The sequence below is a fragment of the Ambystoma mexicanum genome, chromosome 1p, assembly GCF_040938575.1.
Source record: "Ambystoma mexicanum isolate Mex_15411 chromosome 1p, UKY_AmexF1_1, whole genome shotgun sequence".
In the NCBI taxonomy this organism is placed as follows: Eukaryota; Metazoa; Chordata; class Amphibia; order Caudata; family Ambystomatidae; genus Ambystoma; species Ambystoma mexicanum.
The window spans coordinates 73356146-73644503 of NC_090921.1; the positions used below are offsets into that span (position 1 = coordinate 73356146).

General features: G+C 48.9%; 1 protein-coding gene across 1 annotated transcript; it reads left to right on the top strand.

Annotated features, from left to right (window-relative positions):
* The first annotated feature begins 36263 nt into the window (after nt 1–36263).
* On the top strand, nt 36264–226845 carry CLDN15 (claudin 15). Its single transcript, XM_069643268.1, has 5 exons — nt 36264–36684; nt 181849–182013; nt 208672–208753; nt 213952–214062; nt 221959–226845. Exons 1-5 carry the CDS (start codon nt 36468–36470, stop codon nt 222080–222082), a joined length of 699 nt encoding a protein of 232 aa, XP_069499369.1. The 5' UTR covers nt 36264–36467; the 3' UTR covers nt 222083–226845.
* Nucleotides 226846–288358: the final 61513 nt, after the last annotated feature.

The following is a 288358-nucleotide window of genomic DNA, read 5'->3' on the forward strand; positions in this document are numbered from 1 at the left end:
CCAGATATACAATAACAAAGAGAAACAGCATGTCAGAGAACACCCTATCCATAAAGCGTTGGAAAATTGCCAGGGCGTTAGCCAATCCGAAGGGCATGACTAGGTACTCAAAATGGCCAAAGGGTGTTCTGAAGGCGGTTTTCCATTTGTCTCCTTCCCTGACACGGATCAAATGATAGGCGCCCCTGAGATCCAACTTGGTGAACATCACTGCGCCTCTCACGGCTTCCAGGATATCCGAAATCAGGGGTAACGGATACCGATCCTTGAGGGTACATTGATTTAGCCCGCGATAATCAAGGCAGGGTCTGAGTTCCTTGATATCCTTCTTGGGAACAAAGAAAAGAGAAGCACCAGCAGGAGATTTCGAAGGTCTTATGGTGCCATTTTCAAGGTTGCTATCCAGGTATTCCCTTAGGGCCTTCTTCTCGGGTTCGGAAAGAATGAACATCCTGCCGAAGGGAATCACTGCAGAGGGTTCCCTATCAATTGCGCAGTCTTCAGGTCTGTGTGGGGGTAAGGCCTGGACAATGGCAGTCGAAAACACATCAGCATAAGCTTGGTAGACTTCAGGAACTTTCATGACATTAGATACCATTAGTGGTGTCTGTTGTTCCTTTGTTGGTTCCTTTGGGTGTGTTAATGGAGGTTCTAGGGATAGACAATGAGACATGCAAAACTCTGAGCCTAGGAATAGGGAACCCGCAGACCAGTTGATATATGGGTTGTGTTTCTGTAACCAGGGCATGCCCCATATCAAGGGGTAATGAGCTGACTTAATAATGTCAAACCTGATCAGCTCTCAATGGTGATTTATTGAAAGCTGGATCTCCTTGGTCTGAAGGCTTATGCGTCCTGATGTAAGGGGTCTTCTGTCGATAGCTTCCACAGGCTGCATGGTGCTTCGTGATTCGCAGGGAATCTGGTGTTTATCAACCCACTCATGATCGATGAATGTTCCCAGAGCTCAGCAGTCTACCAGGGCCAAAATGGAATAGTTTGTATTCTTGGATGGTGATAAAAAGGCCTGTAGTCCCACCAAATTGTTTTGTCCAGCAGGAGAGTTCAAGGATGGAATGGATGTGGAGCAAACATCTCTCCCCCGAAGCTCTGCTCCATCTAGGATCGGGAGCTGGCGTTTCCCGAACGCCGAGGGGGTGCTAAAGGACACTCCCTAACCAAATGCTTATCTGAGGCGCAGTACATGCACAAGCTCATTTGAATTCTCCTCATTCTCTCTTGTGGAGATATGGGTCCACGAAAGGCCCCAATTTGCATGGGCTCGGATTCTGAGACTGGGCTTGGGTTGATTTCCTGTCTGGGGGTACCCTCAAATGATACCTTGGAAGGAGTTCCCCTGGATTTCTTCTTTTCTGACTTCCTTTCCTGGATATGGAAGTCAATCTGCATGGCAAGATCCATTAATGCCTGGAATGAGCTTGGTCGTACCACTCTGGCCAGCTCATCCTTAATTTCTTTGTTCAATCCTCTCCTGAACAGGGTAAAACTCACCTCAGTGGACCAGTCAGCTTCCTTTGCCAGTTGTTTAAATCGGGTCACATACGTGAGCATATCCTGGGCCCCTTGCTGAAAGTCTAACAAACGTTCTTGTGCGCTGTAGACCTGCTCAGGGTGGTCAAACATGTCTTTTAGGGCCCGTATAAACCCATCATAATCGTCCAGGAGGGCATCACTAGAGTTAACAAGGGGAGTGGCCCAAGTCAAGGCATTCCCGGAAAGGTGAGAGATTATAAAACCCATCTTGGCCCTGGGGGTCGCAAAATAGTAAGGCTTGAAGGTAAAGTGAACCAAGCGCGATTCCAGGAATGCACGAACGGTCTTTGCTGAGCCGTCGTATTTATCCACGGCTCCGCCCAGTATAACACTCTCTTTTGTAGCAGAATCCCAGGATAGGGCCAATTGTTTGAGAGCGGCGTTCTCCGCTTTCAGATTCTGTACCTCGGTTGATAGTTCCTGCATACGACGCATCAAGTCCTGCACGGCAGCCTCCATGTCGATATCGCTTTCGATTGGTTGGCATCTCAAACTGTCAAGGAGTTCCCCCCTTCTCACCTGGATCCATTCTTTACCGGCGTCCTTAGATGCTGCCTTCCTTCGGATGGAACAGGTTTTGAGAAGATGGCCCGTGTCTCTGCCGAATCCAGAATGCGTTCAGTTTTCCAGGAGGTCGAATCCAGGAATCCAGGAGGCAAGTTAAGTTCGCTAGAACTCGAATCCAGGAAGAAGAAGAAAGGGGGGATTCAAGGAAGGGAAAGCGGAGTGGAAAGGAGAAGAACCGCGAGCTACGGAGCACACGTCTGGTCGCTACTTCGCAATAGCACTGAAACGCACGGAGCCGCGGAAGGCGTGGTCTAGAAATAGAGAAGGTTACGTCCAACGCATGGAGCGAGAAGGGAATGCACTGGACGACCATATTGGAAGTATTAATGTGTATAAGCCCGTTGTGACAGGAACCATGAGGCCCAAAAGGGGAGCACCCTGCGATTCATGACAACTGTTCATCATCACGCTGTCAGCATTTGATCGTTTCTCCTATCTGTCTGGTACTTCTTGTGCCCTCAATCAATTCTTTCGACTATTGAACCTACCTTGGTTTTAGGCTTTTGAGGAATCTTCAATCATTTCGTTTGTATATCACTTAGTGACTTTTTCTCCAACCATTTCCTTTTTGTTCATAGAAAAAAACTTCAGTATTAGTTACTGAATATCTGTGTGAATAATGAACAGCATCTCATTTTTAGTCACTCATGACATGTACATGGCGATCGCGGTCACGCACGTAGTATCAAGGTCCCTTGTTGATATAATTCGGTATCCTTGCGACTTAATTGAATTTCCATTGTGTTCTAAGACTTAACTTTTGTATCAGCTATTGAATATTTGTGTGAAAAATGAATAGCATCAAATTTCAAGTCACTTATGACATGTACGCGGCAACCGTGGACATGCACACAGTACCTCGGTTCTTTGTTGACATAACACGTCATCTTTGCGACTCAATTGAATTCTACTTCTGCCGACGTCACTGTGATGACAGTGTACGTCACTCACGCGACGTAACACATCAACGCCTCTGTCGTCGTCACTTCCGTGACGTACACGGCGGCCATTAGTATTTCAGAGTGATCCAGGTAAGCATTTGCTGGATTTGTCTCATTCTATTTGTTCCATACTCAATTTACCGAGTAAGTATATTTTTTCCTTTTGCCTGTGGCCGCCAACTGATGATTCCATTTTCCAATCTCTCATTCATTGTGCTATTTTTTCAGGCGATATATTCGTCCTAGCCAATTGGCTTTTCCTATTGATTTCATTAGTCTTAATACGCCCTCCAACGGAAACGTATCTACCAATCTCCATTTTGGTGAGTTTCGATAACCATTGTTGTCTTTTTATTATTTGATTCCAGGTATTTCCTGGATTCCTTCACTAATTTACTTTTGGTCATGTTCCAACAGGATTCCAATACTTATTGGCCATTTCTAATTCCTTATGGTAAGCGTATCTCTATTGGTTACACTATCTCTCACTGACCCACATGGTACTTTTTTTTTTTTACCTGTCATTCTTGTATTGGGTTCTTTATTAGAATTGGTGATTCCTCAATGGACGCTGTGCTTGGATCTACCCATTTTCTTTAGCACCATATTTATTGATCTTGCAACTTCTGTTATGGGTGCCATCTATATATATTTTCTCTTGATGGCTACCGGCACCACTATCAATTTGATTACTTTCCTGCCTTGACACTACTACTCCTTACTCACTGCACTATGCTGGTGCGTGATCTGCATGGGGGCTTTGCAGCAGTGTTTGTGGCATCAACGATACTTGAAGATGGCATTGTATTAATTATAACTGTGCTTATGTATATTTTCCCTACTCTTGTTCTTCATGCTGTGTGCCTCTACTGATCCGTTACTGCTGTCCTACCCTCCTTACTCCTTAATTAAAGGTTTGTCCTTTAATTATTTCATTTTTCATTTTTTTATGCTGGATCATGCAATATTTTCTCTCTTTTCAAAAAATGTGTTTTTTGCAATTGTCTCATATAATTGTTATTAAATTGTGTACTCTACATTGCTATACATGCTGATGCACAATGTTATTATTTATTGTTATTCTCTTAGCATGCTGTTTATGTTACTTGAATGTGGTTTAACGATTCAGCCTTGAAGACGACCCGAGTGCCGAAACATGTGTCGGCTGTTCTTCATCTTATTTCATCAAAATACTGTATCTTGATTGTTGTTTCTTATCTTAATGGTGTCTAGCGCAATTCCATCCCCTTCATCACGTAATTGTTAATATAATATCAACCTGTGTGGCCAGGTTGACCGGGATTGGACTGCTGCTCACACCTTTCCATGGATTTATTTGCCTTTAAATCCAAACAGTGATAAATAGCGCACAGGTACCTTGTTGCGAGTCCACAATCCTTGTACTCTACTATATTTTTGGCCTTGTCATATGCCTAACACAGCAGTATTGAGCTCAAAGCATGGAGCCACTCATTCTGTTCCAGCAGGCACGGTCAGGCAACATTACCCAGCTCTGCACATGCAGAGAAGTCCTCTGTGCTATATTCATGGCACCAAGAAATCTTTCCACTACGGCATGCACCCTAGTCACATCCAGTGCATTGTGTCACACCCTACTTGACCTTTGTTTGGGGTACAGGTTTGTGGGAAACAGTGATAAAGTGCTAGGACATGAGCTCTAACACTGGAAACCTAGGTGTGGAAGGACATCTCATTAATCCCTCATTTTGCCCCAGTTTCCGGTGTTTAATGGTTCTACCTTTATATTTTCACAGAAGATGGGCTGCCGACTTAATGGCTAAATGGATAAAGTTTGCCCAAGGACAGCCATGCAGACTAGATAGATGCTAGGGCCAGAAAGTTCAATAAACGGTGAGTGGTGACTTGAATTCTGTAGTGGGCATGAAAGGAAAGGGATAAGAGCAAGAGCCAAGGAGAAAGGAGGGGTGGGGCTTTTTTGCTGAAATCTGAACAGAGATGAGGAAGACAGAGTTTCTACAGAATATTAAGTAAGAGGTCTTTGAAACACCTGTGACTGTAGGATTCCTCTTTTCAGAGTATCTGGACCTCCTCTCTGCTAGTATATAAGGAAACTGCAGTTTTGGGGGGTTTCAATTTGGAAAATGACTGGCCAACCACCCCTCCTCCTCCAAATGACTGTCCAGTAGTCTGCTGCTTCGGAGCGAGATTGATGATGTATAAATCCCTAATATAACACAGGAGGAATCGCCTGACATGTGACTGACTGTACCCTGAGCCTACCGACCTATAAGAGGAAATGCATGACATGTGACTGACTCTACCCTGAGCCTACTGACCTATAAGAGGAAACGCATGACATGTGACTGACTCTACCCTGAGCCTACCGAGCTATAAGAGGAAATGCATGACATGTGACTGACTCTACCCTCAGCCTACCGACCTATAAGAGGAAATGCATGACATGTGACTGACTCTACCTGAGCCTACCAATCTATAAGAGGAAATGCATGACATGTGAGTGACGCTACCCTGAGTTTACCAACCTATAAGAGGGAATTCATGACATGTGACGATTATACCCTGAGCCTATGGACCTATAAGAGGAAATACATTACATGTGAATGACTCTACCCTGAGCCTACCGACCTATAAGTGGAAATGCGTGACATGTGATGATTATAACCGAAGCTTTCTGGCCTTAAAGCGGCAATGCCTGCCATGTGACTGACCCTGAGCCTGCCGACCTATAAGAGCAAAATGCATGATGTGACCATTATACCCTATGCTTTTTGACCTTAAAGATGAAATGCCTGCTATGTGACTGACTGTACCCTGACCCTACTGACCTATAAGAGGAAATGCATGACATGTGACTGGCTCTACCCTCAGCCTACCAACCTGTAAGAGGAAATGCATGACATTGTGACTGACTCTACCCTGAGCCTACTGATCTATAAGAGGAAATGCATGACATGTGACTGACTCTACCCTGAGCCTACCGATCTATAAGAGGAAATGCATGACATGTGAGTGACTCTACCCTGAGCTTACCGACCTACAAGAGGAAATGCATGACATGTGACTAACTCTACCCTGAGCCTACCGACCTATAAGAGGAAATTCATGACATGTGACTGACTCTACCCTGAGCCTACTGATCTATAAGAGGAAATGCATGACATGTGACTGACTCTACCCTGAGCCTACCGACCTATAAGAGCAAAATATATGATGTGACCATTATACCCTATGCTTTTTGACCTTAAAGATGAAATGCCTGCTATGTGACTGACTGTACCCTGAGCCTACCGACCTATAAGAGGAAATGCATGACATGTGACTGACTCTACCCTGAGCCTACTGACCTATAAGAGGAAACGCATGACATGTGACTGACTCTACCATGAGCCTACCGATCTATAAGAGGAAATGCATGACATGTGACTGACTCTACCCTGAGCCTACCGATCTATAAGAGGAAATGCATGACATGTGACTTACTCTACCCTGAGCCTACCGATCTATAAGAGGAAATGCATTACATGTGACTGACTCTACCCTGAGCCAACCGATCTATAAGAGGAAATGAATGACATGTGACTTACTCTACCCTGAGCCTACCTATAAGAGGAAATGCATGACATGTGACTTACTCTACCCTGAGCCTACCAACCTATAAGAGGAAACGCATGACATGTGACTTACTCTACCCTGAGCCTACCAACCTATAAGAGGAAACGCATGACATGTGACTGACTCTACCCTGCGCCTACCGATCTACAGGAGGAAATGCATTACATGTGCCTATTCTACGCTAGGCATTCTGGCCTTAACCCCTTAACTGCTAAGGACGAGTATGCTCGTCCTTTTTGCAGAGACCCGATTAAAGCTCAGCGGTTAGAGGAAATGCCTGCCATGTGACTGACTGTACCCTGAGCCTACAATCCTTAAGTGGAAAAATGTGGCACGTGACTGGCTCTGCCTTTCACCTACCAACCTTTAAGAAGACTGACTCTGACACAGGTATAGCAAACGCTAAAAGGAAAGGTCTGGCATGTCACTAGCTCTTCCTGGGCCTAGCTGTCCCTTAAATGACCCCCCACCCCAGTCCCCGCCGGTCCTTCTGCCCATTCAGCGGAAAATGCCTGGTGGCTTCCTCGCCTTTGACCCAGGCCTCCACCTGTCCCATGGAAAGTCAGAAATGGCACCTATCTGCGCCAGCCCCGCCCGTCCTTCAGAAGGACAACACCTCAAATGTGACCATTGCTACCAACATCTCAGAGTAAGCGCTTTAGACAAGGTGACTGACTCCAAACCAGCCCCTCCGAATTTTAAACAAAAAGGTGGTCACGCCCCTCCTTTTCCCTGCTCTCTTTGGAAAACGTTGGCATGCGCGTGCAGGGCCATGCCTACTGGTTCTGCTGCCCCGGGACTAGCGACCTTTCAGAAGAAACGTCTGGCAGGTGAACCATCCCGGCTGTTATAGGACAGGCCTAACATGTGACTGGTTCCTCCCCAGCCCGAACGACCTTTCAGAAGCCGTGCAGGGGGTTTCCATTCCCGCCAGTCTGCCTGAGCCGAGCTGGGTCGAGGTGACCTGCCCAAGAACACACAGTCAATCTGCTGAACTTGTGGTTTGCGCGCTAGACCGTGCAGCCACGCCGGGAAAGAAAAGATGGCAGCGAGGCTGCGGCTTAAAAGAAACAGAACGGGCGAGATATCCCAAAGCAACAAGGTGCGCGCGGGCAGGGTCACGATGACACCTGCCCACTGCCAGCGATGCCATTACTCGTCAAACAATGGCAAGCGGCTACAGCCCACTGCGCTAATGCACCTGCTGCTGCAAAGTGTGGTCAACCCGCAGGTCAGGGCTCGACTGCTGAGCTCAAGAACTTGGGAGTGTTTAGGGACAGTATGATACCGGATCTTACAGCGCTTTGAGCAGGGACGCCATTTCACCAAAATGCCAGGGGTAGTGGAAGTGACATCACACAACCCGTGACCTCTGATGACATCACAGGAAGTGATGTCTTTTGACCCCACCATCAAGTGACATCAAGGGAAGCGATGGGACACGAACTGTCACCTCTTGACAAAACAGGAAGTGCCACCACATAGCATTATGCCTAAGTACATATACATTTCATACAAGAATGGATGTCATATGTATCGTTCAGATCAGTGTGTATAGGCCCATGTTAGCAAATTACTCTGAATGCAGGCAGACGTCAAATGATGACCAGAGCCCAAATGATAAGGTTGTGTTATTATATAGCACTTACGCTCAAGCGCTTTATAAGGAAGATATATCCATACAATATCCTATAAATATACATACAACCTGTGTTCGTACTCATTTACCGCCCTCAGATGGATAAAAAGCGGAGCTGGCCGTGCCATGATTCGAACATGCAACCTGCAGATCACACACACATTGCAGCAGCAAGTGTTCAACCGACTAAGCTATCTTACCGGCTATAGCAAAATGAACTGACTGAACGTCTGAATGTTCTCCAACTCAGAAAGCAAATGACCCTCTGTAGGGGATACCATTAAACTGGTAAGTGAGATTTAACAGCAGGCCAGTTCATCTGCAGGTCTGGTGCAAAGTCGGCCACATGTCAAGCCTGCGTGGATCTACTTTTCAGGCTTCAGAAGTTGGCAACATACATACCTTTGGGAGGGTTCACAACTGCGTATTAATGCATTAAGAGTGGTGCAGAGAATGCAGCGCACTCACAAGGCATCCCTTACTCTGGGCACTCGTTGCCTCATACATGCAAACAAACCTCCTGAACAGCATGCCAGGGAGATCGGAAAGATAGACGCATTACAACAAAGCATTAATTGTGGTGCAAAGAAAGTCTCTTTTCTACAAAAATTCTCTTGCCTCCGAGGACGTGATGTGTTCAAAAATAACAAACAAAAAGTTCCTTTCCAATGCACGTTGGGTAATGACTTCACCCCTGGATCCCCGTCTTTTGGGCTCAGACCCTCCTCATAAGTTTGCCTCCCTCCGTCGGGTTCACTACAGCTTTTTCAAAATGATTTCAACTGTTGTATTCACAGCTTTTAATGTCTTTTTAAACAATTCACTGTGGACCTCCCTCTGTCGGGATTCACTTGTGTCAACACCATGTTCTTTTTGCTTTCTCACTTTTCGGGATTCATCTCCCTGAGCTTTCCAATGTTTTGTCGGTCAAAGACTTTCGACTGTGCAGAGGATTTTGCTAGACCTCTGTATGACCACTTTGACCTTTTCCATGAGGCTCTCCTAAGGCCTTCTGGTATTTCAACAAAAGGGAAATCAACCACAGTCTCTCGTGTAAGCACCCACGTGGTGCCGGACATCTCTGCAGCTGGTTTTCCCCTAATTTGTTAACAGTTCTTTGAACTTTCCTTCATTTGCCATTTGCAACTTTTTTTCAACACAGTTCGGTTTCTTATAGGTTCTCCCCTCGACTCACCGGCTGTGATGAACCGCTTGGCTTTTCTTGTCTCTGGAGTCAAGGACGGTACCACTGTAGCAAGCATTTCTCCCTGTCCTGATCATCAGTGTAGGAGGGCTCTATATACCGTTGACATCTGCTGCAACACATGCTGTGTATTGTTCGCGGTCTTACGTTTCCTTTTGCAGAGGCTTGGCAGGTCTGGTTTGGAAAGGGCAAGGTTGCTTCTCTCCTTGTCGCCACTTCAGTTCTCGCCGCCTTTCTCTGCCTCTTTAACTGCCGCACTTGAATAGCTGTCTCATCGTGCGGACTGCTTTGCTCATAGTGCGCTCTCGTGCTCCACCTTTTATCCCTGTGGGGAAGGGAAAGGGCTGTCAGGTGTGTGTGTTCGATTCTGGCCAGTTGCCTGACCCTTGTGTTGGGACATGTAAGGTAAATGGCTTTGGTGTTAGTCGGTTGTCTTTCAAGGTTTAAGAAAGTGTTTGTGTCAGAAAAGGGGGGGTAGAGTCTCTGAGTATCCTATGTGGTAGGATGGGGAAAAGGTGTTACAAGAAGGGGGAAACCGCGTCCCACCTGTCAGTGTCCCACTTCCACTCACCGAGGACCCCCATCCAGGTGATCCTCACTCATTGGTCCACCCCAGGAACTAGATCCAATAGCAATGGCCGTGTCCTGGCCACCTGGATGACAGATCCCCGGGGAATAGTCAGGGAGACACCTTGAGGTTTCTCACAAGACACTCCAGCCAAGCCCATGCAAATAGGTAGAATTCGTAACCCATTTACTCCGGCAGAATGCGAACAGTGTCGTCTGACAAATGCTTGCGTCTTTTGCGGCCAACCTGAGCACTTTGTTAAAGAATGTCCCAAGAAACCTAAAAGGCCATCAGGTTTTCAGAAGGCTCATCCCTAGATGGTGGGGCACGGATGAGCCCTTATGTCATGCCCCCCTCCGACCAGTCCGTTCCAGTATCTACCACACATTTGATAATGGATGCCTGGCGCTCTGTCTCAGTATTACCCCAAAACACCATTTATGTAGTGATTGATTCTGGCGCTACGGGTAATTATGTTGATAATGCCCTAGCATCATCATTACACTTACCCATACAGAAAAAACAAAAACCTGAACCTGTCTAAACAGTGGATGGGTCTTACCTTGTTTCTGGAACCATAAAGCACCAAACTGTTCCCCTTACTCTCGTGTTGCAAAATGGTCAGACAGAATCTCTTTCTTTTATCTCATAGCCGCTCCTCAGTTCTGCGTCATTCTGGGTATACCCTGGTTGAAAAAACACAATCCCTTGATCGATTGCGTACATAGGAACCATAGACTTCCATTCACCCTTTTGTCAGCAACACTGTCAGGTCCCACCCGTAAATTCCCTATCTCCATGTCATGCATTAGTCACCGCAAACCATCTAGTGAGTGCAATCACATCAGGTATTCCAGAAGAATACAGTGGGCCTAATTACAAATTCGCAGGTAACCCTGCTGGTGCTATCGGCCGGTTGCCACCGGACTTGCAATATTTACTGGCGCCGGGCTTGCCGGTAACACTGGGGGATTACAATCCAGCGTTCCGGGAAGTCAGGTGCCGGTAATTGTAAATCCCCATTCCCATTTGGGAATGGGGACCACAGAAGCATCAGCGCTGTTAATAACGGTGCCAGTGCTTCCATGAAACTCTGCGGGCGGGTGCCGTTCTGCCTGCCAGGTCTCACCAGTTTATGGATTACTGACCTTCCCAAGATGGCGGCATGTTGTTCCTAAAATACAACAGTTCATACAACATTCTAGTTGTGCCACTAGAGGGCTCTGGAGCAGATGCATCTGTAAGCCATACGCACTCATGACTGTGGAGCAGACGCTTTGCTATGTGCTTCCTTTGAATAGCTGAACACTAGTTTTCCCATTTCGCTGGGTAAGCCTCCTTACTGTCGATGTACTTTGCTACTTTGTATCTGGGCATTAGGCTCGCCTTTCACTCTCTATTCTGTCTCTTTCCTATTTTTGCTTTTGGGTTCAGGCTTCCGCAAATTCCTTCCCGCAGGACGCCTGCTGACACCGCTCAGTTGCAGCCGCTCGTGTTGTGGACCTGTTTCACCCACACGGCAAAGCTTTGCAGTGTTTTCTGCATATTCAGGACTCGCTTCCTTCCGCCGCCCGAATCACGGGTTTGGGTTCCTTTTACCAGAGCCTTTTTTAATACAGCCTCAGTTATATAATATCCTGCATGGGATTACAGGATTAGACACCTTTCCATTTACAAGGGTTTCTTTTCATCTTGTGCCTTTTTCTGTGATAATATGTTGGACTGGACATAGTTTACTGTTCCCTGGAAATTCCGGACCTGTGTTACTTGCTACCATCTGCCAAGTCCCTACACAGTTACAGGAAGGAATTCTTCATGAGGTTTTTTCCCGCATGGGGTTTTCCTCGTTTCAAAGCTTAGTCCCAGGGGCGCCTCCTTGTGTTCCATTATTATTAAGGGAACCAGAGAGGCTTTATTGGGCTTTGTCTATATTCAGCTAAGATCCACAGACAAAGAATCATCAAGGAACAGGCAGGTGCAATTCAATTCTTCTGTATGAACACTGGGGGAAGTGTGCACTGGGACCCCAACCGCCCATAGAGCTTTAAGATGAGGCAGCAGCACCCGTGAGGTGGATGGGGATGCAGATTATTACTCTCACATCAGATCAATAATGACAACTCAATGGTTTGGCAAAAGGAGTCCATTTAATGACAAGTACAAAAAATGGAGAGTTAATGAATATCGGCAATCACTTGATCTTCCTTCTCGCTTCAACTCCAATTAATTTCATAAAAACACATCATTTATACCAAAAACCCGTCATCACTGACGTGTAACGCTTAAAATCTGGCATGCAATTCTATTGGTTCTAGGAAGGTAACTTTAATATAGGTGCTATATCTGTATATGGTAACGAAGTGAGGGGATTGGATAAACAGTGTCAGGTGGGGCATCTAAGCCCGTCCTTAAAAATGGCTACTGTAGACATCACTAAAAGTACGATGTCTCATTGGTTCTAGTAACTATAGGACCCTAGATTACTTGGTCCACTATGATTGGGTTGGCATCACCCCCACTCATACTTTTACACTAGCCTAGCAGCGTGCAAAATAGCCGGCCAGGTGCAGGGAGTTTGTCTGCACCCCCAGCCCCCCTCCAATTATTGCAACAATCAATCATCACTTCAGTGGTCATGTGTCAATTATTTCTTTGTATTTTGGCCTAGAAACTGCTTCTTGGTCTGGAAAAGTTAAGGCGTCTAGGCATGGCACAAGTCCATGCGTAGGTGTGAAAGTTTCATCCCTTCTGCTTGCTCGGTCACGTGATTTCGACACCGTGAAATTGTCATATTCGCCATGCAATTTTTGTATTTCATTTACTTTTGCCAGCCATCTGCCTTCTGTGGTTTATCGTGACCTTTCAGAATAGGATACTCTGTTCTTCTCTTCATTAATTGTATCCACTGTTGGGCTATTTCAGCTGGTACGACCTTGGCTTCTTGACATGACTTGCCTTCGTCTGTGTTTCTCTCTGTCCTTAATTCTTGATTTTCCGGTTGCGAAGCTTTCCTCTTGAGATCTTAAGTAACCTTTGGTCGGATCTGCTCTTGTGAATAGTGGAAGTATACTTATATATAAAGTGCAATATGGTTTTCTCAATAGGTATCTCACTGTCCAGGGTTTCTTAGGTGTTGGTACTTCAAAAGGTGCTGTCAGTCTGATAGGTACTGGATAGAGCCCCACTGCGGCTCTCTGCTGGTTTATTTGCTCATCATACGTCACATATTTTGACGTGAACGTTCCTGGTACTTCGAAATGGGCAGTAGGAGTGCACATCGTACTTGGGACCTCCTCTACAAAAGGTTTGCTGCATATATTGAGCACTGTGGAAAGGGTGCTAGATCTAACAACACTATATGGGTGGTGGTGGACTGCTTTACAAAAATGGCTTTGTTGTCCCTTGTTCTGGTCTACTCTTGGCTCCGGTTCTTGCTGATCTTTATTTCCGGCATGTTTTTTGTTTGCTCAATCTCCCCTCTATCATCATTTCAGATAGGGGATCACAGTTCACGTCAAATGTCTGGAGAGCACTTAGTGCACTCTTAGGCATAAATGCCCGTTTCTCTTCTTCTTATCATCATGAAACCGATGGGCAAATGGAACCTGTCAATCAGGCCCACAAGCAGTATCTATGCTGTTTATGTCTCCAACATCAAGACACCTCGTTTAACGTTCTGAATAGGGCTATGTTTGCGTATAACAAAGCTCCTCATTCCTCTACCAGTTTTTGCTGCTTTATTTTCTCTGTACGGTCAGCATCCTCACACTTTGCCCATAGTGGATGTTCCATCTACCTCTATCCCTGCTGCAGATGCTTGTTATAGGGACCTAAAGATAGCCCATGAACAAACACAAGAAGACCTGCAGAAGGCACAGGACACTATGCAACGTGTGGCTGACACTCACTGTCATCCCGGCCAGCTGTATAAACTGGGTGACAAGGTTTGGCTGGCTCCTCGCTACTTACATATCCCTGGCTGTTGTAAATTGCTTCCCCGTTTTTTAGGTCCATATACGATCACTAAGGTCATCAACCCTATCTCGTATCGTCTCTCCTAGCCTGTGCCCTGATGGATCCATCCTGTCTTCATGTTTCCCTCCTTAGGGCTTGTCCTCCTTCCACTCGTCTAATGGTGCCTCCCCCCTCCTCACTGTCGATGCTGCTCAGGAGTTCGAGGTCCATGCTATCCTTGATTCACGTTATTGCAGGGGTTGTCTCCAATACCTTGTTGATTGGAAGGGGTACGGTCCTGAGGAACGGTGTTGGGAACCTTTTGGAAACATCCATGCCCCTGCGCTATTGAGGAAGTTTCATCGTACCCAGTCTCTTTGCCCGCAGGCTCTGCAGTCTTTGTGGAGGGACTCTGTCGTGCACCTACCTACTGCCAAGCAGTGGTGCACCATTCCCAGCCCCAGGCGGCATTCCGCACATCAAAGATTACAGCCGCCTGCACATTGGCATAGATTCCCACAATGCACATAGAAGTTGCCATGGCGATTGGGGAACACAGAGACATGTTGGCATGCAGCCCGTGACTTCCCGTGACATGGAGATCACATGACCTGGGCAATTCACCTGATCTGCAAATCAGGAGACTGCCTGCATTTAAACACTGGCTGCACACACAGCAGTGTTTCTCAATGTCTCTTGCGCTGCGTTTCCTTCTGGTGCCTGCTTTGTTTTTTGGACTGCTGTTTTCTGGAATTCTGATCCCCTGCTTTTGTCTTTGGATTGCTGCTGGATTTCCCAAGGATTAGTTGAACTGTTTTGCTGAATTTGGTCTTGTTTCCCTTTTGGATTGTCTTCTGGATATTCTTTGGGTTTGGTGAACTGGAACTTTGTACTTCCTCTTGGATTTTGTGTTTGTTTTGAACTTCGCCTGGATTATTGGACTTGGGATACTTTATGCACAATTTTCGTGGTTTGGGACTTTCCTGGTGGACAATTCGTCATCTGCTCAGCGTCCTACTGGATGAGCTCCTGCTTGGGACTGGTTCTTACCGGTTTCGTTGGGTGTCATTGGGCCTCATTACAAGAGTGGCGGAATGGGTTAACGGGTGCCCCTTAACCCATTCCGCCACATTACGAGGTCCCGTTAACAGCATTCCGCCACATTACGAGGTCCCCTCGCGGGACCTGCTCTGCACGTCTGGATTTACCAGACGTGCAGAGCAGGTCCCGCGAGGGGAAGAGGGAGCTAACAACGGGCCGGTCGTAATCGGCCCATTGTTAGCTCCCTCCCCCATTCCTATTCAGCCCTATAGCGGCTGGAATGAGAATGGAGAAGGTCCGGCCCGGGTTTCTAGAGGGAGGAATTACCGGGCCCTCCGATCTTGGAATAGCCCGGTAATTCCCCATTCTGGGAACCTGGACCCGATTTTGGCGGCAGCCATGCCGCCAATAGCGGCATGGCTACCGCCCAAATCGTAATGAAGCCCATTGTGTTGCAATCGCCCTCTGCGAAATAGGTAGGACAGCTACTCCATTAGTGCACTATTTCTAAGGCTTAGAAGGTGATATTGATCTAAGGCTATATTGTCTTTTTCACAGCTTCCGGGGACCGATGCCTCTGCTTTCCAGTCCATCTTTGGTCCCAATGACTGTTGAGGGAGTGCGTTGGTAATATCCCTGGCAAGTACTTGGGAAAAACAGGTATACATTTATCTCAGATTATGAATCACAACAATTTCAAAGGTTATTAGGGGTTTTCCTGTTTTTTGTTAGCCTCTGCAGCTGGTCCCCATGTTGACCTGTTTGAAGTACACTCTATTAGTATGCTAATTATGTTTAATTTCTGCCACCATTCTGCAGGGCCAACAAAGGATAGAGCGGATCCATGAAGCCTCTGTTATTTAATTAGGCTGGCCATGGTAGGGGGAAGGTTTTGCCCTCCCCTTTTTAGATGCCATGAGGTACTTGTGGGTGTCACATTCCAAATAAATGTGGCAAGGAGGACTGTGCCTGTAGTCTGTGTCCACCCAGAGTACACAGGTGTATGTGTATGCCGTGTGGTGAGCATAGGAAAATGTGTGCAGATAAGGCCCACACATTTTCCAGAGGATAACCTACCCTCATTCAATTTCATATAAACTTTCAAAAAAGTCCAGGTTAGCGCACACCCACTGTGTGGATGGTTGAATTCCTCACATGCCCCCAGTCCCAACATGTAGACCACCCTACTGAGGGTCTGCTTCGTTATCAAGGTGAAAGTACGGGCTGAAGCCATCTGCATTTCCATGCTGGGAGCCTGGCTTGTGCTGGATGTCCATATCTAATCCCTATAGGGATATGGCCGAACGCAAAGCTTAGGGCTCTCCCCTTGCATGGCCATTAACCATCATAGAGGTCGGTGGTCTGTCTGGATCGTAAAATGTGACCCAAAGATGTAGGGTTTCTGCTTCTTTACGACCCACACAAATGCATAAGCCTCTTTTTCAACGACAGCCCTGTTCCTTTCCCTTTTTGTCAATCGCCTGCTAATGTAGGCGACAGATTGCTCTACCCCTTGAGAGTTCAGCTGCGCTAACGCTGCTCCAATCCTAAATCACAGGCGTTTGTCTGGATAATGAACTCCTGACCATAGTCTGGCACTTTCAGAGCTGGGGCCCTGCACAATCCATCCTTTAAATCGTAAAAGGAGGTTTGGCAGGCGGGGAACCAAATGACCTTCTTTGGTATTTTCTTGGACGATACATCATTCAGGGGCATGTTAATGGTCTCATACCCCTTGATGAACGACCGGTAGCACCCGGTGAGACCTAGAAAGCCTCTCACCTGTGTCTGCTTAGTGGAGATGTCCCAATCCTTCACATCCTGTGCCTTTGCTTCGAGGGGTTGCTTCTTACCTCCACCGACCAGGTGGCCTAGGTAAGTCACTCTGCCCTGCGCTATCTGGCCCTTCATGGGCTTGATAGTCAGACCTGAATTCTGCGGTGCCTGAAGCACTTTTTTCAGGTGGGATATGTGTTCCTCCCAGGTGTAACTATACACACCAATGTCATCTAAATAGGCGACACTGAAGTGTTCTAGCCCAGACAAAGCCTGGTTAACCATCTGCTGAAAAGTGACAGGGGGATTGTTCAATCCGAAGGGCATCACAGTGAACTGATAATGTCCTTCTGGGGTTGAGAATGCTGACCTCTCTCTCACTCCATCTGTCAAGCCAACCTGCCAGTACCCTGCCATGAGGTCAAAGGTACTCATGCACTTGGCAGCACTGTGCATGTCAATGAGCTCATCATCCCGAGGAATGGGGTGAGTTTCTGTCTTTGTGACAGAATTTGGCCCCCTTTAGTCCACTCAAAAGCAGACTTCAGTCTTCCCACCACCACTGGCCTTTTTAGGCACTCGTATCACTGGGCTAGCCCAGGGGCTTTGGGGTGGCTCTATCACTCCTAGGGACAGCATCTTGGACACTTCCTCCTTAATGGTATCCCTGGCCTTATCGGACATCCGGTGAATGCAACTCTTCACCGGCTTACTGTCTCCAGTGTCCACATCATGGGTGCACCAATGTGGGCGAGTTGGAGTCAGCAAAAACAGACTGCAAACTGTCCCAGAAAATGGCAACAGTCTGTCAGTTGCTGTTCTGGCATGTCTGTTGCAAGGTTGACACCTTCAACTGACCCATCTGTGGCTTCAGTGTGCATGAGGTCTGGGAGGGAATCTGTCTTCTCCTCAGACTCTCTGTTGGTCACTAATGCCATGACCAAGTTATCCCGGCTATAATGGGGTTTTAGCCCGTGAATGTGAAAGACCCTGCACATCTGTTTATATCCTTTTACGTCAATGAGATAATTTACCTCACTGACTTTTTCCAGCACACAGCAAGACCCAGGCCACTTGTCCTGAAGCGCACTGGTTTTGACAGGCTCCATGATCCACACCCACTGGCCTGGAGAATAGACAGTCACTGTGTCCTTGTGCTCGTGCCAGTGCTTCATCAGCTCCTGAATGGACTTTAGGTTTCTCGTTGACTGTTCCATATATTTTGCCATTCTAGACTGAAGGCCAAGTACATGGTCCACCTCATCTCGTGTAGGCGATGAGGGGTTGCTCTCCCATCCCTCTTTTACTAGACTGAGGGGACATCGCACAGGGTGCCCAAACAGAAGCTCAAAGACTCTAAACCCTACTACGTTTTATGGCACCTCCCTGTAGGCGAACAGAAAGCATGGCAGAGAATATCCCATTTTCTCCTCAGGTGCTCTTCCAAGCCACCTTTCATGCCTTTCAGGGTCTTCTTGGAATGGTAAACAAGTCCATTTGTTTGTGGAAGGAAGGATGTAGAGAACCGGTAGATGACTCCACACTCTTCCCGCGTAGACTTCATATACGCTGATATGAAGTTTGATCCCCTGTCAGAAATGATGTCCTTGGAATTCCAAAACAGGAGAATATCCCAATCAGAAGCTTCCATGCTCTGTCAAAAGACAGCCTCGGAGTACCTTGTGGCGTGGTCTACCACCACCAAGAAGTACCTGTTCCCTGAGCTGGTTTTATGATCCAAAGGACCCACACTATTCATGCCTATTTTCTCAGAAGTCTGCCCAACCATGGGTAGTGGATTTAAGAGGGCCTTTGTAGCACCACCTGACTTGCCAGAAGCTTGACAGGTCGGGCAGGACCAGACAAATCCCTTAACCTTTACGCCAAACTGCGGCCAATATAAATGCGCAGGCAAATGGTCCGATGTCTAAGTCATTCCCAAGTGACCCGCTAAGGGAATTTGGTGAGCCAAATCCAATAGGAACTTTCTGTGGCACTGGGGATTCACTAACCTTCTGGTGCCTTCACCCTCTGAGTCTTTTGGCTCACTGTAAAGGAGTCCATCCTACCAATACACTTTAAATAGTCATGTGGCCTTGCCCTTAGACTACTCCTCTACCTGCTTCTGCAGACCCACCAGAGTGGGACACTCTTTCTGGGCTGTGTAGAAATTAGTCTGATCTGGGCCCCGAGCTGATGCAAACTCATCCAGCTTAGGTAGACCCTTCAGATGTGCGCCCACCTGGTCCTCCACCTCAGGTTCCTGCACTTTGTCAGACAACTCTGAAGTCAATGAGTCCGCTGCTACCAAAGTCAGGTCCTCAGTGGCTACTGGCTCCTCTCCTTCAGGAGTGGGTGACTCAGCAAACTGTGGAACTGAACTAGGGGCTACCGGTCACGCCAGTACTTCGAACATGCTCTCTGGAAACCCTAAAGCTTTGAGAGTGTTCAATCTGGCAACCTCCTTGGCCCTCGATCGGGTAGCCGCTGCGACTATCTCAGGATCAGGAAGATCATTACCCAACAGGCATGGGAGGAGGATGGTGTCTTTCAACGCTACACGGCGCTGGGTCGTTTCATCTCGCCAGCTGAACTTTACTATTGCCAAAGGCAATTACTATTTCCGTCAAATCTACTAATGCTACAATCAAGACTCATCGATACATTGGCCTGGCTGTACCCACTGCCGGGTGACAGCAGTGACAGTAGCCGCAGTGTCTCGGACCGCAGGAGTTTTATATCCATTGATATACACATGTTCTAAACAGACTTGAGTATTATAGGGAACTGGGATCTCTTCTGGAGACCCGGTACCGTTCCCACTCAGTGTAACCAATCCACATTCGGCCACTCCTTGGCCTAGTGGGAAGTCCTCCTCTAAGAGGCCCACACTAGTGATGGCCTCTTCCATGAGTCCAACATTCACTATGGCTTGGTTGGGTAAACCCTTGCAAGCAGGATCCCCTTTCCTATAGCCAGGCTCCTTACACACAAAACTACCTTCGGGTGGTGAGAATGCAGGTGTCCCAGTGTTTGGGGTGCCTGCGCTCTTCTTTTTAGTGTGTACAGCTGAACTAAATCCTGGGGATTTCCTCTCATACGTTTAGGGACTTCGAAGAGGAGTGGGTTGGACCATTGTTCCTTCCCATCAATCCTTGTTTACTTTTTTGTCTGAATATTTCTTTTCCAGTTTGGGTGTGCTCACCTGAGCCTTTTTCTGGACTCGAGTACTCACAAACCTGTCGGCAGCCTTTCCAAGCTTCCTAGGGTCTGTGATAGTCTTGTCCACAAGATGCTGGTGTCGGTCAACATCACAATTTTTCAATACATGCTCACACGCAATCAAATTGTACATGCCTTTAAATGTGACAACTTTGTAACCAGTCACCCACCCGCTCAGATATTTCAATGACAAGTAGTGTGAACCCTTCAAATGTCTGCCCACTTTCCGAGCTCTCTGAAGCTCTTGAGATACTGTTCTGGGGTTTTACAGAACTTCCCAAGGAGGGCTGCCTTTATGCTCTCATATACGGGCCTTTCCTTAGGAGTTAACTGAAGAATTGCACCAGTCCCTGGTGTCGGTAATCGACTCATCAGGGCTGCACCCCACGGTACCTCATCCACCTCCTGTAGCTGGAAAGCCAGCTCGAGCTCTTCAAACCAGTCAAAAATATCCTTCCCCACTTCATAAACCTGTACTAAGTCTTTGGGGATGTGCCGCCGGGGCTTATCCCGGGCACTCTGGTTTGACCCACTACTGCTGATTTCGCTAGAGGTGGAACTGTTGGACTCCTTCTTCTCTTCAAGCGCCAGCTTGCACATCTCTATGGTGGCACTGACCCACTCTATGGTGACCTAGTCACGCTGTTTCTGTTCCTCTAGCGCTAGTCTCCTCTCCTCGAGCAGGAGCTTTCAAGCCGCTACCTCGTTAACGGCGGGAACAATTACTGGGCTATTTAGAGACTGTGCTGAGGCCTGGGACCTTTGGGATGCTGCACTAGCCCCTGACCTTTCGAACACTCTAGAGTGTTGAGAAACCACGCTTGCGCCCCCCGGGTGGATGGTTGGCAAGAAACACTGCTCATGCTGTTTTCCTCGTCATCTTCCACTTCCCCCTCCAAAAGGTCTTCTCCATTCAGGTACACAGGGCCTAGCCCGTCCCCTGGGGTCTTCTTCCCAACCACCCTCGCTTCTACCCAAGCCTGGAGGCTGGTTAGCAACTCAGGTTTATTAACCTTAGTGCTGTAGGGAAGTCCCCTCACTTGACATTGGACATGCAGGACATCAGGAAAGCATCCTGTGGGTGCTGCATACCTGAGCTTCTAGTTGAAGGACACAGAGAGGTAGCCAGTCTGTCTTGAATGTTGAGGTGAAGATAGGGTAAAGCGAGGAACCAATCCAACACCCACCCAATGAAAACAACAGGTCCGGAGTGGACCGGCTCCCAACGTCACAGATGGGCGCTTCCCTGATTAGCGTGAGGTCAGGACAGTGCAAGCACTAGCAAGGAAGGCCAACTGATGTCCAATAGATGTGGTATGCTGGAATCCGAAGTCTGATGCAGGTCTCAGGAAGCGTGGTATGGTACTCAGATGGTAGGTGACGATCTTCGGTGGCAAGGTACCCAAGCGGAGACCAGAGACAGGGCAATGGCAAGCCAGGGAGAATCAAGGAACAGAGATCCAAGACAAGAGGATACAGAACAGAATGGCACCAGGAAGCCAGGGAGCCAGGGAAGCAAAGGAAGCCAAAGGAGCCAAGGAGGAAGGAAGGAAGCCCCAGGGGGCAAAACCAGGACCCAAGAGAGCCCAACCAGACCAGAGACTAGGAATGCAGGGGACAAGGGATCAGGAACTGTAGGAGCAACCAGAAACAGATAAAAGGAACTTAGCTTTGCGATCAGGAAACAAACCGCATTGAGACGCTGTTTATTTCCATAGGCCGGACCCTGATAAGGGACCGAGACCACAACGAGGCTTGCAACGCAAGCCCCCGTTGCTCCAATGCCAAGTGAACTGCGCATGCACAGAATGAAGGACACGGCCGCCCACGTATGCCCAGACCCACAACTATGGATACCCTCAGGGGAACGGAGGCCGCGAGAAAACATGGCCACCCTAGGCGGTAATGGGGACAAACCCTCCATGAGGGGATCCGCCGGACATGGTGACCCCGTCCCCTCACCCAGGTAAGTGACAGTGGCATTACCCTATGCCCCCTTCCAGAAAGGCTAGAAGCCCCAGGCTTCCAGGGATGTTTGAGATAGAATTCACAAACCAAACGAGGGGCATGCACAAAGCTGCGTGGCTCCCAGGTGCGATCACATGCAGGGTTGCCCTTCCAGTCTACCAGAAACTGGAGCACCCCACATCGAATGCGCGAATCACAAATCTCTTGCACCTCGAATTCAGGAGTACCCTGTACGTCAATAGAGGTAGGACGAGGACAGGAATGACCATAAGTGCCTGACACATACGGTTTCAGCAGGGAGACATGAAACATGGGGTGAATCTGCCAGGACGAGGGCAATTGTAAGCGGAATGCCACAGGAGACAAACGCTTGGTAATCTTAAAAAGCCCAAAGAAGCGAGGTGCGAGTCTAGTAGGCAGATTACAGGCAGGTAGGTTCTTTGAGGACAACCATACCAAATCCCCAACCTGAAGCATGGGCTCGGGGCTGCACCTCTTGTCAGCCTGTGCCTTTATGCGCTCACGTGCCTCCGCAAGGCTACCGATTGCCAGGATGTGTTGATTCTGGATAGCAGTAACCAGTTGGTTGGCAGATGGAACGGCGCTTTGCAATACTGGGCGAAAAAGGAAGTAGCTTCGGATGTTGTCCAGAGGAACTAAAAAAAGGTCTGAAGCCCATGGCTGCATGTACCAAGTTGTTGTATGCTACTTCTACAAATGGGCCAACCAATTGTACCGTGTGGCATTAGTGTAGCAACGTAAGTATTGCTCCAATGTTTGGTTGATCCGTTCGGTCTGGCCATTGGTCTGACGGTGATAACCCGAACTTAGAGCTCTGCGAATGCCTATATAGTTACACAACTGGTTCCAGAAAGATGAAATGAACTGGGATCCGCAATCAGACAATATCTTCTCAGGCAATCCATGAAGCTGGTATACCTTGTGAAGAAATTCATGTGCCGTCTGGATAGCGATAGGGATTTTAGAAAACAGGACAAAGTGACCCATCTTCTGAAACAATGCACAACCACCATGATGCAAGTATGTCCTTCAGACAGAGAGAGATTGGCGATAGAATGGTGGCAATGGTATGGCATGGGTAATATGGCACCTCTGTGGGATGATACAGTCCGAGAGGTCTTCTCCTTGGTATCTTGGTTTGAGCACAAATGGGACAACAATCCACATATTGCTTCACCTGACTGGCCCTCCCCGGCCACCAGAATTGCCTGGTGATCAGTTCATGGATGGCCTTAACTCTGCGATGTCCGCTAAGCTTGGAGTCATGAAATCCATGCAGAATCACAGTCCAAAGATTGGCAGAAGGAATGTACAACCGGTTCTGAAAGAATAACAATCCATTACATTCACTCACATAAGGCTGGCCCAACAGTCCCTTTCTGGCTGGATCAGACAAGGTGTCCTGCAGGATTGATCGTAGATGGGGAGAGAGAGTGAGTATGAAATGTTTCGGGAAAATCAGCAGCATATCCAGTTGGCTTCTTTCGACATCGTACTCCAGAGAGCAAGACAACGCGTCGGCTTTCAGATTCAGAGCGCTGGGAATGTAGAGGATAACAAAATCGTAATGGTAGAAGAAGAAGGCCCAACAAGCTTGTTGAGAGGAAGAGAGCGCAGGTATTGCAACGGTGCATACTTTCACAAGAAACCTCCCTCCCAGCAGGTGGTGTCTCCACTCTTCGAACGCTGCTTTTATGGCCAGGAGTTCCTTCTTGATAACGGCGTCGTTTTGTTCACTTGAAGATAGCTTGCGGGAATAATACACCACAGGATGTTCAATCCCTGAACCTGGATCCTTCTTTAGCAGAACCGCCCCAATGGCGAAGTCGGATGCATCTGCCTCAATGACAAACGGAATCTTATCATTGGGATGCCAAAGGACAGGAGCCATGCTGAAGGCTTCCTTCAATTCCCTGAAGGCCGCCGTAGCCCTGGAATTCCAAAGGAAGGGATCCTTCATGCCGGTCAGATGAAACAAATGCACTGCCAAAATGGGGTATAAAATGCTGATATAAATTGACAAACCCCAAAAACCGCTTGCGCAACTTCAGATTGTATGGTTGATTCAAGACCTGAATGGCCTGGACCTTAGCTAAATCCATGAGAATGCCTGTACTGCTGACCACGTACCCCAAGAACTCCATGCTTTCCGGTGAAAAAGAAAGGTTTCTGTCTTGGCAAACAGCTGATTAAGGGACAACCGTCTTAGCATCTCCTTGACGTATAGTATGTGTTCCTCCAGGTTCGTAGAGAAGATAAGGATATCATCAAGATGTACCCAAATGAAAAACCCAATCAGATCAGCAAAGACGTCGTCCATAAAACGTTGGAAGACGGCCGAGGGGCCGGTATTCATAATGCCCAAATGGTGTCTTGACGGCTGTCTTCCACTCGTCTCCTTTCTTAATCCAGACCAGGTGATAGACTCCCCGTAGGTCTAGCTTTGTAAAGACTCGAGCTGTATGAAGAGATTCCATGATGGTACGGATCAGAGGCAAGGTATATCTGTCCTTTCGGGTAATGTCATTTAATTGTCGATAATCCACACAAGGACGCAAAGTCCCTTTCTTTTGCACAAAAAACAGAGGAAATCCTGCCGGAGACTTTGTGGGTGTGATGTATCCTTTCTTAAGGCAGTCCTTGATGTACTCATGCAATATCACCTTCTCAGATAGGGATAGTGCATACATCTTTCCATGAGAAATCACAGCATTGGGCAACAGATCGATGGCACAGTTGAAATGTCTGTGAGGAGGCAAAGGGATAGCCCCTAGTTCGACGAACATACTGTGGAATTCTGAATAGTCCAAGAGGCACCGAAAACAAAGAACAAAGCTGGGTCAACCTGTTTCCCAAGGACAGAGGAGCAGCTGGCGTGGCAGTCTGGGTGGTTCTGGAGGAACAGCATTCCTGGATAAAGCACATTGATGCAAATTCCAAGGTCTGTGTCTCCCAATTATTCAGGGGTTGTGGTAAAACAGCCAAGGAAGACCCAAAACTATTGGGTAAGAAGGTGACTTGATCACATCCAAGGCAATGTTCTCCTGATTGTCATTAATCCATAGGAGCAATGCCCCAGTGTGTTGACGAATGGGACCAGAGGGTAACTGAGTCCCATCGATGACCTCCACCATAGTGGAACTATCCTTGAGATGTAGTGGTATTACGCTGTTGACTGCAAACACTGAATCGGTGTAGTTGCCAAAGGCCCCACAGTCAAGAAGGCCTGGAACATCTATGAACTTGTTGTGCCAAGCTATCGGTATCTTCATTACCAACAGGTCTACCGGCTGCATGGGTTGAAGGGTCAAAACGGGATTTGGAAGGACTGAAAGGGATGCCTTTCCCATACACGACAGGCCCGATAGTTTTCCGATTTTCTCGGATGGCGCAGAGGACAGGTACCCAGGTAATGGCCAGAAGCCCCACAATACAGAGACAAATGAAGATCCCTTCAGCTCTTCTTCTCTGCCTCCATCAAGGGGCCTCTTATAGCAACTAACTGGATAGGTTCTGGACCTGATTCAGCAGGGCCTGGTACCCCCATTGGGGTGGCTGATGGTCTGGAAAACGCTCTCTCAAAAACAGCGCCTTTCACCTCTCCGTTCAGCCAACCTATTGTCTATACGAAGTACCTGGTCCACAAGAGTCTGTAGAGTCGCAGGTTTTGAGATGTGCAACAGCTTATCTTTATACTCCTCTCTCAAACCTCGACGAAACAAAGTCTTCTGGGTAACGTCTGGCCATTGTGAGTCAGTTGCCAGTTGCTGAAAGCAGATAATGTAAGCGATGATATCCCTGGAACCCTGTCTGATATCCATCAACTGATTCTGAGCAGCAGAGGCCAGATTGGGAGATTTGAAGACATCCAAAAATGCCTTTTTGAATGCCACAAAGTCATTCAAAATAGGACTGTTTGCAGAAACCAAAAGTGCAGCCCAAACAAGCGCATTCCTGGTTAAATTACCCAATATGTATCTGATTTTGGCTTTATCCTGGTTGAAATGAGTAGGCCTAAAGAGGAAGTGAATCTTGCAATGGATGCATAATTCGGCCAGACGTCTGGGATCACCATCGTTCTTTAGTGGTGTGGTGTGAGCCTTGATGCTCTCGACCTGAGGGGTGACTCTGACTCCCTGAACCACCATTTGTCATAAAGCGATGTTTTCATGGTGCAGTGTGGCCATTACTGAACGAAGAGCCCGTATCTCCTCCTGGAGTTCCTGGGCTTCATCCATCTCTGAGTTGGAAGGAAGGCGTCTCAATCTGTTAAGGAAAGCATCCCGTGGGCGCTGTGTACCTAAGCTTCCATGTGAAGGAAGCGTAGAGGTAGCCAATCTGTGTTGAATGTTGAGGTGAAGAAAGGGTAACGTGAGGAACCAGTACAACACTAACCCAATGAAAACACCAGTTTGGGAGTGGACCAGCTCCCAACGACACGGGTGGGCGCTTCCCTGATTAGCGTGACATCAGGACAGTGCAAGCACTGGCAGGGAAGGCCAACTGATGTCCAATAGATGTGGTACACTGGAATCCAAAGTCTGATGCAGGTATCAGAAAGTGTGGTGTGGTACTCAGATGGTAGGCAATGATCTTCGGTGGCAAGGTACCCAAGCAGAGACCAAAGACAGGGCAATGGCAAGCCAAGGAGAATCAAGGAAAAGAGATCCAAGACAAGAGGATACAGAACAGAATGGCACCAGGAAGCCAGAGAAGCCAGGGAGCCAGGGAGGAAGGAAGGTACCCCTACCCCAGGGGGTGAAACCAGGAACCAAGAGAGCCCAACCAGACCGGAGACCAGGAAGGCAGGGGACAAGGGATCAGGAAACAAACCGCATTGAGACCCGGTTTGTTTCCATCGACGAGATCCTGATAAGGGACCAGGACCACAACGAAGCTTGCAACGCAAGCCTGCGTTGCTCCAATGCCAAGTGAACTGCGCATGCGGTGAAGGTAGGACATAGCCGCCGCGCATGCGTGGACCCACAACTATGGATGCCCTCAGAGGAACGGGGGCCACAAGAAAACGCGGCTGCCCTAGGTGGTAATGGCGATAAACCCTCCCTGACGGGATTCTCCAGACCTGGCGTACCCGTCCCCCCACCCAGGTAAGTGGCAGTGGCGTGACACATCCTTGGTCATGCCTCTTACAGTCTCTATGTCAAGATCAATGATTATTACAAATACCTAACAGTGACTAAACGTTGCCTGTAACAGTACTTTTATAGTTGGATGACTAAGCGGTGTGCAAGGCTCCAATTGATCCAACCATTTGCCACCAATGCGAGAAATCCAGGGCACACGTGGTCCAGGGATGAATATCAGTTTCTAAACCATCAATCAGCCCCACACCTCTAGTACACTAGAAGAGATCCAGACAGATTGGAAACACAAGTCCATTATAAACCTACTTGTCCAATTTTGGTAACGTGGACGGAACAGCAGGCTTATCTCTGCAGGTTTGTGGATCGTTGGTTAATTGCAACACAGCGAAAAAACAATTATTACCCAGTTATAAAAGGGACTGTCAAGTCAAGGTTGTATAAAAATATCTACATTCTTATTATCAACAACAGACAGTTCTAGCACACTACAAAATACAACCCAACCTGTAAAGGAATGTAGAGAACATATAGTTTCAAGAAGGAAAGGGGATGCACTCTAAATACTGACAGGTGGGTAGTCGGTAAAGTAATTAATTGCAATATTTCAAGGATACTTGGCTTCAATACAAAGGGAGCAATGGGTCATAAAATGTCACTAGCGGCCTTTGCAGAAGGACCAGGGGGACAGAACCACAATGTACCTTGTGCTTGTAGAGGTTCTCAGTGCTTGACAGTGTAAAGTCAGTTTCAGGGCGCTTTGCAGCTTCTGCGACAGAATTCAAGATGGGAGACAGCTGCGGGTATCAGGCGGCAGGCAGTTTGGTGAGCGAGGCTTGATGGGCAGCTGCAGGCTGGCCTACATGGCGACTCTGGGTAAGGAATCACTGTCTCAGTGCTGGTTGGTGTGTCTGAAGCACTGTTCGAGGCATCTCGGATGGTGTGAGTGACTATAGTGTGACAACAGTCAGTGATGCAGTTGGTTGCAGCTTAAGGGGCTCCACAGCCACAAAAATGTCCTTTAAGGTGGACGCTGGTTGACAGTTGTCAGTGCACTCCTCCTAGCTTCTTCGCTGGGCTTGTGTCGTCCTTTAAGGCGGACGGCCCAAAGCTGAGGAGAGTGTTGCAAGGAACAGCCTTGTCCTTAGTTTGTTTCAGAGACTCTCTGGCGCTCCCCACCTGGGAAGCCTGCTTGAAGAGCCTAGCAGGGCACACTGTGTGCTGGCTAGGTACCATTTCTGGAGTTGCTGGAGGGTCATCTGGATTCAGTATCTCCTTCTGTTCCCTGGGAGATGTTTAGGGGATGGATCTTGCTTCTCTCTTACAGTCCCTGGCATTCCTTCATTAGTGGAAGATGTAAGGCAGACTGTAGCACCAGCCAGGGTCCAATGCTGAGTTCTTCTTGCTGCTCCTTGCAAAGTTTTCAGATTATCAGCCAAATGAGGGACTCAACCGTCTTTTAAAGCCACAAATGGGCCCCAGTGATTGCTATAGGCTAAACCTACCTTAATGAGCCAATCCTGGGTCCCCACCAACAATCTTCTGTAATGCGTGACATCATAACTAGAGTGCTTTGCAACACGAAAGCTAAAGGGGTGAAAACATGTACTAAGTCCCACCCATCTTCCTGTCTGTTGTGGATCAAAGGGCCTCTCTGGTTAATTGAGCTCTCTGTGGCTCTTAATCAAAGGGCAGGTCTCCCTTGAAGTTGTGGCGAGAACAGACTTTCTGGCTCCATCAAATCACATAAACCTACCCTCTGAAAGCAGTCGTTCTGCAGGGGTTGCCTAATGTAAACACATGTACCAAACATGACACTTCACTGCCCTTGATACTGAGGGGCGGGAGCTGGCTTCATGTTGACACAGTGCATATCAAAGACTATTGGGAGTTTTCCTGTCTTTTGTTAGCCTCTGCATTATACTCTATTAGTATGCTAATTATGTTTTATTGCTGCCACCATCCTGGGCCAACAAAGGATAGGGCGGATCCATGGAGCCTTTGTTATTTAATTAGGCTGGACATGGCAAGGGGGAGGTTTTGTCCTCCCCCTTTTTAGATGCTTCGATGTACTCCTGTGTGTTACATTCTGAATAAATGTGACAGGGAGGACTGCGCCTCTAGGCTGTGTCCACCCAGAGTACTGTGTATATGGTGCAATGAGCATAGGAAAATGTGTGCAGATAGCCCCACACATTTTCCAGAGGTTTGTCTACCCTCATTCAATTTCATATAACATTTTTAAAAAGCCCAGGTGAGCGGCCGCCCACCACACGGATGGTCGAATTACCCACAAAGAGACAGCATGCTGTGCTCCTCCCAGTACACCCAAGCCGTGTGGGTGAGAGAGAGCGTGCACCAGCTCCCCTGGCAGTTCACAGCTGTGCTCCTCCCAGGACACGCATGTTGGTGTGTGAGAGAGAGGGGGGGAGAGAGAGCGTGCTATGCTCCTCCCAGTACACCCATCCCGGTGTGTGTGAGAGGGAGAGCGTGCACCAGCTCCCCTGGCCGTTCACAGCTGTGCTCCTCCCAGGACACGCATGTCGGTGTGAGAGAGCGTGCACCAGCTCTCCTGGCCGTTCACAGCTGTGCTCCTCCCAGGACACGCATGTCGGTGTGTGAGAGAGAGAGAGGGGGAGAGAGAGAGCGTGCTGTGCTCCTCCCAGTACACTGATGCCGGTGTGTGTGCGAGGAAGAGCGTGCACCAGCTCCCCTGGCCGTTCACAGCTGTGCTCCTCCCGGGACTCCCATGCCGGTGTGTGAGAGAGAGAGGGGGGGTGTGTGAGAGGGAGAGCGTGCACCAGCTCTCCTGGCCGTTCACAGCTGTGCTCCTCCCGGGACACCCATGCCAGTGTGTGAGAGAGAGAGGGGGGAGAGCGTGCTGTGCTCCTCCCAAGACACCCATGCCGGTGTGTGAGAGAGCATGCACTATCTCCCCTGGCCGTTCACAGCTGTGGCTGTGCTCCTCCCAGGACACCCATGCCGGTGTGTGTGAGAGGGAGATCGTGCACCAGCTCCCCTGGCCGTTCACAGCTGTGCCCCTCCCGGGACACCCATGTCGGTGTGTGTGAGAGGAAGAGCGTGCACCAGCTCCTCTGGCCGTTCACAGCTGTGCTCCGCCCGGGACACCCATGCCGGTGTGTGAGAGAGAGAGGGGGGGTGTGTGAGAGGGAGAGCGTGCACCAGCTCTCCTGGCCGTTCACAGCTGTGCCCCTCCCGGGACACCCATGCCGGTGTGTGTGAGAGGGAGATCGTGCACCAGCTCCCCTGGCCGTTCACAGCTGTGCCCCTCCCGGGACACCCATGCCGGTGGCCGTTCACAGCTGTGCCCCTCCCGGGACACCCATGTCGGTGTGTGTGAGAGGAAGAGCGTGCACCAGCTCCCCTGGCCGTTCACAGCTGTGCCCCTCCCGGGACACCCATGCCGGTGTGTGTGAGAGGGAGATCGTGCACCAGCTCCCCTGGCCGTTCACAGCTGTGCCCCTCCCGGGACACCCATGTCGGTGTGTGTGAGAGGAAGAGCGTGCACCAGCTCCCCTGGCCGTTCACAGCTGTGCTCCTCCCGGGACACCCATGCCAGTGTGTGAGAGAGAGAGGGGGGAGAGCGTGCTGTGCTCCTCCCAAGACACCCATGCCGGTGTGTGAGAGAGCGTGCACCAGCTCTCCTGGCCGTTCACAGCTGTGCTCCTCCCAGGACACGCATGTCGGTGTGTGAGAGAGAGAGAGGGGAGAGAGAGAGCGTGCTGTGCTCCTCCCAGTACACTGATGCCGGTGTGTGTGAGAGGGAGAGCGTGCACCAGCTCTCCTGGCCGTTCACAGCTGTGCTCCTTCCAGGACACGCATGTCGGTGTGTGAGAGAGAGAGGGAGAGAGAGCGTGCTGTGCTCCTCCCAGGACACCCATGCCGGTGTGTGTGAGATCGAGATCGTGCACCAGCTCCCCTGGCCGTTCACAGCTGTGCTCCTCCCGGGACACCCATGTCGGTGTGTGTGAGAGGAAGAGCGTGCACCAGCTCCCCTGGCCGTTCACAGCTGTGCTCCTCCCGGGACACCCATGCCGTTGTGTGAGAGAGAGAGGGGGGGTGTGTGAGAGGGAGAGCGTGCACCAGCTCTCCAGGCCGTTCACAGCTGTGCTCCTCCCGGGACACCCATGCCAGTGTGTGAGAGAGAGAGGGGGGAGAGCGTGCTGTGCTCCTCCCAAGACACCCATGCCGGTGTGTGAGAGAGCATGCACTATCTCCCCTGGCCGTTCACAGCTGCGGCTGTGCTCCTCCCAGGACACCCATGCCGGTGTGTGTGAGAGGGAGATCGTGCACCAGCTCCCCTGGCCGTTCACAGCTGTGCCCCTCCCGGGACACCCATGTCGGTGTGTGTGAGAGGGAGAGCGTGCACCAGCTCCCCTGGCCGTTCACAGCTGTGCTCCTCCCGGGACACCCATGCCGGTGAGTGAGAGAGAGAGGGGGGAGAGCGTGCTGTGCTCCTCTCAAGACACCCATGCCGGTGTGTGAGAGAGCGTGAACTAGCTCTCCTGGCCGTTCACAGTTGTGGCTGTGCTCCTCCCGGGACACCCATGCTGGTGTGTGTGAGAGGGAGATCGTGCACCAGCTCCCCTGGCCGTTCACAGCTGTGCTCCTCCCAGGACACCCATGCCGGTGTGTGTGAGAGAGAGGGGGGGGTGTCAGTGAGAGGGAGAGCATGCACCAGCTCCCCTGGCCGTTCACAGCTGTGCTCCTCCCGGGACACCCATGCCGGTGTGTGAGAGAGAGAGGGGGGAGAGCATGCTGTGCTCCTCCCGGGACACCCATGCTGGTGTGTGAGAGAGAGAGAGAGGGAGAGAGAGCGTGCTGTGCTCCTCCCAGGACACCCATGCTGGTGTGTGTGAGAGGGAGATCGTGCACCAGCTCCCCTGGCCGTTCACAGCTGTGCTCCTCCCGGGACACCCATGCTGGTGTTTGTGAGAGGGAGAGCGTGAACCAGCTCCCCTGGCCGTTCACAGCTGTGCTCCTCCCGGGACACCCATGCCAGTGTGTGTGAGAGGGAGAGCGTGCACCAACTCCCCTGGCCGTTCACAGCTGTGCTCCTCCCGGGACACCCATGCCGGTGTGTGTGAGAGGGAGAGCGTGCACCAGCTCCCCTGGCCGTTCACAGCTGTGGCTGTGCTCCTCCCGGGACACCCATGCCGGTGTGTGAGAGAGCGTGCACTAGCTCCCCTGGCCGTTCACAGCTGTGGCTGTGCTCCTCCCGGGACACCCATGCCGGTGTGTGTGAGGGGGAGATTGTGCACCAGCTCCCATGGCCGTTCACAGCTGTGCCCCTCCCGGGACACCCATGCTGGTGTGTGTGAGAGGGAGAGCGTGCACCAGCTCCCCTGGCCGTTCACAGCTGTGCTCCTCCCGGGACACCCATGCCGTTGTGTGAGAGAGAGAGGGGGGGTGTGTGAGAGGGAGAGCGTGCACCAGCTCTCCAGGCCGTTCACAGCTGTGCTCCTCCCGGGACACCCATGCCAGTGTGTGAGAGAGAGAGGGGGGAGAGCGTGCTGTGCTCCTCCCAAGACACCCATGCCGGTGTGTGAGAGAGCATGCACTATCTCCCCTGGCCGTTCACAGCTGTGGCTGTGCTCCTCCCAGGACACCCATGCCGGTGTGTGTGAGAGGGAGATCGTGCACCAGCTCCCCTGGCCGTTCACAGCTGTGCCCCTCCCGGGACACCCATGTCGGTGTGTGTGAGAGGGAGAGCGTGCACCAGCTCCCCTGGCCGTTCACAGCTGTGCTCCTCCCGGGACACCCATGCCGGTGTGTGAGAGAGAGAGGGGGGAGAGCATGCTGTGCTCCTCCCGGGACACCCATGCTGGTGTGTGAGAGAGAGAGAGAGAGAGAGAGAGGGAGAGAGAGCGTGCTGTGCTCCTCCCAGGACACCCATGCTGGTGTGTGTGAGAGGGAGATCGTGCACCAGCTCCCCAGGCCGTTCACAGCTGTGCTCCTCCCGGGACACCCATGCTGGTGTTTGTGAGAGGGAGAGCGTGAACCAGCTCCCCTGGCCGTTCACAGCTGTGCTCCTCCCGGGACACCCATGCCAGTGTGTGTGAGAGGGAGAGCGTGCACCAACTCCCCTGGCCGTTCACAGCTGTGCTCCTCCCGGGACACCCATGCCGGTGTGTGTGAGAGGGAGAGCGTGCACCAGCTCCCCTGGCCGTTCACAGCTGTGGCTGTGCTCCTCCCGGGACACCCATGCCGGTGTGTGAGAGAGCGTGCACTAGCTCCCCTGGCCGTTCACAGCTGTGGCTGTGCTCCTCCCGGGACACCCATGCCGGTGTGTGAGAGAGCGTGCACTAGCTCCCCTGGCCGTTCACAGCTGTGGCTGTGCTCCTCCCGGGACACCCATGCCGGTGTGTGTGAGGGGGAGATTGTGCACCAGCTCCCATGGCCGTTCACAGCTGTGCCCCTCCCGGGACACCCATGCTGGTGTGTGTGAGAGGGAGAGCGTGCACCTGCTCCCCTGGCCGTTCACAGCTGTGCTCCTCCCTGGACACCCATGCCGGTGTGTGAGAGAGAGAGGGGAGACCATGCTATGCTCCTCCCAGGACACCCATGCCGGTGTGTGAGAGAGAGGGGGGGAGAGCATGCTGTGCTCCTCCCGGGACACCCATGCTGGTGTGTGAGAGAGAGAGGGAGAGAGAGCGTGCTGTGCTCCTCCCAGGACACCCATGCTGGTGTGTGTGAGAGGGAGATCGTGCACCAGCTCCCCTGGCCGTTCACAGCTGTGCTCCTCCCGGGACACCCATGCTGGTGTGTGTGAGAGGGAGAGCGTGCACCAGCTCCCCTGGCGGTTCACAGCTGTGCTCCTCCTGGGACACCCATGCCGGTGTGTGTGAGAGGGAGATTGTGCACCAGCTCCCCTGGCCGTTCACAGCTGTGCCCCTCTCGGGACACCCATGCTGGTGTGTGTGAGAGGGAGAGCGTGCACCAGCTCCCCTGGCCGTTCACAGCTGTGCTCCTCCCTGGACACCCATGCTGGTGTGTGAGAGAGAGAGGGGGGGTGTGTGTGAGAGGGAGAGCGTGCACCAGCTCCCCTGGCCGTTCAAAGCTGTGGCTGTGCTCCTCCCGGGACACCCATGCCGGTGTGTGAGAGGGAGATTGTGCACCAGCTCCCCTGGCCGTTCACAGCTGTGCCCCTCCCGGGACACCCACATGTCGGTGTGTGTGAGAGGGAGAGCGTGCACCAGCTCCCCTGGCCGTTCACAGCTGTGCTCCTCCCGGGACACCCATGCCGGTGTGTGAGAGAGAGAGGGGGGTGTGTGTGTGAGAGGGAGAGCGTGCACCAGCTCCCCTGGCCGTTCACAGCTGTGCACCTCGCGGGTCACCCATGCCGGTGTGTGAGAGAGAGAGGGGGGGGTGTGTGTGAGAGGGAGAGCGTGCACCAGCTCCCCTGGCCGTTCACAGCTGTGCTCCTCCCGAGACACCCATGCCGGTGTGTGAGAGAGAGAGGGGGGGAGAGCGTGCTGTGCTCCTCATAGGACACCCATGCCGGTGTGTGAGAGAGAGAGGGGGGGAGAGCGTGCTGTGCTCCTCCCGGGACACCCATGCCGGTGTGTGAGAGAGAGAGGGGGGGAGAGCGTGCTGTGCTCCTCCCAGGACACCCATGCCGGTGTGTGTGAGAGGGAGATCGTGCACCTGCTCCCCTGGCCGTTCACAGCTGTGCTCCTCCCAGGACACCTATGTCGGTGTGTGTGAGAGGGAGAGCGTGCACCTGCTCCCCTGGCCGTTCACAGCTGTGCTCCTCCCAGGACACCCATGTCGGTGTGTGTGAGAGGGAGGGCGTGCACCAGCTCCCCTGGCCGTTCACAGCTGTGCTCCTCCCTGGACACCCATGCTGGTGTGTGAGAGAGAGAGGGGGGGTGTGTGTGAGAGGGAGAGCGTGCACCAGCTCCCATGGCCGTTCACAGCTGTGGCTGTGCTCCTCCCGGGACACCCATGCAGGTGTGTGAGAGGGAGATTGTGCACCAGCTCCCCAGGCCGTGCACCGGCTGTGCTACTCCCTGGACACCCATGCTGGTGTGTGAGAGAGAGGGGGGGTGTGTGTGAGAGGGAGAGCGTGCACCAGCTCCCCTGGCCGTTCACAGCTGTGGCTGTGCTCCTCCCGGGACACCCATGTCGGTGTGTGTGAGAGGGAGATTGTGCACCAGCTCCCCTGGCCGTTCACAGCTGTGCTCCTCCCAGGACACCCATGTCGGTGTGTGTGAGAGGGAGAGCGTGCACCTGCTCCCCTGGCCGTTCACAGCTGTGCTCCTCCCGGGACACCCATGTCGGTGTGTGTGAGAGGGAGATTGTGCACCAGCTCCCCTGGCCGTTCACAGCTGTGCTCCTCCCGGGACACCCATGCCGGTGTGTGAGAGAGAGAGGCTGGGTGTGTGTGAGAGCGAGAGCGTGCACCTGCTCCCCTGGCCGTTCACAGCTGTGATCCTCCCGGGACACCCATGCCGTGTGGGGGAGAGAGAGCGTGCACCGGCTGTGCTACTCCCTGGACACCCATGCTGGTGTGTGAGAGGGAGAGCGTGCACCAGCTCCCCTGGCCGTTCACAGCTGTGGCTGTGCTCCTCCCGGGACACCCATGTCGGTGTGTGTGAGAGGGAGATTGTGCACCAGCTCCCCTGGCCGTTCACAGCTGTGCTCCTCCCGGGACACCCATGCCGGTGTGTGAGAGAGAGAGGGGGGGTGTGTGTGAGAGGGGGAGCGTGCACCTGCTCCCCTGGCCGTTCACAGCTGTGCTCCTCCCAGGACACCCATGCCGTGTGGGGGAGAGAGAGCGTGCACCGGCTGTGCTCCTCCCAGCTGGAGTTCCGTTATTCGGGCTGGGCTGCTCCGGGAGGCTGGCCCTCTGAGCATTTATCTGCCGACTCGCTGCTGACGTCACGTTCCACACCTCCACCTGCCGTTCAAGTACTTTCGCTGGAAAGCTTCAGGCAAAGCCACGGGCGCCTGGACTAGGAGAGGGCACTGCTCCGAGACCTCTCATGCCAGCCCCCGGCCAGTGCCAAGCCCACTGCCCGAATAGCTGCCAGCGCCAGCGCCTCCTTTACCTGTGCTGCAAGCCCTGCCAGTACCCTCTTGACTGTGCTGCCAGTGTCCTAGCCCCCTGGCCTGGCAGTACCCATCTTTCTGTGCCTCCTTGGCCCCAGCCCTGTGCCATGCTGGTGCCCCCTTTCCTCTGCCCCCAGTGATCCAGGCGCTGCCCTGTTGTTGACTTTTCACCCAACTCCTTGCCAGCGCCTCTGGCCCCTGGACCCCCTGCGAGGGCACCATGTCTATTTTCCTGGAGACACCCGGCTTCTTCTTTGGGGTGATTGGATCTGCGCTGCTGGGCATCACCCTCTTTAATGCCAACTGGCGCGTGTCCACCGTGGATGGGAATGTGATCACCACGTCCACCCTCTTTGAGAACCTGTGGCAGAACTGTGCCACCGACTCCACGGGCGTTTACAACTGCAGAGACTTCCCGTCCATGCTGGCTCTCTCAGGTAAGGACCTCGCGTGGTACTCCTGGGCACAGAGAGATGCTGTTAGGAGAGCCGTGGCCAGCCGGGCATTCTACGCGTGTATGCGCGTATTTACTTTTGAACATATGCAATATATGTACATATATAGCCAGGCATACCGTATGCTGGAAATGGGCCAGAACGCACCAGAACCCTTCCGGGAGTGAATGTGGGGGCAGGAGTCCATGCCAGGTGACACTCTTGTAAAGCAGTGTACCGTGCTGTAAATCTGTGGTGCGAGGAAGGGAAGGGGCCAGTCCCAGCCACACAACACGTGTTGCATTGTCTGGATGTGCCGGGTAGTACAGAATGGGGAAATGTGTAGGGTGCATCCGACTTTCCTGAGAGGTTGGCATCGTGTGTTTTCTGCGTTAGGCAATTCGTGTACTATGCAAAAGTGGAACAATGCTCGTGTGTGGGAGAAAGAAGGGTCAGTGTCTGGGAGAACTCCAGGACCTTAGGCACCTTATATGAAAACGCGCGTGTGTTTCCTCCTCTCCCCGCCTCGCCGTGCCCCTGCGCCGTAACCGCTTCAGGTGCGCAGCGCCGGGCACAATAGCGTGGGGCTGCGCAGTATTGGTGTAGGGTACCTGAGCGGCATGGTCAAGACGGATTCCATATATTGCTGATTTCAAATACTTCTACAGAGATTGTGTGTGTGTGTACGTGCGTGTGGGTGCCTGCGCGTGTGTATGTGTGTGTGCGTGCTTGTGTGTGTGTACGTGTGTGTCTGCGTGCTTGTGTGTGTGTACGTGTGTGTCTGCACGTGCGTGTGTGTGCGTGCGCGCGCGCGCGCGAATGTGTATGGCTGTGCCTGCACCAACCACATCTAGATAGGATTGTGAAGGTCAGGAAGTGCTACATTTAGACAAAACTGTAAGGTCAGGTAACCCACTAACCAATATAAGCTCAAACTGTCTGCATACTTATCTCACTCAAAAAACTCACACAACCATCTCTCGCACCACAAGCCGCACACACTTCACAACACTGCAACAACACATAAGCCGGAGCAACAGCACACGCGGACTGACACCTATCCAATACCTGCACCAAAGCTCAGTATCTGGTGTATACCGAGTTGAAGCTGCCAACAGAACACCACTCCTCTCACTATCCTACTCCCTCTTCACCTTACTAACCCATCCCACCTTATCGTTTACAGATCCGCCAGAGCGCCTGGGGACCAATTCGTACAAATACCTTTAACATTTAAGACTCACAGTGGTCACTGTAAATAGTAGGCAGCGTACTCCGGTGGAGTAGTTGCAGCGTGGCTTGTGGTGGTCTGCAGTAGTGTGGGCCAAGGTGGGTTCTGGTGTAGGCTGATGGCACTTTGCTGTAGAGGGGAAGTAACAGATATGGGCTGGGTGTGTGGCCCTTCCTGGGGGCTTTCCCAGCCGGTATTGGCTTTACTTTGCGCAGCGATTAACCTTGACTCCTAGGAAACCCATCTCTTTCCAGCTATCTAAATGTGTGTGCGGGATCCCGTGCGTGCAAGATATAGAGGGGCGTGCTCAATGAGACGCACGCACACGCACATCGAGGAAAGCGCGCGTGGTGAAGCAAAGCATTGCCACACAGGTGCTTGGCAATATGGGGGGTTGCCTTAAGCAAGTGGCGCGCTTTCTATTGACCCCGTGCATTTATAATTCTCACCTTTATGTGGCTAACGGCATTCTTGTTTATTTTCGTGATGTATATGTTGTGTGACGGGGTTTAAAGTTCACCTTTCATACTATGTGCATGGAATCTGTGATACATCTCACCCTGTAATCAATAAAGATCAAATATCCATCCTTGTCAATACATTGATTAAACACCCGATACCACATCGTTACACATTACTAGACACTTTCCACACGCTTATAAAATGCCACTATGCCAGTACTGCTGGAGACCAAGCCGTGGCTTCTAGAAAGCCCTGCCAAGCTAAGGTGTCGCAGAACTCCCAAACCGTCTACATTGGCACCCGGGCGAGTGGCGCCGTCCAAACAGAAGTCTTGCCACCCTGTGCCACAGAACTCTCAAACCGTCTACATTGGCGCCCGGGCGAGTGTCGCCGTCCAATCAGAAGCCTTGCCACCCTGTCTCACAGAACTCTCAAACCGTCTACATTGGCGCCCGGGCGAGTGGCGCCATCCAATCAGAAGCCTTGGACCATGGGCCGATAATGGCCCGTATAGACCAACGTTCCATTCCTCCGTCTGGCCCCACTTCCGGAGCCGCCACTCTGTTTGCCCTTCCCCCTGGGCCCCTTATCCGCCCTTGCCCCAATGTCCCCACGACCCATTGGCATCTGCCCTAATACCCCACCCTGCCTGCTCTTGCCTGGACTCCTGTTCCTTCTGCCACCATCTGCGTCCCGGACGTCAAAGTCTGGAGCTGGAGGGCCGTGACCCATCCCGGGCCCCCAAAGTCTGGAGCTGGGGGGGGGGGGCGTTACCGCCAAAGCCCGCCTGCCAGAAAGGTACTCACCCCTTCAACGTTGCTCCATTCTACGGACAGCGCCCTGCAGCCATCATCAGGACCACAGCCTTTCTACCTTGTGTGCAGAGGCGTTGCTAGGGATGGGCCTGGGGATCTATAGGCTAGCTAGGCCGGAGGCCCCACAGTCCAGACCCAGCAACACCCCTGCTTGTGTCCCCTGCAGCACTGAATACATATCACAGCCTGGCTGGGAATAGCGCTGCTGCCTCCCAGAATCTCCAGGCACTACATAGGATTCAAGTAGTCTGTCTAAAGTGTTCTCACGCGTAGGGCTGAGCCTAAGCCGGGGCTGTAAACCAGTAAGAGCAGGACCCATTCTCAAGCATGCCTGTGCCAGGATTCCTGACAGCACTGGAGTGGACTTCCCCTGCCTGCCCCATTCATTTACCTTGTGTTTCAGCTCTGTCGTCTGCTCCTTAATGGAGAGCTCCGGGTCAGACAGGATGTGTACCTGAGACAGACTGTGATATATTCACCCACAGCGTCATCACTAGCTTCCAGTTTGATATATTCACCCACAACGTCATCACTAGCTTCCACTGTGATGTAGTCACCCACAGTGTCATCACTAGCTTCCACTGTGATATATTCACCCAACCTGCATCACTAGCTTCCACTGTGATATATTCACCAACAGCGTCATCACTAGCTTCCAGTGTGATATATTCACCCAGAAGCGTCATCACTAGCTTCCAGTGTGATATATTCACCAACAGCGTCATCACTAGCTGCCACTGTGATATATTCACCAACAGTGTCATCACTAGCCGCCACTGTGCCATATTCCCCCACAGCGTCATCACTAGCTTCCACTGTGATATATTCACCCACGGCGTCATCACTAGCTTCCACTGTGATATATTCACCCACGGCATCATCACTAGCTTCCAGTGTGATATATTCACCCACAGCGTCATCACTAGCTTCCACTGTGATATATTCACCCACAGCGTCATCACTAGCTTCCACTGTGATATATTCACCCACAGCGGCATCACTAGCTTCCACTGTGATATATTCACCAACAGAGTCATCACTAGCTTCCACTGTGATATATTCACCAACAGCGTCATCACTAGCTTCCAGTGTGATATATTCACCCACAGTGTCATCACTAGCTTCCAGTGTGATATATTCACCAACAGCGTCATCACTAGCTGCCACTGTGATATATTCACCCACAGCTGCATCACTAGCTTCCACTGTGATATATTCACCCACAGCGTCATCACTAGCTTCCAGTGTGATATATTCACCAACAGCGTCATCACTAGCTTCCACTGTGATATATTCACCTACAGCTGCATCACTAGCTTCCACTGTGATATATTCACCCACAGCGTCATCACTAGCTTCCAGTGTGATATATTCACCAACAGCGTCATCACTAGCTTCCACTGTGATATATTCACCCACAGTGTCATCAATAGCTTCCACTGTGATATATTCACCCACAGCGTCATCACTAGCTTCCAGTGTGATATATTCACCAACAGAGTCATCACTAGCTTCCAGTGTGATATATTCACCAACAGAGTCATCACTAGCTGCCAATGTGATATATTCACCCACAGCGTCATCACTAGCTTCCAGTGTGATATATTCAACAACAGCGTCATCACTAGCTTCCACTGTGATATATTCACCCACAGCGTCATCACTAGCTTCCACTGTGATATATTCACCCACAGCTGCATCACTAGCTTCCACTGTGATATATTCACCCACAGCGTCATCACTAGCTTCCAGTGTGATATATTCACCAACAGAGTCATCACTAGCTGCCACTGTGATATATTCACCCACAGCGTCATCACTAGCTTCCACTGTGATATATTCACCAACAGCGTCATCACTAGCTTCCACTGTGATATATTCACCCACAGTTGCATCACTAGCTTCCAATGTGATATATTCACCCACAGCCTCATCACTAGCTTCCACTGTGATATATTCACCCACAGCATCATCACTAGCTTCCACTGTGATATATTCACCCACAGCGTCATCACTAGCTTCCAGTGTGATATATTCACCAACAGCGTCATCACTAGCTTCCACTATGATATATTCACCCAAAGCTGCATCACTAGCTTCCAGTGTGATATATTCACCAACAGCGTCATCACTGTGATATATTCACCCACAGTGTCATCACTAGCTTCCAGTGTGATATATTCACCAACAGCATCATCACTATCTTCCACTGTGATATATTCACCCACAGCTGCATCACTAGCTTCCACTGTGATATATTCACCCACAGCTGCATCACTATCTTCCACTGTGATATATTCACCCACAGCTGCATCACTAGCTTCCACTGTGATATATTCACCCACAGCTGCATCACTAGCTTCCACTGTGATATATTCACTCACAGCGTCATCACTAGCTTCCACTGTGATATATTCACCCATAGCGTCATCACTAGCTTCCACTGTGATATATTCACCCACGGCGTCATCACTAGCTTCCACTGTGATATATTCACCCACGGCATCATCACTAGCTTCCAGTGTGATATATTCACCCACAGCGTCATCACTAGCTTCCACTGTGATATATTCACCCACAGCGTCATCACTAGCTTCCACTGTGATATATTCACCCACAGCGTCATCACTAGCTGCCACTGTGATATATTCACTCACGGCGTCATCACTAGCTTCCACTGTGATATATTCACCCACGGCGTCATCACTAGCTTCCACTGTGATATATTCACCCACGGCGTCATCACTAGCTTCCACTGTGATATATTCCCCAACCGTGGCATCACTAGCTTCCAGTGTGATATATTCCCCACAGCGTCATCACTAGCTGCCACTGTGATATATTCACCCACGGTGTCATCACTAGCTTCCACTGTGATATATTCACCCACAGCGTCATCACTAGCTGCCACTGTGATATATTCCCCACGGCGTCATCACTAGCTTCCACTGTGATATATTCACCCACAGCGGCATCACTAGCTTCCACTGTGATATATTCACTCACGGCGTCATCACTAGCTTCCACTGTGATATATTCACCCACGGCGTCATCACTAGCTTCCACTGTGATATATTCACCCACGGCGTCATCACTAGCTTCCACTGTGATATATTCCCCAACCGTGGCATCACTAGCTTCCAGTGTGATATATTCCCCACAGCGTCATCACTAGCTGCCACTGTGATATATTCACCCACGGCGTCATCACTAGCTTCCACTGTGATATATTCACCCACAGCGTCATCACTAGCTGCCACTGTGATATATTCCCCACGGCGTCATCACTAGCTTCCACTGTGATATATTCACCCACAGCGGCATCACTAGCTTCCACTGTGATATATTCACTCACGGCGTCATCACTAGCTTCCACTGTGATATATTCACCCACGGCGTCATCACTAGCTTCCACTGTGATATATTCACCCACGGCGTCATCACTAGCTTCCACTGTGATATATTCCCCAACCGTGGCATCACTAGCTTCCAGTGTGATATATTCCCCACAGCGTCATCACTAGCTGCCACTGTGATATATTCACCCACGGCGTCATCACTAGCTTCCACTGTGATATATTCACCCACAGCGTCATCACTAGCTGCCACTGTGATATATTCCCCACGGCGTCATCACTAGCTTCCACTGTGATATATTCCCCATAGCTGCATCACTAGCCGCCACAACAGCTTCCTTACATTGTGGCAGAAGCGTGGAGCCGTGCAGGTTTCTCGTTTTGATGTGTGGCAGCACTAATCCACTGTTGGCCAAGCAGTCAAGGAGGCAGCGGCTAGTTCCGCCTTGAGGGATTAAGTAACCGAGCCGCCGAGTAACCTTTGCCCAGTGATAACTGCATTACACGATGAACATTTTACATAAAAGAACTCCCCACCACCATCCATGCCAGTGGCGTGGGTTCCCGTCATAGGGACCCCGCGGCATCATGGCGCCGTGGTGATCCATGGCTCCATGTCAGGTGGATGTAGAGTGCCAGCCCTGGTTTTACTTCTGGCCAGAGAGAGTTCCATCTGTAATCTGTCAGCATTGTGCCGCTATCCCCCAGATGTCATGTGACGAGCAAAGACTGCTTCCTGGTCAACACTCGAGACGGTGTTGCAGCTGTGTAAGTTTTGGTGACAGCTGTCAGGTGTTACTTTTGAGAGCGTTGTTTGTTTCCATACTGCATTGATGTGTTTTCCACCTGTGTGCTGTCCTACAGTGTGGCTTGAGAATACCACGCCGGCCACTGCCCTGAGATGCACCTACAGTGTGGCTGGAGAATACAACAGCCAGCCGCCCACCTACAGTGTGGCTGGAGAATACAACAGCCAGCCGCCCAGCCCACGCCAGCCACTGCCCTGAGATGCACCTACAGTGTGGCTGGAGAATACAACAGCCAGCCGCCCAGCCCACGCCAGCCACTGCCCTGAGATGCACCTACAGTGTGGCTGGAGAATACAACAGCCAGCCGCCCAGCCCACGCCAGCCACAGCCGCCCAGCCCACGCCAGCCACTGCCCTGAGATGCACCTACAGTGTGGCTGGAGAATACAACAGCCAGCCGCCCAGCCCACGCCAGCCACAGCCGCCCAGCCCACGCCAGCCACTGCCCTGAGATGCACCTACAGTGTGGCTGGAGAATACAACAGCCAGCCGCCCAGCCCACGCCAGCCACTGCCCTGAGATGCACCTACAGTGTGGCTGGAGAATACAACAGCCAGCCGCCCAGCCCACGCCAGCCACTGCCCTGAGATGCACCTACAGTGTGGCTGGAGAATACAACAGCCAGCCGCCCAGCCCACGCCAGCCACAGCCGCCCAGCCCACGCCAGCCACTGCCCTGAGATGCCCTACAGTGCTTCACATGCAGAATGTCTTCATTACTGAAGCAGTATGTTCACGTGCGCCATCTTAACCTAGTAGCACCCTCATGGCGGCCATGTTAGACTCAGCAGTGCCAGCTCTGTGATAATGTTTCTCGTCAGTGTGAGAGCTTTCACCTGCAGCATGTAATCGCATATTATAATGGGTGCATCGTGGCTCTATTTCCTAGCAGAACACATTGGCTGTGAGCATTTTAACTGTGGGTGGTGTGACGTGGGATTTAATGAAACATTGTAGAGGACGGATGCTCCAGGCCTCCAGAGACCCCAATGAACTGGGGGGGCCTGTTGTTCTTTGTCTGATAACTTCATTTTAGAGAGCAAACAAATCAAGGGGGGGAATCAAAACAGCTTCACACATCTTCAGTCTCTAGTGTGTTTATTTTTACACATGGAAAAGGAACAAAATCACTACAGCGAGAGAACCAAACCTTTCCCTTTATTTATTTATTTATGTGTTTATGTGTTTATTTATTTATAGCATTTGTTATACACCCAGACCCAGAGGTATCACGGCGTAGAATACTTAAGAAGTTAGTTAGTTACAGAATATGTTACAGCATACAGTCTCGGGAGGATAGCTTAGGAGCAACGTGCTCGCCTTGGATCAACACAGATTCGATCCACGGGTCCGTGCTTAGAAACCTCTGTTTGTAAATAACCTACCATATCATAGCAGAAGTTACAATTACAAGTAGGTACAATTATACATTTATCCCCAGAATATTGGGTGGGGGGGAGATGAGGGGAAGGCACAACAGCAAATCCTTGCACAGAGCAGTGGGCTAAGGGAAGGTGGGAGGTGGGCTCGGAGTAGGTACAATCGCAAGTTCATGCACCAAGAAGGGGCGGGTGTGCTGGTGTTGGTAGCGGCCTAGTTGTATTTGTCGAATAGCCAGGTCTTGATCAGCCCCTGAAAGCACTGGTGACAGGGTTCATTCCTGATGTGGTTTGGTAGAGAATTCCAAAGCTTGGGGGCCGCTACAGGGAAGCTGGCACCACCTGCTCGTTTACTCTTGAATCTGGGAAGAGTCAGGTGTGTGCTGGATCCGGATCTTTGGGTTCTAATCGATGTTTTTTGCGGTACACAGTGATTTAGGTAGGCGGGAGCCACATTAGTGATGCGTTTAGGTGCAGTGGACGGGGCCTTGAATATGATTCTCGCTTGGATGGGGAGCCGGCGTGCTTCTCTTCTGATGTTAGAAATGTGTTCATTCCTTTTGAGGTCGAAGGCCGCCCCGAAGGTCTTTATTTTGCAGCAGTTGTAATTAGCCCAGGTTTGCAGTTGTGGTTCCTAATAGCAGGACGTTACAGTAGTCCAGTTTTGAAAGTCTGAGGGTTCGGGCTAGTGTAAATTCTGTGGTGTGAGGATTTGACGGCTGAGGGAAATCCGCTTGGAAGTGTAGGCCACAGAAGAAGATAGAACGTTGATGTGTTTAGACATAGATAGGTTGGCGTCTAGATACACACCCATGGTTTTAACCTGTTTCAGGACCGGGATAGACGCGCCATCAATGGAGATGGCAGAGAATTCCGTGTGTAGAGACTTGAGTCGGGCCCGCCAGCCTATGATGAGAAGCTCTGTTTTTTCGTCACTTAAGCAGAGGCTGTTTGTGGCCATCCAGTTTTGAATGAATGATGGCAATGATTTCGTTAATGGTATCTTGTTTATAATCACCAGTACACACATTGTTTCATAAGAAAGCAATAACACTACAACGAATTTGCTTCTATGGAGCACAACAACATTCCTGCATAAGGCATCATTCAGCGTGGGCGTGGAACTGATATTGGCCCTCATTACGATACCGGCGCTAAACCATGGTGCTTTTAGCACCATGGTTGGTGCCGGTATCGTAACGTGTCCGCCATGGTGAAATGGGGAAATACTGCCCCATTCCAAGGTTGGCAGGGCGGTATTTCCCCATTTCCCCATGGCCCTTCCCCATTCCCATTTTTGCCCCATAGGGCATAATGGGAATGGCGAAGGCGCTAAGTACGGTACCGCAAATTGCGGTACCATACTTACCGCGAAGGTCCCTTTGCGGGTCCCTACTTTAACGGCTGGTCTAGACCAGCCGTTAAGGTCAGGTCCTACAACTCAGGCGTTAAGGGTTAACCCCACCGTTAACCCTTAACGCCTGATTCTTATTTTAACACCTGCTTTTAGCAGGCGTTAAAATCCATGGCGCTAACCTGCCATGGTGCTAATTACGCCGCCGTAATTTACGGCGGCGTAATTAGCGCCTTCCCCACTCCCATTATGCCCTATGGGGCAAAAATGGGAATGGGGAAGGGAAAATGGGAAATGGGGATTTACCGCCCCACTCACCTTGGAATGGGGCGGTAAATCCGCCATCCACCATGGTGTAAACGTAGTTTACACCATGGTGGTAAAGTTGGTGCACTTAGCACCAAGGTTGTAATGAGGCCCAGGCGCTAATGGGTTAACAGCCTTTTACGGCGCTGTTAACCCCTTACCGCCAGGGTCGTAATGAGGCCCAGTATGTCAGTTGCAACAGGAAGATGGTTTCGTGAAGAGTGAGGTGTCCTGAACTGTAGTAAGTAGCACCTTGTGATCTTTGGCAAATCATGAATTCAGGGTTCCGGGGCTCGGGGGAATTAAATAACGCAATGAGCATTTGGATCTGTGTGGCCCTGGTCAAAGACCATAGACACTGAGATTTCGTGTTCTTCCAGTACGAAAGGAACAAATAAACAGTACTTTGGGACAGCAGGCATCATATCAGTTTATCCCTGTGATCTTTGACAAGAGGATAATGTGAGCTCGTGGGTTCAGTGGAAAGGCAATAAAAGGCAATCAGAAGGGAGGAGGGGGTGGAAGGGTGCATTGGAGTACTCCCTAGTGTGACCGTAGTCCAGCAACATATTGTGAGGTCGTTGTCTCTCGTACTGAGGAAAGGAAATGGACCAGCACGTGAAGGGGAAAGGACTCAATGCAGAGCAGCCATGTGATCGTTTGCAGGCAGTTTATTCTGAGCTCTCGTGTTCCAGCCAAAGGAAACAAAAAAGCAATCAGAAAAGGAGCTGGTACTGGGGTTGGCGAGATTTGTTTGTGTGCTGCCAAATGACCCAGGACAAAGAGTACATTCATAGCTCGGGTGCTGTAACCAACGGGAGAAATAGAAGCAATCGACCAAGGCAGACAGATGTTTTATTGCAGTGCAGCCTTGTGATCTTGGAGGGAAAAGTGTATTCTAAGCTCTTCTTTTCCAGCAGTGTGGAAAAACGCAAACAGCACAGTGGTTCGTACTGGGGTTTGAGGGATTACATACAATGCAGCCTTGTGACCTTTACAAAACAATACAAGGGAAGGAATGGAATCAGTCAGCCCTGGAAGGGAATGCATTATTGCAGGGTAGCCTTGTGATCTTGGGCAAAAAGTGTATTGCGAACGCTTATGCTCCATGAGGAAACAGGGCACACAACACTCCGGACAAGCCTTTGCTTCCAAGCGCTAGTCCCAATAACAAAATATGCCCTTCTCCCCTTTCAGAAAACAGAAAGATTTCAGACACAGGGGGGCTGGGGGTGGGGCGGAGGGGATGGGAAGGTGCTTTTGTTCCAGCAAAACGTGATCTCTGTTTTTTAAGCCGGGCGGGAAACTGGCGCAAGCTTTCTGCAGGGTTCAGCTTCTGGCCCGCGTAGAAGCTGTTGCAACAGTCATGGCCCACGCAACTGTATCCAGTGTGATAGCCGGGTGCTTTAGCCCATCCCCCCAACCAGAAATTCAGGGTTGTTCCTGGAAGGTCTCCCCAACTTTCTGAGCCGTGGATGATTACCGATGTAAGTCCTGGAGACTACTTGTGTAACGCATGTCGTTTGAGGCACACCTATTTAACCCTTAAGTGCCACGGACGAGTATGCTGGTCCTTTTTGCATAGACTTGCTTAATAGCCTGGCAGTTGGCACACAAGACCGTAATGGGGTGTTTCCACCAGAAAGGCCCCACCCAGCTGCAGCTACCAAATAATCAGTGCCGGCTTAAAAGCATAGCTCTCAACCATTGAGAGGCCCATTGAAATGAATGGGCATGCAGGAGGCTTGGCGGGTGAGTCAGCTGTTTAGAAGGCGGGTGACACCCGCCAAAAGCGTGTGAGTTGAGAGCTATGTAAAAGACAATCAAAGTGACTCACAGGTAGTTTATTTTAAAACAGACCACAAACACACACTCTAGACTTTGATTGATGAAAGAAATAAAACCGTCTAATAAAATGATTGTGGCAAAAAGTCAGTAAGTAATGGAAATGTTAGCACTTGCATCTCAAAGGAGTGCTTTGCGGGATGTCTGGGGAGTGCTTCCAAGGGCGAGAGAGAACAGGCTATCAGGGGAGTGCTTGGAAGGGTGAGAGGGGCAGGGTGTCAGGGGGGTGCCTGGAAGGGTAAGAGGGGACAGGCTGTCAGGGGAGTGTCTGGAAGGGCGAGAGAGAACAGGCTGTCAGGGGAGTGCTTGGAAGGGTGAGAGGGAACAGGATGTCACGGGAGTGCCTAGAAGAGCGAGAGGGGACAGGCTGTCAGTGGAGTGTCTGGAAGGGTGAGAGGGGCAGGATCTCAGGGGAGTGCTTTGAAGGGCGAGAGAGAACAGGCTGTCAGGGGAGTGTCTGGAAGGGTGAGAGGGGCAGGATGTCAGGAGAGTGCCTGGAAGGGTAAGAGGGGACAGGCTGTCAGGGGAGTGTCTGGAAGGGTGAGAGGGGAACGGATGTTAGGGCAGTGCTTGGAAGGTTCAGAGGGGACAGGCTGTCAGGGGAGTGCTTGGAAAGGTGTGAAGGGACAGCCTGTCAGGGGAGCGCCTGGAAGGGTGCGAGGGGACATGATCTCAGGGGAGTCCTTGGAAGGGTGTGAGGGGACAGGCTGCCAGGAGAGTGTCTGGAAGGGTGAGAGGGGCAGGATGTCAGGGGAGTGCCTGGAAGGGTGAGAGGGGCAGGATGTCAGGGGGGTGCCTGGAAGGGTAAGAGGGGACAGGCTGTCAGGGGAGTGCTTGGAAGGGTGAGAGGGGCAGGATGTCTGGGGAGTGCTTCCAAGGGCGAGAGAGAGCAGGCTATCAGGGGAGTGCTTGGAAGGGTGAGAGGGGACAGGCTGTCAGGGGAGTGTCTGGAAGGGTGAGAGGGGCAGGGTGTCAGGGGGGTGCCTGGAAGGGTAAGAGGGGACAGGCTGTCAGGGGAGTGTCTGGAAGGGCGAGAGAGAACAGGCTGTCAGGGGAGTGCTTGGAAGGGTGAGAGGGAACAGGATGTCACGGGAGTGCCTAGAAGAGCGAGAGGGGACAGGCTGTCAGTGGAGTGTCTGGAAGGGTGAGAGGGGCAGGATCTCAGGGGAGTGCTTTGAAGGGCGAGAGAGAACAGGCTGTCAGGGGAGTGTCTGGAAGGGTGAGAGGGGCAGGATGTCAGGAGAGTGCCTGGAAGGGTAAGAGGGGACAGGCTGTCAGGGGAGTGTCTGGAAGGGTGAGAGGGGAACGGATGTTAGGGCAGTGCTTGGAAGGTTCAGAGGGGACAGGCTGTCAGGGGAGTGCTTGGAAAGGTGTGAAGGGACAGCCTGTCAGGGGAGCGCCTGGAAGGGTGCGAGGGGACATGATCTCAGGGGAGTCCTTGGAAGGGTGTGAGGGGACAGGCTGCCAGGAGAGTGTCTGGAAGGGTGAGAGGGGCAGGATGTCAGGGGAGTGCCTGGAAGGGTGAGAGGGGCAGGATGTCAGGGGGGTGCCTGGAAGGGTAAGAGGGGACAGGCTGTCAGGGGAGTGCTTGGAAGGGTGAGAGGGGCAGGATGTCTGGGGAGTGCTTCCAAGGGCGAGAGAGAGCAGGCTATCAGGGGAGTGCTTGGAAGGGTGAGAGGGGACAGGCTGTCAGGGGAGTGTCTGGAAGGGTGAGAGGGGCAGGATGTCAGGGGAGTGCTTGGAAGGGTGAGAGGGAACAGGCTGTCAGGGGAGTGTCTGGAAGGGTGAGATGGGCAGGATGTCAGGGGGGTGCCTGGAAGGGTAAGAGGGGACAGGCTGTCAGGGGAGTACTTGGAAGGGTGTGAGGGGACAGGCTGCCAGGAGAGTGTCTGGAAGGGTGAGAGGGGCAGGATGTCAGGGGAGTGCCTGGAAGGGTGAGATGGGCAGGATGTCAGGGGGGTGCCTGGAAGGCTAAGAGGGGACAGGCTGTCTGGGGAGTGCTTGGAAGGGTGAGAGGGAACAGGATGTCACGGGAGTGCCTAGAAGAGCGAGAGGGGACAGGCTGTCAGTGGAGTGTCTGGAAGGGTGAGAGGGGCAGGATGTCAGGGGAGTGCCTGGAAGGGTGAGAGGGGCAGGATGTCAGGGGAGTGTCTGGAAGGGTGAGAGGGGCAGGATGTCAGGGGAGTGTCTGGAAGGGTGAGAGGGGCAGGATGTCAGGGGAGTGCCTGGTAGGGTAAGAGAGAACAGGCTGTCGGGGGAGGGTCTGGAAGGGTGAGAGGGGACAGGCTGTCAGGGGAGTGCCTGGAAGGGCGAGAGGGGACAGTCTGTCAGGGGAGTGTCTGGAAGGGTGAGAGGGGGCATGATGTCAGGGGAGTGCTTGGAAGGGTGAGGAGGGACAGGGTGTTAGGGGAGTATCTTGAAGTGTGAGGGGGACAGGCTGTCAGGGGAGTGCTTGGAAGGGTGAGAGGGGACATGATCTCAGGGGAGTGCCTTGAAGGGCGAGAGAGAACAGGCTTTCAGGGGAGTGTCTGGAAGGGTGAGAGGGGCAGGATTTCAGGAGAGTGCCTGGAAGGGTAAGAGGGGACAGGCTGTCAGTGGAGTGTCTGGAAGGGTGAGAGGGGACAGGCTGTCAGGGGAGTGTCTGGAAGGGTGAGAGGGGCAGGGTGTCAGGGGGGTGCCTGGAAGGGTAAGAGGGGACAGGCTGTCAGGGGAGTGTCTGGAAGGGCGAGAGAGAACAGGCTGTCAGGGGAGTCCTTGGAAGGTTCAGAGGGGACAGGCTGTCAGGGGAGTGCTTGGAAGGGTGTGAGGGGACAGGCTGTCAGGGGAGTGCCTGGAAGGGTGCGAGGGGACATGATCTCAGGGGAGTCCTTGGAAGGGTGTGAGTGGACAGGCTGTCAGGGGAGTGTCTGGAAGGGTGAGAGGGGACAGGATGTTAGGGAAGTGCTAGGAAGGTTCAGAGGGAACAGGCTGTCAGGGGAGTGTCTGGAAGGATGAGAGGGGACATGTCAGGGGAGCTCGGAGGGGTAGGAGGGGACATTGTGTCAAGGGAGTGCTTGGAAGGATGACGGGGAACAGGATGACGTGGGAGTGCCTTGAGGGGTGAGAGGTGACAGGATGTCAGGGCAGTGCTTGGAAGGGTCAGAGGGGGCAGGATGTCAGGGGAGTGCCTAGAAGAGTGAGAGGGGACAGGCTGCCAGGAGAGTGTCTGGAAGGGTGAGAGGGGCAGGATGTCAGGGGGGTGCCTGGAAGGGTAAGAGGGGACAGGCTGTCAGGGGAGTGCTTGGAAGGGTGAGAGGGGACAGGATGTCACGGGAGTGCCTAGAAGAGTGAGAGTGGACAGGCTGTCAGGGGAGTGTCTGGAAGTGTGAGAGTGGACCGGCTGTCAGGGGAGTGTCTGGAAGGGTGAGAGTGGAAATTATGTCAGCGGAGTGCTTAGAAGGGTAGGAGGAGACAGGCTGTCTGGGGAGTGCTTGGAAGGGTGGGAGGGGACAGGATGTCACGGGAGTGCCTAGAAGAGTGAGAGTGGACAGGCTGTCAGGGGAGTGCTTAGAAGGGTAGGAGGAGACAGGCTGTCTGGGGAGTGCTTGGAAGGGTGGGAGGGGACAGGCTGTCTGGGGAGTGCCTGAAAGGGTGAGAGGGGACAGGCTGTCAGGGGAGTGCTTCGAAGGGTGAGAGGGGACAGGATGTCAGGGCAGTGCTTGGAATGGTGAGAGGGGACAGGATGTCAGGGGAGTGCCTAGAAGAGTGAGAGGGGACAGGCTATCAGGGGAGTGTCTGGAATGGTGAGAGTGGACATGATCTCTGGGGAGTGCTTGGAAGGGTGGGAGGGGACAGGCTGTCAGGGGAGAGCTTGGAAGGGTGAGAGGGGACAGGATGTCACGGGAGTGCCTAGAAGAGTGAGAGTGGACAGGCTGTCAGGGGACTGTCTGGAAGAGTGAGAGTGGACAGGCTGTCAGAACACTTGCACCTGCTCCCCATCTGCCTATGTTATGCAATTTTATTCTATGTTGTGCTATGTTATATGATGTCATGCTATGTTATGCCATGTTATGCGATGTTATGCTATGTTATGTGATGTTATACGATGGTATGCAATGTTATTCTATGTCATGCTATGTTATGCCATGTTATGCGATGTTATGCTATGTTATGCTATGTTATGTGATGTTATACGATGGTATGCAATGTTATTCTATGTCATGCTATGTTGTGCTGTTATGCAATGTTATGCTATGCAATGTTATGCTATGTTATGCGATGGTATGCTGTTATGCTATGTTATACTATGTTGTGCTATGTTATTCTATGTTATGCGATGTTAGGCTGAATCTTGCTATGTCACATTACACGTTGCCATAGTAGAAGTTCGCAGCCAGTGGTCCGGGGGCTCCATTCTGGTACCTTAAAGACGCTCCAACCGTAGCGGCACTCTGGCCTAAATGGGATGACAGCACCAGACAGCTGGAAATGCCCAATGAGCCAGCAGCTCGCAAATAGAAGCACAGCATCACCATGCTGGCAAGCAGGGGCGCCGAGTGCAGGAGGGGAAGAGGGTAACAGCGCCCGTACCTCTGTAGCAGCCAGGCCAGGAACCGCACTTTGCCCCCATAGAGCTCTGTGCATAGCCCTCGGCTGGCCTGGAAGCCAGATGTCCGTGATGTCACTGAATTTGCTTCCCCCAAAGGGGAAATCTTCAAATTAATTTTTCTTCACATTTCCTTTTATTATGCATCCCCCGACCTTATCCTATCCTTTTACCCCCCCCCCCACCCCGTTCTATGTTTTAAAATGTACCCAATTACCCGACCAAATTCTAAGAAACATGTTTTCGAAGATTTCACATTAGGTGAGAATGGCTTCGGTGAAAGGTACGGAAGGGTTCGAAGCCATGCATCTGAGCTGCACTGTTGGCAATGCCCTCGTAATCTTGAATTATTTGTAGGTTGCGTGACAGTCTCCAAAGCAGAAAGGTGCAAGCTAGCGCAGCAAGTCAGCCGGCTGTTGCTGAGATATGGTCAGAGCAACCTGTAAATCGTTTCGGTGTTTTCGAATTCCTACCGTAAAAGGTGCTCTAAAATGCACCGTTACCACCTGGGGAAGGGGTCGCCTGCTCCTATTGGGGGCAGGAGGGATGTTTGTCCCCAGAGTAACCTGATCTGCTTTAAATTGCACCATCTGAGTTAAGCTCACTAGTTTCCACAAACCTTCTTTTGCAGAGAACGCCCCCCCCACCGCTAAGTTTGCCCCACCCCCGCACAGTATAGGAAGGTGGCCCCTCCCCCACCATTTCAAAAGTTGGCCCACCCACCCGCAAAGCCTTGATCTAGTTGCGCTCCTGCTGGTGGTGGAAGTGATGCGGCCTGCAAATGGCTGCTTTGTGTTTGTCTCCAGGTGGCGGCGTCACAAATAGAAAGGGGTCTTAAAGGCGGGGAAGTGGCAGGACCGTGGCATATGTTGTGCCATGGCATTCCCGCGTCATCCTCTTCCATAGCGCGAGCACGCGGCCATCGCTGCGACCCCGGTAGCGGGCAGAATGGTGCAATGCTTACAGAAAAAGAAACGTGCCCGCAGACACTGCACATCCTGGCTGTGTGTCTATAACTTCCAAATATTAAAGCAATGAATTCTACTAGCGCCAGCGCGTGGCCTTGAAGAAGGACAGATGTGTCTTCAAAATTCAAACGTCTGTGATCTTGTTAAGTGAAACCCTGCTTTAGTGCCTACTTGCTTAGAAATGCATAATAGCCCAGGCCGCGCAAGGGTTAAATGAGGCAAGTTGCTGGCAAAGAGCTGCATAATAGCCTGGCAGTGCAAGAGTTAAAGGAGGGAAGCTGCTGGTAAAGAGCTGCATAATGGCCCGGCAGCGAGCTGCATAATGGCCCGGCAGTGTAAGGGTTAAATGAGGCAAGCTGCTGGCAGAGAGCTGCATAATAGCCCGGCAGCGCAAGGGTTAAAGGAGTCAAGCTGCTGGCAAAGAGCTGCATAATAGCCTGCAGCGTAAGGGTTAAAGGAGGCAATCTGCTGGTAAAGAGCTGCATAATGGCCCGGCAGCGCAAAGGTTAAAGGAGGCAAGCTGCTGGTAAAGAGCTGCATAATAGCCCGGCAGCGCAAGGGTTAAAGGAGGCAAGCTGCTGGCAAAGAGCTGCATAATAGCCTGGCAGTGCAAGAGTTAAAGGAGGGAAGCTGCTGGTAAAGAGCTGCATAATGGCCCGGCAGCGAGCTGCATAATGGCCCGGCAGTGTAAGGGTTAAATGAGGCAAGCTGCTGGCAGAGAGCTGCATAATAGCCCGGCAGCGCAAGGGTTAAAGGAGTCAAGCTGCTGGCAAAGAGCTGCATAATAGCCTGCAGCGTAAGGGTTAAAGGAGGCAATCTGCTGGTAAAGAGCTGCATAATGGCCCGGCAGCGCAAAGGTTAAAGGAGGCAAGCTGCTGGTAAAGAGCTGCATAATAGCCCGGCAGCGCAAGGGTTAAAGGAGGCAAGCTGCTGGCAAAGAGCTGCATAATAGCCCGGCAGCGCAAGGGTTAAAGGAGGCAAGCTGCTGGTAAAGAGCTGCATAATAGCCTGCAGCGTAAGGGTTAAAGGAGGCAATCTGCTGGCAGAGAGCTGCATAATAGCCCGGCAGCGCAAGGGTTAAAGGAGGCAAGCTGCTGGCAAAGAGCTGCATAATAGCCCGGCAGCGCAAGGGTTAAAGGAGGCAAGCTGCTGGTAAAGAGCTGCATAATGGCCCGGCAGAGCAAGGGTTAAATGAGGCAAGATGCTGGCAAAGAGCTGCATAATAGCCTGCAGCGTAAGGGTTAAAGGAGGCAATCTGCTGGTGAAGGGCTGCATAATGGCCCGGCAGCGCAAAGGTTAAAGGAGGCAAGCTGCTGGTAAAGAGCTGCAATATGGCCCGGCAGCGCAAGGGTTAAAGGAGGCAAGCTGCTGGTAAAGAGCTCCAGAATGGCCCAGCAGAGCAAGGGTTAAATGAGGCAAGCTGCTAGAAAGAGCTGGATAATGGCCCGGCAGCGCAAAGGTTAAAGGAGGCAAGCTGCTGGCGGAGAGCTGCAAAATAGCCCGGCAGCGCAAGGGTTAAAGGAGGCAAGCTGCTGGCAAAGAGCTGCATAATAGCCCGGCAGCGCAAGGGTTAAAGGAGGCAAGCTGCTGGTAAAGAGCTGCATAATGGCCCGGCAGAGCAAGGGTTAAATGAGGCAAGATGCTGGCAAAGAGCTGCATAATAGCCTGCAGCGTAAGGGTTAAAGGAGGCAATCTGCTGGTAAAGAGCTGCATAATGGCCCGGCAGTGCAAAGGTTAAAGGAGGCAAGCTGCTGGTAAAGAGCTGCATAATGGCCCGGCAGCGCAAGGGTTAAAGGAGGCAAGCTGCTGGTAATGAGCTCCAGAATGGCCCAGCAGAGCAAGGGTTAAATGAGGCAAGCTGCTAGAAAGAGCTGGATAATGGCCCGGCAGAGCAAGGGTTACATGAGGCAAGCTGCTGGTAAAGAGCTGCATAATAGCCCAGCAGTGCAAGGGTTAAATGAGGCAAGCTGCAGGTAAAGAGCAAGGGTTAAATGAGGCAAGTTGCTGGCAGAGAGCGGCATAATAGCCCGGCAGCGCAAGGGTTAAATGAGGCAAGCTGCTGGTAAAGAGCTGCATAATAGCCCGGCAGTTCAAAGGTTAAATCAGGCAGGCTGCTGGAAAGAGCTGGATAATGGCCCGGCAGATCAAGGGTTATATGAGGAAAGCTGCTGGTAAAGAGCTGCATATTAGCCCAGCAGTGCAAAGGGTTAAATGAGGCAAGCTGCTGGTAAAGAGCAAGGGTTAAATGAGGCAAGCTGCTGGCAGAGAGCTGCATAATAGCCCGGCAGCGCAAGGGTTAAATGAGGCAAGCTGCTGGTAAAGAGCTGCATAATAGCCCGGCAGTGCAAGGGTTAAATGAGGCAAGCTGCTGGTAATGAGCAAGGGTTAAATGAGGCAAGCTGCTGCTGGCAGAGAGCTGACTGCGTGCAGAGTGACTGGCCCGGGGCCACAGTGCCTTGCACAGCCATTACTGTGATCAGTGTAGGCAATTACAGCCTGGAAATCACCTGCCATGCCAAGCGCACACTTCACCTTTGCGGCCGGGCTCTTCAGATGCTGTGGACTACAGCTCCCATCAGCCTTAGCCAGCATAGTCATTGGTGTTGGATACTGGGACAAGTAGTCCATCTAGAGAGCCACGGATTGCCAGCCCCTGCCTTACACTAATGTTAATGTTAAAGGTCATTTGTACCGCGCACTATCATCACCGGAGTGGTCCCCTGGCGCTCTGGCGGCTCTGAAAGAGGGAGGGAGATGTGGGTTAGTGGGTGGAGGCTGGAAAAGTGCAAGATTGCAGTGATGTGCTGTTGGCAGCCTCACCCCGGTGGTTCCGTCGGCTGGGCCTGGGGTGTATGCGGCCGGTAGTCGTAGTGTGCTGATGTGCGAGTCTATGTGTGTTTTTGTTTTGTTGTTGAAGTGTAGTGAAGTTTGTGCGGTTTGCTGAGCTAGAGGTTTGTGGTTGTGTTTGGTTTGGATTTTGAGAGGTGTATGCAGAGAAGGAAATTGTTAAGGTATTGGTTAGTTTGTATCTCTATCCTGGACTGAACCGGTTGGGCTCGTGTAATCTTCCACGACAGGATGCTTGTACACCCTGAGCCTCAGGAGGTACGTGCCCGTTTTTTCATTCGAGGCCGTTTGAGGATTTAGCTGTCCCCTCCGTCCGCTCCCTTAATAACCTTGCATGCTCCTCACACCCTCCACATGACTAGCGCAGCTGCTAGTGTCCATACTTCCGATTGTGTGGTGATTGGTGGTATCTTGTCCGTTCCACAGCCCCGTGGTACCTAGTTGTGGCTGTACGGGCGGTGGGGGATGGTAAGGGTTGGCTGGAGTAGTTGCCTCCGTTTCTCTGGGTCTCGCGGGTGGACCTCTATGTCCAGCGTCAGCCCTACTGGTGCTCAGGGTACTTCTGTCGGATTCTAGGGGTTTGTCAATGTCCCTTTTTTGATGAGTCGTTTGTCTTATTGTTGTTTCGGTTTTAGTCTCTGGTGTTGAAGAGGCAGGTTTTTAGTAATTTTCTGAATTTAAGGTGATCTTTGGTGTTCCTTATTACTTTTGGGATGTTGTTCCAGGTTTTCGCGGCTAAGTGGTAGAAAGCGGTGCCTCTGAGTTTCTTCTTGATGTAAGGTTTTTGTTCTAGTCGGATTTCGTTGGTTGACCTGAGCGGTCTTGTTGGCTTGTAGATTGTTATTTTTTTTTTGTAGGAATTCTGCTCCTTGTCCGCTGATTGCCCTGTGCGTTATGCACAATGTTTTGAAGATGATAGGCTGTTTTACTGGGAGCCAGTGTAGTGTTTTTAGGGCCGGGGTGATGTCGTCTCTTCTGGATAGTTTGCGGAGTGGTCTGGCTGCAGTATTTTGGATCCGTTGTAGCTTCTTCAGTAGGTATTCCGGTATACCGAGGTAGAGGCTGTTTGCATAGTCGATACTTGACATGATTAAGGCTCAGGGAAGCGGCTGCAGGGGGCTGAGGTAGGGGGACCAACGACTGCCCACTGTTAGCGCCAGAGATGTCATTTCACCAAAAGGCCAGTGGTAGCAGAAGTGACATCACACGACCCTTGACCTCTGATGACATCACAGGAAGTGATGATAAATTACATGGCGTCGCTTTACCTTCTCCTATTGGGCAGACCTCAGCCTGGCCCCAACCACTGCAGTGATTGGCAGAAGCCGGGAAGGAGATGGCTGCTGTTTCTGTTGCCGTCCTCGCGCTGGTCTAAAGTCTCCGCTGCCCTGACTGACTGTTGACTCTTTATGCCCTCCTGTTAAGCCAAGTCACATAGGACTGAGGCAGGGCCTGTGTACCCATGATGCACTTCTAGGGGGCAGCCTCAGGGACCACCAGCACAGGAGCAGAGACCTACAACGTGTTGCCCCTAACAACATGAAAGCAGCCCTATTGCACGGGTGGCGGCTTCTCTATGGCGTGAGCTGAAGAGTCTATTCTGGGTTTTTCAGCACTTAAAGACACACCATCTAAGACCTTTTGTGATAAGGTCGCTTGCCTATAGTAATTATTTGGCACAAGCAGGCAGCTTATTATGCACAATGTAAAGAACAAATAAAAATCGACATGAAAGCATGTGCTTCCTTTGCGTGTCAAACTAGCAGCCATCATGACGCAATCTACGTAAGAGCTTTATTGTGTGACTCACTTTAACTGGTTTGGAAAAAGGGATGTAACTGGAGCTTCGTATGGGCACTCAGTTGCAATCATTCACGCATTAAAAAAGGGACTGCTGATAACAACAGTGATCGCGAATTTTGTGGTGGGGGCAAAGCACAATGGTGCTGTGCACTGTCCCATCTATAAACCCCTGGTCGCCGGTTCAAATCCCAGCTTGGTAGCTCGGTGGGTGAATGCCCCTGCTACAGAGTTGTGTTGGCAACACCCAGTTAACCTCTCGCCAATGTGCTGTATGAGCCGGATGTGGTCTAGTCGTTAACGTGCCCACTGTTCTCAGTTTCTCACAGTGAAGGTTTAGTGGTAGGCATGAGCAATACAGCTCGAGGACTCCCGCAGACACTGGAGTGCGGACTCTGCTGGGGTGCGCATTTCTTTACGGGGGGAGTGAACAGTTTGGCTCTCTGCAGAAAGTGCAGCAGCTAATCGAGTCCTGATCTTAGTTTCTATTCATATACTTGTAGGGTCACCTTTGTCATTATAAAGCCAGCACTACAACTACCAGAATACATCGGAAAGAACAGGACAGGCTCCTGTCACGTGTAACAGAAGTAATCCTAATGTAGTGCTTTCAGGAAATCTGGTCCTGGCTGAGAACAAGTGGCAGCGCCAGTGTTCTGTTGGCCATAGCCTGGCAGTTGAGGGCACCTTAGCTGCCTAATGGGCATTTATTTATTTATTTTTTACATTTGTATAGCGCACAAACAGCCCTTGGGCATCGAGGCGCTGTTACTTGTAGGGTACTTAGTTACAGGGTACGTACAGCTGGGAAATGCATTTACATGTTGTACATTGATACATTAGGATACATTGTCAATTTATAAATTGACATCCGGCTCCATCTTGCCATCATTCCTATGATGGAGCCCTCGCTTTTGACCGACGCCACTTTGCATGCTGGGACCTGTAGTGTCTCTTTTTTCTACAGGCCCTGGCACTTTGCTTGATGTGACTCTATTCATTGATGTCAGAGTCCCATCAAGCAAAGTGCCAGGGTCTGTAGAATAGGTTTGGGGAACGTGGACCCTGATGGCATGATCCTGTGGCAACCCTGACATCCATGCTGGCGAGGTCTGTGTGGCGGGGCATAGATTGGTACTGGGGATGTTGATAGGGCAACTGCTGCATTTCATGTGTTACATATATAGTGAGCTGGTGTGTTTTCTGCAAACGCGTTTAGCTGCTATGGCGCCATGTTATTTTCTTATCTGATGTAAGCCATATTACGCTTTAATGGTATGTTATGTCATATGTTCTGATACCGTGCAAGGTTTCATGACGCTCTGGTGGTAAAGCGGCAGGGGGAGTGGCGGGGGGGGGGGTAAGTTAGCAGGACTGAGGGAGGGAAAGAGCAGGAGAGCTGTGATGTGATGTACTGTTGGCAGCTTCAGTTCAGTTGACACCATTCCCTCAGCATAGGTGTGTTCTTCGGCCAGTAGATGCTGTGTGCTCTTGGGCGAGGCTATGTGTGGTATGTTTCATTGTTGTGGTGTAGTGAAGAGTGTGTGGTTTGTTGTGCTTTAGGGTTGTGGTTGTGTTTAGTTCAGAGTTTGAGAGGTGTATGCAGAAGGGTGGGTTTTTAGTAGGGTTGGTTAGTGGCAGTACCCTTTCTTACCCCCAGTGTTCTGACTAAATGCAGCCCATACCCCTCCCCCTGTTGTACATTCTGATGTACTGCAATTACCCCCCCCCACACACCCCCACGGTGCATGCAGAAGTGTGGGTTTTTAGTAGGGTTGGTTAGTGGCACCCCAAGGGTTCCTCCAGGGGGATGTGTTCCCAGTGACCTGCGGGCCATCCGTTCCGAGACTGGGACACCTCTCTCTCCCCTGTTTCCATTTTAGGCCCTCAATCGGTGGTCCAATTAAGTCGGGCCCATCCCCCTCCCCTGTTTCCCCTTTGGTGCTCTATAGGGAAGGGTACACCCTAGGTCTCACCCTTCCATTCAGACACTACTATGGAAACTGGAGACGATGGAATCGCTCCCAGCTGTAGTAGCCAAGTGTACTGCACTCTGTCCCAGCTGTGGTACTTTGGAATTGTAATACATAGCATTGCTATGTTACCTGGGGGTAATTGATGAGCCCCCTTGTGACGTAATTAACATTGTGCAGTCTGACTCAGTGCTAACTGGGTATGATGTAAAACATGGAATCTGGCTTTGCTGTGTTAGCTGGGGACATATATGTGTTCTAAGAATAACCTTATCAGGCACTGGCATGTTGACTGGGCTTAATGAAACACCTGGCCTATTGTGTTAGAGGTGCCTCGTGGAATCTGATTGTGCGCTGATATCCGGGAGTATTATAACGTATCCCTGCTGTGTGAATAGAACACAGCCTGGCCTTGTTAACTCAAGATAATACCATAGATGCTGTGTTCATTGGGAATCATTGAATAAGGCACTGGTGTGTTAAATGGGCACAAAGGAAACACACACTTCCATGTTAACAGGGCATAATGTGAACAGGCCATGATTGGCTAACCTGGCCTAATACCTTCTAGCTCTGCTGTATTAGCCAGGCTTTTAGGCCTGGCCCATCTGTGTAAACTAAGAAGGTTGGAGCGCCATGACCTCCTGGAGTGGCAGCATGGCCTCACCTTCCAGAGGTTGGATCGGGCGGCAGGCCTCTACTCGCCATGACCTCCCAGAGAGGCTGCACGACCTCACCGTCCAGAGGTTGGATCGGGTGGCAGGCTGCTACTCCCAATACCTCCTGGAGTGGCTGCACGACCTCACCTTCCAGAGGTTGGATTGGACGGCGGGTTGCTACTCGCCATGACCTCCTGGAGTGGCTGCACGACCTCACATTACAGAGGTTGGATCGGGCGGCAGGCTGCTACTCGCCATGACCTCCTGGAGTGGCTGCATGGCCTCACCTTCCAGAGGTTGGATCAGGCGGCAGGCTGCTACTCGCCATGACCTCCCGGAGTGGCTGCATGACCTCACCGTCCAGAGGTTGGATCGGGCGGCAGGCTGCTACTCGCCATGACCTCCCGGAGTGGCTGCACAACCTCACCTTCCAGAGGTTGGATCGGGCGGCAGGCTGCTACTCGCCATGACCTCCCGGAGTGCCTGCACAACCTCACCTTCCAGAGGTTGGATCAGGTGGCAGGCTGCTTCTCGCCATGACCTCCTGGAGTGGCTGCATGACCTCACCGTCCAGACGTTGCTTCGGAATAGGGAGGTTTGGGTTTGGCCGCTAGTTGAAGGGTCTTCGGGATTCGTTGCTGATTTCTTTAGGTAGGGTGTTTCAGTCACCTGAGAACTCATTCCAGACCTTTCCAGACCTAGTCAGTGCCTGGCAGAATATAGGTGAGTGCTCCTTGATCCCAGCCACGGCACACGGATCAAATGTAAGACCGGATGCCTGGATCCTGGCCATGGTCTTCATCACTCACCAGCGGTAGGCATCTCCATGGCAATGATCACAAGGGTTGTGCAGTCCGACGGTAGGGCGCAGAAGAGTGATGATGATTGTGAATTGTTTCCCACATGGTCCTCATGAGTTGAGCAATGAGCTAGCGGAGTGTCGCGGGGTGCGGCGAGGGAAGTGGCTGATCACTTTCAGCTTGTCTAGATTGGTGGGTCCAGGTCGCGCCCCATGTGCACCAGAGGTTGAGCCTGACCCCAATATTCTTCACTCTTTGCATGGAGCAACTGGAAGCTCCTCGGATGGGTAACAGCAGGAGGTGGATGACACAGAACGCCTCTCCCAACAAAGCATTAATCAGGACTGCGTCTTGCTGCTTCTTTTCTGGTCGGCATAGACGGCCAATCAACACACCTGCTCACTATTCGGGCCCAGAGATATCTCTTCATAGCCAATGAAGCCTTGCAAGAATATGTCTGTCATTTCGCCACCAGGCGTCTCCTTGTCCATCACCAGGGGTTGAAGAACATGCACCCGCTTGCCCTGACCTCAGGGATATCGTTGTTCCTCAGTCCTGGTAGCGTTGGTGGACCCAAGGTCAGAGCGTTCTTCTGCTGATGCCCTCCATCAACGAAAAACCAGACTTTGATCTTGGTGAACTCCTGAATCAAATGGAAGAACCCCTCAACCGCCTGGGAACCAGGGATCCAGCCTTGCAACACCTACGGTCTTCAATCACCGGGTTCGAGCATCACCACCGATGTTCTAGCCTTCTTCAGTGTCCTGCATGAAAGCTGAACTCTACTCCCAGCATGGACTGCCTCTCCAGCTGCTGAAGGAAGCTGCTGAAGGACCTTTGATTCCAAGTTCAGTGTGCAGGACTTCTCGCTAGATTCACTTTTTCAAGATGTTGTAAGAACTCAGACTCCACATACCAGCAAGCAACTTTAGCACGTTGAGCTCTTTTATTAGGGAACTCTTATTTCAAGTTCCAGCATGCAGCATTACTCCTTGCGTTTACGTTCTCCATGGTTTACTCTCTTGGAGTTTGACCCGGGTTCCTTCCTCTGATTCCTTGCACCTGCCCACCAATCCTTGCTTTCATCTCAGTTGGATCAATCGCCCTTCCTTCATTCCCTCTAGTTAATCTCTATGATGATATGATAGATTATTTATAACACGCTTAATACCCAGAGGTTTCTAAGCGTGGACCCGGGGATCGAACCTGTGTTGCTCCGTGTCGTCTTGCTTACAAGGCGAGCACGTTGCCCCTGAGCTATTCTCCCAGGACATCTTCTGGAAGCTCCACTGGTCCCCACTATCTGGTCTCTCTTCTCTGCTTCTCACTTCTGGGCCCACTCTCACTTTGATCCAGCCTCTTCGTATCTGACAGGTGTTCTCCTCGCATCCTCAATGCCGCTGAGTGTCTGCGTGCCTGACAATGCCTCAGCACTTAATTGTGCTCACATATACACACACACATACACACACAAACTGTCCTTGGCTCTGCAAACACACACTAAGCTGTATGTGTCCTCTCCTACAAACACACACACACCCAAATGCAGATGCACACACAGACACGCACACCCACACACAGACACACACACAGCCCTCCCCCTCTGCACATGGAAACTGGCCTTTCATTGCTAACTCGCCATACTTGACTCTGTGCTTGCTGTACGAGGCTTCCTCTCAGCCTGCTACAACTAATGGAAAGTGGAATAACTACTCTAACAGGCCATCATTACTATTAATTATTATTGTATTTATTGAGTGCAGATCTAGCTTCGAGAAGCAAAAGAGCGCTTAACAGAGGTATAAAACAATACAGGTACATAACAGAGCGCTTTACAGATGTATACAACATTACAGATGCATAACGGAGCGCTTTACAGAGGTATACAAGAGTACAGATACACATCTAAGAGCTTTACAGAGGTGTACTGCGATACAGATACATAACGGAGCGCTTTACAGAGGTATACAACAGTACAGATGCATAACAGGGAGCTTTACAGAGGTATACAAAAGTACAGATGCATAACGGAGCGCTTTACAGAGGTATACAACAGTACAGATGCATAGATGTATACAACATTACAGATGCATAACGGAGAACTTTACAGAGGTATACAACAGTACAGATGCATAACGGAGCACTTGACAGAGGTATATAACAGTATATATGCATAACAGAGCGCTTTACAGAGGTATACAACAGTACAGATGCATAACGGAGCGCTGTACAGAGGTATAAAATAGTACAGATGCATAACAGAGCACTTTACAGAGGTATACAACAGTACAGATGCACAACGGAGCACTTTACAGAGGTATACAATAGTACAGATTCATAACGTAGCGCTTTACAGAGGTATACAACAGTATATATGCATAACGGAGCGCTTTACAGAGGTATACAACAGTACAGATGCATAAAAGAGCGCTTTACAGAGGTATACAATAGTGGTATACAACAGTACTTATGCATAACAGAGCGCTTTACAGAGGTATACAACAGTACAGATGCATAACGGAGCGCTTTTCAGAGGTAAGAACAGAACAGATATAAAGCAGGGGGCAGGATACAGAGGGGCACAGAGGAGGGGTACAGCTGTACCGGATGGCAGGGAGGAGAGAGGCGGGCATTGTTTAGTGAGTCAGGTGGCACAATGATGGCTTAGGTGTTGAGGAAGACGGATTCGTTGAAGAGCTGGGTCTTGAGCTCTTTTCTGAATTGTAGGAGCGCGGGGGGCGAGTCTGATGCTGGGGAGGAGGTACCATAGTCTTGGGGCTGAGCGTTAAAGCCCTTTTGGAAGCATACATGCAATGGATGGGTTGCAGAATAACTCCAACACCAAATAATCAAACCAACTCAGGAAGATGGTGAAGTATGTTCTGTTTTATTGTTAATTGTCTAAAACAATCACACCTTTATACTAAATATTCATCATAAGTGATGTCATACTAGGCGGCAACTACGAAAAATCTCCAGGGGGTTGTGATAGGTTCAAGGGGAACATCTAAGTATACTTTCTCTAAGGGGTGGGATTGTGATTGGATATCTACTGTCAGGTGGACCACTTATGCCCACCTCTAGTGCAAGTCATTCTTCATCCTTATTAAGTACACAGCAAGTGAACTATAAGGCCCTTCGTTATATGTTAAATGTTACTGTTAAATGTTAAAGGTATTTGTACCGCGCATCGTCACCAACGGAATTGGTCCCCAGGCGCTCAGGCGGATCTGTAAAGGATAAAGGTGGGATGGGTTAGTAAGGTGAAGGAGGGAGTAGGATAGTGAGAGGAGTGGTATTCTGTTGGCACCTTCAGCTCAGTATACACCGGGTGCTGAGCTTTGGTGCAGGTATCGGATCGGAGTCAGTCCGCGTGTGCTGTTTAGGACTTCATCCAGGTGTGGTCACCCAGGTGTGGTCATGCCAACATTCACACTTTTATCTAGATGCGGCGCAGGCTAGAGTTTAGAGATCCGTCCAGGTGTGGGTCTGCTAATATTCACAACTCCAGGTGTGGCACACGCTAGCATTCACGTTTTTCCTAGGCACGGGCATGTTGTCCTTCAATCAATCCTATCCCGATGTGACGCAGGCCAACGTCTATCTAGGTGCGTCTGCCGGTCTGGATATGTTGGTCATATGTTATATGACCCTCTACAATTGGTTGGCACGCTGGTGCCAGTCTGGAACATTCGGTTCACTAGCAGCACGTAAGCCCAGACTTAGGTGCAAGGAGGTGGGCCTGACTCTACCTCCCCACCCAATTAGCCAACGTCTCTCATCACCCACGTCTACTGACATGAAGATCCTCTTTGAACTTGGCCTAGCCGTGTATTCTCATCTCTGGGAATAGAAGGGAGTCTGAGCAAGCGTCATCAAAGTTCTGCAACTGCATGGCCAACTTTATTTTCATCCTTGGCTCACGTGACAGGAGACCACAATTCGGTCCATTGTGCAGCATTTAATTGTCTTGAATGAATAAAACTTGGCACTCATGGTGTTCTTTGCAACTTGACAAGGGATGATTCAGCGTCTCACGTTCACTGCCTTCAGGAATAGATAACCAGTCTTGGCTGCTTCAGCCTTGACATCAGGCCAGACAGTCCTTCCAGACTCTTCCGCGATCTTGGCGAATTCTGCTCTGCGACACAGCTTTCGGCCTTTCCTCTCCATGGGTCTGAACTTACTTTATTTGTGACACTGATGTCCAGTTTCTATACAACGGTGGCTCCGCCTGCAGTCTATTCACTTTGTATAGCCAGCTTCTATGATCACTTAATCTACTTGCATTGCTGCATCTGTACATTTATTGAACAGCTTGCATTTTCTGCCGTGTTTCTCACACGTGCAATCTTCTTTCGTACTTTAAAGTTACTCGACCCATATTTTCATCATTGGGTTCTATGTGATCCATACATTTTCATCCTCAGCCATTCTTCAGGGCGTCACGCTAGTCTCTTGTGACGTCACCAGCTTCTCTTTCTCTCATTCTCATATTCATTCAGGAAGCTCCTCCATTCGATTATCTTCTCTTCTGGAAAACATTTGGTATGACTTTCTCAATGGATACCCTCTCTCGAATATTCGCTTCGGAATGGTCATAACTGCTGGTGTCAAGCATGGCACGATTTCAGGATCCCATCATATAGGAAGTAGGGAGGCGGGACTTCCTGCAGAGGCATGTAGACACAGAAGGCTTGTTTTCTGGTCCTTTCCTGTTTGCTGCGACGGATTTCAAGTCTGCACGTGGCCTGGCTTCTGATGGTGCACTGTTGACCAGAGATGCTGAGTTTCTCCGCAAGGTAGCTGGGTGACTTGAGGGCGACTGCCTTATAGATGATGCAGAGAGACTTGAAGGTGATTTGTGCGTGCAGTCGGAGCCAGTGAAGGGCCCGGCTGAACTAACGAAATATGGCATTGCTGTGCCAACTAGGCATAATACGGCGTAATGACAACTGCCGTGGCAGCTCTAACAACCAAATAGAATCTGGCTCTTCTAATCTAACTGCACTTCCTTTGATAACGATGTGAGTATCGGGGCACTGGATGATTGCGTTGCAAGAATCTGGAGTGTTCCTGGCCGTAGTTGCCAATCATGTGCCTAGCTGGGATTTTGATATCAAAACTTTGAAAATGATATACGTTCCGGGGCTTTTGATGGCATGCCTGGTATACGATGGCAATATGTGAGTACGAGAGAACATCACGGCAATAACTTAAAACCATGGAGCCTACTGGGCAATAGGTGCCCAATGGTGTGAGTACCCCAATAGGTGCCCAATGGCAATGCCGAGGCAATGCTTATGCACCAGCCACACCGACTGGCTGTGCCAATGCTGTATCACCCTGTCCTTGATAGACAGCTATTGGATGCACCCCTTATATGTAAACTAGAAATGGCAAGAGTGAAGGCGATGCTCAGGATCTTTCTTGTGAAATTATGAGAAGGGAGCTATGAATGTATAATGCCCCAGGGCCAGGTGTGCAATACAATTAAAATGAATACGAATAAATACAAAATAATGTGCCACTTTACATCTATATTTATCACAAGCGGTTACATTTTTGAAGGCCTGCCAATATATCTTTTATAAAAAAGTTTTGACAGCTGGTCTTGGAGTCCTGGCAATGAACAGACCCACAATGTAATGTGGGAAGGCCTGCTTCTAATTACAGAGAGGTGTGAAGGAAATCAAGGTGACATGTCCAAGGCCACAGAGAGCGGGAGAGGTTAATCGTGACGTTAGAGATCGAAGTTTAGCCATTTAACTCAACAAGCTGTCTCCTTGTAGTGCATAATAGAAACAGGAGACGCCCTGTCCTGAGCTTCAGCCTTCCAAGGTGCGGCTAAAGAGCAGGTGGCAGGTGGTTGCCAAGAAGAACCACCCTTCTCTGCCAGGGGTGAAGGAGGTGATGAGGATTCCTGTCAGAGGCAATCCCGCAGGGTGTTCAAATGAATGCCACATGCTGGCCTTCACCAAGAATGGAAGAGCACCTGACTCTCGTACAGGAGCAAAAAGACAGCCCACGTGACATTGCTACATGTGTCCGACACCAGCTCAGATCCAGCCATGTGATACACGTGTAGGACAACAGCTCACATCCAGCCATGTGATACATGTGTAGGACAACAGCTCACATCCAGCCATGTGATACATGTGTAGGACACCAGCTCACATCCAGCCATGTGATTCATGTGTAGTACAACAGCTCACAACCAGCCATGTGATACATGTGTAGGACAACAGCTTACATCCAGCCATGTGATACATGTGTAGGACACCAGCTCACATCCAGCCATGTGATACATGTGTAGGACAACAGCTCACATCCAGCCATGTGATACATGTGTAGGACACCAGCTCAGATCCAGCCATGTGATTCATGTGTAGTACAACAGCTCACAACCAGCCATGTGATACATGTGTAGGACAACAGCTCACATCCAGCCATGTGATACATGTGTAGGACACCAGCTCACATCCAGCCATGTGATTCATGTGTAGTACAACAGCTCACAACCAGCCATGTGATACATGTGTAGGACAACAGCTCACATCCAGCCATGTGATACATGTGTAGGACACCAGCTCACATCCAGCCATGTGATACATGTGTAGGACAACAGCTCACATCCAGCCATGTGATACATGTGTAGGACACCAGCTCAGATCCAGCCACATGATGCATATGTAGGACACCAGCTCACATCCAGCCACAGGATCCATGCGTAGGACACAAGCTCACATCCAGCCACATGATCCATGTGTAGGACACTAGCTCACATCCAGCCACAGGATCTAGGTATAGGACACCAGCTCAGATACAGCCATGTGATACATGTGTAGTACAACAGCTCACATCCAGCCATGTGATACATGTGTAGGACACCAGCTCACATCCAGCCATGTGATACATGTGTAGTACAACAGCTCACAACCAGCCATGTGATACATGTGTAGGACACCAGCTCAGATCCAGCCACATGATGCATATGTAGGAAACCTGCTCACACCCAGCCACAGGATCCATGCGTAGGACACCAGCTCACATCCAGCCACATGATCCATGTGTAGGACACCAGCTCAGATACAGCCATGTGATACATGTGTAGGACAACAGCTCACATCCAGCCATGAGATACATGTGTAGGACACCAGCTCAGATCCAGCCATGTGATACATGTGTAGTACAACAGCTTACATCCAGCCATGTGATATATGTGTAGTACAACAGCTCACATCCAGCCATGTGATACATGTGTAGGACACCAGCTCAGATCCAGCCACATGATGCATATGTAGGACACCAGCTCACATCCAGCCACAGGATCCATGCGTAGGACACCAGCTCACATCCAGCCACAGGATCTAGGTATAGGACACCAGCTCAGATACAGCCATGTGATACATGTGTAGTACAACAGCTCACATCCAGCCATGTGATACATGTGTAGTACACCGCTCACATCCAGCCATGTGATACATGTGTAGTACAACAGCTCACATCCAGTCATGTGATACATGTGTAGTACAACAGCTCACATCCAGCCATGTGATACATGTGTAGGACACCAACTCAGATCCAGCCACAGGATCCATGTATAGGACACCAGCTCAGATCCAGCCACAGACTCCATGTGTAGGACACCAGCTCAAATCCAGCCACAGGCTCCAAGTCTAGGGACACAGCTCAGATCCAGCCACAGGATCCTGGTGCAGGACACCAGCTCATATCCTGCCACAGGATCCATATGGGGGACACCAGCTCAGATCAGCCATGTGATACATGTGTAGGACACCAGCTCAGATCCAGCCACAGGATCCATGTGTAGGACACCAGCTCAGATCCAGCCACATGATCCATGTGTAGGACACAAGCTCAGATCCAGCCACAGACTCCATGTGTAAGACACCAGCTCAGATCCAGCCACAGGCTCCAGGTGTAGGACACCAGCTCAGAACCAGCCACAGGATCCATGTCTAGGACACCAGTTCAGATCCACCCACAGGATCCATGTGTAGGACACTAGCTCAGGTCCAGCCACAGGATCCATGTGTAGGACACCAGCTCAGATCCAGCCACAGGATCTATTTGTAGGACACCAGTTCAGATCCAGCCAGAGGCTCCAGGTGTAGGACACTAGCTCAGACCCAGCCACAGACTCCATGTGTAGGACACCAGCTCAGTCCAGCCACAGGATCTATGTGTAGAACACCAGCTCAGATCCAGCCACAGGATCCATGTGTAGGACACTAGTTCATATCCTGCCACAGGCTCCAGGTGTAGGAACACAGCTCAGATCCAAACCACAGGATCCTGGTGCAGGACACCAGCTCATATCCTGCCACAGGATCCATGTGTAGGACACCAGCTCAGATCCAGCCATGTGATACATGTGTAGGACACCAGCTCAGATCCAGCCACAGGATCCATGTGTAGGACACTAGTTCAGATCCAACCACAGGATCCATGTGTAGGAAACTAGCTAAGATCCAGCCACAGGATCCATGTGTAGGAAACTAGCTAAGATCCAGCCACAGGCTCCAGGTGTAGGAGATCAGCTCAGATCCAGCCACAGGATCCATGTGTAGGACACCAGCTCAGATCCAGCCACAGGATCTATGTGTAGGACACCAGTTCAGATCCAGCCACAGGCTCCAGGTGTAGGACAATAGCTCAGACCCAGCCACAGGATCCATGTGTAGGACACTAGCTCAGACCCAGCCACAGGATCCATGTGCAGGACACCAGCTCGGCCCAGCCACAGGATCCAGGTGTAGGATTCCAGCGCACCTCAGGCACAGGATCCTAGTGTAGGACACTAGCGCATATCCTGCCACAGGCTCCAGGTGTAGGGACACAGATCAGATCCAGTCACAGGATCCTGGCGCAGGACACCAGCTCATATCCTGCCACAGGATCCATGTGTAGGACACCAGCTCAAATCCAGCCACAGGATCCATGTGTAGGACTCCAGCTCAGATCCAGCCACAGGATCCTGGTGCAGGACACCAGCTCATATCCTGCCACTGGATCCTGGTGCAGGACACAAGCTCTGATCCTGCCACAGGATCCATATATAGGACACCAGCTCAGATCCAGCCATGTGATACATGTGTAAGACACCAGCTCAGAACCAGCCACAGGATCCATGTGTAGGTCACCAGTTCAGATCCACCCACAGGATCTATGTGTAGGACACTAGCTCAGATCCAGCCACAGGCTCCAGGTGTAGGACACCAGCACAGATCCAGCCACGGGATCCATGTGTAGGACACAAACTCAGATCCAGCCACAGGATCCATGTGTAGGACACCAGCTCAGATCCAGCCACATGATCTATGTGTAGGACACCAGTTCAGATCCAGCCACAGGCTCCAGGTGTAGGACACCAGCTCAGATCCAGCCACAGGCTGCAGGTGTAGGACACCAGCTCAGAACCAGCCACAGGATCCATGTGTAGGTCACCAGTTCAGATCCACCCACAGGATCCATGTGTAGGACACTAGCTCAGATCCAGCCACAGGCTCCAGGTGTAGGACACCAGCTCAGATCCAGCCACAAGATCCATGTGTAGGACACAAACTCAGATCCAGCCACAGGATCTATGTGTAGGACACCAGTTCAGATCCAGCCACAGGCTCCAGGTGTAGGACACCAGCTCAGACCCAGCCACAGGATCCATGTGTAGGACACCAGCTCAGCCCAGCCACAGGATCTATGTGTAGGACACCAGCTCAGATCCAGCCATAGGATCCATGTGTAGGACAATAGTCCATATCCTGCCACAGGCTCCAGGTGTAGGGACACAGCTCAGAGCCACACCACAGGATCCTGGTGCAGGACACCAGCTCATATCCTGCCACAGGATCCATGTGTAGGACACAGCTCAGATCCAGCCATGTGATACATGTGTAGGACACCAGCTCAGATCCAGCCATGTGATACATGTGTTGGACACTAGCTCAGATCCAGCCACAGGATCCATGTGTAGGACACCAGCTCAGATCCAGCCACAGGATCCATGTGTAGGACACCAGCTCAGATCCAGCCACAAGATCAATGTGTAGGATACAAGCTCAGATCCAGCCACAAGATCTATGTGTAGGACACCAGTTCAGATCAGCCACAGGCTCCAGGTGTAGGACACTAGCTCAGACCCAGCCACAGGATCCATGTGTAGGACACTAGCTCAGACCCAGCCACAGGATCCATGTGTAGGACACCAGCTCGGCCAAGCCACAGGATCCAGGTGTAGGATTACAGCTCACCTCAGGCACAGGATCCTAGTGTAGGACACTAGCTCATATCCTGCCACAGGCTCCAGGTGTAGGGACACAGATCAGATCCAGTCACAGGATCCTGGTGCAGGACACCAGCTCATATCCTGCCACAGGATCCATGTGTAGGACACCAGCTCAAATCCAGCCACAGGATCCATGTGTAGGACACCAGCTCGGATCCAGCCACAGGATCCTGGTGCAGGACACCAGCTCATATCCTGCCACTGGATCCTGGTGCAGGACACCAGCTCATATCCTGCCACTGGATCCTGGTGCTGGACACCAGCTCATATCCAGCCACTGGATCCATGTGCAGGACACCAGCTCATATCCAGCCACAGGATCCATGTGTAGGACACCAGCTCAGATCCAGCCATATGATACATGTGTAGGACACCAGCTCAGATCCAGCCACAGGATCCATGTGTAGGACACCAGCTCAGATCCATCCACAGGATCCATGTGTAGGACACCAGCTCAGTTCCAGCCACAGGATCTATTTGTAGGACACCAGTTCAGATCCAGCCAGAGGCTCCAGGTGTAGGTCACTAGCTCTGACCCAGCCACAGACTCCATGTGTAGGACACCAGCTCAGTCCAGCCACAGGATCTATGTGTAGGACACCAGCTCATATCCTGCCACAGGCTCCAGGTGTAGGAACACAGCTCAGATCCAAACCACAGGATCCTGGTGCAGGACACCAGCTCATATCCCTCCACAGGATCCATGTGTAGGACACCAGCTCAGATCCAGCCATGTGATACATGTGTAGGACACCAGCTCAGATCCAGCCACTGGATCCTGGTGCTGGACACCAGCTCATATCCAGCCACTGGATCCATGTGCAGGACACCAGCTCATATCCAGCCACAGGATCCATGTGTAGGACACCAGCTCAGATCCAGCCATATGATACATGTGTAGGACACCAGCTCAGATCCAGCCACAGGATCCATGTGTAGGACACCAGCTCAGATCCATCCACAGGATCCATGTGTAGGACACCAGCTCAGTTCCAGCCACAGGATCTATTTGTAGGACACCAGTTCAGATCCAGCCAGAGGCTCCAGGTGTAGGACACTAGCCCTGACCCAGTCACAGACTCCATGTGTAGGACACCAGCTCAGTCCAGCCACAGGATCTATGTGTAGGACACCAGCTCATATCCTGCCACAGGCTCCAGGTGTAGGAACACAGCTCAGAACCAAACCACAGGATCCTGGTGCAGGACACCAGCTCATATCCCTCCACAGGATCCATGTGTAGGACACCAGCTCAGATCCAGCCATGTGATACATGTGTAGGACACCAGCTCAGATCCAGCCACAGGATCCATGTGTAGGACACTAGTTCAGATCCAGCCACAGGATCCATGTGTAGGAAACTAGCTAAGATCCAGCCACAGGATCCATGTGCAGGAAACTAGCTAAGATCCAGCCACAGGCTCCAGTTGTAGGAGACCAGCTCAGATCCAGCCACAGGATCCATGTGTAGGACACCAGCTCAGATCCAGCCACAGGATCTATGTGTAGGACACCAGTTCAGATCCAGCCACAGGCTCCAGGTGTAGGACAATAGCTCAGACCCAGCCACAGGATCCATGTGTAGGACACTAGCTCAGACCCAGCCACAGGATCCATGTGCAGGACACCAGCTCGGCCCAGCCACAGGATCCAGGTGTAGGATTACAGCTCACCTCAGGCACAGGATCCTAGTGTAGGACACTAGCTCATATCCTGCCACAGGCTCCAGGTGTAGGGACACAGATCAGATCCAGCCACAGGATCCTGGCGCAGGACACCAGCTCATATCCTGCCACAGGATCCATGTGTAGGACACCAGCTCAAATCCAGCCACAGGATCCATGTGTAGGACACCAGCTCAGATCCAGCCACAGGATCCTGGTGCAGGACACCAGCTCATATCCTGCCACTGGATCCTGGTGCAGGACACAAGCTCTGATCCTGCCACAGGATCCATATGTAGGACACCAGCTCAGATCCAGCCATGTGATACATGTGTAGGACACCAGCTCAGATCCAGCCACAGGATCCATGTGTAGGACACCAGCTCAGATCCAGCCACATGATCCATGTGTAGGACACAAGCTCAGATCCAGCCACAGGCTCCAGGTGTAGGACACCAGCTCAGAACCAGCCACAGGATCCATGTGTAGGTCACCAGTTCAGATCCACCCACAGGATCCATGTGTAGGACACTAGCTCAGATCCAGCCACAGGCTCCAGGTGTAGGACACCAGCTCAGATCCAGCCACGGGATCCATGTGTAGGACAACAGCTCACATCCAGCCATGTGATACATGTGTAGGACACCAGCTCACATCCAGCCATGTGATTCATGTGTAGTACAACAGCTCACAACCAGCCATGTGATACATGTGTAGGACAACAGCTTACATCCAGCCATGTGATACATGTGTAGGACACCAGCTCACATCCAGCCATGTGATACATGTGTAGGACAACAGCTCACATCCAGCCATGTGATACATGTGTAGGACACCAGCTCAGATCCAGCCATGTGATTCATGTGTAGTACAACAGCTCACAACCAGCCATGTGATACATGTGTAGGACAACAGCTCACATCCAGCCATGTGATACATGTGTAGGACACCAGCTCACATCCAGCCATGTGATTCATGTGTAGTACAACAGCTCACAACCAGCCATGTGATACATGTGTAGGACAACAGCTCACATCCAGCCATGTGATACATGTGTAGGACACCAGCTCACATCCAGCCATGTGATACATGTGTAGGACAACAGCTCTCATCCAGCCATGTGATACATGTGTAGGACACCAGCTCAGATCCAGCCACATGATGCATATGTAGGACACCAGCTCACATCCAGCCACAGGATCCATGCGTAGGACACAAGCTCACATCCAGCCACATGATCCATGTGTAGGACACTAGCTCACATCCAGCCACAGGATCTAGGTATAGGACACCAGCTCAGATACAGCCATGTGATACATGTGTAGTACAACAGCTCACATCCAGCCATGTGATACATGTGTAGGACACCAGCTCACATCCAGCCATGTGATACATGTGTAGTACAACAGCTCACAACCAGCCATGTGATACATGTGTAGGACACCAGCTCAGATCCAGCCACATGATGCATATGTAGGAAACCTGCTCACACCCAGCCACAGGATCCATGCGTAGGACACCAGCTCACATCCAGCCACATGATCCATGTGTAGGACACCAGCTCAGATACAGCCATGTGATACATGTGTAGGACAACAGCTCACATCCAGCCATGAGATACATGTGTAGGACACCAGCTCAGATCCAGCCATGTGATACATGTGTAGTACAACAGCTTACATCCAGCCATGTGATATATGTGTAGTACAACAGCTCACATCCAGCCATGTGATACATGTGTAGGACACCAGCTCAGATCCAGCCACATGATGCATATGTAGGACACCAGCTCACATCCAGCCACAGGATCCATGCGTAGGACACCAGCTCACATCCAGCCACAGGATCTAGGTATAGGACACCAGCTCAGATACAGCCATGTGATACATGTGTAGTACAACAGCTCACATCCAGCCATGTGATACATGTGTAGTACACCGCTCACATCCAGCCATGTGATACATGTGTAGTACAACAGCTCACATCCAGTCATGTGATACATGTGTAGTACAACAGCTCACATCCAGCCATGTGATACATGTGTAGGACACCAACTCAGATCCAGCCACAGGATCCATGTATAGGACACCAGCTCAGATCCAGCCACAGACTCCATGTGTAGGACACCAGCTCAAATCCAGCCACAGGCTCCAAGTCTAGGGACACAGCTCAGATCCAGCCACAGGATCCTGGTGCAGGACACCAGCTCATATCCTGCCACAGGATCCATATGGGGGACACCAGCTCAGATCAGCCATGTGATACATGTGTAGGACACCAGCTCAGATCCAGCCACAGGATCCATGTGTAGGACACCAGCTCAGATCCAGCCACATGATCCATGTGTAGGACACAAGCTCAGATCCAGCCACAGACTCCATGTGTAAGACACCAGCTCAGATCCAGCCACAGGCTCCAGGTGTAGGACACCAGCTCAGAACCAGCCACAGGATCCATGTCTAGGACACCAGTTCAGATCCACCCACAGGATCCATGTGTAGGACACTAGCTCAGGTCCAGCCACAGGATCCATGTGTAGGACACCAGCTCAGATCCAGCCACAGGATCTATTTGTAGGACACCAGTTCAGATCCAGCCAGAGGCTCCAGGTGTAGGACACTAGCTCAGACCCAGCCACAGACTCCATGTGTAGGACACCAGCTCAGTCCAGCCACAGGATCTATGTGTAGAACACCAGCTCAGATCCAGCCACAGGATCCATGTGTAGGACACTAGTTCATATCCTGCCACAGGCTCCAGGTGTAGGAACACAGCTCAGATCCAAACCACAGGATCCTGGTGCAGGACACCAGCTCATATCCTGCCACAGGATCCATGTGTAGGACACCAGCTCAGATCCAGCCATGTGATACATGTGTAGGACACCAGCTCAGATCCAGCCACAGGATCTATGTGTAGGACACTAGTTCAGATCCAACCACAGGATCCATGTGTAGGAAACTAGCTAAGATCCAGCCACAGGATCCATGTGTAGGAAACTAGCTAAGATCCAGCCACAGGCTCCAGGTGTAGGAGATCAGCTCAGATCCAGCCACAGGATCCATGTGTAGGACACCAGCTCAGATCCAGCCACAGGATCTATGTGTAGGACACCAGTTCAGATCCAGCCACAGGCTCCAGGTGTAGGACAATAGCTCAGACCCAGCCACAGGATCCATGTGTAGGACACTAGCTCAGACCCAGCCACAGGATCCATGTGCAGGACACCAGCTCGGCCCAGCCACAGGATCCAGGTGTAGGATTCCAGCTCACCTCAGGCACAGGATCCTAGTGTAGGACACTAGCGCATATCCTGCCACAGGCTCCAGGTGTAGGGACACAGATCAGATCCAGTCACAGGATCCTGGCGCAGGACACCAGCTCATATCCTGCCACAGGATCCATGTGTAGGACACCAGCTCAAATCCAGCCACAGGATCCATGTGTAGGACTCCAGCTCAGATCTAGCCACAGGATCCTGGTGCAGGACACCAGCTCATATCCTGCCACTGGATCCTGGTGCAGGACACAAGCTCTGATCCTGCTACAGGATCCATATATAGGACACCAGCTCAGATCCAGCCATGTGATACATGTGTAAGACACCAGCTCAGAACCAGCCACAGGATCCATGTGTAGGTCACCAGTTCAGATCCACCCACAGGATCTATGTGTAGGACACTAGCTCAGATCCAGCCACAGGCTCCAGGTGTAGGACACCAGCACAGATCCAGCCACGGGATCCATGTGTAGGACACAAACTCAGATCCAGCCACAGGATCCATGTGTAGGACACCAGCTCAGATCCAGCCACATGATCTATGTGTAGGACACCAGTTCAGATCCAGCCACAGGCTCCAGGTGTAGGACACCAGCTCAGATCCAGCCACAGGCTGCAGGTGTAGGACACCAGCTCAGAACCAGCCACAGGATCCATGTGTAGGTCACCAGTTCAGATCCACCCACAGGATCCATGTGTAGGACACTAGCTCAGATCCAGCCACAGGCTCCAGGTGTAGGACACCAGCTCAGATCCAGCCACAAGATCCATGTGTAGGACACAAACTCAGATCCAGCCACAGGATCTATGTGTAGGACACCAGTTCAGATCCAGCCACAGGCTCCAGGTGTAGGACACCAGCTCAGACCCAGCCACAGGATCCATGTGTAGGACACCAGCTCAGCCCAGCCACAGGATCTATGTGTAGGACACCAGCTCAGATCCAGCCATAGGATCCATGTGTAGGACAATAGTCCATATCCTGCCACAGGCTCCAGGTGTAGGGACACAGCTCAGAGCCACACCACAGGATCCTGGTGCAGGACACCAGCTCATATCCTGCCACAGGATCCATGTGTAGGACACAGCTCAGATCCAGCCATGTGATACATGTGTAGGACACCAGCTCAGATCCAGCCATGTGATACATGTGTTGGACACTAGCTCAGATCCAGCCACAGGATCCATGTGTAGGACACCAGCTCAGATCCAGCCACAGGATCCATGTGTAGGACACCAGCTCAGATCCAGCCACAAGATCAATGTGTAGGATACAAGCTCAGATCCAGCCACAAGATCTATGTGTAGGACACCAGTTCAGATCAGCCACAGGCTCCAGGTGTAGGACACTAGCTCAGACCCAGCCACAGGATCCATGTGTAGGACACTAGCTCAGACCCAGCCACAGGATCCATGTGTAGGACACCAGCTCGGCCAAGCCACAGGATCCAGGTGTAGGATTACAGCTCACCTCAGGCACAGGATCCTAGTGTAGGACACTAGCTCATATCCTGCCACAGGCTCCAGGTGTAGGGACACAGATCAGATCCAGTCACAGGATCCTGGTGCAGGACACCAGCTCATATCCTGCCACAGGATCCATGTGTAGGACACCAGCTCAAATCCAGCCACAGGATCCATGTGTAGGACACCAGCTCGGATCCAGCCACAGGATCCTGGTGCAGGACACCAGCTCATATCCTGCCACTGGATCCTGGTGCAGGACACCAGCTCATATCCTGCCACTGGATCCTGGTGCTGGACACCAGCTCATATCCAGCCACTGGATCCATGTGCAGGACACCAGCTCATATCCAGCCACAGGATCCATGTGTAGGACACCAGCTCAGATCCAGCCATATGATACATGTGTAGGACACCAGCTCAGATCCAGCCACAGGATCCATGTGTAGGACACCAGCTCAGATCCATCCACAGGATCCATGTGTAGGACACCAGCTCAGTTCCAGCCACAGGATCTATTTGTAGGACACCAGTTCAGATCCAGCCAGAGGCTAAAGGTGTAGGACACTAGCTCTGACCCAGCCACAGACTCCATGTGTAGGACACCAGCTCAGTCCAGCCACAGGATCTATGTGTAGGACACCAGCTCATATCCTGCCACAGGCTCCAGGTGTAGGAACACAGCTCAGAACCAAACCACAGGATCCTGGTGCAGGACACCAGCTCATATCCCTCCACAGGATCCATGTGTAGGACACCAGCTCAGATCCAGCCATGTGATACATGTGTAGGACACCAGCTCAGATCCAGCCACTGGATCCTGGTGCTGGACACCAGCTCATATCCAGCCACTGGATCCTGGTGCTGGACACCAGCTCATATCCAGCCACTGGATCCATGTGCAGGACACCAGCTCATATCCAGCCACAGGATCCATGTGTAGGACACCAGCTCAGATCCAGCCATATGATACATGTGTAGGACACCAGCTCAGATCCAGCCACAGGATCCATGTGTAGGACACCAGCTCAGATCCATCCACAGGATCCATGTGTAGGACACCAGCTCAGTTCCAGCCACAGGATCTATTTGTAGGACACCAGTTCAGATCCAGCCAGAGGCTCCAGGTGTAGGACACTAGCTCTGACCCAGCCACAGACTCCATGTGTAGGACACCAGCTCAGTCCAGCCACAGGATCTATGTGTAGGACACCAGCTCATATCCTGCCACAGGCTCCAGGTGTAGGAACACAGCTCAGATCCAAACCACAGGATCCTGGTGCAGGACACCAGCTCATATCCCTCCACAGGATCCATGTGTAGGACACCAGCTCAGATCCAGCCATGTGATACATGTGTAGGACACCAGCTCAGATCCAGCCACAGGATCCATGTGTAGGACACTAGTTCAGATCCAGCCACAGGATCCATGTGTAGGAAACTAGCTAAGATCCAGCCACAGGATCCATGTGTAGGAAACTAGCTAAGATCCAGCCACAGGCTCCAGTTGTAGGAGACCAGCTCAGATCCAGCCACAGGATCCATGTGTAGGACACCAGCTCAGATCCAGCCACAGGATCTATGTGTAGGACACCAGTTCAGATCCAGCCACAGGCTCCAGGTGTAGGACAATAGCTCAGACCCAGCCACAGGATCCATGTGTAGGACACTAGCTCAGACCCAGCCACAGGATCCATGTGCAGGACACCAGCTCGGCCCAGCCACAGGATCCAGGTGTAGGATTACAGCTCACCTCAGGCACAGGATCCTAGTGTAGGACACTAGCTCATATCCTGCCACAGGCTCCAGGTGTAGGGACACAGATCAGATCCAGCCACAGGATCCTGGCGCAGGACACCAGCTCATATCCTGCCACAGGATCCATGTGTAGGACACCAGCTCAAATCCAGCCACAGGATCCATGTGTAGGACACCAGCTCAGATCCAGCCACAGGATCCTGGTGCAGGACACCAGCTCATATCCTGCCACTGGATCCTGGTGCAGGACACAAGCTCTGATCCTGCCACAGGATCCATATGTAGGACACCAGCTCAGATCCAGCCATGTGATACATGTGTAGGACACCAGCTCAGATCCAGCCACAGGATCCATGTGTAGGACACCAGCTCAGATCCAGCCACATGATCCATGTGTAGGACACAAGCTCAGATCCAGCCACAGGCTCCAGGTGTAGGACACCAGCTCAGAACCAGCCACAGGATCCATGTGTAGGTCACCAGTTCAGATCCACCCACAGGATCCATGTGTAGGACACTAGCTCAGATCCAGCCACAGGCTCCAGGTGTAGGACACCAGCTCAGATCCAGCCACGGGATCCATGTGTAGGACACAAACTCAGATCCAGCCACAGGATCCATGTGTAGGACACCAGCTCAGATCCAGCCACAGGATCTATGTGTAGGACACCAGTTCAGATCCAGCCACAGGCTCCAGGTGTAGGACACCAGCTCAGATCCAGCCACAGGCTCCAGGTGTAGGACACCAGCTCAGAACCAGCCACAGGATCCATGTGTAGGTCACCAGTTCAGATCCACCCACAGGATCCATGTGTAGGACACTAGCTCAGATCCAGCCACAGGCTCCAGGTGTAGGACACCAGCTCAGATCCAGCCACAGGATCCATGTGTAGGGCACAAACTCAGATCCAGCCACAGGATCTATGTGTAGGACACCAGTTCAGATCCAGCCACAGGCTCCAGGTGTAGGACAGCAGCTCAGACCCAGCCACAGGATCCTTGTGTAGGACACCAGCTTAGCCCAGCCACAGGATCTATGTGTAGGACACCAGCTCAGATCCAGCCATAGGATCCATGTGTAGGACACCAGCTCAGATCCAGCCATAGGATCCATGTGTAGGACAATAGTCCATATCCTGCCACAGGCTCCAGGTGTAGGGACATAGCTCAGAGCCACACCACAGGATCCTGGTGCAGGACACCAGCTCATATCCTGCCACAGGATCCATGTGTAGGACACAGCTCAGATCCAGCCATGTGATACATGTGTAGGACACCAGCTCAGATCCAGCCATGTGATACATGTGTTGGACACTAGCTCAGATCCAGCCACAGGATCCATGTGTAGGACACCAGCTCAGATCCAGCCACAGGATCCATGTGTAGGACACCAGCTCAGATCCAGCCACAAGATCAATGTGTAGGATACAAGCTCAGATCCAGCCACAAGATCTATGTGTAGGACACCAGTTCAGATCAGCCACAGGCTCCAGGTGTAGGACACTAGCTCAGACCCAGCCACAGGATCCATGTGTAGGACACTAGCTCAGACCCAGCCACAGGATCCATGTGTAGGACACCAGCTCGGCCAAGCCACATGATCCAGGTGTAGGATTACAGCTCACCTCAGGCACAGGATCCTAGTGTAGGACACTAGCTCATATCCTGCCATAGGCTCCAGGTGTAGGGACACAGATCAGATCCAGTCACAGGATCCTGGTGCAGGACACCAGCTCATATCCTGCCACAGGATCCATGTGTAGGACACCAGCTCAAATCCAGCCACAGGATCCATGTGTAGGACACCAGCTCGGATCCAGCCACAGGATCCTGGTGCAGGACACCAGCTCATATCCTGCCATGGATCCTGGTGCAGGACACCAGCTCATATCCTGCCACTGGATCCTGGTGCTGGACACCAGCTCATATCCAGCCACTGGATCCATGTGCAGGACACCAGCTCATATCCAGCCACAGGATCCATGTGTAGGGCACCAGCTCAGATCCAGCCATGTGATACATGTGTAGGACACCAGCTCAGATCCAGCCACAGGATCCATGTGTAGGACACCAGCTCAGATCCATCCACAGGATCCATGTGTAGGACACCAGCTCAGTTCCAGCCACAGGATCCATGTGTTTGACAACAGCTCAGATCCAGCCACAGGATCCATGTGTTTTGACACCAGCTCAGACCCAGCCACAGGATCCATGTGTAGGACACCAGCTCATAACCTGCCACAGGATCCATGTGTAGGACACCAGCTTAGCCCAGCCACAGGATCTATGTGTAGGACACCAGCTCAGATCCAGCCATGGGATCCATGTGTAGGACAATAGTCCATATCCTGCCACAGGCTCCAGGTGTAGGGACACAGCTCAGAGCCACACCACAGGATCCTGGTGCAGGACACCAGCTCATATCCTGCCACAGGATCCATGTGTAGGACACAGCTCAGATCCAGCCATGTGATACATGTGTAGGACACCAGCTCAGATCCAGCCATGTGATACATGTGTTGGACACTAGCTCAGATCCAGCCACAGGATCCATGTGTAGGACACCAGCTCAGATCCAGCCACAAGATCCATGTGTAGGACACAAACTCAGATCCAGCCACAAGATCTATGTGTAGGACACCAGTTCAGATCAGCCACAGGCTCCAGGTGTAGGACACTAGCTCGGACCCAGCCACAGGATCCATGTGTAGGACACCAGCTCGGCCAAGCCACATGAACCAGGTGTAGGATTACAGCTCACCTCAGGCACAGGATCCTAGTGTAGGACACTAGCTCATATCCTGCCACAGGCTCCAGGTGTAGGGACACAGATCAGATCCAGTCACAGGATCCTGGTGCAGGACACCAGCTCATATCCTGCCACAGGATCTATGTGTAGGACACCAGCTCAAATCCAGCCACAGGATCCATGTGTAGGACACCAGCTCGGATCCAGCCACAGGATCCTGGTGCAGGACACCAGCTCATATCCTGCCACTGGATCCTGGTGCAGGACACCAGCTCATATCCTGCCACTGGATCCTGGTGCAGGACACCAGCTCATATCCAGCCACTGGATCCATGTGCAGGACACCAGCTCATATCCAGCCACAAGATCCATGTGTAGGACACCAGCTCAGATCCAGCCATGTGATACATGTGTAGGACACCAGCTCAGATCCAGCCACAGGATCCATGTGTAGGACACCAGCTCAGATCCATCCACAGGATCCATGTGTAGGACACCAGCTCAGTTCCAGCCACAGGATCCATGTGTTTGACACCAGCTCAGATCCAGCCACAGGATCCATGTGTTTTGACACCGGCTCATACCCAGCCACAGGATCCATGTGTAGGACACCAGCTCATATCCTGCCACAGGATCCGCGTGTAGGACATTTGTGACCAGCCTGTCCCATGGGCGCAATTTCAGATGTCTTTATTTCAGAACATTGTACATACTGGCTTTACCCCTAGCTCATGGCAGGAGGCCTTTCTTGTGGCCATTTTTAGAAAAGGCGATATAAGTGATCCACAGGATCATAGATTGATGGCTTTGCTTGACACTTGAAGTAAAATATTTGCAACCGTATTATTGCTGAAGCGACCCAAAAATGGTCTGTTAGCAATAACATCTTAGCTATGGACACTGTGTTCCGAGAGCTAAGGGGACAAGAAGCTAAGAGGACAGGGCCTGGATCCTGGGCTTTGATGCAGCATCATTGCATCCGGTTAAAATTCTGTCGAACAATAATTCAGTGAGAGTTAGATTAGATGGTGACGGGTGCTTTACGGATCAACTATACTCTACCAATGGGAACAAATTCACCTTTCGATGTGATAACCGTGAAGAAGGTGTGTGGGGGTCGCTCGCACCCTTGTTCACTACAACCGCATCGGGATTGCTGAGGTGTCCCCCGCCACCTAATAAGAAAGTTGCGAGAGAAAAAAAAGGACCCTTTGGTGCCGGTTTCCATCCACGTAAGTGAAGGGAACCTACGTTGCAGAGGGATGGGAGAGTCGGCGGCACACTACAAAGTGTGCCACCCAAAGGTAAGTAAGGGAGTGGGCGGGAGCGGGTTGCAAGAATTGCCTGTGGGAGATGAAACTGAAAGTTATTTTTGGTAAAATAACTTTTTTTTCTCGCTCTGACATTTCTAATTCGAACAATTTAGGATAAACTTGCAGGGACTACTTGCGCAGATGATGTCATGTTATTTGACCAGGAATAAGTAAAAATGGACCTTAGCTATGAGGTTGGAAAGATACTTCTTGCACACTTTCTACACACAAAAGTCACGTTTATTACAAACATTGCCATATAGTGTTTACTTATAAAATAAAATACATATTTCAAATTGCAACATCACCAAATTCATTGCCAATGTTGATAAACTGTTTTGTGCTATTTAACAGATGGACACACTTGTATTTTGGAAGGGTCTGAAGAATTAACAGATTTTTTGTTTGTTGAAAGGGTTTTATGGAATTTATAACCCATGTTATTGTAGAATTCATTTTGATGTGAGATTCTGAGAATGTGTATGTTTGGTGGAATGAATTTTGGGATGATGGTAATTTGAATTTCTTTGTAATAAATTTAACTTGTGTATGTAAAAAGTGTGCAAGGAGTTTCTTTCCAACCTCATAGCTAAGGTCAAGTTTTGCTCTTTCCTTGCCCCTTACCTGAAAGACCTTCAGTTTTACAGGTACCCTTATATATTGTATGTTATTGGACCATACAGAATTAGGTTTGCTTGCACTAGTACATTTTTTTAGCAGAAAATCATCTTAAAGTGAATATTAACACAATTACTAAACATAACAATAGATGTATTTTTGTTTGAAAGTTGAGAGACTCTCCACTTGTGGTAGTTAACAACTTTAATTATCTGGAGTTGGGGATTAATAACAGAGTAACTATATCCTTTCGCATTCATAAGGGAGGTGATAGGGCACGCTGTTTGGGGGCGTTATCTAGAGGCCTAGATACAAATGTGGGGGTGTTCTCTGACAACGATTAAAATGAGCAGTACACAGAAATATGTATCCCCTCACTGACGCATGGATTGGACATTTTTACCACAGATGTAGGACCCCCGCCTTGACGCAATAGGCGGCAGTTTCTGGTGCTCCTGTCTCGGTGTGTCTAAGAACACCCCAATTTCGTTACTAAGTTGCAAAATGGGATTGGTCTCTTTAAAAACAGAAGTAAAAAGACAAGAGGTGTTTGTTTTCTGTGAACAATAATGAATGCTGGGAAAGACAAGTCTTGGAAAAAGGCACGCTGCTAGATTGTAACCCTATAAGCATATCTTGGAAGATTTGTAGGTGATATTGACTTTAGCGTTGATAAAGACCTCACATTATCAATGATACTGAGGGATTTAAACCAAAAGCTAAGCTATAGGACTGTGACAGGAACATTGATATTCTAAAGTTATGGCCTACGAATATCTAAAGCTTGTTCCTAAAGTCCAGTGTTTACAGCAATATATTTGGTATTTTCAAGTTAAATTCAGGAAACTCATTTACTGTGAATTCAGGTGGGACTTACAAGAGGCACTGGAAGTGATCAGGCCCAGGTTGAAAATTAATAAAACCAGCTGAACTTGCACAATGTGCAAGGAAAGAGCCAGAAGACAGGCCTTCTCTGTCTAGGCTCCAAGACGCTGGAACCTTCTCTGTGTCAGAGTCAGACTTACCCCATCACTTCTACAGTTCATGAAAGAGCTTAAGACCTTCCTCTTCAAAGAATGACTCCTCCTTAACACCTAGGTCCACACACCGTGCTCCCCTCGCCCTACCTGAGACTAAGTGATATGCTCTCCACTGTCTGCCCCCCGCCCCGGTTGCTTGTAGATCCCTTACTGCCAATTGGCCACCCTCGCCCTCCCATGTTATCGCCTGCTCCTTTTTTGTTCTCTGCTTCCCTCACTGGGTTTTTCGTCCTATGATTATAAAGCCGTCCTTTGTTGCCCGAAGCTAGGTCTGCACCCAATAAATACCCTAGTATAATGATAATAATATTAATAATAATGACAATAATAATAACAGACTCTCAGGAAATTTAGAGTCTAAAACATTTGGAAATTATCTGCCCAGCTTTTGATAATACTAGAACTGTTTGTGTTTGTTTTGGGAACTGTGTACACAATCTAAATAAATAAATATCTTAAATCAGACTACACTGAATAAGCGACAAAATAATGGTGTAAGCAGAACTTTCTTTGGTGTAGGTTTCGCCCAATACATGTACATATATGTGGGGTTCATGGACTCAGCTAAACAAATATAGGGTAAGTACAACTAACACCAAACAATGACTTAAATTATTACTTAAGCGACTTATTTAGCTTAGTAAATCGGCCCCCTGTCTTTCTGAGCCCATTGCCTCTACGCTGCTCAATTAAGTCTGGACTCAGCGGGGGTTCAATACTGGATGAATGAGTAAGTGCATTTGTATTTTAAGTTGTTGTGTCCTGGTTTTATCTCTTGTATTCTATTGGATTCATGTTTCTTAGTACCATTCCTGGAATCAATGGGAAAAGTTTTGAGAAAGCAGAAAAGTGAAGCCAAGAGGCATGAAATAAGGGTCATGTTAATGTTAATGTTAATGTTACAGGATATTTGTAACGCGCACTATCACCACCGGAGTAGTCCCCTGACTGCTCTGAAAAAAGGGAGGGTGTGAGTTAGTGGGAATAAGCTGGAAAAGTGCAAGAGAGCAGTGATGTGCTGTTGGCAGCCTCAACCCAGTGGGTCAATTGGTTGGGCTTGGGGTGTTTTACGGTCAGTAGTTGTCGTGTGCTGTTGTGCGAGAAATGTGTGGTTTGTTTTGTTGTTGCAGTGTAGTGAATTTTGTGCGGATTGTTGTGTTGTAGTATTGTGGTTGTGTTTGGTTAGAGTTTAAGAGGTGTATGCAGAGGGGTGACATTGTTAGTGGATTGGTTAATTGGCATTGCTGTCCGGAAGTGAGGCGTTGAATTTCTGTATTCTCTCTAGGTGGGGTGCAGGAGTATCTCTGCGTCTCTGTCCTGATATGGGCCGTCCGATACTCACAGTCCCTTTCACACATGGCATCGAAATAACGTTTTTTCTTTTCTCTGTTTCTGTGTGTTTTTTTAAAGCTTTAACTTTTTCATTTGTTTCTTTTTTAATGTTTGTAATAGTGTATAAGGTTTGACTATTTTAAACCATGAATGCTCTTTAAATCAATAATGATAATAATAATAATCTACCCACCTGATTGCCATGCATTATAATCCCTATTACCATTCCCACTCAATACCTGCCTGTGCTTATTCTACTTCTATCAAGCAGTAACATCCACTTTTGTCTGCCAGTATTATTTGTAAGATGTTTGCTTAGAGTTAATGTTTTAGTTGCAGCTGCAGAATTGTTACATGTATAATACAAATGTCTTAACTAAGTGTGTGTTTAGCCACTTGGTTTTCATCTATTCCCTGCCATGAAATCCTGTTAAAAACAAGCATTGCCTAAGCCAACCGTTTTGCTTTGTGTATAGGCATTAGATAGGCATTTGCCAGGCATTGCTATGACATGTCCAGGTAATCATACCAAGTTCCAGCTCTCGCTGCCTTATTGCCAGGTAGAACCATTAGCGCAGTGCCTGGCAAATGCCTTCCCCGTGCTCGCAGAAAAGAACTCACGACCCACCTTTTCAAGGAGTCTCTCCTCCTCGACACCTAGGACATCACGTCGCCCCTGCGCCACCTGACTCGCTAGAGGCCATCCGCCCCTCTCTTCCCTGCCACCTTGTACAACTGTACCCCTCCTCTGTGCCCTCTTCATCCTACCTCCCACTGTAATCTGTTCTGTTACCTCTGAAAATCGCTCCGCAATGTATCTGTACTGTTGTATACCTCTGTAAATCACTCTGTTGTGCATCTGTACTGTTGTATACCACTGTAAAGTGCTCTGCTATGCATCTGTACTGTTGTGTACCTCTGTAAAGCCCTCTGTTATGCATCTGTACTGTTGTATACCTCTGTAAAGCTCTCTGTTGTGCATCTGTACTGTTGTATACCTCTGTAAATCACTCTGTTGTGCATCTGTACTGTTGTATACCGCTGTAAAGTGCTCTGTTAAGCACCTGTACTGTTGTGTACCTCTGTAAAGCGCTCAGTTATGCATCTGTACTGTTGTGTACCTCTGTAAAGCACTCTGTTATGCATCTGTGCTGTTGTGTACCTCTGTAAAGCTCTCTGCTGTGCATGTGTTCTGTTGTGTACCTCTGTAAAGAGATCTGTTATGTATCTGTACTGTTGTGTACCTTTGTAAAGCTCTCTGTTGTGCATCTGTTCTGTTGTATACCTCTGTAAAGAGATCTGTTATGCATCTGTACTGTTGTATACCTCTGTAAATCGCTCTGTTGTGCATCTGTACTGTTGTGTACCTCTGTAAAGTGCTCTGTTATGCACCTGTGCTGTTGTGTACCTCTGTAAAGCTCTCTGTTGTGCATCTGTACTGTTGTGTACCTCTTTAAAGCGCTCTGATATGCATCTGTACTGTTGTGTACCTCTGTAAAGCTCTCTGTTGTGCATGTGTTCTGTTGTATACCTCTGTAAAGAGATCTGTTCTGCATCTGTACTGTTGTATTCCTCTGTAAAGCGATCTGTTCTGCATCTGTATTGTTGTATACCTCGGTAAAGCGCTCTGTTATGCATCTGTATTGTTGTATACCTCGGTAAAGCGATCTGTTCTGCATCTGTACTGTTGTATTCCTCTGTAAAGCGATCTGTTCTGCATCTGTACTGTTGTATTCCTCTGTAAAGCGATCTGTTCTGCATCTGTACTGTTGTATTCCTCTGTAAAGCGATCTGTTCTGCATCTGTACTGTTGTATTCCTCTGTAAAGCGATCTGTTCTGCATCTGTACTGTTGTATTCCTCTGTAAAGCGATCTGTTCTGCATCTGTACTGTTGTATACCTCGGTAAAGCGATCTGTTCTGCATCTGTACTGTTGTATTCCTCTGTAAAGCGATCTGTTCTGCATCTGTACTGTTGTATTCCTCTGTAAAGCGATCTGTTCTGCATCTGTACTGTTGTATTCCTCTGTAAAGCGAACTGTTCTGCATCTGTACTGTTGTATTCCTCTGTAAAGCGATCTGTTCTGCATCTGTACTGTTGTATTCCTCTGTAAAGCGCTCTGTTCTGCATCTGTACTGTTGTATACCTCTGTAAAGCGATCTGTTCTGCATCTGCATTGTTGTATACCTCTGTAAAGCGATCTGTTCTGCATCTGTACTGTTGTATTCCTCTGTAAAGCGATCTGTTCTGCATCTGTACTGTTGTATACCTCGGTAAAGCGATCTGTTCTGCATCTGTACTGTTGTATTCCTCTGTAAAGCGATCTGTTCTGCATCTGTACTGTTGTATTCCTCTGTAAAGCGATCTGTTCTGCATCTGTACTGTTGTATTCCTCTGTAAAGCGATCTGTTCTGCATCTGTACTGTTGTATTCCTCTGTAAAGCGATCTGTTCTGCATCTGTACTGTTGTATTCCTCTGTAAAGCGATCTGTTCTGCATCTGTACTGTTGTATTCCTCTGTAAAGCGCTCTGTTCTGCATCTGTATTGTTGTATTCCTCTGTAAAGCGCTCTGTTCTGCATCTGTACTGTTGTATACCTCTGTAAAGCGATCTGTTCTGCATCTGTACTGTTGTATACCTCTGTAAAGCGCTCTGTTCTGCATCTGTATTGTTGTATACCTCTGTAAAGCGATCTGTTCTGCATCTGTATTGTATTCCTCTGTAAAGCGATCTGTTCTGCATCTGTACTGTTGTATTCCTCTGTAAAGCGATCTGTTCTGCATCTGTACTGTTGTATTCCTCTGTAAAGTGATCTGTTCTGCATCTGTACTGTTGTATTCCTCTGTAAAGTGATCTGTTCTGCATCTGTACTGTTGTATTCCTCTGTAGAGCGCTCCGTTCTGCATCTGTACTGTTGTATTCCTCTGTAAAGCGCTCTGTTCTGCATCTGTATTGTTGTATACCCCTGTAAAGCGCTCCCTTTCTCTACATCCACGCTCAATAAATACAATAATAATAATAATAATAATAATAATAATAATAATAATAATAATAATAATAATATAGAGTGCCGTCCCTTTATAATATGGAAGGTCCCTGTCATAGGGTGGGTTAGTACTGCTGTGTGGTGGCGCTCTCTGTTATTGGGTGCATATCCCATACTTTTGGAAAGTGCTTTGGCAAAAAGTGCGTCTCCTTTTTCATTAGTAAGTGCTCAGCCATAGGTTGCACTTTCTTACGGTTGGTGAATGCTTTCCTTCGCGGTGCACTTTACCTGTGCCTGCCTTACTGGGGGAGAGTCCTGTAGCCCCAGGAAGCATGCTGTTTGAGGGTACACTGTGGGTACTCTTTTCTGCTCTGTTATATTTCCTATAGTATTGATGAGAGTTCTGCTGTGGGGCCCATGTTCGTATTATTGGTCAGTGTTCTGTTTTTTTTAATTATTATAATTTGTGTGTTATAGTTTATCATAACTTTTCACACTAATATAAACCAACATATGAGCAGCATAATGCATCATTTAAAAAAATCTGCAATTATAAAAATCAAAAATGTATTAATCATCATTACATTTCTAAAAGTATCCACATTTCTCCTAATATACATTCAAAAAGTCATCCGCATTATGTTTTAAAAATTCACCTAAGTGTACCCCTCTCTAAAATTCACAGAGCTAACGTTTTCATATATACAAACGTTTTAAAAACGTGGTTACTGCCAAAAGAATGTTAACATACTTTCCACTCAAAATATGGCTCCGGCAGTGCCAGGTCGGTCCAGCCTCAGGGTCCCTAGCGCGCAACTAGCCACCTATGTTGCATGGTCGCGCCTCACTTTTCACATCTACCCTAAGAGGCTTCACACAAGAGAATCTTGTTTTGTTTTATCTGGGTCTTGAGAAAGCCCCACAAAGTGGCAACATTTCTTCCATTTGAATTAGTAGGAAACATTCCCCAATTCCTGTCCATGACTGCCAGAGAGAAGAAGGCAAGGTTTTGTTTTTGGTTCACCCTGCTCCCTAAAACATAGAAGCCAATCCCCTTTCCTTCCTCCTAGTCATATTTTTGAATATTTTCAAACAAATATATATTTTGAATGTTTTACTGCTAAAAAAGTCTGTAGAAATGGGTCAGTGTTTAGGTGTAAAGCATCTTTTGAAACCAAGAGAGTTGCATGAACTATTTAACTTACCTTTCTTGTTGCCATGAGTGAAACATTCAAAACTTCTTTTGAAATTGCACCTGAAATGTATTCTCTTTTGACCCACCTAAATGAGACAGTGGGATTATTTAAAGAAAAGTGCACTCTGGCCTGAGAATTACTCCCCCATAGCAATGACATGATGTCTGGCTTGTTTTGAGCAAGAAACATAAAAAGTGTATTTTAAAATGCCAAGTATTTGCAAGAATTATTCACCAAATCAGAGAACCATGCGCGGGCCCACTCTGTGAAAAGGTAACTCCACAGCCCCCTCGCTCCCTTCAAAAGGTATGGCCTATTTATGTCTATGATGGAGGTTTTATTTTAATATAAAGCCAATCTGAAGTTAAAGGTGATTATGATTGTGCTGCCTGTAAAAAGGTGCCTATAGTTAGACCTGTAAAATGTGTCCATTCTTCATCGTCATTGAAGCCATTTGGTGACACAGTTATACACCGATCCATCTTTGCAGGCGATGATCCATTCATTCATGCTCAGAGGGGCAAACAAGATGGCATACATTATATGTCAGGAGCAGGTAAGGCTACGACACCTGGAGGGCATTTCTGTCAATGGGGCCAACGTGCTGGGAGGGAGCCCAGCCCATCCACCCCCTCACCTAGAACTGGCAGCAGGAACAACAAAGACGCAAAGAGATCTCACTTTAAGTGTGTTTTGTTAGGAAGAGGAAGTGTAGCTGAGTAAGCAGAGCAGGGACAGGGAGGTTGTTTTATTTTGGGGCTCATGTGTAGATACCGTGATTGAGATCTTTCAATAAGGGGGGGGGTAAGGGTACTTCAGAGATCTCAAGTTCTCATAAAAAGCCGGCTGTAAGTAGCCAATACACTCCTCCTCGTGTTCTGCTCTGCACTTGTACTTCTAAATGGATAATGGAGAGAGCAAATTTGCAAGGGAAGCATAGATAAATAAACTGAGGACTGGGTGAACTTCTGCCAGCGGGCGAGGGCAACTGGCCATTTCGGGGAGTGCTTTGGAAACTGTTGAATGACAGCATTCTCAGGGAGCAGGGCACACATATGTGAGGGTCGAAGCAGGGCGCGGTTTAATCGCTTCTATGTCGTTTTACCGACAACAGTTATTTCAAAGTAATTATTTTCCAACAAATTCCTTTAAAAACTCAACAAAAATCTCTTTTTCCTATTGGGGGGGTCCCCCTCAAAGTCTCCCCTTCCCTATATTATCAAACCTTCCCCCACCACCCCCCCACCAGTGGTCGAAGCATAAGAAAAGAAGGAGTAGAACTATGTTCCCTGCTGGCCGACCCACAAACCCCATCAACGCGCCCCTTCCCACGTGCAATCCGAAATCCCAAACAAACTCACCTGCAGTTTAAGGGAATGTTCAGTGCAGTGCAATGAAGTGCAAGTTTAAACTTCTTCCTACACTTTTATTTTAAAACTAAACCATTCCGGCACGGTTTCTTTTTAAAATAAAAGTATAGGAACAGTAAAAAAAAGATTTAAGTAGAGGAACACTGCTCCAAACCGCTCCCGGCCCCTTTGACCACTGCTCCACACCCCTATTAACCCTCATATATATTTCAATGAGTTTTTTTGAAGTAATGTTTTAATTAAAACTTACTTCGAAAAAACACCTGTCAATGAAGGCACGTGATACCGTTTAATCGTGTCCATGAACTAAATCATGTGGTCTCCAACTCCCAGAAGAGCTGAATACCCGAAGCTCTTAGGATGTTCGCGCAAGAGGCGTTTCGTGGGGTTGTGTCTCTGGAGGACTCGACTTGGAAGCCCGAGAATAAAATCTAGGGGCCTCATTACGGCTTTGGCGGTAGCCATGCCCTAAATAAGGACATGGCTGCCACCAAAACCGGGTCCGGGTTCCCTGAATGGGGAATTACCGGGCCATTCCGAGTTTGGAGGGCCCGGTAATTCCCCCTACAGGGAACCCGGACCTTCCCCATTCCCATTTGAGCCCCTATAGGGCTCAATGGGAATAGGTGCAGGGAGCTAACAATGGGCCGATTACGACCGGCCCGTTGTTAGCTCCCTGGTCCCCTTGCGGGACCCGGTAAGGACGTCCACATCGGGTCCCGCGAGGGAACCTCGTAATGAGGTGGAATGGGTTTAACTGGTCCGCCACCATTAGTGGAACCCGTTAACACATTCTGCCAGCGTCGTAATGAGGCCCTAGGACAGGGATCTACAGCCTATTATTATTATGATGGTATTTATTGAGCATGGATCTAACTTTGGAAAGCGACGTCATGGGGGAAGTACGCAGGAATGCTCACAATCCACTGTAGGGGGCGACAGAGTCCATCAGGGGTCCTTGCAGTGAGGCAAAGTTGCCTACAAGACGCTAGGACATTCAGCTGAACTTTAGAACCCAATTTGAGTTTCCAAGATCACCTTATCCACCAATCCCTAATTTGGTGATATCGTTCCTTTCCGCAGTGTGGCGAGTACCAGCTCCAGCGAGCGGCGGTCTAAGGCTAATGAAATAGGTTGCCTCCATTTCTCTCTACTTCACCATGGAGGAACTTCCGGGATACAGTGCCTTTCTTGACCCCTCTCCTACCATCAAAACCTCTTCCATATCGCAGTCATAACACACAGTGAGCACGAGGACGGGGTTCCATTTACAGGAAGTGGGTTGGGGCCCAATGGCACGGGTGCATGGGGGATAGAGAACATGCACGTATCGGCCATTATGATATGATAACACCCAGAGGTTTCTAAGCGCGGACCCGGAGATTGAACCTGTGGTGCTCCGCGTCGTCTTGCTTCCAAGGCGAGCGCGTTGCCCCTGAGCTATCCTCCCCGAGACTGGGTGTAGGTGATCGCCCCTGACATTTGCCTGTGGACCCCTGTGTGCCCCTCTAAATATCATTCCTGGGGACCCTAGAAGGTTGAAGTATTGATGAAAGAACCCCTCCATGTGGCACGGGCCAAACAGTGGTGTGGCGAGAGAGTAGCCATGTTATGGATCATTTCCCTGGCACATGGAGTCTTTCCTCAGTGCTGTGCCCCTTTCCTGTATGAAACCTTCATTGGGTCCCTTGTATGGAGGATATGGTCCCCATTTTTCTGAATTAATCAGATTTTTTTAATGAAAAAATCTCCTATATTTCAATGTAAGCAATTTAGTACATGCTGGTTCGAAAGGGGTACCTGACGCACTATCTGCCGCAGCGTGTCAGGGGGTGCCCGCACCGTGCAAGTAATCCTCATGCCAGTCTGTGACGGTGGCCACTTTTCCACAGCTAGTTAAGGCAGTGAAGCCCTCTAGATACGGTGGTGCACTCATAGCCGCCATGCTTGTCAGGGCGGCCGCCATTACACAGGTATTTAGGGCGGCGAGATCACTGTTGACTCACCTTATCCGTGCTGTAAAATGACTTCCATGTGGTCCCGGATTGCAGCGCGTTTCGCCACATGTATTCAGTGACTCCCTAACAAGAATGGGGGAGGAGGAGCCAGAGCACGCGGATGCGCTAGCGGTCCGGCCGTTTCATCATTGTTTCCCATCCCCATTACAAAGGGGGCAGTCCCGTGGGCACACGGGCCGTCCTGATCCGTGCTGGGAGCACCCAGCAGGTTATTCAGTTGCTGTGTTCACACGGCGGGCGACAGTCGCCGGGGCCACCCGGGGCCTTCAACGTAGCCGTGAGCACATGACAAAAAACAGGACTGGATAAGCACCTACAGATTGGAATGGGTCATGTTGGCAACAGAGATTTGGTTATTTGACTTGACTGTTTTCTAGAGAATCGGGTCTCAGTGACTAGCGATTGGACTGACAGTAACTGTGAGTGCTCCTCCCCCCAGATCATCGAGTGTTCCACTGATAGCGGGTGCATGGGTCAGAGTCCCAGTACCCGGCAGTATGGAAGCAGGGCATTGAGGGGCAGGGAGTGAGGATAAGAGGGCAGGTGGCCTCCTTTATGGGCTCCACTCTTTGCTGTTATCTTAATAACTGGCTATAAACATAAGCTGGATTAGCTGACAGAGCCATGGCCAAGGACTCCCATAGGACATAAAACATGCGCACCCCTGGGTGCACTGGTCCAATGGGTCCCGACAGCAGGCTCCTCGGAAAAGCCGGTGTGGATGGGGCAGTAGGCAAAGGCCAGGTCCTGTCTGACATGTCAATGGAAGTTGACTCCTGCACTTCGGGAGTTGAATGCCTGCACTTCAGTAGTTGAATGCCTGCATTTCGGGAGTTAAAGGCCTGCACTTCAGGAGGTGTTTGCCTGCACTCCTGCACTTCAGTAGTTGAATGCCTGCATTTCAGGAGTTAAAGGCCTGCACTTCAGGAGGTGTTTGCCTGCACTCCTGCACTTCAGTAGTTGAATGCCTGCATTTCAGGAGTTAAAGGCCTGTACTTCAGGAGTTGAATGCCTGCATTTCAGGAGTTAAAGGCCTGCACTTCAGGAGGTGTTTGCCTGCACTCCTGCACTTCAGTAGTTGAATGCCTGCATTTCAGGAGTTAAAGGCCTGCACTTCAGGAGGTGTTTGCCTGCACTCCTGCACTTCAGTAGTTGAATGCCTGCATTTCAGGAGTTAAAGGCCTGCACTTCAGGAGGTGTTTGCCTGCACTCCTGCACTTCAGTAGTTGAATGCCTGCATTTCAGGAGTTAAAGGCCTGTACTTCAGGAGTTGAATGCCTGCACTTCGGGAGTTAAAGGCCTGTACTTCAGGAGGTGTGTGCCTGAACTTCAGGAGTTGAATGCCTGAATTTCAGGAGTTAAAGGCCTGCACTTCAGGAGGTGTTTGCCTGCACTCCTGCACTTCAGTAGTTGAATGCCTGAATTTCAGGAGTTAAAGGCCTGCACTTCAGGAGGTGTTTGCCTGCACTCCTGCACTTCAGTAGTTGAATGCCTGCATTTCAGGAGTTAAAGGCCTGTACTTCAGGAGTTGAATGCCTGACAAGCCCATGAACCGCGCTGGAAAAAAGAAAAAGAAATAAAAAAGCGTCAAAGCGTCCGCGGCGGCAGCATTGCCTTTTACGCGGCTTTGGCACTGATGTGTAATGCACAATGCTCACTACATGTGCAAGTGAAAGGAATCAGTAGTACATGTAGCGAGCCTTGTGCTTTACACACCAGTGCCAAAGCCACAGAAAAGTCAATTCTGCCCTCGCGGGCGTTTTTTTTTCTTTTTCTTTTTTTCGCACAACAAAATGAGCCAGGGCTCATCAAGGGGGTCTGGCCTAATGGCAGGGGTCCTGTGGGCCCGTTAGGCCACGCCCCCCTCAATGGGCTAATGGCACCCCTGCCAGGCAACCTTTTGTAGTGATCAACACCCTCTCCCCCTGGGGGAGAGGGTGTTGATCTCTACGTTTATATTCTATAGGCTTGCCTGGCAGGGGACAGGGCCTCGCCTATTCAGCCTTAATGGTGGCGCTGCCCCTTGCCAGCTGGGTAGGGGCAGCGTCACCATTAAGGCTGAAAGGGCGAGGCCACTGGAAGCAGAGGCCGTATTCCTGAAAACTGAAACTGTCCAGGAAAACGGCCTCAGCTTCCAGCGGCCTCGCGTTTTCTCCATAATGGTGGCGCCAGCCCACGGGCATCTCCTGCTTAAAGGGATGCCTCGCAGGTGCGGCGCCACCATTATGGCTGAAAGGCATTTTTTTCTGGAGCCTGAAGCTTTTGCACACGAGCGAGAGCTTCAGGCTTCAGAAAAAAACCCTTTTCGTGTGGTGCCCGGGGCTGGCAGGGGAGGTTAGTGGGCCCCACGGGGCCCCGCCTCAAAGGAAATTTCGGAGCCTGCCGGGGCTAAGCCCCGGCCGGCCCCGTCCCACTTAAAGCCCTGGCTGGCGGTAAAAGGCAATGTTACCGTTGTGGGCGCTTATTTTTCTTTCTTTTTTTAAAAGTATTTATTTGATGGATGGCCACTACCAACCCCACCCCCTCTAGACCGCGCCCCCTGTGTCTCCCCAACTCCTCCCCCACCCCGGCACTCGTGGGATCCCCCACCACATTTTTTCCATTTCCACCACTGGGAACAGGGCATTGTGGAGTTAATGTCACTGGGCCCATGGCCATGGGAGGGGCAGATGGTGGGTGGCAAACCCTCTGCTTATCACCGCAGGTAAGGGACGCGTGTTATTAAAGTGATTGCTTGACGGGAACTTGCCCTGTACTTGGGAAAGTTGTGAGCGTGCAGTTTATAAACACCTTTGGAATGTGTACGTTGACTTTTGCAACGTGTTGTCGGTGGTAAGGTGTGATTAACATGGCACTGTTCCTGGTCCCCCTGGTGTTATCTCTGTGACACCTTTTAATCTGCCCCTGGGGTTTTCAGGGGCGCGTGTGCCGCGTTTCATACTTTCTAGGATTGTCTGACTGGTAGATGGGTAGTCCGCGAATTGGGGGACCTTCCTGGGGGTCGGGGATCTGCACCTTCATTATATCAGCCCCCAAGAAGCATCTGTGTGTGAACAAACCCCCGAGAACCACAAACCTCGGGGCTCGGGGCTGTGCTTCGCCAGGAAGGCTGAAAGTCCAGCGTGGGGTGGCGCTGTGTGTCTGCTGCCGGGCAGTCCACATGGGACGCACGGGTGACATGGGGAGGGGTGCAAGATGCACCTTGACTGCCACCAGGCCCACTCGGGACACCTGGGCGAGATCACAAGATGGCGCTGCATTGGAGGGGAGGGAATAAGGGAAGGGGAGATATTGTACCCTGATTAACAGGGGTCGCGGTGTAAAGAAATGCTTTGGTCCCCTAGCGACGCCACTGCCTTGCGTGTCCACTGCAGGCTCCAGGCGCTGCCAGGCTCATGTGTGAAGCGTAAGGGGGCACAGCGGCTGGGGTCTGCTCTGACCAGGTGCAGACGCAGCCGGTAGGGTGCGGGAGGTCTAGGGAGGATAGCTCAGGGGCAACGCGCTCGTCTGGGAAGCCAGACGACGTGGAGCAACACAGGTTCGATCCCTGGGTCTGCGCTTAGAAACCTCTGGGTACTAAGCGCGTTATAAATAACCTATCATATCTTACTGGCAGGCACTGTTGCCCTTAAGATTAGGGTGACCAGACGTCCGGGTTAGTCACCCTCCGTCCGGGGTCCCGGGAGTTTTTTTTCCATGTTTAGGGTGGTGGGGGCTACGGTAATTAAAACTGTAGTTATTATTCACAACACTTTCAGAATTTTGAAGTTGGAGGTTTGGCTCGAACCCCCAACCTTTCAGGTACAAGTAAGAACACTGCTGGCTTGGAAATGATTGTATGGCAAGCCATGTAATATCAATTAGAGCTCACGCTCGTTTTGAAATAACATGCCACGATTCACAGACAAAACTGCACAAATGAGATTATAAACAGTTTATAGAAAGGAGAAGTGCTGAAAATATGGTTGGGGGGTGGTTGTGGGGGCGTGTTGGGGGAGGGGCGGTAACTGGTGGGCTGCGATGGGGTAGTCCCTCTTTTATGTTGTTGGCCGTCCCGTTTTTTTTGTTTAGAAAATCTGGTCACCCTACTTAAGATGCACAAACACTGGGTGTAAGAACAGGGTCGGACTGGGGCATAGCATTGTCGCTGCCATGGTCATTGCTTTTGTGTGTGACAGGCTGTTTCAGTAGTAACCAAGGGGGAGAATGTTGACCATGTGATGCATGACGGGCTGATGACGCTGCATGCTGTGTGCAATCACGAGGACTGTTTCACTGGGGCAGGGGTGTGGGGGGATCGCTTTAGGCTCACCTTATTTTGCTTGATTTTACAATAACTTTCGATTCAGGATGACAAATATAAAACTAAAGCAACACACTTTTTGCTGGATATGTTTTTAGAACGATTTACATTATATGCTGCCGGACTAGTTTATTATGTGATTTGTGTACCTTTCGTGCCATTGCTGTAAGATAAAGCATCATTTAAAGTCATGAAACTATGAATAAAAGCTGAGGCGATGCGTGATTAAGTCCTGGAATTGAAGACTGGGCCCAAATCCCGGTTACACAACTTAACCAAAGTGTATGATTCTGTTCACTTCATTTAATCTCACGGTGTCTTCTCTGGAGTCCCTGGAAATCATTCCATGCACAGCTTTGATGAGTATCAAACAAAAAGCCTCACTCATGGTTGACAGTACTATAGAGTTCCTCCATGTAGAACAAGCATTGGCAAAGCCAATAGTTTTTGCGTTTACTGCTGTTTTTTGCAGTTTGCATTTTTAGGCACCAGGGTGCAAGGTGGAGAGGGCAAAAGGAGGGTGTGATAAGGGGCGTGGGTGTGCAAGGGAATGGGCAGGAAGAAGAATTGAGCAAGGGACGAAACTATTGAGAGAGGGTGCCATTGATGATGAGCAGGAGGAAATAAGAGCGAGAAAGGTTGAGGGTGAGAGTGTAAGAAATAAAGTGAGCATGTGAGAGGAAGGATGAAAGAGGTAGAGAGTGGGGTGGCTGCGTGGGTTGCAGAAAGCGTGGTGGTAAGATGGGCGAGGGTAGAGAGAGTGGGGGAGGTTGGGTGGAGGCAGAGAGAGTGGGGTTAGGATGAGAGGAGGTAGAGAGAGAGGGGGTAGGGTGGGGGTAGATGGGTGATGGTAGGGTGGTTAGATGGGGGTATAACGAGTGGGGGTAGGGTAGAAGGGAGGGGGTAGAGAGAGTGTGGGTAGGGTGAGTGGGTGGGTATTAGAGAGAGTGGGTGGGGGTATAGAGCGTGGGGGAGGTTGGGTGGAGGCAGAATGAGTGGGGTTAGGGTGAGTGGAGGTAGAGAGAGGGGGTAGGGTGTGGGTAGAGAGAGTGGTGGTAGGGTGGGTAGATGGGGATATAGCGTGTGGGGGTAGGGTTGAAGGGAGGGGGTAGAGAGAGGGTGGGTAGGGTGAGTGGGGGTAGAGAGCATGGGCGTTAGGGTGGGTGGATTGGGGTAGAGAGAGTGGTGGTAGGGTAGAGTGGGTGGGAGTAGAGAGAGTTTGGGTAGGGTGGCTGGGTGGGGTACAGAGAGTGGGGATAGAGAGTGGGCGTGTGTAGAGAGAGGGGATAGGGTAGGTTGGGGTAGAGAGAGTAGAGGTAAAGGTGGGTGGTAGAGGTAGAGAGTGTGGAGGAATGGCGGGTGGGTCTGGGTAGAGAGACTGGAGGTACGATGAGCGGCGGTAGAGAAAGTGGACATAGGGTCGGTTGGTGGGAGTAGAGAGAGAGTGGGGTTTGGGGTAGAGAGAGTGGGTGTAGGTTGGGTGGCTGGAGGTAGAGATAGTGGAGGTTATGGGTGTTTGGGTGGGTTGTGTAGAGAAAGAGGAGATATGGTGGGTGGGGGGTAGAGAGAGTGGAGGTAGGGTGAGTGGGTGGGGGTAGAAAGAGTGGGGTTACGTTGGGTGGGTGGGGTAGAAAGAGTGGAGTTACGGTGGGTGGGTGGGGGTAGAAAGAGTGGAGTTAAGGTGGGTGGGTGGGGTAGAAAGAGTGGAGTTAAGGTGGGTGGGTGGCGTTAGAGAGAGTGGAGGTATGGTTGGATTATTGGTGGGGGTAGCAAGAGTGTACATTGGCATTGAGAGAGGATGTGGTAGAGAGAGTGGGTGGGGGTAGAGAGGGAGTGGGGGTAGGGTAGGTCAGTGGGGGTAATGAGAGTGGGGGTTGGGTGGTTGGGTGGTGAAGAGAGAGTGGGGAATAGGGTGGGTGGATGTGGGTCAGGAGAGTGGGGGTAGGGTTGGTGGGGTAGAGGGGTTGGGGGTAGGGTGGGTGGGGGTAGAGAGGTTATGGGTATGGTGGGTGGGGGTAGAGAGAGTAGTGGTAGCGAGAGTGGGAGTAGGGTGTATGGCGTAGAGAGGGAGTGGGTAGGGTGTGTAGTGGAGAGAGAGTTGGGGGTAGAGTGGGTGGTGGTAGAGAGAATGGGGGTAGGATGAGTGGATGTGATTAGAGAGGTTGTGGGTAGGGTGGGCGGGAGTAGAGAGAATAGTGGTAGGGTGGGCGGGGTTAGAGTGAGGGTGATTAGGGTGGGTGGGTGTATAGGGGTAGAGCAAGTGGGGGTAGGGTGGATGGGTGGGGTAGAGAGAGTGGGGGTAGGGTGGGTGGTGGTAGAGAGAATGGGGAAGGGTGGGTGGATGTGGTTAGGGAGAGTGGGGGTAGGGTGGGTGGATGTGGTTAGGGAGAGTGGGGGTTGGGTGGATGGGTGCCGGTAGAGAGGTTGTGGGTAGGGTGGGCGGGGGTAGAGAGAATAGCGATAGGGTGGGCGGGGTTAGAGTGATGGTGGTTAGGGTGGGTGGGTGTATGGGGTAGAGCACGTGGGGGTTGGTTGGATGGTTGGGGTAGAGAGAGTGGGGGTACGGTGGGTGGATGAGGTAGAGAGAGTGGGTTAGAGAGAGTGGGGTAGGGTGGGTGGGGGTGAGATAGTTGGGTAGGGTGGGTGGGTGGGAGTAGAGTGTTTTGTGGTAGGGTAGCTAAGTGGTGTAGAGAAAGTGGAGCAGGGTGGGTGGGTGTGAGTAGAGAGAGTGGGGTAGGGTGGGTTGGGGTAGAGAGAGGGAGGAGGGTTGGGGTGGTAGAGATAGTGGGGTAGGGTGGGAGTAAAGAGAGTAGGGGTAGGGTGGGTGGTTGTGGGTAGAGAGTGTGTGGGTAGGGAGGGTGGTTGGTGTGGAGAGGATGGCGGTAGGGTGGGTGGGTGGAGGTAGAATGGGTGGGTATTCGGTGGGTCAGGGTAGAGAGGGTGGGGTAGAGAGATAGGGAGGATAAGTGGGTGGGTGGGGTAGAGAGAGCGGAGGTAGGGGAGGTGGGCTGGGGTAGAGAGAGCAGAGTAAGGTGGGTGGGGCACGAGAGGATGGTTGTATGGTGGGTGGGTGATGATAGACAGGGTGGGGTAGAGAGAGTAGGGATTGGGTGGGTGAGGATATAGAGGGTGAGGATTAGGTGGGTGGGGATAGAGACAGGAGGGGGTTTGGGTGAGAGGGTGGTGGGATGGTGGATAAGTGGGTTGGTCAGAGAGACTGCAGTGGGTGAATGTAGTTTGTTGGGGGCAAAAACATGAAGAACAAAGCAGCCTCTGGAGAACTTGCCAAAAGTAGCCTAAAATGTACCACACCAAACCCAACCAGCACACACAATGGGGGTGGGGGTAGTGGGAGTGGGGTGGTTGGGGTCAGGGGTAGGGATAATGGGCGTGGGGTGGGTTGTTCTAGAAAGGCTGCCTCAGGAGAACAAAAACATCTGATGTCAAAGTAGCCCAAAAATAGCCAAATTGTCTGTAAAGTGGGACTAGCACAAATTAGCCCAATATGAAATCACTACTCAGCTGGGAACCCGGCACTGACTTGCTTTTTACAAAGCTGCTGAATGGAGCAGATATTGTAAGGGAACTTCTTATTGGGTAGTTTGAAAAAAGATTCTAGTGTTTTGGAAATTGCATGCCATGGCATTGCCCTTGCTATGCCAACCAGATATTCTCAGTTCAGAGCCCCCATCTCTCTCCTGTAGCAATGGATTCAGCAATTGTGTGGCACAAATGCTGCAAATATGTGTCCAAACTAATGATAGTGACCATTCACATACAACACAGCACATTTGTCTCTTGACTAATTCATGTTATCATTGTATAGTGTTACTTCCCACAATGCCCATGAGTATCAAAGACTGAGGACACTCCTTGTAATGCTCTGTTCTGTGGCATCACGTCTCAGGAGGTGTGCATGTCTTGCACGGTGCAGGGCATCAGAAATCCCTGGACCGGAACTGGAAGGAGGTGTAACAGCCCAATGCCCTGTACACATAAGGGTCCTGCTGGGATTTGCCACTAATGTTACCAAAAAAGTGGATCTGTTCGGAAAAATGGGCAGGATGTTGCCATACGGAACCGCTGCCACCTTGGACTGCTTTCTATCCACCTCCGCCTCTATAGTGTCCTGCAAAACCATTCTGTAAAGTTGTACACCCTTAGGATGCCCCACATTGACATGTGCATGGAAAGGAAGCCGTGTGCCAACAACCAAACCCGTCCCTCTGAGTCAGGGAACTTGAAAGAGGCGATTAGGGAGCAAAAAGTAAGGATCACATTGCACCATCCCATGCATCCCTTTGCTCCCTGCAATCAGTTCCCATTCACCATCCCATGCATCTCTTTGCTCCCTGCAATCAGTTCCCATGCACCATCCCATGCATCTCTTTGCTCTCTGCAATCAGTTCCCATGCACCATCCCATGCATCTCTTTGCTCTCTGCAATCAGTTCCCATGCACCATCCCATGCATCCCTTTGCTCTCTGCAATCAGTTCCCATGCACCATCCCATGCATCTCTTTGCTCTCTGCAATCAGTTCCCATGCACCATCCCATGCATCCCTTTGCTCTCTGCAATCAGTTCCCATGCACCATCCCATGCATCCCTTTGCTCTCTGCAATCAGTTCCCATGCACCATCCCCTGCATCCCTTTGCTCTCTGCAATCATTTCCCATGCACCATCCCATGCATCCCTTTGCTCTCTGCAATCAGTTCCCATGCACCATCCCATGCATCTCTTTGCTCCCTGCAATCAGTTCCCATGCACCAACCCATGCATCCCGTTGATCTCTGCAATCAGTTCCCATTCACCATCCCATGCATCTCTTTGCAATCAGTTCCCATGCACCATCCCATGCATCACTTTGCTCCCTGCAATCAATTCCCATGCACCATCCCATGCATCCCTTTGCTCTCTGCAATCAGTTCCCATGCACCATCCCATACATCCCTTTGATCTCTGCAATCAGTTCCCATGCACCATCCCATGCATCTCTTTGCTCCCTGCCATCAGTTCTCATGCACCAACCCATGCATCCCTTTGCTCTCTGCAATCAGTTCCCATGCACCATCCCATGCATCTCTTTGCTCTCTGCAATCAGTTCTCATGCACCATCCCATGCATCTCTTTGCTCCCTGCAATCAGTTCCCATGCACCCTCCCATGCATCCCTTTGCTCTCTGCAATCTGTTCCAATGCACCATCCATGCATCCCGTTGCTCTCTGCAATCAGTTCCCATGCACCATCCCATGCATCTCTTTTCTCCCAGCAATCAGTTTCCATGCACCACCCCATGCATCCCTTTGCTCCCTGCATTCAGTTCCCATGCACCAATACATGCATCCCTTTGCTCCCTCAATTCAGTTCCCATGTACCATCCCACACATCCCTTTGCTCCCTGCATTCAGTTCCCATGCACCATTCCATTCATCCCTTTGCTCCCTGCATTCAGTTCCCATGCACCGCTCCATGCATCCCTTTGCTCCCTGCATTCAGTGCCCATGCACACTCCATGCATCCCTTTGTTCCCTGTATTCAGTTCCCATGGACCATCCCATGCATCCCTTTGCTCACTGCATTCAGTTCTCATGCACCATCCCATGCATCCCTTTGCTCCCTGCATTCAGTTCCCATGCACAATCCCATGCATCCCTTTGCTCCATGCATTCAGCTCTCATGCCCCATCCCATGCATCCCTTTGCTCCCTGCCTTCAGTTCTCATGCACCAGCCCATGCATCCCTTTGCTCCCTGTATTCAGTTCCCATGGACCATCCCATGCATCCCTTTGCTCACTGCATTCAGTTATCATGCACCATCCCATGCATCCCTTTGCTCCCTGCATTCAGTTCCCATGCACACTCCATGCATCTCTTTGTTCCCTGTATTCAGTTCCCATGCACCATCCCATGCATCCCTTTGCTCACTGCATTCAGGGCCCATGCACCATCGCATGCATCCCTTTCTCCATGCATTCAGTTCCCATGCACTAATCCATGCATCCCTTTGCTCACTGCATTCAGGGCCCATGCACCATCCCATGCATCCCTTTGCTCCCTGCATTCAGTTCCCATGCACCATCCCATGCATCCCTTTTCTCACTGCATTCAGGGCCCATGCACCATCGCATGCATCCTTTTTCTCCATGCATTCAGTTCCCATGCACTATTCCATGCATCCCTTTGCTCACTGCATTCAGGGCCCATGCACCATCCCATGCATCCCTGTTCTCCATGCATTCAGTTCCCATGCACTATCCCATGCATCCCTTTGCTCACTGCATTCAGGGCCCATGCACCATCCCATGCATCCCTTTGCTCCCTGCATTCAGTTCCCATGCACCATCCCATGCATCCCTTTGCTCCCTGCATTCAGCTCTCATGCACCATCCCATGCATCCCATTGCTCCCTGCATTCAGTTCCCATGCACCATCCCATGCATCCCTTTGCTCACTGCTTTCAGTTCTCTTGCACCATCCCATGCATCCCTTTGCTCCCTGCATTCATTTCCCATGCACTATCCCATGCATCCCTTTTCTCCATGCATTCAGTTCCCATGCACTATCCCATGCATCCCTTTGCTCACTGCATTCATTGCCCATGCACCATCTTTGCTGACTCAGAGACAGCGCCCAGCCATTGCTAAAATCAGGTGGATGAAATGCTGGATTGAAATACAAAATGTCAAAAAGTTCCTTAGCCACTGGTTGAAATGTAATTAAAGTGGATACAACAAGTCCTGCATCTGAACTCTGGCCCCTGACCCTGGGATGCAGACTCTGGTATCTAGAGCTTGGCACTTGAAGCTTGGCATCTGAACCGCAGCATCTAGAGCCTGGAACCTGCAGTTTAGCATCGGAACCCTGGCATCTGAAACCTGTCATCAGAACCCTGTCATCTGAACCCTGGCATCTGGACCCTGGCATCTGAACCCTGGTATCTGAACCCTGGCATCAGGACCCTGGCATCAGGACCCTGGCATCTGGAGCTTGGCACCTGAACCGCTGCATCTAGAGCCCGGAGCTTCGCATCCAGATCCTCGCATCTGAACCCTGGCATCTGGAACCTGGCATCTGTACCCTGGGATTTGGAGCTTGGCATCTGGAGTTTGGTATCTGAACCTCGGCATCTGGAGCTTGGCACCTGAAGCTTGGCATCTGAACCACTGCATCTATAGTCTGGAACCTGGAGCTTAGCATCTGAACTGAGGCATCTGGACCCTAGCATCTGGACACTGGCATCTGTACCCTGGAATTTGGAGCTTGGCATCTAGAGTTTGGTATCTGAACCCCAGCATCTGGAGCTTGGTATCTAGAACTTGGAACCTGGAGCTTAGCATCTGAACCCTGGCATCTTAACCCTTTCATCTGAACCCTGGCATCTGGACCCTGGCATCTGGACCCTGGCATCTGGAGCTTAGCACCTGAAGCTTGGCATCTTAACCACTGCATCTAGAGCCTGGAACCTGGAGCTTAGCATCTGAACCGAGGCATCTGGACCCTAGCATCTGTACCCTGGGATTTGGAGCTTGGCATCTGGAGTTTGGTATCTGAACCCCGGTATCTGGAGCTTGGCATCTGGACCTTGGCACCTGAAACTTGGCATCTGAACCCTGTCATCAGAACCCTGGCATCTGGACCCTGGCATCTGGTGCTTGATACCTGAAGCTTGGCATCTGAACCACTGCATCTATAGTCTGGAGCTTGGCATCTGAACCCTGGCATCTGAACCCTAGCATCTGGACACTGGCATCTGTACCCTGTCATCAGGACGCTGGCATCTGCAGCTTGGCACCTGAACCACTGCATCTAGAGCCTGGAGCTTGGCATCCGAATCCTCGCGTCTGAACCCTGGCCTCTGGACCCTGGCTTCTGGAGCTTGGCACTTGACGCTTGGCATCTGAACCACTCCTCCTAGAGCCCGGAGCTTGGCATCTGAATTCTTGCATCTCAACCCTAGCATCTAGACCCTGGCATCTGGAGCTTGGCACCTGAAGCTTGGCATCTGAACCACGGCATCTAGAGCCTGAAACCTGGAGCTTGGCATCTGGATCCTGGCATCTGAACCCTGGCATCTGAACCTTGGCTTCTGACCCCTGGAATCTGGACCCGGGAATCTGGACTCTGGCATATGGAGAATGGCACCTGAAGCTTGGCACCCAAACCACTGCATCTAGAGCCTGGAGCTTGGCACCTGAATCCTCGCATCTGAACCCTGAGAGCCTGGAACGTGGAGCTTAGCATCTGAACCCTGGCATCTGAGCCCTAGCATCTGGACCCAGGTATCTGTACCCTGGCATCGGAACTCTGACATGTGGAGCTTGGCATCTGAATCACAGCATCTGTACCACAGCATCTAGAGCCTGGAGCTTGGCATCTGGACCCTGGCATCTGGAACCTGGCACCTGGAACTTGGCATCTGAACCCTGGCATCTGAACCCTAGCATCTGGACACTAGCATCTGTACCCTGTCATCAGGACCCTGGCATCTGCAGCTTGGCACCTGAACCACTGCATCTAGAGCCTGGAGCTTGGCATCAGAATCCTCGCATCTGAACCCTGATCTCTGGACCCTGGCTTCTGGAGCTTGGCACTTGAAGCTTGGCATCTGAACCACTCCTCCTAGAGCCCGGAGCTTGGCATCTGAATCCCTGCATCTCAACCCTAGCATCTAGACCCTGGCATCTGGAGCTTGGCACCTGAAGCTTGGCATCTGAACCACGGCATCTAGAGCCTGAAACATGGAGCTTGGCATCTGGATCCTGGCATCTGAACCCTGGCATCTGAACCTTGGCTTCTGATCCCTGGAATCTGGACCCGGTAATCTGGACTCTGGCATATGGAGAATGGCACCCGAAGCTTGGCACCCGAACAACTGCATCTAGAGCCTGGAGCTTGGCACCTGAATCCTCGCATCTGAACCCTGAGAGCCTGGAACGTGGAGCTTAGCATCTGAAACCTGGCATCTGGGCCCTAGCACCTGGACCCAGGTATCTGTACCCTGGCATCAGAACTCTGGCATCTGGAGATCGGCATCTGAACCACAGCATCTGTACCACAGCATCTAGAGCCTGGAGCTTGGCATCTGGACCCTGGCATCTGGATTCTGGCACCTGGAACTTGGCATCTGAATGCTGGCATCTGGACTCTGGCAGCTGAACTCTGGGACCTGGAGCTTAGTATCTGAATTCTGGCATCTGGAGCTTGGCACCTGAAACTTGACATCTGATGCTTGGCATTTGAACCCTGGTGTCTGGAGACAGTAATCTTAAATTTAGCCTCTAGAGTTTGGCATCGGAAGCTGGACGGTTGGAGCCTGGCATCTAAGGCTTGGAATCCTGAGTATGGCATCTGAAGCTTGGCATCTGGAGCTTGGCATCTGAACCCTGGTATCTGAAGCTTGTCATCTGGTGCTTGCCATCTGAACCCTGGTATCTGAAGCTTGTCATCTGGAGCTTGGCATCTGGTGCTTGCCATCTGTACCCTGGTATCTGAAGCTTGTCATCTGGAGCTTGGCATCTGGTGCTTGCCATCTGAACCCTGGCATCTGAAGATTGGCATCTGGAGCGTGGTATCTGGATCTTGGCATCTGAACCCTGGTATCTGAAGCTTGTCATCTGGAGCTTGGCATCTGGTGCTTGCCATCTGAACCCTGGCATCTGAAGCTTGGCATCTGGAGCTTGGCATCTGGTGCTTGCCATCTGAACCCTGGCATATGAAGCTTGGCATCTGGAGCGTGGCATCTGGATCTTGGCATCTGAAGCGTGGCATGTGGAGCTTGGCATTTGAACCCTTGCGCCTGGCGCCTGTAATCTTGATTTTATCATCTGGAGTTTGGCATCTAGAGCCTGGAATCTGGGGCTGGAGGTTTGAGGCCTGGCATCTGGAGCTTGCCACCGGGTGCCTGCCATCTGAACCCTGGCATCTGGAGCTTGGCATTTGAACCCTTCCATGCGGAGCCTGTAATCTTTGGGTTGGCATCTGGAGATTAGCATCTGAACCATGGCACCCCGAGCCTGGCATCTGGAGTCTGGCATCTGAACGCTAGCTTTTGAATCCTGGCATCCGAACCATGGCATCTAGAGTTTGGCATCTGGTGCTTGGCATCTGAACCATGGCATCTAGAGTGTGGCATCTGGTGCTTGTCATCTGAACCCTGGCATCTGACGCTTTCCATCTGGTGCTTGGCATTTGAAACCTGGCATCCGGGGTTTGGCATCTGGACCTTGGCGTCCTGAGCCTGGAATCTGAATTGTGAACCCTGGATCCTCGAGGGGAGATGGCAGGTTGTGGGGGCGAGGGGGAAGAGGGTTTGAATGTGCTTGGGGGAGGGCTGTAGGGTGGGACGCTGATAAATCGTTCTGATGACTGAGAATTGGGTTCTCATCATCAGGGTGTGATGCTGAGACAGCTCGTCTCATTGCAGCTGTGAGTGACTGTGGAGGCGGCGAAGGAAGGAGTGAAGGGCGCACTGTGGAGGGCAGCGCCTGGACGCATGACTCTTGGCGCTGCACGTGTGGGTTTTCTAAAGCACGGAAGCAGGAAGTTTCAGAGCGCTGCACAGGGAAGGGGCGGCCCTGGCACACGTTTATGTCAACATCAGCCCTGGGATTTCAGAGGGAGGCGGAGCGGAGAGAGGGTGTTATCGGGGTTAGTGCTGTGCCAGTTGGCGGTTGGGGCGTGCAGGCGGGCACTCTGTGTGAAAGTGCACGGTTTCTGGTTTCGCCGAGTTCAGCTTACGCCACTGCAGCGCCATCTAGTGGTGTATCGCGATGAGGCAGCGCATCCATGGCTGCTGGCCAGTGGGGGCAGCTGAGGATTGCAGCTCGGCTGGCAAATAGGTGGTAGAAAAGCTGGATGTGGTGCCATGCAAAGAGGGCTTGAATGTGGGGGCACCGTGACTCTCATCGGGAGTGCCGGCTAGCATTGCGCGCGGGTCTGGGAAGCACCATGCCAACAGTGGCAAGAAAGGGCAAGGGTGTTAGGGGGCACTGTGATCAAACCGTTCACAGCAGGTGGAGAACTTCAGGGGAACCACCCGCAGGTTGTGGTGAGGAGCCCCAGAGAGTTCCACCACCCAAAACCGTACGCAGGCCCGAAGCCAATGTGGTCCCACACACCAGCGGTGGCACAAGCCCCTGGCTTGGTAGGGCTTGAGTCCTCCCAATGGAGGAGGTTGCAGGCAGAAGGTTCCAATGGGAAAGTGGGCAATAACACTCATTAACGTGGCAGCAGCAAATGCATACTGGCAGAGGACAAAAGCCTTCCCGGGCAATAGCCACATACCCCAATGATGAGGCCAAGGGCTTGGCTCCTGGGCTCTGCTTTTAGATGGCCCACACCCCAATGATTAGCATCTCTTTGTGAAGCTAAATATCCTTCGAACTGGGGTGAAAGATGCACCTCCTTGGCCAAAGGAAGGCATAATAGCTATTCAGCCTCCTGGGCTCAGAGAACGGGGATTGATAGCCCAGCCCCGGAGAAGGTCGGGCCAGACTGCACCCTTGCCTCACAGGCTGCATCGCAAGGGCCGCACGGGTGTGCAGGATGCCACTGGGGTCCCGATGGAGGAGATTCCGTAAGGCCACCCTGTGGAATCTGATGCTCAGGTGCATTTGTGGTCACTAATATCAGCAAGCCGCCAGCATCTGTGGGCACCAGGGAAGAGGGAGCAGGACTGGAAGCCGGTGGGCTGCGTGGGCTGCAGCCATGCCGCAAGGAGAAAGGATACCGGAAACTTCTGGAAATAAGCAGCGGAATATCCAGCAGAAAAACCTTGCGTTCATACTCCCAAGGGTGATGTTCCCAAGTTTTGGGAACAGGTCTAAAGTTTCTGAATACTAGAAACGCAGAAGTAAGCAATAATTGAATAATAAGAAAATAACACTGCCCCCCAGTGGAGGGACATGGCCCTCTGCTTTTGGCGGGAATTTATGATGTATGTAGACCGCTCTGCCATTCTGTACTGAAGATCAAAACATCTAACCGCGCGCTGTATGACCGCTAAGAACAGCCTAGGGCCTGATGGGGTCCCTGCAGACATTAATACATCCTGGTTCCTGCTGTGGGCTCTCTTCTGCAGTTCAAGGAGTCGCTGAAGACCCTCCTCTTCAAAGAATGCCTGCTCCATAACACCCAGGCCCACTCACTCGTCACTCCCCACCATACCTGACACTGGGTGAGTTGATCCCCACTGCTTCCTCCCCTGGTTGCTTGTAGCTCCCTTGCTGTCAAACTGCCTGCCTCCCCCTCCCATTTTGTTAGATCCCAACTTCCTTATTTCGCTGCTCCCCTTACCATGAGGTTCCCCCTATGATTGTAAAGAACTCTGTTGCTTCTCTGAGATAGGTCCGCGCTCAAGAAATACCTGAATAATAATATAATAATAATAATAATAGTTTGAGAGAGTGTTTCCAGTCTCACTGCGCCAGCACACAATAATTTGGACACTGCTTAAGTTGCAGATTTATTGAATGGACGTAGTACAGCCTGACACGTGTTTCGAGCAGTCCTTGCTCTTCCTCTGAGGCTGGAATTGGTTGTTTTCTGGTGCATGTAATCATGCCTGCTGAAATTATACTGGTTATATATCCTCGCAATTGTGGAGCGTAAGAGATTAAATATCCGACCTGGTGGTCCACCACAAACGTGTCTGAGCTTTCACACATCAGACAACTGCCTGAGGGAGGGAACAGAGGAATGGAAGACTGAGCGTTCTGGCTCTTTCATTGGTAACAGTATTTTTGAACTTGGAGCTGCTCATACAGTTTACACCTCTGCCCATATAAAGTAAGATGACCACACAATTACTAGTGCTATTGACTGGCTCTACACTTAAATAATAATAATAAATTTGCATTTATATAGTGCTACAAACCCTCAGGCATCTGAGCACTGCTTTTTATTACCCACGGTGTGTGGTGCGCATTTATTGACCTTGGAAGGATGAAAAGCTGAGTTCGGCCCTGACGGGATTTGAACCTGTGTCAGCAGGTTCTGCATGGATGTCAAAGCGAACGCCCTACTCGCTGTGCTATCAGACCAGCTACACTTAATAAAGTTACAGTAACACCCGGTCAGTATTTCGTTCTAATCTGATTCAAACTCACATTCAAAGAAAGCTAATAAATTAGCATCATATCCCAATAACAATACATTTTTCTATGTAAGTATTATTTTCAAAGAAGTGGCACAGCAGTGGGTGTAGTCTTTGCCCCAGGCTGTGCAGCTCTTGTTATCAGATCATAAAGATGTTATCCTGTCAGTAAATGCTCACTCTGGTTGCCCTATCGCTCTGTAGGGCAGCTTACATAGTTGCTGTGAGTTTGGTGCAGCAAGAAAGTTAAACATCAATAGACTTGTTGGGCTATTTTTAAAGAGTGCCTTTGTTCAACAACATGCATCAGTTTATGTTGTAAAAAGTGGAATGTTTATGTTATGAGCTCAGTTTGTGGAGTTTGGCTATGTTGATTGCATCGATTATGTATTCTTTGGCTGACATGACTAAGATGTTCATTCGATATATTCGTAATAAACAATGAGAGGCCTGTTGATAGAGAAAAGAAATAAAAGAAATTCCCTAAAGGCAGATTTTTTAAAGAAATGGTTGCACACTGTAAACACGCCTTTGGTGGATAAAGGTGCCCTATTTCGTTAGAAGTGTGGATTTGATGCGTAAAGATGGACCATGTAAACCAGATAAAGAAGAAACAGACTTCCTCTGGAGTCACATTCTCGGACTCAGGGGATGCCAGTCATTTGAATGGTGCCACGTCACTGTGCCCAATATACTCGAACGTTATGCTTTGCCTTGCTGGCAACGTCTCTGCACACCACACCTCAGTGCAAAACTTCCTAGCCATTACATTTTGTTCCAGTTTCACTAATCATCATCTAAGCCCTCGAACCCATTCAGTAATGCCCATCAATCACCGAACATGATACACATTGCCCAATTGAAAAGTGCACCAGATGCTATGCAAAATGACACCCGTAGCGCATGTAAAAGTCAAGGTGAGAGAGTAGTAATGGGAGGTGGGCGATGCTCCCATTCTCATGTCTTCCATATTAGCACTATCACTGCCTCAGAATATTCTTTTCTCCCTCCTGTCCATCACACTTCCCAACTCTCCAATCTCCCCTTTTACGGCTCTCCACCTCACATTACTCACTTTTCTGTCTCCCTTTCTGAACTCTTCCTTCTCCCCTTGTTCACTCTTATGTCTACCCACATTCAACCCCTTTTCCACATCCCTTTTCGCCCCTCCATCTTCTTTGATTCGCCATTGTTATATCTTGCCTTTTGCCTTCTGGCTCTTTCATGTCACCTACTCAACTCTCACTCCCCTTCTTACACCTCCTTATCTTATTCACTCTTTCCTCTATATTTCCCACTCTTTCAGAGGCCCTTGGACCTTCTTCCATCCTTCCATCTGTACTCTATCCACTCTTTGTTTTTTCCTGCCTAACCCACCACTTACTCCCTTAATCCCCTGATTCTTCTATACACCATTTTGCCACTATTGCTTCTCACATTCTCCATTCTTCCATCTTCCATTATATGCCATTCAATCTTATAAGCATGATGCTCTCATCTCCCTTTCTCTGCGATGGTCTTTAACAATGATGTCATCTGCAATTTACCATCGCAATGTTCCCTCTCTCTCTCTCTCGTTCTCACTCTCCGTCCCACTCTCTCTCTTATCATCATGCGCTCTCAGCATCTCCCTGCCATCAGCGTAATGTAGAAAAAGCAAAAAGGCATAGCTGCCTGTGGCACCATAATGTGGTCAAATCAATTTCTGGTTATCTTCTTTATGCTGGCAGCTGCTTGACAATCTTGCTTGGGTGGAGGACCTTGAAGGGATGACAGAGTATAGGTGTAAGGACATGGGTGGTCAGGGCAGGTTGGTGGGGGCAGAATTCTATGGCCAGTTGTAGGGACCCTGTGGGGGAGTGACGAGGTACACCATAGAGGGATGAGCCACTGGAGGATGCTGTGCGTGTATGTGTGTATCGGTGTGTGTGTGAAAGAAAGAAACACTGTTTATACAAGTGTGTGAGGGGTGGTACGTTTGTGTGTGCACATGGGTGTGTGCATGTGTGAGTAGTGTGAATGCCTGACTGTGTGTATATGTGTGTGTCTGCATACCTGTATCTGTGTTTTTATGTGTGCACATACGTGTGTGTGTGTGCTTGGTGTGTTTCTGTATGTTGTGTGTGTAGTTCTCTTTTCCTAGGGTTGGCATTGATTGTTCTTTCTGATCTGTATCTTGGGAAAACAGCCCCCTTTTGTGCTGGTGTTGCCTACATATACCAACCCTGCAGGCAAGACACCATGGCACGCCGGACACGGCAGGATGCATCTGCATTTAGCCGTACCAAACATTAAGATACTAACCTTGTCAAAGCCTTGCCTGAGAAAATGATGACACTGCAGGCTGCCTCTTTCTAATTCACACACCAGTGCTTCTTCAAGACAACAACTTGCTTTGAAATACAATGTGTGTAATAGGAACTTGACAACACGTGTTTACTCGTGTACCAGAAACATACTATTACTTGTGATGAAACAATGATCCGTTCATTTTATGAATAATGAGATGTATTTTGTGAGGAACACATTGGGGGTCATTACGAAGTAGGTGGTAAGGGATTATCGGCACTGGTAAGGGCACCGGTGCCGGTAATCCCTTACCCCCCTACTACGAGGTCCCTTAGCGGGTCCCTTCCTTAACGCCTGGTTTTACCAGGCGTTATGGAAGGGACCCGTTAAGGGACTTCAGAGCTAATAACGGGAATTGGGAATGGGGAATGGTTCTCAGAATGGGGATTTACCGGGTCCTCCAAGGTCGGAATGACCCGGTAAATCCCTATTCCGGAAACCCGGACCCGGAATGCGGTAAGGGGGTAGCCATGGTGCTAATAGCGCCATGGCTACCTCCTACTTCGTAATGACCCCCCATTGAACAAAACATGTCTTAATGTTGGATCCTATATCTTTGTCGAGGAGCGCTTGTATTGGACACAACACAATTAGCCTTTATCTTAACATGGCACATGGTTGTATGGTATGGTTTTCATAACTCAGCTGCTCCCCACAACATGCGTCACAACTAAACGTCAAATGAGTGGCGTGGACTCACAGGTGTGGCATTTTTAATCACTGATTAGGTCTGATGTTCCTCGGGTGTTATTAGCCACAGGCTGGGAATATGTTACCTATTAATGGCTAATAATTTAGCGCACCTCAATTAATACCTTCTAAAGTCAATAATTGTAATCTCATTTTATTTTCATTCCATTGACCTTGGCAGAATAATTAAGATACTATTTAAAGAGAATCACCAATTAATTCAAGGCCGCTGATAGACTGTAAAAGTTGCATTATACTACTGATTGCACCTTTCCCAAGAGAGCGTCCGGGGTGCAGGCAATTCCCCGGAAGGCGGTGGGTGGGGCAGGTGGCTTTCAGACATGGACCACACAGCAGATGTCTTGTTTGACCTTAAGCCCCAACACATTTGGACATCTGTTTGCAGGGAATGTTGTGTTGCACCACTGAGTGCTTTATCAATGAGCTTGCATTGTAAATTTAAACATAACCTGGCCTGCACTCTGAAAGCAAGAGCCAATTGTGTCTGTATTCAATTTTCTAGGTTTGCGGTGGGTGTGAAATACTTAAAGGCATTAAAGACACAGCAAACTCCACTGCCCCAAATACATACAGGATAGTCACAAAAATATGCAGAACATTAAGGATCAGAAGGCCAGCTGTGACCCTGTGAGATATCCCGCAAAACCCAAACGACTGTGATGTATCCTTAATCCTGAGAGGGAATGTAGCCAACGAGCAAGACAGGTGTGGGGAGATGGAAAGGAGGGTCAAGATCACTAACATTAAATTAGACTTGTATGTGTGTCTATATTTTATGTATGTAGCATGCACTGCAAACTGAATTGCTCCTCGGCAGAGTATGGGCTGTTGTCCTGGCCCCAGAAATATTATCCTGAAAGCCGACACAGTAAGGTTTGGTGGGCGGCTGCTGCAGTAGCTTATGTCAAGGTTTGCCATGAGGATGACTTTGTATTTAAAGTTTGGGGAGAAGCTGATGCAGTAGCTTTTGTCGAGGTTTGCCATGAGGATGACTTTGTATCTAAGGTTTGGTGGGGGGCTGATGCAGTAGCTTTTGTCTAGGTTTGCCATGAGGATGACTTTGTATCTAAGGTTTGGTGGGGGGCTGATGCAGTATCTTATGTCAAGGTTTGCCATGAGGATGACTTTGTATCTAAGGTTTGGTGGGGGGCTGATGCAGTATCTTATGTTGAGGTTTGGCATGATGATGACATTGTGTCTAATGTTTTTGTGAGTCTGATGCAGTAGCATATGTCAAGGTTCAGCATGAGGATGACTTATTATCTAATGTTTGATGGGAGGCTTATGCAGTACCTTATGTCTAGGTTTGGCATGAGGATGACTTTGTATCTAAAGTTTGGTCGAATGCTGATGCAGTAGCTTATGTGGAGGTTTGCTATGAGGATGATATTGTATCTAATGTTTGGTGTAAGGCTGCTGCAGTAGCTTATGTCAAGGTTTGGCATGAGGATGACATCTTAAGTTTGGTGGGAGGCTGATGCAGTAGCTTATGTCGAGGTTTGGCATGAGGATGACATCTTAAGTTTGGTGGGAGGCTGATACAGCAAACGGGGAGGGTTGCAGAGGGTCAAGCACGTTTAGGCACAGCAGTGAAGAAGGATGGTCACATACCCGCTTGCAGGAATCTGATCCGATATATAGGAGTACACCTCATCTACAGCTAGGTACAAATGTTTAAGTGTATTCCCAAATGTTGTGCTCTTATCCCCGTCCCCAATACCTGCTCCGGCATTCCCAAGCATGACTGCAAGTTTCTCTTGCCTGCACCGACAAGTGTATGGTTCACAACGCCCTTCAGAATGTGAGGGTGCATTTATATGACATTAGACGTGCACATCACAGCTTACCTACCAATTTAATGATGCTATAGTAACCAATGTGACATGCCGACACTGTCGGTAATAGAATGCCGCCAAAGTTAATAGCCAAGCAAAGCAAGGGTCCCTTAACGAGGACGGCGGTACAGGTACCGATAGGGTCGGCCCACCACATCGGTTCCTATCTCCATTAGACCCGTGTAGGGAAGCTACAAAGGTGCTAATTATTTTTTTTTTTAAAGTAAGAATCATACCTTCGTGGTGCAGCTCGGCTCCAGCAGTTCTATCAGTGAAGTCAATTTTCCATATTGATGACTGTGACATCATCAACATGGACAACAGACTTCCCGAAGAGCAGCACTGCCGAGCCAAGCCGCACCACGAAGGTAAGAAACTACACGGGTGGTAAATGGTGAAGGGGCAACGGAGAAGGGAAGCGCCGTCACCAATGAAAATGCTTGGAACGCAGGCTTTCCTTAGTGAATACAGCCCACATTCAGAGCATTCGCATTGGTTGACGGCGACCCCCCAGGATGCTAATGGCCATTAAAATACTGTAGCCATATAAATAATGCCTCGCGTAACACTGTAGCCCAACTGGTAATGCCACGATTGGGCAAGATAAATATTGCACATCAAAAATATTGCATTAGAACCAAAAAAGTCCATAAACAATAACTGACCAGGAGAGAGAATGCCCATTACACCCTGCACCAGATGAATAACGGCATTCAACACAAGCCACATACTCAATGGAAGTCTTCTCCACAGGTTATAAAGGTCTGGAGTATCAGTACCACTTCCTTCATAGTAGACATTGTCATGCCCCCTGCGCAAAGGATCTGTGATGCCTGATCCTCACAAATGCATCATGGTCGCCCCTCTTAGTGTTCAACTGACATAGATGCCAGAATGTGCTATCACCACAAAGCCACTCAGATCATCATGGCCAACATCATATAATAACTGCTGGCTACCGGTTACAATGGCTCTTACGACAAAGGGGCTTCACTGAGAGCATGAAACTAGGATTCCTTCCCTTCCAAGTCGCTGGACATACTTTCAGATCTGGAACTCAGTTCACACTCCTCATTCCTCATGACCAGTCAGCAGTATGGCAACACAGATGAGCATTGGGTCGACGTCGAAGGGCTTTGTTGAGTGCCACCCTCTGCAACCTTGCCCGTAGCTCACCTATCTATCTATCTATCTATCTATCTATCTATCTATCTATCTATCTATCTATCTATTATGTTCTTATATAGCGCCATTCACCTATAGGCCTCAGTGCGCTTCCATGACAAGGATAACAGAGAACAAAGAGAGCAATGTCTGAAACGGGGGAGTCAATACCAGAATAACGGGGTGATTGCATTAGCCCAGCTCCAATGGATGTGTTTTTAGCCATTTCTTGAACAGGGTGGTAGACTCGCAGCCCTTGAGAGAAGAAGGGAGCTGGTTCCAGAGGTCTGGAGGCCAGGCATGAAAACCTGAGCCAGCAATCCTCTTCAGTAGAGTTCGAGGTTGTTTCAAGAGGATATCTTTGTTAAAACGGAGAGTTCTACGAAAGGGAACTCTGAGAGTTCTGGCTGACAGGTATTTCAGGGCTTTACCTTATAAGCAGTTGTGTCCTCTGTCCTCCACAACTGTTACCAACAAGCAATGCTTTGTCAAAAGCCGCACGACCTTCTTGAGTGGCCCCAATCACTTGCCACTGTTTCCCCTAAGAATTGAACGTCTTTGCTCTGATTGCTATGAGAGTCATTTCACACCCAGGGAGGCAATCCTCACTGCTAAGTGGGTGACCCTGAAATTTCCATAAACAAAAACTCACTACGTCTGTTATTATTATTATTAAATGTGTGTACCGCGCAACACGCCCATAGACCTCAGTGCGCTCACACTATAACACTATGGGTATAACACTGTCAATAATCAATTAGCTGGGGCAGCTCTCTGTCTTCAGCTGGGGCCTCCCTCTGGAACAGCCTCCCGACGACCCTGAAACTTGAGGAGAACCATCTCCGGATCCAGAAGCTCCTCAAGACCTTCCTCTTCGCTTCTGCCTTTGCCCCTCTTCTCCCCTGCTGATCTGCTTCTCTCTCTCTGCACCGCGCACCTGGCCACCCTCCGTCCTTCGTGCCCAGGTACCTGCTCACCCTGCACTGCCTCTGGGCCACCCCAGGTATTGGGACCAGTATATGTACCCATACAGCCCCCACTCTTCTTCTGCACTTATCAGATATACCCTATCTGACTAATCATGCACGTGCCACTCGCGTGCTGCACTAGCACTTTGCACTGCATTTATTTCACTTATTATGTATTCTTTTCTCTCCTCTGTTCCCTTCCACGCACTTTCCCCTTTTTCCATGCACTTGCGCGTTCTTAATGTCACTGGGCCTAGTAAGATCGTTATTTTTGTTCTCCCCTGTTCCCCTCCCTTTGCCTGGTCACGCTCGGAAATATTTGTGCATGAGCGCAATATAAATAAAATATCATATCATATAAGTACACAAAGAAACCTAGATGAGTCAAAGCTACCAAAACACTGACAACTCAAAAAGTGAGGTTGTGTAACTTGAACATAAACCTCACCTTCTGCCCGCTCACAGCTGTTCTCCCCATTTTGCATGGCATCACCTCCAAACCCGCCATTGCTAAAAGCAATCTAGGTTTCAACCTTGATAAGAATCTCGCCCTCCCCAAAAACCCAATTCAGAATGTAGTGAAATGCAATGACTTTCAAGCACACACACACCCCCTTTCATCCCAGGCCAAATAGTTACTGCTGAAACCTCCCCCTTCCATGAAAGCACCTTCCTGGCTCTATTGGATACCACGTGCTGCTGTCTGACTCATGATAAGAAAGAACATTCCATAGAGCACCCAATTTCTCAAATCCTCTCATTGGTTAATCGCATAAAAAGCAGGTCCCGTGCAGGTCTTCGGGGCAAGATCAGCCAAGATCTCTAGGCAAGAGGCCTGGACCTTGCCTTCTTTATCTTGTGAGTCCCATACACTTGTGTGTTCCCTTTAATGCAGTCCAACTATTTTCCCCAGTGAGATTAATCCAGATCAAGGTTGGGGCCGCGTCCAAGGCGCCCCTTTGTTTTCCCGAGTCAATATTATGACCCAGACAATTGACCAGGCTCTGGTTGGTGGAAGAAGCTTTACGAGCTGGGGCCATGTTGGCACTCATGAAGATTTCTCTTCCAGGAGGTTTTCAAAATGGAGTCTCTCCTGTTCTTGCATCCGATATCCAGGCCAATCTACGTAGACGCCCTTGAGGGGTGTGTAATGGGTGAAGACCTGGAATGACTATCTAGGGTCATATCCTCTGATGTGAGCTCTTGAGGGTAGGGTTCCAAGGAATGAGTGATTGCAGGGGCTGGATGCCTGGGTTTCCTCTAGAATTCACATCCCCAGAGCTTGCCCAGTGGAATGTCCGTGAAAGCTTCCCGGTGAAGGTGACACTGGTTGGCTGTTCGTCAAATCTTTGAATGGTGCATGCTTGCCTGATTGGTGGTTGTGTTACCCTTTACATTTTGGTTTAGCTTAAATGCTCACACTCTTAACAAAAGCCTTGTCAACTGTTGGAATTTGACCTCTAAATACCCAAGAATCAGGACTGGCCAGAGGTGGGCACTGGGAGGTCTAAACCGCACTCTGACCGTGAAACTCGGTCTCTCTCCGGACCAGGAAGAACCATGTCTGGTGTCCCTTTCCTTTGATGCAGTGGGGGAAAGTTGGACACATTCTTCACTTTTCAAGACCCCCCTGCGCTGCGTGACCCCTGGAATGGGGTAAGGCATTCTCCTGTTGTGCCGGCATGGCTGTTGCCTTTGTTGGACCCGTTACTCGATGGCTCATCTGTGTGGCGGGAATCTGATCCCGCCTTCCTAATGTGGACACCTCCAGTGGCATGTCCGGTTGCGCTTCTTCAAACCGTGACCTCTGACACCTTTCTAGGATTATCCTTGCTGGATCCTCATTTTCAGTTGCTGGTCAGATAGCACAGTGAGCTAAGCACTCGCCCCCTGACATCTGTGCAGCCTGCTGTGGCAAAATCGAATCCCGGCAGGGTGAACTCGGCCTTTCATCATTCCAAGGTCGATAAATTGAGTACCGCTCTGTGGGATAATAATGTCTTCTGTTATTTCAGCGCTCCAAGACCTATGGGTGAGTAGCGCTATATAAGAAATAAGGTATTATTAGTTGCTGATCAGCGTTGCACTGTTCGTTCCTCCGAGCCCCCAGTCTTCTACTGCAGACACGACCATCCTGGTTGCTGATCAAGGCGCTCTAAAACTCTACCTGTATTTCTAAATGTGGATCTTCTCCTGTCCCAGGGTTTGGTGACTGTTACTCTAGAACTGGACAGCCTCTAGCAATTCCTCTGTGAGTCGAAACTGCTTCCAGATCCTTCTATGCAGAGCCGTTACTTCTCTCCACAGGATAGCATTGGTCCATTGTTTCATAAGGGGCAATAGGCTTAACATCAGGACTTGGGGGCTCAGGAAGGGGGGGTCATTGTGCCTTTTTACGACCCTGCCGGTCCGGAAAGAACGGTGGTGGTAAATCCGCCACCACCGTTCTTTCCGGACCGGCTGATTAAGAGTCCTGCAGGCAGGAGGTGTCACTCCCGCCAGGTCTGACCTGGTGGGTTTAACACCACCCGCCTGCAGGCGGACATGGAAACAACGGCACCATTAGAGCATGGTGCCGGTGTTTCCACTTCCCCATTCCCATGGAGTTCTATTGGACTCTATGGGAATGGGGATTAACAGAATTCCGCCTCCGGAATTACCGGGTCACTGGGGTTGCAATGCCCCGGTGATTCCGGCAATCACGGAGGCGGAATGGTAATACGAGTCTGCTGGTAACCTACCGGAATTTCCGGCACAGTTACCGCGGGACTCGTAGTGAGGCCCATTGTGTTTCTAAGGCCTAGCCAACTTCTGCAAAGTTCATTTAGACTTTTGTGAACTGTGTGTGATTGATAGTGCAGTTGTATAATGTCTAGTTCATTCCTAGGACTGAAAAGATTTTGGCAGAGAGTGAAAATTGAAAACCTAAGCGCTCATACAGGTGCTCTTAGGTGTGGATTCGGCTACCGGTGAATGCAGAGTGTGGGTCGCCTGCCAAGCTTGCCACAATTATAAATTACAAACCAAGGGTTGCATCCACACTGCGCACAAATCACAATAGTCCATGTGTAAGTTGCATGTATTTAATTGATTGTAGGGTCAGCCTGACATGTGCTTCGAGCTATGGGCTCTTTGTCCGACGCTTGACGCATCACATACATTTAAGATTATGGCCACACCAATATAATATATCCATACAGGTTAAACAAAAACAAAACCAAAAGGCAGTTTGACAGGGCAACTTAACCGTACGTGCATTAGTAAAAATCTACCCTGCATGTTACAATGTGGGGCAGATATTCGCTTAAGCTAGGTGCGCTCAAAAATAGGGTGAAATGCCGGCTGCAATACTGATGATTAGCTCTCCTATTAGATTCTCGTGGTCGCATTTAGCACAATAGAAAGCAGGCTAATCTAGCCTCAAGCGCAGTAGTCAAAAGTACTCTTTTTATTTCAATTACGTGTCGATAAGCGTGTTTACTATCGAGTGTTTCAGTTATGCGGCATGATTCAATTGACCAATTTTCACCCATCCAATATGGCGGCTACTGTAGCCCGTTTCACGGTTCTCTCCAGCCTGCACCTATAGTGATTTGTGCGCAGTGTGAATGCAACCCTTGCTTTCTAGTTCATTCCTATGCACAACCTTATTTTAACAAATCTCTATTTGCATATAATGTGTGACCATTCCCGTTTAGCTGATAATTGAATGTATTTACTGTTCTTTACACCCTGTTTACTCCATGGAGAGAGTTGCCTTGACTGCTCTGGCTCTTCCACCACTTGGAGAGCCCAGAATTCAAAGGAAATCATCCTGTAAGGAGGAGTTGGGTGAAGATCGACCTGTTCCTAAGAAAAATCTACCCAACATTCACCCTATATTTGCTGCGCGCTGTGTGTTAAGTGAGGAATCCTTCTAGAGTATAAACAAGAGAAGGTCTTTAAAGGGGAAGCCATTTACTTAAAAAAAAACTAAACAAATAACAGTGAGCTGAGTATTTGCTTAACTTACAAACAGTTTCCTAATCATGCTTCTTCTTGCAGGTTTCTGCAGAATGTGTCTGTGACCTTCGAGATGATTACAAGGCTGGGATTATTGAGCTTTGGTTATTTCTTGATAACGTTTGCTCTGCTTTTCTATGGAAATGTAGCAACATATATTTAGAATCCTGAACAGGAAGAGTAACAGGTGCCAGGCATCCGGTTATTAATTAGGCAATATAACCCGGTAAACCCCCCACCCCCGCTCTGAGGCATGTTATACCAGGATACTAAGAGCAATTTTTCTTGAGTAGAGAAACAGCGCTGCAACCGTTTCTCAACTCGAGAAAAAACAAAAAAAACAAATGGCCGCCAGGAATCAGGGTGAAGGGACTACATGTATTGCCATCTCCCTTTCCATGTTGGGACATTAAAATGAATGGAAAAAAAAAGTAAACAAACAAAATGGCCACCATGAAAGGGGCAAAGGGACTGCACATAGTCCCTTCTCCCTTTCCATGGTGGCCACACACAGGAAAGTACTCAGGGAAGCCACAGCGTCAGAGCCTCGTCGGGCCATTAAGCCCTGGGCGAGGGCCTGTTAACATTTAACAAGCTCATTGACATTCGCCGGGTACTCAATTTGAAAAGCACTTCGTGCAAGGTCTCTCGTGCTGTGTTGTTCTTTGCCAATGTGCTTATTGAGGGGTGTGCATGTTCGGGGTGAGGCTGGCCTTAGTTCTATAGTTTGCTGCAATGTCTTAGCCTTAGAGATGTCATTTGTCTGGACTGTAATGGTACCCAGCCCTGGCCTATCCCTAATGGCCTTGTTGTTCCACTGCATTCATCCTTTGGCCATTACATGTCTGAATTTAGATGCTTCCCGGGCCTGACCACGCTTGAGGTTTCTGAGGGATGTTCTTGCCTATCAATTCCTATTAGTAAGTATCTACTTTTTTGATATGTGAGCCTATCTGAAAAGGCCCTAAATTCCCAGCCACCATATTTAGTTAGATTTCCTAACTCTTATTGGACACACCAAGTACTGAGAGTCTGATTTAATGAGTTGCCTACATTTGAGATGTGTGCTCACTGTGATCCAGGGAGTGCCGTGCCATGTGTGACACGCATGCTTATTGTGATCAGGCCAAAGGCATGCTTAATAGGCCGGTTGTTAGTGGGTGAGCCTGTTTTCGGGGGGTAGAGAAAAAAGTCAAAACCCATTTAAGCATGGCTGCCAAGCAGCAGACGCTCTGCAGCCCTAGGGCAGAAGTCCATCTTCTGTGTTGTGAGCTAGTGCATGACAGGATGTGTGGTTGGGCCAGCAGCTTCAGGGGGCTGGTGCAACACTGACGGGAGAGGGTAAGAGGGGGCCTTGGGAGAGAGTGGGGACTGGGCCTTCCACCCAGAGGCACATGGAATTCTGAGCGCCATCAGGATCTATGCTCCACAGGCGAATGTTGGCTCTCAGGATTCCAATGTTCCACCCAGGGTGCTAATTAATAGTAGTACCCAGTCAGGGGATGTGGCGGACTCCCAGCCAATGAGGAGGCTCAGAACTGGGTCTTTACCACACGGTATAGTGCCCATTCCAAGCCTCCTCAGAGCAGGAGGCCGCCATTGTCCCTCACTGTGAATCAGGTAAGTGCACTCCACTGCGTCCCCTTTCTCACACGCCCACCCCATTTTTTTTGCATATATCCAATCCCCCCCACCCCTGCCTCACTTACCTTGCACTGCTTTGTCCCTTCTCGGCGAGTCCCTGTCACGCCAATGGCCACCATGGAAAGGGAGAAGGGACTGTATGTAGTTCCCTTCTCCCCGATCCATGGTGGCCATCTTGATTTGTAGTTTTTTCTCAAGCTGAGAATGGATCAAATTGAGATTTAAACACTATTAGTACCCTGGTATCATGTGCTGGGATACTAAAAGCAATATAACCCTTTCAGGGGGGCATTACAGGTCACGTAATGCCCTGGGGCTAACGTAAAAGCCCTCTATTGGTACTTTTAATTTATGCTGCATCTGTTGGGGTTATATTGTTTAAGTACAGAAGAACCTCATGGTTCAGGGACGTCATTTCACCAAAATGTCAGTGGTAGCGGAAGTGACATCACACAACCCTTGACCTCTGATGACATCACTGGAGGTTATGTCATTTGACCCCACCCCGAAGTGACATCACGGGAAGCGATTGAACACAACCTTTCACGCCTTAACAAAACAGGAAGTGGCATCACATAGCATTGTTCCTAAGTACAATACGGAAAATATGATTATGATATCACTATAATGTGATATACATCTCATACAAGAATGGATCACCATATGTATCGTTAATGTCAATGTGTGTGGGCCTATATTACCCAATTACTGTGAGTGCAAGCAGTAGTTAAAGACCAAAGGATAATGATGTGTTATTATATAGCACGTACGCTTAAGCGCTTTATCAAGCAATATGCCCCGAGTGGCTGGGGCATAGTAATGCCCCGGGGCCCATAGTTATAGGCCCGAGCGATTGGTAGGCCTCTGCACCCTGGGCCTCATTTGTGTACCATTTCCACATTTTCTCATAGGAAAAGGGTTGGGCCTGCTAAAAATTGGTAATTTGGGGCCACTTTGAACATTATTTCCAGGGCCTCTTTTGGCTCCCAATCCACCCCTGAACGACCGCCTTCTCAATTTGAAAAGCTGATGAAACGTGCCACATTGCATAGATTTGAAATCAGGACGGTATAAGCTTACTATGCTGACGGGGCATCTGGAAAGCTCTGGCAGGCCAGTAACCGGAGTATAGTTTGGAGGGTGGGGCAGTTCATGGCCCTTAGAAATAAAAAGTGGTGTTGGGTGCATGTTTCCATGCTGAGAGTTTGCCAAGGACGAGTATGCTTGTCCTTTTTAATGCCCCAGGTCTGCTTTGTGCGCTTTATAAATTCAAATAAATAAATAAATAGACTTGCATAATAGCCTGGCAGTTAAGGGGTTAAAAGATAAAGCTAATATGTTTAATTATATTATCTTAAAAGCCATAGGTAGTGGAGATGGTTTCGGGGTTGCGCTTGTAAAGCAATCTAAAGCCATCGAACATCTGCCCCAGCTGCGTCCAACAGCGTCATTCCACTGCAGCAGGAAATAGTTGCCAGCATAAACAATGGTATCTCTTTAATCTTTTTGAGAGTAACACATACCACCCCAAAAATAATCATTGGCAAGGCCAACAGTTTGGGCATTTGTTTAGGCATGGAAAGGTAGTTGTTGTGTTAACTGGTAACAGGTGCAAAATGGTGCGAGTACCTGGGCATTTAATAACAGTGCCTGGCAAATGCCTAATACTTAAACACAATCCAAAACTGTTGGCTTTGCCAATGCTTGTTTTCAATAGAACCGCAGTGAAGGACGCGCATAGTGCTTATAAATCAAGTGGGTGGAGGCAGGCCAGGTTAAGACATTTTTATTACACCAGTAGCACGTTTACATCTCCAATTCAGTCATTAACTCTCAGAAGACTGCTTTAAAAAAACTGGCAGGTACTTTTTGTGCAGGTTTTGGTGGCAAGGCTTGTTAGCTAGCTTAAAGAGATCCCTGGGGGGGGGTGTTTTGGGGTGAGAAGGGCAGGGGTGGGTGGGAATGGGCCTAGGAATTTGCAGGCCATGGCCAGTCGATGGGTGGGTAAATGGCTAAGCAAGAGCTACAGGCTTTGTGTCCCTCCTCATCAGCCATTTCTCCCCATCTGTACTCTAACGCAATAGCTTCTACTTATAGGCAGCGCTTTGGCCCCACCTAATTTCCAAAACTAAAAATAAGGCACATTTGAGAAATCATGTCATAGAAAGGCAATGCCCGTGCCAGGAGAATGACTATTAGATGCCATGTATCAGAGTGCACGCATCCGGGTACACGTGCCAGAGAAAAGCACCTTCCTACTGCCTGTACCGCTACTGAACATAGCCGAGGTGTGTGCCTAGATACACACTACAGCAGAGCTCTCAAGTCTTCCGTGGCCATGCCTGAGTAGGCCACCCAGTGCTGTTTTTTGCCCTTTGGATTCTGGGACTTGTAGTGTTTTATTTCCCGTTTGAATTTGAGGCAATCTCAAGTCCCAGAATTCTGAACAAACATGTAGGTCTGGATAGCCACAGGAAACTTGAGAGCTCTGATTACAGACGAGACTTTTCGATCATGGTATGATGTGAGCTAGCACAGGAAGCAGCTAAACATGCACATATGTTGCTGTGTCACAGAAGGCCTGCCCACGGAGCAGTGTCCCAATGCCACACCATGGCCACCACATGGACTAGACACTGCCCTGCCTGTCCCAGAGTCCGTAGGTGGCTCAGCCCCAGAGGCTAGGGGGCAGGGGGGCTGAGGGGCTATAGCCCTGGGTCTTTTGGTTGTAGACCCGGATAGAAACTCATGATCTACAACCGAACGGGCTAGCTAGCCCCAAGTCTCGACAGTCCCGACTTTAGTGTAGCCCCGGATCTTTTCCAGACCTAGCAACACCCCGGCTCAGCGCTCTGCACTGTGCCGGTACGTTCTTGGCAGCCCCGTCCCATTGTTCCCGCGTTAAATATCTGAATTGTTCTCTCTGTTTGATCGTGTGTCCTCGTGGCAGTGCTTTAATCTCTTGCTTAAGTACAGCTGGACTTGTCCCCAAAGGCACCCGTGCAGGTTGCACAGACATTTCAATCGGGCCCTTTGTCCAACCAGCAGCCAACGCAGAACTGGAAGAACCCGTCCAAGGGGATTCCATATAATTGCCGGGGGATCAGCCAGACGTCTGTATTGTTTTGCAGCCTATCTACATCGTTGGCCTAGCGCCCAAAGTATATTGCGAGGCATTCATCTAGGCGAGGTCCCGAGTAAGGACTGTGTCACTGTCAGCGCTTTACTGTCTCAAGGGATCAGGCCAGGAAGTCGTTTTCCAACTAGTCACATCGCACAGTGAGGGGCAATACCCTGGAATCCTCTACCTACCCTTCATTTCTGGTTTGCCCTAAGATTCTGTGCTCCAGGCATGAACAGTATTCAGATTTTAATGTCTTGAATGCAGCCAGTCTGGGATTACCATGTGTCATAGACCCCGCCTAGGGCTGGACCACCAAACATTTGCATGACCACAAATGCTCTGATTACTTACCGGTAATCTTTATTACTCCTAGTCCTTCTCTTCCTCGTCACAGTAGTTACCTCATGAGGCCCCGCCTCCAACACAGTACCTACTTCTATTTCTTTTAATTCCTATAACTCCTCCCCTTGACTCACGTCATCCAGTTTAACATATCCAAGCCGGAGCATGGGACCTTCCCCGCAGGGAGGGAGAGGAGGGTCGTCAGTACTGTGATGAGGAAAGGTAGGACTAGGAGTAATGAAGATTACCAGTAAGTAATCAGAGCATTACCTCCACGTTCACTCTTCCTCGTCCCAGTACTTACTTCATGAGGTATACCAAAGCAGCAACGGGGAAAAAGTCCCAATGAGACACAGAGTCAGAAAGTACAGAACAAAAATTCACACCTTTAATAACTCTGAATTCACATTCCAACAGACAACACCCCAACCCCGAAGAATCCATCCCCAGAGTGGGAGACATTCAACCGATAGTGGTTGATGAAGGTGCTCTGATCTTCCCAGGGGTCTGTCCAACAAATATCCTGCAGAGAAACCCCCATTGCATGTGCGCAGGAAGCAGCCAAACCCCTGTTTGAACGACTGTGTGTAGGTACAGCCAGACCAGAAGCCACATAGGCCATGGAGACAACAACACAGATCCATCGACTAATGGAAACCACTGAGGCCTTCCAACCTGCGCCAGCAGCGCCAAAAGTAACCAAGAGGCTATCTGACTGCCGGAAAGGGGCAGTCCGAGCCGAATACTCCAGTACTGCCCGCCGCACATGAATGGAATGCCAAGCCACCTCGTCCTGCGTCTGTGGATCCTGAAAGAAAGCAAGGAGAAACAGATCCTGAGAGGTGTGAAAACCGAAACACAACTTTAGGCAGAAACTTCGGATCGCACCGCAAAACCACAGAGTCTCGCAGCACCCTGAGGAAAGGGGGGGGGGGTGACACAATAAAGCCCCAATCTCCCCCAGCCTACGGGCAGATGTGATAGCGATAAGGGAAGCAGTCTTCAGTTTAAGGTGCTGGATGTCAATTTCAGAAATGGGCTCAAAAGGCGGCCCCTGAAGGAACGGCAAGTCAAGAGGAAGATCCCAAGGGGGAAGACCTTTATAAGCACCAGTACGGGAAGAAGAAAGACACCGAAGCAACTTCCCTACCAACACCTCCCCATCCAAGTGGCCATCATAGTCCCCTATGGGGAATTTAATGGAAGTCCATTCGGAGCGAAGCGTGGAGATCGCTAGGCCCTGTCAAAACCCTCCTGGAGGAACTGGAGAATAGCGGGCACACCAGAACGCAGGGGGGGGGGTCGCAGTCCACTCACACCAGTCCCAGAAGTGGATCCAGTGCCTGCCATACGCCTTCAGAGTAGAAGGTCTACGAGCATTAATGATAGACTCGATTATAGGACCCGAAAACCCCTGGGACATCAACCAAGACCGTGCAATAGCCATACTGCCCATTAAATGTGTCGGACCCAGTGGTCGAAGTGAGCGGGAGCGGTCGGGAGTGGTGCTCCTCTACTTTTTAAAATTACGTTTTATAGCTCCTATACTTTTATTTTAAAAAGAAACCATTCCGGAATGGTTTTGTTGTAAAATGAAAGTATAGGAAGAAGTTGAAACGTGCACTTTCAGTGCTCTGCACTGAACGTTCCCTTAAACAGCAGGTGCAAGTGTTTGGAGGTTTGTATTGTGTGTGGGAGGGGGTGTGGTGATGGGGTTTGTGGATAGTGGGGGCAGGCCACCAGGGAACATAGCTCCACTACTTCTTTTTGTACACTTCGACCACTGGTCGGACCCCATCAGCCAAGGTTCCCGGGACTGAAGTTCCAACAGAGAGGGGAACCAGCTCTGGCGGGGTCAGAACAGAGCAACCAACAGAAGAAGGTCCAATGCAAGAGGCAGGGTCTCATGAGGTAAGTACTGGGACAAGGAAGAGTGGATGTGGAGGTACTTCATCTAGACAAAGCTTGCGCTTGTGCAAGAAGCGCCATTGCAAATGATAGATTTGCATCTTAACTGTGTGCATTTTCAAACCAAACCATCCGATCATTTCCCTTAACAGGCACCGCACCCTGCATGCTAAGGTAACACAGGTCACAGTGGGAGCCCCTATTGTCCACTCGGATTGGCTAATGCAGTCTGGCGCCATTGGATTCTCAGCACTCTGCATGCCAAGAAGGAAGTGATCTCCCCGGCACCTTTGGCGCAGAATGCTGCCTCTTCTGTCAGCCATGACAGCAGTATGTGTCATCCGCTTATCAAATGAAATGGGCCCTTTGTCCTTTGTTAAAGACCATAACAAAGGTTCCATAACACCTAGGCCATCATGTCGGCCCGCGGGCCACCTGACCTGCTGGACGCTGTCCGCCCCTCTCGTCCCCGCCACCAGGTACAGCTGTACCCCTCCCCTGTCTCCCTCTGTAGCCTACCCCTGCTGTATGTCTGTTCTGTTGTTACCTCTGAAAAATGCTCTGTTATGAATCTGTAATGTTGTATGCCTTTGTAAAGCGCTCCATTACGCATCTGTACTGTTTCCCAACATAATGCCCCAGATCAGAGTGCACTGCTTGCAGCAGGTGCAAACATGGCAGCTGGTGGGGACTCTATAGCTAGTTCTATGGAAAGGGCAAATACCCTTTTACCATCTCATAGCTTCCCAGACTACCATTTTGGGTATGATTTTCAGTGCTCACTGCTCACAAAATGTTAAGAGCTCTTAAGCTTCCCATGGCCGTCCTGTTTTTGCTTGGAATTCATGGACTTGTAGTTTTTCAAAAGTTCAAATGGGGGAAAGCTCAAGCATGGCCAGGAGAAATGTGAGGTCTATGTGGGATATGCAAACTGAAAATGCTATGAGGACTGGGTCTGCAGAAATGCTTGGCTTTTGAGAGCAGCAACTGTGTAAGAAGAATTTCTGGTGTGTGAAGACCCATAGACCAGTCTTGTTGTGAATAGAGCGTGAATGAGTCATACTCTGCGCCCTGGGTAACTGACCCCCTGGCCCGCCCCTAGAAACGGGCCTGCCGAGAGGAATGAAGCCGTGTTGCAATTCTCTGTTTCTGCATGGTGTCTGTAAAGTAGGTTGTTACTTGGCATTTGCCAAAGGATGGGCAAGACTGATGTTGGTGAATTGGGTATTTTGTGCCTAGTGCTCTACCCTCCAGTTAGGGGTCTCAACTCAAACCTCTGTGCTCAGTCCAGGCGTGCTCTAAGACACAGTCACTCACAACGCATCCCTCAAGACTTTTTGGACTACAACTCCTTGGAGTCTTCACCACTGTGCATGAGAGCTGAAGTCCAAAACAACTGGAAAGCCACAGAATGAGTGACCATCCTCTGTGACAATATGATCCCCCTTGAATTTGTGTATATTTTACATTTTACTTTGGATCTGTTCACTGGACCTTCCCCAATGATATCACTGTCCGTGGGTTATCTGGGAAGGCCTATCCTAAGTGGACAGGCATTGCGTACGCCCACCACGTTTAATGCGATTTAACGCTAAATCACTTTCACATTTCAGTCTTCCAAGGGTTGGGCGTTCTGTAGAGAAGAATAGATATAAAAAGAGGACTTCCCTTGCACTTCGCTTGCATCGGGGACTGATGCCCCATGAGGGTGTTTAGTGAGACCAGAAACATTGAATTAGTAGTCGCCATGGATCTGGCCCCCCCAGGAGGTTTTGGGCTCTGTGGTTCCGTGTCATCACTCTCAAGAGCTCAGACAAGCAACAGACCAAGACTTTCCCCAAAAAGCTCAGCTTGGAACCTGTTGGCAAGTGTTTAGTCCAGCGCTATCAGGGCGGGTTGAGAGCTAAAAGGGCCCTGTGTTGAACACTGCCCACTGTCACTCCGCTCACGGTGTGAAGTGACCACACTGGGCTGAGCGCTTCTGCTACTCACTATAGAGCTTGCTGATACTGGCAGGATGTGTTGTTTGACTTACATTAGTTGAAGTCCTGGAAGGCTGTTGCAAAACAGGCCTTGATAGCATTGTTTCTGCTGCACTTCTGTGGAAGTGTCTTCACCTAATCAGGAAACAAGTAGGATTTCTTGTGCCAAAAATAGACAGAGGTGTTTTAAACAAGCATTGCCACAGCCAATAGGCGTTTTTTTAGGTGGTTTGTGGTGTATAGCTGCAAGTTCTGGCAGAGGGTGGTGGATGTGTAGGTTGGGAGATGTTTTATGTTATACTAATTGCATGTGTACATGTGTGTGTGAATTGTGCATGTATGAGGGATGCATATTTGGGTGGACATCTATGTGTAGATGTGTTTCAGTGTTGCAGTTTCAGATCGTCTATCAGCCTATGGCATGGCCTGATATTTAGATCATGATGAAGGTTCCCCAGTTATTACTATCCATGGAAGACCAACTGCTCTTCTGAACAGCCGTGAAAACCTGCTCTCAAATCTTGACTCTCACTCTCCCTCTGTCCTCATTCTTCTCGACCTCTCTTCTACTTTCGACACACTAAACCACAACATCGTCTGTGTGGCACCCTGGGGATCACAGATTAGGCCCTGGAATGGTTTGCCTCCTTTCTCCCTGACCGTCCTTCCCAGGTGGAACTGGGGTCTATTCTCTCCACCATCACTCTCTCTACTTGTGGTGTCCCCCAGGGATCTTATCTATCCCCCTGTTTTTCAATGTCTGCATGGCCCCTCTGGCCCGCATGATCTTTGCCTTCACCTCCAACTGTGTTATGCAGATGACACACAGCTCTCTTTCAGGCTACACTCGGCCTCCTACTCGCTCATCCCTGACTGTCCGCAATTCGGTCCTGGCGTGCTACGAACAATCTCTGCCTCAATGCCAGCAAGACAGAGATCATCCTCATTGGGACCCCTGCTCCCGTCTTCCCACTGTCATTATAGCCTGCCTCCCTTGGCCATGCTCCCTCACCCACTAGTGAGGCAAAAAATCTAGGGGTCAACTTCCATTCCACTCTCTCCTTCTCCACTCACATCTCGGACATCTCTAAAAAATCCCACTACCAGCTGCACCTCCTCAGAAGTATTAAACCTTTTCACACCTTCCCCCGAGGCTTACTGTCTCCAGAGCCCTGGTTCTTTCTAGACTGGACTTTTGCAACAATCTGTTTCTCAATCTTCCTACTTCCACTCTCCGACCTCTACAACTCATCCAGAACAGACACGCAAGACTTATCCTTGGCCTCAAACCCAGGGACTGCATCTCTCTGGCACTGAAATCCCTCCACTGGCTCCCTGTGGCTGCAAGGATCAAGTTCAAGACCCTCTGCATAGTCACAGGCTTTCTGGGGCCAGGGCCTGCACTATCTACAACTCTCTCTCTCTAAATACTCTCCTTCTAGAGCACTCCACTCGTCCTCCTCCAACTCTCTCCGGGTGAGCCGATTTTTAAAACAGAGATTTGGGGGTAGATCTCTTTCCTCTGAAGGTGCTTCTCTCTGGAACACACGCCCTGCCTCTCTCCATCTTGAGCCTGATCACATTCAGCAGAAACATCTCAAGACATCCTCTTCTCTTCCTCCTTCTCTCTCCCTTGTTAACCCCCTCTCTATTCTTGCCTACTGCCCTCCTCTCTCTCTCTCTAACTCAGCTCCATTTGCTGACTGGTCGCCCGCTGCACCTCCAGAGCCACACATGTCTCAGGCTCCCCCGCCAATCCCTGCACTTGCCCCCAGGCCTCTGAACTACACCCACCTATTCTGCACTTCTTTACATATTCCTTGAGAATGGTAACCTCTCAGCATTTAACCCAGGGCCTTGGACTGGGCGCACTTGTCCCCCCCCTTTCATTCAATGTCTGGCAGCTACCTTACCTAGAATGCACTGAGACTGGTCCGCCAGGCTTAGTATGGTAGTTTTTGTTTCTGTATGTCCTTTTCCTCTCCTAGCCCCCACTTATCGCCTTACCATCTATCACGCATTTGCACTATGCGAAACATCGTTGGCTGAGTACGGTAGCTTAAGCTTAAGGACTGTATGTTCTTCTCCCTCTCCTCCTCCTCTGCTTCTTCCTTGTTGTCTTACACCGGCACTTGTCGTAAGGCCATCAGGCCAAGTTTGGTAGTCATTTTTGCAGCATCATTCAGAAATTTCAAGGCCTAAGAATGACTCTGAATGAATATTCCCCTGTTCCCGTCCCACCTTGAAGCGCTTTGAGCACTTCACCTGTGTATAAGCGCTGTATAAATAAACCATTACAATTACAATTACCTTAGAACAGGATATTATTGCTATTAACACCCAGATGCAAGGCCCCAGCACGCTAAGAACAATTATATTCGGTCCAAATAACAGGCCACAGTAAACACACAACCCATCAATTTCACACAGGTGATGGCCTCAATGGCTACTCAAACAGCTGCTCAGGGTAAGTATGAGACGCGTGTTGATGTGATCTGTGCGTGATCTGCAGGTTGCAGGTTCAAATCCTGGCACGGCCAACTCAGCCTTTCATCCTTCCGAAGTTGATAAATGAGTACCATTTAGAGTGGGTAACAGTAGTAATATATATAATTATGTCCTATGTAAAGTGCTTAAGATTAAAGTGCTGTATACATTTATTTTATTAGTATCACATTATTAGTTATTTCCCCTCTTTGCACTCGCTTGACATTGTGCAGTGAGGAATCACAGATTCTTTTTTAATCCTAGTACTTCTCTTAGGTGTCTTGAACTCATTTTGTACATTTTCTCTTGTAACCCTGTGCTCTTTTAGAGTGAGTCATACTTTTTTTAACCTCAAATTTCTATTAAAATGCGTGTATATTGTCAGGTTAATTGCCTAAGTGGCCTGGAAACCACGCAGAGCCCTTTATACATTTTCATGGCCATTAGTGCAGAGTCCTTCAATCATTTTCATGGCTATCAGTTTGGAGCATAGCAGCGTGAAGGTTGCTGGTAAATGAAGTGAGGACAGTGTGGCAGGGGGGCTAGAGGCATCAGGCAGCTTGGGTCGGGTATATGGGATAAGGATGGAGGTGGTGTGTGGCAGCATGAAACCCAGTACGCAGACCCAGGATCTAAAGGCAACTTGGCCACTCACCATCACGAGCAAGCGCACACAGACCCAGGAGGAGATCTGCATCCCAAAGCCCAACAGGCCCCTCACCATCATGAGCCTGAGTACACAGACCCAGGAGGAGGTCTGCATCCCAAAGCCCAACAGGCCACTCACCATCATGAGCCTGAGCACACAGACCCAGGAGGAGATCTGCATCCCAAAGCCCAACAGACCCCTCACAATCATGAGCCTGAGTACACAGACCCAGGAGGAGGTCTACATCCCAAAGCCCAACAGACCCCTCACAATCATGAGCCTGAGCACACAGACCCAGGAGCAGGTCTGCATCCCAAAGCCCAACAGGCCCCTCACAACCATGAGCCTGAGTACACAGACCCAGGAGGAGGTCTACATCCCAAAGCCCAACAGGCCACTCACCATCATGAGCCTGAGCACACAGACCCAGGAGGAGATCTGCATCCCAAAGCCCAACAGACCCCTCACAATCATGAGCCTGAGTACACAGACCCAGGAGGAGGTCTACATCCCAAAGCCCAACAGACCCCTCACAATCATGAGCCTGAGTACACAGACCCAGGAGGAGGTATGCATCCCAAAGCCCACCGGGTCCCTCACAATCATGAGCCAGCGCACACAGACCCAGGAGGAGATCTGCATCCCAAAGCTCACCGGGTCCCTCACAACCATGAGCCTGAGTACACAGACCCAGGAGGAGATCTGCATCCCAAAGCCCACCGGGTCCTTCACAATCATGAGCCTGAGTACACAGACGCAGGAGGAGGTCTGCATCCCAAAGCCCGACAGGCCCCTCACAATCATGAGCCTGAGTACACAGACCCAGGAGGAGGTCTACATCCCAAAGCCCAACAGGCCACTCACCATCATGAGCCAGCGCACACAGACCCAGGAGGAGATCTGCATCCCAAAGCCCAACAGACCCCTCACAATCATGAGCCTGAGTACACAGACCCAGGAGAAGGTCTACATCCCAAAGCCCAACAGGCCACTCACCATCATGAGCCAGCGCACACAGACCCAGGAGGAGATCTGCATCCCAAAGCCCAACAGACCCCTCACAATCATGAGCCTGAGTACACAGACCCAGGAGGAGGTCTGCATCCCAAAGCCCAACAGACCCCACACAATCATGAGCCTGAGTACACAGACCCAGGAGGAGGTCTACATCTCAAAGCCCAACAGGCCACTCACCATCATGAGCCAGCACACACAGACCCAGGAGGAGGTCTGCATCCCAAAGCCCACCGGGTCCCTCACAATCATGAGCCAGCGCACACAGACCCAGGAGGAGATCTGCATCCCAAAGCCCAACAGACCCCTCACAATCATGAGCCTGAGTACACAGACCCAGGAGGAGATCTGCATCCCAAAGCCCAACAGACCCCACACAATCATGAGCCTGAGTACACAGACCCAGGAGGAGGTCTACATCCCAAAGCCCAACAGGCCACTCACCATCATGAGCCAGCGCACACAGACCCAGGAGGAGATCTGCATCCCAAAGCCCAACAGACCCCTCACAATCATGAGCCTGAGTACACAGACCCAGGAGGAGGTCTGCATCCCAAAGCCCAACAGACCCCTCACAATCATGAGCCTGAGTACACAGACCCAGGAGGAGGTCTACATCCCAAAGCCCAACAGGCCACTCACCATCATGAGCCAGCACACACAGACCCAGGAGGAGGTCTGCATCCCAAAGCCCACCGGGTCCCTCACAATCATGAGCCTGAGTACACAGACCCAGGAGGAGATCTGCATCCCAAAGCCCAACAGGCTCCTCACCATCATGAGCCTGAGTACACAGACCCAGGAGGAGGTCTACATCCCAAAGCCCAACAGGCCACTCACCATCATGAGCCAGCACACACAGACCCAGGAGGAGATCTGCATCCCAAAGCCCAACAGGCCCCTCACAATCATGAGCCTGAGTACACAGACCCAAGAGGAGGTCTGCATCCCAAAGCCCAACAGGCCCCTCACAATCATGAGCCTGAGTACACAGACCCAGGAGGAGATCTGCATCCCAAAGTCCAACAGGCCCCTCACCATCATGAGCCTGAGCACACAGACCCAGGAGGAGGTCTACATCCCAAAGCCCAACAGGCCATTCACCATCATGAGCCAGCACACACAGACCCAGGAGGAGGTCTGCATCCCAAAGCCCAACAGGCCCCTCACCATCACGAGCCAGCGCACACAGACCCAGGAGGAGATCTGCATCCCAAAGCCCAAAAGGCCCCTCACCATCATGAGCCTGAGCACACAGACCCAGGAGGAGATCTGCATCCCAAAGCCCAACAGACCCCTCACAATCATGAGCCTGAGTACACAGACCCAGGAGGAGGTCTACATCCCAAAGCCCAACAGACCCCTCACAATCATGAGCCTGAGTACACAGACCCAGGAGGAGGTCTGCATCCCAAAGCCCACCGGGTCGCTCACAATCATGAGCCAGCGCACACAGACCCAGGAGGAGATCTGCATCCCAAAGCCCAACAGACCCCTCACAATCATGAGCCTGAGTACACAGACCCAGGAGGAGGTCTGCATCCCAAAGCCCACCGGGTCCCTCACAATCATGAGCCTGAGTACACAGACCCAGGAGGAGGTCTACATCCCAAAGCCCAACAGGCCACTCACCATCATGAGCCAGCGCACACAGACCAAGGAGGAGATCTGCATCCCAAAGCCCAACAGGCCCCTCACAATCATGAGCCTGAGTACACAGACCCAAGAGGAGGTCTGCATCCCAAAGCCCAACAGGCCCCTCACAATCATGAGCCTGAGTACACAGACCCAGGAGGAGATCTGAATCCCAAAGTCCAACAGGCCCCTCACCATCATGAGCCTGAGCACACAGACCCAGGAGGAGGTCTGCATCCCAAAGCCCAACAGGCCCCTCACAATCATGAGCCTGAGTACACAGACCAAGGAGGAGGTCTGCATCCCAAAGCCCAACAGGCCCCTCACAATCATGAGCCAATGCACAAAGACCCAGGAGGAGATCTGCATCCCAAAGCCCAACAGGCCCCTCACAATCATGAGCCTGAGTACACAGACCCAGGAGGAGGTCTGCATCCCAAAGCCCACCGGGTCCCTCACAATCATGAGCCTGAGTACACAGACCAAGGAGGAGGTCTGCATCCCAAAGCCCAACAGGCCCCTCACAATCATGAGCCAGCGCACAAAGACCCAGGAGGAGATCTGCATCCCAAAGCCCAACATGCCCCTCACCATCATGAGCCTGAGTACACAGACCCAGGAGGAGATCTGCATCCCAAAGCCCAACAGGCTCCTCACCATCATGAGCCAGTGTACACAGACCCAGGAGGAGGTCTACATCCCAAAGCCCAACAGGCCACTCACCATCATGAGCCAGCGCACACAGACCCAGGAGGAGATCTGCATCCCAAAGCCCAACAGGCCCCTCACAATCATGAGCCTGAGTACACAGACCCAAGAGGAGGTCTGCATCCCAAAGCCCAACAGGCCCCTCACAATCATGAGCCTGAGTACACAGACCCAGGAGGAGATCTGCATCCCAAAGTCCAACAGGCCCCTACAATCATGAGCCTGAGTACACAGACCCAAGAGGAGGTCTGCATCCCAAAGCCCAACAGGCTCCTCACCATCATGAGCCTGAGTACACAGACCCAGGAGGAGGTCTACATCCCAAAGCCCAACAGGCCACTCACCATCATGAGCCAGCGCACACAGACCCAGGAGGAGATCTGCATCCCAAAGCCCAACAGGCCCCTCACAATCATGAGCCTGAGTACACAGACCCAAGAGGAGGTCTGCATCCCAAAGCCCAACAGGCCCCTCACAATCATGAGCCTGAGTACCCAGACCCAGGAGGAGATCTGCATCCCAAAGTCCAACAGGCCCCTCACCATCATGAGCCTGAGCACACAGACCCAGGAGGAGGCCTGCATCCCAAAGCCCAACAGGCCCCTCACAATCATGAGCCTGAGTACACAGACCAAGGAGGAGGTCTGCATCCCAAAGCCCAACAGGCCCCTCACAATCATGAGCCAGCGCACAAAGACCCAGGAGGAGATCTGCATCCCAAAGCCCAACAGGCCCCTCACAATCATGAGCCTAAGTACACAGACCCAGGAGGAGGTCTGCATCCCAAAGCCCACCGGGTCCCTCCCAATCATGAGCCTGAGTACACAGACCAAGGAGGAGGTCTGCATCCCAAAGCCCAACAGGCCCCTCACAATCATGAGCCAGCGCACAAAGACCCAGGAGGAGATCTGCATCCCAAAGCCCAACAGGCCCCTCACCATCATGAGCCTGAGTACACAGACCAAGGAGGAGGTCTGCATCCCAAAGCCCAACAGGCCCCTCACAATCATGAGCCAGCACACAAAGACCCAGGAGGAGATCTGCATCCCAAAGCCCAACAGGCCCCTCACCATCATGAGCCTGAGCACACAGACCCAGGAGGAGGTCTGCATCCCAAAGCCCAACAGGCCCCTCACAATCATGAGCCTGAGCACACAGACCCAGGAGGAGGTCTGCATCCCAAAGCCAAACAGGCCCCTCACAATCATGAGCCTGAGCACACAGACCCAGGAGGAGGTCTGCATCCCAAAGCCCAACAGGCCCCTCACAATCATGAGCCTGAGTACACAGACCCAGGAGCAGGTCTGCATCCCAAAGCCCAACAGGCCCCTCACAATCATGAGCCTGAGTACACAGACCCAGGAGGAGATCTGCATCCCAAAGCCCAACAGGCTCCTCACCATCATGAGCCAGCGTACACAGACCCAGGAGGAGATCTGCATCCCAAAGTCCAACAGGCTCCTCACAATCATGAGCCTGAGTACACAGACCCAGGAGGAGGTCTGCATCCCAAAGCCCAACAGGCCCCTCACCATCATGACCCAGGAGGAGAACTGCATCCCAAAGCCCACTGGGACCCTGAGCCCGAGTACACAGACCCAGGAGGATGTCTGCATTGCAAGCTCACCTAGCACCCTCAGCAACCGGAATGCATCATTGGAGGTGAAGCGGCCTGATTGGATGTACATAACTCATGACAGCTCTCACCTCACAAGCATTTGTCCTCCAGTGCATCCAGCACGTGCAAATCTAAGAGTTACAGCTGTGGGGTGTATGTGTTTTAACGAGGTCACTTACCTCGTTTGCACATTACGCATGCATTTTTCACTGTAGTCGTTTTCCTCAATTTTTTTTTTAATTGGGATTATCCCCAAACTCCCATCTAACCTCCCCCTCCAGCACCTCACCATGTCACCCACCAACCCCCAATCCCCTACATCCAAACACAAACCATATCCACGAAAATGACCAAGGGAAAATGCACAAGCAATGTATAAACGAGGAAAGTGACCTTGCTGAAAACATGGCATATGCCCCGGTTTGCTTCTTGGCTTCAATCTCTAATTTCTCTAATCCTGCCTGCCTTCCCCTCCCTATTTTAATAGTGCTATGCACCTTCATGTGCATATATACAACCAAAGTTTCTCAATATCACTGTGAGCGGTCCATGCGGTCCAGAACTGCATTATGGTAGCTACAGTTCTAGGCTTATAGTGGAATGTGCACATAGTACATGCACTGGAATGCAAAGACCCATACAAGGCAGGGACATGTTGTGAAGGAACATATCTTAACCACCACATAGTGGAAGTACACAGTTTTGGAAACGTAGCTGACGTGGGATCAGTTCTATCTTTTCAGACAAAAGCACTTTACATTTGATGATTCTTAGGCTGACCCCTGTAGGAAAAAGCAAACTTCAAGTCGCAGAAGGCAAGCTGCCATTGACTGACCAACCAGGGCTGGATGGGGTGCAACAGACATATCATGGGTCCCCATAGCAATACTCAAAATTGGTTGGAATGTGGTCCCCTCTCGTTAGATCTGTCGAGCTGTCCAATGTATCTATATATATAAAACACAGTTGTATTTGTTTGTGGGTTTGTATGTGGCATTCTTGGGGACGTAACTCTTCATGAATGGTGAGGTCTGGTGTCATGAATTTTGCATGGAAAATTCTATATTCCATTGCTGACTGAATGCAACTATTTCTGGCTCGATAGGTCATCTCGCTCCTGAAATAATTAATCTTTTTGGTTTCTTTGGCTTTGCTTTTCGTCATTACATTGCTTTTCGTCATTACATTTTGTGGTGTTACACCGCCATCCCCAGGTCATTTCTAGGAAGTGCTCAGCAACATGCATCGAAGCTGACATTTTGAACAGAAATGCCACCAAAAAAGAGAGCAGTATTTAATCCCACCTGAATCAAAACAAAACATTGAAAGCTGAAACATGATCAACATTCTGAAGAAGGTAGATCTCAAGACCATGAAGCTGATAGAATTCAATCACCACAGCTGTGCTGCTTCGGAAAATTTTTGGTGTCTGCGTCCTGCGTCGATGACGTTGATGCGCCGTCCCTGAGGACCTCTTCCGACGGCCGACGTCACCCGATGTGATAAGTAGGACGCACGACGCCCGTAGCCTCAGTTGTAGTTTTTTCCCCCAGAACGTGTGACACCAGTCTTCTGCCAGTCAGACACGCAAGGTGTTGCGGAAACGTAAGCTGCAATCGCATAAGAAATTCTGCAGCGGGGAAGGTAGGGAGGGAGCGATATGGAATACGTCGTCGGACCATCCCATCAAAGAACGTTACCAGGTAAGAGAGTAACTTGTTCTTCGAGCGGATTGGGTCCTGCGACATATTACATATCTTTGACAGTAATCACCACAGCTGTGCTGTGGAATGTGCTCAAGAACCTGAAGCAAGATTTACTAATCAGAGAATTCGTGCTGCTAAAAAACCAATCAATTGAACTGTTGGAGAAACTTAAATATGACTTACTGTTAAGAGAATTAGTGCTGCTGAACAACAAAGTCTAAGCTTACCGGTACCGTTGTATCCGGACCGGCAAACTCGTAATGAGGCCCAATGTCTGTTTGTATCTTATGCACACGTTAAATTTGCGCTCCTTGTTCACCATTGGTAGCTCCTGCTCACTGGTTAATACCAGATACTCAGGAGCTGCTTTTAACTCCTGCTTATCCAGTCCTAAAGCCGATGCCTGCATGGTAAAGTATTGTAGTTTGCTGATTCTGATAAATGGATAGTTATGTCCACTCTTTGCACTTGACATTGTGCAGTGAGGAATCATAGATTCATTTTTAATCCTAGTACTATTTTTGGTTGCTATGTGCTCATTTTATAGAACTCCGGTGTCTAGGCAAAAGGTGTAAATTGTGTCAGGTTAATTTACCATGTGGTTTGGTGCTTTGAAAGTTAGATTTAGGGAACACACAGTACGAATGTGTGTTTTGAAAGACAATTGTGCATAAAGCACTGCCTGTTGAGGTGATCTACTGCCTGAATTTCAAACTCTACAACTAGTTGAGCCCCTAATATTATTGCCTAAGTTGCACCCCTGAGCCCAAACGATTGCCCAGCCCAGTCACGAGGCTCCGAAAGGAGATTTTCCTTTTGTTAACTCGGTCAAATGAGGCTGTCCCCACCCCAGCCCTGCCTGCCTTCCGAGGGCAATGGCCTGCTGGGGAGTCTCATGATGTTGTTCTTTGCTGTGTCGCCTCAGTGATGGCTTCGGGGAGCTTTGGGAACTGAAGGCCAGAGCTGGCATGATTCAGTGCTTAGGGTGTTTTTTGGACTATGCAAAGCCTGCGCGCGTGCAAGGCACATGACATCCATCCTAAGCAGCAGATCCTGGATCACTTCCGGTCCTCTGGATCTCCCATGACTTCATCCAGGCCAAGGCCTCTCTGGCGTCACCCGGGATCGGTGGGATGGATCCTGGACGCTGCCGTCGTCCTGTAGGGAGATCGATGCCCCACGAATCGGGTCCAATCTGTTCCTGGGCAAGCCCTTCGGACATGGCAGCCTATATATATATCACCGCTGTGTGCTCAGGTGCACCTGCAGGCAGAGTTCTGTCATTCCAGCCCCGGGCATGGGACCAGATCGCCTGCGGTGAGTTCCGCCGGCCGAGGAGAGAAGAAACCGGAGCGCTGCCCCACCTGGGGGCTAAATCACAAGGCGCTCTGCTCTGTGTACAGGTGTGCTGGGAATTCAAACACTGCCCCAGCCAAGGCAGCTCAATATTCCGGGTTTAAATGGGCACACTCTGTCCAAGGCACACTAACCATAAACATGTGTTAGCCTGTGGAGAGTGGCGCTACATCTGAACCCGCTCACTGCTGGGTCACAGGGCTCAAGTGGAGGGTACACGCGGGTGGACGCAGTCCCCCACTTTTTTTCTGCAGCCCCCCCCCCTCCTTTTTTTCAGAGGGCATCTTGATTTGATAGTTTTTGATGACACCACATTCAATTGGTATGTTAATGAGCCCCCAACCGGGGACATGACCCCTGGGTCTGAGCACCCAATTTCACCTGCTTCTGATTTACAGGCTGGCGACCCCGTAGGCCTCGCCTCCGCAGGGTCACCACAGCCCCAGCAGAAGCGCTGGGGGGGACGATGCTCCATCGCCCACCCCTGTCTCACCCATATCGCCTAAGACACCGGAGAAGCGGAGGAAGAGCCTGCCCCCACCTCGCCCCCGTCTGTTGTGCGGTCTACCCAAAGGTTCAGGTCCTCCACTCCAACTTAAACAAACCATGGGTCCCATTATGCAATCATGAGGGAGGCTGGAGGGCACACACTTAGCACTTCTGCCTTTTCTTAAACAGCCTTGTTTCCATTATTCATTTACCCCCCCCCCTCCATATCCGAAACCAACGAGTCTAGAAATCGAGGACGCTATCCCTTTGCCTGCAAATGCAGATTGCCACCAATTTGTCTCCAAAATTCTCACTTCTTCGCCATGAAAAGTGATTTCAAGAACAGGTAAACCTGCCTGTGGTTCCTTTCATTCCAAATTGAAATGCTGCATTATAAATGCAGGACCACAAGTACCACAATGCAATGGGATGGAAGCCTGAAGCAAGACTGGCTGATTATGTCATATCTCGAGGCAGCCAGACATCTCTGTATACTCCCATGAAGGTTCCTCGCCACAGACGTCTTTGATTCACACACGCATGCATTCAGCTGTTGTGTATAACACTGATAAAATGTGTCCCTTTTATGTAGGTACAGATTGAGGGTCTTTCCAATGCTAATGACCGTTCCAGGTGACCTGTCACTTGACAAAGAAAGCATTATGCCCACTGTACATTTCACTCACACTTGTGTCTGTTGCAGCCTAGTCATAAAAGGAATGACTATGGAGCTACTTAAAGTAAACAGAGCCTAGGTAGAAATGACCCGGACCGCCCCTTCAAGCCCTGCTGGGAGATACCCATAATATTATATCAAAACCCTTGACCAACGCAGGCCTGTAGCAAACAAAACATCAACTGGCCAAGCCAAATGGTTTGGTGTTTGTAGTTTATTGTAGTTTACATTTAGCATGGAGGGAAGGAATGACAGCGCAGAGAGGAAGAAATTACAGCATGGGCGAAGAGGGTGGAGGGCAGTGCCGGGGGGGGGGGGGGGGGAGGGGGTGATAGAAGCTCTGTGGGGGAGGAAAAAGAAATGGCAACAGTAAGAATACAAAAATCCAATGGATGAAAGGTAGACCAGCCACAGTACACAGAATTATAATACAACAATTGAAGGAAGGGGTGACAGTGCAAATGTGAGGAAGAAATGACAGTGCAAAGGGGGAGTGGGGGCAGAGCAGCAGCACAAGTACCATGGCAACATGAAATAGAAATGGAAACAAGTTGTGAGCAGCAGAAACATGTGTCAGTGGTACTGCACCTCTCCAATGCACTACAATTTACAGATGTTTGCACAACGTATTTTATTGGAGAGGTGCAGTACCACTGACAACATACAGAGGTCCTCGTAAGAAATCACAGTGAGAATGGAGAAGTGCAGTACCACTGACAACATACAGAGGCCCTCGTAAGAAATCACAGTGAGATTGGAGAAGTGCATTACCACTGACAACATACAGAGGTCCTCGTAAGAAATCACAGTGAGATTGGAGAAGTGCAGTACCACTGACAACATACAGAGGTCCTCGTAAGAAATCACAGTGAGATTGGAGCAGTGCAGTACCACTGACATCATACAGATGTCCTCATAAGAAATCTTATGAGGACATCTGTATGATGTCAGTGGTACTGCACATGTCTAAAAAAGAACCGCTTATATGGTAACAGTATCCAGAAAGGGAAAGGTACATGTAGCCCCACTCAATGCCAGGAAAGCAGCTCAAATACATTCCAACTCCCTCTGACTGCAAAAAGAAAGATCAGTACGCCATACCATGACTTTTGCCAAATGGTGTCTTTGCCGAATACGTTTTTGCTGCATTTATTTTGCTGCATTTTCCCCCACAAGGTATTTAGTGGTTGAGTGGGGGTGAAAAGGAGAGCACATGGTCTCCCCCTGATGTTTGTGGTTAAAAAAGCTGCAAAATTGGCACAAAATAATTCGGCGAAGTTGGCATTTGGCAAAAGAAATGCCAGAAACATTAATAGAGCCTGCCATCCCAGCGTTGAAAGTGACAGTCACATGACATGGTACAGAACTATTGGTTCGCATTGGCGTAGTGGAAAAAGGTATGACATTGCCGCTGAGCTATCCTCCCTCAGTATCGGGAGGATAGCTCAGCAGCAACGTGCTCGCCTTGGAAGCAAGACGACACGGAGCAACACAGGTTCAATCCCCGGGCATAACCCATCATATCATATAATTTAGTGTGCCACAGCATTTCCAGTTCTCATGCCAACCACAACGTTAGCTTTCTGGCACCCCTTTGCTCTCTCTTTCTTCTCTGTAGCAATGGTGTTGATGATATGTTTGTAACTGTTCTTCCTTGGGGGGGGAAGGAGCGACAGAGCAAGGGGAGGCGGGACAGCACAAGGTGGGAAGGAAAGTGTATGGGGAGTGACAGCGCAATGTGGGCTGGAGGGACAGCGCAAGGGGGAAGAGGGAAAGCGCAAGGGGGCAGCACAAGGAGTGAAGAAGGCCATCGCAAGGGGGTGAGGAAGGACAGTGGGAGGGATGACAGCGTAAGGGATGGAGGAGGGACAGCGAAACACATGAGGAAGGACAGTGCAAGGGACAAGGGACAGTGCAAGGGGGAAGGAGCAACAGAGCAAGGGGGAAGGAGCGACAGCGCAATGCGGAAGGAGCGACAGCGCAATGCGGAAGGAGCGACAGCGCAATGTGGAAGGAGCGACAGTGCAAGGCAGAAGGAGCAACAGTGCAGGACAGGAGAAGCGACAGCGCAAGGCGTGAGGAGTGACAGTGCAAGGGGGAAGGAGTGACAGTGCAAAGGGGAAGAAGCGACAGTGCAAGGGGGAAGGAGCAACAGAGCAATGGGGAAGGAGCGACAGCGCAAGGCGTGAGGAGCAACAGTGCAAAGCAGAAGAAATGACAGCACAAGGCATGAGGAGTGACAGTGCAAGGGGGAAGGAGTGACAACGCAAGGCAGAAGGAGCGACAGTGTAAGGCGGAAGGATCAACAGTGCAAGGGGTGGTGACATGGGACAGCGCAAGGGGGAAGGAGCAACAGAGCAAGGAGGAAGGAGCGACAGCGCAATTGGGAAGGAGCAACAGCGCAAGGCGTGAGGAGTGACAGCGCAAGGAGGAAGAAGCGGCAGTGCAAGGCAGAAGGAGCGACAGCGCAAGGTGGGAGGAGCGACAGTGCAAGGCGTGAGGAGTGACAGTGCAAGGGGGAAGGAGCGACAGCGCAAGGCTGAAGGAACGACAGTGCAAGGCTGAAGGAGCGACAGTGCAAGGCTGAAGGATCAACAGTGCAAGGGGTGGTGACATGGGACGGTGCAAGGGAGGGAGTCGCAACAGCAACAGCACAAGGGGGAACAAGCAACAACACAAGGTGGAAGAAGTGACAACAGAAGGGGTGTAGCAGCAGGACAGTGTAAGGGATGGAGGAGGGACAATTCTAGGGAGCTAAAAGACAGAGCAAGGGTGGAGGAGTGACAGCACAGGGGGACCTGTAAAAGTACAAGGGGGAGGAGCGACAGCACAAAGGGGAGTGACAGCCCAAGTGAGGAAGGACTGTGTGAGGGAGGAGGAACAGCGCAACGGAGGGAGGAAGGACAGCGTGAGGGAGGAGGGACAGCCCAACAGAGGGGGGAAAGCACAAGAGGAAAGGAGTGACAGCGCAAAGAGGAATGAGAAACAGTGCAAGGGGGAATGAGCAGCAGTGCAAGGGGGAGGAGTGACAGTGCAAGGTGGAAGGCATGACAGTGCAAGAGGTGGAGAGGCGGGACTGTGCAAGGGAGCGAGGAGCAACAGCTGAAGGGGGAACGAGTGACAGTGCAAGGCAGAAGGAGCGACAACAGCAGAAATGGGGCAGAAGGACAGCGCAAGGGAGGGAGGAGGGACAGCACAAGTGGGTTGATCGACAGAGCAAGGATATAAGAGCAAAAGCACAGAGGGAGGTGTAACATTACAATGGGGAGGAGCGACAGCACAAGAGGGATTGACAGCCTTAGTGGGGAATGAGCTACAGCTCATGAGAGATGGAGGGACAGAGCAAGTGGGGATGGGGGGGACAGTGCAAGGGGGATGAGGTACAGTGCAAGGCGGGAGGAGGGACAGTGGGGGGGTGGGACAGAGCAAGGGAGGAGGGACAGTGCAAAGCAAGAGGAACAGTGCAAGGGGGGGAGGACCAGCGCAAGGAAGGGGGAGGGGTAGTGTGAGGGAGGAGGGACAGTCCAAGGGAGGAGGGATAGCACAAGAGGGAAAAGGAACATTGTCACAAAGGGGGAAAAGGAGAGAAAGCACAAGGAGGAAGGCGCACAGCGTATGTGGGAAGGAGGGACAGTGCAAGGGGGAGGTAGGACAACACAAGGGGGTGGAGGGAAAGTGGAGGGGGAGGAAGGAAAGCACAAGGGGAGCCAGCGCAAGGGGGTGAGGAGGGGCAGTGCAAGGGAGGGATGAGTGCAATGGAGGGATGAGGGACAGCACAAGGGAGAAAGGAGCAATAGCACAAGGGGGAAGGAGCAACAGTGCAAGGGAGGAAGGAACAACAGAATGAGGGGGAAGGAGCAGCAGTGAAAGTGGGAAAGACAAAAAGCACAAGGTAAAAGGAGCAACAGTGCAAAGGGTGGGGAGAAGGGACAGGGAATGGGAGGGAGGAACACCAGCGCAAGGAAGGGGGGAGGGACTGTGCGAGGAAGGGAGGAGGGACAGCCCAAAGGAAAAGGGACAGCACAGGAGGGAAAAGGAGCATTGCCACAAAGGGAGAAAAGGAGAGATACCCCAAGGAGGAAGGCGCAACAGCGCATGGGGGAAAGAGTGACAGCGCAAGGACGAAGGAGCAAACAGTGCAGGGGGAAAGGAGTGACAGCACAAGGTGGAATGACCGACAAAAGAAGGAGTGGGGCGGTGGGACAGCACAAAGGAGGGAGGAGGGACAGTGCTAGGAGGTTGAGAGACAGAGCAAGGGTGGGGGAGCGACAGCACAGGGGGAGGTGTAACAGTACAGGGGGAAGGAGCAACAGCACAAGGGGGAGCGACAGCCCAAGTGTGAAAGGAGCAACAGCTCATGGGGGGAGGAGGGACAGCGCAAGTGGGGAAGGAGGGTCAGTGCAAGGGTGGAAGAGGGATAACACAAAGGGGGAGGAGGTACAGCAAGGGGAGATGGTGATGGACAGCACAAGGGAAGGAGGGGCAGCTCAAGGGAGAGGAGGGTAAGTGCAAGCGGGAGGAGGGAGAGCAAGGGGGTGGGGAGGGTTGAGTGTAGGGGAGGGATGAGGGACAGCACAAGGGGGAAAGAAGCAACAGCGCATGGAGGAAGGTGCAACAGCACAAGGGGGAAGGAGTGACAGTCAACGTGGGAAAGAGAAACAGCACAAGGGAGAAGGAGCAACAGTGCAAGGGGTGGAAAGGAGGGACAGCACAAGGGGAGGAGGGTCAGAACATGGGCAGGAAGGAGCAACCACACAAGTGGGCAGTGACATATGTTGGTTGTATGTATAATTGCAGCCTTTGGTTGTAGTTCTATATTGTAGTTTTGATCTCATGCACTACAATCTGTCGATGTCCACAGAACTTATTTTGCTGGAAAGGTGAAGCACCACTGGCAACATACAGATGTCCTCATAAGAAATCAGATTGAGATTGTAGAGGTCCAGTGCCACTGGCAAAATGCGGATGTCCTCATCACGATTTCTTTTGAGGACATCTGTATGTTGTCAATGTTACTACTCATCTCCAAAAAAATGTAATCACATAAAACAAACAAAACCAAGGAAACATGAAATAGAAATGGAAATGGTTGAGATCAGGAGAAAACATTTGTCACTGGTACTGGACCTCTCCAATGAACTACAACTATATATATCCTTAACACTGATTGTATTAGAGAGGTGCACCACCACTGACAACATACAGATCTCCTCACAATAAGGATATCTTTATGTCAGTGATCCTGCATCTCTCCCAAATAATAATTGCCTGCATAGTAAAAGTACCCAGCAAATTGTTGAGTGAGGCAACAATGCACACTCCCGAAAAAATACAACCCACTCAGGAAAAAGGCCCCGCACACCTCTTGCAAGGAAAACAAGGTTTATTCTCATAAAAATATAAGTACATGCCAACAAAGAACTCTGCTGCCACTGATCGCTCTGACAGCAACAGCATAAGCAATGGGTTATAAAGGTACACATCGTCACAAGTGACGCACCTTACATAGAGTACAAATCCGTTCAGCTGATTGGTGCGACCCTTTACACATATAGACTGCTCCACATAGGGTTCCTCGCAATTGGTCCTAGTACCTTCTGTCCTTCTTCTTCCATGTGGGGATCTTCTCCTCCCGTCATCGGGTACTAAGATTCTAATTGGCAATTTTAGTTACAGAAATCGCTATTTCATAGCTCTACCGTGCACCTGGCACCAAGGCCATGAACAAGGCGGATAATTCTGAAGTCACAATAACTTCTCACACATATGTGAACTCCTATCCCAGACATGCCGGCGCCCCCACAGCTTTCCCACCCACAGGCCTGAATGTGTCACCTTCTCTCCTGGCACCTGGCAGAACAAATCACATGGACTGATGGTGGGTGCAGCCCATCCCCGTCCTCTGATGTTCCTGATCGATTGGTCAGATTATGGGTTTATGGCCAGGGATCTTGGGCTGGTCCGTGCACTCAGATGCTTGGGGCTTGAAATCGGGGGTCCCTGACTGATATAACTTATAGGACTGGGCGGGCAAAAGCCAAAAGCCCTTGTGAGGAATAACTCAAAGATCTATTCCGACCCTCTGGCACATTCCTGCTGGGTTGCATGCACTAACGATAAGACACAATGGAGAGCTGTGTGTGTGTGTGTGTGTTTTCAGTGAATCATCCTTCTGCAGGGCTGGCAGGGCTTATGAAGAGAAGATCTACCTGCACCCACCTAACACTCGGGACAAGATTAGACGTAACGGCATCGCTATAGTACTAGGCCTCAATTTCAAGGTGGCGTCTACCTTCTAAAATGAAAACCGATAACATCTACGATCTTACTACCAGAATTCACAATGTTTCCACTAACATCCAACTACTATGCACGACCCCCCTCCCCTGTTCAGTCTCCCAGTTCCCCTAAAACGTCTCTGTCTACAATTGCCTCCCCTTTCGTGAATTGTATACTCCTCCATGTTCCTTTCTTCGGTACCCACACTCTACAAACTGAATGCAAACTTTCTCCCGCCTGAGCATACTGCTCCGGAGTGCAGGTAAGATATATACAGCCCCATCTCCTTCTAGGTCAACCCAGTGCTCCTCATAGTTTTCAGGGTCGGGGGTGCCATAGTAAGTGTTCCAAGGTGGTCAATTCTCTGCTCTAATCGCAATATACAATGCCTATTTGTGCATCTGTTTGTACCTGCCCATCTTTTGTACCGCACGGTGCACTGCTTACCCTAATTGAGACCTTCATCATCGCACTATTAGGGATCGCTTTAGCACAACTTCAAAGACCCAATTGGCACGTGCATAAAATGACCAGCACGAACACCATCACCGGCACTAGTTTCTTCACGACTGCTCCCATCCACGACGGTGCCCATGAGAAGAGGTCATCGAACCAACCAATCTTGTGAATCCCTGCTCGAGTCTGCATGTGCTCTCAGAGTGTGTGTACGGCCTCTATTAACTGCGAGACCCATTTACGGCATTGTTTGGGGGTGCGTAAGTACAGCAGGATTCACCGATATTTTAACAAAAACCTCCCTCTATAGCCGTAAGCAGATCAAGCACATGCCGATTCTGCAACGTCATTAACCGGATGGCTCTCAGTTCAACCTTGATTGCAATGAATCCTTGTTCAGTATCATTCGCCAACTGTATCAACTCCCACCTGACAATTTAGCATTGGCCGCTGTTTGTACTCCTGGAAGCATCAGGGAAGCAAATAATATCTCTTCTTTATTGTACAGTCTATATTGATCATGTATTTCTTTAAGCAATTCAGCTGAGTTTTTTCGGCAGGTAGTTAGACCTCTTCTTCCTTTTCAAGAGTATGTTTTCCTATTGCTCTGGCAAGATCCTCAAGACAGGGGGCTGCAGTGGCGATGCAGAGGCAGTCGGTTCTGGCAGTGGCGTGGGGGCACCCAAACTCCCTGGTCTCATAGTTAGCTGCGCTTCTGGGACCACGAGAAGAGCTGAGTGCAGCGTAGTCAGCGAGCATATGCCCCGTCATGATGGTGGGAGGTACAAGAATGCCCGCTGGCCACAGACCCAGTACATATCCATCACTGTGGATGTTCCCCGCTTGGGGTCTGCAATGTTTATTGTCATGTTGCAATTGTCATAGTTACCCATGGGGACATCTCCTGCATTATAGAAGTACAGCTGATATTCTTCTTGTTTCTGTACCTTAACTGGCTTCTCCTTGGCATCAATCCATGTTAGCGTTGCCACATGCTTCCCCCAGTACTCTTGACATGCTTCGTTTAGCCTCTGAATCAATTCTTTTTTATATCCTACAAGTCCTCCTGCCATGCAGCTCATCACAGTCTCCTCCCACCGATTGGCCACGAATTTCACGCCTTCCAGCTGCACGTGTGGTCTCTGTAGGCACTGTGGGTTTTTGCCATTAGGGGCACACTGCTGTTCATCTGGGTCCATCATCAGAAGGTGTATGCTGTGCACTTGGAACGTGCTTCGCAACCTACATATTGCTAGATGGACAAGACATTGAGCATCCAAGAGCGGAACCTCTTGCAGTATTAATACCTTGGGGGCTCCCGACGCGTGTGGTATTAAGGAGCAAATATAACAACTCCCATTTACCCTCTGTTTCCCCACCGAGGTCATGTCTGCGTACCAGCTATTACTCATCTCTGGATGGTGTACGTCCTCTATCATGTCAAAACCTAAACCTCTATAATCGTTGTATTTCTTGGCTCTTGTTTGCCTTCTAAAATGCTTCACTATGCTGGCATATGGCACATAAAACTTTGCATCTGTTAATGTACTTGTATTCATTTTCCATGTCATCACATCCCTATTTGTTATTGTTTTGGTGTCAATCTAGAATATTACGTTATTGTCCCCATTCTGATAGATACAACCGCCCATGGTACACCTCCCTCAAGTATCCCCCCTTTTATATGCCCTAAAATATAAAATTACATACTAAAAAAATGTCAAGACCAAACATAAAAATACAAAATATCTTCACTGTGAAGAGCATTACACAAGTATAGGCAGAAAAAAGCATATTACGATTGGATGTCTTCATATCATCATGTTGCACCTGAAGGATAGGCGAATAAATAAGCAATTGTTCATTCATCATTAAAGAAAGAGGGATAAGAAAGAAGTGCTCAAAACAGTCACAATCTACTACCATATAAAATCATTTTTTTGTATGATTAAAATAAGCAATATTACGACTCTGCCTACAATTCTTATAAGTACGTACATTCAAGAAATGACTTTGTAAATGTCTGCTCAATTGTATCAGGCACTATTCATGTAGCACTGTCAGGTTCGTTAGTGGGTTGTGCGGCAATGGGAGCCCTTCGAGCATCGGAAAGGTGTAACCAATATCGCAGCTCCCAGACCTTCACAGCAAACGGAGTGGCATACACAACAGTAAAAGGGCCATTGCATCTAGGTTCACTGCACCTGCAGACACAGTTCCTTACAATGACAGAATCACCGGGGAACAACTGAAGAGGTTGTGATGTTGTTGAAATAGGTGCAGCGCTGGTTGTTTCTTCAGATCGCCGTGGCGCTATCTGTTGAGAAATAAGTTTAATGGATCGAGTTAAAACAGTTAAGTAGTCCTCAAATTCCTCACCAAGAACGGATGCTGCCCTGTGAGCATCAGAGGCCTTTCTTATAGGAGACAAGGGCATATTCATGCACCAGCCTGTTACCACCTCATGTGGTGATAAGTGATGATCCTTACAAAGCTGCGTGCGCAGAATAAATAAAGCAAGAGGAAGACAGTGCACCCAATTTTTGTTAAGGGTAGCACACAGGTTAGAAAGTTTTGCTTTCAATAATCCATTGATCCTCTCCACAATGCCATTGGCCTGGGGGTGGGGGCTGGGGGTGGCTAATTGTGCACATCCGATGCTTGATGCTCAATAACACCATTATTTCTTTGAAGAGCTCATTGACCGCAACACTTCACATACACCCCAACGAGGAACTACCTCCCTCACTAAGGATTTGGCAGTGCATTTAGCGCCTGGATGTGCACAAGGAATCGTGATGACCCACCAAATAAAGGGACACACAATGACAATCATGTACCTACTCCCGTTACACCCCTCTCTCATATCAGCATAGTCTATGTGAAGCCCCCAGACCGACCAAGGAGATGAGGCAACACCCCTTGTATCATTTGCAGGGTATGGCCAGTAGTGTAGGTTTGACACGTGATGCAGTTTATCACCATTTTGGTAAGAATTTCGTGCAGATTGGGGACAAACCAGTCCTTCTGTATTGCTGCAGCAATATGGTTTTTGGACACATGAGACAGATGATGCAGCTGGTTGAAGGCAACCAACCGCAGTTCATGCAGCATGACCACTTTTCTTGCACTGCCTTGCCGCCATAATACATCTGTGGGGGATTGTGTACACCCTCTTTTCTGCCATAATTCCTTCCCCTCCTGTGGGGCAGGCCCTTGCAGCTCGATAATTTGTGCTATCGGAAGGGAAGTATATGGGGCTGGCAGCTGTTCTCATCCCAGCGCTATTACTGGATACTCAGAGGTGTGGGGAACCAGAGTTACATGGCCTGTTTGGCCACGGCATCCGCAGCAGTGTTACCAAGTGAATCTTCGTCAGTATCATTTGTATGGGCATTGCATTTAACCACTGTTGTCATAGGAGGTTGGGAAAGTTCATCAATCAGTTTTTCTAACAGTGCTATATGTTGAACGGGAGACCCATCAGCCCTCATAAACTCTCTCCTTTTCCACCTCTCAAACCCAGAGTGCATCGTTGTTGTAACATAGGCCAAGTCAGAGTAAATAGTCACTCTGCACCCCTGGGAGGCTAACGCTCAATAAGCGCTATGAATTCCTTCCCTCTCCACACTTGTACTACTCTTCCCCCTCCACACCAATATTCTCCTCTCTCCACATCTCTACTACTCTTCCCTCTCCAAGCTTCAACTAATCTCACCTCTCCACACCACTACTACTCTCAGCAGCCATACTACTCTTCCCACAGTGCTATATCCCCATCCACAACTACTTACTCAGTCACACCCTCATTCAACACTACGTACAACTTCCTCTCACCAACCAATACCTCACCTTGCAACCATCCAAAATAATCCGGCTCCAAGCTCCTCTGTGCCATCCTTCCTCCTCCTCCTGGTCTCTTGGTATACCGCTGCCTCTCTGACCTCACCAAAACAACCTGCAACCTCCTGCTTCCTGCTTCTCCTTTTATCCTCCCCCTTTTCCCTCCATTGGCTGTCCTTTCCTGGCAATCTCCTACTGTTCTACCCCCACAACCCGGCAGGGTTTACAATAGGCAAAAGACATAAAAGTTGGACTAAGCCATAACAGGTCAGCATCTGTCTTTGATGAAGTGGTTGGGAGCTCGCTGCATACTTGCTGGCATGCACTTGGTTCTTTGGTGTTGCATCGCATAGCGGATTTGCTTTACTCTGTTTCAGGTCTAGGTGTGTGGTTTCTCTGCAGCTCTCCAGAGCCTCTCTTGGGCTATTCTCTAGTCCTCCATCCATGGTGCATGCTGGGACATGCACGAGACAGAAAGAAACTGTCCTGCATCATGTGAGACAGATACAAGATGATTGACAGTAGTACTCTGCACGGATCTATGAGGTTTTCCTGACTTTTTATGACAAAATACACTTTTTCAGAATTCTTTTTGGCGATTTGTACCACTTTTTGCACCGCAAAATGTGAGGGGAGACGGCCCACACTCCTCTCACCTTCCATCCCACACTGTTAATGGGCTACTGTCTCTTTAAGGGACAGACAGATCCACGTGGGTCATGACGGGGTATGAGGGAGGAGGAAAGGTTTGGAAGGACACTTTCTGTTTGCATGGGAAATAAAGAAGATATGTTCACGTTCCTCGGTGTGTCCTCCTTATTTGGTTAGGCCCCTTACTGCCTAACACACACCACAACACTTCTATATACCTTACCCCAACTTACCATCTGCATGTTTGGGGGAAAACAAATTGCCAAAAGTTTATTTTGGCAAAAGAGTGCAATACCCTCTGGACACGCATACTGGCACTATAAAAGGGAACGAGGACTGGGGCCCTGCCAATCGCCGACTTCTCCCTCTGAGGCAGGACTAGCTCCGGCTTCCATCCTGGGGGGGTCCGCCATCCCCTACTGACAGGTTTCTCTTTCGGTCTTCATTGTCCTATTACCAGCTAGTACTTACGTAAAACGTAACCTGTAATAAGGAACCAATGGTCATGAATTGATGGGTGCTTTACAGAGCGCCAGTATCATAAACCAAATGGTTTTATTGGTCTGTCAATTGCAAATTAAGGCTAACATTATCAAATGTTTTTATGATAGCACTTATATCAGTAGACATTTGGATTGCAACAATGAAAGTCTGCATTTTGCAAAGTTAACTGCACGTGGCTTGGACGGCGCTTGCCAGGCTGGACCTTTGGCAAGTGTTTGCTGCTTTGCACAGCATAGCAAGGAATGGGATTTTACAACGTTTGGACATGGGTTCAAAGTGCACCATTTGGCCTTGACAACCATTTGCCAGATGACAAAGTGCAGCAGTGACGTGCAATTATGCCCAGGTGGCGGGCAATTGCATTCACTGTACTCTAGTCAGAACTTTGCGAGGCTTGAAAGGTGAAGCCTGTTATGTTATTGGGTTCTATACCGTGCACCACTGCCCTTTGTAGTCGCCTGGTACAGGTCCTGTCCCGGTTAATGTTGCTAACTTCACCTTTCCGTGTTAAAACATAAAGGTTGTGCGGTTGTTTGACACCCTCTCATTCGGCAAGACACTTAGCAGACACCAAACGTGATCTGAATATTTCCTGACAAGCTAAAGGTGGGTGGGACCAAGCCTGATTTGCGTATGACCTTTCCCCTTCTGTAATGGCTTGGCAGGCTGTAGAACGATGGCCTGGAGGGTTGCCCAGAGCTGTGCCATGGTTATGCTTTATTCAAAACCTTCCAGCCATCAACTTTTGGTTTTGCTTTAGTCACCCAGAATGGGACGGGTATGCCCAGACGTGGGTCCCGAGCCTGCTGGGCCTGGAGAACAAAGCTACTCCTCAGTGGTGACACCCAGCAAGGCTGAAACATGTCTGGGGATGTTTGTGGTCTTGTGCGGACGGGATGTGACTTAGCATTTGGGGCTGGACTATCCCTTCTGGTTGGGACCAAGCCTGATTTGCTCATGGTCTTTTCCCTCCTTTAATGGCTTGACAGGCTGAAACACGATGGTCAACATGGCGCTGCATCAGAACTCGAAGCCTATTAGTCATTGCAATGTTGGACATCCTACTGGATTCGCTGTAAGCCAGACCCCCAGACCCTGGGGACACCGAAGTTATCATTTACAAATCCATCTGACAGAAGACTGCTCTTCACATCCCGCCACCTGTAGGACCTAAGCGCAGGCCCACCTATGCACAGGAGAGCGGTCTGTGTGTATGTGCACAGCCCGACCCCCCTTGCATATCTTCTCCAGATGATGAAATCACTTTGGGGGAGACAAAACTGTCCTTAAGTGACTTGCCACCTTATCCACAAACATACTAAGGTAAAAATGAAGAAACCCACAGAATAAGCCACCATACATCCCTCAGACTGAGATCAACCAGACTCAACCCTCAAAGTCCAGAGTTTCTAGTCCGCTCGGCATTGTTCACCAACCTCACCATCCACTCTCACAGATCAGAATCCCGCCAACATGATATGATAAGTCATTTAGAACATGTTTCTAGGCGCGACAAGACAAGGGAGGACAAAACAAACTATCTTACTAGGCCTTGTGTCATTCAGATCGTGCAAGTGCAATACACAAACTGCAGGGGGGATGGGGATCACATTTGAACTCAGTGTGTTGAAGACCATCAAACACCACATCACAAAAATCAGATCCTCATTCTATGAGACAACCATTAATCTTTTTCCAGACTAGGAAGGTGTCACGCGTGTTTGCAGACTACAATGCATGCAAGCCATGGGTAGAATCAAGGGAAAAGGACCTTTGTGTCACAAGACCTGTTTCGTCCAATCCCGTGAGCACTGTGCTTGTATTAGAGCTGGTGCCTGGAAGTGAGTGAACCAAGCAGAGGCACATTGGGGCCAAACTGCTGAACTGCCACTCCCCAATGCCCTGTGAGTCAGTATCCCCCTCTTTCCCCATAGGGGCTATGATATGAAGTCTGTGGCGTAGGGAGGCCTTGCAGCTGTGCCTCTGATGCTGTTATCTATTCGAAACCCCACCCGCCCCCAGGCCCCAAGTCATGCAGCCTCATCTGCCTGACTTAGCGGGGTTGTCTGTCACGCTGGCAGGTGGACTTATGGGAGTCCCCAAAGAGGAGTATGGACCAGAGTTAGTTAGGATATCAGATTCACCGCATAGAAAAGGTGTATGTGTGTGCACGTGCAAGCGAGTGTATATAGGCATGTGCATATATGTGAGTGAGTCTGTTCGCATGTTTGTAACATGCACGGAACCATAATTGTCAGGGCCTGGACCATGAAAGAGTTTTATAGTCACAATACCAACATATATGTGTGGAAAATTGATTTATAGGGCAATGGGAGCATATATAATAGACACAGTCATGATCAAATGTGATTTACAAGGATAGTTAGTTCTGGACTATATTGTGGGCTCTATCACAGTGTTTTATGTTGGCAATACTGGCATATATTTGGGCATAGCAATGTGAAAAGTTTTTTTTTAAAGAAAAATAATATTGCCATGTCATAGACACCACTATCATGAATTGTGGTACAATATCATGGACGTGTTTTAAAGTGGCAATACACACATATTTGTGCAGAAGCAGCATGAAAAGTATTTACAGGGCAATAGTGGCATAGCTTGTAGGGAGAGGCATAATATGCATGTGCTTGCCTTGGCAGTCCTAGCAAATACTGTGGGCACCATTGTGTAAGTGTTTTACAGTGGCAATACAAGCATCTATTTGGGCAAAGGTAGCGTGAAAATGTGTTTTTAAGGGCAATTGTGGCATAACATGTAGACACAGACATCATGAGCGTGTGTTTTACAGTAGCAGTTCTGGCATAGGTCAAGGGCACAACATGTGGGAGCCCAGAGGGGTTGACACAAGAATAATACTTTCTAAGGCACTATGGTTTTCTTGACACAACAAAATAAAAGTCAGAATAAGGCTCCAGTATTGAATCAAGAGCAAGGAAAGAGTCTCTGGCAAAATGCAGTTTTGTACCCTGGTCATGTCTTCGGGTTATGGGTTTTCATGGGTTTCCAAACCCTCTTTGGCCCAGCCCAGGGTACAGGATGAATCCCTTGGATCCCAGACTGGTAGGAGTCCATAGGTCCTCTCCACAAGCTTGAGATGATATTGAATCTTCTTCCACAATGGTTCTGGGGTCTGTTGTAAAGGTCTGGTGACCCCACTTGCCTGACCACCTCTGTGCTCTTTAGTTCATGTCTCTGGGACACCTTCCTACAGATGGTCCTGGTCCCTTGGTGAGATTGAATAGTCTTGCGCCTTCTCCACAGTCTGCCAGAAATGTCCTGCTCTTAAACTCTCTGGAGGCCACCTGTCCCCCTTCCACCTGCTCAGGAAGAGTGGGCTTCTCTCTCTCTCTAGCTTTCTTCTGTCCTCCTCCAGAGAAGGTAATGTTTCTGTTCTCCTCCAAGCTCCTTGCCACCATTTCACTAGATGACCTCTCTCCTCCAACCTCCTCAATTTCTACCCTCTGGGTGTTACAAAGTTCTCGTCCAACCTCCAACTCTCTCCACAAGGTGCTATCTCTTCTCCCTCTTGTCTCATTGATATTTTCCTTCCAACTACCAACGCTCTCCTCCAAAGTCAAATCTCTCTCCCCAACTCTCTTCTCAAAAGACCCTTAGCTCGCCAACCTCCTCCAAATACCTTCCTCCACCTTCTCAAATGCCCTACACAGCCAGACTGAGCAGGCTTCTGTTTATAGGGTTGCCCCTCCTCTCCTTGTGACTGTACTCAGGACATGTATTGCACCTGGGTATTGTTGGTTTTGCTTTCCCGGGATTGGGACATGTGGGATGGAAGGGGTGGGCCTGAGGCTACATTAAGACCTGCTGCTATTTTGGATTTCCAAACTGCATTGGGCATCCAGTGTCATTGCCTGCTTCACTCTGGGTTCCTCAGCTTTCCCAGCTTGTAAATGTACAATCAGGAAACTCTAAGGTAAGCATGTGAATCTGTTTGCTTTATCTGTAACTCCTCCATTGCAGTGGACTTGCATATTTGTAACCCCCACAACATTAATAGAAGCATGAGAATGGTATTTATTTTCTTTCTTCTCTGGCATACCGTGCCAGCCAGTTTTAGATTGTTTCGGTGCAACTTGGCCTCAGTGGCCTGCGAAAGTAGGACTCATTTTGAAAAAGTCTCTCAGCATCTGTACAGAACAAAGAAATATATTTTCTTACTCTTTGGTGCCTTTGAAATGTTCCAACTTTGTTTCTTTAAAGGGGTAATGCTTTATGTTGTACACAGTTTTTTTGTTGGTCTGGCTAGGGAGCTGGAAGAGCTCCCTACGAAGGTCAACCTTATGTTAAAGGTAATGCTTAAGGGATTCTGACTCCTCCATTTCCCCTTTGAAGGTCAGTGGTGATGGTGGGAGTGCTACCAGTGAGAGTGACCCTGTGAATGCCTCGTGCCTTAGAGTCTGTGGTCTGGGGATCCCCCATATATTTCATCCAGGTTAAGCAACCACTAGCTCGGGGGAGCCTTTGCCCCTTTGACCATCCTACTGTCGGTTTCCAATGTTAGGAATGTGACATTGTAACAAATATAATGTTGGTACAGTGGCCATACTGGCATATATGTGGGCATAATGACAGTGTGAAAACATGTCTACACCGCCATGCAAGCATACATTGCATAAACAGGCATCATGAACATATATTTTACAGTGGCACGGTTGGCATATTTTGATTGCATTATTTCAACACCTTTTTTGAAACATCTTTCGGAAGAAACCCCCTCCCTTAACTTACTGGCTCCTTTTCTACACTCAGTCAGTCAAGCTAATTCTGAGGGAAAATGTTCAGCTCTCTAATGAAAAAAATCAACAGCCACCACTGACCTGGAATCATTTGTAATGGAGGTGCCACACCCCGTCTGGTACATCATCGAATAATCTCTGGCAATAAAAGCAGCTCCTGCCCTGGCTGGGGGACTGCTGACGTCAAAATGCCTGCATCCATTAGATCACATGGTGCTGACCACATTTCCGGGACCAATTTTACATTTCCACCCCTTTTATTGAGGTGAAAATGTAATATTGTTTAGAAACACTCATGTTGCCCATGAACAGTCTTTGTCAGCATATGTATGAATAAGCCCCACCGTCTCCCGTGTGGCTTAGCCTTGTAGCGGGTCGGAAGAAGGACACAAAGGGCTTCATTCCGAGCTTGGATGTAGTCATGGTGTTATTAGCGCCATGACTACCTCCAATACCGGTACCGAGTCCGCCCTTGTTCAATGGGGACTTACCGGTCTATTCCGACCTTTGCGGGACCAGTAAGTCCCCATTAAAAAAGCCATTCCCCATTTCAGCCCCCATAGGGCACAATGGGAAGGGGGAAGGCGCTAATAACGGTACCGCAAATTGCGGTACCGTTATTAGCTCTGAAGGCCCTTAACGGGCCCCGTCCATAATGCCTGGTAAAACCAGGCATTAAGGAAGGGACCCGCTAAGGGACCTCAGAATAGGGCGCAAAGGGATTACCGGCACAGATGTCCTTAACGGTGCCTGGTATCCCTTTGCGCCCACCTCGTAATGAGGCCCAGAATCTTAAATGACATGATGCACAGTATGTTATTAAAGTAACTTTAAAAGGCCTATCTTTCCCTATCACCTTGGGTGTTCCCTGCCTATATTACTAACTAAGGTGCTCATTCGTCAGTCGTGCATGTCAAAATAAATGAGTCCTCTGTCGAAACTAACCTCTCTGACCCTACCACTATGAAAACTAACTTAAATCAGGATAATGGCTCCCTTCTCCTTGGGGGGACTCATAATACCAATATATGAGTTCTTTGTTAGTATTGTTTTCGTAAATAGTCCCTTGTGACTTCATGGATCAGTCTCTTTAGTTCATCAACTGCACTATTAAATCTTCCTTTCTCTTTAGTAATTGCTTTTGGGACTTTCTCACAGGATTCAAATATGTCGTCATTGCTGTTACTGGATCTTGTTAAAGTATAATTGTTCTGATGGGTTTTCCCTCCTGGACAATTGTATATCCCCTTCACTTGGGCTACTTTTCTTGATCTATAGTTCAATTGTCTAGTTCTCTCAAACTCTGTTTCACTGTTCTCTCTTTCGTTACTTTCATCCTACTGCTTTACTCTTCCTTTATTTAGCTTTCCAATGGTTATTTCTCTGGTATCAATACGATTTACATTCACTCGTTTCCATTTGAACTCTGTTTCATATTCTTCACTGAGATAAGGTGTTTGTACGGTATATTGATTCCCTGGGTGCCTCCCGTGCTTCCCGTCCTTCCTGTTACCTTTGTTCCTGATGAGGGACATCTTTGAGAGCTTTCTTGGTCGGGGTCCTCTTCCCGGATCACAGACCGATGTTTGTTTTGCTTTGCTGGAGTACCTCTCTCCGCCTACACTTACTTGCTTCTCCGTAGTGTCCCGTTACTTCACTGTGTGACTGGACACCTAGTGGCTCGCTTATTCCGGTGTTCTTGGCGATAGTTTGTGGATAGACTATCCACCACGGGTTTGCATTCGTGGTCTCGCCACCACCCTCTCGCAGGCTCCTGCCCTGCTGGTTTCTTCCATTCGCGTTTGCAGTATCTTGTGCGCCCCACACTTTGTTCTCCAGCGAGTTCGAAACGCGTGGACCTCCAGGTTCCTGTCTTCCCCCGGTAAGACGTAGCGTGGGACTTCCCCAAGCCTACATAAATCCTTGTCTCTCTCTTCTCGTTGCCTTCTCACAGAGGATTTAGTAATCAACCTACCCGTCCCAGTAGCTTGGTACATTTTATTTAAAGAGATATAATTGTTTCCCATAAGATAAAAGCATCTGTGTTCTGTTTCTTCGTCCCAGTTTTTATATTTTAAATCTTTTGGTCCTTTGGAGCATCCCATGTAAGCTACAATCTGTCCAGCTTTAGGGAGTTCCTCGTGGGAATGGGAGCCCCTATCCCCTAAAGGAGTCTCTCTCCCGGTGAGGTCCCACCTGCCTCTAACCCTAAGGAGGGTATTGTGAGGTGGGCTCACCTCCCTGGGCTCATGGGGGGTGGCTCTCGCTTGGGGAGAAGGGAGGAATTCCCTCAATTCGTCAAAGCCTGAACTCTGCTTGAAAGAGGGAAATCCAGCATAGATGAAGGGCGCTGCAGCTGAAGAGCATTCCTAAACTCCTCTGACTGTGCATCAGGAATGTGCACGGGACCCCCTCTGGCACACGCCCTGCTGCATAGTTTGCATAACTGCCCAACTGCATGGCCAGTGCAGTGCCCTCCTCCTATGTAGTACAAGCTCTGACACAAAATGAGCTACTTTCAGCAACATACCTGTCTCCCTGGTCACTATGGAGAACTGTGTTATTGTGATGTTAACCGCGCGCCACTGCCATTTTCATGCACAAGGGTTATGCCACTTGTTCCGGTGGCGCCTCTGGAGTTGCTGTGCAGGCGGGTCCAGCACGCGACTCATGGGTAAGCGCATAAGGAGAAGGCTTAAGTGTGAATGAGAGGAAGCCTTTTCCACTGCATTATGCTCCTATGACATGTAATACAGGATGTGCAGGTGTGTTCAAAATTGGGCATTACACCAATCTACTGATAGATTTCAATTTGTTTTTCTTTAAGATAATCCTTCAAGTTGAAATATAAATAACCTTCCTAGTAAAAGGAAAGAAAGGTCTGTGCAGTCACTTCAAACACAAACAGTAACTGTGGGTGACTTAGAAGTGAGCACTCACTGCAGCGGTGCCTTTGATGTCAGATTAGGCAAGTAATCGTGTTAGCTACTCATTCAGGTGTTAAATGGCCCTGGGCTATTTAATACTAAACTGTGAGTTGGCTATGTGCCCAACCCAAAACATGCCAGGGAGAGAATAAGAGCCAGAGATGGGAACCCGACCTGAGACAAAGCGATGAACCCCATCCAATCAGGAGCGAGAGCCAGAGGATAGAGCTGGACTCTAGATCTAGATATGGGACTCCACCCCATCTACAAGGAGAGCTCAAGATAGGAGCTCAAGGCTAGACATGCGAAGGCGGAAGTATGACGTCCCAGCACATTCACATTGAGAGCTGAGGATAGGAGCTCAAGGCTAGACATGCTATGGCTGAAGTATGACGTCCCAGCACATCCACAATGAGAGCTGAGGATAGGAGCTCAAAGCTAGACATGTGACGGCGAAAGTATGACGTCCCAGCACATTCACAATGAGAGCTGAGGATAGGAGCTCAAGGCTAGACATGCAACGGCGGAAGTATGATGTTGCAGCATTTCCAGATTGAGAGCTGAGGATAGGAGCTCAAGGCTAGACATGCGACGGCGGAAGTATGACGTCCCAGCACTTCCACAATGTGAGCTGGGGATATGAACACAAGGCTAGACATGTGACGGCTGGAGTATGACGTCCCAGCACATCCACAATGAGAGCTAAGGATAGGAGCTCAAGGCTAGACATGCAACGGCGTAAGTATGACGTCGCAGCACATCCAGATTGAGAGCTGAGGATAGGAGCTCAAGGCTAGACATGCAACGGCGGAAGTATGACGTCCCAGCACATCCACAATGAGAGCTGAGGTTAGGAGCTCAAGGCTAGACATGCAACGGCGGAAGTATGATGTTGCAGCATTTCCAGATTGAGAGCTGAGGATAGGAGCTCAAGGCTAGACATGCGACGGCGGAAGTATGACGTCCCAGCACTTCCACAATGTGAGCTGGGGATATGAACACAAGGCTAGACATGTGACGGCTGGAGTATGACGTCCCAGCACATCCACAATGAGAGCTAAGGATAGGAGCTCAAGGCTAGACATGCAACGGCGTAAGTATGACGTCGCAGCACATCCAGATTGAGAGCTGAGGATAGGAGCTCAAGGCTAGACATGCGACGGCGGAAGTATGACGTCCCAGCACATCCACAATGAGAGCTAAGGATAGGAGCTCAAGGCTAGACATGCAACGGCGTAAGTATGACGTCGCAGCACATCCAGATTGAGAGCTGAGGATAGGAGCTCAAGGCTAGACATGCGATGGCTGAAGTATGACATCCCAGCACATCCACAATGAGAGGTGAGGATAGGAGCTCAAGGCTAGACATGCGTCGGCTGGAGTATGACGTCCCAGCACATCCACAATGAGAGGTGAGGATAGGAGCTCAAGGTTAGACATGCGACAGCTGAAGTATGATGTCCCAGCACATCCACAATGAGAGCTGAGGATAGGAGCTCAAGGCTAGACATGTGACGGCTAAAGTATGACCTCCCACCACATCCATAATGAGAGCTGAGGATAGGTTCTCTAGGCTAGATATGCGACAGCGGAAGTATGACGTCGCAGCACATCCACATTGAGAGCTGAGGATAGGAGCTCAAGGCTAGACATGCGACGGCGGAAGTATGACGTCCCAGCACATTCACAATGTGAGCTGGGGATATGAACACAAGGCTAGACATGCTATGGCTGAAGTATGACGTCCCAGCACATCCACAATGAGAGCTGAGGATAGGAGCTCAAAGCTAGACATGTGACGGCTGGAGTATGACGTCCCAGCACATCCACAATGAGAGCTGGGGATTGGAGCCCAATGCTACTCATGACAATGATTGAAGTGTGATGTCCCACCCCATCAATAATGGAGGCTGGGGATAGAAACCCAACACGAGACATGCCAATGATTGAAGCAGTACGTCCCACCCCATCCATTATGAGAGCTGGGGATTGACCCCCAAAGCTAGAAATATTGATGAAGGAAGTATGATGTACCACCAAATCAATAATGAAAGCGGGGCATGAGGTTTAAAGCAAGACATGATGATGAATGAAGCATGAAGTCCCACCCCATCAATAATGAGAACCGCGATGGAAGCCATTGGGCATTGGATAGACATGATGATGATTGAAGCATGAAGTCCCACCCCGTCAATAATGAGAACCGCGATGGAAGCAATTGGGCATTGGATAGACATGATGATGAATGAAGCATGAAATCCCACCCCATCAGTAATGAGAACCGGGATGGAAGCCTTTGGGCATTGGACAGACATGATGATGAATGAAGCATGAAGTCCCACCCCGTCAATAATGAGAACTGCGATGGAAGCCATTGGGCATTGGATAGACATGATGATGAATGAAGCATAAAGTCCCACCCCGTCAATAATAAGAACTGTGATGGAAGCCATTGGGCATTGGATAGACATGATGATGATTGAAGCATGAAGTCCCACCCCGTCAATAAAGAGAACTGCGATGGAAGCCATTTGGCATTGGATAGACATGATGATGAATGAAACATGACGTCCCACCCCATCAATAATGAGAACTGCGATGGAAGCCATTGGGCATTGGATAGACATGATGATGAATGAAACATGACGTCCCACCCCATCAATAATGAGAACTGCGATGGAAGCCATTGGGCATTGGATAGACATGATGATGGTTGAAGCATGAAGTCCCACCCCATCAATAATGAGAACTGCGATGGAAGCCATTGGGCATTGGATAGACATGATGATGAATGAAGCATAAAGTCCCACCCCGTCAATATTGAGAACTGGGATGGAAGCCATTGGGCATTGGATAGACATGATGATGAATGAAACATGACGTCCCAGCCCATCCATAATGAGAACTGCGATGGAAGCCATTGGGCATTGGATAATGAGAACTGCAATGGAAGCCATTGGGCATTGGATAGACATGATGATGATTGAAGCATGAAGTCCCACCCCATCAGTAATGAGAACTGCAATGGAAGCCATTGGGCATTGGATAGACATGATGATGATTGAAGCATGAAGTCCCACCCCATCCACAATAAGAGCTTGCCATATAAACCCAATGCTAGACATTAGTTTATGATTTGAGTCTAACCCGACACCCCATCAATAATGAGAGGTGGGGATGGGACCACAACTCAAGGTATGATGAGGAGTGTAAGGAGAACTCTGCCTAATCAGGACAGATGGCACAGCATGGGTATGGGCCATGAGAGAATACCAAACCCCCCCCCATTTATAATGAGAGCTGGGAGCCCATACAGACATTATTTTAGTCTGTACAAAACGGCCAGAGATGGCATAGTCAGGAGTGTAGGGCAAATTCTACTCCATCACAAATGAGAGCCAGAAATGGCTGCTCATCTTAATCTATCAGGTTGCCAAACTTACTGCGTGCTGATATATAATGATGACCCGAATGGAGGTGGGCATGCCAAAGACTTCAAATAGTGTTTCTTATCATTGCTAGACACTCTCATGATGCCTGTGATATGATTGCATTGAATCTATTTGGTCGAACTGTTTTTCTTGACAAATCGATTTTGCTGCATATATATGCGGGGGAAACTCTCCGCAGCTCCCCTTTGCTGCCCTAAAAATAATGTTTTCCCTAAACACCCCTCAGCCCCGTATATATATGGGTCAAAATTCAACCAAAGAATTGCAACCAATTCTCCTTCGATCAAATCGGCCGTGCAGTAATCTGCCAACCCCGGATATTTTACAGCACTCCAAATGCCTGTGCCCGGCACAGTATAAATCAGAACAGGAACTTTCTTTTTTTTGTTTTATTTCACAGTTTATACAAACTTTTGAAATCTAAAAACTCTAACACAACTAATCACAATAACATCTTATCCTTAAACTAAAATAAATTTAGCAATACACTTCACAAAAGAGAAGAAGAGAGAAAGAAAAAAAAAGAAAAGAAGGAGAAAAAAGTGAATAACACAAGGACCAGAACTCTCGGTATCAGTTCTCTGTTGTTTCAAAAAGGAAAAGATTTCTTTCATTCCTCGACAGCTGGCGTCAACGCCATCATCTTTTGTAGCTCATCCAGGAACCTCATTAATGCTAGCGAGAGTGATTTGCACTCGCTATTATGCATTTGCCTCTGCCAATCATCCGTATTGTAAGTCAGATATTTTTCCCGCTCTTTCCTTAGGAATTTCTCACGGTGGTCCCTTAGATTGTTACAGAAAAGGACTAGATCTTTTAAGTTTTCCTCCTCGGTTAAACAGAATCTGCAGTTTGTATTTCCAGGCTGAATCAATCGTCTGTGCCTTAGAATTTCTTTTGTTTCCAAAATATTTAGACGAAATTTCAGGAAGAGTTTTCTCAGGGATTTTCCATGGTGCGATGATCATATAATTAGGAAGAGTATTGCGTCTCCTGGCCTCGAATGGTGAATTTTTCATGCATTGGTGGTTTGATCTCTGGTCTCCAGTTTTAATCCAATCGAGTACCAGCAACATTTTCTTTACCATGTTTGGGTTATTCCACAGTGTTGTTTCATCTGCGTCCAACTGCTTTAGGATGTCTTTGCATTGTTGCATCCATTCCGACAATGCTGTTCTCCTTCGTGATTTCTGCTCGATTAGTAGCATATCAAAGGGTGGTAGCTTTGCTTCTTTGTTGGTCTTTCTAAATAATGCTAGCTTGTTTCAAATCACTCTAGCATTTAATGTAGAGACCCCCACTTCATATAATATGCATGCAGTTGGACAACTTTGAGGGACTTGTAGGATTCGCTTCCAAAAGGAACCCTCACATCTTGCCCAGATCTTTGCGTCACACCCAAACATATTCTCAGCTCCATGTGTTTGTATAGGAGTCACCTTACTTTGTTAAAAATGTTTTTATTGGAACGTAAGAGAATTTTCCAAATTTATTTTTGTTTTTTGAAGAATCATTCCTTGTGATGTTAAATGTTTACAGTTGCTTAGAAGTTTTTTCTTCATTGGTTCATCATTTATACTGGAGTTAACCACTGTTCCTAGATATCGCGTGTAGGGAACTTTATTCAGGTTCTTTGTTCCAAGGGCCCACCTTGACGTATTTTTACCTGGTGGTCTGCCTCATTTATTTTCAAGCACTAAAATTTCACATTTTGCCACATTGTTCTCCAACCCTAGTTCTTCAGTATAGGTTTTTAGTGCAGTCAATTTTCTTTGGAGGCCAATGGGGGTGAGATCTAGGATTACCATATCATCTGCGTATAGAATATGGTTTATATGAATGCCATTCATCAATGGAGGAAATGATACAACGCTCTCCAAATCTGAACCAACTTCTGATATATAGAAGTTGAAAAAAGTGGCTCCAAGGGGGCAACCTTGCTTCACCCCCTTTCTGTAGGTATAGGTTTTGTTAAGTTTCCTGAATTAGCCATGTCAAACTTTTATGTAGGTGTCTGAGTACAACTCTTTGATTGCTTGAGTTAGGCTAGCAGCACAACCTCTTTCCTTAAGTTTTGTCCATAGCGTTTCACGATCTACACTATCGAATGTATTTGCCATATCGATGAACGCTAGGTAAACTGTTTGACCTGTTCTGATGGCATCTATTTTCAACGGGTTCAATATCAAGAGGTTTAGGCTGCAGCCTACTCATTTTATAAAGCCGGATTGTCGCTCATCAAAGATCTTCTGTTGTCTAATCCATTTCGTTAATTGAGCAAGCATCAAGCTTGCAAAGACTTTCCCCAGCACATCCATAAGGGCTATGGGCCGATAGTTAGCCGGATCAGTGGAAATACCCTTCTTAAATATCGGTACTACAATACCAGATTTCCAAGTTGATGGAATTCGACCTTCTTTGATTATATTGTGAAATAGGATATCACAGAATTCTATCCATTCCTCGATATTGGTTTTTAAGTCGGCTTACGAAAGGCCGTCTGGTCCGGCCGCTCTAGAGGAGCTACTTTTTTGGATGCATGATTGAATATCATCTCGATCAATGCTGAGCTCCCACGGATGACTTGTTTGTAACTATGGGCTGGTTGATTTTCTGACTTTTTTGAATAGTTGAGTATAGTGTCTCTCCCACTCTTTTTCATTTACCATGTTCATTAAAACTGCATTTTCTGGATTTGTTGATTCATTTATTATTGTCCAGAAGCCTCTTGAGTTTCTTTGATTTAACGCAGTCAGCATTATCTCTGCGTCTCTCTGTTTGAGCGTCGCTCTATACGCTTTACACCAGTTGTTGTATCTGTTTTTCACTTTCCTTATCGCACACTTACAGTTAGATTCTTTTGATGCATACATTCTTCTTATGTCCTGCCTGAGTTCTCTTTTTTTTAATGCAACTTGAGGATCGTACTTGTGCTTTCGGTAGTTAGGTTTGTTTTGAGTATTCTTCTTTTTTGTTTTGTCGATTTCAAACAGCAGATGGTATTCTATCGAATCTATTTGGTTTTTCTCATATTCTGGTCTCATAATTTCTGTTACTGTTGTAGTGTCATTATTTCTTAATCACAATCTGTTGTGCCCTGGTTCAACCGCAATTTGTTGGTTCCATTGTTTGCGTTGTTGGAATTTTTTCTTCTGCCACTCCATGAATACTACATTGTGGTCCCTTTGCTTAGTCTTTGTGACTTTGGAGAATATAATTTCTTTTGCCATCACTTCAGATGCAAAAATGTGATCTATTATAGATTTTTGGGCGCCTCTTTCCCAAGTCGGCTTCGGTGGAATGTCTCCCATTATCGATCCGTTCAGCATTGTTAGATTCCTGTTCTTCATTTCCTCCACCCATCTTTCACTTTTCGACCTCGCCTTATGATTTACCACTGCTTTCAATTGCTCCACTTCTAACAGCTTCATATTCAAGTTCCCACATAATGTAATCTGAGCATTTGACTCTCCTATTAAGATCTTATCGATCACGTCTAGGAGATCATCCTCAAATTTTTGGTGGGTTGCCTGAGATGTATTCCAGTAAACATTTAGCACGTGAAGAGCTTCTTGAGTGTTTGTCGATGGTTCTGATGGTTCGAGGCATGCCATCTGGGGATACGGTGAGACAATTTGAGATTACTTGATTCCTAATCCACAGTTTCTTTTGACTAGAATTAATTGGCCTGACATTGGGCGACCTTTTTTTTTTGCTTATAGCTGGGCTTAGTACTACCTCAAAACCTCATACATGGTGTTGTGGCTAACCATGTTTCCTGCAAACATATTATGTCGGCCATCGCTAAGATCTCAGGGAGGGACATGAGAAGATGCGAGTACCCCCTCGTGTTCCAAGTAGCTAGCACAACATTATTTGGTTGATCTTGGCATTAACTCTTTGGTGAAGCGCTTAGCGATTTTGCTATCCATGCCCAGCTGTTTGTTTCATCTCACGTTTTTTGGACTTTTTCTTGCATAGCTGGATTTGTTTTTCTGTATAGTGAGTTCTCTACAGTTATTTTAATTTTCTTTTGTCTTATTTCCTCGGTTGAAGTCGAGGCTTGCGGGGCTGCTTCCTCTGCGATAGCAGTTGCCATCGCTTGGTCTGCTGGTCGGTCTTCCGTCAATTGTGATTCGATGTATGTATTTGCTTTCGCGTTGTTGTTTGCATCATATACTTGATATCCTGCATCCAACAACTGTCTCTCACACATCATCACTGCTTGAACATCTTTCTTGTCCCCAATATGTAGCAGTACACATTTTCCATTCATGTCAGCGATTATCTCGACACGATCGATTCGCGATTTTTTAAGCTCTCAAGACAGGTATTGATTGAAATAACTGTAGTATGGTGTATCTGTTCGAAGCTGCATCATTTTTCCTGCACTCAATTCTCTCCACCAAGATTCTGTATGGCTGCGGTCCATGTGAAGTGCTCGGAGTTAGAGGGCGGTTGATGGACATCTGTCCATCTGCCTCCTTGATCTTTTTCGCTTGCCTGTTTTTTCCATTTCGGGGACTGTTAGCTTGTCTTTTCGGGGCTCGTCGCTTTCATGTGGACGCCAACGCTCACCGAGGTTCACAAAAAAAAAGGCCTCATTTTTGGGGCCTGCCTTTGAAGCCCTTACACCAGCTTCAAAATATCGAGGGCTGCGGTTGACAATTGCACAGATAAACACATGCAATACTGTCTTCTCCTCAAAGTGTGGATCTGGTTCAGGAGTCGCAGCCTTGTAGCCGCGGCAGAATCCATTCTAGCAGAGATGTTGGGGGGAAGGGGGCGAGAGGAGCACACAGACTGGAGCACTGCCACATACCTGTGCGTGTGCTTTGGTCCCTGAAAGTACAGCTGGGGACCATCCAAACTTTGAGCACAGCCTGGAAACAACAATGAAACGGGGGGCAACCTGCTCCCAGTGCCACTCTCCCACCACCGCCAGGCCCTCACCACACTGAGCATGTGCGACAGGAGTCAGGGGCGTCGCTAGTGGAGGGCTATAGCCCCGGATGAAAATCACAGGGCTACAAGCAAAGGCTAGCCCTGAACATTATTTTCCTGGGAAAAGGAAGACAGTGGCACAGGTTGTTGCAGGCCAGGAGGCAGCAGCAATGGTCGTGTTAAAAAACACACCGTGACAGGAACACCGCTGCCTCCTGGCCTGCTGCTGACTGCCTGTGGCTGCACAGTCTGCGCGTGTAAGTCGAGCTGCCACGATGCCGCCACCTGCTTGCGTGACCCCCGGCCGTCACCTACCCGTATCTCCCCCCCCCTGAAGAATTTACTAGCGGTCGGCCCGGGCCCCATGCCATGTGCACCTAAGGTGGCTACTATGCCTACGTTATATAGGCCTACGTTAGGAATTTGAACCAAACCGACATTTTCTTATACAGTTGAGTGAACTGTCTAAAATAACGTCGGTTCCGAGTCGAGTTTTACGGACTGACCCTGTCCATCCCAAGCAGGAATAAACGCAGTGCTTTGTTTCATCATGAAAATATCAAGGTGCTTCTTTTGATCCGTGAAGGGGCTCTGGGTGATCACATGATGTAACAGTTTTAAGTTGTCCTCTCAACCGCGCGTTGGCTATACAGACGCGGTCCCCCTCTGCCATCGCTTTATGCCATTGGGAAACGTGAGCCTAAGATGCACAGGGCACTTATCACCAGGGGCGTTGCTAGGGGGGGGGCTAAGGGGTCTATAGCCCCTGATCTTTTGGTTGTAGCCCCGGATAGAATCTCAGGAGCTACAGCCAAAAGGCTAGCTAGCCCCCAGTCCCAACAGTTCCGACATCAGCTTAGCCCCGGGTCCTTTCCAGACCTAGTAACACCTCTGCTTATCACCACTTCCCACCACTACCCCCCAAGAATCCACATTTGACAATAAATAGTCCCACCCATTATACACTGCTCTGTGGTGTGAGGCACAGTGTCCCAGTAATGTGAACTATGTCCCACCCGCCTCCACACTAACCTTTCAACACAAAATATGCATGTGCAGCAAAAGGAGGCAGGCTGGAAAAAGGGTGGGATTGATGCAGATATTTGACAGGGCAACAAAGCCCCCGCGTTAAGATGCTGCTGCATAAGAGGCGACCAACCCCCAAACGCCACAGGCAGCCCGGGCGGTTACCTAAGCATAACCATGGGTGTGATTATAGGGGGGGACAGAGGGTTTTGTACCCCCCAACTTCTGTGGCATGCCTTTTTGTCCCCCCATCTTTTGGAGGGAGGACAGGGGTGCCGCAATCATCAATTATGTAATTGGACAGTGCAAGCCTGGCTGGGGTGCCAAGCAAGGCTTGCACTGACTCATTACATGATGCTGAGATGACTGGCAGCCGCGCTGCAACACATTCAGGGCTGGGATGCCCTGCGTGGCTCAGTCCCTCACCCTGGCTGGCCTGACTCAAAGTTAGCAGCCAGGGTGCTGAACTGGGTGTTGCAGGGCCTGGCCCCTGTGCTGCCACGCCAGCAGCAGCATTTCCATGGGCTGCTGCTCAGAGAATCGCTTTCCAGCTTTGTGTTTGTGCGACACACAGATAGGAACTAGGAAGCTTATTCAGCTGGCTGGTTTCTGTCTAGAGGTGCGTGAGTGCGAAGAGGTTAGGTCGGTGTAACATGAGATGTGGGCCGGGTGGCATTTGAGAGCAGAGCAGAGGTACTTTTAATTGTGTTTGTGTATGTTTGTTGGGGGGCTGGGTTGCTGGCTGACCCTAGTGAGGGCGCATGTCACATTTGGACAATGTGACCAGAGCTCACAGTACACATTAAGGCCCCAGGTATGAAAACACACTAACAATAACAAATGGTGCATTCTCTGTGGCAAGCCACAGCTCTGCAACGCCTCTAAAAGTAGTCTTGCCCCTTTTCAGATGCTACTAAAGCACCATCATCCTAATTTCAAAATGAAGTTGGCGGAAGGTGCGCCTTCCCCAAGTAGAGTGGAAAGAGTCCAGCTGAGAAAACCTGTGACCCAAAACTGTTGTACTTTGCAAATTCTGCGAAATGAAGCTTGCTCTAGGTGCACAGAAGGAACTGTATGGGATTTTGTGTTAAAAGCACACTTTTAGTAGCCCTGTATAACTTTGCCCCTGCCGCCAAAAATAATCTTCACCAAACTGGCAAAAAGTATTTCGAGTTTTGCAGACACTTTTTCAGGACAGTTTGGTGCAAATGAGTAAATGGATGTCATGGTTCAGGTTACAGGCCACCAAAAACTGCTTCACTTACCAAACTAAGCAGGGGAGTGTCCAGCATTGTAAGAGTGTGTGTGTAGGGGATTGGGGGTGGGCAACGAAATGCAGTATGTGGAAATCCACATGGTCTCTTTGGTACCCCCAAACCACCCACCCCTGCCCCAATCTACTTTTTTGGTAACCATAGTGGAAGATGGCATTTTAACACAAAACAAAAAAAAACTGCAGGTTCATTCCAGATGCAGGAAAGTCATCTATTAGAGCTCTGTCCAAGCCCTCTGAGGCAAAATACATGCAACCTTCCTAATCATTATATGGACTGCACCAACAGGAGTGACTTCACAGAAAAGGACATTGCAAGGGGCATCATCAGTCCTTGATACTTGGAGGCACCATGGAGTGACTTCAGAATAAGTTGTCATAAATAAGCCAAGTGACAAATAACGTTGTGGTATAAAATACCTAAATTGCACTATAGTTATATGTGGAGCAACTCTATAGTCATTGGGCTTTTCCATTATAATACCATGAGACATTAACATAATCTGAGTCACTTGCAGAGCTGCAGATAAGGCACAATGCGATTCAATGATTTGCTCAGCATCACACACATGGTAAAATGGTGAAACTGGGATGTGGACAATTTAAGCGGCCACGCACATCTTTCCAGGTTTAGTTGATATAGATATTTATTTATGTACATTTCATGCGCTTCAATAATTATTTATAGCAATGCCTTGGAAGCAAAACACATTACATAATAAACTAGCCTTTCATAGTAAACTAACCATACACTATATACATTGTTATAGAAATATGTTGAGCAATGGAAGTATGGCTTTAATTTTATTCTCCCCATTCTGCATGCAAAGTCACAATAGCATCATGTAGATTAATCTGAGCCTAACAAATCCCCTTTGGGTTTTAAAGCAATAGTCATTATTTCATAAAGCAGGCAACATTGTGCACCCTTCTCACTTCCGATCACTCCCTCCCATTCACATTTCTGAAGGGACAAAAGTCCCTGCTAATCGTACCCCCCTCCTTCCCATCAGTGCCTAATGGCTCACATTGCAATGCTGTGTTGATACAGAGCAACGAAAGGACCCTCTGCTGCCCGGAGCTCCTTGGGACATTGTCCTGGCAGCGGGACACCTCTACGATTCGGAACGGGTAAGGTGTCCTGCTGGCAGGACAATGACCGTGCTGAGCAGGAATTGCTCAGCACACATTGTCCTGCCAGCGTGACACCTTTGCCGTTGGGCGCTCTCTTTGAGGTGCCGAATGGGAGAGGTGTCCCAATGACAAATGTCCCGGCCTTGCTCTTAAAAGAGCCACAGGGGGCAGCTTGCCTCTCCCGCTCGGTACTCCACTGCTTGGAGCCATTTGAACACAGGAAAGCATACCTTCATTTTAATCGGTAGAATCTTGTAGAACAAATCTATCAGCACGTAGACATATAAGGTGCCGTGCAGAACCCAAGTTTGGAGATTTATGGCATTTAAAAATTGATACCAAGTATACTTGGTCACCCACTGCACTGCATTAACCGATGGCTTCTGCCTTTGAATGAAAGGAAACATCAAGGGAATTGCTGACATTGCAGTGGATCTGTTCCTTGTGGCCATGGCTTTATAGTTCAGCTAGATCGAGTCACCTTACCCCAACATTTCAGGGATCAGGGGGTGATAAAGTCTGGTCTGCTCAATGGACGTTGCACCACTGTTTCCAAGCGTTATTGTATATGTACATATATATGTTGTGTGCACACAGTCTATGTCAATGGAGGTGCTGGGTGCATTTATGTGTGAGTGCGTGTATGCAAGCATACGTGTGTTGAGGTTTGTGTCTGAATGAATGATAAATAATGCATTTTGTATATTCTATTGGAATAAAGTTTGTGAATGTTATGTTGTGTCACAGGGATGCCGGCTGAAGATGTGTGGGGGCCGAATTGAATTAAAAAAAAATATGCCACCAGTCTTATGAAAGTTATAACAGAGCGTCAGCAATAGACTCTTGTGGTGTGGTAGTCTAGTGTTATCCCTCAGGGATTTAGGTTGTTTGACCGAGATACAAAATCATGGCGGAATTGACCATAGTAATTTTCAATGCAAATATGTTTTTACCTCAGTACAAAAAACCAAACCCATGTCCCCCCAAACCGCCAGTATACCCCTAAATCCCCCTACTTACCTTTTCCCCTTCCATCGCCTCTCTTGTACCCTGCAGCATCAGATGGTGGTGAGCGAATTCAGTCAAATCTACCATTCGACCACATTTTTTCAAACAATTTGGCCGAAACGATACCTAAGAGCCACCATCCGCCCTCCCTCCACCCCAGCCCTGTCCCCCCCAACATTTTCAGCAAAATTACTCCACTGAGCGTAACTGAGCGACACTCAGCTGGCCCACAAACAGAGGAGGGTGTGGGCGGGTGTTTGGTGATACCGGACAGTCCCTGTGGGTGCACTCATGTAAAGTCTATCACTGCATGCACCCGGGACCTGCTATGTTTTGGCCTTTGATTGAGCATTTGTGGGTGATGTTTGCTTCCCTTCTTTGCTCTCCACTGGCCCTTTCCTATTCTGCTTTTTGAAGGCGCTAAGGGTGGTCCCAGCAGCTGTAGCTAGCAACCACTCGCATGCACGTCAGTTTATTCAAGCAATTTACCGGCTTGAATCCTGAGCACGGAACCCAAAACACGTGTTCACTCCCTCATGCATTAAAAAACTGGTTTCTAGATTCACTGTACAGATAGCTCTAGCAGTGGTATCCAGACTGTATTGTGCTGAGCCCCCTTTTCCTTTGGGTAACAGTTAAAACACTTCACGATGGAGAGCTGTGAGCCTGGTCTGTAAAAACATTGTCCTTTCCAAACCCAGCTCTTCAACTTCCTCGGAGAACACAGTACCGGTTAACAACTCTTTGAAACCTCCATCCTCCACCACATGTATGATAAATATATGACTCCTCCTCTGTCACTGCACTTGCTTCTCCGTACTCTTTTCCTCAGCCGTTTCCTCAGTTGCTTTCCTCTGCCTCTCTCTTGCTCATGGCTCCACCTTTCTCTTCTTCACGCGCCTTCCATACCCCGTCTCTCTCCATCACTTGTCGGATTCTCCGAGTCTCTTCATGTCTGCTGCACTTTATAGCTAATGACCACCTGCAAGGCCCTGGGTTCAGGCTTAGCACAGACATTAGCTTTGTATTTTTCTGCTTCTGCAATTGGTTTCAACAAATAAAAGCTTCAACGTTTTAGTAAGAAGAGCCCGGCTTAGGTTTCTACCCATTCTGGCCCCTGTGGTTGGTAGAGACACCAGAACAATGGATCTAGTGATGGACTAAATGACATGGAGGGTAGTTATGATTTATTCCGCCGGCTAGCTGGAAGGTAAAGCGCCAAGCAGACAGGTACTAGGAGCTTTAACTTTTTTATTTTCTACCAATGCATCCTGTGTTCTCCCAACTGGTACTAGAGGTCTTCAAACTGTTGGGCACGCTCCCCAGGGGGACGTGGCCCCATCCGGGGGGAACAGGAGGGAAGATAGCGAGAGCCCAGCATGAAATGTAAAAAGAAATATATATATATTTTTTTTTTAGATTGGTGGAAATGGGCAGGATCGGCTCACATGGTCGGAACCAATGAAAAAGTGGCCCGCAGTTGCAAATGGATATTCATTCCTTTAGTGACAGACTGTTTAAATAGTACCCAAAGGGGTGTTTTTTGTTAAAATGTAATCAAATTGTGATATTTAAAGAATATTTATTCAGCAACAATGGTCAAAACTACTAGCTGCATAGTGAAGTTACTCATCAAACTGGCCCACATTGGGCAAAAAAGTGACCCATTTTGACCGGCCTACACATGCATTTTGCATTTTTGGTACGGGCATCACCCTATTGCCCTATAGGCCAGTCTGAGCCTAGCGGCTCATCCATAATGGGCGAGGGGCGCCCAGCCAGTGGCCCCCCTCACCTATTGTGGAGGAGCTGAGGAGCTTGGCTGAACTGTCAAAGGGCAACAATGTTTCCCTTTGACAGTTCAGTGAGCCATGCAACGCTGGGGGCTTTTTGCTTCGCCATCCTTGCATAGGTGAAAGGAAATGCCGGCTGGGGCACTGCATGTCTCTATGTGCGAGTGGGAGCTCCATCGGCTCCTCGCACATACAGACAGAGCAACCTGAAGCGGGACATTTCAGCACCCACGCGCAGGTCCCTGCAGAAGGTACCTTTATGTTAATTTATTTTTTATTTAAATATGTGTATGGATGCGTGTATGCTTGTGTATGGTGATGAGTGCTCGTGTGAATTATAGAGCGATTGCTGTGTGAATGTGGGTGTATTTATTTTGGTCCGTTGAGCTGATTTTGGCGAGTGGGAGGAAGAGGGGGGAAGGAGGGTTGTACGAAGGAGGATTGTACAACAAAGGCATTTTAAAAATTCCTTTGTTGCACAATCCCCCTACCCAACTGCCAAAATCAGTTCTCCCTCTGAGGCGCTGTGGAGACCAGGGGACAGGGATGGTATTTTTTTTACTGGCTATCTATCATATGTGTCCACTCAACCATGCTTTGCCCCTTGGCCCCCCAGCACCAATTTCAAACTGTTTGGCCTTTTACCCATTTTTTTTAAAAGTATGCTCTAATATGCAACATTTTAATCCATTATAAAAAAAAACGGGCAGAAAACCCCCCACAAACCCTCATTGATTGGTTCGGGCTCCCTCGCTGTGCTCCGTCGCTATGGCATTTTTGTGGGAAATATTTATGCCCCTCCACTTAAAAAATTCACCAGCTCCCACTGGCCCTCGGAGTGTGTTGGGAACGGGGTGGGAGGAACCCAGGGACTGCAGTGGGAGCAGGATGGGCGGGAGCACTGGGATAGTGGTGGGAGCAGGATGGGCGGGAGCACTGGGATAGTGGTGGGAGCAGGATGGCCGGGAGCACTGGGATAGTGGTGGGAGCAGGATGGGCGGGAGCACTGGGATAGTGCTGGGAGCAGGATGGGCGGGAGCACTGGGATAGTGGTGGGAGCAGGATGGGCGGGAGCACTGGGATAGTGGTGGGAGCAGGATGGGCGGGAGCACTGGGATAGTGGTGGGAGCAGGATGGGCGGGAGCACTGGGATAGTGGTGGGAGCAGGATGGGCGGGAGCACTGGGATAGTGGTGGGAGCAGGATGGGCGGGAGCACTGGGATAGTGGTGGGAGCAGGATGGGCGGGAGCACTGGGATAGTGGTGGGAGCAGGATGGGCGGGAGCACTGGGATAGTGGTGGGAGCAGGATGGGCGGGAGCACTGGGATAGTGGTGGGAGCAGGATGGGCGGGAGCACTGGGATAGTGGTGGGAGCAGGATGGGCGGGAGCACTGGGATAGTGGTGGGAGCAGGATGGGCAGGAGCACTGGGATAGTGGTGGGAGCAGGATGGGCAGGAGCACTGGGATAGTGGTGGGAGCAGGATGGGCGGGAGCACTGGGATAGTGTTGGGAGCAGGATGGGCGGGAGCACTGGGATAGTGGTGGGAGCAGGATGGGCAGGAGCACTGGGATAGTGGTGGGAGCAGGATGGGCAGGAGCACTGGGATAGTGGTGGGAGCAGCGTGCTATGTTATGTGATGCATACTTGTAATGTGCATCGTTCGCCCAAAGGCATCATGGTGCTACAACTGCAGGCAACAACCAGATCCAAGAATCAAGGAGTACTAGAAGAGTACTGGATATCTATCATGGATGTCAGGTCAAAAATACCATGCTTTCCCCTTTGGCCCCCCCAGTGCCAATTGCAAACTGTTTGGCTTATTACCCATTTTATTTTTAAAGTATGCTCTAAAATGTAACATTTTAGCCCATTATTTAAAAGAAATTCACGGGTGGTAAACCTCCCATAATCCCCCATTGATTGGTTCAGGCTCCCTCGCTGCGCTCGGTCGCTATGGCATCTTTGTGAGAAATATTTATGCCCCTCCACTTCAAAAATTCACCAGCTCCCACTGGCCCTCGGACTGTGTTGGGAACAGGGTGGGGAAAGCCTAGGGACTGGGTAGGAGTGGGATGAGGGAACCCAGCGACTGTGATGGGACCAGGTGGTGGAGCCCAGGCACTATACTGGGAATTGGGTGCAGTGACGTCGCGCAATAGTTCATAGCCATTTGTACATACTGTCCATTTGCATTTTTTTGGGGGGGGGGCGGCCTGCCCAAATTTGGCACGAGAGAGGCCCAGGCCAAAAAAGTTTGAAGACCACTGTGCTAGAGTCTGACTCAGCTCCACGGTTGGTTCTCTCTCCCACTGTCCTTACATGCTCCACACGCCTAAACCTGGCTCTGTCCGGGTGTGCTACGAGTGTCCTATAGGGTGCTAAGATGATCCTGGAGATCAACGGCAGATGCGCTTTGAAGCGCCTGCTTTCTTCCTCTAACTAGGCTGCAAAAGCACCACTCTTCCTGCACCTTGTCAATATCATATTTGGCCTCACCTACCTGCCACCAACCTCTACACAAAGGCCAAACCTTTGGTACTCGCCCGATGGCTCATATGCTGCTTCGTCAAAAGGCAGTTTGATTTATGTAAGCCCTGGCAGGATGTCATAATATTATATGATTGGTTATTTATAACGCGCTTAATACCCAGAGGTTTCTAAGTGCGGACCCAGGGATCGAACCTGTGGTGCTCCGCATCGTCTTGCTTCCAAGGGAGCACATTGCCGCTGAGCTATCCTCCCGAGACATAACTGACTTTGTTATTTCAGTGCCTAATATTACCATGGTTGATTGGTAGATCGCGACTAGCCTCTGTGAAATGTGTTTTGTGCCAGATAAGCCAGGGATCGGCAACCTTTAGTTCTCCCGATGTTTCGAACAGCAACTCTCATCAGTCCTACTCAGCATAGTCAATACTGAGGGACCAAGAGCTTCGTGGTCAAACACATCTGGAGAGCCAAAGGTTGCAGACTCTTGGTAGACCCAAGATGGTAGGACCCAAGGCTATTTGTGTTGTTAATGTGTGTCTGGTGTACCCTCCTCTCCTCCAGGCTACCTTCAGGCATGCCGGGCCCTCATGATCACGGCCCTCCTGCTGGGCTTCTTCGGCACTCTCTGCGGGATGCTCGGGCTGCAGTGCACCAAAGTCGCCGAGGGCAACGCACTCCTGAAGGGGAAGATCACCACTGCCGGCGGAGGGCTCTTCATCTTTGGGGGTAAGAGGTCCAGTCTTTGACATTCCTTGTTATGTCCCATCTGATGATGCCTGCTAGACAAGTCAGTTGCCGAGAAGTATCTTGCGCCTTGGGTAGGGGATGGCAAATCAGCCAGACACTGTTATTTAGTGACCTGAGGTTTACGCGCATCCTAATATTCCCCATTAGCTGAAGCTATGATGGCGTCTGGATTCAACGACTGCGCACAACGGCCACTCGAGGTTTACCCAGTTTCCCGCCAAACAGAAATTGAATGCACTCTTGACAAGTGTCAATACTGGACATAAACAAATTATACAAGGCACCTTGTACAATTGTTTTTGTCCTGTTTGGACTACTGGCACCTTTTTTGGCTTCTTGTATAATTTGTTTATGACCTGTTTGGACTACTGGCACCTTTTTTTGGCTTCTTGTACAATTTGTTTGTGTCCTGTTTGGACTACTGTCCACTATTGTATACACTACTGAATGTTGGGTTATTGGAACTGTATATAATGAAAGTGAACTATATTGGAAAACTGATACTGGCTGAACTAATACTCTCAATGTACAGCGCATATTTGAGAAACTACTAACTTCATACTCTAATAGTTTGAGGCTGGGGTAGCCTCTCAGTTCCACGTCACTCGCAGCTGTCCCCTTCAATCCTAGTAAAACCTAGATCAGGTGACAAACAAACATAATCATACAATTAGAGTCTCAGCGCACTCCCAATCTAGTTACCCCACAGAATCTATACTCACTGCATTTTAAAGAGGTATGCTAAATGTGAAGGGTCGGGAGGAGAGAAAGCTTTTACGAAATCTCACTGATGTGCCCCCAACCCTAATCTTCTCAAACGTTGTCAGTTATCCCTAGATGGCAGGTGCAGAATGGGCTGGAGGGGAATCGCGGCATTTCTGGACAGGCCCATGCCCTCGAAAGGCTGAGGCGTGTAAATCATATGCTAGCTATGACTTAGCATCACTGCCCTTTAAGGGTCACTGCAAAGAACGTGTACCCTGAGAGAATCGAACTGTTGATTAACAGATTTAAAGCTCAGTTGGACCAGGAAAGGGAAGTCCCAATTGAACAAGTCCTAGACTATCCAAAGTTGATGATGGAATTTGTGGAATCCAGGAAGCGGGACATAAGACCAGCATTTACATCATTGCACACTTATGATAAAGAAGGGGCAAGAAGGAAAAGGATACTTAATTCAAATCTGAGGTGCCTAAAAAAACTGGATTCAAACAACGCAGCAACGACCAGCAAGAAACGGAAACAAAGTTATCGGAACTGGATCTGATCACAGAACTATGAATTGCTACAGCAAGATTCTGAAAACATGCTGAGGAATATTGCGTCTAAAAACGCGAGCGAAATCTGGCAGATGATCGATGGTCTGAGTGCTCCTCAGGAGGCCCTATTGACTAATGCAGTTTTGGCCAGTGCTTTGGCAGAACATTTCCCCTCATTATTCCAGATCAACAAACTGGTAATGTGTGGCTTTCAGACTCCAAGGTGTGGTGGATGGACCTTTTGAGACCACCAGAGACGACACCCTGAGCTTCATCAACAAAGCCAGCAACTCAAGGGCCCAGGGGCCAGATGGGATGTCAAACGTAATGTTAAAGAAAGACCCGGAGCAGTGGGCAACATTTTTGTGGGTCCTTTTCGATCAAATCAAGTCAAGGAGAGTACCGACCTTGTGGAAACCCTCAATCATAGTGCCAATCTTCGAAAAGGGGGATAGGTCAGTCCCCGGAAATTACAGGCCCATAGCATTGCTAGATGTGGCAGGGAAGATCTCTGCATCACGTGTCCTGCAAGGTCTAGCTAAATGGAGCACACGCTTGAGGAACTATGACATAAGGCAAGCTGGCTTTGTTAAAGGAGTGGGCACAGCACTAAATGTCTTTTTGTTTAACAACTTAAAAAATCAGGTAATTGAGAAGAAAGCCACCAAATTCTATTTGGCATTCATAGACCTGGCCCAGGCTTTCGACACAATCGAGCGCACTAAACGTTGGTAGAAGCATGAAGATTGGAAATGCATCAAGATCTAGTGGAAGCCATAAAGATCTTTACACCGGAAACCTCATTCAAACAAAACTAACTGGAGATTCTCTTGATAGATTACTCTATGCAGACAATCTCGTTTTGATAGATCAAACCCCGATTGGTCTACAAAGGCAATTAGACGCTCTGCAAGCATACGTTCATGGGAATGGACTTACGATCAATGCCAAGAAATCCCAAATGCTGATAATGGAACCAGCGAGAGGCAGAGGAGGAATCAACCATTCTTGGGTCATGAATGGTGAAAAGTTAACCAAAGCAAGCTTCTTGACTTACCTGGGAATGTGCTTAAATATAAGTGGTAATGACGCCCCAAGAGAGACCATCCTCTGAAGCAAGGCTAAGAATCTAGCGGCTCAGGTGCGGTACATCTTAAAAAAGTACTGCAAATACTAAATCTGACCACTCCTGTCATTCTATCGTATGAAGGTTCTGCCTATTATCACCTATGGTGCTTACGCTTTTTCACCCTTCCGGCACCAGTATGGTCGGTACTGGAGGTCCTATTCTGGAAGAAGGTCTTAAATCTACCGAGAGGCACCCAAATCCAGCCAGTAAGAATGGAGCTTGGATTAACCTCCATGTACGCAATGGTGCTTTGGAAGTCCTTGGCCTTGTTCCATAAATGCATATTACAAACGCCGCCACTGGGCTTTAAACCTCTGGAAGCTGCTCCACTGGAAGGATCAGAGGGTACATTGCGAGAATGGCAGCAAAGCTGCATTGCAATTCTATAGGGCCTTGAAACGTCAGAGGAAACATTAATAACCAACCCCACTGGCGTGAAACGCAAGCTGTGGGCTCAAGACTGGATCAACATGCAGCAAAAAAAGTCAAGCTTCAAGTGCTATGGGAAAGCCCTTCTTGAAGCCCACTCCCTCAACGCACTTCCTAAATATCTGTCAAAGTTTCCATGTAGGCACTACCATGCACAGTTTATGCGTTTTCACCTAAATCTTTTTCTGACCAGATAAATATTGGGTGCTAGGTCAGTTGCGAACGAAGTTGACCCAAGTTGTAGACTTTGCTCCCACAAAGACCCTAAAGAAACTGTAGAGCATCTAGTGCTATTTTGCTCGGCAATAACTGAACTGAGAACAAAATGGCTGGGCAAATTAATTAATGACCAACCATCGCTATTAGCTGACCAGAGGTGGATTCTATTGCCACGTGGGGAATGATTATCAATGACCCTGGCCTTGAAAAACTTTTTAAAGGATGTTCTACTCTACTGAACACACAAGCCACAAGGAATGCATAGTGGTTGTAAAAATACAATATTTTCTAGTCTTGTATTGGATGGAAAATGTTTGTGGAGGATAATGACTGAAATTGGAAAAAGGTTTTTGATAAATCCAAATGCTAAAATAAAAGAATTCAAATAATTCTTCTTAATCAGTCTGGTTCCAGACCTTTAATGGGTATGGAGTCAGTGATGATTTCCATTCTGGGTGATGTATGTTTATCTCAAGAACGCAGAGAGGTGGGAGTCTTGATTATCCTTGACCTCTCTGCGGCCTTCGAACCGGTTGATCATTGCATTCTGCTCCAGCGCTTCGAGAACGCTGGCGTCTCCGGAGCTACCCTGGAATGGGTTTCCTCTTTCCTATTGGAACAAGCACAAATGGTGTCCTTATTTCCTTTTCACTCTACTCCAGTAGCTAATTCTTGTGGTGTTCCTCAGGGTTCTTCTTTGTCACCACTTCTCTTTAATCTTGACTTATGCCCTTTGGCAGATCAAATTATGTCTCATGGGGTATGCTTTTACACATAGGCTGATGACACACAGCTGGACTTCCAAATCGATTCTCCAGATTCTCAAACTTAGAGCATGCCTATCCTCAATAGGTAACTGGATGTCCAATGATTGGCTGAAATTAAATGGGGAGAAAACCGAGATGTTGGTGTTCCGTTCCCACAACCCGCCCGCATCGTGGGCTACAGATTTCTGGCTTTATTCCATGGGACCCTGCCCAGCCCCTAGTGCGTCAGATAAGAGTCTTGGTGTCCACATGCTCTTGAGAAGCTCAGATTTCATCGGTTTTTAATCCAGGCTTCCTTAAACGTAAACTTCTCAAGAAGGTTCTTCCTTTTAGTCCATGAAAATCTTCGATCTACAGTAATTACTGCCTCTTTCATGAGATCTCTGGACTATTATAATGGTGTTTATCTTGGTCATCAAAGTGTTTCAGGTCCAACGTCTTGAAACTTTATATAACTCAACAGCACGTTTAACGCTCAAAAAACCAAGATTTGCGCACGCTTTTCCTTTGTATTACACATTGTGCTATTCAACATTTTATCAGATTTTATTGAATCCGCTATGCCCCTTCTAGAGCTTTGCACTCACCCTCCCAAATTTTTCTGAAAATTCGTAGATATCATAAGTCCCGAGCGGGAGGGCGACCTTTCTCAGTGCTTCCCCCAACATTGTGGAACTCTCTCCCTTCCTGCTTGCGAGCGACATCTGATCATTTTCTTTTTCGGAAGGCTCTTAAAACCGGTGTGTTTTTTACAGAGCTTTTGGATGGTCTCACTGGTTGCCTGCTAGCGCCCAGATGACTTTGGCTGTGGTTCATCCTTTAGAAATGCAAATACAATACAATACAATGTCAAAGTTCCCAGTCTTACTATCATCTGAAATCTGAATAATCTGTTTTCTCCTGAGGTCTTTAATTCTGGAGCTAGGTATGCTGTGTGCTCTTTTTGTCTGTAAAAAGGTACGAGGTCTGGTCTTTGGTTCTGATGCAAGATCTGCAGGTTGGTCATTGGTTGTGAAGAAAGGTATGCTGTCTGGTCTTTGATTCTGATGCATGATCTGCAGGTTGGTCATTGGTTGTGAAGAAAGGTATGCTGTCTGGTCGTTGGTTCTGATGCAAGATCTGCAGGTTGGTCACTGGTTGTGAAGAAAGGTATGCTGGCTGGTCTTTGGTTTCAAGTCTAGGTGTGCTGGCTGGTGTTTGGTTGTGAAGAAAGTTATGCTGCTGATCTATATTTTTAAATCAAGGTATAATGGCTGTTCTTTGGTTCGGTAGCAGGGTATGCTGGCTGTTCTTTGGTTCCAAAACCATGTTTGCTGACTAGCCTTTGGGTCAGAGCAGGGTATGCTGGCTGTTCTTTGGTTTCAAAACCATGGGTGCTGACTAGTCTTTGGTTCTGGAGCAAGGTTTGCTGGTTGATGTTTGGTTCGAAAACAAGTTATGCAGCCTGGTATTTGGTTCGGAACCTAGTTATGATGTCTTGTCTTTGATTGTGAAGCAAGGTGTGCTGGCTGGTGTTTGGTTGTTAAGTAGGCTGTGCTGGGTAGTGTTTGGTTGTGAAACAAGGAATGGCAGCTGATCTATTGTTCTGAGGCAAGGTTTGGTGGCTGGTCATTAATTTTAAATCAAGGTAAGCTGGCTGTTCTTTGGTTCACAAGTTGGGTGGGCTGGCTGCTCTTTGGTTTAAAAAGAAGGTGTTCTGACTAGTCTTTGGTTCTGAAGCGAGGTTTACTAGATGATATTTGGTTCCGAAACAAAGTGTGGAAGCTGGCTAGCCCAGTTAGAGAATGCTATTGGCCAGTCATCCTAATGTTATGCTCGGGTTGTCTTCCACAGGAAGCCAGTGAAGGGACCTGAGTATGAGTGTTACTTAGACATACTTGCAGACACCCTCATCCAGAAAAGCGGCAGCGTTATAATCTATACAGGAGAACCCCAGAGGATTCATAAGCGACACTTTACCCATTGAAAAGGTTTGCACAAAGGTCAAACTGGAAGCATTATAGTTCAAGATAGAGATACAAAACAAAATGTTTAGCTACATCAAATATGTTTCGTAAATGGTTAGTCATAAAAACATAAAAAGGTAAACTAAGAGCAATCATAAACGAAACAGGCAGGCAATATATGTACTCGCACGTAATTTGAGATATAGTTAATATCTGCAAGACCATCAGTCTGGCTTCAGAGCAGCCAGAGGCACGGAAACTGCTCTCCTGAATACCCGTGATGACTTGCTCTCAAACCTCAACTCCAACTCTCCCTCCATTCTCATCCTCCTCGATCTGTCGTCTGCCTTTGATACGGGCAATCACTCCATCCTTATAAATCGTCCCTGTGATACCCTGGTTATCACGGACCGGGCGCTGGATTGGTTGACCTCTTTCCTTTCAAATCTGTCTTCCCAAGTGCAACTCAGCCCTTTTCTCTCCTATACCTCACTCTCTACTTGCGGCGTCACACAGGTCTCTATCCTCTTGCCGTGCCTTTTCAACATTTACCTTGCTCCTCTAGCCCGCTTGATCTCCACCTTCTCTCCTCATTCCCAGTGTTATGCTAGAAACACACAGCTCTCCTTTAAACTTCCCTCCTCTTCCTCCTCTCCTTTCTCTCTCATTTCGACTGTCTGACTGCTATTCAGGCATGGTGCGCTGCTAAGGATCTCTGCCTTAATGCCAGTAACACTGAGATCCTTCTCATTGGGACCCCAGCTCCCTCCTTCCCTCCTACTCCCTGGCCACCCTCCTTGAGCCCCTTACCCTCGTGGGAGGCTAAAAACTTGTGTGTCATCTTCGACTCCTCTCTCTTCTTCTCACCTCATATCGCTGACCTTGTGAAGAAGGCCTACTTTCAGCTTCACCTTCTCAAAGGCATTCTCCCTTTCCTCACCTTTCCCCAGCAACTCAATGTCTCCAGAGTTCTGGTTCTCTGCCGTCTGGATTACTGCAACAGCCTCTTCCTTAATCTGCCTCTTTCCTCCCTCCTCCCTCCTCCCTCATACTCTTCAACTAATCCAGAATAGGACTGCAAAACGTATCCTTGGCCTCAAGCCCAGGGACCGCATCTCCCTAACATTTCTCCACTGGCTCCCAGTGGCTGCAAATTAAAGACCCTCTGCATCATCCACAAGGCTTTCTGGAGCCTGGGACCTCTGTACATCCAATTCTCTCTCCCTAAATGCCTCCCTGCTAGAGTCCTTTGGTCTGCTAGCTCAGAATCTCTGCAGATCAATCGTTTCTCCAAGCAGAGTGGGGGGTAGATCTCTTTCTTTGGCAGGTGCCTCCCTCTGGAATGGCCTCCCTGCCCCTCTCCGACTTGAGCCAGATCTCCTTAAGTTCTGGAAGCTTCTCAAGAGACCTTCCTCTTCTCCTCCTCCTTTCCTCTGCCCCTCCCTTGCTAGTCTCTACCTACCACTGCGACTGGTTGCCTGCGTCCCTTATGAGTCTTACATGGGCCAGGCCTTCCTTTGACCAGTCTTCCCCGTTCCCCCTCTTACAAGCACTTGCCCTTGTGTACCCTTCCCTGACTAGTCTACTGAGTCTGGTCCACCCCTGTCCTCACACTAGTTGACCCCCATCCCTAGTTCCCCAGCACTTGCCCTCCTGGGTTCCCCTTAGCACTTGCCCAGCCCCGGGGCCCCCTCCCTCCAGCACTTCTCCCTCTTCCCCCTCTCCCTATCCCATCCCTTGGCCCTGATTGCACCCTCCCCCTGCACTTCTTGATACTTCACTTGCACAATCCGCATATCACAAGGCCTAGTAGGACCGTTATTGTTGTTTCTCCTCTGTCCCCCTGCTCTTTTTTGCCTTGCAGAGCCTGGAAACACTTTTTCTGTATAGGCATCTTACAAAGGTTCAATAAATAAATAAATACAGTTGCGATTTTCTGAAATTACCACCTTAGAGAAGAGTTGAACAATATCTATTTTTTAAGCTTTTTCAGGAAGTCAGGAAATCTGATCTCTTTACTTTGGTCGGCAACAGTTTTAATTAAATCAAGGAGCAAAAGAAGTAGGGACTTTCACTTCAAGTATTTGTGAGGTGTCTCAGTCTTTGCAGCATTATGGTCTTGGCCGTTAAATCCCAGCATGCCATATTAATCAATACGGTCTCTGTATCAAGTGTCTTTAGGAATTTGGCCTCCAACTTTCCTGACCCACTGGCGCTCAGCCAAATCTCAGTTTCAATTGCCTTAAGGATCCTTGGCCTCCGATTAGAGTGTGTAACGGCGTTACTTTCAATCGCTTTCTCAAGTGATCCTGGGAACATTTTCTCTTGGAAAAGTATGTAGAACCAGAAGCCACACCTATGTTGGGTAGGGATAAAGGATATTGAATGATTAAGAAAAGGTACGAGAGTTTGGGGGTAGTCGTAAGGTGCGGGGGGAGAAAGGCTCAACCTTGACATCTAGGTTGGATTCAACAAGACAAAAAGTGGTTGTTCCCAATTTTAGGGCACTCCCGTCCCCTGCACACTATCTATCATCTGTAATAACAGAAAAACAACTTAATAGAGTTGTATAATAATTCCATCAAACATGTAAATGGCTCTTTCCAAAGAAATTGTTATAGCAAAAAAAACATTTCTTTAGACAAAAGATTTTCAAAACTTTCAACTTTTATATTGTACAAAATATAAAAATAGTGCCCAAATGCGTTTCGAGTTTTCCACTCTTCTTCAGTGGCAATAACACAATTTCTTACATTTCTAGAAAAGACAAAAACATAATAACCATAACTTAGCATAGTCATCCATATTAAACTTGGATAAATCTATCTCAGTCTTGGATAAACCAATCTAAAGCAATCTCAAAAGCAGATGCAGGATACAAGCACTTTTTTCAACACCTTCCTAATCCTCATATTTCTACCACTAATATATAAGGATTACGTAGGTGTTGAAAAAAAGTGCTTGTATCTCATACTTTTTCTGTTATTACAGATGATAGATAGTGTGCAGGGGACGGGAGTGCCCTCAAATTGGGAACAACCACTGTTTGTAACATGTTCTCTTAGTTCCAGCATGGGGCACTTCTCCTATTAATAACTTTCACAGCTTTCCCTCCAAGCATCCACATGCAGCCCTCCTCATCTCAATCACTTTCTCAGGTGGGTGTAGGAACCTATCCAGCATGTAGGACTCTGCATCTCGATAACTTTCTCACTTGAGTGTAGGGCCCTTTCCAACATGCAGAGCTCCTTCTCTCAATAACCTTCTCAGTTGGGTGCAGGAACCTATCCAGCATGTAGCACTCCTCTCAAAAACCCTCTCAAATGGATGTAGGAACAGTTCCAGCATGCAGCACAACTCTCAATTGCTTTCTCTATTGGGTGTGGGAAATTTTCCAGCATGCAGCGCTCCTCCTCTTAATAACTTTCTCACTTGGGTGTAGGAACCTTTCCAGCATGCAGTGCTCCTCCTTTCAATAACCTTCTCAGTTGGGTGTAGGAACAGTTCCAGCATGCAGCACTCCTCTCAATAACCTTCTCAGTTGGATGTAGGAACAGTTCCAGCATGCAGCACTCCTCTCAATAACTTTCTCAGTTGGGTGTGGGAAATTTTCCAGCATGGAGCGCTCCTCCTCTCAATAACCTTCTCAGTTGGGTGTAGGAACGTATCCAGCATGTTGCACTCCTCTCAATAACTTTCTCAGTTGGGTGTAGGAACTTTTCCAGCATGATAAGGTATGGAATTTATAACGCACCTATACACAAGTGTTTCAAGGCGTGACAAGGCACAGGAGGGGGAACAAAGGGCAGACGAAGACAAACAATCATACTAGGCCAGCTAGTGGCAAGTACAGGAGAAAGTGCAGACATCAAGTGTCAAGAGCTGGTGGGGACTGTAGGGATACAGAAACAGCTCCCAATTGCAGAGGTTGCCAGGGAGACAGTGCAGGTGTGCAGCTGGCAGGGGAGGCGACCTGCTTGCTGCAGTATACTTGCAGAGAATACTTGCTGCCAACACTAGAATGTCTTCTCTGCCTGAATTGTTGCACCGTTACAATTAAATCACGCTTCTTGCATTCTGCATTGTTCCCTGCCTAACATGCTAATGTATATGCAAGCTTTGGTGTTTGCTTTGCCTGTGTACCCTGATCTGATGCACCCCCATTGCTTGACTCTGAATAAGTAGACTTAACCTGTCTTAAACTCATTAGCCTGCATTGCTCGTACAGAGTATGCACTGCCTAGCCAAATAGTGCCTCTAACACTTACCTATAACTGCCTCACAGACCCGGCAGCCCTTCCTCTCTAATCTCGGTAACATGCTACCACGCTGGTCCTCCATAAGGTCACTGCTCTCCTCATTACAAGTACTACTCTCAGTGTGGTCAATTACCAGGTCGTCATACCTACCACCTCCCAACTTAGCTGCACCTAGCTCCTCGCACACCTTATCCATGGCCACCTCTCACAGATCCCCTGATACCTACCAAAGTACTGCACCTCAATACCACAACATCTACCTCAACGATCCGGCCCTATGGCTCGGCCATTTCGCCAAAAAACCCTCACCCAACCAACCATGTCCTATCACTCTTAGAAACCTAAGATTAGGATCTAGACTTATGAGTAAGAAGGGACACCCCATGTACCTGAGCCCATACCTCAAAACACATACGCACAGTCCGCCTCCACAAACAGCCACCTCACCCACCCCCCATCACCCTCAAACCATCACAGCTTCATCAAGCAACATTGGTTTAATTAAAGCGGCCCTGATAAACGCAAGAGCCCTAGCTGTGCACGCTCTGGACATTGCTTATTTTATCAAAACTCAGGAACTCGACTTCATCGCCATCGCCGAGACCTGGCTGCACGCGGCTTCCGGCCCGGCACTCTCATTGGCCATCGCCACTGATTACTCCATCATCAGATGTGATCGCACCTCGAGAGGTGGAGGAATTGCTTTCATTGCTAGAAACTCATTAGGACTTAGAACCATCCCAAGCACTAAGGTGGAAACTGCAGAGTTACTCTCTGTCAAGCTCGAACTCTCAGCTAACCAAACGGCTACCATCCACCTAATATACAGACCCCCTGGTCCACCCACATCCTTTGTGGATGATATCTCTACGTTAGTACTCAACAATGCTAAATCCAACTCCCAAACCATCATTCTTGGCGACCTCAATCTAGGACACCAAGACCCTAATGATCCTGCGGCCCTCGACCTAGCTAATACCTTAACAGATTTAGGTTTCACTCACCACATACAGGAACCCACCCACATTAAAGGGCGGTCCCTTGACTGGCTTAGTGACACCAATTGCAATATTAGCGTAATCTCCAATGCCCCTTGCTTGTGGTCTGACCACCATGTCATCACTTTCAGCATCGAAGCAGCCCCAAACAATTTAAAACCTTCCAATTGCCAAGGCGACCCCTGCCCAGCACCTATTATCAAGGAAGCATCTCATGAGCTAGCCCCGTTCATTACAGCATTCATAAATGCTTCTTTCAAGACGGGTATTGTCCCGACAACCTAAAGGATGCATAGGTTATCCCACTACTCAAAAAACCCTCCCTTGACCCTAATATCCCAACTAACTTCAGACCTATCACTACAGTCCCATTCCTGCTCAAGATCCTGGACCGCGCAGCCTACCTGCAGATTCGGAATTACCTCGAACTGAACAATCTCCTGGGCTTAAGACTATCAGGGTTCCGCCCTAAACATGGCACTGAGTCAGCTCTGATCGACTTGAAAACTCAGATGGAGTCACTAAAGGACAATGGGAAGCCAGCTCTTCTCCTTCTCCTCGATCTCTCCGCGGCTTTTGATCTGGTCAACCACCAAATACTCTGCCAGCATCTCAAATCCGCAGCCCACTTCTCTGACTCTGCCAATGCCTGGATCCACTCATTCCTGAGCAATAGATCCATGAGGGTCTTCTCACCACTGGCATCAGCGGATCCCTCCCCTATTCACTGTGGCGTTCCTCAAGGCACGTGTGTATCCCCTACATTGTATAACGTATTCACCAAGCCCCTTTTCGATGTGCTTGACTATCTGGGTGTCTCCTACACTAACTACGCGGACGACACCCAGATACTCATCCCTATCACAGGAGACTACACAGCTGACACCAAAGCCCTTAACGATGTTTACTCGGTCATCCAGGCCTGGATGGCACAGCACGAACTTTGCCTGCAATGACATTAAAGTCTCCAAAGATACTAAGACGCTAGGGGTCTATCTTGACTCCTCGCTTTCTCTGAACAGACAAATAAATGCAGTTAGGTCAGCTTCGGCCTATACCTGCAAACTTATCACTGCCTGTAGACCCTTCCTAAATTCCACCAATTGTATCACACTCGCCAGAACTCTTGTTATGGCCAAAATCGACTACTAAAGTGCTCTCTACCTAGGGACCAGTCAGTCTAACCTTAATAAATTGCAAACTGTACAAAATAATGCCTTAAGGGCAGCCTTAAACATCCCGAGACGCTCTCATATCTCCTCCGTCCGATCGGACCTACGCTGGCTCCTGGTAAAACAGAGAATTGCCCTGAAAACCCTAGCTTTGACTCACAAATGTCTGAGCAACAATGCCCCACCTTACCTGTCTGCTCGCTTCTCACGCCACACCTCCACTCGACCTACCAGAGCAGCCAAAACTCACAGCCTCATTGTGCCTAGATGCAAACTCCAAAAAGCTGGTGGGGTGAGCTTCCCCGTCCTGGCCTCCAAACTCTGGAACACCTTGCCCACACCTATCAGAATTGAACCAAAATTCCACTCCTTCAAGAACAATGCTAAAACATGGCTGCTCTCCCAAGACTCATGAGACCTTGACACAGTCCAGACGCCATGTGGGGTACAGGACTGAATATACATTTTCTCTCTGCTCTGTCCCTGTATTATACGCTGTTAATGGTACCCTTCGGTACATGTATATATGCTGTATATTTTTGTAACTTCTGTAACTACTGCTTTTTGTAACATGTTTAAGAGTATGTGCCCGGTTGCCCCTGGGCCTGGTTTTTTGCGCTTTATAAATAAAATAAAAAAAAAAACCTGGCCCCGAGATCAGCGGGTAGTCAGGTGACCAGTGCAGTTTCAGTCAGAAGTTCAGCATGGAGGTCAGCAGGGGAGAGAAGGAGAGAAAGCAGAAACAAAGAGGAAGGTCATGAGGTGCTTCTGGAACCGGAGATGGTTCTCCACAAGTGTCAGGGAGGCTGTTCCAGAGGGAGGCCCCAGCCGAAGAAAGAGAAATACCACCAACTCGTTGCTTGAAGAAGCGACTGACCCTGAGAAAGTTGGAGGTGGATGAGTGAAGAACTCGAGAGGGAAGATATTTAGGAAGAGAGAGTTGGAGGTATCGAGGCCCCAGAAGGCCTTGTGGACAATGCAGAGAGTTTTGAACTTAATCCTCCCGCCACTGGGAGCCAGTGCAGAGATTTCCGTCCTGGAGAAATACGATCCCTGGGCTTGAGACCAAGGACAAGTCTCCCAGTCCTGTTCTGGATGAGTTGCAGAGGGCGGAGAGTAAATGCACGCAGATTAAGAACGAGGCTGTTGCAGTAATCCAGCCTAAAGAGAACTAGAGCTCTGGGGACAGTGAGCTTCTGGGGAAGGTGAGGAAAGGTAGAATACCTCTGAGGAGGTGCAGCTGGTAGTGTTGTTTCTTAGAGACATCAAAGATGTGAGGAGAGAAGGAGAGAGTGGAGTGGAAGATAACCTTGAGGTTTTTAGCCTCACAGGTGGGAGAAGGAAGAGAGCCAAGAGAGGCTGGCCAGAGAGCAGCAGGAAAGTAAGGAGCAGGTGTGCCAATGAGGAGAATCTCAGTCTTACTCCTGGATAGCGGACAGACAGTCAGAGATGAAAGAAGGAGAAGAGGTGGCGGAGGGGAGCCTGATGATGAGCTGAGTGTTGTCCACATATCACTGAAAGTTGGGGCAGGGATTGGCAATGCAGTGGGCAAGAAGTGCCAGGTATTGGTTGAACAGCATGCAGAACTCCTGCAAATAACTTTCTTAGTGAAAGTAGGAACCTTTCCAGTATGCAGCGCTCCTCCTCTCAATAACCTTCTCAGTTGGGTGTAAAAATGTTTCCAGCATGCAGAACTCCTGCGAATAACTTTCTCAGTTGGGTGTAGGAACTTATCCAGCATGTAGCACTCCTCTCAATAACTTTCTCAGTTGGGTGTATGAACTATTCCAGCATGCATCACTGCCTTCAATCACTTTCTCAGTTGGGTGTAGGAACTTTTCCAGCATGCATCACTGCCTTCAATCACTTTCTCAGTTGGGTGTAGGAACTTTTCCAGCATGCATCACTCCCTTCAATCACTTTCTCAGGTGGGTGTAGGAACTTTTCCAGCATGCAGCACTCCTCTCAATCACTTTCTCAGTTGGGTGTAGCAACCTTCCCATCATGCAACCGCCTCCAACCACGTTCTCAGTTGGCTCTACAAGCTTTTCCAGCTTGACATACATATTTCACTCCACACAGTTTCTCTTAACTCTCATCAGAGCACTGTTGGAAGCAGCCTTTATAGCTGCTTTAGAAGGAACCGCCAAGAGTGTGCACAAGGTTGCTGAAATCGCATGCCCACTAAACAGAAGAGAGACAGCTACTGCTTAAAGCAGAGTATGCTGGTATGCTGCACAAACGAATGCGTCGACCACTTGAATGAGATGTTACTGGTAGACAAGGTGGTGTAAAGATTAGTTTAGTTTAGTTTGTATATTTGTAAAGTGCTATAGAACCCTCGGGTAACTGGGCGCTAATTCTTTAAGTTCAACAATGGTGACAGATTGTTGCACATACCGGCAGGTGAATATGATACATTACAATGTGGTTCGAAGGACCTGGTTACAAAGTGGTCCGAAGAGAAGTATAGTAGATTATGGCAGGCCAGGTTACAGTTTTGGTTTGCCGCAAGCATAGCATACATTTGAGTGAGGAAGCAGATAATAGGTTAAGTTACAAAGACATAAGTAAGGTAGTGGACCCGTTGGCCGTGGTTAAGTGCCTAGGCCTGACTATTGTTGGGTGCTGCGCATTTCCTTGACTTTAGCTCCAAACGACCAGAATGAGGTGTCGGCTCCTATCGTCATGGGAAGTGCATTCCAGTATTTGGCTGGCTGTACAGGAAAGCTTGCTCCGCCAGCTGTTTTCAGGTTGGTATAATGCGTTGGTGAAGGTAAGGTGATCTGGTTGGTCTGGTGGTGTTCTGTCTCGTAAATTTGGCTGAAAGGTATCGTGGGTCAGTCAAGTATAGACATTTGTGAGTAATGACCAAGGTCCGTAGTTTAATTCTATCACAGATGGGGAGCCAGTGGGATTCCTTTCTGAGCGTAGAGATGTGGGCCTTGCGTGGAAGATTGAGAGCACAGTGGAGGCCATTATTTTGAATTATCTGTAGTCTATTCAGGTTATCGTTTGTAGAACCAAGGAAGAGTGTGTTTCAATAGTCCAATTTGGACAATATGAGGGCTCTAGCCAGTGTAATTGATATTAATATTTTATTTCTATCCCGCTCATACACAAGTGTTTCAGAGCACGACAAGGCAAGGGGAACAGAGGAGAAACAAAACAGCGATCTTACTAGGCCCAGTGTCATCGAGAACGCGCAGGTACATGGGAGAGGGGGAGGGAAAAAGTGCATGGAAGGGGGGAGAAGTGGAAAGTGCGAAGCAGAGGAGAAACAGATAAATAAAGATAAATAAATAATAAAGGCAAAAAACAGTGGTAGTGCAGCCAGCAATTTGCAAGTGCCAGGTTTAAGGCAACAGAGAGGGTGGGTCTGATAAGTGTGGGAAGAAAAAGGGGGAGCTGTATGGGTACAGATACAGACCCCAGTGCAAGGGGTGGCCCAGAGGCAGTGCGGGAGGGTGGCAGGGTGAGCAGGTACCTGGGCCCGGCGGACAGAGGGTGGCCAGGTGCACGGTGCGAAGAGAGAACAGATCAGCAGCGGAGAGGGGGAGCTAAGGCAGAAGAAAAGAGGAAGGTCTTGAGGTACTTCCCGAACCATAGATGGTCCTCCTCAAGTTTCAAGCTGGCAGGGAGGCTGTTCCAGAGGGAGGCCCCAGCCGAAGACAGAGATCTACCCCAGCTCATTTCTTTGAAAAACAACTGACCCTGAGGGAGTTGGAGGTAGAGGAGCAAAGAGCTTGAGGGGGGAGGTATTTGCAGAGGGATAGCTGAAGGTATTTTGGACCCAGGCCCCAGAAAGCCTTATGGACAATGCAGAGGGTTTTGAATTTAATCCATGCATCCACTGGGAGCCAATGGAGAGATTTCAGAGCTGGAGAGATACGATCCCAGGGCGTGAGGCCAAAGACAAGTCTTGCAGTCCTGTTCTGGATTAGTTGCAGAGGGCGGAGAGTAGAGACAGGTAGATTTAGAAAGAGGCTGTTACAATAGTCCAAGCTAGAGAGAACCAGAGCTTGAGATACCATGAGCTTCTGGGGGAAGGAGAGGAAAGGCAGAGTACCTCTGAGGAGGTGCAGTAGGAAATTTGACTTTTTAGAGACCTCAGAGATGTGGGTGGAGAAGGAAAGGTTGGAGTCAAAGATGACCCAGAGGTTCTTAGCCTCGCAGGTAGGGGTAGGAGGAGGGCCAAGGGAGGCCGACCAGAAGAGAGTGAGGGGAAAGGATGGTGAAGGTGTGCCGATGAGGAGGATCTCCGTCTTTCTGGCATTCAGACAAAGATCATTGGCGGCACACCAATCTTGAATGGCAGTTAGGCAATCAGAGATGAGAGAGGGAGAGGAGGTGGCAGAGGGCAGCCTGAAAATGAGTTGAGTGTCGTCAGTGTAGCACTGGAAATTTGAGCAGAAAGTGGCGATGCAGTGGGTGAGAGTTGTCAGGTATTGGTTGAAAAGCCAGGGCGAGAGGTTAGACCCCTGGGGGACACCACAGGTAGCAAGGAAGATAGATGAAAGGAAGGACCCAAGTTGGACCTGGGAGGGTCGATCTGAGAGGAAAGAGGTCAGCCAGCTGTTGGTGGATAAAAATGGTTTACAGGCATTTAAAAGTTTATTGGTATAGGCTGTGGCTGAAATGGTGGCGTTAATTTGCTTTTTAAGGGAAAGTGTTGAGTCGAGGTACACCCCCAGTGTTTTGACTTTTTTCAACACTTTTATGATGTTGCCATCAATGGTGAAGGATTGGTATCTGGGATCCAGTTTATTGAGACGGGTCTTTAAACCGACAATAAGCGGTTCCGTCTTATCGTCGTTTAAGCAGAGGCTGTGGGTGGCCATCCATGCTTGGATTTCTAGGTAGATCTCATTCAGTTTAGCAACATCCTCGTCGTAGCTCCCTGTGAGGTCAATGAGGACATGGGTGTTGTCCGCATAATTAGTATACGTAACACCCATGTTGTCAAGGCGGTCAAAGAGGAGCTTGGTAAAGATGTTATAAAGAGTGGGGGAGATACAAGAAGAGATGTTGAAGGCATGATTTTGTATGCTTGATTTGGCATTGAGTCCAAATCCCAGGCTTTGCTACTCCGGAGTCCACTAGTGGTCAAATCCTGTTCGCACTTATGAATGGGCTTTATCTGGAGTCCACTAGCTGTGATGTATTAGAGCACTTATGAATGTGAAATTTCAAAAGAGCAGAAGTTCCTGGGTGGTATCCATTCTCCAGTAGTTTTCAAGCATTGCCCCCGGAAGGTTAAGCGTGTCAACCCAATGCATCCTGATCAATATGACAACAAAAGCTTGGCTTCCACAGAATCAGTCCATAATAGAAGCTTTGATCAATAGGCTGGCTCCCACCAGTGCTTCTATTAGAAGACACAAGGTTCTGACACATGTTCCCATCAGCAGAAGCCTGGTCTGAACCCATGTTCACAGGAACATAATTAGCAGGAGCTTTACTCTGACCTTCGTTCCCTAAAGCCGAGCTCTGACACAATGGCAGAATGGCGACAATCTATCTCCCCACCAGAAGAACCCTGGTTTCATTGATTGAGACCGCCCAACGCGCAGCATGCTACCTGGGGCCGCTTGTGGAACCTACACTTCCCTATACAGCTGTCCAGGCTGCTTCTCATGGAATCGGAGGGCATGGGAAACTGCTGGGATTCGTCACCGCCCCCCCTCCCCACATGTGATACATTCCCCAATGGAATGTAGGGCAATGGGAAGAAGCCCAATAGGCCCACCCTGGTGGTATCACAGGGGCAGTGTGGACCAGGTTAGCGAATGGCAGTGGTGGTAGCTTTGGCCAAGTTACTATTCAAATCTGCTTGAAAATGCATTTTTGGTCACATATTCTCCCAAAATGTGCCCCACAGTGCTAATGAAAAGGATTGTCCTGAAAGGGTATGGACCCCAATCTGCAAACATGGATCTTTTGTATGGGGCCATTCGTGCCTAATCTTTATCCATGGCTTAGTCTGTTCTTTGAGTTCTCCTGTGGGGGGCTCATCCCTCCAGGATCTCCTCTGGTTCTGGTGGAGGTGGGCCATTAAGCCCCACAGAAGACGGCCTTAGCCACACCTGAGTTATTTTGTTATGGTTCCATGGAGCTCAGTCCTTCCTCAGTCTTCTCTGGTGGGTGTAAGGAGCACGTTCTAAACTCCCAGCTGCAGGGGCACCTACACCACCTCTTGTCACACTCACCATTTTCCAGTCTTGCCTCAGTGACTACCGCCCATCGGTCAGCTCTGGATATCGTACCCTCCCCCCCGCCACCTCCAGGTTCGTTCCCTTTCTAACCTTGATGATTGGTTGGTCCAGCTGCCCTTTCATCCAGGACCCCGGGGGCATGTGAGATGTGTGGACAGGGCCCTCTACTGCCTAATGAGGTGTAATGTGGGTCATCATGTGTTGCACGGATGAGTTCCAGCCAGTGCTGCAAGTAGCGTGCGTTTGGCCGCACAGAGGCCTATTCTCAATTCACAGTTCACCAACTGAAACCTATCAATCTGATTGACCGGCTGAGATCCCACGTCATGTCACATGAGGCTGCACTAGAAGCTCAACTCATGACTCCTAATTCTGAAACAATAGCCTGAACCACACAGTCACATGCTTTCTACCGGCAGTGCCTCTGCGGGCTGAACCCAGCCTTCGGGTCATGTCGCTCCATTGCCTGAGGGCTTACTAAGGTGGACTATAGCCCATTGTTTCGGTGTTATAGCCTTCGCTTTGTTCAGCCTTGCGACTGAGATGTGTGTGGTGTGGGTATGTGTGTGTGTGCGTGGGCGTGTGCGTGCTGTGATCACACAGGGCCTCTCTGTTCAATAGCAAAGGGATATCTCTCAGTTCTGTCATGGGAATTTTCTTAATGCTGCAAGGATGGGTATCTGCAGACCATTCTGTATAAGTCTGGGGTGGCACTACGCCATGTCCTGCCTTATTTTGGGGTCACAGTCAGTACCCACATTTCTTGTCCTAAAGATGGATGGCGTCGTTTGGTATTTAGCTTACACTTAGTTTAAACCAAAGCCATAGACATCAGTAAGAGGGAAAGGATCTGCTGTAAATCTGAGTGTTCACAGATGTATGCAGCCAATGCCTGCAGAGGGGTCCATTAATGATTTATCAGAGAAGGCCACATGCATGGTAATGAAGTGCTGATAAAAAGGCCTGTATGGGTCTCAAAGGCTCTGAATGTAACATATTCTCATAGTACAGTAGTTACATAAGGGGGCAAATAGAAGCAGAAACCGGGGAATTAGCACCAGTGTGTAGTCTGGATGATTCAATGCATTCATTCAGACTTTCTCGGAGAGGATTACATTCATAGATCCATTTCTGCTCTTTATAAGTGAGACTATTCCTGGGGCTTTGAATAATGGTTTTGGCCTGACTCGGTCAGTGATGTGCCAACCTATGACATTCTATGAATGGTTGTGCTGGACATAATGGACCACAATCGGGGATCAGAAGATGTTCCTACTAAAAGTATTCCTGCGCTCATAAATTAGCTATTACTGCCAATATATTGAAGCCACACGGGTATAACAAACTCACCTATAATATATGTGTTTTAGGAGTGAAAATTATATTAACTCTTAATCTGGCGTCTTGCACAGTTCTATGTATTGGATGCCACACCTGTCCCACAGCAGTAGGGGAAGATTGTTGACTTTGGGGATGCAGGCAGCCGCCGTGCCACTGTGTTACTGCTCCTTTGTGCTCTTGCAGTTTCTCAGAACATCTTCATACTGATGTATGGTGCACTTTGCTTTCAGAGTTAAGGTCCTGTTAATAATAACTCACAGACCAAATCAATTATCACTTGTTAATGCTGTTAGGTGTTTCATGAAATGTTGCATGGAAGACAATATACGAGGCAATATGTACAGTGTGTCCATCCACAACTGGTTGTTGTTGATTGCTGTGCATTGCATTTGTCGGTTGAATTATTTGCACTAACTAGTTTGGACAGTCAGTCATAAGTTAGTCATTGGAAATATTGAAGAAGGTTGGCCAATCATGTCACAACAACCCCTCTTATAATAATTTCCCATTGAACCCAGGTTTTGTGTTTAACTATGGTTGTGAACTTAGTTGCATACAGAGTTGGGAAACAGAGGGTACACTACAACGGGTTCCAAGTGAATTCAAATGGTGGTTCTGCATGTGTGGCTTTGTCCGAGCACAAAGAAGCGGGCATGATTCACGGTCCAACTCTCAGAGCACATAGACACAGCGGTATCACAATTTCAGCATTTCAGTAAGCTGAGGTTGTATGCTTAGACTTTGATGCAAGGAAACCCCAAGGGTGTGCACGATCAGGTACCGAGAGAAGCCTCTTGCCATTGATCAACGAGTGTGCAAGCTTCCCTTGACACCACCATCACCCACTTTGTATGAAGCAGTTATGATTGCCCTCCTAACTAGCTCTACCCCATCAACGTCAGGTTGTATCTCCAGATAATGGCCCATCCGAGATCTGGTATCCACACCAAACAACACGTGCAGCAAGTTCAACTGACGCGTGGTCCTTCAGGAGAAATGTGAGATCCCAAAGTCACACCCTCGCTAAGATCTTACAGGAAAAGCGAGATCCCTCGTAAAGCAGCGACCTACCACCATCAAGCTCTATAGACGATTTTGAGGCACCCCAATGCCAATGGGGTCAAAGGTCATGGACAGTTTATGCATGAGAAAGACAGAAATCTACCTGCCAAATGTCCCACCCGATCACCAGAAAAGCATCTTGTACAAGGACAACCTATGCCCATGAACAGCTTGCCTGCGTAGAAATTGAAGAGACTGCAGCTTCACGCAGTATAAAACAGCTGAGCTTAAGAGAAAGGGCTGAAGTTGTCCAGAAAGGTCTTGTCTAACTATGGACCAATCCCCAATTTCTCGTCCATCTCCCATATCGTAGAAGAAGCCGTGATCGCTGAGCTCGGAACACACGTAGATGTATATGGCCTCATGGTTATCAGACATACTATAGGGCACAACATACAGTCCCAGTCTCCATATTATGTTATGGCATCCCAAAACCAAAGCACATCAATTACAATGTTATGCTTAGCCCATAAACAGTGGCTTTGCCGGGGGGGCTCAGGGGGCTATTGCTCTGGGTCCTTCGGTTGTAGCCCCGGATAGAATCTCAGGGGTTACAACCAAAAAGGCTAGCTAGCCCCAAGTCCCGACAGTCCCAAAATTAGCGTAGCCCAGGATCTTTTCCAGACCTAGCAACACCCCTGCCCATAAACCCATCATTAAAAAACCTTGACATTATCACGACTTCCCCCAATTCCCTCCGGATTCTTGCATCCATGGATTTGACATTGATGTTGTAGCTGCGTTTTAGGTGTAAAAGGAAAGATGGGTAATCAGTCGCATTTTTGGCGATACACTCTGGAACTCACGTCATATGGCTTGGCGCTGTCTGGAAAATCCTCCTGCATTCAAAAGTTACTCAACACTTGCTTTTCTCCAAGCAGATACATGGAAGGCCATGGAAGCCCTCAGGAATAGTAGATCTAAAATCTCCACCCCCGATGATAGAGCACTTTATAACATATGCATTCTTTTCATACCTATAGAACCTTTGTAAGGTCTCTTTCAGATCCTCAAGAGCTTTGTTGAGTCCTCAAGGGGGTCTGTGCTGTCCTTAAAATCGTTTTGTAGAATCTGTGTCTGTGGTGTCCTTGCAAGAGCTTTGTAGAGCCTGGCAAGGACTCTGTCGAGTTCTCGGCAGTTGGGTGATTTTTTTCAAAGAGCTTTGTAGAGTCTGTCAAGGGCTCTGTGAAGTGATGGGCCTCAGTAAGTTGGTTGGTGCGGTATTAACGTGCCGGTATGTTACTGCACCAGCCAACTTCTAGTTTGCCGGTGGGGCACCGGATTTACCTCCAGCTGGGAGCTAGAGGTAAGACAGGCACCTAACTGGCAAAAATCACCGGTATTACCGGCACTGGTAATAGCGGTGCCGGTAATACAAGCAAATCCCACCATGGAGTCCATCGGAACTCCATGGAATGGGGATTTACCACTGTTGCCCGGCACTCGTAATTTGGCAGTTATACTGCCGGACCGAGTGCCGGTAAAGGCAATACAGTTTGTTGGTATCCCGTCAGATTTTACCAGTGGGATACCACCAAATTTGGAATGAGGCCCTATGTATAATCCTCACAAGAGGTACGTGGAGTATGAAAATGAGCTGTTTCATGCCCTCATAATGGCTCTCTCAAATGCTTATTATCACTGCAGAGACTCAGAGTGTTCAAAGATTCCTGTAGGCTTCTTAGAAAGTTTCTGAGAAGTCTAATCAAGGTCTCTGCAGAGTCCTCAAAGGGTTCTACAGGATTTCTTCTTTGGAATCCTCACATGGTCCCACAAGGCTTTTGTCGAGTCCGAGAAGCTGTGCTGAGCCTTATGCATGATTTACATAGGATCTACGTAAGTCTCTGTACAGCCATCACATCACTACTGTAAAGTCTTCTTCACTGGGCTCAGCAGGAACCACAAAAGTCTCTGTTGAGTCCTCGCAATGCTCTCACGCCATTCTGTAGAGTCACTCCATAAGGTCCTCACACTGTTAGAGTATACTCATCATGCGTCTCTTTAGGGAACACCCAGAGCAGAGCTAGAGTGCCCAGAGGAGCTCTGTGACGTGGTTAGATGAGGTCCGGAGCAGTATCTGAAAACATTTCTAGGGATACAAGGAAGGCTATAGTTTTCCGCTAGTCGCTGATTCATGCGGCCATTTTATTTCTCTGTTTTTCAGAGTGATGTGCTTCAAGGTTCCTTCTCTTCTTTCTGTAAATCTTTGAGCTCACTCTGCCCTAGTGCGTTGTTGTCGCCATGTGCTGTATTTGTCAACTGCATATTGGGAGCCACTGCAAGTTAGGGATACACTACATCTGCCACATCCCCCAACAATTCTCTCTTATCTCAGGATACCTGTTTCTTTCACCTCTGTACACATGTTGGCCTTTTGCTTGCCTTCTTATGATCATGCCCTCATTACAAATGACCCCCAGGATTGCACTGGATTAACTACTTCTTGATGCTCTTCACTGAAAGATAGGCCTTTGTGTCTTTGATTCAATGGGCTTACAGCTAAGAGCAAATATAAGTTATTATGTATAGACTCTATGGGTGGGACAAAGACTGATATGCAAGTGGCTTTTTCTCCTCTGTGAACGGTACAGTGAGCTAAAACTGTGGTTGTAGACCCTCCTGAGTGGGCACCTTCCCTTAGAACAGTTATTTGTCGCTGTTTGTTCTCGGTAGAGGGGCTCTCAGAACATTTTGTGCATTTTTAGGAACTTTGGATTTCATCCTGAGTTACCCAGGGCAATCCATACGTGGACCCCTTGCTCACTGTGCCTTAGAGAGGCTCAGCTTTACCTCACTGATGAGGCCCGACTAGACCAAAACACTTGTCTGGAGTTGCTGTTGGTACTCTTGTTCAGAGGAGAATTGCCTAGCATTTCGTTACTCGGCTGCCCTTGTGGGTGGGACAAAGACTGATGTGCAAATGGATATTCCTCCTCTGTGAAAGCAAAAACATGGTTGTAGACGCTCCCGAGTGGGGCACCTTCCCATAGAACAGGTTATTTGTTCTCAGTAGAGGGGCTCCCAGACCTTTTTAAGTTTAAACTCTGGTCTGTAAAGTTGAATATCTTCAATCTTTGGCTCTTTAGGCGTTTTGGACTACAACTCCCATAATCCCTACCTCTATAGTCAATACTGAGGCATCATGGGAGTCAGGGTCCAAAACATCTGGGGAGCCGCAGCCTGCAGACTCTGGATAGTGCCTGGGAGACCAGGCAAGGCAGCACTGCAGAGAAGAGAAGGTACTGCAAAGATCACAGTCCTGCCTCCACCATCTGTACTGTAGTCAGGTGTGCAAATTAAATCCTACCATCCAGAGCTCCACTAGCAATCAAGGGGTACTTAGGGCCCGATTCATGGAATTGTTTGCACGGTTCAAATTGATTTTGCACTGATGAAAAGTGACCTGGCACTGCTGACACAAAGCCTGATTCATGGAACTGTGCAAATGTATTACTGCCATGCAACGTTCATTTTGTAATGCAAAAATGACTTTGCACTGAGAAAATACACTTTGCACAGTTCCATGAATCAGGCTTTGTGTCAGCAGTGCCAGGTCACTTTTCAGCAGTGCAAAGACACTTTGAACCTTACAAAAAATGCCATGAATCGGGCCCTAAGAATTCAATGTTCACCTGCGACCACACAAACGCAAACTGCACATGTAAGGGGATTCAAAACAAATCCTATATGTGCCATTCACCAGAAAAGGGTTTGTAAAGGCAAAAAGTAAAAACACATTTGAAAAAAAAAACGTTTTTACCTAAAAGTGTGGTCCAACTGTGGGGGAGTGAACCACCTTTGGGGAAAATGGTTTAGAGATGTGACCTTTGATCCTGTCATGAGTGACAGATTAGTACAGGAATAAATACTCTGATGAACACATGGGAACTGGACTTGGGCAGGGCAGCTTGGTACCTTTTTGCCACCTTTGCCTTGCCAGCCATTGCCATGCGTCTAAGCCAAAGGTCTTCAAACTGTGCGGTTGCCCCCCCGGGTGGGGCCCGAAAGATACCCGGGGGGCGGATGGGGTGAGGCTCTTTAAAAGGGATTACAATTACTGCTTTTAATAGAAAATGCAAGCATTTACTCGAAAATGTAAGCAGTTATAAATTGTGGGGATTCCCAAAAACTATATTTTTACTCAAGGGGGTCTCAGTTTAAAAAGGTTTGAATACCACTGCTCTAGAAAGACCTGTTTTGCATGAGCTCCTGGAGACTGCCCCTTGGGGGTAGCGGTGTGCCATATAAATCAACATAACGTATGCAAAGTGCACACCGCGCCGCATGCATAACCGCATGTTTTTGTGTGCTAACTCTCCAATGTCCAAGCAGCATCCATATTTTTGCACATTTAGGCATGTGCCGATGAATGCTTTGTGAATATGTCTCAATGTACCCTACGGGCATGGCGGCATGGGGCCAGGGTTCCAGTCATATTTTCTCTCCCACTACCATACAAATGGTGGAAATAATGGCGTGTTTGGTAGGTCGCCTCTGCAGGGGTGAGGGCCACAGGACATGGCAGCAGGCTGGATGGAGAAGCCTTGAAGGACCCCTGGTTTAGAGTTCTGGGAAGTTGAGTCTCCGGTATTTCATGCATGGGGATGTTGTACACTCATTGGTCAATTCAAGTCTGATGTAACCGCCCAAGTGACCGCTCCTCCCATCCCCTCTCTTGTTTCATTGGACAAGATGATGGAGTTTGGTTTCTGGACCGGGCGAGCCGAACCTTTAAAGCGTAAGGCTTTGCAGCTCTTGGCTCTGCATAGGTACAGATGTCTAAAATCTTTGGCTCTCAAGATGTGTTGGACTATGGGCCTCATTCCGAGGTTGGAGGTAGCCATGGTGCTATTAGCACCATGGCTACCCCCTTACTGCATACCGGGTCCGGTTTCCCTGAATGGGGAATTACCGGGCCATTCCAACCTTGGAGGACCCGGTATTTCCCCATTCAGGGAACCCATCCCCATTCCCATTCGAGTCCCCATAGGGCTCTATGGGAATGGGGAGGGAGCTAACAACGGGCCTGTTAATAACAAGCCCGTTGTTAGCCTGCTGGTCCTTTAGCAGCTCCCACTAAGGGCGCCTGGTAAAACCAGCCGCCCTAAGTGGCACCCGCTAAAGGACGTCGTAATGCGGCGGTGAAGGGTTAACGGCACCGGCACCCTTACCGGTGCCGTTAACCCCTTACCATCAACCTCGGAATGAGGCCCTATGTCTCCCATGCTCCGTCGCCAACGACTATGATGGCTATTGTTGATGGGAGTTGGACTTCAAAACATCTGGCGAACCAAAGGCTACAGGCTACAGCCATAGGAGGATCCTGGTGCAGGGCTATAGCTGCAAACCCCAAACCAAATGCATTCAAGCAATGGGAATAATTCCCTCCCAGGAGCCCTGACCCCTTCCCTTGGCAACCCCTAAGGAAATGTCTAGCACTGTTATATTGTGTTGTTAGACAACATTACTTGAAATTGGATGGGAAATTATTTAAATAAAAAATAAACTTTAAATACTTTCCCACATATGTAATCAATATATGAAGGAATCGGAAAGAAAAGGGTTCTAAATGAAATATAATGATTATTCACTTTTTATGAATAGTCATATTACTTAAGTACAGTTGTGTGTGGGATTAATGCTGTAAGACCTTGCCGACAGTACTCTATAATGAGCAGGCCTGCAAGTCCCAATGTCTTCTGCTGGTTAGTCTTTCCTCGATTTCATGGTTTGGTAGAAGTGGGTTGAACCACAGTCACTCCCCTTGGGCCAGTCTCCTTTAAGGCGTGAACATCCTCCCAGCAAGCGGGACCTATCTGACCTGATGTCTTTCCTCCGCAGGTCTCTGTGCTGGAGTTGCCATCTCCTGGTATGCCTTTAACATCACTAAGGAGTTCTTCGACCCGCTCTACCCCGGAACAAAGTAAGTCTCTTCATTTGAAAAAGCTGTGAATGGGAATACCTAGAACTGAAAAGGGGCATTGTGACAAAATGACTATTGTCTCACAGGAGCACAGGGATGGCTATACTCAGCTACACACTACTAGTAGAGCAGCAGTGATCACAATTATAAAGGTGAAATTGACACAACATAAACAGTATACCTGATTTGCCTTAGGGTAGGGTGGGCCGAGGGCCAAGGGCACAAAACCTAAGACTGTGCTCCAAAAACACGAAGATTCAACCTTCTAAAACCAAGAGATTCTATCTAAAAAAAACCTTAGTTAGCAAATCAAAAGAGATAGAGATAGCACTTCATAAACTGTGGGATTTCACCAGCACTTAGAAACCCTGAGATTCATCTTCTGAAACCATGAGTTCTACCAAAGAAACCTTCAGATACCCTCACGACAACACGATAGAGATTCATTGTCCGAAACTCTAAGATTTCTCATCAGAAACCTTGACATTTTACCTCTGAAAAGCCTGAGATTCTATCTCCGAAACCCTGAGATAGCACCTTAGAAGTCATGAGATAGCACCTCAGAGACTGGGATTTCTCATCAGTAAACCTGGGTTTATGCACCTGTAATGCTGTGATTTCACCCCAGAAACAGGAAGATACAACTCAAGAAATCCTGAAACAGCACCTCAGAGATTCCTTGTGAAAAACCTTGATATTTCACCTCAGAAACCTTGCGATTGCTCAGAAACCTTGCGATTGCTCAGAAACCTTGCGATTGCTCAGAAACCTTGCGATTGTTCAACAGAAACTCTGTGAAGCTTAATCTGAAGACCATAGATTCAACCTCAGAAATCCTGAGATTGTACCTCAGAAACCCAGAATCTCAAGATAGCACTTTAGGAACTGTGTGATTTCTCAACAAAACCCTTAGATTCCTTCATTGCAAACCCTGAGATTCAATCTCAGAACCCCTGAAATAGCACCGCCAAAATCCCAGACACAGCACCTCAGAAACCGCAAGGATTCTCATCAGAAACCGTGAGATCCCTCATTAGAACCCCAGACATCCCACAGCAGAAACCCTGTTATGCCACATCAGAAACCCTGAGATGCCTAATCAGAAACAGAGAGATTCTTCCTGTAAAAAACCTGAGATTCTACCATCTTGATGTTTAGGTTGTGCAAGGGTTTGCTCAAGGGAGACTATTCCTGTTTTACTTTAAGGAGAAGCCATCCTAGCTTTGGTTACAGATGATGTGGCCTAAGACAGACCACCCCCTTAGATCCCTTTATTATCTACTTAATGGAATTTCTAGGAAACCAGGGGAGTGGTTGCAAGTATGTTTCCATTTTGCTCCAAAGTTGAAACTTTCCCATATAGACTGATACATAATGTATTTACGTGTCGGTCTGGTGTTGTTCCTGTTCGGCTTCCTGCTGGCAGAAGTAAGCAAGCCACATTATTCTTCCATTGGAATCTTCGCATTCCTGTGACTGGAGATTATTTTCTTATAAACTGACACCTACTCTTGCTTTCATGTCTGCATGGAGGGTCAGTGGAATTCTGGCTCCATTTACTGTGTTTTCCAAGGCATGTGGATATTGTCCAGATGCATCTAGGTTGTTGTAGTAGGATCATTTCACATCTCTACAGTAATCAGTCAATTTCATTGTCAGTGTTGTTTCCTAATCCTATCATGCCATACTGTCAATTCTGGCCACGGCGTTTATTGCGTTCACAGTTCCACAGGCTTTAGGCACACTATGTAATTATTTGATGCTCCAGTGTTAGAGTAAAGCCACTGTATTATATGTAAGGTGCAAGATTAGACTGGGACGAGAAGTAGTTCCCATTACCGAAGGAAAGTGGCCCACATTTGCAAATATCATTTTATGAGTTTTCACAGCAAACTCGTTGATCAGTACGTGGGGTTGGGGGAGTGGTGACACATCTTCGGGAACACTTCTGACAAATGGTGCATTTAGAACGCCGTTCGGGCCATCACATTGGTCAGAACTAGTTACTGCAGAGGTCCTTGAGTAACTGAACCACATTGAAGCAAAACACGTTCCCCCAATGATCTCTTAGCCCAGCCCTTCAGTCCCAGTTGTTTTGGACAACCATTTCCATCAGCCCTCGATGACATAGTCAGTGGAGAGGGATCATGGGCGTAGTAGCCCAAAACATCTGGAGAGCCACAGGTTGACGTCGAGGTCCAAAAAATCTGGAGAGCCGCAAGTTGCAGACGCCTGCCTTATAGGGCAGTGGAAGCCTCGTAAGGTTTTTTCATGAGTCTCATTCCTTTCCCCGTCTCCTTTTATTTTACATTGTAGTTTTTCAAGCAGGATTAATGCACAATCCACAAGAGACAAGACGGCCATACAGAAATCGTAAGGACAAATAAACAATGGGACCAGTCACAATATCGAAAGTGGCGAATATACTACTGCCCCGAGGTCAAATCATGCTTAGAATATGAAGGGAAAAGCAGACATAGGCCACAACTCGCATCTTGATAGCCTCTGCCTAGGAAACGCTATTAAACTTTAAGAAAAGCCTGACCTTGCTTCTCATAACTTCAAAGACTTGCAAGGAAAGCAGATTCCAACTATCAAAATATATAATTGGTGATGTACTTTACACGTGGATGATCCAATGTTGGAATAAACTCAAAAGCTAGTAAAGGAGGTTTGGGGGGTCTAGAGAGCCTTTTCCTGGCCCTCGCGGAATTAAAGGCCCTGTTGAACACCCTCAGGAGAGTATTGTAGTGACTTGCCAGTTCCAAGGAAAGGTCAGGTGGGCTTTGAGTGCCTAGAACTGGCTTCTAGGTGCAAGGGGAAAATGTTGGGGAGACAGTACGTTCATATGGGTAAGGGATGCAGGGGTGCTGGCAGATGTGACTGCAGGCTGCTGCATCTCCTCCTTCTGTGGGTGTCCTTGTGAGGTCCCATGGGTGCTGCCAGGTAATGCAGGTCGCTACAGGGTGCCAGGGTGTACCAGGGACTGGGAAATAGACCTGACTGATGCCAGAGAAATGCAGCCATCATAGGTGGGGGGGGCTATGGAAATGTACCCTGGACTCTCTATGACAGCATGTGCAGCCTGAGGTCAGCTCGAGCTACACTCTGATGCAGATCTCCCTTTACACAACCTCACTGGGCTCTTAGCAAGATAAGGTGTAGAATTCTGGGGGGTGGGGGGGCGGAGGGGGGCGGTCAGTGGCGGGGAGGTGCACCACCTAGCAATAATTGTAATGGACTGTGAGGTCTTACTATCTCTCACAGTGAGAGTGGGGTCACGCCCCAAACACCAGGATCCACTGAAGGCAAATGACAAACAAAATGGCTGCAGAGAGCTACTGTTGAGTACGAGACTAAGTGCAACAGGAAACTGAGGCTCCCCAACGACAAGAGCCCGCATTTCAACTAAACCAGCAGGGGAGCCCATCCAAAATGGCGCCTCCATCCATCAGAGCACTCTCCAAAGAAAGCAAAGGGGCTGGCAGTCATGAGAGGGAGAGGATGGGGCTGCCAGGAAGTCCCTCCTCTGCATCTGTCAGTTTCTCTCTATGGCGTCTCGTAGGGTGTTTGGACTGGGTGTCAGCAAGAGAATGTCTGGGTTGACCAGGAAGTAGGCACGGGTCTCCTGCTGGGCGTGGATCTGCTCCGCCCTCGATGGGTTTAACTCATAAACTGCCGTCTGGCTGCTCCTCCTATTCAGTCCCAGTGTCCCCATTTCCCAGACAGTTTCAATAACCCATAAACATGTTTTCAACCCAGATTAGGGTTGTTCAGGGCCACCCACTCAGGTCGGACGGGATGCAATGGGGAGGCCTTGAAAGGAACCCCCCCAAGCTCGGAGGCGTAGCCAGGATTGTCTAACAAGTCGGGCCTGACGCTAATGTAGTTGGGTCCACAGCAGTGACATGAACATCTGTAAATGCCCAGAGTGGGCATCTCCAGATTGTGGGTGGGCCTTGCCCGTTTAGGCCCTACCCCGACTACCCCTCTGCACAGGCTCAAGCTCTGCTGGCTATTCTTAAACCTGAGCTATGGTCATGCTTATAAGAATCACACTTTTAACTCAGTGTGGGGGGGTGCTCTCTTCACGAGAGTGCAACAGAACGTGAAAGGGGGAGGCTTTGCAAGGCAGAACTCACCCAATCCCACGGCGAAGGCATTTCTCAGACCTGATGCGGTCTGCACTGAAATACAGACAGTGAATCCCAGGAGACTCAGTTCTGACTCTCCACAGCTGGAACCTCTGCTCCCTTGTAAAGGCCTGTCACAGATGCGGAAATGAGACTGATGGCTCCCACACGTCACTGCATATTTTGCCTTGTGCATGCATACACTTTAGAGAAGACCTCCGCGTCTGTAGGCCCAGTCCAGTAGGGTCATCCTGCAACCATAGCTCTTAAGATTCCTGTGGCCATGTGTGAGTAGGCTAGTCAGTCCTGTTTTTGCTTGCTATTCTGAGACTTGTAGTTTTCTTAAATTTCAAACGGGAAAGAAAAAAACTACAAGTCACAGAAGCCCAAGGGAACAACATCAGGACTGGATTGCCTTCTCATGCATTTCCACGGGTAACTTGAGAGCTCTGCGCTGTATAGTTTCAACCAAAACACACAAGGGGAAAAAGTACAATAACGCATGGGCGGTGTAGCCACAGCCCTTCTGCAGGCGTTTTCTTACAATTCTTTGTGAATACATCTTCACAGAAGCAGGACCATCCATGGGATCACGTGGGGCAAATAAACTGCCCACCACTACAGCCCTTTAACAATTTCTTCCCCATGCAAGTGGCTCGCTGTGGTGTCTGTTGCCCCCTGAAGAATGGGTCCATGGGGACCCAAGAGGACAGGGATTATTAGTGTCCATGAGCACAGCTGCAACCTTATTCCCATTGAAACAATTTGAGTGCAGTCAATGTGTGTTCTGGGGTTCCTGATGAAGTAGATCACAGAAACCTTCAATCTACAGGGGAGTCCAGCATTGGAGAACCCCACGGATCCGCTGCTGTTGGTATTTGTGCTGTAACAAAGTATGTATTATCTGGCTTCAGGTGGCGTTTTCCTTAAAAGACTTATGGTGAAGTATATGCTAGCAGGCTTTTGCATGTTGCTGTGAACAGGACCAGCAGGCATGGCCATTGGTGCTTCGGGCATATAGCGTTGACCACTAACATGCATTAATACCATCTCCTTGGCTTGCAGGTATGAAATCGGGCCGGCGCTTTACCTCGGCTGGGCGGGATCGCTCCTGGATGTCGTGGGTGGAAGTTTCATGACCTGTTCCTATAGGACCCAGGCTGCGAATGCGAAAAGGTACCAGCTCTCTGGCCATTTCATTGCCATATCCTGTGCCTCGTCCCATTCCCTTGCACCACTGAGATCACGTGTACAGCTATTTGGAACTGGCAACCATGACGCAAGGGGGCGGGGCGGGTCCTGTCCTGTTGAAGACTGTATTGCAAGGAAGGGACAGCCTCCATTGGCACTGAAGCTCCACCTGACAAATGCACACAAATGAGGCGCACCAGAAAAAGAGGTGGAGGCAGTCTTTTCTGCCACTTTTTCCAATCCGCTTCTCCCAGAAAATGACCCCCACTGTCACCCTATGCAGTGGGTAATGCTCCGGGGTGTTCTATGCCCATGTGTGCGAGTAAAGGTTATTTGTGGTGCAGTAACGCATTAGTGGCCTGGCCTTCAGGTTTGCACAAGTAGAGGAGTACTGGCTTCAGATCTCTTTGTTGGTGTGGGGGGCTGGTTTCCCAAGTGGTATCTGGGTTGAAGCAGCAGCCCCCACTCAGCACCCTCTCTGTGGGTGATGGGCAGGGTGGAAGCTCTCTAAATGCGAATGAGTAGAGGAGAGTTAGTATAGCCTTCCCGACCCTGGTGTAGGACGGACTGGGTGAGTGCCCTCCCTCCCCTTCTGCCCTCATCTAGAGTGAATCTCACACTGGGCCTGAGCAGGACAAGAGCTGGGCTGCTCACAGTGTCAACAGGCAGCCTAACTGCAGCACTGAATAAATAGAAGCTGCCTGGGCAGGGGATATCAAATCACACCATTGCTTTATACCCTGCCCCTCTGAGGACGCTTGAGCTCAGGGATAAGCAAACACGACTCGAAATCCTTAGTTGTGACATCTCTGTCCAGTGTAACTAAAATGTCATCTTGTTCTGCACCACCTGTGTCCTTTAGCTGCCAGAGGAAACCAGAGTATCTCTCAAACACGTGCCTGCCTTTTCAGTCGGTGGCTGTGGAACTTGATCAATATATCGAGATTTGATTTTGATTTTTAGTATTTGTAACACACTCAGGACGGACTTAAAGGCGCAGCTGGTACCCAAGAACCATTAACCAAGTAGCATACAAAGAAGTGCTCCCAAACATTAACTTGAGGGAAAAAAGTGGACAAAAGTCCACCCAAGGACCACACATCTACTATTTGAACAGGAAGGTCTTGAGAGCCTTGCGAAACTGCAAAAGCATTTCAGGGGCTCCGATCTCTCCTGGGGTACTATTCCAGAGTCTATCCCAAAGACTGAAAATCTTCTGTCTCCACTAGAAACACACACTGATCGAGGAACACTTACCAACAGCTGGTCATTTGATTGCAGCAACCTAGTTGATTGGTAGTATCACATTTTATTACTTAAGTAATCTGGGGCCAAACCATTTAGACAATTAAAAATCAAACATGGCACTTTGAATTTGATGTAGTCTTCCACCGTCAAGCAGTGCAATGTTCTACGGAGAGGAGAGACATGAGCCGATTTACAAAGATGGTTGACCCAGTAAGCTACTTGTAACTGCAATGACCAATCTCTGTGAAGCAATAATGCCTCTCCCTGGAGGATTATACTCCTATTGGTTGAAAGTGTCTGGAGAAGCAATTCTCTAAAGCTTGGGAAACAGTATTGCATGCACGCACACCAGGTACAGCGATGGGGGTCTTGTATGGCCCACGTGTATACAAATGCATTAATTTACCAATTAGCAGCCTTTTCTTAACTTTTAGTGCATCTTGGCCAATCAGAATACAGGGATTCCGTGCCTTATTTACCTGAAGTTACCTGGAATTCCTGCATCCCCTGGCTTGCGGCGCAGCACATTTGCACTCTGCCTACAGAGCCTGGTTCGTGTTCCTTCCTCGACACTGGTGCCCTCTTTTACCCTGGTAGCTCTGCACATCCTGGGAGTGTCTTCTACAGTTTGGGGGGCTATGCCTGCTCTCCCCGTACCTCAGTCAGGAGCCTATCTCCATGCATCAGCCCCAGCCATGCAGATGCAAGTAACCTCCTCCTGTGGTGGTTTTACTCTGAGAACTGAGTGGAGCCGGGAAGATGTGTGCTATGTAATCTTCCTTCTCTGAGGATCCCTTCCCACACTTAAGAGGGCTAAAGACCTTAGCACCCTTGGGGTTGTGTCCACCATGGGTTAAGTACTTATATGCCTCCCCTGCAGCCCTCGGTCTGGGTTATTAAACCAAGCTTTCTGGGCACCTAACCCTCAGCATTACACAGACGTTACACTTAGACGTGAACACTTACTTGAGCAAAGATGTGTATTACATGATGGACCATGGAGCGATAACTTTATGGATGCCTATATATATGTGTAGGGGATAATATCAGAATTCAGTCATGGAGCAATGCAGACCTCTTCCACTCTGTTGAGCTCATGGATAGCATGTATAATCCCACTGAGCTCACACTAGAGCTAGGAATGAAGCTACACATCTTCCTGGGCGTTGCTATGAGATGGGGGAGGAAACAGTCATTATATGCACCAAATATCGTCCTCCATTGTTTCAGCAACACTTACCTCCAAGAAAACACTGTCAAGGGATTACTTTACAGTCAGTTGTTAAGTTCACACACAATTGCCTGAGACGCAGATGCATTCAAGAAGCAATCAAGGAATACGATGGAATAGAGTCCAAGACAGCGGCTAATATTGATGTCCCCCTTGTAAATATGGATTTCCAAAATCAACCCTCTAGGTGGGCTTTGGGAGGCCAACCTACTATGGTGAACAGGAATTAAGCTAAAGTCTATCAAAACCAAATCAAGGTAGGTAGAAGGGGGGTGAGGCTTAGACATGGGGAGGGGATTGAGAATGGTGTAGGGCTACAATGGGCCTCATTCCGAGTATGGCGGTAAGGGATAGCGGCCACCGGTAACGAGACCAGTGGCGGTGATCCCTTACCGCCATACTCCGAGTTGCCTTTGCGCCCTCGCCCTTAACGCCTGCTTTGAGCAGGTGTTAAAGTCGAGGGTGCAAAGGGGCCTCCAAGCCAATAACGGTGACCGTAATGAACGGTCACCGTTATTTGCATCTTCCCCATTCCCATTGAGCCCTATGGGGGCTCATTTGGGAATGGGGAAGAGCCTTGGTGAATGGGGAATTACCGCCCCGCCCACCTTGGAATGGGGCGGTGATTCCGCCATCCACCAAGGCGCTGCCGGTCCGGGTACGGCGTCAACCAAGGCGTTAATAGCGCCATTGGTTAGCGCCGTACTCGGAATGAGGCCCAATGGGTCTTTACAGAGGAACACCAATAATTCCAGTTAGACCGGTAGGTACAAAAATATACAATTATTTATTAGGCCTTTAAAATACACACTAAGCAATGAGTCCATTCGGCAAATATTGTTACACACTTACTATAAAACATATATACATATTTTTCCTTAGGCAAACATAGAAAGCATTTGATTACATACCTAGTGTTAAACAGGTTAAGTACTCAGATACATAAGGGTCAGTAGACACACTTCAGAGATACACTAAAACAAGTCCGTAGCACTTAGTAAATCCAGATCTAAGATGGTTTGGGGCCTTTTACCCTAAAGTCATCAGTTCCAAAGTTATACTTTTCAGGCAGGTTTACTATGTGATTGGACAATGCGAGTGGTTCTAATTGAAGTGTTCTAAATGTTAAGGAAAGTTCAGGTGAGTAACTCTCTCAATGCTACTACACTAGGGAAGGCCCTGGAGGTGTTCCATGACCAGATCATCATGATCTAAGTCAGGAAAGAGAGAGATAGGGACAAGACTTTACGTCCACATAATCCTATGAAGAATGGGGGGAAGGGAACAGGTGTGTTAACTTACCCTCCTTACTCCAATTTCTCCAGAGACCACTGATGAGGTTCCGGAATCCATTGGGGACACGTTCCTCTGTGCTTGGTCCAGTCGAGGAAAACCCAGGGGTCACGGGTGCAGAGATCACTTTCGGAACACCCCCAGGGAGCAAAGAAGATGGATTTCAACAGAGTCACCGCGATCAGGTGGTGACAGCCAATCTTCCGTAGTGGAATAAAGGAACCAGCCCTGCACAGCTCCCGTTGATGCAAGAAAGCTAAACATACAGGAGAAGGTGTATTGCAGTATGTCCTGAGGATCCCCCAAGTTCCAAGGACGCACTGAGAATGGCGTTGGCTGAAGCGCGGTGGTCCAGGAGAGAGCTGGCCAGTCCATCGGTTGGTCCAGGGACCCTTCTGAAGGCTCAAAAGGCACAGATCCTCGAGCAGAGATTGAGCAAGGTTGTTCCCATTAGTGTTGGGGCCAAAGCACAGAAATGGGTCTTCTTGAGATCAAGCAGAGGAGCCAGGCTTCACTTGAGTTGATGCCGCTTACGTGCAAAGGCCGTCCTCGGATCGTCAGCAGATGCTCTTCTTCGTAGGGGACTTGGCTCAAACGATGATCTGTGGAATGGCTGCAGGAGGTCTCCTTTTATCCAAGATTGGGACTGGAACTTCACCTAGGTCTACCAAGTGTAAGGATCTGCACCATCCAAACCTGCAGTGGCTATCTAAACACGGATAGCCACTGGCCGCACAATCTGCCCAGTAACAGACATTCAGGCACCAGGATGTGGACTCCGACCAGATATGCGAGCTCCCACCTCCAGCCACACACACAAACCCCCCAATAGCCTGCAAAAGCAGCAGCTTTCCCTGGGAACGAGCATTACATATAAGGCCATTAAAGCCCCGAGAGAGCAAGAGGAAGGCCAAAGAACAGTGTGGCCAACGGACAGGCAATCATCTTGTGGCACGGCCATCTTACAGTTAAAAACACAATAGAAAAAGATCTGTTTCAACCAGCCCATCCTCGACACATTGCATTTGTAACCAAAAAGTTTTTTTTTAAAAAGCGTTATAAAGAAACCAAGTATCCTAACCGCACTTCACAGTGATGAGTGCAGTTGTAAAAATACGAGAAATCCATAAACAGAGACAGAGCTCATGTTCGGCTCACCGTACGGGAAACGGGACGTGCAAAAGCCTTAATCCGCTTCCTTCCTCTCCACTCTATACATACTTCAGCATTTGCTCCGGGATACATTTTCATGCTGGCACAAATGCTGGCGATTCGTATGGAGTCCCCCGGCTAAAAGCAGACGGACTCCGTTGGAATCCATTGCAAACGCTCGCTGCAATGCATATGTGGCAGGCGGTTCTTACGCAATTTGCATGCCGGAGTGCAAAAAGGCAGCTTACAAGCATGTGTGCTGCCTTTTTTGCTCTCCCCTTTTGTACTCCACCATGCAAACGAGGGAACCTTGTTGGAGAGGACCTGACCTATTCACGAAGTGAGCGCCTGCAGGGTTGTGGGCGCGTTTATCCTATCTGGTTTTGGCACATAGTGTGGCACTTTGCACCACCGTGTAGCAAAAGCAATCCTACAGAGCGACCAGAGAAGCAAAGGAATGTTAAGAAGCAGCACATCCAGTTGGCATGGCAACTGGCAATGCAGGTGGCGGGCATTGGCTGAAGCACTGATAGTTATTGCTGGTGTGTTTCTGCCATTTAAACCAATGACTCAATGAATGTCAATCATATGTCATGCTCTGTTTATTGACCACTGTATATATATGTATATATTATAAACCTGTACGAAGTATGCAACACACAGATACTTCTCCACTCTGTAACCAAATTCTTAAGCGCCCTTCTACCTCAGGGTTTGGAGCGCCATACAAATAAATAAATAAATAAATAAATAAATAAATAAATAAGTTAGGATGTAGGGAGGGGTCTGTTCCCCTGTGAAAAACATACATGTACAGCACACAACAGTCTAGGGACTGGCCCCTGGATGTGTACACACATGCCCTACCTGCCTGCTGAGTCGGCACTTTCAAAGACGTAGCAAACTAGTACCGCAACCACTGCTCTTCTAACCGGGGAAGTGTCAATTACTCAACCGGAGGCAGTGGAAGTGTACCGGAAAAAGGGCACAGAACCGTCTCCCAGAATGTCCTTCCCAGTGTGCTTGTGCATCAGTGGCTCCAATGCTCCGTCCTCCTCTCACCCCCTGTGTGTGTGTATCTGTCCCTCTGGACTGTGTGGCATTCCATGTGCTATGGTCCACACGCATCTCTGGCTGCACTTTACCAGCAAACAGAGGGCTCTTTGCTTAACTTTCATGGCAGAACGCCCTGAGTCTTACCTGTGCACGGAGGATGCAAAGCTAGGTCAGGCAGGGAACTAGGCCTGTGCAGTGGTGTGACAAGGCTCCATCCACATCCCTGTCCATGAGGAGGAGGTGAGGGTGGACAGACTGGAGTTATCCCAGGGGAGCCATCCTCAGGAAGGGTGCATGAGAACTGCAGCCCTCACAGCCTGGCACCTGGGTACAGGGATCCATGGCTGCCCGGCTGGTAGGACCTACATGACCGAGGGTACCCTGTGTGCGTGTGTGTGTGTGTGTGATCCAGTGCCAGAGCCCATGGTTGAGGTTGCTGTGAAGACTGCGCTAGGATCTAAGATGAGTGCCTGCACATTCCAGCATTTTTATGCAGACTTACCTTGAAATCAAAGTAGGGGCAAGAGTGTGGGGATGTGAATGGAAGTAATTGTATGGCCAACGCGTAAGTCCAGAAGTGTTGTAAAGGAAGTAATGGTGGGTCCTTGATGTAGGCACAGGCCTACAAGGATTGTGCTATAATTATTGTTTTAACTCTGAAACCATGCCTGGTTCATTCATGTGTGCTGCTTGCTAGCACCCACCCTCCTAAGCTCACCCTCACCTGCCTACTCCCACCCACCCACTCATCGACACTAGCTTTCCCCCACCTGTCCCCGCCAACCCATAACCAATGTCACGTCTGCTAAGCTCTACCAGCCCACCACTGCTGCTTAAACCCACCTTTGATTGCCCCTACTTTCCTAACTCACATCGGTCTGTCCTCGGCCACCCATCCTGGCTTCACCCTGCATATCCCCACGCTATGAAAGCCTAGGGGAGGGACCCAAAGTGCAAAGCAAAAGGCCTTCTGGGGCCTTGGGCCTCAATACCTTCAACTCTCTCTTCCTAAATATCTTCCCTCTCAAGCTCTTCGCTGATCTGCCTCCAACTCCCTCAGGGTCAGCCGCTTCTCCAATAAACGAGTTGGTGGTAGATCTCTCTCTTCGGCTGGGGCTCCCTCTGGAACAGCCTCCCTGCAACTTGAGGAGAACCATCATCGGTTCCGGAAGCACCTTAAAGCCTTCCTCTTTGCTTCTGCTTTCTCTCCCCCTCTCCAATGCTGAAGTCCTGACTGATACTGATACTGCACTGGTTACCTGGTCACCCATCTGATCTCGGGCCCAAGCCCTGCCAGTTGCACGCATGCACTGCCTCCCTGGCAACCCCTGCACCTTGGGACTGTTTTCTGTATCCCTACACTGCCCCACCAGCACTTAAGTCTGCACACACCCTGCACTTGCCACCAGCTGGCCGCTCTTTTATTTATCTTGTTATTTCATTATCCCGTGTACTGCACTTTGCCCTCCCGCTGCAATTCCCTGCACTTTCCTTTTCCCCCTTCCCTTGAACGTTCCGAATGGCACCTGGCCTAGTAAGATCATTGTCTGTCTTCCCTCTGTTCCCCCTCCCTTGCCTCATCGTGCCTTGAAACACTTGTGTATGGGCGCGTTATAAATGCCATATCATATCATATATCAGCTACTCTCGGAAGGAGGTCAAGTAAAGGTTGTGTACATTTGCAGTTGTAGGTTCCTAGAGTGTGTCAGTGCTTTCAGAATGAGTGTGGCATATAACGCTGAAGTGTTACACCTAATTGGCTGCTTGTGGCTGGGGTCTTCCCCCAATGATAATGACCAAAGTGTCTGCTCATTTACCTTTGGTGTTGAGGACATTCCCGGTTGAGTATCTTTTAGAAAAACAGTGGTTAACGGTGCATTTCTTCTCTGCTCTTTCCATAGTTACAACTACAAATACCAGGCGCCCAAGGCCTCAACCGCAGCCGTTCCAGCTACGCAAGTGGCTCTACCACGGTACGACTCCAACACAAGCATATGCAAATACGGGAAGAACGCCTACGTCTAACAGGGAGAAGGCGGGCGACGCGTCGCAACTTCCTGCACGGTGGAAAGCGCCAACATGGACTGGTTGGTCTGAACATTAGGACATTTCCCAGTATGCTGGTGCCCCTGAAAAGGGCAGGAGGGTTGGCACAGAGACATTGGCACTGAAAACTGATCCTGTGCTTGCCCCATCTACCTTCCAGCAGCATCAGCCTGAAAGGAAAGCTCCTGGCCAGACTGCCTTAAGGGATTCCCGCCCTACGCTGTGGACGTCAAGACGCCTGGCACAGAATATCTCTTCAGAAAGGACTGGCTCTCAAGGCCTTGCTTATCTAGACCATTGCTCCCATGTACTCTTCGCATGTCCTCAGCGGTTGGGAGCGACTTCTGAAACAATCATTCTATTGGCTGGCTTACCCAAGTGTCCGCCTCTTCCTTTATGACCCGGATACAGTTCAACAACCGTGGCCAATAAGGATGTGTTATAACTGGAAATGACCAAGGAACTGCTCTCTCTCTCATCAATGTGCTTTATAAAACAGTGTTGGGATTGTATAAGCGCTGGATCGACCGGCCATGTGAATATTTATTTTTCGCCCCCATACACCACAGCTTTGAATTGCTGCGTCTTCCTGAGGCTTACTCTCTGGATCACGTGCATTTGATACAACAGACTAAAAACAAGATGGACTCCTAGATGCGCCTTCAGGACAACAAAGCTCCCTTCTGCAGATGTAGGAGCTCTCATATCTGGTGCGTGCACATGCGCAGTTCACACCAATCCTGCCACCTTCTGTTAACTCATCGCAGATAAGAATTGTGCCCTCGGAGCCTTTGCCTCTCATGCGTTACTCTCTTCCTTCGGGCTTAGGGTGGCTGCTTCCTGATTGCTTTATGAACCGGGGCTAGTAAATGGCACCAGTTAGCGATAACAAGCAGCCATTTAGACTTTCATCCCTTGTAACTCATGATGGCCCACGTCGTCCGGTATCATCTATCAACTAGTCAGAATCCATTTTTGAGAAAGAAATCTCAAACACATATGGTGAAGGGTAATGGGGTTTGATCTAAATCAGGGTTGTCCAACTGTAGGCCTTGAGGGCCGGAATCCTGAGCGGCTTTCTGGATATCCCTCATTAATATTCATGAGGAGAAATGTGCATACATTTAGAATCATTGTATGCAAATTTACCTCACGAATGTTAATAAGGGGTATGCTAAAAGCCCAGCATGTATCCGGCTCATCGAGGCAGAGAGTTGGACAATCCTGATCTGCATCTGTGAGGAGGGGCAAGGTTGGGGGGTTGCCTTCTCAATAATTTAAGGGGCTTTTAAGGAGATTGTAATACGAAGGACTCACCCTTATGCGGTCGAATTCTTACCATACAACTATCTGGTCAATATATGTTAAAAACATAGAAATGAGGTGCCATGTCAGCAGCTGGTGCAATCAATTTTCCACAAATTCAGAGAACCCTAAAAATCGCAACATGTTCTTCACCCTAGGCCCTCCAAATCCCCTGCAGAGGAAACACTGTGCCATGGGGTAGACAGTGCACAGATAGGAGAGTTTTGAATTATTCCATGGCCATGTCACTAGCCACAGTTAGGTAGCCACACGGCAACATGAAAGCAATGAGCATAAGCAGAATGAGAGAGACATCTGTGAGGAGATAAGAAGCAGCCCACATTTCGGGTAGGGAGCAGACAGGACGTAAGGAGAAGAGAAAGTGGTATTATACTCCTCTTAACACCACAACATGTTGATGGGCTGGGGACTCCGACGGGATGTTTGGAGAAGGCAATTTAGGTAAGGGATTACTTAAGATGAAGCCTAGAAAGTGGTGCATTGTGGCATCTCCACGGCACGACAGGTAACTGTCATGGATTGGCCATCAGTGTGGCCAAGAGTGGGTAGACTACTGCCATGATGTTCTGCATAGCCTGGGATGTTAGGACTCTGTGCCATCTCATATCTGGTGTGTCTACACTGGAGAGATGGCCTGATCTGTTGGAAGATGGCAGAAGGGAGGTTTGTCTGGGCATGGATTGCCACGCCAGACTACTCTGATACGTTACTCACATAACCACACTTACGAGGAATTTGGAGAATGCTTTGATTTTCTGGTAGGCCAGACCACCTATGGGAAGTTTATATATGATGTTACTGCCTTCTCCAAAATGGGTAGCTCCACTGTCATCAAGGTCTTGCTGCCATAGATAATGTACTGTGACCCTTCTGACACTGTTTTACTCCCCTTACCTATTGCCACCATCACTCCACTCCAGTTCTCCACCTGCTAGTCACCCTGACCCTTTCTCCATTTCTGCTCCCCCCGCTTTTGGCTTGCCAATCCCGTTCTCCTTTTTTCACCCTTTCTTCTCGCGTCTCCAGCGGGGGTCTTCCAGTCTGCTCAACACACATCCGTTCTGCCCATCCAAATGTGCGTCTTCTCTGTCCCTCATCATGTCTGCTTTTTCTGCACTTCCCTGGGTGTCCTTTCATCGGGGACACCCAACTGAACCCCATTTTTTGATGTTATTTTTCTCCTGGGTGACACCTCCATAAACCTTGTTGATTTCCCATAGCCCTCCTTTCTGCCACTCCCCCTGCATCCCGCTGCTTAGCCCTAGCCTGATCCTATTCGTCCCTATGGAGGCATGGTAACGTGAACCACGAACGCGCGGCAGTGGAAAAGCATGACTTACTCCCAACTACACATGAGCATCTTTCAGAGCAGGAACTCTGTGCTTTTGGCTTCTCCTCCACCTTCAACCCTGGCTATTAACAGTGGTCTTTGGTTTACAGAGCATAATAAGGGTTGAATTGTAATGATCTTCCAGAAGGAGCACCTTAAGGGTTCACGTGCCAATACGCACAGTATGCCTGTGTGTTCTCAGGAGAAGCTACAAAGCATTTATCAAACGCAGATACCATATTTTCCTAATTATCACAAGGCTAGACCAAGGCAGTAGAAAAAAGTAGTTTATTTTAAGAATTTTGTCTGAATTCTCCAATTGGATCTTCGGGCAAACTGGTTGGCTGTCTCTCCTAGTTGCCTCCGATACCTTCTCAAGCATAACAATGCCAGACCTTAGGTCAGGACAAGAGATGTGAGCATGTAATCATGCAGGGGCCTCTCAGGGCTGTGCAGAACTCCCATCTCCCTTAGCCAGCATGGTCAATGTTGAGGGATCATGAAAGTTGAAGTCCAAAACACCTGGAGAGCCGCAGGTTGCAGACCCTTGCTCTACGCTCTTCATTTGTGAATCGTTTCTTGATTGCTGTCGATGAGCCATGTTTCATATGTAAATATTCAAGCTAGTGTCTGTCGTAAAATTGATTGCGAATGCAGCCTTTTGAACTATCACGCCACATGTGTATTTAATGTATAGATTTGGTAAAACTATTGAAAATCAACAGGAAGATGCTCCAGATGGATTGTGCTTGCTTGTCATGGAATCCATGATATCGGTATATTTTATGATTGATCTCTGATTTATCATAAAGTGATTCACCTGTACTTTTTGAGGTGGGATCCATATTTTTGTTGACTGTTTGCTGATCTCATAACAGTGATTTTGGAAATATGTGTTTTCTGGTCTATATCCCGGTATTGTTTTATATCACAACTGCAATTTTTTCCTTGTTCCTCATGTTATTTTCTATTTCCCAAACTTTCTGTGGAACCACTCCCAAGAAACTCCATGAATTCGAAATCTTGAAAAGAGAAGATGGCTTTGTTACAGAGTGAAGGTCCAGTAACCAAGGCAGGGGACCTAAAGCCAGATTAGGGTTTCAAGAAATGTGGTGAAATCGAGATAATGTCTGTGCCTTTCTGAGCCCCCAGCCTTTTGGGGGTTCCCCCAGTTCTCTAATAGGCCGGTCTATGCCTCACTCATACAGCATGATCAGTTAGGACCTTTCAATCAGAATGCTTCATGCTTTGTAAAGCCGTGGTAGCGAGTTCTGATTTAAAGGCTTATAAGAGAATAGTTTTCCGGCAGCGGCAGAGTAGGCAAATTTGGGCTCTTTGCTCGTTCCAAGCGAACAGGTTCATCTATGTCTGTGTCTAACGCACACTTCGTGGGCACCTGTGTGGCCAGAGACACCACCAATAACCAAGCAACATCTTGGCCATCATGGATGCAATAGCCAACTCTGCAGGGTGCCACACAATTAACCTGCCTCCCTGCAGCCCGTCTTGGCTCCGTGGACCATCCCTGCACATGCGCCCATTTCTGTACAAACCATATTCTTGCCAAGAGGACCATCCCTGTCCTGAAGTTTATGCCTGCTCTGATGTCCATCCTTAGCCTAAAGCCCTTCCCTACTCCAAGGCCCTCTCCTGCTCCTCACCCAAATTGCATTGGTGGTGATAGAGTATAAAACTAGAACATAGCACACGTCAACGCGGGGTGCAGCAAGAAACCATGCGGTGACATTCCACATATGGACCAATCAGAGACCGAGGAGAACTCCAGGGGTTTCACATGTTAATTTCTTGGCACAATATCCTTGTCTTGGCTCAGATTTGTCAGTCTATTTTTGGAAATTATTGCCACTTAACCATGACAAAGAGATTTGGGACATGTAGACTTTGGACACTAAATCTTTGCTTACCGACACAAGCTCCGCCCTTCTGATCCAGTTGCCGCCGGAGTATTTTCCACACTTGTTCACTGTGCACTGTACAAAGTAACTTGATAATTAGTATGAAATGGAAAGGGGGAAAGTAATTGATATATTACAGACTTGAAATAAAATGTTTTATACAAATGAAATGGTGTGCTTGTATCTGCCACGTGTAGCAGAAGGTTTGGAGGTGTGACGCAGTGAAGACAGCGTACGGAAATTGTGGCATGCATGTTAATTCCAGTGAAACCCATCCTGCAGGGGAGGTGTGAGCTCAGGTGAGCGTGTCAACAAGAACAGCCTGGTTCAAAAAAGAAAGTCTGGCACGACAGTAGGGGGCACTCTTCATTTGGAAATGATAGATAGGGCCCTCTTGCCATAACTTGAAGATTGCCTCTGCAATTAATCATCAATGAAACACCAATGATATTTCACATTCCTAACACTTCTATTCCTCCCAAACTTCTACCAGTCACTTGAAAATCTGTTGCCTCAGTCTGTCTGTACATACACCCGCTAAATGCTATTTTAAATGATGCTTCTGCCCGGTTCTCTCTCAGTTCTTGCTGGATTGGAACACTCCCCATCTATGCCCTGTGTAAACGAGGGCGATTAACCCCTGATAGGGCCATAGACTCAGAGCTCGCTCTCAAATACTTTAAGACGAGACAGCTGCACCAATCAGGTGGATGGGGGTGCAGGTTTACTACTCCAATACCAATCAATAAAGACAACCCAATGTTTTGGCAAAGGGGAGTCCGTTTAATGACAAGTACAAGAAATGGGGAAACATGGAGATCAACAATGTTGCGATGGTCCGTCTCGCTTCAACTCCCAAGAATCTTCATTCAAACAGCAATAGTTATAATCAAAATTCGTCATCATTGACGTGTAACATTCATAAATTTGTCATGCAATTCTATTGGTTGAAAAAGGTAACTTATGTATAGGTGCTATAGCTGTATACGGTAATGGAGTGTGAGGATTGGTTAACTCTTAGCAGGAGGGCGTCTATGCCCTTCCCTCTAACATTACTCATGTAGACGTCACTAAAAGTATGACATCCCATTGGTTCTACTATCTATAGGACCTTTAGATTATTTGTTCCATTGTGATTGGGTCAGCTACAACCCCAAGCATAAATCTCCACTTTCATTAGCAGCATGCAGGATGGACACCCAGATACAGGATGCCCCAAGATTCACCCAGCCTACCTTCCATCAATCAATACTTTATTGCTATGTGTCAATTAGTTGGCTGTGGTCGGCCTCGAAACTGTATCTTCTTGTCAGGAAAAGTTATGGTATCTCCTGTTTGGGTGACATCAGACGTTGGTACCTCTTCGCGTTTGCTGGTCACGTGTTAGCACATCGTGAATTTGCTTCGTTTTCCTTATATTTGTGCATTTCATTCTTACTTTCGGCCACCACCTGCCTGGGCCTCCTTATCTCGACCTTCTCGGGGCAGGCTGCTCTGCTCCTTAAGTTTCGATTCTCCGAAGTTACTATCCGCCTCCCTCTCTTGGTGTGACCTCGACTTCCCAGGCGCGAGCTGCTTCTTGCTGAGTTTCAGTTCTGGCCTCTCTTCTTGCCTTTTGCTAGAACACAAATCCTGGCCTGTTTGACCCTTAGTAACGTGGGTTAGTTCTGCTTTTGTCTAAAGTGGAGTCACACTTATATAATGTGCTTCGTTGAGGTAGATTATGTATAATGGGACATGCCGCTCTATTCTTCTACTAAGCATCGCAAGCTGCACTGGTTTCTTAGCTTCTTGCATTACAAGCATATGTACAGGCGTTAGTTGGTTGGATATCTTCCTCCTGCTTTGCAGTTCAAGTTTTTGTATGTTTCAACATCGTCTCTCCTTCTAGTTTCACGATATCCCTATTTATCACATTTCGTCTTTGTGTGTCATCTTTTGGTTGACTTTCGTTCATCTGTACGTCTGTCCGGGCCCTCATGTCGTCATCATTCGTCTTCAGTTAAGGCCTCTTGAGTTTCTTCTGGGACAGTGTTTAAGCAATCTTCATTTCGTGTTATTTTCTGGTATGGTTGCCTTAATGGATACCTTACTGTCCATGGCTGTTGGGTTATTGGCATTTCACTAGGTATTGTTCTTTTGATTGGCACTGGGTAAAGCCCTAGTGCGGCTCTCTGCTGGTTTATTTGCTCATCATATGTCACATATCTCGGTGTGAACGTTCCTGGTACTTCAAAATGGGCAACTGGAGTGCAGGTTGTATTTGGGATCTCCTCCACACTCCCCCCTCTGGTCGGTTTATCGACCACTTCCGCTTTCTCTTTTGGATTCATCTTACTTGGTTCTTCTGTATCCATTTCTTCTTCGTCTTCTGGGTTTGTACATGATGGTGTGAAAGGGTGTCTCTTTGGAGTCCATATTTTTATCACTCCTTTCAGGCTACCACCTGTCTTTACATGTTCGTCTTTATTCCATGTCATTAGTTGACATTGTCCATTCGGGCTGCAATTGATCCATTTTCCTTCATAGTTTCTGCGTTTCCTGGGATACAGAAACTTCATACCTTCTGGCGCATGCTCGCTTGCCTTCACAAAGTCTCTTATTTCGTCATCAGTTAGGTCTCTGGGCTTCCATCCTGGTTCAACATCAATCATGATTTTCATCCCTATGGCTTTCTTTGCAGTTTTCTAGCTTTGTGAGACTATCATCTTGATAACACAAAACACTAGTAATATCATTACTAGCAGGGCTCCTAGGAACTTGAATGCATTTCCCATCCATTGTGTAACCCATGAAAACAGTGATCCAAACCAGCTGTCATCATCAACTTCGTCCGTTTCAATTATCATCTGGTTCTGTAGGTTCGTCAGCATGTCTATAGCTTCTGTTAAAGTTCCGTTTTCTTCGTCGTGAGACGGTAAAAATGTGCAACATGATTCTCCGATTTTTGCACAAACACCTCCATCCATAGCTGTGATCATGTCAAGTACATATCTGTTCTGGAGAGTCATCAGTCGGATTGCTCTTAACTCTTCCTTGATTGCATTGAATCCCTTTATTGTCGAGTTGATGGTTTGCAGTAACTCCCATCTGGTTATCTGCAACCATTTAGTGTTTGCTCCAACCTGGAATCTTGGCATGAGGATTGTTGTGAACACTGACGAGGTGAGGCTGAACAGCCTGTGTTCATATGGGATTGCATGGAACGCTTCTTCTGATTTGGCAGACAAGTAATTTTCTCTCTTCATTCAAGATGTCAGCTCTGCAGATCTCTTCTTCCTCAGGTGAGCATCTGCCTTCAGGAAACTGTCAATATTCAGGTCACCTCTACGGATCACTAGCCCTGAAACGTGGACATTCACTATCGTGCATATGCCTCCCCAGTTTCTTGGCAGTCTGATGTATGCCTTTGATCCGCACACCCAATAATGATCCATAATCACTACAGTTCCATGAGTCATTCCTGGAGCTTCAAAAATGTGTCCGCAGTTCTGGTTCTCTCCCATCCTCCTTGTGCCATTGTTCCTGAAACACAATTTCGGGCTTTCCAGTGGCACTATCTGTAAGGGTCCTCCTCTGTCTTCGACCCATGTCAGTAATTTTGGAAGTTTTGGCCATAGAGGTGTGCACAACCTCTGTGAGTTTTCTATTGCTTCATTGCAGGCTACAAAAACCATCCAGGCTCGGCAGATTACTACTCCTTCTTCACATCCGTTTGGAGAAAGAACTGTTCCCCAAATCTGCATTTGGCCTCTGCTCTTCCAATTTTTTGCCTCTTCTGGAGTTTTTCCTTGGATGTTTAGCTTTGGGTTCACTTCCCATCTGATTGCTGCTCCTTTAACTCCAGGCTTCTCGTACCTGATCACATAATTCCTAGTATGGGCTCTGTTTCTCGTCTTAATGTCCTGTATTTAATCATCTTCATCAGGATAAGCTGCTTCTGTTGCCCATATCAATGAGGCATCACTTCCCATGAACTGTCCTCTGGTGTTGTACATTGCTACGTGTGAGAGACATTGTGCTGTCGGGACATCAATTTCTACAGCTACGAAGATCTTGGACATCCACGTGCTGTACGGTAGGAGTGCACATACAAAGCATTCTCCTTCTGAATTTCGTCTTCCAACTTCCTTCATGTGTTGGTACCAAATGTTGTTTCCCAGATGTGCTGTGCTATCCAGGTAGTCGTTTAGTTCCTTATTATCTTCATGTAGGCTTCTTTTGATTCTTAGTGTCTTCCTGTAGTTTGCTATAACTACATCCCTAAATACATCTGTATGGCTTTTTCTTGCTAGAGGACTGTTAGGTATTTCGGTCCATTGTATAGGTCTCTTCACCTGAGCCATTTGAGGGGAAAAGCATCTGCCGGCTTCTTCCTGGTCCTCATGCATTTTTTCTCTGCTGCGTGCAAGTGCCCATACCACCCAGCCTAACACCGGTCCGGTATATGGCTGTATTGTAGACCTGGTGCTTGTCCCTTGCGTTGGACCATGCGTGCTTGTAGATTCAATCTCTGTTGGTTTGTTCTTCAGCTCCTCTTGTAGTTTTCTTACTCTGGTTATGTGCGGTAGTAGAAGATCTACTAACATTTGTGTCCTTGTGGAGAGACCTTCTGTGGCCGCTTCTGTTTTCCGCAGGGTGTCTGACAGCACTGCTTCTGTTGCCTCTCCTCTTACTTCATCTCGTTTTTTCTCATCATCTCCTGTGAAAGTTTTTCCGGTAGGCAGTCTCGTCCTCTCTGTTGCTTTCATTTGCGGTTTTGCGGATATTGATACTAGGCCCATCTCGTGTGCATTCTGTGTGTGTGCGCGTGTATGTGTCAGTGCTTTGTCTTCATTCTTTTCGTGCCGACCCTGTCTCCGGCTTTCCTGCTGATTCATTGCCTCAAGTGTGTATGTATAACTGCTAATTACATTCATTTTCATTTCATTTACTTTACCATCAGATTTTCTCAGGACTGGAATGACTATATAAGGTCTGGGTGCTTTTATGGGTTTCATGCGTACATCATCAGGTGGGCGCACTGAAATTGGAATGCTTCATGCACCAATAAAAAATGCAGTTCTGATCGTAAATGACAGCAAAATAATGATGAACACAATGCATAAGTACATTATAGTTCGATAAGTTGGGCGGCTGCATTTTCTTCCAGAGAAGCGAGGGTGCCCCTCTGCTTGTGGGAGGACCAGGTTACTGTTCTGGGCCCCCATCTCGATCATTCGCCAAGTGTCAATGTTACTGTTTTCCCCCACTCAATATCGTTCCTTGAACAGTTTGTGTCATACAGTGTCATGTGCTTCACAAGTGTCCCCCCTCTTGCGGAAGGTCTCTTGATGCGGGATGCAGTTCCCTTGCTAGACTATGGAAAAAATAGATTAGGCTAATACTTCGGTGAGTCACTTCTACTGTGCAGGTTCAAAGTGTGTGAGCTCTCAGTTAACTCCTTTAATATGGTTCAATCCTGCGGCTGTGTTGGGCTCAAGTCAGTATGAAGAAATAAAGAAAATGACAACAAATATAACAATTAGGGTTTTTGACTTTGCTCCCTCGATCTGTCCCTCGGCGGAAAGTTTTTTAGGAATCTCCCCAGATAGTCTCTTCGATGATTGGAAAGTTCCACTTGGAGGATTATTCCATGCAGGAGCATTCCCAATTGGGCAATATTTGCTGGATCTTGGATGAATATGGGGGTGTCAATTTTGATAGGTCTCCCCACTAATTCAGGAAAGTCAGCCATTATGTGGAAAAAGACTCTGTGTACCAGTCTGTTGTCTTCTAGTGAAAGGGACATTGTCCTGCCTTGCTGGGTTCAGGATTATAAATTCTTTCCTTGTCGTGAACAATGTTTGCACTGTCCGGCTGCGTGGAGTGCGACTAAATAACTAATTTTGTTCAACAGCTGGCTCAAATGTTCAGCATTTGCTGGATCACGGATGAATGTCTGTGTGTCTGTTCTTCTCCTGACAATAGATGGACAATCCTCAATTATTCGAAAGAAGAATGTATTGATGAGTTAATCTAGTATCACCTGTGGTGGAAGCATTTGTGTCTTTATCACCGTACTCCGGGAGTACGATGAAGGCTTCCACAATGACAGTAAGCAGGTGTCTGGTCACTTTTTCGTCAGGATCTTGGAGAAATTCTGTAACACTGGTGACCCTCCCAACCAGCGACGGATATGACACTAACACTAAGTCGAGGTAAGTAACCACGTCCTTTGTGATGTCTCTACTGTGGGACACCATAAGTGCTGCAAAACAAAGTATCTATACTGTGTGAATCAAGATGCTGTATTCACTTTCAATGAATAAGTCCTTGATCCAAGTTTGTCATAGTCTTTTCCCCATCACGGCTCACGTGTGATTCAGCTCACAAGATAGTGTCAACAAAACTTGTTGTGGCTTATGTGTGCAATTTCTTCTTCATCCTGCAACTAGGATGCACAGAGTGTCTGTTTTTTATGTCCTTATCCTCTTGTTTCTAGAGGAAGTGTCCAAGTAAAGCCACAACTTGCAAAAAAAATTCTTTGTCTTTTCTTTGCTGCTCATGCATCCTTCTTCCTCTTCATGGATCTCGTCTGCACGTGCTGTGGTTCTTCCCCCTCGTCTGTAGTCTCTTCGCGGTGGGGTGCAGCTATGGGGCTTTCTCCGATATAGGGTTTAATTTCATTGAGAAAAATCCATGCTCTCCTGCCCTGCAATTTCACACCTGACGGAGTGTAGTCCTCCACGATGAAAGGACCATTGAATCTTGGCTCGTCCCACCTTTTTCTCATGTGATTCTTTACGAACACAGTATCTCCACGTAGACCTTGAACTGGGTCTGTTGTAGTGTCTCCTTCTGTGTTTTGTGCTGCTCTGCACCATTTTCGTCGTCATTGCAGCTGGTCTGAAATTACAGTAATGCGGATGTCATGCAGTTCAAGTACTTTTGCATTTCGGATCCTAGGACCTCTCGGGTTGACTGGGCATCACATCTAGCTCTGTCTCGAGGGATTAAAGGGGTCCTCATTCTCCTTCCTGTGACAATCTCGTTTGGCGTAAAATGATGGTTGGAGCCTGGTTGGTTCCGAAGAGCATACAGTGCCAATGGAAGGCAGTGCAACCATCCCCTCTTTAGAGTAAGCTTCAACTTGGCTATCCTTTCCTTTAACAAGCCATTGAGCTTCTCACAAATCCCTTTACCTTCTGGATGATACGCCGACGAGAACTTGTGCTTTATACCAAGCAACAAGCTAATCTGTTCAAAGACTGCATTTACAAAATGAGCCCCATTATCTGATCTCATTACTTCACACACACCCCACCCAGGGAACACTTCCCTCACTAGGAATTTGGCCGCACAGGTAGAGTTTGGGTATGTACATGAACCTGCTTCTATCCATCTAGAGAATGGACACACCACAACGATTAAGTATCTGTTCCCTTTGCATACTTGAATTATGCAGATGCTGAAAAGGCCCATTTGGCCGGCGGATGACACCTCTCATTACTTTTAACGTGTGCCCAGCAGTGAATTGCTGGCAGATTATGCAGCTCACCATAAAGAATGCAACATGCTCAGCTAAATTCGGTACAAACCAGTCTTCGAGCATTGCTGCTAGATTCTCCTTTGTGATATGCACTGGGTAATGTAACTGCTCCAGTGCTATTTTTAGTAGGGCTACTGGTATTACTGGTTTACAAGTGCTGTCTTGCCTCCACAAGCTGTCAGAGGGGTTTAAAGAACACCCTCGACATTTCCACAGGTTTTTCTCCTCCTGTGGTGCCTCCACCTGGAGCGCCATTAGTTGTGTCTGCCCCAAATTGCTATAGGCTTCAGGTGTGGCTCGTGCCACCATCATCCTTTCATGGGTGCACGCCACTTCCACTTCCGTAACCGTCTAATTTTTTTATGCCATACGCTTGGCTTCCGTGTCTGCTGCGTGGTTTCCGCGTGACACAAAATCTGTCCCCATGGTGTGGGCGGCGCATTCCATGACTGCTATGCCCACTGGGAGCTGTAGTGCCTTTATTAGCCTGTTCAATAGGGCTGCGTGCTGCACTGGTGTGCCGTCTGCTCGGAGGAAGCCCCTCCTTTTCCAGCACGCTAGGCCTGCGTGCACTGTGGACGTCACATAGGCGGAGTCACTATACACCATTACTTCCTGGTCTGCATGATTCTCAATGGCGAGTATCAACTCCAATAATTCTGCAGCCAGTTCTGAATAATGAAATGGTATTTGTGCACTGACGAGTACTCGAAATTCTCCATTCGCTATGTGTTTCATTACAGTGATTGTCCGTCATCTTGATCGATTCTTGAAGACCCATCAATAAAGACGATCTCCCCTCCCACCAGGGCATTTTCTTTCACCCTGGGGATTTCATCATAGAATTCTTCATAATTTGCACAGTCATGTATAAGCTCTCCTTCAGTGACTGGCTCAGCTATGAACGTAGCTGGGTTCACTATTTTACATTGGACTATTTTAATCGATGGATTTGATATGATCACTTCATAAGTGGAAGCTCTCTGAGATGTCAATGTGCCTTTTGGTTTCTCTAATATGGCAAATAATGAGTGCTCGACGTATAACGTCATGGAACATCCCATTACAATGGTTGTCGCCTTCTCTATGGCGAATGCTGCGGCAGCTAAACTTTGTTCACATGGGAATTGACCTTTCATTACTGGGTCCAGATTCCCACTGTAATATGCTAGGGGCTTGTACACCAACAAAGTTTTTTGACCGAGCACTGCCGTCATGACGCTGCCATTTGTGTGCGAAAACAGGTAGAATTCCTCTGCATAGTTAGGAATTTCGTGAACTGGAGCCGTACAAATTGCTCTCTTGAGTTCAGCAAACCCTTTCTCTATCGCCTCAGACCATTCAATCTTTTCCTTTGTCACCTGGGCCTTCTTTAGGGCCTGGAGCACAGGCTTGGTATACAAGCTGTAATCGAAAACCTACGCCCTAAAATAGTTGCACAGGCCTAGAAAGCTCTGCATTTGCTTTATCGTGTGTGGCTTAAATGTGTTCAATATTGCTTCAGCCCTTTCTGGAGTAACCTTCTTCCCTTCATGAGAGATCAGTTGGCCTATGTACAGCACTTCCTGTTGACAGTATTGTAGCTTTTCCTTGTCAAGCTTATAACCTTTTTCAGCCAGTATAGTCAGTAGCTGAACAGAATCGTGCCTGCATTGTTCTTCTGTGGTACTGCAGATTAGGATGTCATCCACGTACTGCAAGACAACACTTTCTAATGTAATATTGCTTAGGTCCATCTGCAGGACTCTGTTGAAAATGGATGGGGACTCACAGTACCCCTGTGGCAACCTTGTGCTTTTCAGATGCATTTGTCTGAACGTAAATGACATCAGATCTTGTGAGTTGTGGTGTAACAGGATTGAGAAAAAGGCATTTTTCAAGTCAATCACCATGAAATATTTTTCCTCAACGGGTATATTACATAGAATTGTAGCCGGGTTAGGGACCAAAGGGAACTCGGCCTCAACAATATCGTTTAATGCTCCTAAATCCTGGATTGAATGCCAAGAACCTCCCTTTGATTTTTTGACAGGATAAACCGCCGTATTACATGACGATTCTGACGTCACTAAGATGCCCTGGTCCATCATCGGAGAGATTGTCTTCACGATCCCTTTGTCTGCCTCTCTGGACATGGGATATTGTCGGACTGTCGGCAAAATTTCTCCTGGTTTCAATTTAATTTTCACTTCCCCCACCCCCTTCAGGAGGCCTACGTCATAGGGTCCTGTAGTCCACACTGAGACAGGTATTTTAGCTATATCCTCGTCAAAATATTCCAGACACTTCAGCGCCAACAACATTCTCTGAGGCACTTCTCTTCTGATCATTTTTACCCAAAAGATGAGACTTACTTCCACCCTTATCTCTTCTGAGTCTGATTGTTCTGCAAACAGATTGTCATCGGTGACGTCAGTCACTCGATACCCTTCTTCAATGGCGATGATCGCGCACCATTGTTTATCTTCATCATCGTATCCGTCGGCCAATGCTACTTTCCCTCGCACTGCTGCAGCATGTATCATCAAGGGAAATACGTGTCCCTCCTCTTCATGCATAGGTATTCTTGGTCTGAATAAAAACTCGTCGGGGGTTCTCATAGTTCTGTCTGCAAGGCCTGGCACTCCTGCTATAAGCACACGCATGCCATATGTGAAAACTTCTGGTTCCAGCGGTATAGCTCTCATGGCTATGCGTCCTGAGTATGCTCTACTTATTTTGCATACATTTGAATAATGCATTCCCGGAGTAGAGCATACTATGCCCTCTTCCGTGAACGAAATCGACATGTTCAATTTTGTCGTTAAGTCTCGACCCAAAATGTTTACTGGAGTCTGGCGTGAATATAATAAAGGTACATTCATGTCGCACTCTCCTATGGAGACTGGGAGTGCATCTGTAAAGGGAACTCACTGTGAGCTCCTGTGAAACTCTGAGTATCTATGGCCTCGCCAGACAAGGAAAATGTGCCTTTGTGTATGCACAAGCGTGTTGCATCCGTGTCCACTAGGAAGGAATATTCTTTACCCCATAACGACATTCACCCTAGGTTCCCTATGAGGGTCTGGTGTCACTGATAGGATAGAGCACATCAGGGTTCCCAGTGAGCTGTCCTAGTTTATGTATAAGTTTGGCCCACTGTGCACTTGCGTATTGTCCCCATTTGCAGTGTTGTTTCCCCTTCCAAAATTCTGGACCTGCCCTGTGCTCATCGTGTGTGAGACGTGCAACGGTATCTGTTGGGATTGCCCTTCTGAAAAATTCCCCATGTTCTGTGGTTGCACCCCTTGTGGACCTTGCTGCACTCCTGGCGCTTGCTGTTGCACCGTGGGATTCTGTGCAACACCCTGTTGTGGGGTTGCAGGTGGATTTGCCGTGCCGGCCCCCATTCCTTGGCCATTCTGCAACATGCCTATACTTCTGCACGTGCACGACCAAATGCCCTGTCATTCCACACAACCAACATGCTGGTGGTGGTCGGATTATCTGTCCATTTGACATATCTGGACTACCATTATGCACATTTTGAAAACCTCCTTGATTACTCTGCCATCCTCTTAATCTAAAACCTCTTCCCCTCTGGTAAAATCCTACATTACCCTTGGTTATTCTGTTGCGGGTTAATCACCTGCTGCATATTCTGTTTGGCCGTGTTAGTTAAATGGCTCCTTCAAGAGCATACTTTAGTAATTTCTTTTGCACCAGCTTCGCTTCCTCGCCCGTTCGAGTCGCCTCTTTTTTCCGATTATTTTCTTGCAACAGTCTACAGTAATGTGCGATGTTCAACTGTATTTCAGCCCACGGTTTAGCCTCAACTCCTACTAATTTCTTGAGCTCTTTCTGCACCGGCTCTGGCAACCCTTGGCACAATATATGGTAAAAGACAGGTATAGGTTTTGTCCAAGATTCATGCGTTTCGAGCACCCACGCGTCTTGGAAATTCTGGATATAAAGTAACAGATCTTCCGACTCCTTCATTTTTCGAGTCATTATAGCCCCCATATCAGGAGTGTCTGGGTAAAGCACCCATAGCGCTTTCCATACTGCTGCTCTGCAGTTGTTAAATGGCGCTCCGTCATGCACAGTAATAATTGTGGTCACACCAGTGTATCCTGCCCGTGTCCACACATCCTCTGCTCTCTCACCAAGTATGGCGATCATGTCCCCCATAGCTAGTGTGTTTCCTCCTGTCATTTTTTCTAACTCATGCATACATTTTCTGGCTCCCAATGTCAGCATCGGAAGCTTGTTCTTCAGGTTTTCTCGGTCCATGTGTGGCCCTGGAATATATTGTGGTCTTGCTCCCCCCTTTTCTAGTAGCGGAAATTGGAATGCACAGCCTTCTTTCTCTTCTCTCATGGTTCTCATGTCTATTGCAGGGGTAATATTCCCGCATCGCCGTCTACCTGGCAATGTTCTTAGTGTATCTACATAGGGCGGTGATGACACCCCCTCTGACTATGGGGTGTTCCTTCATGCCGGTCAGACTCTGATGTCATCGGTGCAGATTCGCTAGTATCTGACCATCGTACCCCTCTTTCCCTTGGGAGTCGCCTTTTGTGCCATCTCCCTTCTGCATTTTCCTCGTGCTCCTCCTCTTCGGAGTCGGACAATTCATGCTACTCCTTGAGTCATCATCGTTTCTACTGATTTCTAATCTATCCAGGGACAGTTTCCTACTCCCACTACTTCGGGTGACAGCCTCCGTGTCATATAGCTGAGCGCTCTCCAGGCGCTCTTCCTCCCCCTCCCCTTGGGGTAATTGTCCTAACCCCATTTCATCATATATTTTATTGATCGTTTTCCTGATGCTTCTGGTGTCGAAGTCATCTTCAATATTTGCCCTAGATGTGCCTGGTACTGAGTCGTACGCAGGAAAGAATTCTTCAAAGTCTTCCCAGTCTACAACTGGATCGGGTTTTTTAATTTCCCCTTCCAAATATTCAAGATTGCGTGCCCTCTGTCTACGCTTACGTTCAATATCATCATCGAATTCCTTGCGCTTCCTCGCCTCTTCTCTGACTCTATCTTCTTCCCTTCTCTTTTCATTTCTACGTTCATCTGCCTTTCGAACTTCCTCATATCTTCGTCTCCTTATCCTCTTTTCACGTACCCTTTGCTCTCCTTCCAACCTTTGCTGTTTCTGTTTGTCTTGGTCATAGACTGCTCTCTGTTTGCGATCAAGCTGTTTTTCTTGCTCTTCGCGATATAGCTGTTCTCGTCTCCGTCTATCCTTCCTTCTTATCCTTTCACCCCTTAACTCCTTTTCTTTCTCCTTTCTCTGTACCTCATCTAACCTCTCTTTAGGTCTCAAATCATCACTTCCTTTCCCATCGAGTTTCAATAAGATTTGTCCATTCATCTTTTGCAAATGCTATCTCATCAGTTCTGTCTTCACTTCCTTTCCACTTCTTTCCCGCTCTCTCCTTGTCGAGAGAGGCACTTGTCTGTGCCTGATCCTTTCTTTCATCATCGTGTCTCCCCTTTTCCCTCGGGACTATGGAGGTGAGATTCTTGTCCTTATCCCTCCCTTGATTATCGTCACTACTGTAAGTAGATGACTCATATGCGGGGTTGCTGTACCCTGGAGCTGCTTTAAGCTCCCTTAATGGGTAGAGTCCCTCAAGCTTACTCTCTTTAGGTTCTGTTTGAGGCGGGGCAGGTGCCGCGGTAGGCGTCTCACACCCCTCCGTGCATACATTTAATATTCAGTCTGCAGGTGGCTCTTCCTCCTATGGCTGTTAGAACATTTTCCAGAGTTATAGAACAGCAAGGCGTTTCTCTAGCTTCTTGCCTGTATATGTGGCATGCAAGTACGTCGTCATATGTTGTAAGACGACTTTAGATAAAGAACCATTTTGTGGCCACAGCATAAACATCTTGTGTGCAGTGCTTTTAACCCACTCGGTGCTATACTTTTTTAGCGTGGGTGCGTGTTTTGGCAGCTGTTTGCATAGGTGTGCTAATGGTGTAATGTCTTCCATGCTTCAATCTGTTTATGTTCCTCTTGTACAATACTTTTCAATGCTTTCATGCAGCTTTAACACTTCCAACAATATGTTATGTTATGTTATGTTATTATGCACTTATATAGCGCCTTATATACCATTGGTATGGTCTGAAGGCGCTGGTAGGTTGAACGCCCTTGGGAACCGGAGTTCTAGTCAGTAGAGGGAGGAGAGAGGGTCCAATAGGTGCGAGTGCGCATCTGGTATGTGTGCAGCTGGTGCGAAATTTCCTGTGGAAGCTGCTTCATAGCGGTAGGTGTGGTGGCTGAGAGGTCAGGAGTATGTGTTCGAATCTGGCGGGAATTATCCAGACCGAGAGTGGCAGCGTAAGGCCTGAGGAGAACGCCTGGCTGGGGGTGCGAGACCAGCAGTGATTACATAGAGTGATGTGGAGTGAGCAGCGTCAGATGTTGATATGAGAACAGTTATACCGAATGGTGTCATAGTATCTCTGTGTTCTAGTTGGATGGTGGTGTAAGGAGAGAGTAAGCGTGGGGTGTGATATGAGGTATGATCTTTTAAAGGATCCATGCATTCTAGGTATAATATGGACTTCATGCAGTTAAGCGATTCGTCCGTTCTGCACATTCGTCGGCCCTCCACCCGTCTTCTCGCCACACACGTCCTCTCGCTACACATGTCGTTTCGCCACACACGTCCTCACGCCACACACGTCCTCTCGCCACAACACGTCTTCTCGCCACAACACGTCCTCTCGCCACAACACGTCCTTTTGCCATCACATGTCCTTTTGCCACCCACGTCCTCTCGCCACCCACGTCCTCTCGCCACCCACGTCCTCTCGCCACCCCCGTCCTCTCGCCACACACGTCCTCTCGCCACACATGTCTTCTCGCTACACACGTCCTCTCGTCACAACGCGTCCTCTCGCCACAACACGTCCTCTCGCCACACACGTCTTATCTCCACACACGTCTTCTCTCCACACACGTCTTCTCTCCACACACGTCTTCTCTCCACACATGTCTTCACTCACTACACCCGGCCGCCCTCCACACCAGGCCGCCCTCCACACCTGGCCGCCCTCCACACCCGGCCGCCCTCCACACCCGGCCGCTCTCCACATCCGGCCGCCCTCCACACTCATGGGCCCTCAACACTCATGGGCCCTCAACACTCATGGGCCCTCAACACTCATGGGCCCTCAACACTCATGGGCCCTCAACACTCATGGGCCCTCAACACTCATGGGCCCTCAACACGCATTCGCCCTCAACACTCGTCCGCCCTCAACACTCGTCCGCCCTCAACACTCGTCCGCCCTCAGCACTCGTCCGCTCTCAACACTCATCCGCTCTCAACACTCATCCGCTCTCAATACTCATCCGCTCTCAACATTCATCCGCTCTCAACACTCATTCGTTCTCAACACTCATCCGCCCTCGACACTCATCCGCCCTCGACACTCATCCGCCCTCGACACTCTTCCCCTCAATAGGTCGGTGTGATGGTGCTAGTTTGGAAGCCGGTTGGTTTTAGGAGAAAAGCCAGGTTTTCAGTAGTTTGCGGAAGGACGTTAAGTCCTCAGTTAGGCGGATGTGGGGTGGGAGCGAGTTCCACAGGGTTGGAGCTTGGGCTGAGAATGATGGTCCGCCTATCCTGATTGAGTTTGTCTTAGGAATAGTTAGGAGGCCGGCTGAGCTTGATCTTAGGGTGCGAGAGGGATGATATGGTATTAGTTTTTCTTGAAGATATTGAGGTCCAGTTTTATGCAGTGCTCGATGGGTGAGGCATAAGGTTTTGAAAGCCACCCTACGGGCTACTGGAAGCCAGTGCAGTGTCTTGAGGGCTGGGGATACGTGGTCTCTTGGACCTAGCTCAAGCAGCATTTTGGCTGCCGCGTTTTGTGCTCTTTGGAGTTTATTCAGCTGGTAGGCATGGATTCCGAGGTATAGGGGGTTTCCGTAGTCCAGTCTGGATATAACGATTGATTGGACGGCAGAGACTCTGTTCGGAAATGAGAGGTATGGAAAGATGCGCCTGAGGGTTTTAAGGTGGTAGTGGCAGGACTTTGAGACATTATTGACTTGGCGCGAGAGTGTTAGGCCGGAGTCTAGGGTGCAACCAAGATTTTTCACTGTGTTGGAGGGTGTCGGTGAGTTGCCCATGGCGGGTGGCCAGGGAAGAGGGTGCGGAAGAAGATCGGAGTTGCCGCACACCATGATTTCTGTTTTGGCGGGGTTTAGCAGGAGGTGGCTTTGGGTCATCCAGCGGTCAATGTTAAGGAGGCAGGCTGCCAGGTCGGGTCGGGAGTTGGGTTTCGAGTTCAGGAATTTTAAGATTAGTTGGGTGTCGTCGGCGTAGTTGTAACATATGATGTTGTGTGAGCGAATTATTGGCGGGAGGGTGATCAGGTAGAGATTGAACAGCAGGGCAGATAGACATGCTCCTTGAGGGACTCCCGTGTCGACTGGTCGAGCTTGGGAGGTAAAGCTGGAGAGTGTAGTTATTTGGTGCCTGTCTTTGAGGAAAGAGGCTATCCATTTAAGAGCGGTTCCACGGATTCCTAGGGAGTGGAGGCGGTCTAGGAGGATTGAGTGATTGATCGTGTCAAAGGCAGCGGATAGGTCAAGGAGGATTAGTGCTGCGCATCCTGCGGCGTCTGCGGTCATTTTGAGGTCATCCCAGATCGACGTTAGGGTGGTTTCGGTTCCGTGACGTGATCTGAAACCTGATTGAGCAGGGTCTAGGAGGTTATTGGCTTCGACAAAGGCATTTAGTTGGGAGTAGACGGTTCGGTCAATGAGTTTGGCAAGGAACCTGGTGTTTGAGATTGGGAGGTAGTTTTTGACGTCGTTAGGGTCGAGCGAAGATTTTTTTATTAGAGGTTTGACGTATACCATTTTGAATGTCTCGGGAAATATACCGGAGGAGAGGGAGTCGTTTATGATAGATCTTGCGTGCTCCCCTGCGCAGGTAGAGGCAAAAATTCCTTTAAGAGTTTTAGCTGGGCAAGGGTCTAGTGGCGATCCAGATGGTTTGCGGGCAGATAGAAGTTTGAGAAATTGCTCTGGTGATAATGGACTAAAGGATTCGAACGTTGGTTGCGTTGAGGTCGCAGGTGAGGGGCTGGCCGGTGCGGGCGGCTGAGTGTCAGTTGGTTGTAGGAGAGCCAATTTGGTGTTTAGAGTTTTAGTCCTTTCAATAGCCGTGGTGAAAAAGTGGAGGGAGAGTGAATCACACAGTGATTGTGACGGGGTCGGGATGGTTGTGTTACAAGCTGGATTGGTGAATTCTGAGATGATTTTGTGGAGTTCTTTGCTTGGGTTTTTGGAGTTTAGGATTCGGGTGTTGTAGTGGGCTTTTTTTGCTTTCCGGATTTCAGCCTTGTACTGATACAATTGTCGGGCCAAGGTGGTCTTGCTCTCTTGGGTTTTCTCTTTCCGCCAATTGCGTTCGAGGTATTTGTAATGCCGTTTAGTGGTTTTTAACTCAGGAGTGAACCATCTGGGAAAAGGGCCAAGGCGTGATGATGGTTTGCACAGGGGAGTGAGTCGTGTCAGCGATGCATTGAGCCATGAGTCAAAGGCTTCAGGCGTTAGATGGTTGTGGGAACCGTAGGTAGGTGGTCGAGACTGAAGGAGTGCCTCGGCTAGGTCAGGGGTGATTCTTAGTTTTTTCCAGCACTTGCGTAGGTTCGGAGGCTCAGATGTGCGTATGGGAAGGGGGCTGGGAGAGTGGATGGTGAACGAGAGAATAAAATGATCGGACCAGATGATAGGGGTGGGGGGCTTTAGGTGAATCAGGGTATTGGAGCTAAAGATGGCATCGAGAGTGTGTCCTTTAAAGTGAGTCGGGCCGTTTATGTGGGGTTGGAGGTTAATTGCATCTAGACCGTCAAACAGGGCGTGGGTCATAGGGTTGGTGGGGTTGTCGAGCCATATGTTGAAGTCTCCAAGGAGGGTGAGGTTGGGATGATTGATTTGGAGGGAGGCGATGGAGTCACAAAGGTTGTTTGCGAAATGTCTATCGTAGCCAGGAGGCCTGTAGATTATTAGGAAGCTGTGTGAGAGCGACGGGGAGAGGGATAGTTTGACGAGGAGCGATTCACAGGATGGAATGGAGGTTTGGTTGTCCATGATTGTGGCACGGAAGTGAGATTTGAAGACGAATGCTATCCCCCCTCCTCTGGACGGACGGTTCAGTGGGATGAGGCAATAGTCGGGTGGAAAGGCTTCATTAGCGATTGGGCCGAAGTCATCAGAGAACCAGGTTTCAGTGATGAAAACTAGGTCCGGTTTGACAGAGGTGAGGAAGTCAAAGATGCAGTGTCTGTTTTTAGCTACAGAACGCGCGTTAAAAAGGATACAGTTTACATCTGCAGGCAGGGTTGGGTTTGGTGCTTGGGTGGGGGGGGGCGGAGAGGCTGGAGGGAGGGGGTTAAGGTTGGTGATGCTAGGGAAAAGTGGGCGAGTAAAGAAGTATTTAGGCTTCGGGCGTGGTTGGGTGGTTGCTTGTGATAGGTTGATCGGGTTCGGGGTGGGGGATTTGAGGAAGGGGAGTGGGCGTTTGGGAGTTTCAGTTGCAGTCGAGGAGAAATCGAGGGAGAGGGGTTTCAGGAAAGGAGAGGCCACGGGGGAAGGAGGAGAGTGTGGGAGAGAGGTGCAGGGTCGAGATAGGGGAGGCGACGAGAGCTGAGAGGTTGAGGGGGACCAGGAACGTTTCCTCTTTAGTTTCTTTGCTGTAACTGGTGTGTGAGAGAGGGTAGGGGGGTCAGAGGGGGAGAGGGAAGCGGCTTCGGTTCTTGCTAGTGCAAGGCGTGCAGTTTTTAGGGATGGGAAATGGTGCGGTCGGCCGGTGAAAGTGGTAGGGGTATGGGGGCAAGGAGGGGGTTGGGCGAATGGAGGGTTGGGTGTGCTAGATATGATAGTAAGGAGGGCGGGAGTGGGCACAGTGGGCACTGCTGGCAGGTTGGCGGTGGGGTTTATGGGATGTGTGGTCTTAGGGTGGGTTGCTCGCCATCGTGCACCCCTGGCTTGGTGTTTGGAGAGGGTGGTGGCAAGGATTGCGGACGACGGAGGGCTGATATGGGAAGGGGGGGGGGCGGGAGGGAAGGCGGATCGGGGAATGGAGGTGGTCCACGGGAGTCGTTTCTGACAGGAGTGGGGGGAGTGCCTCCACTCATGATTGGTGCGAGCTTTGGGTTGATTTAGGAGGGTTTCTGATTGTAGTTCAAGGGTTGATGATTAACGCTTTTTTGGGAGACTTTCGGGTTCAACTGGTCGACGACTTATTTGGTGCTTTCTGGATACAATTGGGAATACTTCTAATGCAACTTTTCTTAGAGAGCTGTTGGGAGCAGCTTCTAGATGTAATTGGGATTACTTCAAATTCAGCTTTTCAGGCTATTGGGCGCAACTTCTAAGTGCAGTCAAGTAGACTTCTAATTTCCACTTATCATAGAGGCTAATGGGCGCAGTTTATAAATGCAGTTTGGAACACTTCTAATTCAACTTTTCCCAGAGAGGCTATTGGGCACAACTTTTAAATGCGATTGGGAGAAACTTCAGGGTGCAATTAGGAACACTTCTAATTCAACTTTTCTCAGAGAGGCTATTGGGCGCAGTTTCAAGATACGATTGCGAGAAACATCTAGGTGCAGTTAGGACCTTCTAATACAACTTTCTTAGAGAGGCTATTGGGTGCAACTTCTAAAAGCAATCATGTACGCTTCTAAATTCAACTTTTCTTAGAGAGGTTATTGGGCGCAACTTCTAAAAGCAATCATGTACACTTCTAGATTCAACTTTTCTCAGAGAGGCTATTGGGCGCAGTTTCTAAATGCAGTTTAGAACACTTCTAGATTCAGCTTTTCTCACAGAGGCTAATGGGCGCAACTTCTGAAAGCAATCATGTACACTTCTAGATTCAACTTTTCTCAGAGAGGCTGTTGGGCGCAACTTCTAAATGAAATCATGTACACTTCTAAGTTGAACTTTTCTTAGAGAGGTTGTTGTGCGCAGCTTCAAGATGCGATTGGGAACACTTGTAGATGCAGTTAGGGATACATATAATTCAACTTTTTCAGACAGGCTATTGGACGCAACTACTAAATGCAATTATGTACACTTCCAAGTTCAACTTTCTCAGAGAGGCTATTGGGCGCAGATCTTAAATGCACTTGTAGATGCAGTTAGGACATTTATAGTTGAGTTTTTTCAGACAGGCTATTTGGGCGCAACTTCTAAATGCAATTGTGTATACTCCTAATACAACTTTTCCCAGGGAGGCTATTGGGCGCGACTTCAAAATGCAATCATGTGCACATCAGATTCAACTTTTCTCAGAGAGGTTATTGGGCGCAGCTTCAAATGCAATTGGGAAAATGTCTAGGTGCAATTATGACACTTCTAATTCAACTTTCTTAGAGAGGCTATTGGGCGTAACTTCTAAAAGCAATCGTGTACGCTTCCAAATTCGGCAATTCTCAGAGAGGCTAATGGGCGCAACTTCTAAATGCAATCATGTACACATCAGATTCAACTATTCTCGGGGAGGCTATTGGGCGCAGTTTCAAGATGCAATCATTTACACATCAGATTCAACTATTCTCAGAGAGGCTATTGGGCGCAACTTCAAAATGCAATCATTTACACATCAGATTCAACTTTCCTCAGAGCGGCTATTGGGCGCAGTTTCTGAATGCAATTGGGAACACTTCTAATTCAACTTTTCTTAGGGAGGCTATTGGGCGCAGCTTCAAAAAGCAATCATTCACACATCTGATTCAACTTTTCTCAGAGAGGCTATTGGGCGCAGTTTCTGAATGCAATTGGGAACACTTCTAATTCAACTTTTCTCAGAGAGGCTATTGGGCACAACTTCAAAAAGCAATCATTTACACATCAGATTCAACTTTCCTCAGAGAGGCTATTGGGCGCAGTTTCTGAATGCAATTGGGAACACTTCTAATTCAACTTTTCTCAGGGAGGCTATTGGGCGCAGCTTCAAAAAGCAATCATTTACACATCTGATTCAACTTTTCTCAGAGAGGCTATTGGGCGCAGTTTCTGAATGCAATTGGGAACACTTCTAATTCAACTTTTCTCAGAGAGGCTATTGGGCACAACTTCAAAAAGCAATCATTTACACATCAGATTCAACTTTCCTCAGAGAGGCTATTGGGCGCAGTTTCTGAATGCAATTGGGAACACTTCTAATTCAACTTTTCTCAGGGAGGCTATTGGGCGCAGCTTCAAAAAGCAATCATTTACACATCTGATTCAACTTTTCTCAGAGAGGCTATTGGGCGCAGTTTCTGAATGCAATTGGGAACACTTCTAATTCAACTTTTCTCAGAGAGGCTATTGGGCACAACTTCAAAAAGCAATCATTTACACATCAGATTCAACTTTCCTCAGAGAGGCTATTGGGCGCAGTTTCTGAATGCAATTGGGAACACTTCTAATTCAACTTTTCTTAGGGAGGCTATTGGGCGCAGCTTCAAAAAGCAATCATTCACACATCTGATTCAACTTTTCTCAGAGAGGCTATTGGGCGCAGTTTCTGAATGCAATTGGGAACACTTCTAATTCAACTTTTCTCAGAGAGGCTATTGGGCACAACTTCAAAAAGCAATCATTTACACATCAGATTCAACTTTCCTCAGAGAGGCTATTGGGCGCAGTTTCTGAATGCAATTGGGAACACTTCTAATTCAACTTTTCTCAGGGAGGCTATTGGGCGCAGCTTCAAAAAGCAATCATTTACACATCTGATTCAACTTTTCTCAGAGAGGCTATTGGGCGCAGTTTCTGAATGCAATTGGGAACACTTCTAATTCAACTTTTCTCAGAGAGGCTATTGGGCGCAACTTCAAAAAGCAATCATTTACACATCAGATTCAACTTTCCTCAGAGCAAGCACCAAACACTGCAAGCTCCAATCCAATTTTTCCCGCCAAAATCTTTTATATTACCAATTTACTCAAAAACATCAATTTGTGTACGATTCCGTCTCAACTATCGAATCGCGCCAAAGCTTATTCAGGTCTCACACAAAACACACAAAAAGAATTCTTTCAAATGGGACGGCATAACAGAACAAGTAAGACAGACATTTAACAGACTAGACAGACACCAGCTGGACACAAATATCTCTGCCTCTAATTATTACCCCTACATGGAGTTTAAACAAACCCCGTTCACGACGTCTTAAAATATGGTGGTAGCCTAGTCGTTCCCTATTATGTGGGACTCTGAGTTCACGTTTCTTCTGACCGCTATATTAAAGCGCAGGAATAAGGCGTATCCTCTCTCTCCTCAGGTGTCCGCCCTGGTATTCTTTCACTTCTCAGGTGTCCGCCCTGGTATCCTCTCACTTCTCAGGTGTCCGCCCTGGTATTCAATCTCTTCTCAGGTGTTTGCCCTGGTATTCTTCTCTTCTCTGGTGTCCGCCCTGGCATTCTTCATTTATTCAATTATTCTCGAGTGATTATCCCCTTATATATATATATATATACATATATATATATATATATACACAGTCTTCTCTACTTCTGACTACTTTGTTTTTCCACCTCCCTCCGTTACCTTTTCCCTCACTTGTTCGAACGCCTATGAAATTTGCCAAAGCACTAAATTTTTTATTTCACTCACCATTCGCATCGTTCCTCTCTGGACCCTCGGGATCACCGCCTCCGTTACCGCCTCCTTCAGACTTTCGCCTGATCCGCTACCCGTAGGAATGGGAAGGGTTATGGTTTTTTAAAACGGGTCCCTTCAGGCCCCACTGCAGTTTTGGATCAATTACACTACCATTGTCCACGGGAAGCTTCACAGTCTACTCAGACGAATGGCGAAGGACTTATGATATTGCCGAAGACCTAGAGTTACTTTGTGTCAACGGTCAATAGGTGTCTTACTTTAAGCAATAATCGATGGTTTCCAACCATCCTCTGCTACCAAGTGTAAACGAGGGCGATTAACCCCTGATTGGCCCATAGAATCAGAGCTCGCTCTCGAATACTTTAAGACAAGATAGCTGCACCTTGAGGTGGATGGGGGTGCAGGTTTACTACTCCAACACCAATCAATAAGGACAACTCAATGGTTAAGCAAAGGGGAGTCAGTTTAATGACAAGTACAACAAACGGGGAAACATGGAGATCAACAATGTTGCGATGGTCCATCTCGCTTCAACTCCCAACAATCTTCATTCAAACAGCAATAGTTATAGTCAAAATTCGTCATCATTGACGTGTAACACTCATAAATTTGTCATGCAATTCTATTGGTTGGAAAAGGTAACTTATGTATAGGTGCTATATCTCTATATGGTAATGGAGTGTGAGGATTGGTTAAATCTTATCAGGAGGGTGTCTACGCCTCCCCTCTAACATTACTCATCTAGGCGTCACTAAAAGTACGACGTCCCATTGGTTCTACTATCTATAGGACCTTTAGATTATTTGGTCCATTGTGATTGGGTCGGCTACAACCCCAAGATTAAATATCCACTTTAATTAGCAGCATCCAGGATGGACACCCAGATACAGAATGCCTCAAGATTCACCCTTTTTGCTATGTGTCAATTAGTTGGCTGTGGTCGGCCTCAAAACTGTATCTTCTTGTCAGAAAACGTTATGGTATCTCCTGCTTGAGTGACATCAGACGTTGGTACCTCTTCACGCTTGGCTGGTCACGTGTTAGCACATCGTGAATTTGCTTTGTTTTCCTTCTATTTGTGCCTTTAATACTTACTTTCGGCCGCCACCTGCCTGGGCCTCCTTATCTCGACCTTCACGCGGCAGGCTGCTCTGCTCCTTAAGTTTCAATTCTCTGAAGTTACTATCCGCCTCCCTCTCTTGGTTTGACCTCGACTTCCCAGGTGCAAGCTACTTCTTGCTGAGTTTCGGTTCACGCCTCTCTTTATGCCTTTTGCTTGAACACGAATCCTGGCCTGTTAGACCCTTAGTAACCTGGGTTAGTTCTGCTTTTGTATAAAGTGGACTCACACTTATATAATGTGCTTCGTTGAGATAGATTATGTATAATGGCGCGTGCCGCTCTATTCTTCTACTAAGCATCTGAAGCCGCACTGGTTTCTTAGCCTCTTGCGTTACAAGCATATGTACAGGCGTTAGTTCGTTGGATATCTTCCTCCTGCTTTGCAGTTCAAGTTTCTGTATGTTTCAACATCATCTCTCCTTCTAGTTTCACGATATCCTTATTGATCACATTTCGTCTCTGTGTGTCATCTTTTGGTTGTCGTTCTTTCATCTGTACGTCTGTCCGGGCCCTCGTGTCGTCATCATTCGTCTTCAGTTAAGGCCTCTTGTTTCTTCTGGGACAGTGGTTAAGCAATCTCCATTTCGTGTCATTTGCTGGTATGGTTGCCTTAATGGATACCTTACTGTCCATGGCTGTCGGGTTATTGCCGTTTCACTAGGTATTGATCTTTTGATTGGCACTGGCCATGCCCTAGTGCGGCTCTCCGCTGGTTTATTTGCTCATCATACGTGACATATCTCGGTGTGAATGTTCCTGGTACTTCAAAATGGGCGACTGGAGTGCAGGTTGTATTTGGGACCTCCTCTACACCTGTGCCACTTCTTCAATTCCATTTCCTCCCTTTGTCCCAAACCTAATTTGTTTGTCTCAACTTTGTACTTACCCCAAACCCTGTGGATTTCATTGCCTTTTTCTGCCTTGTTTGCCAGTCCTCTTTAAATCCAGTCTTTCTTCTAGGTCTATCTCAGGCCTTTTTGCATTGTATCCAACTGTGCCTTTTCAGTGATATTCTCCATTATGTCTCTCTTCACTGTTTGCCACAGTGTTTTCAGATATATAAGAGAGAGCTAAAGAGTGAGGTCTGCCAGACCGCTTGATGATGCATATTAAAGGGACCATGATGTCAATTAGCTGCTATAGTTATTTATTTAAATGTATTTATTGTGCATTTGTAAGGCGCTTACACATCAAGTAAATTGTGTTTCAAAGCGCCCACAGGGCAACGGGGAGGGAACATGGTAATGAAAGGCAAATATAATAACAATAAAGAAAGAGAGAGGCGATCCTACTAGGTCTTGTGAGCGTTCAGAGCGTTCAAGTGCAAAGAGAGAGAGAGAAGGGATGAGGGAGGGGGCTAAGTGCTAGGTGTACCACAGAGGGAAGTGCTAGGGTGTAAGTTGCAAGCAGCTGTTAAGTGCCTGGCAGAGATCACTTGGTAAGAGAGGTCAACTGCCAATCCTTTAAGTGCAGGCCTGAAAGATAGTACAGGCCAGTGGGCGCTCAAACACAAAAGCTGAAAATGGGGTGGAGGCTGAAGGCTATTGGGGGTTGGGGGGCCAGGTCCCAGAAGGACACATAAGGGCCCTGGTCACAAATCTCAGTGACTGTGCGCTTTAGCACTAGAGGGAGAGGGGGAAGGAGGAGGTGAAAAGGAAAGTATTGAGGAGCTTCCGGAATTTGAATTGATATCACTCAAGACAGAGAGGAAGCGGGAGGATGTTCCAGAGGAGGGAGCCAGACAAGGAGAGAGATCGGCCACAAGCTCGCTGTTTAGAGAAGTGCTTGACCTGCAGAGAGGTGGTGCCGGAGGAGCATAAAGATCTGGAGGGAGAGTATTTGGTGAGGGCTTGTTGTAGATAGCGTGGTCCCGCGCCCCAGACAGCCTTATGGATGATGCCGATCGATGTGAATTTGATCCTTGCAGCAAGTGGAAGCCAGTGGAGAGATTTTAGGTCTGGAGAGATGCAGGCCCTGAGCTAGAGGCCATGGATATGTCTTGCAGCTATATTCTGGATAAGCTGGAGGGGACATAGAAAGAAAGATTAAGGAAGAGGCTGTTGCAGTAGTCAAACCTAGAGTGTACCAGAGCAATAGAGACATCGAGCTTCTAGGGGAAAGTGAGGAAAGGAAGGATTCCTTTGAAAAGGTGGAGTTGAAAATGGGCTTTCTTGGCAAGGTCCTGGATGTGAGGGAGGAAGGAGAGGAGTTGAAGATGATGCCAATGTTTCTGGCTTCAGATGAAGGAAAAGGGAGAGAGCCCATAGATGAAGGCCAGAGTGAGGGGAAGAAAGAAGGAACAGGAGTCCCAATGGCAAGGATATGAGACTTGCTGGCATTGAGACAGAGATCACTGGAGGCACACCAGGACTGGATGGGAGATAGGCAGTGAGGAATGACGCAAAAATAGTGCAGCATGTTGAAAGCTCTGATATAGCTTCAGAAATTGTGCAGGAACGACTAATTTTGTATTAAAAAGTAGAAGTATTTAAGTTGGAGAAAGCTTTGTTGAATGCTGCGTTTTGTTTCCATGCTTTTCCACTTTTACACGCATTACAGTGCGTTTGTTTTTTTTTTCTTATAATTATTATTTTCAATGGGGGCCCCAGTTCGTGTGCATAAAGAATGGGAGATTCCCAATCCATAATACTGCTATTGCCTGGAGCTAGTTTTGCTTAGGTAGTCATGTCTCTATTTTTATAAAAGTGCAGTGAAACCGTCATTGTCCCAATCCATCATGAAAGGTGTAGAAGTGTAGCAGGGTTTACAAAAGTCATGATTCTATTAAAGACACAGAGGCTAAGTATTATGCTTTTCCATCTTTAATCTCAGAGAATGGAATCTTAAACTCATAGAAATCTCCATATAAATCTACACTTTGTGCTACATTAATCATGAACAAAAGGGAAAACCGGCAGTTTAACACCCAAATCGTGTGACAGTCCACACCAATCGCAACCCATTTGGAGTGTTTCCCTTGACCAGAAGCAACATCCTCTTCTTTGATGTGGAGACTAGAAGCTGGTCCCGTCTACATTTACCAACTCAGCAGAACAACTCAAACTGCATTAAAATCATTCAACTTTAGGCTCTTTTATTGCGATTTTGAATCAGCTCCTGAAAAACAATTATTTTGCATCTTAACAAATCTGAACTATAAAGAAGTCTCAGTAAAAACACCATACTTAATTCTTTAAAGAGCAATTACTTCCACAAAATAGTTAAACAACAGCCATGGATCATGCATTAAATCTGATACCTCTGTTTTTGCGAGGACGGGATAATAATTTGCCTCTTTAATGGAATCATGACTTTCCTCTCAATCTCATTCACCCTTTTCCCTTTCTGAGATTCCCATTCATACTTTCCCATGGGGAAGACAAGCATGCCCAACTTTCCAATATTATGCCTTGTACATCTCAGACGATCGCAGCCGCATTGGACAACAAATCGTCACACAATTGAGCGTGGTATTCACCTTTGCCTATTTTAAGATCTACGACCCGTGTGGCATGATCACGGTACCTGTTCGGTGGTGACTCTCATGGAAGGCACCATTTCCAACTATTTCACTCATGTAGTCCAGCGTACATCTTTTAAATCCGCTGTACCACATACAGGCCCCCGGTTGATCTCTGACAGCCTGGCGGTTTAGTAGTGTCATATCCCAATACTAGGTGCGTTATTACCTCCTTTAGTTGATGAGGGCCCCCCTACCTCCGACGGCCTTTGTAGAGCTTATCTTGGCCACCAGCTAACTGTCGGCTACAGGAATTGTTGTCTGAGGATGTCCAACTCCATCACCTTTGGCCAACCAACTAGTTAGGGACCCACTTGTTGGTTTGATCTCCTTTTTCTGCGGGCTAGCTTCTTCCTTAATTTCCTCGGCTTTGGCCCCATTGTGGCTTTTAGAGTCGAATTAAGTGGAAGCAATGACGTCCCAGTATTTGGATTGCTGGTAACCTTTGATGTTTTCTTTTTAATTTTGGTTACTCTTTCCTGTTGACGTTTAGCAAGACGTTTCAGTTTTCCAGTGGGGTAAGACGCTGACGAGTAGATGTCTTTATCGAGTTGGGGGCCATTTACCAAGTTATCAGGTTGACCTGCGTCCTGCTCATTTATCAAAGACGTATTTCAACAGAATTCCCAGCCGCCTGCGCAGGAGCAGGTGCGATCAAGTCACACAGGGAAGTAATAGTCTCTCTCTGTCTTTTCACGTCTTCGTGAATGGCCCCGCATAATTTGAACAAGATTTGAACAGCAAAGTTTAGAACAACTTAGCCTCCGTTGCTGACATTGTCACTGGCCTCCAGCCGGTTCGTGTCGTCGTTATTTTGTGTGGCGAGTCCAAGCTTGTATCATATTGAAGCTTGGGACTCTCGGATAGTCTTTGTGCAACGACCTTTGACGACTGAACATCACTCACAGCGTTCACTATTCCTGACGCTTGGCACTCGTCTACCAGCAGGCTGCTACAAGGCCTGGTAGTATGCTATTGTGTCGCGCATAACAAAGCTACAGGACCGTATTGGCGTCGATATCCTGAAGGGATCAATACAGTCATTTGACGAAACCCTTCCATCTGGCTCAACCAGAGCCGTTGTTACCTTAACAGACTTTGGATAAGATGCAGTTATTTTTCCTTTGTTGGTACTCTGGGTCCACATATATGGCCCTTGTGTGCTAGAGCCCAATTCAACTTCAACTTTGTTTACAGACTGTATCGGCAGGTTAGGTTTACTGTCAGGGGGCTGCTTTCCTGGACAAAGATAGCACGGTTTCACTTTCCGGCTTATTTCAAGGTGCCTCCTGCCCCGGCATTGGGGACAAACCTTCAAAAAGTGATTATCCTGAAGTGTTGGATCTTACCTCAGTCACCGCGTGGGTCTGTAAAGATCAGCGGGTACACCACAGACGTGCTGACACTCTCCACCGGTTGATGTTTCAAACTTCCAGCTCCAGGAGAGGGGGTTTTGGACTCCCCTGCCGCCACTGACCAAGCACTGCCAAAACACACTCTGCACTGTGTTGCGGTTTTGGTAACACATCCAAAAGTTTCTCCTCCCAACGTTGCAGTCACTGTAGACAGACTCCAATACAGCGTGGACTGCCAACACTGCCGAAACCCACTACGCACACCCCCCGATGGTGCTGCCACTGTTCTTGTCACTGTCACGGTCCTCAAAGTATCGCCACGGTCGGCTGAGGAGCCTTCCACTTACTCTTGCTCCCACGAGGAGGTCGCATCTTCTGCTTTTTGTAGACATGATCAACTTGATCGCTGTCCGGAAAGGCTTTCTTCAACCTTTTAAGAGCATTCTGCTCCGAGTCTCTTAGCCCTTGGAGTCGCCAGTGTGGCAAGCCAGAAGAAGGATTCGAACCCGAAGACCTGATTTCCACAGGATTTATTCAACTTAAAGAAAAATGCCTTTCTTGCCCTCCTGCTGAAATGGGAGTTCCCTTCCTATCAAACCATGCTAAGGTGTCAGTAGTCAAAATAACAAAAAGTGTCCTCTGTCCAAGCTTAGATCTAAACTGGCCCTACCACTTAAGAAAACAAAAAAGAAAGTTGGGCCGAATATCCTGCCTTCAGAGTCTTCTACTCAGACTTCTCTCAGAGTTCCCCAGGGGTCCCTCCTGGCTTCAGATTTAAGGTCTAGCAGTTGTCTTGTCAAAGTTCAACAAAAAGAAAAGTCTTTCCACTCTGCAATTAAAATAATCTCAAGTTCCTAAAAAGATCCAATGTCCACGGTGTCTTATGTGGAGGGATACCTCCTTAATCCCTGTATACCACTTGGGTATATTTCCTCTTACTAGGTTTGTGATGTGTTCCTCTCTGTTTCTCCTGCCTTTGTATTTCACTTGTCTCATGAAGCCCTTCTGGTTCCCTTAGGTTTCCTAACCACAATGTTCTATGAGCCGGTTGGCACTTTTCAATACTCGGGTTTCGATTTGCTCTTACTGGATTCATGTTGTGTTCCTCTCTGTTACTTATTTCCTTCTCCCACTTTGTGCTATTAAGCCCCTCTTGTATATTTAAGGAGATTTTTCCTTCTCCTTCCGTTTCCTGGTCTGTCCGCCTCCCTCAACTATGTGCAACCCAGGGACCTTCATTGCCGTTGGCTCTGCTCCAGTAAGGTTGAGTTTGCTCAACAGCGGCTGCATTCTCCACGCTTTCAGCTCTTCGCTTCTGGACACGAGCGCCCTTCGCGGTCCGCTCATGACAGCGTATCTCTGCCGTTTGTTCTCTTTGTTTCGAGCAGAGGACTTATTCTTCCTCTGCATTCTGGATTCAGCATTGTATCTTGGACCACATGCCCACCACAGCTTTCAAGCAGTCACGCCACCAGAAAAGGCTGTCTCTGCTCAACCTTGGTTTCACCAACTCTGCCCGGCTCTTTGCCCCGCAGGTGACGTATCCTTCCTCCCCCGTTCACTTTCCTCACCAGAACTGACTTTGCTGTGAAACAGTCCAGCCCCTAAGTGACCTCTTCACATTAGGAGCTCGCCTCTCTGTACCACTTCCTCTCTTCCTCTATTCACGGCCAATCGCACCTTTATTCTCCCTCCGGGATCCACAGGGGTTGTGTTGTTGATTTGGGTTCATAAGGAATCTAGCATTGTCTTTAGCCAAACAAGCAAAGGCACTTTCACCATTGAGTGTCAAGGCTGAATTAAATATCATCTTCCTGGATTCCCATATATGCAGACACTACTTTCATTGTAGGGAATTACCCATTGGAATGGGAGCGTTTGTCCTCCTGACAGTAGTCACTCCCAGTGAGGACCCACTTTCCCAAACCCCTAGAAATGGTTTTGCTTAGTGGGTTCACCTTCCTTGCCCCAAAGGAGATGGCTACCCCATGGGAAGAAGGGACGAAACATCCAGACTCATCACAACAGCCATGCCTCCACTTGCGCCAGCCTGTTGTGCATGGGCTTCAGGCCTGCGCCAACTGCTTTGCGCACTTTTTTGTCCATAGAGGTGCCAAAGTTTCTTTTAAAACTAAGAGCCAACTGGGAGTGCTTGAGGGGCGGTTTGAGTTTGCGGGTGGTTCAGCATGGCGGCCGAATGCTAGTGATGTGAGAGAAGGGTTCAGTGCCTTGTGGGGGCCTGGACATGGATGCTATGAGTGGACGCAGGACGCGCTAGAACAGCGCAATGGGAGATTACTTGGAGAATCTGAACGGCCGCCATTATGGGCTTGCGTGAGTAGTTGAGCATTGTAGTGGTAGCCGCTGGGGTGCAGCTTTGGAAGGCAGAATCTGAAGATGGTGAGGCTGACACTGTCCTAGTGTCCGCATAGTGAAAATGCAGGACTCTTTGAAGGCCGGTGATAGTGACTCTAGTACTGGGTGGGAAACTGTTGCCTTAAAAAATAGGAGTTTTCGGTATCAGGTAATATTATCCCGCCAATAATATCCCCATATATATGGTGGCCATAGGGGATATTATTAGTGCGGATCATTTATGGCGTTAATGGGACTGGGGATTGCAGGGGTGTCCCCCACTCCATTAAAAGAATTATGGGGTATTCTGGTGTGTCCCCACAGCTTCCATGACATAATATCTTTGCTAAAATAGGGCGACATTCTTGCAGGGATATTAACACATAGAACCTGACTATGCTAGGTAATAGAAGCTGGTCACGTGTTGATCGGGGTGTGAATGGTGGTTCTGGGATGGAGGGACAATTCAGGTGTTGCGCATGAGGAGGTGATGTTCCAGGGTAACTGTGTTGAGCCAGGTGTGAGGGTATCATGGCAAAGTTGTGGAGGTTGGTACCCCCAAGGAGAGGGATGTTTTGGTGATTGTGGCAAGTGTTGTGGAAGATACGTTTTTTCAGAATGTTTTCCTATTAAAATAGCAGACTCTGTTCAGAAGAGTGTTCCTTCTTCGCCTTGGTATATTAAAAACATAGGTGGGCGAAAACCCCTGCTATGTTGCAAATGATTTCCCCAAAAAGTGAAGGTGACCCAATTTCAAACAGTGGTAGGTATTTCTGTGGTGTGCACCGTGCATCGAGACAGGCGAATGGTAGTCGAGGGGGGATTTATGGTGTGCCAGCCTGCATGGATTTGTAGGATTTATTGGCAGAACTTAAACGCGGTAATGTGAAGGGTGTGAGGCGACTGGGTCGCATGGCTGGTGAAGGTGTGGTGCAATCTAACAAAATGTTGCAATATGGGGTTCCGCAAGGAGCAAGTCTGTCTCACATATTTACAGCTCCCTTCTTTGCAATGCTTGAACAAGAAGGCATCTGGTTCACCCACTTTGCGGATGATACCCACTGGCGACCATGCACATGACGAAGAAGAGGTTAAACAGAGCATACACATGTATTGAAAACTAGATGATCATGAATGGTCTGGCCCTGAACAGATCCAAGACCGAACACATGATTGTGGGGTCACGCAGCATGCTTTCTAAACTGGATTCCCTGTATAGATATTTTCAACTTGGTGATGTCAACATTAACACCCTTAAGAAAGTAAAGTCTCTGGGGGTTATCCTAGACAAGCACCTCTCTATGAAGGCCCATGTGGGGAGTGTAGTCTGAGGAGCAGCATACTATTTAAGACTCTTTGCACACCTGCGTCCCCTGATTTCCCAGAGTAATGCGGAAACACTGGCACGGGCTATCGTAGGTGCAAAAATGTACTATTGTTGCAGCCTCGTGATAGGCATAAGCAAAACCGAAATAAATCACCTCCAGGTGATTCAAAATGGGGCAGTGAGGGTTGTTACGGGTCTGGCAAGACACAAACATGTTACGCCAACCCGAAGAACTTTTCACTAGCTCCACATGGAGGCGAGAATTCGATATCGCCGCTTGCTGATCACTTTTAAAGGTCTACTGGGTATCAGGCTTGCTACTTGAATGATCTTATTCCGATTAAGACATTTTCAAGATCACTAAGATCTAATCAATCCAAAATGCTGGTGACTCCCAGAAGTAAATCTAAAAGGGTGGCTAAAGCATCCTTCACAACAGCAGCACCAGCAGCCTGGAATGGTTTACCGCTGGAACTGAGGTTGGAATCTAACATAGAACCCTTTGAGAAAATGTTTAAAACTTGGCTGTTTGACTAACCGCGCATCGCCCGCTTCTTTTCCTGATTGACCTCCGTAGAGATTTGTCGTTGTATTTGTCCTTTGTGTTGTCCGTGCCATCATGCCTCCAGGTGCATTGCTGCGCATTATAAGTCGAATAAAGTAAAGTATGTGTATATTGGCTAGTTAAATATAATCCTCCCCCGTGTTAGGGAGAATTCTCTGTTTAGGCTGAATTTCCTAACCTAGTGAGTCCCCCAGCAGCTTTGCTGGATTTCGGGAGTTTGTTTTTTCCATCCTGCCAAGAGTGAGACTCTTTTTCTCCCACTCTTGGACATGTATGTGTGTAATTCCTTTGAATGTCAATGTGTTCTATGGACTATGGGGTCTTTTACTCCATAGGGTCTCATATGTTTTTCTATGTGTGTTACACCGCACCCTACGTGCCGTAGCACTGGGGCGTCCTAGTGGACCCCCACCATAGACTCCATACCCGGGGACTGACTACTGTCTCCCCGGGCATGTAAAGTCACCATTGGCTTTACTAGACCTAAATTTACTAACAGAACTAGTACAAACCATCTTATTGTGGACGTACTAGTAGGGGTAATTCTATTACTCCTGGATCTGTTATTCAAGGGGGCACTGTCCTGTCCCCCCTCGTCGAGTTTTGGCTGGTGGCAGTGGAAACTACTTGTTATGTTCGACCCCGAACATAACCCTATGGGATTCGTCCCATTGTTGGAGATTGATACTTTTCCTCGTTAATCTCTAACGTACCACCGGTCTACTTATCTTAAATAAGTTTATCGGATGGTATTTTCTGCCAGAACTCGGTTTTTAAAATGGCGTCTGTGTTCGTCTCTGTGACTCCTAAACCAAAGGTTGAGCCCTTTGTTCCACTTTTGGCGGGCTCTGTACAGAGACCCTACAAAATGGTGCCATTCTGTCTGGGTTACCACAGGGGTGTGGGAGGGGGTTTAGGCACCCTTGACCGAGTTGCCTTGCCAACTCCGGTCGCACTCTGGAGTGATTGGCCCAAGTGGTGAGCCTCCCCGCTCACCACTTAGCATGTGTTGATTGACAGCTAGGCTGAATGAATGGGGGTTTTCTGCATAAAAGCAGAGCTTTTGGGACTGGATCTTCAGAAGTCGCCACAGGACCTAAGAATCCGACGAGGGTAACGCTGAGCCGACCTGCACGACGACACCTCCAGTGGAGCTCTGCGGAACCGACTCACCACTTCCCGACGACAGAGGAGATCTCCCTGCCGGAGAGTCTCTTCCCCTGACTGGTGGGAACAACCAGTCCCCTTTGCTTTTTATTCGCCTCAGGACGCAGTGGTCGAATTGCCCGTGCAGAGCACCTCGGCAACCGGATAGCCACTACCCCTGTACCGCGACCAAAAGGTGGTGCCTTGTGACGGAGCACTCCGCGGCTGGTCTCTTCCCTGGTGGTGCACCGGACTTCACTTTTCTTCGACAACGAGAACATCTCTACTCTTGGCAAAGACCCGACGTGCATCCACCACCAGGAACAACTGCCCCGCCGGAGCTGCCCTCCACAACAAGGTACCGTGTCCGCCTGGCTTCCCTTTCGATCGGTTCGAGTGAGGTGTCTCAATCCTCTCCTTTCCGTTGGGTCGCCTCCAAGCTTTCTCACGTATTGTTCTGAACTGGTTCAATCTGCCGATAACAATTTGCTACAAAGACTCGAACGCATTTCCACTAGAGACTTTTGGGACATATCGCCTTGTCTCTCTCTGAGTGGGCCTGGCCTCTGAACTTTATGATCTATTGTGGTTCTTGCCTTCTTGCCTTGCATTTTTCCCGTGAAGTATTGAACTGTTTTGATTTCATAACCTGCCTATTTTTCTCTCCCGTCCTAACTAATATTAGAGTGCCATCTAGGTTGAGGCATACACCTCTGTCTGTAAATAAGTGGTGCCGGTAAAACCTAGACTTGTCGAAATATTGCTAGGGGGATTGATCGTTTCTTCTTCGTAGAGTAATTGTGTTTGATTTGTTTGCTGTGATAGTGCCATAGTGTTTTTGATAGATGTTTCGTTATAAATAAATACCTTAATATCTTTACACTGAGCCTCGTTGCGTATTTGCTTGTCTTACTGTGAAGAATTGCCCTATGTTGTATACTCCACATACTGCTTAACTCTTCTTGAGAGAAGTCTGACTGCTCAGCCACAGCTACCAACAGTGAATCTGTGTGGTACAGACTGCTACCAAGTGGGTTTACTGCCAAACACCTGTAGTCCTAAATCTGTTGCAGTTGTCCCAGAGGGAACTGCACAGGTTTCCGCCTAACACCCCGTTGCAGCATTTTAAGTGTCAGAGATTCGGGCAACGCTTGTAGAGGAGTTCAATCGTGCGCTAAATGTGGCAGTGCTCGTGGTGTTAAGGAATGTCTGGATGAAAAGAAGCCTGTCTGTAGGAACTGTGGCGGTGATAGTTGTGCTATGTATAAGAAATGTCCAGCATATTTGCGAGAGCCACATATCCAATCAGTGAAGCCAACTGGGAATCTTTTGTATGCTGCGGTTGTGGTGCAAATGCACATGGAAGGTTGGCAGGGTGGTGGTCAGGATTATCAGGCATTGACAGAGGCATTGCCTCCTCAATTATTTTCGGAACCTCAGCCAGTATCGAAAAGAAATGGACAAGACGGTTTTTATTGGACAAAAGAAATGTTCTTGCTCTTTATGATTGAGGTCAATTGTGTTGCCCAAACCCAAAACAAGAGTGAGAAGATGATGATGATAATAGTGAAAGCAGCTGGGAAATTCTGGGATGTTGTTGGGTTTATGAGAGATTACTTGAATAACATACTGAGTAAGGGGAACGTTTGATTTGTACTCAGATGGATACGTTGAGTATCCATCCGATAAACGGTGGTGTGTGAGCAGCAAGAGACCACAGGACTTACTCTTGGGCTCCTGGTCAATACATATTTTCCATACTAATGTTTGGGAAAGTCATGATTCTATTAAAGACACAGAGGTGAAGTATTATGCTTCTCTCACTTTAATGCCAGAGAACAGCATCTGCCAAGAACTAATGTAAAAAAACTAAAAACTAAACTGAACTACATTTCCCGAGACACTAAGGGAGAAAGAGTAGGTTAGTCCAAAAAACATGTGACTGCTCACAACCAATCACGGCACGGCCGGGGTATAGCAGTCTCTTCCCCTTAACCAACATCCTGTTCTTTGATGCAAAGCCCATACACTTCCTCTGTTGATGAACTCCAGTCCCATAGGATCAAACAAGATGCATCATCTCTTCCCTTTTATACTCCCTTATGTAGTTTTTGAATCTGTACCTGAAACTAAACAGCAAAAGAAATAATGTCCACATCGGACGGGCTATGCACCTCGTCATTACATTGCAACTGTTGTACTTGAAATGTCATATTTGCGTTGCAATGCTTTGTACATTCTTAGACTTCACTCTATAAAAGCCACAAGCACTTACAAGCATTCTAATAGTCGTGTGTTCACTTCAACCAATTGCTCTACTTTTTTGAGTGGGAGGGATAATACTTTGCCTATTTGTCAACCCTATCAACAACTGAGTCTCCCTGAGAGGTCTAAGATTTGCTGTCTCTGTCTCGTAAACCCTGAGACATCTGACTACGCAGAGTTTTGGCTGCTTGGGATAACTTGGATAGAACGTTGTCTCTATACCTGTTTTAGTGTGCCCAACGATGTGAAAAGTCACCCGCTCTGGTGTATAACTTCTGTTGGATACCTCTAGTGACTTGTTAGTTTATCCGTATTTGTAGAGCGCACGTTCAACATTAGGCATCAAGGCGCTAGCAGCAATAGCATATCATTGAGAGCTCAGAACAAATATGTCTACAAATGGCGACTGAAGACAAGATGGTCCACAGTAGTCCACAAAGTGGAGGTAAGAGAATTCCAGTTTTGGCCGCGGCTATAGAAAAGGCACGACCGCCAATGCGGGAGAGTCTCACACAGGCAACTGCCACCACGGAAGCAGACAATGATCGAAGGCAGCGGGATGGAACGTACCGTGAGAATTTTAGCTGACAATATTCAGCCCCAAGCCACAAAACGCACGGTGAACGATGCATAGAGATTTTTAAAGAATCTGCTTTTCGACCAGCAGCCAATGTAGCTGTCTGAGCAGGGGGGACATATGCGCCCAATAGGGGGGTGAAGAATGGCCTTGGCGGCGGCATTTTGCAGAAGTTGAAAGTGATTTATAAGAAAACGTGGCTGAGCCAAGTATAATGAGTTGCTGTAATTAACTGCACTCAGCACAAGAGCAGCAACAACAGGAGCCTAAAATCTTTCCGGGATATAAGGAAGCACCTTCCGCAGAGTGCGTAATTTAAAGTGGCCAGCTTTACATATCTCCGCCACCTGTTCATGCATCGAGACGGAAGAGGTCATTTGTACCGCAAGATTCTGAACAGAGGGGGATGGCGGAGGGAAAGGGCCCAGGGACATCGGCCAAAAATCAGTCGTCCAAAACAGCTAGAGAGTGCTTGTACCAATGATCAGATCCTCCAAGAACCTGCTGAGCCGAGCGGCGGTATCAGGACAGGTGAGATCAAGGCGCAACAGGATCTATGTGTCGTCCGCGTAAGAATAATAATGAAAAGCATGAGAGCAGATCAGAAAAAGAAGAGGCTGAATATAGACATTGAACAGTATCGGAGAGAGAGCAGAACCCTTGACTTCTGATACTCAGAAGACTTGACATCTGATACTCTCTTGGAGGATATCAAGCGTAAAAGGGTTGTCAATTTGGCTGTCAAAGCTTTCCTAGATAGGGCCTCATTATGAGGCCAGTTTAAGAAAAACCTTGGCACCTCATTCACATCCTAGAGTTTGTAACATTTAGGAGCTGGAGACTTTGTTAGCCGAACTTCTCCAATAAGCCTTCCTAGCTGCTCTGTAAGAATTTGATGTACCTAGAGCCCAGGACCTCCTAATGAACTGCCCAGCAACTTGTGAAAGCCCTGTCTTTCCCCAGGAACTCTTTCATGCCATTAGCGTCATTGTTCCATCCCACACCATCGGAAAGCAGTTCTCCTTCCGGGTTCTGAATGATGTGAGATCTCCTGGGGAGTAAGATTGGGGGCTCTATCGAGAGCTCTAGTAGAATGGTCCATAGAGGCGTCACTAACACTAGCCTGACTGCTTGTCTCCTGATGGCTGCTAACGTGATCATGACAAATGGGGGAAAGGCATATTCTGTGTCCGGTTCCCATTGCAGGAGAAAGGCATCCACTGCCGTTGCCTCGGGTCTAGCCTGCAACTGCAGAACCTCTCCAGCTGCTGGTTGAGTCTCAAATGATCTGTCGGGCATGGACCGCAAATGTGCATCAGTCTCTGGAACCCTTCACTGTTCAGCCTCCAGTCGCTGGAGTCCTTCAGATGTCTTGAGTAACAGTCTGCAACCTTGTTCGCCAACCCCGGTAAGTACTCTGCCTGCACCGAGGTATTCCGTTATTGGCAGTAGTGTCAAAAGTCCTTGGCTTGCTCCGCTAGTAGTCAGGAACGCATGCCTCCGAGATGGTTGATATACCTTACTGCGGAAATGCTGTCCATTCTCAGGAGAATGCATCTTTTCCCTGAGCGAGGGGTCAGCGCTTTGATAGCAAACGATCTTGCTATTAGCTCCAGGCAGTTGATGTGGTACCTCAGTTCCGCTTGGGATCATTTCACTCCTGTGGTCATTGATCCAAAGTGGGCTCCCCTCCTTGCCTGCTGGCATCTTATTCTATTATCACGTCTGGAGTGCAGCCGAAGATCGATCTCCCATTCCAGTCTGCCATGTGATCCAACCATCACTGCATCTCGTCAGTGCTTCACTGGAAATCAGAACCTCCTGGTCGTAAGATAGTCCCCTGCTCAGGTGTTGAATCTTCATCCTGGATAATGCAGCGACCCTGGGAATATCGCTTGAATTGAGGATGCCAGATGTTCTCTGCTTCGCCACCATTGCTGAAATCTCTTTGCAAATCGTGTGCATCTTCTGTGGCGGTAAGCTTATGGACGATTGGATCATGTCCACTGTAAATCCCAACAACTCCAGTGTGTGCATCGGCTGTAGCCCTGACTATACCCAGTTTATCTGGAAACCTAGGTTCTCCAACATGGACGTAGCTCTCTTGGCATGTACCACCAGTTTTCCGTAGGTCCAGGGAGCTGCCGATAACCCGAAGGGCACACTCGTAAATTACCACGCTTGTCTTTGCCAAGGGAAGCATAGAAATGTCCTGTTCTGGGGGCAAATGGGAAACGACAAGTACACGTCCTTGAAATCCAACCTGGCAAAGCTATCTTCTACTTGGAGCAGGTCTCCCTGGAGTTGGATACCTTCCATTTTGAAGTGCCTGTATACTAGAAATTTGTTCAGACTCTGGAAGTTTATAACCATTCTGATTTTGCCTTTTCCTCGCACCAGGAAAAGATTGCTCTAGAAACATAAATACTCTCCTTGCACCTTCGCTATTGCATTCTTCGTTGCTAGGTGATGAATCTCCTTGCTCAGTGCTTGAGCCTCCTCTCTCGAAAATGTTATCGGGCAAGGATGGCGTGCTTGAAAAAGCTCAGCAAAGAACTCTAGTTGAAACCCCTGATCCCTGTAGCAACCAAGCATAGTTTGTGATGTTGTGCCAGCAATTTGAGAGCGCCCCCTAAATGCGCCTGCTTGCATTACTCACCGGAGCGAGCTGGCAGTTGCTTCTGAGCACCTCACCATACTCGGCCCCTGGCGCCTCTTCCTCGCGATAGGAAGGTGGCTCCTGCATTAAAGTAGCCTACGCGCCATCCTTGGGACCAGTGCTTAATTTGTGCTGGTGTTTGGCGGTGGCCAACACCGGCACAGTTATTTCGGCACCGGCACTCATTCTGCCCAGGGGATGAAGGCAATGCATTCATCAAAGAAAATGAACACGAAAGAGTTAACTTTCTTTGATGAATGCAATTGCTTGCTGAGGCCATGCTCAGGGTGGGATTGGCCCATCGACCGTGCCGAGGCCGGGCCGAAATCGGACAAGGGGCTGGTTTGAAGCCCACGCCTGGGCCGGTTTTTTAGTGCACCATGGTGTCCCCCGCCAATTCAGGGGCGCCTACTCTGATCATGTTTGCTCTGCATGATCACAGTAGGAGGGGCCTGCAGGCAGCGAGTCGGCGTGAGACACCATGGCGGCAGTTGAACTTTGCAAGTGAAGTGTTACTTTTTTACAAAACACTGAGAGCGGCGGCCTTCTCCCCGTGTTTTGTAAAAAAGTAACACTTCACTTGCAAAGTTAAGGTTGGGGCCATGGTGCCTCCCTGTCGACTCTGCAGCTGCAGACAGTTCTTCGACAGCTCGCTGCAGCAGCGCTGCTGGAGTTTCCTGCAACTGCTCTTTGGTGTCCACTGCCCGTTCCGTGCCAGATGACCTGGTGGTGGGTCCGCGCACATAACGTTTAGGTATGTCACCATGCGCATTTTGTGCCTTCATGTTTTGAATCTGCATGTTGTTTGCAAGCGTACGTGTTTCCTGTGTGCCCATGCCTACCCAACATGTAACTCTGTTGGCTGCCACAATGCTTGTTTCTCCTACAGTGAAGGGAAGCGCTGGCGTTGCCCCTCATTACTATTTTAAATAATGCCATCGGGGACCCCTTTTAATTGACTTGTTTCCGCGTCCTGGGTGGCCGTAAGAAATAGGCAGCCTTTTCTAGTGGTATTGCACCTCATAGGCTCATACGTGGTATTTTATTTCAGTATTTGGAGTCCAACCAGCCGTAAACACCCGAGTAATGTGGCAGGCGGTCCTTGTATAGCACCTTAGCTAGTTACCGCAAGCGGCAAGGCTGTACGAGGAGCTATATGTATCACAACATTGTCACACTACATTCAGCCAGGAGGCTTTGGTACTTAACAAATAAAGCTGTATAAAAAAATATTGTTTCTTCAGTATAATGTAGGCAGTTTTCAACTGTATTTAAAACACGGGTCTTGTGAAATTGTAAGCGCTGCTCCGAACTGTAGTTTTGCACCATCCGGGTCTGCTCTGTGGCTTTGAATTATTCTGCGGTTTCTTGGGATGTCGGTGTTAAGAGGCACCGCCAATAGAATACAGACTCCTCATATCACCCACACACCTTTTGACCCCACCTACTTACTCGCCTCACCTTCCCGCGCCCCAGCTAAATCAGGCGTTATTGCTGCTAGAAAGTGTCCATGTCTGATAGAAGATCGCTACGAGTAAGGTGATTAAATGGGATAACACACACACATGCGTTCAGCGAATCAGCCTTTTATCCATTTTCCAGCCAAGGGCAGTCTCGTTTGAATTTCCCTAACAGGTCTCTCTAATTTGCCAAAGCTCAGCTTATAGATACCACCTTTTTGGTATGAAGCGAAACTTTGAAAGCCCCCATGCCCCCAATCATCCCGCGGATGGCACCCATCTATCAGACATCACAGCTGGGAGACGTCGAAGATTTTATTCAGTTTACCTAACGTTAATATGGATTGCTAAGGTGGCCCTCGCCTCCCCCGAGAGCCCCGGCATGTAGGAATGCCCATCCGTCTCTGGGCGACAAATGCACCCCCCCAATCTGAAGAGTTTGGAGAAGGGGACGTATTAGAATGGGCCTACAATTAACATTGGGCTGAAACGGAGAAGATACGGCAATGCTGTGTTCCTATGTATTTTGCTTTTCGCAAGTTGCAGTAATAGCATGGTTTTTTCTGCCGTTGTCTCTGTTACGGTCATCACAGACATTCCATCTCGGTGTCCTCGGTCACTTGACAACATTCTTGTACCTAAAAGCTTGTGTACAGTTGACCATAGCACATCAAGTGGCCATTGACTTCATTAGGCCACATTTAATGCTTTGTTGTAATGTGTCTATCTTTCCCATCTCCTTGGAAGGCTGTTCAGGATGTTTGTTTGCATGTATGAGGTAACGAGTGCTCAGAGTATGGGATGTCCTAGGAGTGCGCTGCTTTCCCTATTTTGCCAACCTCTAAAGCCTGAAAGTAGATCCACGCAGGCTTGACATGGGGCCAACTTTGCACCAGACCTGCAGATGACCTTAACTGGTCTGCTGTTAAATCTCAGTTACCAGTTTAATGGTATCCACTACCGAATAATTGCTCATTTTACTAGCCGATATGATAGCTGGGTTGAGCGCTCGCTGATGCAATGTGTGTGTGATCTGTAGGTTGCAGTTTTGAATCCCAGCAAGGCCATCTCAGCCTTTCATCCTTCTAAGGTCGATAAATGAGTACCAACACAGGTTGGGTGATACTGTATGCATATTTGTTCCATAAAAAAGAGCTTCGATGTTTGCTTGCATTCACAGTAATTTGACAATATGGATCTATACACAAAGATATTAATGATACATATGGCGATCCATTCTTGTATGAAATGTATATCACATTAGTGAAAACATAACCATATTTTTCGTAGTGTACTCAGTAAGCATTGGGCTATTAGGTGGTACACTTATAAGCAAACCATTGACTGCCCAGTGCCCATATCCATTCTAATCCCTAAAGCCATTCCCACCCAGTTCCTTACCCTGCTGCCCAAAAACATCACCTCATTGGAAGTCTTTGAGCTTGCTTTAATGGAGCCTCGCCATCAAACTTTGCACTTGAAGCGCCTGCCAGTTCTTCTCAGAGTGAATGACTTAATTGACGCTGTAGGTGTGCTACTGGTGTAATAAAAATGTGTTAACCTGGTTTGCCTTCAGCCACTTGATTTATAAGCACTACGCATGTCCTTCACTGAAGTCCTGTTAAAAACAAGTAATGGCAAAGCTAACAGTTTTGGCTTTTGTATAAGTATTAGGCATTTGCCAGACACTACTATTAGATGCCCTGCCCAGGTATTTGCACCATTTTTCACCTGCTACCATCTATAGCCAGGTAATACCACTACGGCAGTGCCTGGCAAGTGCCTTTCCCATGCCTACACAAAAGCCCAAACTGTTGGCGTTGCCAATGGTTTTTACCCATGTGGTGAAGCTGACCTGGCTCTCTGTGACAATGCTAACATGTAAATTGATGGGCCCATATGGAATCTGAGTGCAAGGCAGAAAGAAGATGTTACACAAGCTACTAGTCAGCGGGGGAAACACTGGAACACGTGTGGCAGCTAAAACAATTGTAGGTAGCTAGGAGGCGTAGATTTTATTGGGTTGCTTATGGAGCTGCCAATCAAATGCCCAGATGCTGTAGTTTCTGTATAACTTCCACCTTTAACTTCTGCGTACCAGCGGGACCTTTACTGTCAGGCGGTGAAGTGTGCATAGCGCCTGTCTTGCTTTTTATGTGCAAGGCGGCACTACGGGTGTTGAGGCAGAAGATGAGAGCTATCCTGAACATAACCTCTACTACAATATGAATAGGAAACCAACATAGAAAAAACATGTAGAGGCCAGTGGCCATATCCTAGGTCATAGCAGGGGATGTCGAGGTGGGGAAGGAGTCTGCCCAGGATCACACACCTTGGCTCAAATAGTTGGATTTCAAGGTCTACAGTTATGTCTTGTAGAGGTTTACTTACAAAAAACGCACATTTCTAATTAAAGCCACATGACAGCATGTAATTCCTTATAGCAACATCTTAACCCAAAAGAATATCGTTGTGATTTTAATGTTAAACTATAACTCCCAGAATGCAACATAATGCCAACCTGAAAAATCTAGTTAATCCCACAGTACTTTCAGGGAGTTAAAACATGTAATAAAATAAGTTGTGAAACAAACAAAGATAGATATGCGTGCTCCTTCCCCATCCGTCCCACTACTAGCCTGTGGCAGCAGTTGCTGCAGCGCCAAACATGTGACATGGAGCAGCAGCAGCAGTGTGATGGGCTGGTGGTGGCCCGATAAAGGTCTAACACTGAACCGGCCCGGGCCGCGGTGCCTGCCGTTCCCAACCCCGGCATTAGGGGGTCAACATTTTTTGGGCCCTGGCACTTATTTTTTTAAATTAAATTAAGCACTGCTTGAGACCTTTGCTGATGAAAACCTTGGCTGGACGAGCAGCCTGGCCTCGCCCAGCCGTGTCGAAAACTCTGGTGTTAAGGTTGCGCTTCATTGATGTGTGCACTTTCTCCAGTGCTGTTTATGTCCCAACAAATGTAGCCATCTCCTTGACGAAGGAATCTCCGAAAAGCAGGCTGTCTGCTTTGTCACTGGCTTCTATATTGGCAAGGTATGCAAGCCTGGAGTGTATTTTAATCGGTATGCTCCTGCGCCTCTTCACTGATAGAGCTCAGTTGGTTGTCCCCACCATGCACATGGCTCTCTGCACCCATCCTCAGAGGATGTCTGGGTCTATCTATGGCCATCGCCATTATCTTTCGGTACCTGGGACATCGCCGTTATTTCTGCTATAGCCCCACTATGTCCAATAGTTTATCCTGGCAGTTTCACATGACCGGTCTCTTCCCTGCTTGGGTTCATTACCGAATTTACCTAAGCAGACCTTCCAGGATTTTGCGGCATGAAATGGCATATTTTGCAGCACAAACCTTTATTTATTGCGGCATTTTTGCGGGACATTTTGTATTAACAGGAGGGTGTAAGATTGCCACATTGCATGAAATAGGTAGAGTGCAATGCTACAAGAGAGCCAGGGTATCATTATTATGTATCTTTTGTATTAATTTAATTGGAAGAGTCCCAGATGTCTCTGGCTTGGCAGAACAGTGTTTGATTTGGCTACATTTCTGGTTTAATGTTCATGCCTATTTAATAGTATTAACTAAATTGATCATTATCAATTGTAATGCTGAAAATATGCCCCTTCTATGTTGTCCAATCCACCAAACACCCACACACCTCTCTCACCAACACACATCTCACCAACTCTCCATCACAACTTACATTCGTTAACCTCTCACTCTGTCATACAAATACTCACGTGCTATGTCACACTGTTAAGTCACAATTTGCACTACCCAGCCCCTGCCACACTCCAAATCATATTCCCAACTCACACCTTAGACTCTGAATTCCTCCCGCAATATACAGTCCTTCATTCTTTTGTGCTGCTTCTGCACCTTGCATCCTTTCTCCCATTCTATCACACTCTTCCCTCATCCTTTTTCCCAATCTGCAGCTCACTGCCTCTTTCTGGCCAACCGCTTCCTCTCTGCTTTCTGGCTCACTGACCACACACTCCCTCTACTTTCTGTACCTCTGCTCGCTCTCAGATTTCTGGCCCACCGCCTCACTGCTTCCTCTGCTCTCTTGTGCAGCGCTTCCTCCTCTGACCCACTGCTCTCCCTCTGCTTACTTGCCTATCACTTCACATCTCACCCATCACTCTCCCTCTCTCTCATAGTGTAACCATTTTTTTATTTTTTTAAAATGTAGATTTTGATCCAGTTCCTCAAATAATGGGGCATTTAAAAATAGAGCCGAGGATATGCTATTTTTAGACAACCCATTTTTGGAAATGAGCAGGTCACCTTATTCTCAAAGGTGAGCAGCGCATTTCCACAGGCTTGAGCTGTAGCGCAAATTGTGCGCTGGCCAGCTGCCTTGAATGGTGTTCTGGGTTGTTTGTCCGAAGTGTAATTATTTGCGGCGGAATTGACCGTGGTCAATTTCGCTGCAAATTGATTTGCACTTCAGCCAAACAACCCAAAATGTACCTTTCACCACCACCCCACCACCTCCCCTACTTAACTGCTTGGTCGCTGCCACTTCCCCTGGAAGCCTGCGGTGCCAGATCCGTCCCTCTAACGTGGGTCGGATCCGACTCCGCAGGGTCCCTTTTTCATTATTTTCTTTTTTTTCTGTCCCCGCTTCCAATTTTGAGGAAAAAGGGGAAAATACTTCTGCAACAACTCTAGACCAAAAATACTGAACATGGGAAGTGGGTGACATCCCCGCAACACATGTTCAGTATTTATAAAAATCGATCGAATAGTACAGGACGAAATAGGTCAAATTGTAACATTCGATAGATTTTTGTCATCAAAATGGGCAGTACTTTGAATAGTATCGCTCTCCCGACAGTGTTCTGCAAGCTTCCAGCGCCTTTCACAGGGTCAGGCCCTCCAGGTGCCTGCCGCTGTAAAATGCGACCAAAAAAAGGCATTTTTATCCTGTTTGAGGAACAGAAATGCAAGCGACACAGCAGCGGTTCATACCTTAAAAGAAATGCATGACAGTGTCAGGAAAGACCCTGTCATGCAGTGGCAGCTCCACATCCCGTGCGCGTAGGATTGCCTACAATTTCTGCACATTTAAAAGTGCATCTTGCTTGGAAATGAGTGATGCGCTTTTAAATTGACAGAAACGCCACTTTATTTGATCAAGGAGGTGAATGGGCGCGCATATAAAATGTGCCCATTCATGTGTCCCTTGTGGATTGGGCTGCACTTTTTTTGAGGCGCAAGTGATGAGATGTGTTAGGGCATTTCATTTCTTGTGTAAAAAAAAAGTTGAGAACCTGGCATCCTGAGTATTATTTTTTTTGAAAGTCATTTTTGCAGATTACTTAAAAAAAAAAATGTTAATTTTTTTTTTTAAAAAAGATGCTGTTTTTGCACAAAACGGCCGTTTTTGCGGCATTTTGCGCAAAACGGCCGTTTTCGCGGCATTTTGCGGGATCGCAAAATCGCTATAAACTGGAGGGTCTGCCTAAGAAGGTAACTATCTTAGTCCGAGGATGGCGTGGATGCAAGCAGACTTCCTTGGAAGGGCCTGGAACACTCTGCCCTGAGCTTCATTCTGGACTCTTTGTTCAACGGCTTGCAAATCTTTCTGTGGAAGTATTTTGCCACCTTCAACGTTGGTTCTCAGCTGGAAGATGTAGATATGATATTTCATTTGTATCGCGCTCCTACACAAGTGTTTCACGGCGCGACAAGGAAAGAGAGGGGAACAGGGGACAACAAAACAATCTTATTATGCTCAGTTATTAGGTGCTCTCTGCGCTGCAGCCTTTTTGGGAAGAAACTTGTGTGGAAGGAGGGCACAGGAACCTGTTAATGTCCTGGAAGGAACGATGGCTCGGCAAAGGCAGTACTCGGCGGTTACCTTGAGGTGATGGCACCGCTGAGCGCATGCAGCACGGGCCCCCGCCGAACTGCGCTCTGAAACTAGGGGTAACACACACCTGGTTGGGTGCCCACGCGCTGCCCCGTTGCCATGCTTATCTACATTACCTCCACGTCCACTCTTCCTCGTCCCATTACTTACTTCATGAGGCACCCGCCTCCGACTCAGGACCTTCTTCTATTTCTTTAAATCCCTATAACTCCTCCCCCACATCCACGTCACTCAGTTTAATTTTTCCTGCCTCTGGCAGGTTGGACTTTTTCGCACCAGGGAGCACCGATTGCTGGCCCGCTGGGGGGGCTGTGTAGCGGGGCCCTCGGCTCCCTCAGGTGCAGTGCTGCTCCTGGGCCCCCTGCGGGACTTGGGGTCACAGTTCAGCTGGATTGCCTCACTCTGTTCTTTGCTGGGCTTCGGACCGCAGCGTGAGCATTGTGTCCCGGGTCCTGCACGGCCCGGGGGAAGGTTAGGAGAGGGGAGGACTGGGCTTGATGTTTTTCCCCTTTCCTCCTGTTTTGGCCATCTTGATTCGACTTGGCAGTATGGGCTAGCCTTCCCTTTTGTTGTGAGGTCTCTCTGGTTCCTGTCGTGGGGTGACAGTGGCAGAGAGTCTTTGGGAGTGCGGGGGCTCTGTTCTGTCGCAGGCAGTGCCTTAAGTGGCACTACAAATCAAGCCGGGGCTCATCGAGGGGGCGTGGCCTAACAACGGGGGTCTTCATGGCCCGTTAGGCCACGCCTCCTTGACGAGCCCTGGCTCAATGGGCTACTGGCACCCCTGCCAGGCAGCCTTTTGTAGAGATTAGCACCCTCTCACCATTGGGGGAGAGGGTGCTGATCTCTGCATTTATTTTGTATAGGCTTGCCTGGCAGGGGACAGCGCCTCACCTATTCAGCCTTAATAGTGATGCTGCCCTTCGCCAGCTGGGGAGGGGCAGCGTCACCATTAAGGCTGAAAGGGTGAGGCCACTGGAAGCAGAGGCCTTTTTCCTAAAGACTGAAACTCCCGCGAATCCGCGGGAGCTTCAGTATTTAGAAAGCAAGGCCTCTGCTTCCAGCGGCCTCACGTTTTCTCCATAATGGTGGCACCGGCCCACGTGCATCACTTGATTAAAGGGATGCCTCGCAGGTGCGGCGCCACCATTATGGCTAAAAGGCATTTTTTTCTGAAGCCTGAAGCTCTCGCTCACGAGCGAGAGCTTCAGGCTGTAGAAAAAAATGCCTTTTCGTGTTGTGGCCGGGGCTGCCAGGGGAGAATAGTGGGCCCTTCAGGGCCCCGCCTCAAAACGAAATTTTGGAGCCTGCCAGGGCCCAGCCCCGGCAGGCCCCGGCCCACTTAAAGCCCTGGTCGCAGGCATGTCACATACCACCTGCTCCTCAGAGACACACGACCCAGGATGCACCGGATGTTAACTGCATTATCTGGGGGAAGGTAAGGAGAGGGGAGGACTGTGCTTGATGTTTTCCCCTCTCTTGCTGGTATGGCCATCTTGACTCCTTCGACAGGCTGTTTTCCTTGTGCTTTGTGTGCACATCTTTATTGGAAATGATGGCAAGCACTTGGCTGTATGGGCTAAGCCTTCCCTTTTTGTTGTGAGGCCTATCTGCTTCTTGTCGTGGGGTGACTGTGACAGAGAGTATTTGAAAGGGCAAGGGCTCTGTTCTGTCGCAGGCATGTCACATACCACCCGCTCCTCAGAGACACACGGCCCAGGATGCACCAGATGTTAGCTGCATTATCTGGGGGAAGGTAAGGAGAGGGGAGGACTGTGCTTGATGTTTTTCCCCTTTCCTCCTGTTTTGGCCATCTTGATTCGACTTGGCAGTATGGGCTAGCCTTCCCTTTTGTTGTGAGGCCTCTCTGGTTCCTGTCGTGGGGTGACAGTGGCAGAGATTCTTTGGGAGTGCGGGGGCTCTGTTCTGTCGCAGGCATGTCACATACCACCTGCTCCTCAGAGACACACGACCCAGGATGCACCGGATGTTAGCTGCATTATCTGGGGGAAGGTAAGGAGAGGGGAGGACTGTGCTTGATGTTTTCCCCTCTCTTGCTGGTATGGCCATCTTGACTCCTTTGAAAGGCCGTTACCTCGTGCTCTGTGTACACATCTTTATTGGAAATGATGGCAAGCACTTGGTAGTATGGGCTAGCCTTCCCTTTTTGTTGTGAGGCCTCTCTGCTTCTTGTCGTGGGGTGACTGTGACAGAGAGTATTTGAAAGTGCGGGGGCTCTGTTCTGTCGCAGGCATGTCACATACCAACGCTCCTCAGACACACGCAGCCCAGGATGCACCGGATGTTGGCTGCATTCTTTGCGTGCAGCCTGTGAAAGCGGGGCAGATTTGGACACGTCTGCAAGCGGCCGGAAGGGTACCGGCCTGGCATAGTCTACACTTCGGGTTTGAGTCTCAGCGGTGCTGACTCGCTCCTTCATTCTTCCTAGACCGACGCATTGGAACCATTGAGAGCATGGGGCTACCAGCTACTGGATACAGGGCTCAAGCCACCTCTCAGTCATGTGGCGTGTTAGTGGTGTGTTTGGGTCTGTGCTAGCTATGGACGCAGACTCCTTGTCCTGTCCTCTTCCTCTAAACTGCGCGAGGGAAAGTCACAGGAGTTGATTTGCTTTTCCCTTGTCCGGCATGGAATTATGGAAAATGCATCATGCAAGTAACAGCCATGCAGGGGGTTCCCATGTCTCTTCTTTTAGGGCCTAGGTCCTCCGGTGCCGACGTGTTGCTTTCACGCCTCCTCTCAGGCTTGTGGGAAGTGATAGGGCACATGGTGGCACATGTCTGTGCTTAGAGGGGTTCTCATAGCCCCTGGTGACGGTGGAGGGGGATGTCACTTCAGTGGGTTTTCCAGTATAGGCATACCCCAGGTAGGGGGTTGCCTTTGATGTCTGCTATTCTGGATGGACTGCTTTGCCCTGCTTTGTGACAGTACTCTGCCCTTTTGACGCCAGCCTGGTGGCTCCTCTGTCGGCTGAGGGGGCCATAGTCTGCTGGACTTCTGGGCTGTCCTGTATCTTCCTTTTGATAGGTCGGATCTTTTTGTGGGCTGACAAGCATGCTGTTATATTGTGGCGCAGGCCTGTTTCAACGTCCTGTGATTTCCCTCTGGTGCAAGTGCAGTGACTGAAGGTTTTCCCTGGCTCCTCATCTCTATCTTCTCGGAGGTGTATGGGACCGGTGGGGTTCGACTTCCTGGGTAATGGGCTCCTTCCGGAGGGGGGTATCAGTTGCCGTTCCTGTCTCCTCCTGTCCAGGTTTGCATGGTTAGGACTTTGGTACCCAGCTCATCGTCCAAGTAGTTGGCCATGGGATCCGTTCTCTCCAAACGGTTGTTGTGGGTTACCGTCTTGCCCGTTCCTTTCCCTGATCAGGGTCAAGTTTTCTACTTGCGGGTGTTCCTGTTCCCTATGCCTTCTAGGATGTGTCACCTGCTTATGGGTCTCAAGACCCTGCACTGCTTGTCCGGACGTCTGGGGAGAGCGTACTCTGGATGTTGTGCAGGGGGGGCGCTTGCTGACTGTTCTGGGCTGGGTTTTCAGAAGGCAGTATGTCTCGGCTCGCCTGTTGCTGAAGTTACGGGGCACGTGGCGTCTTGCGTGTTTTCCGGTTCCTTGAGCCCGTCTTCGGTTACGTCCCCTGGTGTCTTATACTCTCTCCCACTGGCTCCCGACATCTCGGCTTTCGTAGTTTTGTTTTCAGTGTCCCCAGCGCTGCGAGTATCCCTGCTTGGTGGCGGGGGGGTTTCAGGTCTACAGGCTGAGGTGTGCATTGGCCTTCCTCCTGTGGCCTCTCTTACTACCAACACCAGCAGAAAGGGTCTACATTGGGGGTCCTCTCAGCTCAAGGGTTGTGAGATCTGGGGAGAGCCGGTGATCATCCAATTGGCAAGAGTTGTGCCATTGTCCAAGCTCTGGTGTACTTCGAGGAGTTGCTGGACGATCGGCGGTTTTTGGTCCGCTCGGACAATACGACGGCCTTGGCATATGTCAACTGCAAAAGGGGTTCCTGACGCTCCTTGAATGCTCTGGCAGCGCTTATAGGGATGTGGGAGGAATCTCATCTGGTGTCTCTGGTGGCCTCACGTTTCAGAAGGGTGAACAATGTTCAAGCAGATCTTCTCAGACGCCGGTTTTCACTCCTCTGCGGAACTGGTCCTGTTGGCCCAGGTCTTTGCGGTGACCTGTGTCAGATTAGGGTCCCTGGTTCTAGACCTGTTTGAATCCCCGGCCTCAGCAGAAGTTCCCCTCTTCCACTCTCGGTTTCAGGCCGAGGGGATTGGGGGATGGACGTCCTCTCTGTACAGTGGCCTTGGGGATTTCCTTTATGCCTTTCCGCCTATTCCCCTTCTGCCCCGGGTGGTTTGGCGCATCAGAGTGTACAGGGTGACTGTGTTGTTAGCTCCGTTCTGGTCCCACCGGAGTTGGCTCCCCTCTCTGTTGGAGCTTCGGTTCTAGGAACCTTGGCTGGTTCCGAGGTGGCCGTGTCTCCTTCAAGGGGATCTGCGGTTGGAAGTCCCCCGGATGCAATGGGCAGTGTGGCTATTGTTCAGTCTAGGTTGATATCTCAGGGGTTCTCAGATCCTGTAGTTGAGTCCATAATGGATGCTCTTAGACCCTCCACTCTGGAGGTGTTTGGCAGACATTGGGGCCATTTCCGAGACTGGTATGGGCGGTCTGGGATCCCTCCCCTGCGTTCTGGCCTCTCTGCTATCCTTTGGTTCCTCCAGGAGGGGTTTTTCACAGGGGCCTGGCAGTTTTTCCAGGCTTCGCTCTCAGTGGGCCTCCATGAAATTCCTTTTGGGGGACTCTGATGGTCACTTGGATGGGGAGGTGTTGGTGGGGAAGTTGATCCAGGGTTTTTCTTCTTCCCGTCCTTTTGCTGATAAAGGGCTTCCCCCTTGGGATCTCCCTCTTGTATTACGGTTCCTTCACGGGCCTCCTTTTGAGCCCATTTCCGAGATTGTTATCAAACATCTTAAACTGAAATCTGCTTTTCTTATTGCCCTCACTTCTGCCCGTAGGCTTGGGGAGATTGGGGCTCTCTTATGTCACGCTCCTTTCCTGAGAGTGCTGCCAGACTCGGTGGTACTGTGGTGTGGTCCGAAGTTCCTCCCTTAAGTTGTATCTAGGTTTTCACACCTCTCAGGGTCTGGTTCTCCCCGACTTCTTTCATGATCCGAGATTGCCTGAGGAGGTGGCTTGGTGTAGTAAAATGCAGTAACAGAAGACAGGAGACTTGCTGGTTAGCTGGAAGGGCTTTATTTATGAATTGCCAGCCAGTCCCAAATACACGCAAACTGCGTGTCTCTATGAATTAAGGCCAACGGGCCTGAAGTGGCTGGGGTTTGCTGAGTGCAGCTCACGTCCTTAACTGAGCTGCGGGCCCCGTTCTCAGAGGAGCCGGCAGGGCGCTTCTCCTCGCGTCCTCGGCCCGGCTCCGTAATGCGCGCGGAGCGCGCGGGGGCGGGACTTCCGGTTCCGTGAGATCTCGCGAGAGCGGGGCTCTCGCGACTTCTCTACACACCTCCCTTTTTCCGACTGGTAATAGAGTCACTGTACAACATAGTCATTGTATCTCACCGGTCTTCTGTGCTCTCTTCTGGGCCGCTCCCTGGTTCCAGCACACTCTTCTTGCTGCTCTGGTTCCGGGTCCGCATCGAGTTCTTCCGGTTCGATCTCAGGTTCTAACCTTTCTCTGTCGTCTCCTTCGTGTTCACGTTCCTCGCTTCTCCCATAGTTCTTCTCAGTCTCTACTAGTGATCTCTCCGGAGACCTCTCTCTTTCTTGCCTCCTCTGGTACAGTGCTACTCTTTCAACGTTCCACGTGCGCCCGTCTTCCGTGCGAATGTAGTTTGTTCCTTTGTGAATTACTTGGCAGGGTCGACTGTATCGGGACCCTGTGATTTGATCTTTCTTTGGTAGTCTGATCTTGACCAGGTCTCCCTTTCTTATGTCTGGCGCTTGTTTGGCCCTCCTTCTCTCATCACTCCATGACTTCATACGTGCCTTACTGCTTTGGATTCGCCACACTACTTCTGACATGTCCACAGCCTCATCTTCTCGTACTTTCGATAGCCATGGTGGACTCAGCGTGGACGCCGCACTCCTCCCTCTCAACATTTTGAACGGGGAAACCTGCGTGATGCCATTTGGAGTGAGTCTGTGGGCCGCTATGGCCTCTTTGGTGGTTTTGAGCGGGTCCATTCCTGAAGCTGTTGCCAATTGGATGGCGCCCTTTATGAACCTGTTTGCCCTTTCTACAAGCCCATTGGCCTGAGGGTGATACAGGGCAGCTTTCTTTTGAATGATATGATTTCTTTTTAGAAAATCTTCCATGTCTTTAGAGACCAATTGCACCCCATTGTCCGTAACCACCTCCTTGGGGAGGCCTTCCCTTTGAAAAATTTCTGTGAGTACTTCTATGACCGTCTTGGTGGTTATATTAGGGACAAACTCTGCCTCCACCCATTTCGATAAGTAGTCCACCAGCACTATGCCATACCTGTGTTCCGGCGACATAGCCTCCAGGGGTCCTATGAAGTCGATGCCTATTTTGGACCATACTGCTTTGGGTATTTCTGTGGGTATCAGGGGTGCCTGGCGGACCTTAAGTCTTTTGTCGCTGTTTAAGCATTCATGACACCGTTCTATCCTGGTGCGAATTTCTTGGTCCATGGACGGCCACCAGTAGGCCTCTCTCACTCTGCGGCGAGTCATCGTGTTTCCGAGGTGTCCCGCGTGAGCCCGGCAGAGAATGGTTTTTCTCATACCTATTGGGGGAATGATTTGATCATTTTTCATGACGATCCCTTCGATTTCGGACAGCTCATCCGACACTTTCCAATATGGCCTCATGCCTTCGGGCAGCACTTTTTCACTGGGCCAACCTTCTTTGATGCATTCTCGAATCCTGGTCATGGTGGGGTCTTTCCCGTCCTCTTCCTCCCAGTGCCTTTCACTGAGTTCCAGGTAGTCGGGTGCTCTTAAGTCCATGGCGGATGCCACGATGCATTCCCCATGTAGGAATGTGGTTGCTTTATCTTTATCTTCCGGCAGCCGCGACATGCAGTCGGCCTGCGTATTTTTCCAACCTGAAATGTGCTGGACTTCGAAAGTGTACTCTTGCAGTTTGGCTGCAATGCGTGCTAATCTGGATGTGGATGTTTTGGTCCCTCCAGGGCTGAGCATGTGGATGAGCGGTTTATGGTCCGTCAGTAGCTTGAACTTTGTGCCCCACACGTATGTTCTGAAATGTTCCACTGCCCATGCACACGCCAGCATTTCCTTTTCAATGGTGGAGTAATTCTGTTCCGCTTCCGATAACGCCTTCGACGCAAAGGCTACCACATGTTCCGTGTCACCTTTCTTTTGAGTTAATACTGCTCCCAGTCCATACGCACTGGCGTCTGTGGTGATGACTGTCTCCCACGTTGGATTAAATGGTTGCAGACATGGGGCATCCATGATGTGCTGTTTTATGCTTCCCATCGCAATCTTTTGCGGTTCTTGCCACGTAAACTCCGACCCTTTTTTGAGTAAGTCGCGGAGGGGTGCTGTGGTTTCTGAGAACTTTGGTATGAATTTGGCATAGTACTCCGCGAGTCCAAGAAATGACCTCACTTCTTCTTTGCAGGTGGGTTCTGGAGCTCTACTGATGGCCTGCATGAGGTTCCGTTTTGGACTGATGCCTTTTTCCGAGATCAGGTACCCTAAGTATTCGACCTCTTTCACCTTGAACATGCATTTTTCATGGCGTAAGCGGATGCCTGCTTCTTGTAGCTTGTTGAGGACTTTTCTCAACGTGGAGTCGTGGGTCTGCTCATCCCCTGCATACACCAGGATGTCGTCCTGGAAATACACTACGTTTTTAACATTGCGTAGCAGGACATCCATCATCCTTTGGAAAGCCGATGCTGCTGATGACAACCCAAACGGCATTTTGGTGAATTGGTATGTCCCAAACGGAGTGATGAATGCCGTGAGGGGTTTTGAATCTTCATGGAGCTGTATTTGGTGGTACGCATTTCTCATGTCGAGTTTTGAAAATATCTTGGCCTCTTTCATTAGTAGAATGAGTTCGTTGATGCTTGGAAGAGGGTAATTGTCCGTGATGACTTCCAAGTTTAAGCTGCGCAGGTCTATGCAGACCCTCAATTCCTGGGATTGGGGCTTCTTTATGAGAACCACCGGGCTCAACCACTCGGATGCTTCGATTTCTTCTATGACCCCCTCCCTCTTCATCTTGTCTAACTGTCCTCTGAGGGTATCTCTGGCTGTGGCAGGTACCGGCCTCACCCGATGCTTGACTGGGACAGCATTTCTTTTGAGCACAATTTTGTGGAGAAAACCCTTAATGTGCCCCGGCTCCTCTGAGAATAGTGTAGGATAATCGTTTTTGACCACAGGTCCGTCCTTTGCACTGACTGACAGTACCTGATCCTCTGTGCTGGGATCCAGTCTAATTTTCAGTTTGTCTTGGTCGTCCCAACCTAACACTGCTGGACCTTCATGGCTGAAGTAAACTCTAGTGATTGCCACTCTCCCTTTGAATTCGACTTTGCCCTTTATGTACCCCAAGAGTTCAATCGACGCTCCCCCAAAAACTGTGGGCTTGTGCCGCGTAGTCAGCACTTGTACTTTTTCTTTTCCCACCATTTCTTTGTAAGTCCTCAGGGGAATGATGGTTAGATCCGAACCTGAGTCTGCCATGACCCTAGTTTCATTGCCGTCTATTTTAATCGTGCAATGGGGCTTCTCTCTCCTGGCTCTTGTGCTGTTCACCATTATAACTGTGGGCCTACCTTCATCTTCTGAGGATGATTCTCTCTCCATGATGCGCTCTGCGTTGAGACTGGTGACTTTCCTGTTTCTCCATCGACACACGATTGAGAAGTGGCCGATGCGTTTGCATACGGAGCACTCCTTATCTCTGGCTGGGCACTCTCTGTCAAACGCTAAGTGTTTCGTACTGGTGCACCTGTGGCACTTGAGGGGTTCTTTCCTGTTTCCTTTCACCTCCCTCGTGTCCGATGTCGGCTTTTCTTTTTTTGAATGGAAGCCCACTGCCTGTATTTCAGCGGAGCTCTGGGCTCCTGTGAGCTCCTTCCGTCTTCCCGCCGTTTCTTCGACTGGTCTGGCAATTTCGATTGCTTTCTCCAGCTGCAGTTCCTTTTCGATGATAAATTTATCTTGGACTTTCCTGCTGTTCGTGTGAACGGTCAACATGTCACAAATTAGGTTTTCCGCATTGTTGCCAAAGTTACATAATGCCGCTAGTTCCCTCAGCTTAGTGACGTAATCATCCACTGGTTCCGACATTTCCTGCTTCCGACCGTAGAACCGTATTCTGTGCAGCACTGTGTTTTCTTTGCTGGCAAACCTCTTAATGATTCTCCTCACCGCCTCCTTGAACACGTCGTCGTTGTCGCCAGCAACCGGGATCGGGGTCAGACTTTCGAAAATTCTTTGTCCCTCTACCCCCAGGGCATTGAGTAACATGGCCCTGCGCCTTGCCGCCGAGAACCCTGCTCCACCCAGTGCTTCCACGTAGGTCATAAATAGGGGCTGCCATTGTGGCCACGGAATGGCAGGCCTACCTGGAGTTTGGAGGAAGGGTGGCGGTGGCGTTGCTCCTTGCATGCTTCGTCGTGGGTTGTGGTGATCCTCGTCGCCAATTTATGTAGTAAAATGCAGTAACAGAAGACAGGAGACTTGCTGGTTAGCTGGAAGGGCTTTATTTATGAATTGCCAGCCAGTCCCAAATACACGCAAACTGCGTGTCTCTATGAATTAAGGCCAACGGGCCTGAAGTGGCTGGGGTTTGCTGAGTGCAGCTCACGTCCTTAACTGAGCTGCGGGCCCCGTTCTCAGAGGAGCCGGCAGGGCGCTTCTCCTCGCGTCCTCGGCCCGGCTCCGTAATGCGTGCGGAGCGCGCGGGGGCGGGACTTCCAGTTCCGTGAGATCTCGCGAGAGCCCCGCTTCTCTACACTTGGTTTAACATTATGTCCGGCGGGACGTGTTGGAGTATTTGGCTAGGTTTGCTTTTTTCCACCAATCTGATAGTCTTCTGATTGCTTGTGGTCCGGCTGCGGCTGGGCATAACGCATCTGTGGTTTCCATTTTCCGGTGGTTCCGGGTTGTGATCTCCAGGGCCTATGTGGCTTCTGGCCTGCCTGTGCCTGCGCACAAACAGGAGCGTTCCGCCAGGGGGTTGGCGGCTTCCTGGGCCGATGGAAGGAGGGTTTTTCTCTGCAAGAGATTTGTATGGCTGCCGCCTTGGCTGGTCTAGGCATTTTCATCAACCGCTATGGGTTGAGTTGCTCCCACTCAGGGGTTGGTTCCTTCGTGGTTGGAGTTTTGTCTGTGGGGATGTGATTTAAGAGTTATTGGGGGTGTGTTTTGCTGAACTGTTTTTGACTCTGTGTCTCATTGGGACCTTTTCCCCGTTGCTGCTTTGGTATACCTCATGAAGTAAGTACTGGGACGAGGAAGAGTGGACGTGGAGGTAATGCTCTGATTACTTACTGGTAATCTTCATTACTCCTAGTCCCACTCTTCATCGTCACAGTACTGATGACCCTCCTCACCCTCACTGCGGGGAAGGTCCCATGCTCCGGCTTGGTAATATGAAACTGAGTGATGTGGATGTGGGGGAGGAGTTATAGGGATTTAAAGAAATAGAAGAAGGTCCTGTGTCTCATGAAGTAAGTACTGTGACGAGGAAGAGTAGGACTCGGAGTAATGAAGATTGCCGGTAAGTAATCCGAGCATTTACCTACTTTCCCTACAGCAAGCAATGAATACACTTGTGTGACAGACACAATCACAACGCCACAGAGAAACCTAACGGTCCTCTGAGCATCAAAGAATGAGGCCGTTCTTTGGGGCGCGCCTGTCATACCCCAAACACGCCGTGATTGGTTGTGGACAGCCACGTGCTTTTTGGACTAAACTACTCTTGCGCCCCAGTGTCTTGGGAAATGTAGTTCAGTTGGGTTTTTTTGTGCGAGTTTTTACACGCTGTTCTCTGGCGGTAAAGTGAGAGAAGCCTAATACGCGGGAGCTGCAGGGCTTTATCGCCTGTCCAGTGGCAGTAGGCGTGCTTGTATTCACAGCCTGGTATCTAACCAGGGCCTTCCTAGACCACCTCTGGCCTTATTTCTTTAGTCTTCATTTGTATGATAATGTTTCTCTTGCAGGAGGAGCTGGGATTTCTGCTCGCCTGCTCGTCATAGTGTTGACCTGTAGCGCCCTCTCGTGGTCAGGTGAGGCGGTTTCACGTCCCACATGATGTCAGTGGGACTCTTCGACGTGGAGGGGCGGCCACTCCCTGAGGTATTTTAAACTGCGCCACTTATGCCAGGAAGGTCAGCCATTTCCCCTTATGTTCATGGGGCATGTAGTTCAATGTGAGCTTCATATGCGGTGTTGAATGAGTTTATTTTTTATTTGTGCACATGGTTTATAATAAAACCTTACACAATAATCAAAATATGAATACAAAAACCAATTATACATTTTTCACCCAATCAGAACAGTATCTTGAAAAATTCAATATTTCATCAATACATCTTAGTGATGCTAAAATCAAAGAGATTTGACTACCACTCACAATTTAAAAAAAGGTTTGTGGGCAGAGCCATAGCTCTCAACTCACCCACTTTTGGCGGGTGTCACCCGCCTTGAAAGCAGATGAATCACCCGCCAAGTCCTTCGTACGCCCATTCACTTCTATGGGCCTCTCACCCGCCAAAAAGAAAATCGGGTGTTTTCACCCGCCATGCTGACAAAAAAGGTTGGGAGCTATGGCAGAGCGTTAAAAGATGTACTAGCGTTTCTATGGACTCTTTGTCGTTACAGAACCTGCAGATTCTTTTTGTCCTTTCCACTCTACTCCGAGGACCTTCTACTTCCAAGGTCGGTAGCAGATTCTATGTCAAGACCAGAGGCTCGGATTATTCTTTCTTCCTTTAGTGAAATCTCAAGCAACATACAAAAAATGTTTAACAGTACCAACATGAAAGAGAACATCACAACTAAAAAACTACATTTCCCACAAAAAATTCCACGGGTGTAGTTCGTTCTCTTTTTGTCCATGAACTTCAAGGTCACATGACTCCATCCACCAATATCATCTGACACAGCCCCTTATTCTCTACTGCCCTCCTGTGTCCTTCCTCTTTCTTTGCTGCACGGGCAGCCAGATAAGTGCCTTTTCATTAGCATGAACTCTAAATTGGGAATAGTGTGAATGGTATTAATTTTAGATGGTAGTGTTAAACAGCAGATAAAAATTGACGGAGCGCGCTCAAGGTTTTAGGCAGAGTTTGGCGGAGCTTATCCACATTTGACAAGCATTGAAGGGTCGCGACCGCGATGCGCCTTCATATCTCCGGCGGCGCAACCTTGTTAGATGGGCAGAGGGGGCACTGTGTTACGCGACGACACAGACTCGCGATGGGACCTTAGAGGTTCCGGTGGTCGCGGTTAGTAATAGTTGAGTAGTGAGACACAGAGCGGTGTGAACATTAAATAGGCTGTTATACAAAACCTCACGCGGCATCGCCGGTACAGCAGTTCATGAGAAATGAGAAGCTGTCATAAATAAGCAATGGATCGTTTCTCAATAGTGCCATCTTGTGTCCAATCGAAATTGTGACCCCACAAGAACCTGTTTGGGAGAATCTGCTGGGAGCAGGTACAGAAACAGCAGCCTGAGAACTGTAAGTGCTAAGCACCTCATAACGGGCACAGACCCAGGAAAACCTGCTAATTAGAAACCCAGACCCACTGAGCTGCATTAATTGACGGGAGCAGGCCCAGGACTCCTGCATAACCCATCAATAGTAAAATGCATTGCATAGCTCCATTGAAGCCGAGGAACCCTACACCAGCAGACAGTGGTCGGCAGCCAATAAGGCTAGAGCAGTGCAATGCGTGCTGGGGACAGGTGAGGGGGGCGGGAGCTTGGTGGAGGATCTAATTTCATTCTCACAGGGGATGGAAGACCTGAGAGGAGTGGCCCCAGAGAGGTTGCACGAGTGGCATGGGGGAAGAAAGAAAGCCTGTAAGGTCTGCAGCAATCTAACCCCCCACCCCCGAGCTCACCACACAGGATCAAGGGTGGCAAAAAGAGAGTGAGGTGTTGGGAGAGGAGGGGCACTGTATATACGGAAGATGAGTCCTATTCAGAGGACACAGAAATGGAGGAGGAATGGGACGATTCGTCCGATGATAGCTCACAAAGAGCAGACACATCCTCTTCAAGCCCCCTGTAAGGCGTAAGGCTGCGAAGAAAAGGAAAAGAAGGGATGACGAGGAGATGGGGGAAGTGTTCGACCCCGACTCGCTCATTCACCCCAGGTCAGCAGAATGGGAGCTGCCCGCCAAGATTGGAAATTACATAAAAAAGAGAATAAGGTGCTCCCTATCCAAGGAAGCCAGAAGCAAGTTAAGGGTGGAATGTCCCAGGCGCTGGGTCCCAGGTAACATGGCCAAGACACCAGAGATTGACGAGAAAATTATGTCCTTTATGGGGCATTATGGCAGGGACATCAGGAGAGGAATTGAAAGGTCCTGCAGATCCTGCCAGGACAAGCTCCTGGATGTCCTGGGGCCAGTGACCAAGATCTGGCAGATTGCGGACGAGGTCAAGCAACCTGAGCAGAGGGTGGACCCGGAGATCTTGGCAGTCTGGGCTCAGAGGGCTATATGCCTGCTTGGCAATGCCAACAACGCAGTTACGACAGAGAGAAGGAGGTCAATCCTGGTAAAGATCGACCCAAAGATGGGGGAGTTGGCCATGGCTGAGTCATCCTCCAACAGCAAAGGGAAGCTGAGTGGAGACACATTTATAAAGGAGATGGCAAAATTCGCCAGCACCTCTGCTGCTAAAGACAAGGCGCAGGCCTTGCTCGAGAGGGTATTCGGCAGCAAGGTTTTCAGCAGGGCTGGCAGAGGTAGGGGCCACTCTGCCAGCCGTTTCTCATCCTTCAAGCACTTCGCCAGCAATAGAGGTGAGTGGAAGAATCAACAGGAACGCCGACCCAACCCCTTCTTTCAGTCGAGAGGAAGAGGCGGGGTGGATGCTTGAGAGGAAACAACAGAGGCCAACAGGCTGACACAGGTGAGCAAAAGTACAGAAACACTCACACACGGGGGAGCAGATGGGGCCCCAATAGTAGGAGGGAGAACAGCTCAGTATTTAGAGGATTGGTCAGAATTGTCAGGAGATACATGGGTCAGAGAAACGGTCAGAGGTTTCAAGCTAGAGTTCTGCCGGGAGCCATTCCAGAGTGTGGAACTGAGGCCCATAAGGTTATCACAAGAGGACGAAGATCTGTTAGACATAGAGATCGCAGAGCTAGAGAGGAAAAGAGCGATCGAAAGGGTGCTAGATCCCGGGCAGGGTTTTGTGAGCAACATGTTCCTGGTGAAGGGCAAGAAGAAACACAGACCCGTGATCAATCTGAGGAGCCTGAACAGGTTTCTGGTATACAAACCCTTCAAGACGGAGGGCATCCATCTACTCAGGGATGTGTTACAGAGAGAAGACTGGTAGTCAGGATAGATCTCAAGGACGCATATCTGATGATTCCAGTAGCACAAGAGGACCAGAGATTCTTGCAGTTCTGGTGGAGAGAGCAGATGTGGCAGTTCAGTTGCCTACCATTTGGTCTTGTATCAGTCCCTTGACGAAACTGATGCGAGTGGTGGTAGCTCATCTCAGGGAGCAAGGCATCAGGTTAATAATTTACTTAGACGACTTTTGCCTGATGGGGCAGGACAAGCAGAAGTTAATAGAGCAATCGGAGAAGACAACCCGCTTATTGCAGGAGTTAGGTTTCCTGAAAAACTGGGTGAAGTCAGTGTTGGTTCTGGTACAGACAATCAAATTCCTGGGGTTTGTCATGGATACGAAAGCAGCAACACTCAGTCTGCACATGGACAAGGTGAATACAATCAAGAAGGAGATCAGGTCGACGATTGCGAAAGAGGAAATATCGCTCAGGGAATTAGCAAGACGAGTGGGGAGACTAGCGGCGTCCATACAAGCGATCTTTCCGGGCCTGTTTTATTACAGGGCACTACAGCGCCTCAAGATCCAACACCTGAGGAAGCGGTTATCTTACGAACAGAAAGTGCCAATCTATACGTAGGCGAGAACGGAGCTGTGGTGGTGGTTCCACCACATGGAAGCTTGGAACGGGAGAGCAATATTTGGCTCTGTCCCGGACCTGATCATAGAGTCGGA

What these genes read in the sequence shown, in the direction of transcription:
- CLDN15 (XM_069643268.1), top strand. Translation starts at nt 36,468, where the DNA reads ATGTCTATTTTCCTGGAGACACCCGGCTTCTTCTTTGGGGTGATTGGA. An exon ending in AGGGCTCTTCATCTTTGGGG is followed by an intron (nt 182,014 to 208,671) that starts GTAAGAGGTCCA and finishes TTTCCTCCGCAG; the next exon opens with GTCTCTGTGCTGGAGTTGCC. An exon ending in CCGCTCTACCCCGGAACAAA is followed by an intron (nt 208,754 to 213,951) that starts GTAAGTCTCTTC and finishes CTTGGCTTGCAG; the next exon opens with GTATGAAATCGGGCCGGCGC.